The following is a 232,553-nucleotide window of genomic DNA, read 5'->3' as shown; positions in this document are numbered from 1 at the left end:
ACCTTTTCGTTCCACTCATGTTGCTCCTGAAACCAAGCATTATTAATAATTACAATTATATATCACTTTTTGTCTAAGATGGACCCATATAATTAACATGCTGTCCTGTTTATAAATGTGTTAAAATAACCTTAAAGTACCTTACAACTGGTAACAAAATACATACGTAAAAGGAAATATTATTGTGAGTATACATTTTGAAGGCTTGAAACTGTTCTCATTTAGTTGTTAAATATTTTTACATCCTTAACACAAAGGTTACTTAAATCATGTTCTTACGCATTTAACCTGTCAGCTATTTTCTGCCATGCAGCCTCACGAGATTTGATGATGCAGCTCGTGTTCCCCTTTCTGGTTGTTATGTCTTTGTAGTCCTCATAGGCTTGCAGTAATAATTCTTGCTCTGCCTGAGAAAAAAACGCAGCTCTTTCCTTTCCTTCCATTCTTACTTATCCAGCATTGATCAACAAGGCTGCCTTTTATATCGCGTGGATGCGCACGAGCCTCGCTTGTCAAGCTTGGCTTGAATTAGTGGAAATTAAATAGGCCTACACCTGAATTTTGTTTGTGGAACTCAATGATCCTGAAGTGAACTGTTAGGCTAACTCAAGCTATTAAGCTAACTCAGGCTATTACAAATAATCCTCGATTTTATAAGCTCATTTCATGGAACAGCCCCCTGGTTACACTATTTAATTTCAAGATTCTTCTGGTATAACCATGATAACATATATGCAGTGGCAGCTATACATATTTATTTATTCAAATTTATATAAGTATATAAGTGTGAGGGGTAAAATAGGTGATACTCCGTGAACATGATTATAAGGGTGGCACACAAAACACTAAGATAGGTTATGTTTGTGTGTGTCCTTAAACAATCTGGATATTGAGACTAGCAATCATGAGTAACCAAACATACAGGGTATACAAAAGCCAAACTTACAAGAAACTCTCTTTAGGGTGGTGGTCTGTTGGGTGAGTGGTATGTAAGGCAGGATGTCTGGGGAGGGGGTTGTGTGCCAAGTCGAGGGACCCCTGTCCTTGAGGTCCACTCTGCTGTCTGTAGGTTCCTAAATCTTTGGGCCATTAAAGTTGGAGTGCTGGTCTCCCTTGTTATCTCTGTGTGTGTGTGTGTGTGTGTGTGTGTGTAGGGTCACTAGCCCCCCTTTGGTGCCTAGGCCAGCGAGTACCTCTCATACCAGGGTAGGCCTTGTCTCAGGCCATCTGGAATCTAAGCTCTGTCGTATGTGCATGTGTGATCCTACATCTCAAAAGGGGCAAAACATGTCCTAGGCAGGCTATTATTAACAGTAATTAAAGACAAACAAATCATTACTTTAGCTTTCACTTTGTTCCATGATGACATTGCTTTCTAAGGTTGAATTAATTCCTATCTGCATACTTGCGCTGCTTTTATGTCTCTCTTTACAAAGTTCAAAGAATGCATACCAAGTTAGTTAATATGCTAGTTAAGCAATATCACACATGAAGTTTCTTTATTCACAACCAGCCTGCCCAGGTGCCTTCTTAAGCCTCCCTCATGAACATGCCAAACTATCAATGCTGCAACACCGGTCGCCCGCTTTTAAAACTCCAGACTGTCACGCATTGCTGATGCTGAATGCCACATACTCAGCATACTTTCTTTATCTCCTGTTAAGCCCTGACCCATCATGCCAGTCATGCTCACATCCTGACACAAGTCCCCAGCTTCTCCCAGTGTGCCTGCCTCCTATCTCAAGCACTCTGCGTAGGACTGACGCCCTCGCACTCTGTCACCCCGACAATAATCCTGCCTATTGATTCCATTACTGTCTGCTTTGTTGTAAATAAATTCTGTTGTCTGCAGCTGGGTGCCAGCTGAGCTTTCTGTTTCATGACAGAATACCTTGCAGGCATCATGGAGCCTTGTGGATGCCCTAACCCTAACCCTTACCCTAACCCTAACCCGGATCACCCACTTACCGTTTTGGTTGGGCGGCTCCAGCAGGGCACCATTGCCTCCACTCTCCTGGCACGGCCCCCTCTGTGTCCACCCTCTTGAATTTCGATTGCGATGCCCAAGCACTATAACAGCAATCCTGGCCAGTGCCACGGCTTTTTAATGCAACGTGGACTCTGCATAGATCACCATTCAGGCTAGTTCCAGGAAGATGCAGATTGGGTCCACTTTGTGATCTCCCTGCTCACCAACAGAGCCAGTAATTGGGCAAAGATTTGGTGATTGGACTGAGAAGAGCACAGTCCTGGATACTTCAGTCCCATTTCAGTGCACCTTCAGAGGAGTGTTCAACAATCCCGCTGTCGGCCAGAACATGGGGGACTGTTTGTGCTATCTCTGGCAGGACTGCCGGTCCGCAACCAACTTCCCGCTGAAATTCTGGCTGCTCGCCATGGGCCTGGGCTGGCTACCCTCCTGCACCCAGATCTGCACGCGGAGCCTGTCTTCCATAGTGAGGTGCAGATGGTCAAAGAATACATGCAGTATAGGGTACCGGATCCAAACTGGGGGAGAAGGTGAAGGCTGTCCAGGATTGGCCCGTGAAGGTGTCAGGGTCAGCACTTGTTTTGTCTCAGTCTCCCCGTTTGGCCAGCAGGTACCGCTGGCCTTCCTGTCTTTCCCTGTTGTCCTAGTCTGTAGTGTTTCCTCTGCTTTCTGTTAACCACATGGCTCAATGAGCTAAGCGTGCAGCTGCCTGTTAACCATGCTGGTGTGTGTTCCAATCCTGCCTCCTCTGTTTTTGTATTTTGTTCCCTAGTGTTTTATTTGTATGAGTTTTCTAGTTCCTGTGTCTTGTGATTTGTATTTGGTTTTGGTTTCATGCTTTGTGCCCATGCTTGTGTTTTTACCTGTCGGTTATAGATAGATTGAATACATTGAAGCTGGCCCTTGAGGGGTAGAGACATTAGTTAGAAGGCGCAGTGCATCCCTTCCTGGTGCTCACTGACCACTGAAACCTGAATATCTCAAGTCAGCTAAATGCCTTAACCCCTTAACCCCTTATTCATCAGGTTTGAGTTCAAGGTCTCCTACATCACCGGAGTGAAGAACCTCAAGGCGGATGCCCTGTCACGCCGACAATCCCATCTTAAATGTACCGCAGTCCTGCTTCCTGAGCCCGGTGACCTGGGACTTGGAAGACACCCTCCATGAAGCCCAGCACCAAGAGCCTGCACCGCCGGCCTGCTCCAGCCAATCCCCATGCCCGACTGTCACTGGTCGCCCCTGGCTGACTTCATCACTGACCGTCCCCCCTCCCAGGGCGGCCCTGTCATCCTCACAGTGGTAGACTGCTTCTCACGGATGTCCGCCCGACCTCCTCCTGACCTGGATGTTGTGGTACTACAATGTACCCAAGGACATCGTATCAGACGGGGGGCCAGAATTTGCTGCAAGAGGCTGCAAATGGAGTCACTTAGAGAACAATCCAGGAGGTCACAAAGACCCTCCGGCTACTGTGTGTCTCCAATCCATCATAGTGGGCCCACTACCTGCCCTGGGCAGAGGATGCCCGGAACTCCAGTCCCCAGCCACCCTCTGACCGGATCTCACCGTCATTCCATGTGTCCCGCTTGAAGCCAGTCCGATACAGCGTGGCTCACCCTCCAGAGGATGTTGAGGGATGTTGAGGGCTTTGGTACAGAGGAGCAGACTTGGGTACTTGTGGCAGACATCCTTGACCCCCCACTCATGGCCCAGTTCCACCATGACCACCCCATGCCCAAGCTTGCCCAGATGCCTTCTTCAGCTTCCAGGAGGTGGCCATCGGGGGGGGGGGGGGGGGGGGGGGGGGTTCTGTCACGCCCTCCCTAATGACCATGACAAACCATCAAGGCTTCAACATCTGTCACTTTTTATTTTTAGCATTTTATGGAAGCTTTGTTCAAAATGGAAGTGGCTACTTACACAAGATGAACAGCTTCATTAAATGAGAACAGTGGCCTGTACTACGAAGCGGGGTTACTGGCTTATCGGGGTAACTTCTTGGATTTAAGGTATCACAGTTAAATGGACTTCATATTCGTTCACTTACATTTTGCCCGGACTACCTTAAATCCAACAACTGCTACTCTCTTAAAACTACTAAACTGAGTGCTCTAATGGTAACGTCTATCTGACGTTTTCTGTATTTCAAGCCTAAATAGTATATGTAGCTTGTAAGCCTCCCCTCAAAATGGTATCCAGTCATACCAGAGTAACAGGTTGTATAAACCACTCTTCTCACATTAATGCTCTTTGTCACCTGACCTTGTGACTCAGCCTTCAGCTATTCACAATTGGGTGATGGGGAAGTATATTCTACATCACTGTTTTGACACATTTATAAACAATATCAGTAATATAGTTTGTAACGATGCATCACATTTTTATACCTAGGGAGCTTTAGATTTTGTATTTTGCAGTCTGGGTCACATGAGACTTAATTGTCTGGTATGAGTAACAGACACCTGCTATTTGACTGCCTTAATTCATAATTAACTGCATGATGAAAAATGATAACCTTAAAATTGGCTTAGTTCATAGTAAATAGTCATTGAAGGTTACACATCTCAAAATGATCTTATTCTCACACAGCATGAGACTGCTGACACGTAATTTTAACATTACTAGATGGCTGCCTTGAAACTAAGCATTTTCTAATTTTCCTCAGCCCTGAGGATGGCTGTACGTGGGGATGCTGGAGTTACAGACCCAGTTTCTTTGTTTAGTCAAATTCACATCACATGTGAAGCACTATCAACAGGAGTAAACACCATGGTAAATTCTGACATAAAATGCTCACCATGGTCATGGTATTTTGAAATGTAGCCTCCATATTATTATTATTTTTTACTACAGACAAAGGCGATTCTTGTCCAGGACGTATCTGTCCTTGTAGGACCAGGTTGACAATCTCTGACCATGAGTGTCATGACAGAACACTCGGGTGAGTTCTAGAACTCTTTATTGGGGAGCGATCTCCGTGCAGGGTTTCAGTAGCTGGGTAGGCATGGTGCTAATTAGTGGCTGCTGCGCCGTCCGTCGTCATGACAATCAGTCTTGTTCATGTTCAGCTTGAGCCTGACCTTAGCAGTGTTCTATATTAGCTTATGGCTGCATTAGCTTTGCATTTAGCACTGAGCATTGATGTTTTTATTATGGACAGTCTACATGTGTAGGGAGATCTGTACCTATTGATTCCCATTGTTCTGGTCCCTATAAAGTGCTTCTTAAAGTGGTCGACTCCATTAATCATTTTCATAGTGGTCCCCAAGCTTTTGACAGTTATGTACGCCCTACAGCTGCGTATCCCTACAGCTCACATGTACAGCACAGTATGAGACATTTACTAATGTTCAGGCTGTGGTCCACCTGTGAGCATGAATAGGATAAAAAGAAAGTGGATGGATGGATGAATTGCTGAGAACAACAAACAATGAAATTACTATGATTTTGTGCACCCACCATTGGAGGGAGGGTCAGACAGTTTTCAGCAGTTAAACAACACTGGGGAAGAAACAATTTTTCAGTCTTGTGGACTGTGAGAAAATTAATCTATAATGCTTTCTAGAGAGGAGCAACTACAAGGGGTGGGATGCAGGATGGGCAGGATCTCTAAAGGTGTTGAACGCCTTCTTCCTACATCTAGACAGAAAGAGGTCCTTAACTGCTGGCATACCACGCTGTGACGCAGCACTTAAGTACACTTTCCATGGTACATTGGTTCACGAGAAGGTCCTGAGGCAGCCTCGCTGTCTTTAGCCTCCTCAGAAGATAGAGGCGTTGGTGTGCCTTCCCAATGGCAGAGGAGGTGTTTGTTGCCCAAGAGAGGTGATCCTCAGTGATTTTTACCCACACAAATTTAAACCTGGAGACTGTCTCCACTACCTCCCCATTGATGAGCACTGGACTAAGGTCAGGTTTCATCTTCTTCCTGAGGTCCACTACAATCTCTCTAGTCTTCTTGGCGTTAAGGATGAGATTGTTGGTGGAACACCAGACTGTCAGGTTTTGCACCTTATCCCTGTATACAGTCTCATAATTGTTCATAATCACACTTCAATTTAATTTTCATGACATCTAGACCATCTTGAGTATGCCCATGCGCCATATCGTGTGGCAGCAAGTCCAAGTGGCTCCGCGAGCGTGTGTACTTTTTATTGTGTTTTTATTGTGTTTTCGAGTAGGACGCATTTCATTGTGATGTGTACTACTCGTGGTAAAGTAGTGTACACTAGGGAAAATCTTCTGGCTATGCAAAGCACCGGACATGGAGTTAAGACGACGACTCTTTTGGGAGTTTAGTCTGATGTGCTTTGTGGAAACATGGTTGAAGGACAACATACCTGACTCCTGTGTGGATTTAGCCAGCTTCACTACTGTGCGTGTGGACAGAGACCTGAAGATGAGCGGCAAGAGCAAAGGTGGGGGTCTGATTGTGTTTGTCAACAGTAGATGGTGTAATCCCGGACATGTCATGGTGAAGGACGTGATTTGTGATTTGTACCGAGGGAATTCTCACACATCGTCGCCATTGTTGTTTACGTTGCACTACGAGCAGCGGCAGCAGTAGCATGTGATGTCATCCATGAAACGGTTCGCGAGAGTTCAGACCCAACATCTTAATGCTTTTACTGCAATAAGAGTGGATTTTAATAATATTACATCTTTCCAGGTTTGTACAGTATGTGGACTGTCCCACAGGGGAAGATGAGGTATCTTTTTTATGCCTATGTGAAGTTTACAGTGCAGCTGCTCTACCAATTCTTGGCAGGTCAGATCATAATCTGGTTTGTCTCCAGCCCACATACAGACCTTGTGTTTTGAGGCTGCCCATTACCACCCGCTCCATTCTTGTTGTGCGCCAGTGTTGAGGATGAGTGGAGGATGATTGCTTTCCTAACCTAACATTCTGGGGATTGTTGGTCCCAATATATCCAAAATCCAACTGCACATTTTTGTGCTTAGGCCCAAGTTGTGAAGTTTGGACACCAGAGCAGTGGGGGTGACCATGTTAAACGCCCAACTATAGTCAACAAAAAGCATGCTGACATATGTGTTCAGCTTTTCCAGGTGTTCCAAGGCAGTGTGGAGAGTTAGGCTGATTGCAACTTCAGTTGATCTGCTTGCCAGACAGGCAAACTTTTGCTGGTCTAATGTAGTAGGAATGGAATGTTTAATATGTGCCAGATCATATCTAACAAGAGGCGTGAGCACAATTTGAAAATAATCATTCTGACAGCTCACAATATGCTGTTTCGATATTGGCACAACTGTATTTGTTTTAAGGCATGTGACCTTAGCATTTCCTTATTGATTTTGCCAAAGAATGATTTTGGCAAAGAATATTCAGTTCCTCTGCCATTGAGAGGATACTACTCCTAAGCAAATAATTTCTTTTATAATCTGTGACAGACTGAATGCCCTACCACATGCACCAAGGATTACTGTTGTTAAAATTATCCTCAATCCTCAGCTTACTTTAGATTAGCATTGGCTGTACTATAGGCTGCTTCTGCACCTAAGCAGCATCTCATTACTTCAGAAACCTCAAACTCGTAGATTTTCTAAGTGTTGGTTATGCTTTCAATGCAATACTTGATGTAGAATAGGACAGAAGAAGTACACCGTTCTAGATCTACCAAAGAATTGTTCTTACCAAATACATTCCAATCGTGCAGCCCTACATAGCATTTTTTTTTTTAACTGGGTGAGGATTGATGGTCTCTTGCGGACTGGATTGGAGTAAAAAGTCTTTATTTGGCTGAGAAATGTAGCAAAGTGAAAGTAAAGTGTAGCAAAGTGAAGTAAATATCTGAGACAAAAATAAAACTACTTAAGTACAGTAACAAAGTATTTCATTAATTCATTACTTTACACTCCGGCCCCAACCTTGTCTCCACTGCCTTTCATGGTGCTTGGAACCTTAACCGGCTCAGCAGCGTTTACCAGCTCTTCTTCAATTTATCAGATTGATCAGATACGTCTGTCCAAAGCAACGTACATCAAGGCAAGCGTAGCGGTGTCATGGAGCCGATGTAAATATACGTGGAACTTGACTGATCTTCCAGGGGGGCTTCGGCAATCTGGCATTGGATCATGAGCTGTACTATTAATTAAAAAACAGTGGAAGAACTAAACAGAAGGGCTGTTCAAGCTGAAACACGATGAGGACTATTTCTGTTTCTGAAAAGTCCTTTTTTTTTACATCTTCTTATATCTATAGGCTAGTTATTTTCTTTAAAATATTCTTTTTATATTGAAAGATTTGTTGTAGCAACAATTGTGGGTCATGCCAAAAGATGCCATGCTATGAAAGATGGTGGCCTGTCTCATACAGGTTGTGTTTTAGTCTAGTCACTAAAACTCATCTTTATCATCACAGAGATTTACCTACTTACCATCAATGGGCAAATAGGGTCTGACAAAATAAGCCATTTAACATCACATGGAACTACAGTAAGTACTCCAGTGGAATTTTGCTTGCCAGGCAAACAGAGGAACTAATTACTATAGGTGATACCTGTCACACATTCCTATAAGTAAGATGGATAAGATGGAACTGTTTTACTTACTGTTCCGTTGAAGTTGATGTCAAGTAATTCATGCCCATATGACTATGAATTCTCGCTAATATAACCTGTTTGTTGACTGGGTGTGAGTCGGGCGGACACACCTGGGTAACACAGACAAAAGTATTTGCTTATGGGTGGCAGTTGTGGGTAGCAGACAGGAGACTGATTTGGGCAGCCTGAGGCTTCGGCTGGCAAATTGGCTGGAGGTATGATCCTTTGGGAAGTTTAGGGACCCCTGCATGCTTTGGGAGGACAAGCTCACCATGAGGAGAACATGGAAACACACACAGGATTCAGACCCCCCACACACACAGGAAGTGTGTGGCTGCAGACCTGTCCACTAAGCCACCACATCGCCCGTTTGGTCAATCCCTCTTCAGCCAATGTGATTTGAACTGTGTTCTCTGCCACACAGGGTAATGTAATTACTGATTTACCATATGCTGTTTGGGGTGTTGCCCAGTGTTAATCCCTTAGGATTCCCCTTATATATGCCAGCCAATGCAATGGCTTACTGTACGTTTTTCACCTCATTCTGCATGTGCTAGCTAAGCACATTTATTTTCATTTGGTTTCATGTTCAAGGCTGTTTGTTTGATATTTGCCTCTGACTTGCCTGTATCACTTTGGTTTTCTCTTGCAGTCCAAATACATACATTTAGGTTTCTCTTTCTGGCCATCTTAGCCAGAAAGGGCTGTTGTGTGTGTGGGTTTTTGCTGCAACTCCCTAATTAGATTAATAATCAGAGGACTGACTGCCTGAAGAGTCCTCACACCTGAGTTTGACCCTCCATTCACTCTGGACCTTTGTGGGTAAGACCCATTCTGAATTGTCCTTAGTAGGCGTGATTGTGTGACTGTGCCCTGTGATTGGCTAGCATCCCATCCAAGATGTCCCCTGGGTTGTGTCCTGTCCAGGGATGAGCACCAGACTTCCTGTGACCCTGACCTGGTGAAGAAGTTGTGGAAAATGGATTAATATCCCACCTCACCTATTTGATTTCTAATATAAAATACAAAAGTCAATTTAAACATCATTTGAAAGGGTCCTTACCCTAGTACAACAATACTTACTTATGGAATCCATCCGTCTTATATCTCATTTTAAAGACATCTTTAATAATTTATGTAATTCATTTTAAGCCTGACAAATACAAATTATTGTGGTCTCATGTTTCTTAACATTAATTACTTGCTCTTGTCAAATTTGGTCAATAGCTGGGTTTTTCAGTACATCACAAGATTGCAAAATGCCATCATCATCCTGACAATTCAATCCAGGTAGGGAAATTGCACATAAATACAAAAAGATACAGATATTTTCTTCTATGGAGGACATGAATGATATATTGATAGCATCAATAGCAAGATTATGTCGCAGTAGTAGTCTGTTGTGACAGAGCATGATGGACAGACAATGCAGATTCTATCAACAAACTAAAGGTCACAAAACCAGAATCAAAGGGACCATAAAGTGTCAAACAATGCAGGGAGAATATAAAGGCTAAAGAACAACACAACAAAACACAAATGGAAAAAACAAAGGCATTAATAGCACACACAAGCCTATACAATGACCCACTGAGGAAACAGGGCAGATACGGATATACACAAATAACAAGACTAGACAAAGGACAGGTGTCAAGTTCTACCCTGGAGACATGGGGAATAAAAGTGAAACAATCACAGTCTATAGCACCCTCCACAATTATTGGCACCCCTTCTAAAGATTTGTAAAAAGGGTTAGAAAAAATCCACCTTTTGATGAAGTAGCTTCATGTCACACTGAAAAATGACAAAAATCCAACCTTTCATTGAAATAAATTTATTCCAAGAAAAACAAATCATCAAGAAATAAATATTTTTTAACAAAAACAAATGTGCCACGATTATTGGCACCCCTGTAAATTATAGTGAACACAATGTAACTGAAGCATGTTTCCCCTGTAAACTGTACATCTTTGAGTTGAGTGGAGTGAATAGGAACCTTCAAGCTGCAATCCATGACTTCTTGGTTAACATGGATACGAACATGAGGTGACACAGACTTAATCGTCCATCAACATGGGAAAGATAAGAGGACATACAAACCAAATAAGGGAGAAGTGTGTTGACCTTGTTAAGTCAGGGATTGGGTATTAAAAAATAGCTACTTGCCTTAAAATGCCCATTTCTACTGTTAGGGCAATAATATAAAAGTGGACAACAACTGGAACTGTTACAAACCTGCCTGGAAGAGGACCCAAGTTTATTTTACAATGAGGAGGATCGTAAGAGAGGCAAAAAAAAAAATCCCCAAGGATGACTGTTGGTGAATTATAAGGCCAAGTAAAATCTTGAGGTTACCACATCTCTGAAAAAAACCATCAGTATTTGGAAGGTATGTCAGAAAAAAAACTTTTTTCGTCAGTTATTCAAATTCAAATTATTATTGGTCACATAGCCTACGCAATCATACATAGTACAACATGCAGTGAAATGTATTTGCAGTGCCCGACCTATTAAGAATTAAATAGAATACAAAAAATAAAATAATAAAATAGCCAGCCTCAAATACATAACGGATGCTCAGTCCTTAACTGCTTGCTATTAGCCCACACAGCCACATGACAACCCAAGAAGCAAGAGAACACACTATGAACTAAGGGGCTATGACACTGAGGAAGGAACCGAATGGCCAGCAACACCAGTGGGTCAAACAGAGAAACAGCCAGAACAGGATAAGGCGGGTACTGACGCTGTCATATCGTGCTATAAGGACCTTCAAATCCCGCATATCAGCCAAAATCAACATTAGTCAGCATATTCAGGAAATATCTGCATTAACCGTAACAAAAAACAAGCAAAGAAAAAATATGAAAAAATAGATGAGTGCCGAAGCCACCCCGCGCACCGCGTCACGGATTATACCGCAGTATTTAAAGGACGGTGGAAGGTGAAGGAAGCGCCGTAATCCTCACGTGTTAGGCGCCCGGAGGTGATGACAACGCAGGTCTAATCCGGCCACCTTGTTGCTTTTTTTTTTGTCAAGAACAGACAAGTAAGGTAGGACTAAATATATGTTATTGTTAACTATTTTATTAATTTTAGGTCGCAGTCGAACGATCCGTAGACATCCATATGATGCATACTTTGATATTTTTTTAAGTTTACATAACACACGTGTTGCAGGGGAACGTGTTGTAAACTTAAGTTTATATACGATGATCTTGAGCGAATGTTACGTAGAAAAAACAATTAATGTTAATGGTTTTCTGTTGCGCCTTGTCAGTCAAAGTGACCTGAACCGAGAGGCAGAAAATGCCGAGTGGTCTATTAACTTAAGCAAACACAAAACATGAAAAACACTAAATTAAACCGCGTAGCACCACGAGGCAGGTGGGCATTTGCTTCATGACAGCATAATTTATCTACTTAGATCTTAGTTTACATGAGTTTTTACAAAGGAAATACACATTCGTCACATCTTGAATATGAGTTTGAGAATTACATAGGGGGCTTTATTCAGGAAGGAAGTGATTTTTTGGATTGAAGGCATAAATGAAACAGAATGAAATGAAAGTAAACTAAATGTTAATATTTATACCCAGTAAGACAGATACGCTTATTTAGCCTAATGCCACTAAAACTGGTTTTTGATGTGAAGGCTCAACAGCTTCTAGAGATTTATCTAGAATTATTATTACAAAAGGACTCATCTGCATGGGTCTTTACCGTCGCCTCCAGCATATTGCTGCATAATGACGAAGGAGAAATATGGGGGGACGTAGGGTCTTCTGTAGCGTTAGATAAGGATGAACTGGGGAAACCTTTAGGAACGACAGTACTGTTACAGACCAACGTAGGAAGTCACAAAGCCAAACGAGTGACAAACCAGTTAATAATTAATAAACACCAGCGGCATTTGATAAGAAAAATATAATCACATATATTACTTATATAGCACAGTCCGTGGGTTCTGCATGTGAGGATTTAACCAACCGCGGGTAGAAAATGCTCGAAAGAAAGAAACATCCAGAATGTTCTTTGATACACAACTCGAATTTGCCGCACGCCATGCACACCTAAATCCACGAGAATCTAGTGATGTGTAGGTAGAGAGAGAATGAATTTATATTTTCTCTATTTATGTTTTATATATGTCAGGGTTGCCAACTCTGGTCAGCTGGCTGGAGTGATATTTTCCATTCGATGTCTGCACACTCATTTACAAGTATGTAGCAGTTTTATTGCCTTCTAAATAGTCTGTAGATTTTGCAAACTACCACATGCAACTAATTTGGTATAGCTAATTTTGGAATTATAATGGAGTAATATAGATTTGCTGTAAGATTTCTTAAAGCGTGGGATTCCGATGTTTATAAATAACTGTTGGTGCAACCTGTGTCACATTTGTGTGAAAGAGCAACGCTGCACTCCTGACATAGAGCTGCTAGCAGTTAGCATTCGGCCATCTTGCCTGTCATCGCGATAACTGTGTATGTTCCCCGTCTGCTAATGCTGCCGCAGCCTGCGAGCTTATTTACACTGTAGTGTCACAGTTGCAGACATCACACCCCCAAGCCGTTTTTTTTCCATCTCTGGAGACTTTAATCATGTCTCCCTGAATGCCACTCTCCCCACTTTCACGCAGTATGTAAATTGCCATATCGGAGACAATAGAACCCTGGATCTGTTATATGCGAACACTAAGGCTGCATACAGCTCATCATCCCTGCCCCCACTAGGCCGTTCTGACCACAGTCTGATCCATCTGTCCCCTAACTACATACTTCTGGTGAATAAACAAACACCAGCCAAGAGGTATGTGAGAAGGTGGTCTGCAGAGGCCAGCATGGCACTCAGAGACTGCTTCGACACAACTGACTGGGAAGTTTTATGTAGCTCACATGGGGAGGATGTAGATAGCTTGACTACCTGCATCACAGACTATATCAATTTCTGTGTAGATAACACTGTGCCTGTCACGAGGGTACGGTGTTTTCCAAACAACAAGTGACCCCAGCACTGAAAACCCTTCTCAATGAGAAGAAGAGGGTTATTAGATCTGGAGTCAAATGGGAGCTGAAGAGGGAAATCAGGAAGGGAAAGGACACCTACAGGAGGAAACTGGAGGGGCATCGTCAGGGGAACAACTCAAGAGAGGTTTGGAGGGGTCTGAAAAAACTTTCAGGCCATTGTAATGTCAGTGGACGGGGTCCAGAATCTGGTGATGGGGAGCGGGCGAACAAACTGAATCTGTTTTTTAACAGATTTGATGCTGCCCCCACTAAGTCATCAGGATTCACCCACCAGAGCCCTGTCATCCAACACCATCCCCCCCACCAGTCCCCCACTGTCACCAGGAAAACCCTCCTCAGGCTACCTCACCCCCCTCCACCCAGCATCAGGGGAATCAACGCAACCATCCCCCCCACCTAAATCTTCAGAAGTTACTGCTCAGCCCCTCCCCCTTCAGCCTCTCCATAACAGCAGATCAGGTGAGGAATGAGCTGAGGAAGATGAAGGTGTGGAAGACAACAGGCCTGGATGGTATCAGTTCCAGACTTCTCAGAGACTGTTCTGATCTACTCTGTGGGGTCATTCTGCACATTTTCAACCTCAGTCTCAGTCTGAAGAGTCCCCACCATGTGAAAGACCTCCTGTGTGGTTCCTGTCCCCAAGACTGCGTACCCCAGGGAGCCCAGTCACTTCATGTGATGAAGTGCCTGGAGAGGATCGTACTCAACCATGTTCGACACCTTGTGAGCAGTGAGCTGGACCCCCTTCAGTTTGCGTATAGACCAGGTGTCGGCGTGGAGGACGCCATCATCTTCCTGTTCCATCGGTCCCTTTCTCACATGGAGAGCACTGGGGGCACTGTGAGAATCATGTTCTTTGACTTCTCCAGTGCTTTCAACACAATACAGCCATCACTGCTAAGTGAGAAGCTGAAGGAATGACTTAGACTTAGAATGACAGAATTAGAATTTAGAGATCAGTGGTCATTGTCAACACACCACAGCACACAGTGCGCAACAATGAAATGTGTCCTCTGCATTTAACCCATATGTGACTTTTTGTGACATAGCAGGGGGCAGCTAATTCAGCACCCGGGGAGCAGTGCTTGGGGGCGGTACCTTGCTCAGGGTACCTCAGTGGTGCCTTGCTGGTTGGGGATTCGAACCTGCAATCTTTCAATTACAAGTGCACTTCCCTAACCATCAAGCCACCACTGCCCACCAGGGAGCTGGTGTGGATTGCCATCTGGCTGCATGGATCACCGACTATCTCACTAACAGACCACAGTATGTGAAACCTTGCGACTTCATGTCTGTTGTGGTAGTAAGTCTGCAGCACGGGGACTCCGCTAGGCACAGTGCTCCCCCCTCTCCTTTTCACACTGTTCACATCGGACTTCACACACAACACGGACAGCAGTCACCTCCAGAAGCTCTCTGATGATACAGCCATCGTTGGATGTTAACGAAGGGTAACGATCTGGAATACAGGAGGGTCATCGGCAACTTTGTTGAATGGTGTGGATGGAATCACCTCCTGATAAACGCCAGTAAGACAACGGAGATGGTGATTGACTTCTGCCACAAGGTGACTCCATCTGCACCAGTGAACATTCTGGAAGTGCAGGTAGAGGTTGTGTCTGTACAAATATCTGGGTGTTCACATAAACAACAAACTGGACTGGTCACACAACACAGAAGCCCTGTATAAGAAGGGGCAAACCCGTCTCCACCTGCTGAGAAGGCTGAGGTCCTTTGGTGTGTGCAGGACACTCCTAAGGACCTTTTACGACACTAAGGTAGCATCTGCTGTATTCTTTGCGGTGGTCTGCTGGGGGTGCGGGAGCTCAGGAAGGGACAGGAAGAGACTGAACAAACTGGTCAGGAGCGCTGGCTCTGTCCTGGGCTGCTCTTTGAACTCCACTGAAGAGGTGGCTGAGAGGTGGATGCTGGCCAGATTTACATCCATTATGGTCAGTCCCTCTCACTCCCTGCATGACACAGTGAGGACATTACGAAGCTCCTTCAGCAACAGACTACTGCATCCAACATCCGCAGGTCCTTCATTCCATCCGCCATCAGACTTTATAATACCTCAGTCACCTAAAGTTAATAAATTATGTCACTATTCTGTATATTGTGCAATACAACTATATTTACATCACTTGGTGCAATCTGTATACAGTTGGTACCTCGGTTCTCGAACTTAATCCGTTCCAGACTCCGGATCGAATCCTAAAGTTTGAGTTCTGATCAAATTTTTCCCATAAGAAATAATGGAAAACCAATTAATTGGTTCCCGGCCCCCCAAAATTACACCTAAATATGTTTTTATTTTTATTTATTTTATTTTTTTTAAGCATTTAAACACAAAATGAATAGGATAAAACAAGAAGAGCATTTTTTTCTTAATGGCTTCTAAAACGATAAAGATCTTATCCCAACATTACCCCTGTCCTGCCCCGATCGTCTGCTCCTTCCGTGTGCCACGCCCCCTTAACCTCATGTGGGATCCCCATGTGATCAGCTGTTTCTGGTTGTTGTCATTAGTCCTCTGTGTTAAGTCCACGTTTCAGTTTGTTTCCCCAGTCAGGTCATTGGGTGCGTTCGACTTGCTTACAGCGCTGGCTTAAAGCAACGCATTCTAATCCTGACGCAATGCATTACATTTGTCTCAAGCACTTCCTGCAGTCCAAGCAGCTATAAATTCTGCGTTTTTTTGAAAAGTACACTTTTCAAAAATGTTTGTTTTTATAGACAAAAATATCTCAGTGACTTACCTTAATGGACTCAAATGTTCATTGTGGTCCAGAAGTCTGAAATGCAAATATGATTGTTAATGATTCATCTAATATGAAAAAAAAAAATGTATAAAACTACAAAGTAAAGTTTGGGAACAAACTCGGAGTTGGTTTATCACTGACTGATAAAAAGCTTGAGAAATAAAAACCGTCATAATTGTATAAGGCTGAATTAGGTTAAATGAGATACCTGCTGTTTTTGCAGTAATTAATGAATGCAAGCAGAAGGGCAGTTGCTTATAGTTATGATGGTGTGGTAAAAAAGGTGGCTCTGTTTACTGTGGTGAGGTATCAAGACAGCAGCGTAGTACCAGTAGAGGGGTATTAAAAGTGTAGTTGTGATGTGTTTAAGTGAATGAGTGTAGCTGCAATACTTACTGTAAAAGTGAATGAGTGTAGCTGCAATACTTACTGTAAAAGTGAATGAGTGTAGCTGCAATACTTTTTTGCAAAAAGCCTTAAGATCTTGATATTAACTTTTATGTGCTACAAAAAAACTAAGATTACCAATTCTGCTGTACCAAAAGAAGAACTCTTTTGTGGTCACATGGCAGTTGTGAGGCAAATTGTATAAGGGGAACAAAAAACACACAAATTAAAGCATCATGGCACAATTACTAAAACCTACAGACATCACAGCTCTGCTAGAAGTTCCGCTCGTCACTCGCATGTTGAAAGCGGATCCTTCACGCCCGCATGTGAGATATTATCTTTCAGAGCGAGAGGGAACATGAGACAGCAAAGGCCCTCGGTTATCCATTATATTTGTAGAAGCAGAGCAGGCAGCAGGGAGACGCTACCGACATACGGGAGACTAGCGGAACTTCCGGGAGAGTTGTGATGTCTGTAAATGTTTCGAAACGAGAGTCTCCTCTCCTACCGACGCCTCTGCTGGTTCCGACATTCCACTGTGTTTTTTATTCCTCTTTCCCAGCTTAAGTGGCTGCTTTTGGGACACGCCGTCACCACGCGTTAATCTTGGCCAGTTGTGTCTTTTACCATGAATCTTGCATGAAGGCAGTGGTGCTAATATATGCTTTTATTCCTTTTGATTTGCTACTATATATAATATGTATCCGGATTGTTTTTGTTTAATGTGTATAATTACACAGACTCTGTTTATTTTGAATTTGTTAATTTGTTTTCATAACACGCTGTCAGAGTGTGTTTAATAGAAAATTCACAAAACACGCATAAACCGGTTACATATACTATATGAGGACATGTATTAAAACTACAATTAAAGCTTTGAAAAAAATAAAATACTTTTTAGGCCTAATATAAAAAGCCTGTTGTATACTGTAAATAGGCATTTGACTCCTCACGTTGTTAATGGTATAGTGCAATCCATGTTGTGGGGCACAATCGCACCTGTAAGGATTATGGCGCCGGTGTACCACCCACCCCTAAGTGACAGTACATAGTAGTCTGCATAGTCTCCTATATTTTTTATTCCCAAAAGATACAATGTGTTCATTTTGTTCCTTTTGATGTGACAGAAAAATGTATAACAAATACAGAACATTTTTCGTGGCAGACTTAAAATTATGCCCACTGTGAATTCTTATACACAGAAACTGAAACGAAATGCAAAAATGCTTCATTTATCATTTTTGTACGTGAGAAAGTAAAATTTGAGGGGAAATTTTTTTTTTTCCTTCATTCTCTGTGACAGCTCTTCCGCTGCCTCTAGTACATGATATTTGCAGTTGGGCTTTACAGACCTCGTGGGTGAGGCCAGTTATCTATCCATGTCGACATCGAAGGCACAGACATGAATTGTCTCGATACCTTCTGTGATAAAAGTTTGAATTAAGTGCAGTACATCTACCACTGTATCATCTGCATCTCTTCATTCCCATTCAGACAGCCATGCAATGTGGCGTATTTTTCACCAAGTAAATGTATATAACACATATATTACATATTTTTGGAAATGTATGTAGATATTTCTAGATTTATCAGATTTCTGTTCTATCTATGGTACTCATTTGTTCGGCTTATTTTATAAGCAACATTGAAGTTCTTCAGTTGCCTAAAGAAATAGTCTGTGGTTTGCCTTCTTGGTGAGGTCCTCATTTTCAGAAATGGCAGGTGCCCAGAAATCTGAAAGAGTCCATTACTGTTATTTGCTGATCATTGATATGGAGTGTGACTTGGGTGTTCTGTGAGCGCCTGAAATCCACAATGATCTTGATGGTTTCAGGTAGGGGATGGGCCGATCTACATTTTTTCAGCTCCAATTCGATTCCGATACCAGTACAGATTCCGATACTCAACTGCCGATACCGATTCATGATCTCTTTTTACTTTAAAATTTTACTGCCACTCCCACCATATGACAATCCACCTCAGGGATGAGACCTGAGTGCAGCCATGGAGCGGGTGATACCTCAGCACCACACCAGTCCAAAAGGACCAGTGTGAGGCTTTTTTCCGGTGGCTGGAGTGCCAATCCTGCCACCAACCCCCAAATTTCCCTGTAATTTGGAGGATCTGCTTGCAGGGCTGGATGTAGGTTAATGTCATACCCAGGACAAAGCGAATGTAGGTTGAGGGCTTTGCTCAAAGGCCCAGTGAAGTAGAATCACTCCTGGCATTCACAGGATTTAACCCCACCCTCTGAGCCACCACTCCTCCCCATACAGGTTGCCTAATACATACCCAGTATTTTACATACAGTAAACAAAATTGCAAAATAAGAACTAAAGATAGCCAGCTGCTCGCACTAAACACCACTAACTGAGCCACCAGTCGTACTGCCTCAGATAAAAAGATTAAAGCAACATCAGGGAGATTAACACCCAGATCATTAAATTTATCAACCCTTAATAATTCAACATTTTAAAACCCCTAAACAACAGCAGTTTACCCTATAATTCAGTGCCCATTACTTTTAAAGAAACAAACAAAACAAAAAGAAAAATACAACTATAGTCCAACAACAATAAAAAAAGAAACACATTACTGCATCACATATAAATACCTGACTTTTCTAGACTGGTGACGTGTAATGCCAACTATTCCTAGTCGCTGAGTCTCCATCTACAAAAATTCCACATATAGTACATTATGTTTTACAATTATTGTTGTTACTCTTTACGGCATTTCAAAACAAAAGAAACACATACCAGACCAGGTAAGAAAACAGACAGGCAACTACACTGTAAATTCCCCACAAGTTTGAAATCACCATCTTGTTTGTAGATTCTAACACAATTAAATATGTCCACCAATGCTCCATGCCAACTACACATGTCAAGACCCCAGCTGTCTTTCCTATGCCTGTCTACAATCCACTGGCTTTAATATTCACATTTGATTTTTTAATAGAGCTGTCCTATGATACGAGCTTATTATTGAACATGGAAAAGAGTTGTGGGTAGAGCACATAACCTTGTGACACTGGTCACTGGTACTTTAGTGCTGATGATTAGGGCCCATAGTCAAAAAAGCATTTTGAGGCTAAAAGTAGCTCCAAACTTACCAATTTAAGAGAAACTCCTAAAAGTTATGGGCGTGTTAGTTCTAAATGTAGGACTCCTCATTTTTTTGATTAAGAACAATTCACAAAGCTCCTTAGCACTAAAAGTAGCACCTAAGTCTGGGAGAGCTAAAAAAGTAGTCGAGAGGACTCCTAAGTCACTAAGACCAACTCACAAACAGTTGCAAAATGGCTTCTGTCAATCCACGTTGCACTGCTTGGGAAAATTAAACGAACGTTGAAATACTTAAATAATACTGCCTCAGTCGGGAGGGAAAAATGATGGTTGTGGAGCTTGTGAGACATGCAATAACATCTCCAACAAAGCGAAACAACACAAAGCGAAACAACCCAAGCATATACAGTGGAAACCATTTATAGTGATCATTATAACCAATTTCATTTTTTAAAATGTCTCAAGCAGATTACCATCTAATTGACATTTGTATATGTATTACATGAATTATAAGGTAATAAAACGGACAGCGTCTGGTCAACTCAGTTTTGGCAGTTTATCATAAGCTTTGATGAGTCTATATTTGTCATTGAGAGAAAATTACTTTCTTTTTCCCGTCACGTTTTCTGTGTAGACAGAATTAGCCTCAGGTAGCTAGCCAGAAGCATACGGGTTACTGCAAGGCAAAGTAGTGCGATCAAAGTAAAGGAAAAAGAATACCGTAGTTTAAACTGTTTCCATATGTTGTCATGTTTAAAAATAACAAAAATGAACACTGTAAATGGACTACTCGTTTAGGATAAGTGAATTATTTAAACAGTATTTGTAAGGAATGATTCTGTCCCAACCTTTTTCATCCATATAAGCAGTTGATCACTATAACCATGATCACTAGAAGCGGTTTCCATTTGTTCCATTTATTTGCGCTTATGGGATGCTGCATATAAATATTCACCAGTCTCTCATTAACCAATCCCCGTGGTTATTGCAGGCAAGTTTGTGCACGAGAGCTGATGTCAGCCAAAGCGACAGAGTCTTACTCTTATCTTAGGAGTTGGCTCTTTTCCTAAATAAAAGTTACTCTCTGCCACTTTGTGAATTGGTTTTAGGAAAAAACCTCTTTTAGTGAGATTTACGATTACTCATAGATAAAATGCTTTGTGAATACAGGCCCAGGTGGGCAGACAGTAAACAGTTCATCTTGACAGGCTGATGCTGGCAGGATAAGTTCAAATGCCTTCATAACCACCGACATTATAGCAACAGGTCAGTAGTCATAAAGTCAGCTGGGACTGGAGGATTTTGCTGCGGATTTTGGTTGCTGTGGGGCCATTGGCCAGTTGGGAAGCACAACGGCTGAATACAGGAGGGGTTACATTGTCAGGATCAGATATTGACTAAGACAGAGATAATCTTGCTTACTCATTTAGTTAAATGTATACCGATATACAATAATTGGGAAATTGCTTTAAGGCTTGTAATTGTAATTGTAATTGTAATTGCTTTAAGGCAGGTTGTAATTCCTAAGGTTATGACTGCAGATTGGGGAAAAGAAATGAGGCAAATAAGACAAAACATAACTGTATTAATTTAAAATTGTATCTTTGTTATTGTGTTTTTTCAGACTGAAGGTTTCAGGCCAAAGACCAATGACGAAGACAGCTTATACCTCTCTGCTGGGAAAATGTTTAGGAACCTGAATAAATTCAGAAAGTTATTATTGATTGGAATATTTATTTCCACCATAGGATACTTTTTTTACATTAAATTGGAATTAAGTCTAAACTACAATTTTCTAGAGCTCACTGATAAGCGCATTGAAAAATTGTGCAACTGTACAAAGATCCTGAAGAAAGATCAAGAGGAAATTGCGAATGCAAAGTTGAATTTGATAACCAAAAGCTTTCGAAACAGAAGCACGATTTCAGACAAGCATTACATTGAATGGACTAAAGACTGCGAGAAATTCCGAGTAATGAGGAAGTATCTGACTTTTCCCCTGAGTCATGAGGAGGAGGTGTTTCCTATCGCATACTCCATAGTCATTCACCAGAAGATCCACAGTTTTGAAAGGATGCTCAGGTCTATTTACAGCCCACAGAATTTTTATTGCATCCATGTTGACCAAAAGTCTATGCCATCATTTCAGACTGCCGTGAAAGGCATTGCTGCCTGCTTTGACAATGTCATCGTTTCCAGTAAACAGGAGAGAGTTGTGTATGCTAGCTGGAGCAGGGTCCAGGCTGACATCAACTGTATGGAGGACCTGTATAACCTGAATTCTAACTGGAAATACTTTATAAACCTCTGTGGTCAGGACTTTCCCATAAAAACCAACCTGGAAATAGTGCGGAAACTGAAAGTTTTGAATGGCAAGAATAATCTTGAGACCGAACAAATGCCAACATACAAGAAAGTCAGATGGGAAAAAGTACACAAGATTGTCAACAATAACATACAGAGAACAAAAGAAAACAAAGAAGCACCTCCAGTTAATACCCCTATATTTGCAGGGGGTGCTTACATCGTGGTTTGCCGGGATTTTGTGCGATACGTTCTTCAGGATCCAGCAGCACACCAGTTGATCAAATGGTCGAAAGACACCTACAGCCCCGACGAGCATCTGTGGGCGACGTTACAGAGGCAGCCTGGAGCTCCTGGCTCCGTCCCCATCAGTAACAGATATGATGTCACCGATGTGAATTCAATTTCGAGGCTAGTGAAATGGCTGTATTTTGAAGGACAAGAATCAAAGGGAGCCATGTACCCTCCCTGCGAGGGGCATCACGTCCGGACTGTGTGTGTTTATGGTGTCGGGGACCTCAAGTGGATTCTGCAGCAGCCCCATCTGTTTGCCAATAAGTTTGACTCGGACGCAGACTATTTTGTCCTGTACTGTTTAGAAAGTTACTTGCGCCATAAGGCCCTGGCGGAGATGGACTGATAGATTTTGTCTCTTCAAGGTAACTCCCAATGCATGTGTAACATTTAGCTAGCCCATCTTGCTAAGTGAAGAAGATACTGCTGAAGGCGTAAACGGAAATGACCAAAGTATTTGCCACAGAAAGCCTGCTGTTTGAGCCCTGGGAAAGGAATATTGCTGCTGCTAACGGTGTATAAGAGTTGCACATATGTGTTTTATTAATGATTGTTTGTTATCAGTAGCATCCACCTGTTTTTGTTTAAATATATTCCAGCATCACTTGAAATGAATAATGAAACCATTCTTCATTTGGATTTTCATTTCACACCACAGAAGGGCTGTTAATGACATTTTGGAATAACTAGGGTGTTTCTCGATATGCGTACTTGACCGCACTTGACCATACTTATGTTCTCTTGCACATGTTTTGCGGCATCTTCCAATACTCCAGTATGGAGGACGGTAAAAAAATTCTGGATGTTGTTCTTGCCCCACCCCAAATATCAAGGATACATTGGTTGAACCCTCACCAAATGAAATCAGTCCCATGATTCATTGTGCCAAAGTTTGTTCTTTGTAGGCAAATTAACAAGACTGGTCTCGCCAAGACCATAAGTACGATCTTTGTGTTCTTGGTTTTGAGAAACACCCCATAATTTTACGTTGTCACACAATCACAAGACTAGATTTCATGAATAGGAGCTTTAAATATGAAAACAGAAAAAAGAGAAAGCATTTAACAAAAATATTTTGCCTTTCTGTAACCTTTCTTTTCCAAAAACTTGGGCTTCCCAAATCCCTTTTTCATCTTAGCAAAACAGGGGGTAAAATAAGAATACGGATTTTTATCCATACATCCATCCACCATTCATCCATTACAGGGACACGGTAAGAATATATTACTTAATATTTCTTAAGAAAAGTAATTATTCTTACAAAAATATGTAATGATACTGACTCATTTATCAAACATTAAAACTTCACTAAAAAGAGCACAAAAATGTTGAATGACAGTTTTGAGCTGCATTTCTTAACCATGGGAACTATCTAAATTATTAAGTCTTTTTATGCAATTTTACATCCGTTGCATTATTGGACTGCAACGGGAGTGTTAGCTGGGAAGATAGTAGGTGGTGTTAGATCTTGTAGGATTATGCTTATTTTTATGATTTAATTGTTAACTGTGTTTATTGGTATTAAGGTTATCCTTAGGTCTAGATGCATTCATGTATTCTTTCATATTGCTTTACAATAATTAAGGTTACTACTTATGCCCTAAACAATTGGGGAGCAACATTACAACCCCTGCAGTCAATATGGACGCCATGACATCTGTGCAGTCAGGTGTGTGCTTTAGGGCACAGTGGGGGTTGGGAGAAAGTTAGCCCATGGATTTCCATACTCTCCCAATGAAGAATGTTAAAATTCAGGTGTTTTCCCTGTGCATTCTTGACTTGTTGATCAGGGCTACTCCGGCAAGCCCATGATAAGAGAGAAGGAATAACGCAATGACTCTGCAGGGGGCAGGACTATTAAAAATAATTAGTATCAAGTATACATATCATGAAGCCATGATAACAATAAGCCTTAACAGGATATTAGCTAATATTTGACTAAGTAACTTTCCTGGAACAAAAGCGGCTTATTTAACTTATCTTTTTGGCATCACATTGTTAAAACCTGTTAATGACGGCATTGTTATCATAACCACAAAGGTAAATATAAGGCATGTATGCACCTGTGTTTTTTCAGGTTAATCTTATTGCGAATTTCATGGACACATTTATTACAGTTTTCAATAGTAAAACTGTTATTATTTTTTTAATCATTTTATAAAATGTCCATGTTAAATGTAGTTGTTTCTGAACAATCATGGACGGAAAGTGCAGGCTCTTTATTCCATAGCTGTACGCATACAGTTATACCCTGGCTCAGGCTCTTTATTCCATAGCTGTACCCATACAGTTATACCCTGGCTCAGGCTCTTTATTCCATAGCTGTACCCATACAGTTATACCCTGGCTCAGGCTCTTTATTCCATAGCTGTACCCATACAGTTATACCCTGGCTCAGGCTCTTTATTCCATAGCTGTACCCATACAGTTATACCCTGGCTCAGGCTCTTTATTCCATAGCTGTACCCATACAGTTATACCCTGGCTCAGGCTCTTTATTCCATAGCTGTACCCATACAGTTATACCCTGGCTCAGGCTCTTTATTCCATAGCTGTACCCATACAGTTATACCCTGGCTCAGGCTCTTTATTCCATAGCTGTACCCATACAGTTATACCCTGGCTCAGGCTCTTTATTCCATAGCTGTACCCATACAGTTATACCCTGGCTCAGGCTCTTTATTCCATAGCTGTACCCATACAGTTATATCCTGGCTCAGGCTCTTTATTCCATAGCTGTACCCATACAATTATACCCTGGCTCAGGCTCTTTATTCCATAGCTGTACCCATACAGTTATACCCTGGCCCAGGCTCTTTATTCCATAGCTGTACCCATACAGTTATACCCTGGCTCAGGCTCTTTATTCCATAGCTGTACCCATACAGTTATACCCTGGCTCAGGCTCTTTATTCCATAGCTGTATGCATACAGTTATACCCTAGCTCAGGCTCTTTATTCCATAGCTGTACCCATACAGTTATACCCTGGCTCAGGCTCTTTATTCCATAGCTGTACCCATACAGTTATACCCTGGCTCAGGCTCTTTATTCCATAGCTGTACCCATGCAGTTATACCCTGGCTCAGGCTCTTTATTCCATAGCTGTACCCGTACAATTATACCCTGGCTCAGGCTCTTTATTCCATAGCTGTACCCATACAGTTATACCCTGGCCCAGGCTCTTTATTCCATAGCTGTACCCATACAGTTATACCCTGGCTCAGGCTCTTTATTCCATAGCTGTACCCATACAGTTATACCCTGGCCCAGGCTCTTTATTCCATAGCTGTACCCATACAGTTATACCCTGGCTCAGTGCTCAGTTTTGTTTCTCCTACTTGCCTAATCCAGTCTTATTAAACCTGATCCATGTAACTTTTTGACACATTTCCCTGTATACTGTGTATATTTGTAGATTTTATTTTATATCACTGCACATATACTCACTGGATTTGGAGTATTTTTGGATGTTATATAAATAAATTTGCAATGGATTACTCAAAGCTATTCCTTTGTCACTGTTACGTGAATATATCCTTATGCCCTAATATTAGTCCACACCCTAACTCAATGTACTGTCCAAATTTAGTCTCTTAGAAATAACTTTGGAAATGTTAGCTACAAACCCATCATCCCGGTCAGGGTAATAGGGGGAGCTGGAGCCTATCGTGGGCAGCACAGGGCAAAGGCAGGGTGCACTCTGGACGGGATGCCAGTCACACACACACACACACACACACACACACACATACTGTACACGCTCAATTCTAGAGATGCCAATTAGCCTCACTGCGGGACAGAAGGCCTGTCCCAGGAAACACAAGGAACAATGCAGGAGACACACCTGAATGAGATGCCAGTCCACCCCAAGGTAAAATTTTGTTTTAGTAATGATAAAGCCATTACAACAGAATAGGCTTGACATCATTGAGATGGACTGGCATTCTACAAGACATTTGGGTATTTCATTCAGTCACTTTATTCAGCCTTGATTGCCTCTTTCTGGAAGAAACTCCTACTTCATGTCAACGTTTAGGTTGAATTTCATCACAAGTCATGCTAGTGATGTTTGAAAAAAATAACACAATGACACACCACAAATACTGTTAACAGTAATCGTCTGTACGTAAGTTCAAAGGTTGTCCAAGTCTTAGATACAACACTGCATGTAAACCATGACGTCCAGACCTTTGTGATGCAACATTTATTCAATTTGCATAAGTGACATGATGCACGAGATTTTAATAGTTAAGTCCCCCAATCCAGATGTTATGTTGTAGTAGAAATTTTACAGAACTGAGCTCCTTCTGAAGTACACTTACATCAGGGCCAACATGCAAACAATCCTGGTCTGAATTACTGTGATTTGCTGTTTTTATATACATATAAAACACACATTTTTAAAATATATATTAGCAAAGTAAAAATTATATTTCATTTTCCATGGCTTTTAAGTAGAATTTCAATAAAGAACAAATTTTCCATGCATTTATAACGGTTATCTGTACTGAACACATATCGACTTATTGCCAGTACTTAAACAAAAAAAGGACAGAACAGAATATGAATCAGCCACTCTAGCTAACATTAGAATGGCTCTCCCATTCCTCTACATATTCCTTGCATGTCAGTGTTTGCCATACGGACTATGAGTGTGGTGTGAAAAGGACGTGTGGAAAGTTATGATTAGTACCCACTGGAGACACATTTGGGGGCTACTGTCACCCTCCACACACCATCAAAATAGCAAACGTGCATGTTTGAGGTTCGAGTACAGGTCCTGATTCTGTGAGAGAGCAAGCACAATGCTGGACATGTTAAAATATCGCTGAAAAACAACAGGAATATGATAATAAACATTATTAATATTATGACACTGATGAGTGAGGAGACATGGAAAACTTGAAACAAATCTTTAAAAATATTAAGACAAAAAAAAATAGAAATCAGGCAAGTGGCTAGGTAATCTTTGTCCTTATCAAGAAATTCTGGCATATTTCAGGATTCACCGACAAATTTCAATTGCAAAAGAAAAAGTGCCAGAGTGGGAGTGTTTTTAAAAAAAAAAAAAAAAAAACTCTTCAGTTTGATTGAAGCTTATTCAGTTCTGTCACCACCCGTATACTGCTGACTCAGCTGCCAATTATCAGGGTAGGTCATATGAATTTGGGTGGCAACATTTCTGCTCAAAATATGCAGATGTTCAAATGAATCAGCAATGTCAGAAATTACTCTAGTCTATGCTATGATTCAATATAATAAAATAATTTAAAAAAATTAAATACTGGGTCTTAACTTAAATCAGCAGTGCTGCTGGAAAGAATTCAGATTATCTTACCTGAGGTTAACTTCAGATAAATAATCTATCATTTGCATCTACATCACTAGAATATACAATGACATACACTGCAGATAACAAGTCTTCAGATGAGGATGCACTTTGTGAGCGCAGCTTGCAGACAGTTGTGTCTAGGAGTCGCTGGCGTTGAGGCTTTTGTCGGTCCTAAACAAGGTGACAAAGGGAAAAATCCCCATTAGCCGCACTAGTGACATCACAGGGAGCACCAGTACACTCAGACCATATCAGGGGATGCATGGAGGAATCAGTGGGGGAGGGAGAAAAACCCTTTGGGAAACAAGTGAAAGATCTTGGGTGTTGGCATCTGTTTAGAATGAAAGGGACTTATATGCTCTACACAGTCCGGAAAGAACTGGAGCGCAGATCTGAACCAGACGGCTGACTCTGAAGCTCCATTTACAGAGATGCAACAGTAAAACGAAAACAAAAATTCCAAATTGACTGCATTTCAAATAGAATCTTAGACTTTGAATGCTATCAAACATCAAAATAGCAAATTCCCCTGTGCCAACTGAGAATGACTGGAATAAAAACCTTCCATAATTATTGCAAATAAATGAAAGTATTCAGGTCATCTCTGACACGCTTGGTGTACATACTGAATAAGGTGTCTCGTCTCCCTGCGCAAAATCTCCTGACTGATACTTCCAAAAGATTCTGAGTAAATATAAAATCCAAGACGACATGGGATGGGAGATGATTAACTGACTGTGTTTTCTTTTACCGTTTATACTGACCGTTGCACTGCATCCACAGACGCACCCTATACATCTGCAGTTCTTTTATAATTTTACTAATATTAAGGAAAACTAATAATTGATGAAAGAGGGTGTAGCACATATGAGGTCAGCTCTTCATTCCAGACATTATGCATGCATTTTGAAAATTGATTTTTTTAATGTATCTGTTGCACTAAGATTTTTGTATAATGTTTTTCTCAACTTAATGCGTAATACCAATGTACAAAACCAGTACAGTACATGAAACAGAGACTACTCCTAAAACTGGGTACTGGTTGACTATCTAGGTACTGGTTGACCATCTGGGTACTGGTTTTAAACTACTAACATTCAGAAAAGTGTCAGATACATATTCATATATGTCTTATACTGGAATATGGCCAGACAAGTTTATTGCTTTTGGTGGAACAATATCTTTCCATTTTATACATTACAACAACAAAGTCTAGGTAGGGTCTAGAGAGTTTTTGAAAAAGCTTGTTTGCTATCTTAAGGACTTGAATCAAAGGCAGCTGGACTTCTTTTTCAATTCCTTGAAGACTTTTCACCTCTCATCCAAAAGGCCAAAAGTTTCACACCTTGATTCACACTTTGCCCTAAGTGACCCTAATGACCCGTTGGACAGCAGGGTGTGTCAACGATCACTTTCAAGGTGAGAGCCCCAGATAAGGATAAATACCTGGAAACTCCTCATCAGACTTTTAGAATTGAAGAAGCCTTTTGGATGAGTCATCTTCAAGACACTGAAAAAGAAGTCCAGCTGCCTTTGATTCAAGCCCATAAGATTATCATGTCCTGGACGACTGACAACGATCACAGACACCTTGCTTGCTATCTACTCATAGCTGTTAAGTCTCCCATTTTGGCCGGGAAACTACCGTATTTTACCCCTCTTTCCCGCCGTCCTCCCGTATTAGTATTTTCCCGTAAATCTCCCGTATATTATAATATCATTTAAAAAAAAAATTCCTCTGCCTCTCCAAACTGAACTGCCAGTAGCCTCATGAGAACTGCCACCTGCAGTAGTCTGCAGGTCATTTACAACATTAACCAGGTCATAAATGCGGAGGTTAAAATGGCAATACTGTGTGCCAAAAACAACGTTACTATCGCCTTCTGTGACGACTTCAACAAGGATACAAAGTCTGCAACAAATCTGTATAATAAGTCATTAGTGAATGCCAGAGAGCCACGTGAGTGAACATGAGAAATTAAAAGAAAATGTGTAATGTAAATGACAAGTGGTTATTTTAGATTTCTTGTACACCCGTCTTAAAATCGTGGTGGGTGCCAGAAAATTTCCCTTATTTTCAAATCCAAAACTTGACAGGTATGTATCTACTGTCTGTCTCCGCTGAAGCACATAAATGGGAATAAATTACGAATCACTGACCGACATCCCGTTTCTGTGAAAGAGTCCATCAGAATTGACGTCACACAGAACACACATGTGACGTATGAATGTAATAAATAAGAGTAGCACAGCTTCAGAAAAGAACAACATTCAGACATGTAACTCTTACTCCAGTTGGCCAGAAGCGGGCTCTGGTCCGTGCAGAAAGCTGTTGAGTCTAAATAAAATGAAAAGATAGAGAAAGAAAGAGTGATGAGAACCTGCTGCATGTGGACAAGGCATTAAGACCGAGAGACACCATTCCGCTTAAAGACCTAAGGTGACACAGGGTGATGAAGCTGAGGCAAAGTTGTATGCACCTGTCAGCACAAGAGAATGCAGCTTCATTCGCTCTGAGAGGCTGCATTCCTGCATGTAAGTGGGGCTTCCTGGCATTCAGCAGTGCCTCACTGACAGTTATTGATGTTTTTGTACAGCACAGCACGCATTAGAACTGCTGCCAGCTGCCACTGAGAATAGACTCAGCATGTACAGGATTGTGGTGCAGGATGTTTCTAGCATCTACATATCTAGAATTGTTACACCTGTGACTATTTATATATGTACTTTATAATTATTTGTTGTATTGACACACCTAAAAAGAAAAATGCCCTATTATTGTTTTGTTTCATTCCTCTCCTGAAAGGTTGCCTAATGTAAACCTCTGTAATGTAATTTGCAGATTTATGACTCCCAGTAATGACTGTGAGCGTGCAGCTATTTAATAATTTTTGGGTATTCAGTGACTGGTATCTTGTGTGTGTGTGTGTATGTGTTTAGGGGGGTGGGGGGTTGGGGGTAGTTCGGGTCTCTACCAATGTTGAAATCAAACCTAAGGCCTTGCTGGTTAATGAGATATACAAAGTCAAGCTCTATGAAGAAATGTTACCCAGGAACCACAGCCTGCTTAGGCTCCTTAAAGATGCAGTATTCAGTGAGAACCAGTGCTCTGCATGTGCTGCTGCTAAGCAGCAACATGGGCTGTGTCCCATTTCATGGGCTGCACCCTTCTAAGGCTGCATTTTAAGACCGAATTCATCACAGCGTTGCGATAAGACTGTCCCATATTGAAGGCTCCATCAAATGTGTGTCTTGGCTTGGTGGTAGGAGCAGTGCTTTGCGACTCAAGGGTAAGGGAGCGAACAGCCGGTGAAGGCCAGATCTTCTCTTTGACCTTCAAAGAACACAGTCTACAAAGGCTATACCTTCGTAGACCACATCTGTCGAGGGATGCAGCCCCTGAGTTTTGACACATGGATGGAGTCCAGGAGATTTACTACTGAAGCCGCCCGCCCGTGAGGTCACACACAGAGGAGACACACGTGCGCACACACACACATGCGCGCACACACATGTACAGACAGCCAGGCTTACTTATCCATCTCTGCTGCTTCCTTTAGCTTCTCATCCAGCCTGGGCAGCGGCCAAAGATTAATCAGGGGTCAAAGAAAAAGGAAACAAGAAGCGGGACACAAACAGGAGAGTCAGCAGAGCAGCGTGGGGGTAGCCAAGAGAAGCGGCCACACTCAGGGCACCACCTCCACCTTCGACAACGACACCACTTGCTACAGACAACCGCGCTCATGCAGTAACGGAAACAGGGGCTGCAGGTGCAACTTGACGCATTCTGAGAGTGACCCGTGCCCTGAACATTATCTCTAGCTGTGACTGGGGCTTATACATCCACAGACCCCAGTGTTGGCATCTTTGGCAGGTCGGGGAGGGGAGGATTGGGTAGGATGATTGGGAGTGCAGAGCATGGGTAGGGTGCCAACATCTACCCAGCATTCCTCCTTTTACCTCATGCGAGCGTATCGTATGATACCCCGCTCTTCTTCAAAGCTTCCGGGGAAAAGGTGGGAAGGAGGCACAGTTAGATTAGAAGCATAGAGGTTCAGGTCCCAACCTGAGCTTCTCCTCCACAAAGTCTTCTCCAGTTTCAGCATGCTGGCACATTATTAAGCACTAAAATGCTTGTCTGTGTGGGGAGTCCATCAGACTCCATTGCAAGTAATGGTACAGAGTACTACAATATTTGACACTGGAGAATTTTCCAGGGTAAGTACTGAGTTAAGGTTTCCCTGTGGTCTGCTGCAAATCTCTCTAGTGCCCCTCACAGTGTCAGAGCACCGCAGCAAAGACCCATCCTTGCTCCAAATGTTTACTGCCTACTCACTGTGGCAATTGCTGATCTTGTTGAGGAACTACAACATCAATTACAATATTTAAAACATAAAGACTGTTGAGATTCGACACTGAAGAGAAAAACTTTCTTAATTACAGAGGTTTACAAAGATCTCACTATTTTTAAACAGATGTACACTAGTGGCCAAAATTGTGGAAACTCTGAGCATTTTTGGTATTACGCTTTAAAGATGGCTACACAGATACTGGTGGTAATGTTTATAAACAAAGAATCTTACAAATATCATACATTGCGTGATTAAGTAAGTAACTGGAGCAACAGCTGAATGAAGTTCTGCAATATCTAAAAATTAGAAGTGTTTCCACAATTTTAGCAACAAGTGATTATGAATGGGGGGACATTTTTAAGATCACTGTGGGCCTGTAAACCCCAAAGAGGGAATGTTCATAGAACTCAAATAAATGTACATTAAATTCTCTAATGATTTCATTCATCAGAACCTAAACACTCCACACCTGCTAGCTAATTTTAAACATTACTCACGTGTGTGAAGTGTTCAAACAGGTATTACAGGATTTTAAAAATATCATTATGCAAACAAGCTGATATTTTATATGACTTCTTTGTACATATCCAACTGTGCAAGGACTAAAAACTCACTTGACTATGCTCTCTGGAATGTGCACATACTCCATGGGGATCAGCTCACTCAGTTCTGCCAAACTGTTGACATACTTAATCTTGCTGCTGAATTTTGAGCTACAAGAATGAAACAGAGAGCAGAGTCAGAAAGAAACAGAAATGCTGTGTTTCATCTTCCTTGTATGTTCATGTCTGAAAAACTGACATTGGCAAAGGCCCATTTCTGTAGGGTGAGAGAGTCCGGAGGCAGGCTACACAGAGACAGAGAGACGGAGACAGGCTACACGGAGACAAAGAGACAGAGACAGGCTACACAGAGAGACGTAGACAGACTACACAGAGACAGAGACAGGCTACACAGAGACAGAGAGACAGAGACAGGCTACACGGAGACAGAGAGACAGAGACAGGCTACACGGAGACAGAGAGACGTAGACAGGCCACACGGAGACAGAGAGACCGAGACAGGCTACACGGAGACAGAGAGACAGAGACAGGCTACACGGAGACAGAGAGACGTAGACAGGCCACATGGAGACAGAGAGACATAGACAGGCCACACAGAGACAGAGAGACGTAGACAGGCTACACAGAGACAGAGACAGGCTACACAGAGACAGAGAGACGTAGACAGGCTACACAGAGACAGAGAGACGGAGACAGCAGCACACTGGACTGTGGCAGCAACACAGTGAGCAAAATACAACAGAGAAGAATGAAAGTGTTACATGTGATGACTGATAATTGTTTAATACAGTGGACTCCAGCCTCTTTTTTGGTACAGTGAGAGCTACTTCAACACAGAAATTAATCAAGGGAGCCCCGGCAATAGATCGGGGTGGTGGGCTGCCCCTCAATATACTTTGCCGTTTGCCGACTATGAATGTCTTGAAGATTGACTTGTTGGTCAGGCTCAACCGGTTGGTGACCATTGATTTAAGATAGGTGGGACAACCAAAGAGGGAGGAGGAATGGAGGAGAGGAAAAGCCAGAAAAAAACTAGAGTTCAGCCAAGGACTGCTGCAGTTTTAACAGAAACGTTCCCACCTACTCCTGGCTCCTAGCCTCTGCTCTCAGCTAAATCCTTTATCGACTCGTAAGATACTAACAAAGTTTACTGATTATCCTATTTGACTATAGTGAGTGCTAGAATAGGACAAACCTACACCAGATTTAATGCAATATATATTTCATCTATTGACTGACCTGAAACTGCTACTATATCTGGCTGTAAATCTTTTCCAATTTCAACAGCTTGAAAGGAATGCAGAAAAGCAAGTTTATAACAAGCTGGCTCATTGGCTGATAATAGTATTGGTATGTACCTTCCGTATGCTGCAATTAAAATGTAATATCTTTTGACAAATGGCCTCTTTCTGAGAAAAATTATGAGCAATAATTCAGTCAGGCAAGCGGACAGGTAACTCCACTCAAACTGACAACAGCAACTACCTGATGAAGGGCCTGGTAACCGCAAGGATGGTTCTGATGAACCAAGAAGGGTGGACGATAATGAAGGATTTCAGATTCTTCCTCAGCCTGAGTGACAACAGAGAACAGCTCATCTTCATACAAGTTCATATATAAAAGACAGGTATCCAGAAATGTCTTTGTATTGCAATAGACACACGACACTGGTGAAGTCATACTGTTTTTTCAATCGCTTTGGCACTAGTCTCAGAACATGATTTCATTTTTCAAAACTCTAGGCACAACACTCACAGCTGATGATCAAAATGCACATTTTTCAAAACTCACTTTTTCCAAATGCTTGGATACAATACACATAAACCAAGGATCATCAACTGTGGCCTCAATCATCAGAACCTTCCACAATGAGAACTGCTAAATCTTCAGCATGCACTACAATGAACATTACAGCACTGCAGAGTACTACTCTTATTTTTCAGATGACTGTATACTGCTTGCCAATGTGTAGCACAAAGTAGGTTATGTGACTATGTAAATGTATCCTACAGTATGGAGTCATGTTTCTCCTGTAATCTTCCCTACAGAATTAAGATTAAACCAACTAGTGGAAGCCAAGGAAGACGGACTCTTAACTTGACGGACTCTCCATTTAATTAAACTCAAATAAAACGAAACATATTTGTGTATTTTCCGTTTCTTTTTTATATATACACTCAAAAGGGAAGCAAGTGAAATAAATAACAGAGTAGCGGGAAGATGCGGTAAAAATAAAACTACTTATATGTTTACCAGTGGGATTTTGCGGGCAGGAGCGGGACTAAATTTGAATACTGCGGGCAGGAGCAGGAGAAAATAATATTTTTTTTTTTTCGGGAGCGGGACAGAATCTTGCGGTAGCAGGCAGGAGCAGGACTGAAAAATGCGTCCCGCGCAGGTCTCTACCTTGTACTTGCTCATACTGTACAATGCAGAGTTCCTTGTAGCATTCCTAGATGAGCCATCTTTGGTCTGTAAAGCTGTTGGCGTGACCTATATTATTGTGTGGGACAATGTCAGGTTCCATCATGCTGAACTGGTGGGGGCATGGTTAAAGGCCCATTTATAATTCACCACCGTATATTTGCACCCATACTCTCCTTTCCTCAACGCAGATGAGGAATTATTCTCCACATGGAGGTTAAAACTGTATGATAGACACCTGCCTCAACAAGTGACCCTTCTCCAGGCCATGGATAATGCATGCGAGAACTTCACAGAAGACCAGAGTCAGGCCTGAATTCGACGTGCCACAAGGTTTTTTGTTTTTTTTGGTAGATAAGTGTTGCTTTCATTTAAAGGGAACCTCTGTTGTGATTTACACATGTATGTGTTTCAGATTTATTCAATGATTCCACTGCATCTTTAGTATCCTCTCTACTGGTCCTATTACAGTGACATTAGGTATAGCACCATGATGAAACATGTATCACATATTCTGTATTACAATATCTAATGGTTGTATGAACAGTGAAACTACTGGTATCTTGTGTGTGGGTGATCTAAAGAAATGTCTCCATGATTCTGTAAGCTGTAAGTGCAAGGTTTCTTTAAAAAATAATGCAAAATGCAATGTCTTGAACATTAGACAGTCTGTGTTACAAGTGGTGACCATTTGAGTTGTGTCTTAAGTTTTGAAAAATGACATCAAGCTTCTGTACCTAGTGCCAAAGTGATTGTAAAGAGCTGTGAATGAGAGTGACCACTGGATCTTCAAAGAGCCACGCCAAGTTTTACTAAGCACCCGAGTGAGATCTGAGCTGAGGAGAGTCCAAGATGTGTCTGTGCACCTCCTCACTACGTTTGACGGCTGATACCTCCTGTCTATCATGTGATAGCACTTCTTCAGCCAGCCCAGGCCAGGCATTCTCCTGCGTGGTGTGGCTCCATTCAGATACACGATCATGTAGTCCTCTGCTACCATAAGCTCCAGGGTGCTTATCACATAGCTGGAGACATGGAGGCACACAATTCACAGATCAGTCACTTGTTTTCCTGCCTGCATAGTAACCTTGTTGAGGGAAGTGTTGACCAAAATGAGGGCTAAGTGATTTCAGTGGGGTAGAACTGCAGGGCTTGAACCTGTCAGAGAGTCCACTTCCATCTTATCTACCCAGGAGACAAACAATGACTCACCAGCACATTGTACTGTACTATTAGAGATGCTCCGATCAGCATTTTTAGGGCCGATCACCGATTACCGATCACCAAGATCATGATCTGCCGATTGCCGATCACTGCCGATCACAGAATGGCAGGGGAATGGGAATCTTTTATCTATAATCTAGCAGAGTTTGCACCATTTGTAGAAATGAAACTAACTCTAAATTAACTATATTGAAGAAAAAAAAAACTGTAGAAATAGGCTACAGTCAAGATCTTGAAGAATCAAGCGCTTGACACTTGGCGCCCCACACTGAAGGAGGGGCAGTGACACTTTGGTCAGCAATGTTCCCCGAGAGCAGAGTGGTTTAGTTTCTCATACTCGGCATATTCAGTTGTATGGCGTGTTCTAAGATGCCTAATCATGTTAATGGTGTTAAAATGCCGTTGCTTGCTTCCACCTCGAGGGATTTCATCACGGCATACATTGCAAACGGCTAACTTTACGTCTTTATCGGACACTTTGAAAAACTTCCAGACGGGAGAACTCATGTTGCCACTGGTAAGCTCCACTCTGCTGTTGTTTACCTGTGCGCCGTGCATGCACGTGTGAAAAAGTCGCGCGAGTAATTTACGTCAATTAAGTGATCGGCTTTTTTGATCGGTGCTTTTGGGGTTCGCCGATCAAGCAATTTTTAGCCAATATCGGCCGATCATGATCGGTGGCCGATCAATCGGAGCATCACTATGTACTATACATAAATATATATATATATATATATATACACACACACACACACACACACACACACACACACACTACTCTACTTACAGGAAGAGGTTCTCCATAATATAATGGTAATTATCCCGGTTGCTGTCAGGCAGAAAGCATGCAGCAAACACAATGATGGCATTGAGGTCGCCATAATAACCTGGAGAAAATAAGAGTCATGGTTATTACAGTGGGCAAGGCGGAGCCAACAGAAAAACAGGAAACAAGCTTTTGCTCGCATTGTGCATCCTGTGACCCATGTTCAATGACCGGTACGGTCACACTGTGATGTAGATAGCATCAGACTCTGCTTTGATTTCAATGGAACATCATTTCAACAGTTACAGACAAGCAGAACTGCCACCATGTTACACCTGACTTCCCCTCCCATTTGCCTTCATCCCCAGACTGCCTGCCTCCAGTGACTGCCTCACCTCCATGGGAGATGACTCTCTGGTATGGCCCGATGCACTTCATGTCAATGCGGTGCTCCTGCTCGCCGATGATGACGGTCCTCCACAGTTTAGCATCCTGCCGTTCTTCCTCTGTGGTGTACTCTGGGATGGCCTCGGTGGGCTCTCCCACTGTGTCCTGTTGGGATTCTTTTGACAAAGAGAAGGCGACTTTATCAGGAATGAAACCTGCGCCCTGATTGAAGACTTTGTTTGTCCTATACATGCAGTTCCCAGGTTACAAACGAAATTGGTTCCCTAAGTCTGTCTTTAAATTGAATTTGTAGATAAGTCAGAGAAATAATAATACAGAACATAAAATAATAATAATAATTATATGGTACTCTTGCGCCTGTAGCTTCCAGGATAATCTCCAAACCCCCCATGACCCTGAATAGTACCAGTGGGTACAAAAAAATGGATGGATGGAATTATTTAGTAATAATCAAAATAACTACATGTGGTACTGTACTATACCTGGAGCTGACAAACTGCTGAAACCATGCAATGTTTTCACATGCGGCATAAAGTAGTGCTTTCATTATTACAAACTATTGTATTTAACCAGAATTTGTATTTTTATGGCAGTCCATTCATAGGTATGAGTTGCCTGTAAATCGAACATTCTTAACTCAGGGACTTCCTGTATAGCAGCTTTATTTTGCCTGACAATTGTCAACATGCTCTATTATTACAGCTATTGTCCAAAAACATGCTGAGGTTAATTGGAGCTACCAAATTGTTCGTAGGTGTGCATGTTAGGGGTGTGCAAAGCAGCCGGTATTTGTATCTGCATTTGTATTTGTTGAGGGGGGAAAAGTATTTGTATTTGTATTCGAGTAAAATTCAAAATAGGCGTAAAAATCCAGTTTTTTTGCGTTGCACTTCTAATTTACGTTATAGTGTAAGTATTCTTTAATTATATCCATTATAATAATTATGGATATGCAGTAGACAGAGTAACTTAAACGTACCATATAACTCCTACAAGTGCATACAATTCGACACAACTACACAAGCATTGTTTTAACCTTTTTAACCAAACGTTAACGTTACTCTGTCAACAGCCTATTGTCTAAATTACCGAGCTAACAGAGCTACGTAAACAGAGCGAACATGAGAGCACCTGACTGCAGACGTCAATAATGCAGCGTAATGGAATAATCTCCCGATCAAACTCCACTTCCCGAAAGTTATAAACTGCCTCCGGAACCCAGTTAAGGTACAAAAATAGTTAATATACAAAAATAGTTAATGATACAGTTAAGTCTTTTTTTCGCTCAGCCGAGCCTTCTCTTTTGCTGTGTGGAGCAGCCTGTGTCAGTCACCTCTTTTACTCCCCCCCCCGACTCCTGAACTCACTCACTCACTCATCCGGGCATGCACTGCGGTCTCAAGAGGAAATGCAGCTTTTTGATATAAAGTTTTTCTTGTTCCCGAATACAAATATTTTTTAAAGTATTTGTTCGAAATAAGTATTCGTAAAAAACACATTATTTGTGCCTTTCCGAATACCGTATTCGGGTTCGGCTCCACCCCTAGTGCATGTGTGAGTGACCGGAGTGTGAGTGATCGGTCTGAGTGACCGGTGTGTGAGTGACATGGTGTGAGTGACCGGTTTGAGTGACCGGAGTGTGAGTGACCGGTGTGAGTGACCGGTGTGTGAGTGTGAGTGACCAGAGTGTGAGTAACCGGTTTTCAAGTGTGAGTGACATGGTGTGTGAGTGACATGGTGTGAGTGACCGGTGTGTGAGTGACATGGTGTGAGTGACCGGTGTGTGAGTGGCATGGTGTGAGTGACCGGTGTGCGAGTGACCGGTGTGTGAGTGGCATGGTGTGAGTGACCGGTGTGCAAGTGACCGGTGTGTGAGTGACCGATGTGTGTGTGACCGGTGTGTGAGTGACATGGTGTGAGTGACCGGTGTGTGAGTGACCGATGTGTGTGTGACCGGTGTGTGAGTGACATGGTGTGTGAGTGGCATGGTGAGTGACCGGTGTGCGAGTGACCGGTGTGTGAGTGACCGGTGTGTGAGTGGCATGGTGTGAGTGACCGGTGTGTGAGTGACCGATGTGTGTGTGACCGGTGTGTGAGTGACATGGTGTGTGAGTGATCGGTGTGCGAGTGACCGGTGTGCGAGTGACCGGTGTGCGAGTGACTGATGTGTGTGTGACCGGTGTGTGAGTGACCGGTGTGTGTGTGACCGGTGTGCGAGTGACCGGTGTGCGAGTGACCGATGTGCGTGTGACCGGTGTGCGAGTGACCGGTGTGTGAGTGACCGGTGTGTGAGTGATCGGTATGCGAGTGACCGGTGTGCGAGTGACCGGTGTGTGAGTGACATGGTGTGCGAGTGATCGGTGTGCGAGTGACCGGTGTGTGAGTGACCGGTGTGTGAGTGACATGGTGTGTGAGTGACATGGTGTGTGAGTGATCGGTATGTGAGTGACCGGTGTGTGAGTGACCGGTATGTGAGTGGCATGGTGTGAGTGACCGGTGTGTGAGTGACCGGTGTGTGAGTGACATGGTGTGTGAGTGACCGGTGTGTGAGTGACCGGTGTGTGAGTGACATGGTGTGTGAGTGATCGGTATGTGAGTGACCGATGTGTGAGTGACATGGTGTGTGAGTGACCGGTGTGTGAGTGACCGGTGTGTGAGTGACATGGTGTGTGAGTGACATGGTGTGTGAGTGGTCGGTATGTGAGTGACCGGTGTGTGAGTGACCGGTGTGTGAGTGACATGGTGTGTGAGTGACCGGTGTGCGAGTGACCGGTGTGTGAGTGACCGGTGTGTGAGTGACATGGTGTGTGAGTGACCGGTGTGTGAGTGTGCCCTGCAATGAGTTGGCACCCTATCCTGGGTTGGTCGCTGCTTTGTACCTGTACAGACACTGTACCCCCCATGACCCTGAATAGGACAAGTGGTTTCTGAAAATGGATGAATGGATGGATGGATTTGCTCAAGGTTTTACTGCTGCTTTTTTCTCTCCCATCAGAGTGGGGTCTGGGTCTACAGCCTCATGTACTGATGCATGTCCCTCTGATAAATGAAAAGCAGGGGGGCAAAATTGAAAAATTCAGGGTCTGTGACGAAGAATATATTTCCATTTCCATGATCTGTCCTCCACTTCTGCTCCGTGTGAGGAGTTTGCACGCTCTCCTTTTGTCGCGTGGGTTTCCATGAGTTACTCTGGTTTCCTTCTACAGTCCAAAGATATGCAGTTAGGCTCTCAATTGGTGTCTCTCAATTGGTGTCTCTCAGTTGGTGTCTCTCAGTTGCCCATAGTGTATGACTCATGGGGCTGTCCATCACAGCCCCATGCCCTGTGATGGACTAGCACTACCAATCAGCGTGGGCTCCAGGCCCCAGTGAACCTGACCAGCATGATGGATGCCCTGCGGTTTTCACTACAGCATTTGTGTCTTTTGAATGTGTACCAGTCATTCTGTGTTTGTGTGAAGCAAAAACGAAGCCACAAGAAGGAGATCCATGTGATCCGACAGCTGCATTTGCAAAAGCTCATCACAGGGCATTTCATTTTGTTAAATGCTTAAAAAACGCTTGCTTCGTTTAGAAAAGGGTAACACTCACAGAGTTTGATCTCATTCAGCGCAGCATCTGGTTATCATGTGACCTATTCCAGATTACAGCTTCCTGGTGTCTTACTATACTTCAGAATGCTACTTATCAGCTCTCCAGGATAGTGCAGGCTGATACTGCATCCATTATTTAGAAAAGAGTAAATTTCTACCATTTGGATATCATTCTCACCCTGCCACTCCTGCTCGTTGCCATGGCCGGCATAGTCCAGGGAATCCGCCTCATCCGGCGTGTCCATGTCGTCCACGTTGATGTCCAGGTCGTCCGGTGTGTCCAGAGCATCGTCCGACAGGATGGAGCCCTCGCTCTGATCCAGTGACAGGTTAATCTCTGGGGCTGCCAGCTTCTTGCGCTGGGGATGGGTCCCATGCAGGTCCAGTGAGGAAGGGGGCGCTGAAACAAAACCACGTACCATCAATCCCATCTCACTCCACAAACCACTCTCTGGTTTTGTTTCAGAAGCATTCAAAATCATAAATGGTGCTGCATTAGAGCAGAATGAACCACAGCACTGTAGGTATAACTATATAAAGCATGTCAAACAACCAAAAGACCCACTGCTCTTACACATTAAGTAGATATATTAGACAAGTTTATGTTACTAAGAGCCAGGCACAGTCATGTAACCAAGATGAATGTTTTCTGTACGGCTGAGGAGAGTGGAAGGGTTGCTTCAGACTTACATATTCCAATGATGATGTTTTTGCAATTCCTGACTAAAATTTATTCATAATGGAGCACATGCTTAAAACGGAATTCTATATTGCTTTAAAATTGGCTGGAGGTGGTTTCTGGAGCTGCACTGGTCACCTGGTCTGTTCTCTGCCCCACTGGGACTCGTCATGTCCTCGTCATACTGGTTGTCCATTCCCACATCCTCTGTTGGGGACCTATAGGAGCAGAGGAACACCAGTGTTCAAAGACACAGTTTCTGGGGTTTGATACACAAACTCACACACCCTTAAGCAGAAACATGAACAGCGTGAGGAACGCTTACATGTCATCAGACCCAGGGACAAAAGGAGGATTGTTTGTGGGAAATGGGCGATCTGAACACCACTATATCGCGTTCCAAAGGATAGCAGATACCAAAATGGTTAAGGGACATAGGATTATATTGTCCTGACAAATATACAGTAACAATAACGAAGCCCATATTAATATGCAAGTGAAGAAATGACTTCAGTAGCATTCCATTTGTCTATTACGTGAGATGCATTTTAAAAATGATATAATCCTAAATTGTGCAAGAATTAGTTTGTGAATCATTACCTTAGCTACTCTGGTTTCATTTAATTATGCATTTTTTTCTATAAGTGGCTAACCTGGTTCTTCTAGTGCTGCCCTGAGCAGCTCATTGTTACGGCAGCCCCGTGAATCTGCTAATTCAGTTCTAGTTTTCATGTTTGTAGACTACTCACTTGGATATGCTATTTTTTGAACCCTAAAGTTACAACACACATGGAATGCAGTGTGATGGTGCTTATCTTTGCAGAACTCAGAAAAAAATGTTACTACTACAGATGCCAGGCCACGGTGAGGGCCTGGCGTTAGAGTGTATGAGGGAGCAGCAGGAGTTAAATCCTTCATTCACCAGCAAGCCGCGCCTGGGTCTACTGGTCGAGCTGGAACGGTGCTGGAGGTGAAAAAGGGGGCGGCAGTGAGATTATGGAATAAGAGAAAAGACACTTTCATCATCATCATGGGAAAAGTCACTGGCACACAGAAAAGTTGAGCTCTCAGCCGTTGCCGGGAGCGAAGGCTGGTACTGACACTGACACTGCAGACACATGTGCTTTACGGAAACTCCCACTGCCATGGTGACACCAGATGGTTTTCACATCAAGGGAGCCGAGAGAAAAGTGAGCATAATTAGTAAAAAGGAAGGAGGGATGCTGGCTTTTTTGTCGAACAACAGACAGTGTAATCTGTTACAAATCACTATAAAAGCTCACATATAAGATAGAAATCTTGAGCTGCTAGCTGGGGGATTGCGACCACATTACCTACTATGTGTGTCTCCATACACCATAGTTTTCCCCCCCCCCCCCCCCACACACACACACACACCCTGCTGATACCACTATTTTGATTAATCATATCTATCCTGTTTCATTAACTTCCTCCAGCAGAAGAGTTCATGATGAAGTATCGAGTGGGAGGAGGCAAATTTCTGGCAATAAGCCGACAAAAAAACCTGGGGGAGGTATAGAAAAGGCCACCATCCCTTCCCCTTCTGCATGCCTCCCTGCTTCTACCTCTTCCTCATACCAGCAAGGGCACCAACCAAAGAACAGAAGCCCCACTCCCTCCCCCAGACTGTGCTTCACTGCAGACCAGGAATGAACAGAATTAGGGAAGCCTCAGGGCAGTGGGCCTGTAACAGGGTTAGGGTTAGGGTGCTTAAAGCATGTGCCAGACAGATGCGTGGAATTTTTCAGCACATATATACCCTTATATATACCCTTTCTTTCAGCTTGCAGAAGGTGCCACAATTGTGAAAATCATCCTGCCTAACAAGGGGTGGCTCAGCGTCCCTACAGATTACAGACTGGCAGCATTAATGTCACGTATCACTAGGCACACATAGGCGTGGCACAGAAAAGGACAGTGTCTTGGATCATGGACTACAATGCATCAGGTGACAGTATTTGAAGCTTCAGGACTATGCGTCAGAGATGGTAGTGAGCAATGTAAGGGCACCCCAAAGAAACCATCATACTGTATCTATCCCCTATCTTTTCACCTACTATACAACAAACCCACAGTACAATTGCTCCATTGTTACAGGAGGCTTGTGCAGATCTTTGTCACATGGTATAGCACTATAGTGAGATTTACCTGCACCTTAACATCAGTAAGACAAAGCAGCTAAGGTGCGACCAAGCAACACCAGACATGTTTCTTCAAAGGAACATAGAAATGAGGATGAGAGCAGGATCAGCCAGTCCCAGTAATAACTGGGCTGACATCACTGATCCAGCGACTTTCCAATCACAGGTGCAGAGTGCTAAGGTACAGAGCTTAAAAAGCAAAACGCACCGGATGGCCATCTTGGAGGCTCTATGATAGAATGTGCACAGCTATTCTTTTTGAAAAGAATTTTTGTGTGCAGCCAACTACTAGGAATGTTCTTCCAGTCATTAGGTAAAACCAACAATGTCTGTCTTTTGTACAGTACTGTCTGTATTGTCCTAACATTAACAACCAGATGCTGGATAAGTAGATTGGCTAATAAAAAGAGCAAAGAACCAGCTTTACTCCTCTGCTTCAGAGAATGCTTTTGTTTCTTTGTATTTAGAAAAGTTCAGTTTCAGCATTAAAAAGATAGTATTAACCTTAAGATTTACATCAGTCTGTCTACATTTCGCATATTTTCCTGCATATTGTCTAGCACATGCTGTGTTAAGGGAGGTATTTAGATGCTGAAGTAACATTCTTTGAGGTAGGGCTGGGCAATATGGCAAAATATTTTATCACAATATTTTTTTCATATCGGTCAATGTCAATATCATTACACACAGTTCCCACTGTAATCACCAAAGAACAAAATCTATGTGGAAATGACAATAATTGAGCTGAATCAGGTTGGTGTTTGATTGCAATTAACAGCCCTGGGACACAATGCTAATACTATCCTGCAATCCTGGACACAGTGGCTGGTACCTACACTTCCTTTGTCTTCTCCTCCATCATCTTCTTCATCTCCTTCATCTCACTCTGTTCATTTATACGGGGCATCTATCATTAAGTCTTAAACAGATCCAGAATCTACCAGCACCCCAGGCAGACAAAAAGTATTCCTCACGTTCAACATCCTCGTAAAACTCCCACCTGTGGCTTCACCCACCACCCAGTTTACTGATGACTGTGCCTGCATCCATAAACACAGAGCCAGTTCTCTGCCCCCACCCCTCTTACTAACTCTGATGTCCCCAAACTGCTCCTCATTAACCCCTATCTGTCTTAGCTATCTCTCTCACACTCCACTCATGTACTCACACATCACCCCTGACTGCTACAGGAGGGGGGGACAGATGGACATTTAATTGAGTGTACAATAGACCAATTAACCCGTGTAATAATTTTTTATTAGTACCATCATCCCACCGCTCCCTATACTTTTATCTTTAATTTCATAATTGTACTATGTGTAACTATATGTTGTTTTTATGTTGTATGGTGCTATATTGCTACTAGAAACTGAATTTCCCGGAGGAACCTTCCCGAGGGATTAATAAAGTTTTCTATCTATCTATCTATCTATCTGACTGAGGTGCTTCTTAGTTGTCCGTTCTCATCGTGATAGACCCACTTACAGCCTTTGATACGGAGAGCCACCAGATACTCTATCAAGTAGATAGTGTCTTGGGGTGCAGAACAATCTAAGTTATATCAGGTAACGACAGGTAAACCTCACGGTTCACTCCTTGGTCACCTCCTCTTCCCCTTGCACATGACCTCCCTAGGTCCGATCATAGTCACATGGTTTCTCCTGCCACTGCTATGGAGATGATATCCAACTCAACATGACCTTCCCTCCAGAGGACTCCACAGTCCATGCTCAAATTTCTGAGTACCTTGCTGACATCGCAGTATGGATGAGAGATTGCCAGCTCCAGCTGAACCTCTAAAAGGCCATGCTTTTCGTCTTCCATGCCAACCCTACCACTCCTTGGGCCTGACTTTCTGAGCTGTTAATGGAACAGCATCTATCTAAACCATGTTTTTCATCAAGGTATTTTATATGATTTAGCAGACACTTTTATCCAAAGTAATGTACACTTATTTGAGAAAGCTGGGTCAGACAATCCCTAGAGGAATTAGGGGTTAAGGGCCTTGCTCAGAGACCCAATGGTGACATCACTGTGCCAGCTGAAGGATTTGAACCGGCGAGCTTCTCATGACAGGCATAGCATCACAACCTGCTGGGTCACACCCCATGCCATACAAGACCCACATCTCAGTGCCTGGTGATCCTACCGCCACATGAAAATAACTTGTGTGGTTCTTGGTAGTGGATGGAGCAACTCATCCACTTATAGTCATCAGAGTCCCTCTCCACCTTCAAGAAACTCCTACAGCCTAACTCATACTCCATGCGTCCAGGTGCTGTTGCAGTCCGAACTCCGTCAAGCGCACAGATTTTTGCGTACATACTTTATTTTGGGGCATCATCTGTATACACATATGGTCATGGTTGGTGCATGCATACAGCAATGATATTACAACAGACGAGCAGATTTATGCATCTCCAAGGTGTCCAGCTGACCACTTGTGTTCAGATTTCATTACTGCCCCATGTGCAGTTATTGTGACGTCCTTATCGGGGATTCATCAGAATGCATTAGTGTTTACGCTACAAAAGATAGTGTCAAATGCAACCCACACACCTCGGCAAGTAGATTTTAGCGATCAGACCACAATGCATCTTGGTGACTGTTTATACTTGATTTAGCATTGTCTACTTCCGATCCGATTGCCCAGGATGCATTTTTAAACCAAGTGTAAACAGGGTCCTAGCAATACACTATCAATTATTTGCACATACACAGTCGATGTTCCATGACGTGCAAGAGTCCATTCAACTCAATATCTAGGGTGCATGCGACACAAAATTTATGCGCATAGTGTGCAGACGGTAATGATACATGAACAAGAGGAGTATGAACTAGGCTTTGTGGGAGTACCTCAACTAATCAACTAATCCAACTACTGACTTGCTCTGTCTTCATTGGTTTTGGGCATTTAGCAACATTAGATGCTGCTTTACTTTGCACCCATCTTGTAGCAACCACACTGTGTTTTTTAAAATTTTAATAGCTCTCTTGGTAGGTACTTACAATGTCTGGTAATATACTGTTTAGCCCTTGCTGTATTTTCTGCCTCTTTCATACGTCACTTTGAACAAAAGCATCTGCTAAAAAACAACTGACTGCTGGAAAATAATAACATTAATTTGAAAATTATAAACACCTTTTCTTTTTTTAGTTTTTATAAGTCAGATGGTTTGCTGAATTTATCCTCGGAGTGTGAAACGGAAGGGTGAGGAAAAAAAACAGATAATTTAATCACTGCATCGCTGGTGACGTCAGGTGTGGAGGGGGTTTGCTGATGTCAACGAAAGCTTTACAAAACCAGCATAAACTTGTACATCTTCACACAGCCCTCTCTAAATGCAGCAGGAGCACCTTTTCACATGGGCGATCTGGGACGGCATCCGAAACCAGACCCGGAATGATAAGACAAAAACCAAACGCAGCAAAACCAGGTATCGCTTTGCCAATGCTAATACACGGCTGGGGTCCAGACCGTGACCCCACACCATCAAGAGGCTACAGAGGAGTACAGACTTACAGCACACACACACACACACACACACGCACATGCAATACACACAGACATCAAGCCCATGCTCACGTTTTGTGGGCGTCAGCTTGTTGGCATTTTATATCACCCAGCCACAGGACTTAAATCAAGACGGCATGGCAGCACCCTGACGGTCAGATGGGTAAATCCCAATATTCGGTTTCCTGGGATGCGGCCGCTAATCTGAGCAGCCATGATGTAATGACACCAGCACCCCCATCAACCACACAATACTACGTGCAACCAAGCTGGGGAGAAAACCGCTGCTGCAGGGTAAGAGCCTGAAACACAAATTGGAAAACAAATAAATAAGAGATTAAAGAAAATCAGAAGCCTTGTGCTTTCATTCATAAATAGATAATGTAAAGAAAAATAAGGATTTACTGATTCCGCCGGCTAAATGCATCCCATTCTGTTTGATTGAACATCCTACCCCAGCCTCCTCTCAGGGACAAAGCACCGCGCATCACGCTAAGCCCCAATAGCATGCATCAGTGCAGCTGCCCTCTTCCCCACAATGAAGCATCCTGGCAGAGCACTGTGCAGACACGCACACCGGCGGACAGCCAGCACAAGCACTGCGCTCAATCAAAATCTGCTTCTCGGACTCGCAGAGAGCGGCGGCTGAAGACCCACTCACCACCTTATGTGCCGAAAATGAGTAGCGGTCCTTTCCTCCCCTTGTTCCAGGGAAGGGGGAGAAGCCTCACTGCTCTGCCTTAGCTTTCCTCTCACAGTGTCCCCCAGTGGAGCAGCTCAGCACACACACACAACAGCCCCGCCGCCATTTTGTGGTCATGTGACGGGGGTGGAATCTAAATAAAGACGATCACCTGCTCCCAGCACAGCCCGCATCTTCGCGGTGGTGGGAGGCGGAGGGGGCTGAGCAGAACCGATGTCTGGCCATGCCATAGAAAGGGAAGTGATGCTGAAGCAGGCGCTGAGGAGGAATAAATCCCCCTTCAGCCTGAGGCAAGAAGTAGCCCCTACCACCTTCTCCCACGGATCTCTTTATGTTCCATGCTGCTACTCTTATTATTCCCCCCAGAAAACAGTGGGGGCTGGGAAGCAAAGACTTTCCTCAGTTTTTCCCATGGGGAATCTCTGTTTGTGACGACAGTGATCACAAAACAATAAACAGTACATCAGTATAGGACAATTGCTAATAATGCACCTGGATGGCAGAAATGACTCAAATGACGCTGGAGGTAAACATGCAGAGAAATTTGGCATATGGACCAACACACACACAAAGAGCCAAGGGACACTGAAAGAACACAGTGGAGCAGACCAACAGAGCAGATGTCCTGGCCTTCCTGTTGCTTGGCAACCGTCTTTTTGTTGACGGCATGTACCACAGCTTGAACTCCCCCTCTTCCAATTTGTGGGCCACTATTAGCATAAAGCACAATGCTTAACTTGGATTTTACACAGAATACAAGTGTAAAGAAAGGGATTAAAAAGATGGTGTTATCTAAATTAAAAGAAAAAATATAAGAATCCACACTTGCTTATTTCAAAACGACCTGGGTCTTACTGCAAAATAACCCACACAAAATGTAAAGTCCCACTTTAACGCTGCAAATTCTTTTTATTGTTTAGCTAAATTACAGCTTGTTGAACCAAATAAAGGAACATTTCCAGTTCATGCCTGCTCAGGCATTGTTGAAACATTCTGAGTTCCATTTTGCAGTTTCACAGATCTTTATTTTCAGTACCTACATAATGAGGATAGTTGCATACAGTATGTTTTACAGTAGTACATAAAAACTGCACCAGTGGCTGCACTGCAATGAAGTTGTGCAGTATAGGAAACATAAAAAAGGTACCAGGCTGAGCTGCCCACTGAGAAGAGACTTTGCTGGAGCTTATCCCTCATTTAATCAGTGTTGCCATCAGCTAATCAGCCTTGCAGAAGGGTCCATGGACTAGCCGCACAAGGAAAGGTTTTGGTAAATAACAAAGCCTGAATCACTACAAGGCCTGAAATACACAAACGTGTGTGTTAGACATGTATGATGTAGTGCAACATGAAAAGTGCTTTGTGATTTCAATCTGGAGCCATTCTTATTCCAAATTCCAAATCACCATAGCTATAATTTATATAACTATAACTAATTTTCAAATGAAAGTCCAGTGCAATTTCAGTGAGGTAAGTTCAGGCCAATGGGTAAGGAGACATTTTAACTTTGTTATAACACCACAATGCTGTTGGGGTTTTTCCTGCTTTTCCTTGTATTAGTTCCAGCATTTCCTTTTTATGATGTTATGTTGTAGCATCTGAATTGAATAGTCAGGGAATTTCACTAAGCCTACACTTAATGGTTTCCCATTTTTAGATTATTTTTAAATGAAGGTACTTTTATATAAGCCAGTTGTAGGATGGGAGGTGTGTGGATGTCTCGGGTAGCTGACATGAAGTGAGAAGCTCATCCTTTTACCTTATAAACCTGCCTTTCATTCCTCTCTCTCCAGACCTCCCTGCCATAACAATCCTGTCTCTAAATCTCTACACATTGACATTCTCTTCAGCCAGACCTGTCAACCCTATTACAAAATCTTTTCTTTTTGCCTTCCACTCCCCATTCTTTTCTACATTCTCATGTGATTCTGTTTTCTTTTTACTCAAAATGAAACTAGCACTAAAAAAGCTGTTTAAAACTACTCGTAAAAGGCAAATGTGTAACAAGAAAAAGGTAATAAAAATGTTGCCATATTATAAACATAAATTCTCCTCCAAAATGTTGCATTTTTACTTTGAACATTAAGTCATCGTTTTACTGTGAAGAATGAGGAATAAACATCTCTCTAAAGCTGTGTCCATTCGGTTCCTTGGCACACCAGTGGAAACGTATCACTCTACCACTTCCTGTAGCTGGAGGGGAACAGGGAGAGAACAGTTCCCTTCCTCCAGACAAAGCACCTCTTAGATCATTCGTCTGCCACATTACTGTTAAAATTAAAGTTAAACACATATATTAAAACTAAAATTTCCAAATGTATTACAAACAGGAGCACTACTCCCATCCAAAAAGTCTTACTGACTATAGGCCAGGAACATTTTCAGTCTGATTTTCTCAGGTCGGCTGATGTGCTGCTGCTATGAAGGCTACCTCAGCCATGTGTCCCTTATGGCCACGTCTCTCCTACGGCCATGTGTCCCTTATGGCCATGTGTCCCTTATGACCACGTCTCTCCTACGGCCATGTGTCCCTTATGGCCATGTGTCCCTTATGACCACGTCTTTCCTACGGCCATGTGTCCCTTATGGCCATGTGTCCCTTATGGCCATGTGTCCCTTATGACCACGTCTCTCCTATGGCCATATGTCCCTTATGACCATGTCTCTCCTATGGCCATGTGTCCCTTATGACCATGTGTCCCTTATGACCATGTCTCTCCTACGGCCATGTAGAAACAAAACAAAATTCAATGCCCTGTACAAACAAAACAAACACCATCACACTGCCATGAAATAAATCACTCAATAAAGTTAAATAAGCCCTCACTCTTGGTACAAGGAAACCTGCCTACCTATCAGAATTACTTCAAGTTTACCAGCTACATCGTCCACTCAGATCACAGCACACCGGTTTCCTTGTTATTTCACATATAAATAAAGTGACAGTTGGCAGTAATACATTCTGCGCCTATGTTGTAGAAGGCTTTGCCAGCTTATGTTTGGGATGCTGAATTTGTCTCGGTCTTTAAATTTCGACTGAAGACCTATTACCTATTAAAATGGTTTCCCATTTTTTAATTATTTATTTTTAAATTAATGTCTCTAAATCTCTACACATTGACATTCTCTTCAGCCAGACCTGTCAACTCTGATATCTTTTCTTTTTGCCTTCCACTCCCCATTCTTTTCTACACATTCTCATGTGGTTTTCTTTTTACTCAAAGTGAAACTAACACTAAAAAGCTGTTGAAAACTAAATGCCTTCCTTCCCACATATCTGAATAGTGCCCGGGGTGGACAGTGTCTGAGCTGCAGTCCTGGTTCAGTCCCATGGAAGGGTGACACTGTGAATGTGACCTACACACTGTAACATTGAGTGTGCAAACTTGATTGTTAGACTTTGGCTTTGACCTTGATCACAGCTGACACCATGCTTTTAGCGAACAAGCCCATTCTTTGTTTTTCTATAATGTTATCATGCCTGGAGGGTTGGGCAGTATATTGATCTTGGACCACCAGAGGTTTTTTTTCTCCTTACTTAGGAGTTTTTGTTCCTCTTCTCCGTTGCGATCTGGCTGGCTTTCTCCCTTTTCTTTGTCTTCCCTTTTCCCTGCTTTTTTATTACTCTGTCTTAATCTAAAAAGTTTTAGATTAAGACAGAATAACTTACATCTAAAAGTTTTGACAAGGTAAATTAGGGTTTTGCCTTCTTGTCATTTTGACTTCCTCTGCTGCCCCCTGCAGGATGGGCTCCCCCTTTGGGTCTGGTTAGGGTTAGGGCTTCCTCTGCTGTCCCCTGCAGGATGGGCTCCCCCTTTGGGTCTGGTTCCTCCCAAGGTTTCTTCCTTCAAGGGAGTTTTTCCTTGCCACTGTCTCTCTGGCTTGCTGACTGGGGGCTTTGGGCAGTGATAATGTAAAGTGCTTTGAGACAATGTGATGTTGTGAAAATGCAATATACAAATAAAACTGAGTTGAATGGAATTAATGACGTTGTAACATACCACAACACACCTATTTAATGCGCTTTAGGAGAACTCTGTTGTGAAAGGTGCTATTTAAACAAAAGTTGAATTGAATTGAATATAAAGTCCAAATGTTGAAAGTGTAAAAAAACACCAGAGCACCTTTTCCTTTTTTTGCATCTTTAAAAGAGAATTACCCATTTTTTATCACTAGCCAAACTCGGATGAGTACAGATAACTAGAACATGAAAATGCTCTGTAATTAATTTAGTTTAATATACATACAGTGGTACCTCAGTTCTCGAACTCATTAGAACTCAAATTTCTTAAAAGTCGAAAAAAAAAAAACATTAACATAATTTTTTGGGACCGGGAACCAATTAATTGGTTTTCCATTATTTCTTATGGGGAAAATTCGATCAGAACTCAACTTTTTAGGATTCAATCCTTAAGTTCGAGTTCTGGGGTACCACTGTATAATATAATTGTACCAATTTTTTTTTTTTTTTTACTGTTTTTAGATAAAGACAAAGTCACCAAGGAAACTATGTTAAATCGAGATCACTGTACTCACTGTACTCACTGTACTCACTGTACTCACTGTACTCACTGTGCTGACACCAGCACTGTTTATACTGTATGAGCTGGAACAGGACGGCACTGAACACAAAAAGCCACATGACCATACAGATGACAGTGCTCCTGCACGCTTTGTCATCAGTCTCGCTTATGCAAGCTCACATATCCTAAACATAGCCACTAGCAAATTGCCATGGCACAATCCTCTTTCAAATTTAATTCCTTAATTCAGCTCTACAGTATTTCTTTGCACTGTGTGAAAACTGAGACTAAAATAAATTCAGTCTTGACAGCACTGGCGTGCACAGATAGAGACGAGGTGGTGCTGAAGCACTTGCCCTTTTGCCCTCAGTCCAAAAAAGTGCCCTTTTGAAAGACGTGATTTTTTTTTTTTTTTTAAAGCTGCGCGATTTAAAAAGGTGTGAAAATAATGGCTTGATTTGTGCCCCTTCTTCAAAGACACCCGAACCCTGTCGCTTTTTCACTGTCACCGTGTCACGTGAACACGCTTGCAGTTCATTTGTTGTGAGGCGTGTAGCAGCGGCATGACATAGGACTACTTGGAGTAGGCATAGTAGGCTAACTATAGCGACTGGGAGCCACGGCGGACAACACGGCAGCTCTTTCCCTTCCCAACCAGTCAGGTAACCCATGAATCGAGTGAAATTATTCTGTTTGCCCTCTAAGACCAACCTGCAATTGTTTTGTTCTGAAGTAGCCTGTCAGAAACTGCACATGACAAACTTTGCCAGCTTGCCCCCTCCATCCATCCATATGGATAAACAAAAAAACGACACATTTAAAATGTAACCTAAACCATTTAGGCAACCCCACTCTCCATCAATTCCGACCTTTTTGCATACACTATTGAAAATATCACGTTATGCTATAGGCTACATGCCGTTAGGCAGAGGGCTCTTTTGAGGCCATTTTTCGTTACAAATTTTAGGATGATCTCACGGAAATCTGTGAATAAATACAAAGTTTTCAAACTGAAGTCAGTGACGGGAAGACATCACACTTTTTAGAGATGGAACTGCAGAAAAACCTAAAACCTTGACATGATTATGAATAATAGAATTATGGACGTTTCTCCGTTTTTGTGGATTAGCCTTTCCATAACTAACGTCAACTACTGTCCTACTTTGGTAAGATTGAAATTAATGTCTTTGACTGTCTTTAGTAGGTGTCTCCTGTGAGAAAGTTAGAACACCGTCCAACTGTCTAAAGATGCAGTCTTTAGCCTAACTGGTTGTTACTGACTCAGCGATGCTCGCAGACATTTACGCACTGTGTTGTGAATATGTATGTATATAGTTTAGAGTTGGATACAGATTTTATCTTTTTGTGGTGTGATTTTTGATTTTTAGAGAATGTTTTGAAATAAAAGTCAAATTGCATTTAACCTGTGCGTTTTTTTTATTATAAAAAGAAAAGGTTTTCCACATATGCAAAAAGTGCCCTTTTTTCCCCCTGGAGCACTTGCCCCCCAAAATGTCTGTGCACGCCACTGCTTGACAGCCTTGAAGGTGCAAAGTCATGTGTCATTCTGCAGGCCTTGAGCGTATACTATACTGATGGCCATTTAAGGAACACACAAAAATATAGTACAATGGTTTTGATGGTCATTTAAGGTGTAGGTCTCTTCAAGCTATAGCCGACCTTCAAATACTGAGTAAATTTCTATTGTACCCCCCCCCCCCAGGAACACTATCATAGGCCATAGGTCTGTGTATGGAACAGCACTGAGAAAATTAAACCACACCCACAATCATATTTTTTTTTCTTTGTGAGCACTTTAAAAAGTACACTTTAAAAAGCAAGACAAGCGTATCTTTGTGATTCTCGGTTAACATCACAAGCATACAGGAACACAGGATAATCTTGTTCCTGTTTCAAAGCAGAAATGTTTTGTAGGAAATCTTTCTTGATATGTAATTATAAACAGAAGCACGGTTGACAGATAACCTGAACTTTTCAAAGCATAATCCACTGTGATTGTTAGGGGTATCATACAGTAAGACCAGTAGCAGATTCTATTGTACATTATTACACTCACCGAAGGTGTTGTTTCAGTCTATGGAATTTGGAGAATCCAGGCTGAGAGCTCAAAGGTGTTTTTTTTTGTTTTAATCACACTGTTACGACCATGCTCACTACTCACCAACACACGTACACACACAGCCTCACGTGATCTTCACTCTGCAGTTCAAGGGTCTACTTAACGCTTACCAGGCTTCTCCGGTTATGACTCTTATCAACAAGCTAACATGATATAATCAAACACAATGTAGCTATTTCAATGAAAATAACACTTAAATGCTATGTAGCCGATTACCATTCTAGTCAGAGACATAGGATGAGTTTTGTTTGGTTCTTTTTAATTTTTGTATTTTGCAATAACTTTCATTGCAGTTATCCATCCTCCCTAACAGTTATTTTCTGTAACTGCGTCTGGAGCCTATCCCGGAGCCTATCCCGGAGCCTATCCCGGAGCCTATCCCGGAGCCTATCCCGGAGCCTATCCCGGAGGCTATGGGTACAAGGTAGGGAACAATCCAGGATGCACCAACCCATCCCAGTCTCTCCAGTTATAAAATCACTAAATCATTAAGGATCATGAAGCGCAAAACAATAGCAATTTTAACAACATCATAGTTATGATATTTCAGTATCCATCCATCCAATTCTAACTGTTCATCCTGATCAGGGTTGTAGGGATATTTCAGTATACAAACATTTACAACATATACAACATGTTAGTATGTTTGGGATTGCTTATGTGTGTATGCCATCCTGGAAGAGTAGAGGCTAGTACGGAAATCAAGAAGTGAACCAGCTTCAAACCAACCAACTCTTGGTTTCAGAATGAGATGATGGACAAGCTGGTGTCCACATACTTATAATATTTTACAGTATATGAGGATATGTCAAAATGATCCTCACTCCAAAAAAAAAATCCAAGAGACATAGAGGTTACAGAAGCGGTCACGCCCTTCAGCGCTCAGCCCAACACAGCCGAATTTAATTAGCACTAATCAGCAGCAGTAACTTAAGCCTTGTCCAAACCCTGGTTCAGTGCCAGATATTGTCACTACTCCTACGAGATGTACTCAGCATACTAACCCCTGTCTTTTGTCTAGCTCCGCTCCGCCCTGCCAGACCTTCTCGCTTTCCAGCCCAAGTCCGTTCCTGTCCTCCCTCTCCTCTCATTGTCCTGCTCGTGACCTCCCAGTGTCTCCAGTCTGGACCTTCGGACCCTGCCTCCCCATCCCACTCTGCTCGTTTGCCTTGGACTCGAAATAAACCTCAGCCTTGCAAATATCTCCCCTGACTGGTGTGTTCCCTACAGAAGCACTAACACAAAACAGCAAAACAAGTCTGTGGGTAAATATGCACTTGATCTTCTTATATATTAGCTATAAGCTGTGACATGGTATGGGAAGGTCAATATGGCTTATGAAAAATTTGACTTACGGGTTTGTGGAACTGATAACTTTCGTCAGTTAAGAACTGCCTGTACAAGTAATTATCGCCCTCTTGTGGCCAGAGACATGCTTTTTGTTTTAACTAATCTTGTATCAGGAAAATAAATGATCTTATATTTTAACTATAAATGCAACAAGATTATTTGTGGGATTTAAATAAATTTGAAAAATTAATCACTCACATCGTTAAAAGTCTGACATTTTTGTGAACATTTTTATATCAATGTAAACATTTGTCTAAAAACCTGCACCTGCGATGTGTGTCAGACACTTTTCCTACTTTCCGTTCATGTGTTTCTAAGTGGTACCTGATGCTCACTGAGATTATACTCATCACACAGCCATGCATGCTGTTCTGTGCATGGACTGATGACAGTGAGGGCACTGTAGGGCACTGAATTATGGACCTGCACTACCTGGTGAACATTTTTCTGGTGATATTACCATTCAGTTAATCTATGGCATCATCTAAAATTTGGTATTTCTGTATTACTTCTGTCCGCTCTTCAGTAGGTAGGAACTGTCCGAAAGCCCGGTTTGGAGTATCCTGCTTTCATTTAGTGATTTGATATTTCTGTGTTCTCCTGGTAGTTCACTAGTAGTTCTAGACTCTTTTCTCTTCCCTTCATGAGTTCCTACCATCGGTCCATCTTCCATGATCTCTTACTGTAAGTACTAGAACGTTATCAGAAAGTACCTACCACTTTCAGTAGATATTCACAAGATCTGATTAATGGAGAGGCTATTTTTAGTACTACTGACTTGTTCACCAATACTTTTTGCATAAACATCATAATATCTTACAACAGACAGTATTTCACAGGCATCACCTCAGATGATAACCTGCCCATTTAGTGGCAAGGGCATTACATTTAACCCTGTTTAAACAACATTTACTTCATTCACGAAGCAACACCTGCACAATAAAACGTTTTCAATGAGAATGCTGACATTCAAAATAACACAGAGCATTTGCAAGTGAGGCAGAGGCAGCAACTGACCCTGAAATCGTGCACTGGGCGAGATCTTTGTTCTCCGTCCATTGAACAATCAGACCAGCCTCTGAGTCACCAAGGTTCCCCACGGGGAGACATTCTTGCCTACAGTAGGAACATAAACAGGATTAGATAATGAGAGATCATTTCAATGGACAATTCAGCCATTTATGTGCAGATAGCAGACTATATACAAACAAGGGTAAGAATAAACTATGCCATCCTAAATGTTTTATAAAATAAATTTAGCAGTAGTGCTAGGATTTGATTAATTAAATACACTGAATATCACTTTAACATGTTAATTTGGTATACAAATCTTGAGAAAATAATACCTTAATGAATTTCTCTTTGGGACAACAGTAGCAGTTTACTTAAAAAAAATGACAGAATTGAACTACAACATGGCAGAGTAGCAAGTAAACCAACTAAAACAGGGCTATGAAAATAATAAAGACCATAACCATGAGGTACAGGAAAATAAGAGCACACCATAATGATAGCAAGAAGATTAACAAGCCAAACATTTTTGTTGTATAAACATTCTCAATGTTTTTCTTAAATTCCCAGAATATATGAAAACAGGGGAAACACTTAATTAGTTCATGTAAATACTGAACGGTAATGAGGCATTTAATGCATAATTAATGAAGCATAAACGGCCACGCCAGCAAGCTTCCCTGGAGCTCCAAACAACATCCTCTCTGCCAATCCCAGGGATGGATCCTTCCATGGGAACCTGAACAAACTGTTACCCTGTATCTGAATATTCAAAACCTCCAGGCAGCAAATCGCAAAGGCCTGAGGAGAACAGAACCTAACGCTTTGTTCTGCTTCCTCAAAGGCCCATGGCTCGCCCTTTTAAAGCAGATATTTCCATAAATATAATAATTATAAACCAAATCCTCCAGAACATTTTGGAGCCTCATCTAAAATTTATCATTACGGAAGAACAGTGATTAGAAAGGAGGTATGACGTTTTGTTAGCAATATTTCATAGTAAAATTAATTGGGAAAGTAGTCCAGATTTACATTACGAAATAGAACATTCCAAGGTAAAGTGATGTGTTTTGTTTGCTTGTCACTTCAAATAAAAGCACTTACAAATCTGTTCACAAATGCTAATTATCAATATTAATGAGGACTAGTCAGATAAATCTGCATGAATTGGTTTTTAGGTCAAAAGTTTGACTTAATGGTTCTGTTTCATTAGGTAGATTCATACCCTGTCACTCAATTTTTAAAAACCACGCTAAAAAGCTTTATTTAAAGAACAATGCACACTGACAACAATGGTGCTACATTGAGGTGGGCAGGTAGACAGTAATGAAGCAGGTAATCTCACCTGAAGCCCCTGAAGCCAGCAGCCTGCAGAATTCCTGCAGAAGAACTCCCTGTCTTCTCCCTCATCACTTCGGCTACGTCTTCCTGATCTATTAGCTGCTCTGCTATGACTTCCTCATAATCTTTATAGATCTGATCCCCAACTGTGCATTCAGGTTCTCTATTCCTTCCAACTGATTTCACGTTCATTGGCACTGGGATTATGCCCACTGGAGGTGGCTGAGCCAAATGAGTGTGTTGGCTAAAGCCATGGATGATATTTTGCTTCTCTCTCTCATGAACCACACAGTTGATGTCAGAGCCTGTGAAATGCAAAAAGATGCCATCTGCTCCTTTCCTGGCATTGCTGGCCAATGGTGAGTCCATATCCTTTATAATCCCCCCTGAACCACCTAGAGGGCTATCAGTTATTGCAGAGCTTTCTTCAGGGGAATCCACCAGCTTTTTCTGCCTATCCAGCAGTGTCCACCCCTGGGTTCCTAGAGTAGATCGCCCCTCATCATCCGAATCTTCCAGCGAAATCTGTGACCGGACATAAACGTCATCTTTGGCTTTAAAACGAGTAAATGTGTCCTTGACTGAAGCACTGCTTTTCACATCTGCAGGTTCTTCACAGTGGTTGGGGAAGTTGGTGTTTAGCTGGAACTCTGCATTTATTTCTGAACTTTTTACATTTGTATCCCTTTGGCAGGTATTTTTTACATGTGCATCCTTTGTGCAAGGTTTATTTATATCTACTAGACTGCTTAATAGATCTGGAGTAATGTTTTCTGTTCTGCTTTTTCCATCACCTTCCTGGACTGTCCCTTGCCCCAAAACAATAATATACTCCATCTCCAACCCAGAGGAATCCCCGTCTGAGAAAGATCTCACATCGTCTCGGCTCTCAAGTTGCAGGCGTTCAGAGCTGTCTTGCTTTCTGTCCAGTGAGTCTGTATCCCACAATGTAGGGCTCATTGCCTCTAGGGCAACTGCTCTGGTCTCAGAGTCAATACAAGCCATGTGTGGATGTTCATCTACTTGTGTGGGAGTAGCCAAGAAGATATCTTCAGATTCTCGAGTGCAGATATTTGGATATTCTAGCAACTCTGAGATTTCTAATTCCTCAACAGACAAGAAGTCACTACAGTTGGAGGACTTGTTGTTCTCCTTGCTAAGGTACGCTGCCCCATCAGCACTTGGAAGGTCACTTGTGACAGAATCATCTACCTGGTTTAATGGAAACATGCTGCTATCTGAGTGGAGTGAATCATCCAAAAGTATAAATGGTGAGAAGTGGCTTGTTTCCTCCATCGATTCAACATCATTTTCATATTCACTATCCACCCAACTACCATCTGACATGTTTCTTCCTGATTCAGGGCTGCTGACAGGTTTGGATATGTGACCTTCCCCTTCAACCCCCAATAATGTGAGAGATCCATTTCTCATATGATGACTTGGCTCTTGCCTTGTGGTTTTTTCATCATCTGTGCTGTCAGCGGGACACAAATTAGATGGGAACTTTGTTGCATTTTTGAAAATGTCTTCTTTTTGTTGGTTTAGGTCATTAATGAAAAGTGTTTCTGTTTGCGAATTATCACATATTTCAATTTGAGGAACTACCTTATCCTTTGAAGAATGTAAATGTCTCTGTGGAGTCGAGAAATCCAGGTTTCTGTGATCAGTTTCCTTGGCTCGTTCTACCTGATATTTCCCATAAGCTGTCTCCCTAGTATGTACTGGAAAGACCCTCTCAGTTTCCGGAGCACAACCATCTCTATCATGAAGTAAACCTGGCCCAAAATAAAAGGTTAGCTCAGTAGATGCTGCATCATGTCTACATTCTTCTGTAAATGTTGACTGATCTTCTATTTGTGATGATGTTTCAGTGAGTGTGTTTGTCTCCTGATAAGTCATGAAGTTTGGGGAGGCTTGATCCCACTGAACTTCAGGGTCTACATTGTCATACTGTGATACTGATTTCACCATTTGTTTAGTGATGGGTATAGTGTGAAGGTTCTTCTCCGATGACTGATGATCTAGAAATTTCTGTCTATGTTCAAAATCATTAACCTGATCCAGCTCCGTTTGTTTGTATATGTTCTTATTATCCATTTTTAGTATTATGTCGGTTTTGGTGTCTAATGTTAGCTCATTGAAAATGTGGCGTTGGCCACCATCAATGCTGTTTTCTTGTAACAGTCCAGCAGCTCGATCAGACCTAGCTGATGTCTCATTCAATGACCTACCAACTGACAGAATTTGGGAATCCGGAATATAATTTGTTGTTTTTGACTCCTTCTGACTTTCTGGGCCATAGATATCTGTGCTAGTTTTACTCCAGCTCCAATGCCCAGACTGAATATTTTCTGTGTCCTTAGAACTTCCTATGTCTGTGTCCTCATGGCCTTCCTGCGAGTCATTTCTGAAAGGTGTTTCACATGATCCTACTTCTATGCCGTCATCTCTTGTTTGAGGACTAGCAGACTGGGTGTCCTCTTGTATTGTGGTGTTCCACATTTCCATGCTTCGGTGGATATCCTGAGAAAGACAGTCCATGGAGTCTCCCTGGGCGCGACCACTGCACTGCTCAGATGCCTCTGAGTGGTCAGCTGTTTCAGGACTTGTGACAGTTGACTGTGAATCATCACAAATAGTTGTGTTCCACATATCAAGTGACTCCAGATTAAAAATGGCGCAGGATGTCTGGATTCCATTCTCAACAGAAGAAGGGTCAATATCTGACCCAGGGGGTCCACCCCCTTTGCAGGTTTCTGGCGTGAATTTCGTTTGTGCTTCCATTGTTCTTGGCTTTTCAACCACTGATGACCCTTCTGTATTAAAAAATGGAACATACTTCTCTTCACCCACTGGGACTGACTGAATATCACCAAGGCTTCCTGAACTCCACATGTCTGAGACACCTATGTTCGGGACCCAGCTATTGTACTCTTCAGCTGGTGGAACTGTTTGAACAAAGGGGTTCCATGTACTGGAGGTGTCTGGACTTGGGTCCTTTTCATTAGGGGGTTCATTTTCGATTTTCTGCAGGAAAAGATCCTCTAAAAGCAATGAGCTTTTTTCTTGTGATTCCCCAATACTTTCGTTTGCATTCTTGTGAGAAACAGTTAAGTCGCCCGGTGACTCAGTGAGCTGGCTTCGTAATTTAAGAAGTGAAAAGTCTCTGTCCACATGCATCAGGTCTATTTCTTTGTTAGTTAATGATGATACTTCTGTTTCATTTAGTTCTATCAGTGAGAGATCATAATCTGCAGAGAGACCCTCTGATCTAGATGCAATCACACTGTCACTGTAGGACAGACAGTCTTTCTTTTCTATTAATTGTAGGTTTGCTTTTAAATGGAAATCATTTGTAATGTCTGAGACCAAACAAACGTTTTTGGTGCTCTCAGTACAGCTTGAATCATTTTGCACAAATAATATTTCTGAATTAGTACCCTCTGAGCATGTATAATGTGGGTCTTTGCCATTATCATTATTCTCTATATGAACTCCAGGTTTTGAGGATATGGCCATGGATTCATTTGCTTCCAGTGTGTCACTGTTAAGGTCATCACATGAATTACATATAACTTGCTGAATTAACGTGTTGGCTAATGTTACGTCAGATACCTGTTCATGTTGAGTTGTGGCTTGGTTGGAGTCTGATACATCCACGTTCCATTCAAATACATCTAATGCATCTTTCATAGCAGGAGGAGACCAGAGGAGTGAGTCACTTGACTGGCTGCCCTCCTTTATTAGATATTCTTCCTTTTCTCTCCCTCCAGTCCCCTTTAGTTCCATCCTACTGTTCAGGCCAATATCTGGACTTTTCTCACCAATATCTCTCACTTCTGCTAGACTCCATATAATAGCATCATCTGAAGTTGACCCCTTGGTGTCTGACATAAGGTCATCCCAGGGATCAGATGATGAGACACTCTCTTTGTTTACAATTCCATTGATTTTCTCCATGATATCTTCAGAAAAGAACTTTGGCAGTCCATGACTAAGAGGTGAGGTTTCAACAAAACTGTTCATGGGTGTGGGTGGGATTCTGGTATCTGAGCCATCACTCCCAGACTGCTCCATACAAGGCAAGGTAAATCTATCCTCTGACAAATAGCTTCCATCACTTACTCTCTGTCCATCAGAATCATAGAAATCTATAAGACTCAACTCATCATCTTCTAACAGGCTGGAAGCCATGTGTTCTTTGGTAGCACCACAAAGTTTGACATCGTCATCTGGAGGAGAGCTGCTGCAATCGTGCATGGGATCTAAACTAAGAAGGTCAAAGTTGTCACTTTTATTTCTCACAGAGGGCCTGTGTTCTTGTGCGCCTTGATCTACAGCAGTGGCGACCACGCACAGGCCGAGAGCTGGGTTCTGGAAGAACCCAGTCGTCTCTCCCATGGGACTGTCGTCGCTGAGGAACACCGAGCTCTCTTTGGAGGAGCGGCTACTGCGCACCGTGGCCATGCCGCTGTCGGGGCTCAGCAGCTCGGGGCCCCCTTCCCCGAAGGCTGGCTGCGGCTCACTCAGCTCAGCGGGGTTCTCCGGGGAGTGGATGGAGATGGTGGAGGCGGGCTCGGCGTCGGAGCTGTACATGTCCATGATGCCGGAGGAGCCCTGGGAGAGGGGCGCGCTGCCGGCGACGCCTTCGGTGGATGATGTCCGACTGTTCTGAGCCAACGAGCGCTGCCTCCTTTCCAGGAACTCCTTGACGAGCATGACCACCTGTTCGGTGTAGACTGCTGTGTTCCTGCACCTATACAGCTGAAGTGCATGTAGTGTGCAGCTGAGCGGCTCCACGTCCAGGCTGGAGATATTGGCTTCCTCCAACTCGCAGCAAATCTGCAATAAAAACAGTCAAACTGCAAAAGTCACAAAAAAATGTAAAACGTCTCTAAATCTCTCCATATATCCCATAATACTTTTATCTTTCTGTGTATAAATGAATATTAAATAATATAAGCAAGCTAAAAAATTGCAATATTTTTGCAAATAACAGAAATGTAATTTTTTCCATAATTCCTTGTAAAGAACTGATAAAAGTCAATGGTGTATAATAGAGTTATATGTCATATCCATACAAGCATATTTTTCGAAATGTGATTTGTCTACCTGGCTGAAAATATCCTTGTTCGTAGAGTACACTGCCACCTGTTGACACTGATGATGTACTTCATATAGGGTAGATGACACCAGAACAAGCCCCTGGTAACCATGGCGATCACAAAATGACTTCAAATCCCAAATGACACTTGGATGGGTACTGTAGTCCTAAAAAACAAACAATGGCTATATTCATTAATGTGTGTACAATTTTTATGGACTTAAAAATTTTAACCAGGTCATAATGGAGAAAAATCTAGTTTAATCCTTAATTAAATTAATTCAAGCATTTGTACAGTACCAATAAATACTTATATACATAAAACGCCAGTTAACCTAAAAATAAGGCATTAAAGCAGAGGCAACTCATCAAAACCAGGCACGGAGAGATGCCACCTTCACCAGCGCCGGTGATCTGTGCTCAGCTCTGGAACCTTCCAGGGTGCTGGTGCTGTCTGCGGCGGTGCCCCTCAATCACCACCCAGACAGAGTACTGTCCCAAACCATTAGTAACGTCGTCTGGACGGCTGGTGCCGAACCCCGCTGCTATTCGCGCCGCTTGTGCCTCTCGCCTTTGTCAACTGAATTTTTCACTCCATAAGCCATTTTGCACTCGTGTCAACCGCAACCCAGTAAATAATAACACAACAAATGTGTGGATGAGCCCGGGCGGCCCTGTGCAGAGCAGGCAGGCACCGCGAGGCGGACTCAGAGAGCCGCGGTGGGGGCAGGCCTCCTGACGTAGAGGGCACAGACGGCGCATTCATTACGCCGGCATGCCCGCCAATTAACCACGCCTCGTCTCATTGCCCCTATAATCTGCTCGGGAAGCACGCTGCTCTGGCGCAGTCTGTCTTAATGGCGAGAGCGGCGGGCCCCCGCAGCCAGCCACACCTGGGGAGACGCTTCGGAGCTAAGCGCTACTGGGGGGTGCTTTTCCTGCTCAGCACCACCTGTTCCCTCAGAGGGGCCCACTACACCTCCCTGGTTGGAGTAATGAGGCTATTTTAGGAGGAGGAGACCTTGTGAAAGATACAGTAGAGGCTGGTGTGGCTTGCTTGTCCTTAGACGTGTTTTTCCGTGTGGTATACATGCATTACTAAGTGGAAGGTCAAGGCAGGGCACCAATAAACACCAACATGCATAAGGGCAGCAAATTTGTATCACTTTTATTTAATAAAAATATAAAGCTGCTCTCTCACAACATGCCAGGCTCAACGCCTTGAAACATCTCAATAACTTTTTGCTTCCCCAGACCATATTAAATGTCTTTTTCCAACAGTGTTGGCCATACTTTGAATGCAGCATTAACTGCTAGCTGGCGCACTTCCACAGATACTTAATGCTCTTAATGGGGAAGCAAGTACAGCAACACTGAGCATCATGGGCTGTAGGACTGATTCCAAGTAAGCTGGTGGTCCTGAGGGCAAAGTGGCTAGAAACTGCTGAACCAGTGCTACTAACTGGATACTGAAGGCTGAGCCATGCAGGCATCAGTAACAGTATCCAGCATCTTACAGCACTTAACAGGCAAACTCGCCCCTGATCCTCTTTCACAGTTAAACCTCCTACTCGCCCCTGATCCTCTTTCACAGTTAAACCTCCTACTCGCCCCTGATCCTCTTTCACAATTATACCTCCAACTGCCCCCTGCCTTTACTGTCCCCAGCAGTGTGCTCTATAGTCAGGAAAACTGCTCCAAGTTCATAATCACATAAAACATACTGATGAACTTGATTCAGAAATCCACTTCATTTGTTACATGGAAATACAATATAACTGTAATTTATTTTGGAACGGAACAAATTGACTGAGGGAAATAAGCTAGACTAATACCTTTATTAAGTAGAAGAATATAGGGTTTTAATTCTCAGAGTACTTTGGAAGTTACATCGTACTACTGTCATAGGATCCCACCTTCACAATAAATTAGTTTGTAAAATTTCTTCCCTGCTAGATATTCCTTGGACAACTGTAAGTGGTATTATTGCAAAGTGTAAAGCGCTTAGGAACAACAGAAACTCAGCCACGTAAAGTAACAGAACAGGGTCGCCGAGTGCTGAGGTGAATAGTGTGTAAAAGTCACCAACGCTCTGTTGACTCAATAACTGCAGAGTTCCAAACTTCCTCTGACATTATTCATAGATGAGCAGCTGCATGCAAGTGTCACATCACCAAGCACAATGCCAAGCATCGGTTGGAGTGGTGAAAAGCACGCTGCCACTGGACTCTGAGGCAGTGGACATGGGTTCTGTGGAGTGACGAATCACACTTCTCTGTCTGGGGGTCTGATGGATGAGTGTGGATTTGGAAGATGCCAGGAGAATGTTACCTGACTGACTGCATTGTGGCAGAAGGATAATGGTTTTTCGGGGGTTGGACTAGGCCTCTTAGTTCCAGTGACGGGAACTCTTAATGTTTCAGCATGCAAAGACATTTTACACAATTCTGTGCTTCCTGGTTAAAATTGGTAAAAAATTTGTGGGGACAGTTTGGGGAAGGGCCTTTTTTGTTCTAGCATGACTGTGCCCCAGTGCACAAAGCAAGGCCCATAAAAACATGGTTGGGTGAGTTTGGTGTAGAAGATCTTGACGAGCCTGCACAGTGACCTGACCTCAAGCCCATCAAACATGTCTGGGATGAACTAGAACGAACATTGCAAGCCAGGCCTTCACATCCAACACCAGAGCCTGACCTCACAAATGCTCTTCTGGATGAATGGGCAAAAATTCCCACACACACTCAGGGTCTGGAGCCTATCTTAGGTGGCACAGGTCAGGGGACACTATGGACATTATGCCAATGTACCCCTGGGTACACACACACACACACACACACACACACACACACATACATAAACACTATGGACTATTTAGAGATACCAGTTCACTGAACTGCATAACTATGCAGCACAGTAAGAATATGCAAACCCACAACCTCATACAGAGCTGGGGTGGCCAGGATTAGAACCCCCAGCCCCCAAAATGTGAGGCTACCCACTGTGCCTCCCCCAAAGAAACTTAACACCCAAAGCTAGGCATGCAGAGTATCACAATAACACCCGCCCTGCCAAAACAGCACCGAAAAGTTCCTGACAAATTTGAAGAAACTGAAAACAGCTTTTCCCCCAGTTTCCTCAGGGGTGGAGGGGTCACAAACAGCCTAATGTTTCTGCGGAGGAACGGAGAGCTCTGACTAATCTCACGAAGACGGCCTGTGCGCTTGATTACGTGCGGCTGTTTGCGAGCCAGGCCGGGATGCTGTGCATCGCCATGGAGATCGCTGCTGCCAGGCTCTGTTGTTGTCGCTGAATAAACAGCAGTTTATCAGCATCTCCATGCCATTGTACACACAGGTCCCCTCTCCCCTCTCCCTCCATCTGCCAGGCACCTAACAAATGACTGGTTTGCCCAGCCACAGCAAATATGATTTGTTATTTCCAGGCGAATGAAATATACACCATATTACTTCTGTCATGACTTGAGGAATGCTGATCATGCGGAGCGGTGAGATAAAAAAAAAAACTTGTTCGGTGGTGAAGGCATTTTGAAACTCTTTGAGACTTTCAGTAGAAGAAAAAACTGAACAATCAGAAGCCAATAACTTTTTCCATAATACTGTACAGTTATTTTTAAGGTACATTTTATATTTTTGCATCACAAAAACACTATTGTAGGTTGCTGTTTAGGTTTGATTATTCTGTTTAAAGGGGTTATTATACAGCTTGAAATACTATAGCACTCCTGCAAATTCCCCAAAGTCCATCAAATCATTACATTGATAATTAATATCATTATGATCATTAATTGTGTTCAACTGATGACTAGAAAGTGATACATTTTGACTGACAGTTCCCTGTGGCAATAGTAATTTTGTTAGCTGAATGACACAGTTGAAACATAGGCTAGTACTACCAAAATAAAATAACCAAGAACAATGAAACACGTGATAATCACGTACAAATAACAATTCTTAGATAAAAGAAGGCATTATTACTTGATCGGCACTTTATGCGACAGACATAAGTGTTCTGTAAGTATTGTTGCGCACACAAATAAATATTCACATCTGACAATGCTGAATAAAACATATCTTTGTTCTCTTGCTTATATACTCTGCAGCAGAATGTTAAATGTTTAAATCAGCTGTCACCCTGTAGGATGGAGTAAAAGAAAGCTTTGTAATTTATGTTTCATAGATTAAGTCATTGCACTTAGCTAAAATTCACATATTATGGTAATTTCATGACAGGAAAAATGATGTATGAACATTCAGATGCATTAATTAATAGTTTTGTTTACAGGAGTTTTTTTGTGTTTTAAGTGGTAAACAGCAATATAATAGGATATCTCATTTGCAAAATTAGTTATTGTATGCTTAAATATTACAATTATTGCAAAAGTCTTCTCAAACTTCTAACAGAAGAGTAAAAGCAGTTTATTTTTTAACCCTTTATTTCTAATTGTGGCATTGCGACATCATACTTCAGACAGCAAACTATACAAATACAAAAATTTATTAAAACGCTGTTTATGGTGAGACTGCTTAGTAGCTTCAAGTTCTTAAAGTGCTTTTGATAATGGAGCTAAACCTGAATTTTAAATATAAGAAATATACTTAAAGTGCAAAATGACAAACTATTTAAATAAATGCATCTGAGAAATTACCCAGACAAACACAGAATGCCTACCAGGAAATGATCCATTTAACACTAAATCTGTTTTTTATATGTTGCTTCAAAATTACTTTCATTTATGAAAATTGCCTTGTCACTAGGACAGAATCTCATAAGAATGTTCATAAGAGCATCTTCCTTAAGATAACATGAGACTTTGATTCTCATATAAAAATGCCGTAACCATATATTTTGTCAATAAAACATCTGATACAATCTAGTATTTGTAGCAAAAAGTTTATGTACCAGTTCTTTGGCTAATTCCAGTGAATTTATAACATGGCTGCCGTGAAAATATTCTTGTTCAGACCTTCCATACAACCGTAGTATGAAATATTATTTATCTAAACGTTATTTGTTCTTTGCTTTCATGAGGAAGTCGGTTTGGAAGGATGTGCTTATTTAATAATTGGCAGGTCCATGAGGCCGGAGTCACAGGTTGCTCCATCACTGCTAAGCAGGCCTTCTCTCTGGAGAGACAACAGGCGAGTCACAGGCTGCTCTGTCACTGCTAAGCCGGCCTTCTCTCTGGAGAGACAACAGGCGAGTCAGGAGGCTGCTCTGTCACCGATAAGCAGGCCTTCTCTCTGGAGAGACAACAGGCGAGTCACAGGCTGCTCCGTCACCGCAAAGCAGGCCTTCTCTCTGGAGAGACAACAGGCAAGTCACAGGCTGCTCCGTCACTGCTAAGCAGGCCTTCTCTCTGGAGAGACAACAGGCGAGTCAGGAGGCTGCTCTGACACTGATAAGCAGGCCTCCTCTCTGGAGAGACAACAGGCGAGTCACAGGCTGCTCCGTCACTGATATGCAGGCCTTCTCTCTGGAGAGACAACAGGCGAGTCACAGGCTGCTCCGTCACCGCTAAGCAGGCCTTCTCTCTGGAGAGACAACAGGCGAGTCACAGGCTGCTCCATCACTGCTAAGCAGGCCTTTTCTCTGGAGAGACAACAGGCGAGTCAGGAGGCTGCTCCACCACTGTTAGCATCGTTAGCCTCAGGTCGACGCGGACCCGCTCCGCAACGTCCCGTGTGGAAATAAACGCTGCACATTAGCTGCATCTTTGGGGAAATAAGACGACGGGAAATGGGAACTCAAGCCAGAGGCGGTGCCGAATGATTAATGGGCCACCAGAACAGAAGCCCCACAAACCCACTGCACAGTTTCTGACTCCACCGCCGCAAACTGTGTCAATATTAACCTGACAGGATAGAGAGAGAGGGCCTCTGCTTTGCACGGCACTTTCCCTGCACACTGCGAGCGCAATATGGCTCCTGTCACAATGACTCCATCAATCTGGCCCGACGCAACTGTCAAAAATGCAAGCAGGTCATTTTTCACCACTGATATCCTGATGAGTGTAATGACGCCTCTCTGTGGACTGCTTGATCAAAAAAATATACATAATTAAAAATTAAGTAAAATGGGAAACGTAAACTTAGATGTGCACGTGCACAGACCTGAAGGTGCTGATTACTTGTCATCCGGACTTCTTTCTCGCAGAGGCAAATAGGAATTACTCACATACTTAAAAGACGCGGACTGTCACAGACACTACTTCGGCTCTTGATGACATATTTAAATTACGATTTAATAGACTGAGAGGCACACAAATCTCTCCGATGGCATGGGGCGCTGGCAGTCTGTCTGCCATTTGTTGTGAATACAAGCAAATTAGCAGCATCCTCCACCACAGAAGACTAAAGAATTACTGGTGTCTTCGAAGTTTAAAGACTGGCTTAAGTACTCTGCAATAAATGATTCAAATGCATCGCATATAAGGGATCACAATCATGAAAACACAAAATATAACTAATTGTTTATAGTAACAAATATAAACTGCAAATATCTAGCTTTTGAAGATGTTAGGTTGGCTCAAAATACTAGCTCTCCTTACGTCAGCTTGCCCTCACTGAGCCTGTCAGGATTCCTTTTGTCACACGTGTTGGTTGGGTTGGTGTCATTTTCATCTGAAAGTCAGTTTCTCTTTGTGCTCTTACTAATTACTAAAATGGTCCCAAAATTTGAGCCCTGCAATCTCCCTCCTTGCATCTCAGAACAATGAAAGGCAATTTGGACCTGAGTACAATTGAGCATATTGTGAAGTTCTTCATAAAGAGTTCACTCCGGGAATGAAAAGGAAGAGCAACAATTCGCAGAACTGGTGGGCCTGAAGCTAGTTCTGTCTTAATCTATGTGTTTATAGTACTTCCATGCATCGCCCAAAACAGGACTGCACGCTCAATGATTTCAAACTCACCCTACCTGGGCTATCTATCCCCCCATCTATTCCATGACAGACAACCCCATCTTCATCAGCATCTCAGAGCGTGACAACCTGCCCGCCTATAGCGGAGTAGCCTAAGGTTCAAACTTCAGCGTCATAATTCACACCCTGCGCAAAAAAAAATCCCAAGCAAACATGCTGAATGCAAAAACACATTTCCTGCTGTCAAGAACATTTCTGGCAAAAATTAATCAACCATTCATCCATTCAGGCTCTTTGCATACCCTTTTGTCAGACAGAGAATACTGAGATTTCTTTTGCCTTCCGAGCGTTCATCTCACCACACTGAAGAATCCATCACCGCCCCCTTGATTTATCTTTCTGTCTCTGATCTCAGCAGTAGGACTACGGCAAATGAACTGGCAACTTAGACAAAACCTCTAGTGATTTAGCAGACGTTCCCAGAAAACTCTGTGGAACTTTTCAAAGCGGTGGAAAGAATATTGTTTTTAATAAAAATCTGTCCTTAGTGGCAAATCATGGCAGATTACACAACAGGGTATGTAGTGACTTCTGTCCGAAAAATCATGTTAATTGTCAAAACACCCATTAGTGGCATCATTCTCCCTTTCTTCCTTGTGGGCTTGGGCCTTACAGCCTGGACCATGACATATGGCTTTAGCCTGAAAGATCAGCTATTTATACACACAGACAAGTACTTTCATTGGTCTCTGAGAAAACTCCCTTAATATTTTCTGCAATAAGGCATAAAAGCACAAAAGCCAGTTTGGGCAAATGTCCTGAAAACAGACATAAATTACAAATGCATCTGCCTGCAAAAAAAAACACCATTGCCATTTGGGGAATGTCATTTTTTTTAACCGCTGACTGTTTTTCTGCAGTGCAATGTCAATGTTTAAGTATGAATTTTATCCTTCATCACCCTTGGCCAGACAGAAGCCGTATCCACCTATCACAACTGAGCTACGCTGGCTCCCCCACCAAGGAGTGTGACCCTGCATACTGGATTTCTTTGGGCTTGGATGGTGGTGGTGGGGGGGCGGTGCTTACAAAACACCCTCGCCCCCAGGACTGGGGGGACAGGGCTCCTCTTCAATCTCCGTCCCTAGGAGGCCAGCCCAACACCTGCTAACCAAGCCACCATCATCAGAAAAACATTTAGACATTTTTCTCCAGGCTGGTAATTACCACAGATCATTATTTGCGAAGAGTATGGATAAAACTGGCCTAGCATAAACAAACTGGGAGGCTCCAAATCAAATGACTAAGATCATTAGCCCTCGCGGCCTCACGGAGCTACACGACTGGCGTGGAAATCATCTACGGCATGAGCGAGACAAAAAGAACATTCAACAACACGGGGTTCATCCACTTCATTGTTATAGTGGTGTACAGTGGAGTTTACTTGATGTAGAACCACAATGTTTAAAATAACAGACATAATTCCTCTTACCCACATGACTCGGTTCAGGAAATTTGGTGTTCCTGTTAATCATTGCCTGTTAAAAGATTGCAGGTCTTAATTCATTAACTCATTTGGCAGATGCTGCACTGTGACATGAACAGAAATACAACAATGACAATTAACAAATTGCAAATAACAAACAGACTGAAAAAGATTCTGTCCTCAGATAGCAGTGAAAAATGAAGAGTGCAGGTTTTGGAATTTTTAAGCAATTTTACGCATTTTGTTAATATAGCCTTGCGGTATCTTATACAAATTACAGGATAAATAACCCAATACAGCTTGGTATGTGGTTATTTTAGCAATGTTTCACAGCAGTAAGTAGACATGTTTATAACATGAGACCACTGGGTTAGCTGTGTGCATTATCACCAGCTTTCTAAACCAAATGGCAGGGGATGTGTCATAGTCTGTAATAAACTCTGACTGAAACCAGAGGCAGCAATAATTAAGCTTGACTGACCTGTGCACACATCCTGCAATAAACACGTCCTGGGTATTTTTCCAGTTTGCATTGTAATATGCTTGACTTGTTGTTGTCTGAAAAATCATTAACTAGTTCTACTGTATTTTTTATTATACTATATATTATTAGCTGTTAAGTTTAATGTAGGAATTTGTATTTAGTGGCAGCCAAATAAGTTGTGAAAAATTGTATTTATTCCTAAACTCAGTAAACCAGTAAATTTGGTTATATAAATGGTTGAAGTTGTATATCTTATTTATTAACCTGGAGAGAATAAGGAAAAAAATATATTTTTTTAAACATACGCTATTGCCCAAGGGCACTAGGCAACAATATTACACACTCATCATCAAGTCATTCACAGCTGAATATTTACGGAATACATAGAGAACAAAACACCAAGATCCAGCTCAAAGACAACAATGTTCTCCAGGAGCTCAGAGCCAAACTTTTCCCACAGGAAGGCCAGTTCCCTACGAGCGGCGCAGCTCCAGTAGCAGACAGTGACAATGTTACCTACTGAACCCTCCCCGACATACATCACTGTCAACAATTTGTGCACGACGCTCATGAATATTGTAACATTTAATATGACGCATCTGGCAAGAACAGGCTTGGATTTATTGCACAGTTCATCAACCTCCCAGCATGCAGGAGTCCTACCTTTGTTTGCCTTGCTAATTGCTGGACCATGACGTCTGCAACCTCTAATACTTTTATGTTTTAACATCCCTTTTCATTTATTCCACTTAAATGTGTGTTAAAATGCAAACTACACATTACCTGGTATTGATCTTCTTCCTGTTAGCACACTGCTACTATGCTAACTATACCCAGAGGTGCAAAAGAATGCATTGAGAGTGTAAGAAAAAAAGACTTAAACCAAATGTTTTATTTGAGGTTTATCTCACACATTCTTGTGAATTGCAGCACCTCACAGCTCCTTATTTCCCTGAATTTCATTATGGGAATAATCCTCCCCTAATTAAAATGTATAAGGGATAACAGACACAAAATGTTCTTTAACCAAGTAGACAGTAAAAATGTTCTCCTGAAGCATGTCTGACAGTGGCCAATCGCCGACTCAGGTGTAGCTCAGTTGGCACGGTGGCTCAGTGAGCAGCCATGCAGTTTGTACGCCCTTCCCCTGTCGCCCAGGTTCCTGTCATTCCCTGCCATGCTCCCAGGAAATGCACTTAGGTTCCTGTCATTCCCTGCCATGCTCCCACGAAATGCAGTTAGGTTCCTGTCATTCCCTGCCATTGTCCCAGGAAATGCACTTAGGTTCCTGTCATTCCCTACCATGCTCCCAGGAAATGCACTTAGGTTCCTGTCATTCCCTACCATGCTCCCAGGAAATGCACTTAGGTTCCTGTCATTCCCTACCATGCTCCCAGGAAATGCACTTAGGTTCCTGTCATTCCCTGCCATGCTCCCAGGAAATGCACTTAAGTTCCTGTCATTCCCTGCCATGCTCCCAGGAAATGCACTTAGGTTCCTGTCATTCTCTGCCATGCTCCCAGGAAATGCACTTAGGTTCCTGTCGTTCCCTACCATGCTCCCACGAAATGCACTTAGGTTCCTGTCATTCCCTGCCATGCTCCCAGGAAATGCACTTAGGTTCCTGTCGTTCTCTACCATGCTCCCAGGAAATGCACTTAGGTTCCTGTCATTCCCTGCCATGCTCCCAGGAAATGCACTTAGGTTCCTGTCATCCCCTACCATGCTCCCAGGAAATGCACTTAGGTTCCTGTCATTCCCTGCCATGCTCCCAGGAAATGCACTTAGGTTCCTGTCATTCTCTACCATGCTCCCAGGAAATGCACTTAGGTTCCTGTCATTCCCTGCCATGCTCCCAGGAAATGCACTTAGGTTCCTGTCATCCCCTACCATGCTCCCAGGAAATGCACTTAGGTTCCTGTCATTCCCTGCCATGCTCCCAGGAAATGCACTTAGGTTCCTGTCATCCCCTACCATGCTCTGCTCCCAGGAAATGCACTTAGGTTCCTGTCATCCCCTACCATGCTCCCAGGAAATGCACTTAGGTTAATGGCTGTCTCTAAATTCCCCAGTGTCCGTGTATGTGTTTCGTGAGGGAATGACATCCTGTCTAAGGTGGACCCCAGCCTTGTCCCCCTATGCTGCCTAGGATAGGCTCCAGCCCCCCCCCCCCCCCCCCACACACACACACACACACATTTTTTTGTGGTTACTTGTTAGATGATGGATCGCCTGTGAATTTAAATTCCTGAATTATCAACACTTTTTTATCCATCCATCCATCCATCCATCAATTTTCCATACTTGCTTGTCCTATTCAGGGTTGTGGGGGGTCCTGAGCCTATCCCAGGACGGGCTGCCAACCCATCACAGCACTTTTTATCCAAATTAATAATTTGATGCATTTTCTCCTACCAGTCTACCCCATTAGCCTATGAACTAGTGGTACTCCAACTGGTTCCTGGCAGAATATACTGGTTTTCCAGTTCCATTTGGACCATTAACAACCTTGTACTCAGCAAGGAATCCAAGTCAGGTCAATCATGGAGGTAATTAGTTCAGTCTGGTGCCAAAGTGCTCAAGCAGGGTAGAAGCATAGAGAGTGTGTAACCCATCAAGGCCAACCCACTGGGGCAAAATACCACATTTTTACAACTCGGAGACCAGAGGCTCCCTAAGAGTCTTATGGATTTTTTGTGCATTGAAATACTCTTATTACATTACACACTTATCAAATCATTTTCCCTAGGGGAAAAAACTTTACACTGTAACAAATTATGCAGTATACTGTTATCGTATATATTCATGACCTATGCTATCACAAACCTAATAACAGCAGTCAAATAGTTTATTTTCTATGCTCCGTTGTCAATCAATTCTTCCATCTTTTCAAAAAGCTTAATTAATAAAACTTTAAGAATGCAATTTGCAATGATCCACAGCAGATCATGAATCCAAGTGATCTTTTTATCTTATCTCACAAAATGTTTAACATTAATTTAATGGTATAAGATGAATTAAGTGGATCTGACTTTTGCGGAGTTGCTTAAAGAGTAGTTATGTACCTTCTTTAATTTGCTGTATGTTATGCATATAGGAGTGTTGCACAGCATACTTTCAATACCTGTTTTTATATGAACCCAATGCTGCAACAATCATGCGATCCCAACTGATTCTGTGCTGGCATGAACAACCTTTATTTCTGGAACATTTTCATTCTACTTTTTATTCTAAATGTGCATATACATGTAGATAAAGATTAAACTTGAAAAACTAGTTTTTATTGAAGAATAAAAAAAGGAAATTCAGTTAGGTTATACTCACATTGAATACTGTAGCTGCAATTTAAAAAAAACAAGTTCATGGGCAAACTGCTTTGATAAAAATAAAATGTTAAATGCAGACTTGTGTGTGCCCGCCTCATTGTGTGTGTGCACTGTAAATTGCACAAAATATATCTCCTAATGTTTTTAAGTCCCTCGCTAATGACTGCGTTCTGTGGTAGCTGTGATGTAGCTTTGCTGTATTCCATTAGGCTAAATGCAGGAGTAATGTGTTGTTCCAACACAAAAGTTTGGTTTCGGGAAGAGCAGCTGGAGACCCGCATCCGCCATGCGGCACGAGAGCCGTGCTGCTTGATGGATATTGCTAACGTACCTTATATTCATGAACTCAAAAGCTTAATACCGCGTCTTAACTGTCCCTCAAGAGGAGAGCGGCGCCTTCCCAGCACCGTCAATCATCCCACGAAATTGCTATTCCCCTCGGAAGCACTCTGATTTGAATAGGCCGAGTGAAGTGGAATATAAGTTTTGCACTAATCTTAAGCTAAATTTCCAGATGCTGGTGTCTCCAATGATGGGCAGCACTATACCATGCTACCTTATTTAACTATATTTACGTGATTTATCTTTTTAACACTGTGATGGACTGGCTTCCTGCCCAGGGTGGATCCCTGTGCTGCACCCTGTCAAGGTTAAGCGACTGGATAATGGATGAATGTTCATAACATCCTTGCAGCTCGGAATTAAATTCTCCAGTCTGGTTCAAGAGTTTACTTTTCTTATCATCCAAATTGAAAACCATCATAAGCATCAAAACTGTAAGCCATTATACTCCATTGTTTGGAAACACTTCCCAAATCAGTCTAACAAAGTATTTTTCCAATCACAGGCTGCACAACAAACGACAAAATAGAGATACCCCAGGCTGCAACAAACAAATAAATAAATAAATGAACATGGCTGGGGGATCTAAAATGTGCTGCTAAAAAAAAAGATGCAATATTCAGAAAATAGTTTAATTAACCAAACAGAGTAGAACAATTTCAGTCTCTGCACTTAATTAAGCATGCAGAGTGAAGGAGAGTGAGCAGGGGGCTTCCAGATGGCGAATAACCCTCTAAATCACTCCAAAGAGAAGCGGAAATCTCTGTTTGTTTTTCAAAGTTGATTGCAACAAGTCAATTTGAAAAAAGAAAAAAAAATCACAGTTGAAATGAGAGTTTGCCTGAAACATAGCTTAGCTCCCCACAAACTTAATGGCAAACAGCTCATTAGGATCTTTCTTAAAACAAAAAAAGTGAAACTGGTCTCCTCATCTCCAGAATGAAGCGGTGTCTTTATCTTGCCTACAAATGCAATATTTCAAGGTTCTGGTAACAATAAGGGGCAACAAAATAAGGTGCTTTAAGTTATTTAAGAAGATGTAGAACACCTGAAGAAATACATGGCTTAGTATGTGGCAAAATACTTTAAATATTGAAACTGCTATGAATCGGTTGAGTCAATTTAGATTGGACAGGTTCTTTAAGATAGAAGAATTGTACCCTACAGCATCAAGACAACCTGCAGGCAGCGAATACATTTGCGGACACCATTACGCACGAGGGGCACTGAGAAACCCAGAGGTGACGCTTCCCTGTTTATTCACAGGGTGAAGTCTGTTGTCAGAAACTGAAACCATAAACAATTCTGAAAGCCACTTGGGCTGACGCTCGTCTGTTAGGCTCTCAGCAACAACAATGGTCTTGTGGCTCTGACTGCACTACAACTAAGCGAATCGGCATCGGCAACGCATTGCTCTTAGGAAGGCAGGTACAGGAGACAAAAAGGACATCAGCACAACGGCCAGTGCTTCCACGACAGTCAGCCCTCTTCACAAAATCACTCTTTCCGAACACGCTCACGTCGTTCCCTCACATCCCCACACACACTCACTCCACCCGATTGCAAGTTAATTGAAACTAATTTATTTAGTTTGAAAAGCATTTAAGATGGCCCCAAAATGATGTACTTATTACTTTGTTATTCTCAAACACAATTAAAAAATAATATATAAATATATACATACTGCAAATGACATGCATATGACGGATTCATTTGAGCCCATTTCAGACCATTAGTAACCCACCATGAGGTGTGAGCCAAGCATTGGAAGAAGACCCCTTGGCGATTTATTTTATATTAAATCCCTAATGGCCTCTCTGCTTAGGCTTCTAAAATATGCACCGACGTCCACAGAGCGCCGGCGCTGAATGGTTATTTATTCGCTAAACGAGGACCCATGTTTAATGTTCCTTGGACACAAGGTAGTTCTAGGGAGGTCGCATCCCTTCAGCTATATACATCATTTATTTTACACATACCCTAATATCTCACACCGGGCAGCGGGGGAGAAAAATATCCTCGTGGAAAAAAAAGAAGAAAAAAGAAAGAGAAAGAGTAAAGACATTAGAAGTTGCAGAGGGAGTGTTTTCTGAGATGGTGGCGCTGAAGGATTGTTGCCTGAGTGCAGGAGAGGGCAGACGGAGGGGGTGGTCAGCTGCCCGGAGATTTCAGCTCCATCTTCAGACTGAATATCGTCCCACAGGATCGAATCGCGTCAAAGCATGTCGTGCTAGAGTGCTCTCCTTAGATACTACAGACGGTACCAGGCTGGTATGACGGCAGTACCATTATCAACCACTAGATGGCATTTACTTACTGAAAACTGACCGCTGCAAAAATCCTTTTTTTTTACCTTTCACAAAAGGGACTTTTTACAAGTTTGTGCTTCTCCCTTTCTACTGCTATATACAGATATTTGAATGGAGAATTACAGCAAAAAGCCCACAGCCCCTTAATTGGTTCAATAAGGAAAGGCAGTTATTTGCCATTATAAGGAATCACGAACCCAGAGACAGACGGCAGCTTGATAGGTGGATGACACATACCTGCAGGGGGATCACTTGTGTCACCTGAGAGTGATCATCCACAGGGAGCACGGTGACAGCAATGCTGCTGCAAGGTGACTCAGCCGGTAGCCCCCAGGGCAATGCACACACATCGCCCACCAACACAGCGCAGCTCACCTCCAGGTCCAAGGACACCACGCTGATCAGCAGCTTGACGTCCCCGTCCAACAGCTCCTTCTGCTCCCTCAGGAGGATTTCATCAGTGCTTATACCTTTGCCACAGACAAACCACAGACAAACCACATGTCAGTTAAAAGCATCAGCATTGAGGGTCTGTGCTGAGCACTTTGCAGTCTGAAACAAACATCTGCGACCAGCTAAATATGTGGAGACCTGTCCTGTCTGCCGAGATCTCCTGCGGTTGGGTTGAGTGCAGACATCTCCCCAGCTTAGAGCTGCTACAGCAAGAAGTGTTTTGAACACCAGCTTCTGCCACACAGCCTGAAAAATTCTGTGGGAAATCGCCGTTTGCTGTCCTGCCCAACGCCCGACTGCCTGTCACCTCGGATGTCTCCTCTAGCTGCGCTCCCGCCCGAATGGCCCCCTTGGTCCTGCTGTGGACACCCTCGCTCCAGCTCCCCGAGGAGCTCCTCGCAGGCGGGGGGAAGGCGGCCATCTTTGGTTAGGCGCTCCCTGGACAACACCAGGAGGGCTTCTGAAAGGACAAATTAAGGAAACGATACACTGCATTCCACATATCACTGCAAGTTCTTATTAAGTCTCTACAGTGCTCTGTAAAACCATTAACTTCATTTAAAAGAGGCCTAAGTTACAATGGAAATCTTAAGTGAATAAAACTGACCACTCTCAGCTGTGAAAAAAGTCAGACGTCAGCAAGAACTCAACAAAAAATCAAACACGCTGACTTCACAGGATATTACTCCTCTCAGTCAATAACTGAAGGGTCCAAAACATCAGTATCAATTACAGCCGCTATTGTTCTCAGTTGGTCACAGGTACCCAGGCCTCCCAAAGCTTGCGGGCAGACTGCAACTTTAGTATATTTCCTCAAAGATTTCCCTTCACAGAGGAACTCCGAAGAATCCCCCCACAAGCTGTGTGTACTTCTCTCCTGCCCGGCATCAGTCTCCAGCCAGTGGCAGTCTTTGCTGCCAAGATCACTGTAATATCCTGAGGTCTAACCTACCCGAAGCTGCATTCTCTTCAGTCCCAGAATTCCCATTAGATCACATTAGATGAGATCACCAAACTCCGCACCAAGGATGCTGATGGCTGGGCCCCGGCGTCGGGCTTCCCCCGGAGCACTACACTCTACCCTTGCAACACATATGCTTACGTGTGCTGTGGCTACACATGAGGTGTTGCTGCTCATACTTGAATGTGTAGTTTACATCAATCTGGAGGATTAAAAGTTATGTCCACCAGGGGCCAGTGTGAGAAAACCGTCTTGAGCGGCTCCGTCGTTTCCGGTCTTACTTGTTTAAATGAGACTGTGGCATGAAATGTTTTACACTTGCTGCCTCCACAGCGAGTTGCTAATTCTGTAATATTGCCGCAGCCTTCTCTATATTCTATCCACAGCTCCACATTGTATTGATACTTCGCTCTGCCATCGTTTTACTACCTGATGTTGAATGTTGTATTGTATGTCATTAGTTATCTCATAGTGTACGCTATTAGCATTAACATATACTAGATAACCTTGAAATGGAACAGTCATTAAAACTGCAAAGCTTGCTAAGTTTTTTTTCCCAATGACGGAATATAAATGTTCTAGTGAAACATAAGCCCACCACTCTCAACGAATTTTATCAGCAAGATTTCTAAATACCATAACTACATTATACATATACTTATATCACTGTACTGTTCATACAGTATGAAGGTATGCAAAAGCCTCATCTCAGCACAGCTGCGATGTGAGAATTGCATGTTGCATGAATTGCATGTTCATAACTTGCAATGTCGATATTAATATCGCAGATCACCCAGCCCTACTTAGTATTTTTGTACTGTAATGTTGCACTGTCTTGTTAAATGTCTGTAGTATGTGGAGAAAGCATTCAAGTAGGAATTTCACTTTGTACACTGTACTTTACACATATAATTTTGTTTTTTTTTGCTCAGATTGAATTCAGAAGCAGAAGAAACTTAAACTACCATTATATTTTGAAGACACTGTAGACCAGGGGTGGCCAATCTTGTCCATAAAAGGCCGGTGTGTATGCGGGTTTTCGGTGAAACTCCCTAATTAGATTACTAATTAGAGGACTGATTGGCTGACGAGTCCTCACACCTGGGTTTGAACAGCTGACCTAAAGGTTATCCCAAAAACCTGCACACACACCGGCCCTTTGCGGATAAGATTGGCCACCCCTGCTGTAGACAGAGGCACACAGTAGTGTTCAGAATATTTTTTTCTCTTTTCTCTGAAAATCTTCCAGCACTCATTCTTAAAAAAAATCAGATACTACTATCTGTACCGTATATAAACACATAGTCCTATTACAAAAGTTGCCCCAAGACTTTTGGTGGTACTGCATCTCACATACTCGTAGTATTAATTCAACGTGTTGGTGCGCAAACGGTGCACGGAATGAGCACAGGATAGGCATGGCCACCATGATGCGCAAGCGGATGTGTTGCGGGCGTCTAAACCGGCCCCCGCAATTGCACATGTTATATGCCCACCTCACAACTATTGCTCTGGTAGTCGAACATGAAACAAATATATAAACAAAGGACCCTTCATAGAGAATCAAACCTAAACGCAGAGTTCCCTCCACAGTAAGTTTCTGTTTACACAGAGCATAATACCTTACTGTTTTTTGGGGGGTTTTTTGCCATTACACTGAACGTTTGAAGGTAACAGCCTCATTAGAAGTAGCTGTCGACACGCTGGCTAAAGGGGATGAACACGTGTGGCCCGAAATTCACCCAACCCTGGTGTCAGCCAGCCTTCGGAGTCCGGACCAGCGTAATGACAGTGTGACTGGGGCTCAGGTGAGGTCAAAGTTCAGCCCCAGAGAGCCAACTCAGTCGCACAGGTGATATCCTGACAGCTCTTTTGGCAAAGGGTGATGACAAACATAAAAGCCCGAATAAAGAATCGTCTCCAAGAGCAGACCCCCACCTGTGCCATCCTCTCCCTGTTATCATGGTCAGTCTTTCCAAAAATTTCGGACCCACATTATTCCTTGGTCATGACCCAAAAAAGCTGTCAACCAGGGCAGGGGGCTGGCAATTTTTGTTTTAACCACACACTCCATGACCTACCAACTGAGAAACACTGATTGTGTCCAATCCTTTCCGGCGATTATGGAGACTGGCCCGGAGCTCCACACGTCGCATACTGTATCTCCCCCGAGCGCCGCTGCCAAAATGCGATGAGTTCTTACACCCTAGCAAAGTCATGGCCGCCGGCAGGTTTCGTCTCGAGGCCCCCTCCCTCTCGCCCTGCCGCCCGCCCCAGGGCCCTCTTAAAGGCTCTTGTTAAGCGAGACGTGGCAATGGCAACGCGCTCCATTAGCTCCCAGGAAGGGGGGGTTGGATATGGGGGGGGGTCCCCTAGCAGCAGTGGTGTAGTCGCGACAGCGGCCCTCACCTCGGAGGAGCCCGACCAGGGGGGGCGCCAGCCGCTCCGATGCCTCTTGGAGAATCTCCCTGGCGACCGCTGCTGTCAGCGAAGCAGCCTCGCTGGCTCCCCCCCGTCGCTCGGAGCGATGGATCACTTTGACATCGCTTGATGCCAGGGAGCCTGCCTTCCCCCTGGAAACAAGGGGTGGGGGGGGGAGAAGTAGTTGGCAAATTAAGGCGAATCTGCATAAAACTCAGCTGAGCCCTTGGGCTAAGGAGCCACAGAGGAGAGCGCTTGCTCCTTACCCCCCCGCCGCCCCCCGTCCCCTCGGCCATTACCGCCGGCTTGCTCCGCGGCTGCCTCGCCCTCGCTCTGCCAGCTGGGATTGTCATATCTCATTTCCGCTGGAATCCCACTAATGCTGTACCTACTTTTCCAGCTCAGCGGACTCGCACTTTATGCTCGTCGAGTCACTTCTGCTCCCCGTCACCCTGTCCATTACCACATGCACCCCCCACCTGTGTTCCTGGGCTTTCACATGGCCCTCAGCCTCCTGACACCACGTTCAGAAAAGCTCACTGAACACTATGGAAGAATGGATCCATTTAAAGTACAAAGGCTGGTTAGAAATACAGTCAAAATGATTTCAGCTCAAACTAAACACACACTCTCATTTACTTCCTGGAATCAAACTGAAGATTCACAGTAATATTTTTCCATAAATATGAAAGACAGCATGTCTGTCAACATCCCCCTGACCTGAATGACTTTAGCAAACATTCCCACTGTAACATTATGAGATTTGTTAGTAATCTAAGCCAAAAATTCTGTAGATAAACTGACTCCTTAGGCAGGAAGTAGTTTTGCAGGTGAACGTGCACTGTAAAAAATGCCCGTAAAAAATACGGTAAAAATACCTTAAATGGCGACGGAAAAATACCGTGTCAAATATAGAAAAAGAACTGTAAATGTATTTAATCTGTATTTAATACATTGTTTGACTGTACAATTTTTAAAAATACAGTAAAAAATACTGTAAAACACCTTAAATGATAATGGGAATATACTGTAAATATCAATCAGGTAAAATACTTTTTAAAATATATAAACTATTTGTAAGTATAAAATTTATCTTTCATACGATTTTTAGTTGTAACATGAATTATTTTCTGCTTCAGCTACTGGTGTAATCTGTAACATGATAATGACATGAGAATACGTGTTAAAATACAGTATATTTTAGGTATACCGTTACACATTAAACAGTGCTCCTGTAATTTTACAGTAGAATTTATACTGTGCCGTCGGTGAGCCAAGCGCCGTCTGGCCTATTTGCATGTGTCCCATCATGCCGCACTGTCGTGCTGACAACGGCCGCTGTCTATGTCATGCATGTAGTTAATGTTCCAGGTTCCATGCATCGTGTGTTCTGTACTGGTGCCCTGCTTAAGTTCAAACCCACCATGTGTAGTTCCCATTGTTCGTACAGTGACCCTCCCCCTGTTCCACCAGTTAGAAGTAATGCTTGTTCTTGTATTTTGTTATACAAACAGGTGTTGTGATGATTGGTGTGATTCACAGTCCTGTCAATGATTATGAATAAAAGAGCTTTAACTGGACTGCATTTGTGATTTGGCATAATGGCTGAAATCAACTACAATACAATGGAAAATCTACACCTGTACATTTTACTGCTACAATTTGCAGTTTTTACAGTTTTTAACTGTTATTTTCACATTACAAAAACATAATGTTTTAATATGAAAATGTTTGGAAAAATATGGATTTAAACCATTTATTATACAGAATAATAATATGTACCGTATTACATTGAACAGTATTTCTGTAATTTTACGGTGAAATTCTGGCAACTACAGCTGCCAGTAATTTACCGTAAAATTTATAGATTTTTTTTTACAGTGTGTACTTCTCTGTCTTCAAAATGTACTGTATGCATTTAAAGATAGAGAGTAAAAGTTCTATTAAGCATAATAAGGTAAAATGCACTATGATGATGGTGCAGTGAAGAGCTGATAACTGGACCCGTTTAACCTGAGACTGAGTGTCTTCATACCCGATGATGGCGTCACTGTCCAGAAGCGTGACCGTCAGCTTCCTGGCTGCATGCAGCATGAACTGGTCGATGTCGTCTCTCCAAAGCATGGCGGACTCTGCCACGCCGAGCCTCTGCAGAAAGGCCCGGGTCTCATCTGGCACAGCCGGCTGGGACCGGTGCTGGTTCAGGATGGGCACACATAGGCAGTCCCCGGGCTCCTTCTGTAATGTCAGCAAGGCTCACAACATCGGTAGCCCGAGGTCCTAGACCAATCAAATCTTCCCGTCGGACTACCAAAATGTAATAACGCCCTGCTCGACGGGCTATCAGAAACAATCCCCTAAGTAAATTAAAACTGCCTCCTTTATTTGCCTTTTCTGTTCTTTTGACTTGCTATTTGGAGGAAAAACTTTGACCACCAAGTTGTTGATCATGATGATGGTTTGTCCGCTAGGACGTATAGGTTTAAAGCCTTCATTTATAGCAGGGTTTATTTATTGCCTAATCCTCTCACGCTGCCATCTTGGTGCATTGTCTGTCATGGTAATACAGTACTCTAAGCAAGCAAGCAAGTTAAGTCAAGAACAGTTATCACACCAGTCGTATTCAGTACACTGCATATGGTGATTAAAAGCAAATGCTGTAAAGAGAATATGGATTATTTCCGGATGAGACCCATACACAGCGAAAGCAAAATGGTTGTGAATTGCTGTGAATCACTAATTATCTGGTTTAATAAACGTCATGGGTAACACAGAGAGCAACTAAAAGTCTGGGGGTTTAAGTTCTTTATGTCTGGCTGGGTACAAAAACTGCAGAGGAAAAGGTGTGAAAGAGATATTTTGATATTTAGTCATGGGTAAGTACAAGTGTAAATGTCATGCTTATTATTTTTCCCTAATCATTCATATATATTGCTGTCTGTGCATATTGTTGTTATTACAACAAATCCAGTTTGATCACACATAAGTGTGTTTTAAAGGCAAATTGCCATTGGTCGATTTATTTTATCCCTATTTTATCCCTGGGTGTGCTGATGCACACACATATACAGTACATACGCACACATAGAAATGCCTTTTTTAATTTATACTACTCAAAATGTATTTCGGCCTACCAAAATCCAAGAATGTCTGCACAAAGGGCTACCAGGGATTTAAAAATTTTGCAAGCCCTGGTCAGCGTCCATGCGTTAAGAGCCAGCTGTATACATACGAACATGCAGCATCCCACACTCTCAGTGAACACACTCATTCTATGCACTGACTCCCACCGGAAGCGGCATACCTTACCTGGCTGAGGAAATACGCATAGCCCAGCGATGCAGCCACAGAGTCCACATCAGCCTCCTCTCGACCCAAAACTGCATGAATTCCTGCACACTGAGAACCAGATTCCTACCAAGAGAGCCAGACAGGCCAATAAAAGCTCCAGCTAACATCTGTGGGCTGAATCAGTGATTAGCACTGCAGTGTGGATCTGTAGTCATTACTGCAGTGCGGACCAGTGGTCAGTACTGCAGTGTGGATCAGTGATCAGTACATCAGATTGGAGTAGTGATTATTACTGCAGGAACAGTGGTCAGTGCTGCAGTACTACAGTATGGAGCACTGGTCAGTACAGCAGTAGGAAGCAGTGATCAGTAAGCAGTAGTATAGAGCAGTGGTCATTACTGCAGAGTGGAGCACTGGTCAGTACAGTAGCGATGAATGATTACTACAGCAGTATGGAGCAGTGGTCAGTACTGCAGTACAGAGCACTGGTCAGAACCGTAGTTCGGATTAGTGATCAGTACTGTGGTTCAGATCACTGATAAGTATGGCAGTGCAGATGGCGGTATGGATTGGTATGGATCAGTAACAGATAAGCAGTGTAGGATCAGTATTAGCTTTTAACATCACAGTGGATCAGGGATCAGTCACTTACTCAATCACAGATCTTAGAGCTAAGACCCCATGATTATTATTAAGTACAGCATTGAGCACAATAACCATAAGTGAAAATGTACTAAATAGGTGCACAGTAAAACAGCTCCCTACGGATCTAAACAATGCTAGCAGTTCATTGCTACCAGAGAGCTGCAAAACAAGTTGATTTATCAGCAATGGCCTGCACGGCATTAACTGCTCGATTACGGCATGCTATCTAGCCTTATGTCTCTGTGATTTTGCAAAACATCAGTCCCGCTGCACTACCCCCAGGCCGGGGGTGACCGCAGCACCCGGAGCCCCTCCTTCCATGGACTTCCAGAAGGACCAGCCAGAGAGGAGCAGACAGCTCATGGGGTGCGTCACAATAAAAACCAAGTGTTGATCCTTCTAATTGCGGGGCTGCGCTTTGCATACTCCAAAGACAAAGATATTAAAATTGTGTGCGGAATAGCCGGCAGGTAGGAACTAAATATGCTGCTTAATTGCCTGTGCTGAGAAAACATCAGCCCTAATGCCTAGCCCACTGTCACCAGAGGGATAAATACAACTGCCTAGGTCTTTTACAAATAAAGAGAGAAACATTAAGCGGAGGGGGGTGGGGTATTGGTTTATGCGAGGCTAAGATCTCCCCTTGGCCCTTTCTGTCAGAGTCATGATTCAGAGTGTATCACAGGGACAGGCCGCTCTCTTCCAGGGGAATACAAGAGATCACCGAATACGTCCAGGAATGGCACAATGCCATGGAGACGGCCCGCATCACTGACACGACACGTTCACGCTTTGCCCGTTGCTGCTTTTCTACACAATTCACGAGACGGCACATCTGTCACCTTGCCTTTATTGGACTGTACAATCCTTATATCACTGTTTGGAGGAAATGACACTGACAGCCCATCCAGTGGTTGAGTACAATATTGATTTTAGTGCCTTTGTTTCAGATGACGTGATGCGAGACGAAGGAAGCTAGGTGGCCTTCGGTGGTCTGGCACAGCACTGACAACAAGAAGAAAATAAAATATGAGACCCAATATCCGACTATGTACACTGTATCTATAGAGCAAATCACCCGAGGCACACAAATCTAGAATTCTGTTTTTTCAACAGCATTAAATTTTCATATAAACTTAATAATGTACACTTCCCTGTTACAAAAGGACATCAAACAGCAATTTAAGACATAATTTAGGAACTTATAGCTCACTTTGCACCATGTTTTATACTCAGCAATATATTTTTTTTAATTGCCCATGGGCTATTGAATCTGAATGACTATTTAAATGGTCATTAAAAACACAAGCTTTGTCACTTGGATGAGGTTCATGTAAGAGCTGAGTTTGACAACATGCAATTACAAGAACAATATAAATCTAGAGCACCAGTGTGCTTTGGCGAAACTCAGTACATTTATGCTTTTTCTGTCTGATTTTGTTGTGTCCCCCTTCCCAATAAACATGCTAGCTGTAATGTAATATACAGTTTCTGACCAAACACCACTGGACACCCCCTAACTGCTCTGTAACAGAATTTATTGTTCAGAATGCAACAATATCACCTTTCTGACAGTGACATGAGAACATTGCAATGAACAATACAGGTCGCAGAGCTCAAATTGGCAGTGGAGCTGAAGCACAGAATTACTTCATGATCTTCATGGGTGGTGGAGCCTGCTGATGCTCTGAAAGAACACTACCCGAAATGGGCAGAACTTCCTCAGTCATGGAAGCCAAAAGATTTAAACAGCTTGTTAACATGTCGCTTGTACAGTAAGTCATTACATTTAAAGCAGCGATGGATCTCTGTCTTGCTTGAATATGGAAGCTACAGCATGATTCACCTCTCATCATGTGTCAGGAGAATCTGTCCTCTGCAGAACTCTGGCTGCAGGTGTCTCATCCAACTCAGGACACCCAGTAAACACCTACATTTTCCATGAGGAAGATGAAGATGTGATTAAATACGTTATAAATGTAACCGTTAACTGCAACTCATTGTTGAAGCAATTAGACACAGCAGCACGCTGATGGAATCGGAGGTAACTCAGCTACTGAGAAGTTCCAGAAACAAAACTGGCCTCTCTGTACAGTTCTGCACAGATACAGCGGTTCTTCCCTGCTCCATAAACTTGATTGTGACCCAGCCCACTTGACAAAGTCAGGCTCTCTGATGGGAGTCAATTAGAGATATGGAATATCTGGATGCCTGCCACGCTGACGGATGGGCGGGCGGCCTGTCTGGTCTTCACAGTGCGGGTTATAGCTTGGTATTCTAAGGAGGCATCGGCGGCTCAGTGTCCTTTGATAAGTGTCCTCCGGTCGGCGGCTGGGCTGCTCCAATAACGATGTCCTCGGTGACATCCCAAGCGTGGCTGGAAGCATCTGAATTCTGCTATGGCGCTCTCAGTTATACTGAAGTAAACAAGGAGTGCGAGTAATGATCCTTGGCTTTTCCACCCTCTCAGCCTCCCTGCTGTATGGCTACTTGGGTATTCACAGAACCAGTTAGTGCACACGCACAAGGGCCCGAGCTTACAGGAGATTTTCAGCCAGAATATTGAGAATATCCCACTCTATATAATGTCTACACATTCTGGGGACACTATTAATCAAGTTAAATTAATTTATCTGGAGTTTGGAGTTTATTTGAACGATCTTTCTGTTACCCGAGCTTTAAGTCACTTTGGATAAAAGTATCTTCAAAATAAATAAAAACATAAATGTAAATTAAAATCTGTAAAAACAAGAGGTTTGTTCCTCTTCTGGTTGTTGGTTGACTAATTTTATATGTAAATTTAGTTCTAATCTATGGTTTCAGTAGTCTGTGTGTCAGTCTTCGTCTGTGTGTGCATGCATGTGCTCCTTGCGTGTTTGTGTCCGCCTTCCTCCCAAGTATCATTAGAGGCAGGAAGCAAAGAAAGAATTAAAACTCCCATTGCTCGCCGTCCTCCAGGACCTCCCCAATGCCTGCTCTAGCACAGCTGGCTCCAGAGAGCATTAGCACCAACCAACGGAGTGGTAACGACCCTTTGGCCTTTTTGCGTGCCGCGGAGGAGATGACTCAATTGCACCAACTGCCGTGTGGAAGACATGGCTACATTCAGCCACCACGGGCAGGGGGCAGCACTGTCCACTGCTGGGCCATTAAAAACAACAACACGCCTTCCCATTCTGTGCTAAAGCTAAACATTATGTATGACATCTATGCTGAACACAGCAGTGTTTGCTCTTTAAAAAAATCACGCTCACTTGTACTGAATCTATGAATAATGCACTTTAAAAAACGTGCATGCACCAGGACATCACAGCATCGTGAGAGCCAGAGAGGAGCCAGGACAGACCTTCTGCAACAAGCAAAACTCATCAGGACGATATCTGCAGATGACTATCATGATCATGATCAAGATCAAACCTCTTTGCCAAGAGCAAAAGCAATACAGTGCATAAGAAAACCAAGCTCACCCAGAAGGTTATCAGTTCAGTTCTCAGAAAAGGCAAATACACTTGAATTTATGATCCAAAATGTGTAAAATCCCCTTTTAAAAAGTCTTTTCCAAGAAACTAACAATAGTCACAAAATGGGTAATCGTGATGAAAAATGACAAAAGTCATTGTTGTTTGCTAGTTTGAAAATCTAAGATGAACACCATCTTGAAATATATAGGTGTGTGTGTGTGTGTATAACATGGGGGCAGTGTGTGGCTCCTCAGATTAGGGTTAGGGTATAGGTATGTGTGTGTGTGTATGTGTGTAACATGGGGGCAGTGTGTGGCTCCTCAGATTAGGTTTAGGGTATAGGTGTGTGTGTGTGTATGTGTAACATGGGGGCAGTGTGTGGCTCCTCAGATTAGGTTTAGGGTATAGGTGTGTGTGTGTGTGTAACATGGGGGCAGTGAGTGGCTCCTCAGATTAGGTTTAGGGTATAGGTGGGTGTGTGTGTATGTGTGTGTGTGTAACATGGGGGCAGTGTGTGGCTCCTCAGATTAGGTTTAGGGTATAGGTGTGTGTATGTGTGTGTGTGTAACATGGGGGCAGTGTGTGGCTCCTCAGATTAGGTTTAGGGTATAGGTGTGTGTGTGTGTGTGTGTGTGTGTGTGTAACATGGGGGCAGTGTGTGGCTCCTCAGATTAGGTTTAGGGTATAGGTGTGTGTGTGTGTAACATGGGGGCAGTGTGTGGCTCCTCAGATTAGGTTTAGGGTATAGGTGGGTGTGTGTGTGTGTAACATGGGGGCAGTGTGTGGCTCCTCAGATTAGGGTTAGGGTATAGGTGTGTGTGTGTGTAACATGGGGGCAGTGTGTGGCTCCTAAGATTAGGTTTAGGGTATAGGTGTGTGTGTGTGTGTGTGTGTAACATGGGGGCAGTGTGTGGCTCCTCAGATTAGGTTTAGGGTATAGGTGTGTGTGTGTGTGTGTAACATGGGGGCAGTGTGTGGCTCCTCAGATTAGGGTTAGGGTATAGGTGTGTGTGTGTGTAACATGGGGGCAGTGTGTGGCTCCTCAGATTAGGTTTAGGGTAAAGGTGTGTGTGTGTGTGTAACATGGGGGCAGTGTGTGGCTCCTCAGATTAGGTTTAGGGTATAGGTGTGTGTGTGTGTGTAACATGGGGGCAGTGTGTGGCTCCTCAGATTAGGTTTAGGGTATAGGTAGGTGGGTGTGTGTGTGTAACATGGGGGCAGTGTGTGGCTCCTCAGATTAGGTTTAGGGTATAGGTGTGTGTGTGTGTGTGTGTGACATGGGGGCAGTGTGTGGCTCCTCAGATTAGGTTTAGGGTATAGATGTGTGTGTGTGTGTGTGTGTGTGTGTAACATGGGGGCAGTGTGTGGCTCCTCAGATTAGGGTTAGGGTATAGGTGTGTGTGTGTGTAACATGGGGGCAGTGTGTGGCTCCTAAGATTAGGTTTAGGGTATAGGTGTGTGTGTGTAACATGGGGGCAGTGTGTGGCTCCTCAGATTAGGTTTAGGGTATAGGTGTGTGTGTGTGTGTGTGTGTAACATGGGGGCAGTGTGTGGCTCCTCAGATTAGGGTTAGGGTATAGGTGTGTGTGTGTGTGTGTGTGTAACATGGGGGCAGTGTGTGGCTCCTAAGATTAGGTTTAGGGTATAGGTGTGTGTGTGTGTGTAACATGGGGGCAGTGTGTGGCTCCTCAGATTAGGTTTAGGGTATAGGTGTGTTTGTGTGTGTGTGTAACATGGGGGCAGTGTGTGGCTCCTCAGATTAGGTTTAGGGTATAGGTGTGTGTGTGTGTGTGTGTGTGTGTGTGTAACATGGGGGCAGTGTGTGGCTCCTCAGATTAGGCCTCTGTGTCTCTAATTGGAACCTCACCTACTGTTATCCAACCTTTAGCAGAATAGTCACATTTCTGTTGGGCCTCTGAGCAAGGGCCCCTAACCCCCCGAAATGCTCCAGGGGGGCCAGATAAAGGGCCCGACCCTGTGCTCAGACCCCAAGTTTCACTCTCAACTGTTTATATTTTATTCTCACAGCATGAATTATTCAGTTACATAAAGGTTTAAGAGTAAGATATAGCCTAGTTTATATAAGAACATAAGAACATAAGAAATTTACAAACGAGAGGAGGCCATTCGGCCCATCAAGCTCGTTTGGGGAGAACTTCCAGGAAATGTGGCACAGCCCAAAGTCATAGGTTCCCATATCCATGGCTCTATGAAAGCTGAAGCCACATATGTGTGTAGTGCAGGGACTGCCTTCCTCTAAGGTGGAAATGAATTAGCCTGCATCCCATCCATTATATCTAATTGAATCACAGTCCCAGAGTGCACCGGGGCACAACAGCAGAAGGCTGGGCGGCCTCACTAACCGTGATAGAGAAATTTGCCAGTGTTTACGCTGATAGAATCTCCCCCAGGTTCAATAACTCGTCCTCCTAACAGAGTAGTCGCAGTTTCAGCAACATAACAGGGTCCCTGGAAAGTTGCAGCAAGCAATGCGAGACGTTCATGCCTGAATGGGACTGAACACGCAGCACCACTAATGCAATGCATCTCCACTTACAGAACCTGAAAGGCTGCCATTCACATGTCTGCAGGTGACGTCCCCAGCTTTGCACTCCTGGGAAATGCACTGAATTACTTCTGGAAGATTGCTGTACAAAATGTCTAAAACTGTTAGTTGTGTAGGTTACCATTGAAGAAAGATGGGATTTCCATGCCAAAACTGATCGTTTTATCTAACAGCAAACAATACAAGTACCGGTGAACGTATTGTGTATCACGAAACTTCGATAACTTGATCTTATATATTCATGCAGCCACATGTTTGGTTTTTAATTCTCAGGGATTAGACATGGTCCTAGAGACACTGTGTTTCTCAAATGAAAAACCTGCATGAATGCAATAAACACATCATATTGTATATCAGTACATTTTATGATTTAGGCTGTTCCCTCTGTATTGTAAAGCATAGATTATATTCCGGCTTTAAACTGGTTAAATTTCTTTTTCCATCCCTTTCAGGTTTGTGAATGTTGCTGCCCAAGTCCAAAGCCACTTTTGTCAGCAGACAATTCTTACTGCAAAATTAGATTCGGCTTGGCTTGCGGCCCACAGGGCAAAAATCGAGGCTGGAATGTCTCACAGGTGGCTTTCTGAACATCAAGCCTTTGTTTTCAGACTGACCTCTCAAAGCTGCAAGCAGCATCCCAAAGCTGCACTCAATGTATCCTGTAGTGCGTCATTTTACATATCAGACACAGAAGAAATGATCACTGATACATTGGCTTTGATCTTGTTCAGGAGTGACAACAGTATTATGTACTGCACCTTACAGTGTTTCTTAATGAAATGATTTTTGCTTATCACTGCTATATCAGCTGTCAGACTCCGTCTATTCTTTTGAAGAAGGTTCAGTGAATTTAGTTTAGAGGCATGTACAAGATCAGCACTTTACATATCCCTGTGCCATCTCTGCTTGTAAACTAGGGGCAAAGGCCAGACATAAGTTAAACTGCATTGACCGAGACATGGTTTGGTTGGCCATAAAAAAGAAATATTAGTTTTAGTCACTGGTCAGCAGTTTTGTGTTATTGTAGCGTATGTTTAATAAATACTCTGAACAGGGTTTGATATGTTAACGGAATGTAGTAAAGGTAGTAATAGTTATCGTTATTATTTTTGGTGTTGATTTTCGGCCAGTAGGTATTTTGATTTGGCAACAAACGCCAGCTTAACCCATTTAAAAAACGAGAAGTAAATAACAAGAGGATAGATACGGGAATTTTTTTTTTTTTTTTGAGAAAATGGATTTTGGCGTTTAATCTCTTGGAGGGATATAGTGTTATTCTGTACTGTTAATGCTTTTTACGCTTCTGTAATAGAATTCGTTCTCCTGTTAGTTCCGCCGTTTAAAACAGAAGCAAAGGGTGCGTATTGTTCAGTCTGTCAGTAACAATGTCTGACCGTCGAAGACGCGTCGGTTCGTGGCAAAGGTCCAGCTTTGGCGAAAGAACGTAGATCCGTTAACCACCAGCGACAAAGAATTTCAGTTAACCGTAGATATACAACTTACCTGTGTAATTACATTAAAGGCTGTGAATTAACTACACATTTATCTTGCTGAACATAGACGGATTAATAAAAACTCATTGAGGCGTTTATTCGTTCGTGACTTCACTATATCCGTCATCTTAAAAGTGTGTTGAATTGAGCTTTTGAACAACTTGACGCAATTTTAACACCTCACTGTGCCACAGGTGGGGGGAAGACTATATTTAAACTGCTAAATAAACAAAATAAAAACAAACAAACAAATAAATAAATAAATCTAATATCTGTGACACGTTTCAATATCAGCACTTTGATCCCCAACTGGATAAGTTGTTACTTACCAGCACAGATTTGGCACGTAGCAAAAATTCCTCCATACTGTAATATGCCACACGAATATAGCGTCGCCTCCATAGAAAGTTGCTAGTTATGACGCCTCGGTCCCCCGCTGTGTCACTGCAGCGCCTTAATGCCCATTTGCGCCCCTCTTTCTACTCGCCTAATATGGCAGTGGGTGTGTCGCGGCCGCGCGCTCAATCCTGCGCGCTCTCTTCGGTCGGCTCCGCCAATGAGGAAAAGGTATCTGGGTAGATTAGGGACCGCCTCTGGCCGGTAAACACTGCAGCCGCGGACAGCGCCCAGGGGCGGCTGCGGGTGGGGGTGTGGGCTAATGATGCAGAGCTCTGCAGCAAGCGGACGGTCCGCTTCTGTGATGTGTACGGCTGCGGTGCCTCCTGCCATTCATAATGAATACGTATGCAGAATTGTCCAGCTTCCCGGTTCGTGGGAAGAGGGGAGACACACAGTCAAAGGGAATTATCAAAGCGTGTATTATTATTATTATTATTATGCATCTGTTTTTTTTTTATAAGTGAACTCTATAAATCGCAATAATATTGAAATGCGGAACAATGATTGAGGCGCATGCGGTACTACAGCCCGTTTTAGTAAATTGAAGAGGTATAATGACGGAGTGAAATTAAAAACAACAATGTACTAAGATCTCTATCTCACTGATTAACCACTTGTATAAGAAAAAAACGTAAACAATGACATTTCTAGTTATGTTCAGCTATTATTTTTGTAAGGCACACGTTTAAGCATAGTTTAATGTCTTATAAAAGTTCTTTAAACCCATTTAAGAAATATGTCTCTGAATGTGTTTTATGCAGAATTGATACTCTTAGCATGGTATTCGTGTAGTAGTGTTGTCCATTTGCATATTATCACAAAGCTAGATTGTCTTGTTGATAAAGAGGGGATAGAAACGACGTTAAAAAACATATACCTCGTGTGGACCATGATTTTCATTGAATATGCAAAGTTTTCATGGCGGATAAAATGATGCATGTGAGAAAAACGAAACTGCAACTCAAGGAACAGGTAAACAACACAAAACTCATGAAAACATTTACATCTAGTGTAATTTCAGAGAGATTCTACATTTTTTGTGAAGATGATCTTTCTAATTTTCACCCTGTCCGAGGTTTCTGCAGCCCCATGGACTGAGCCTCCTGGGATGGGTGCTGGTTCACTGGGACTCTGTACTGGATAAGCAGTCGGAAGATGAGCGGCTGGAGCGACACCAGGAGGGATGGTCCTTCAAAAAAACTACTAGTTGTTGCTCATTTCCAGAGCATCAAATTAACACAACATCTCATCCACATGATTGATAAAGAGACTAAAATCATTCTCAATTACATGAAATGTTAACCCAGTATAACATATTAGGTGTTTCTCAAAAATATGCAGGATGCAGATTCATCGCAGGGCACATTCACACCATTGGTGGAATTTAGGGATGCCACTTCAGACCGTTGCATGTCTTTGGACTGCAGGAGAACATGCAATCACAACGCACACACACACACACACGACAGTGCTATACCCACCAAGTCACTGGGCAACTTATACAGTTCTCTCCCTCTAGAGATTTTGTTACAGGCAGTTGTGAATGATCTGCCTTTAGTATGCACGACCTTACGTATTATCTGACTCAACAATTAACAGCAGTGAGACCAAATTCCTTCAGTGCTCAATAACCTCTTAGCCGATTCCTGTGATACTGCCAACACGAAGAAGCACAGGCCATTAGGCAGATTACAGGGCCTCTCAGGCAGGCAGCCACATTCTGGTACCCATGTGACATTGCTGTGCAACCATGTTCCTCTTTTGCTTATGTTCACAGTCTGTAAACTACAATCCAGATCAGAATTAAAAAGCATTAAGTGTGTGTGTATGTGTATATATATATATATATATATATATATATATATATATATATATATATATATAAATAGGGATTGGTGCCGTTGGCCCTGTCCCATGTGTCTAGTTCCTGTTTGGCCAGCAGGTGTCGCTGGCCATCCTGTTCCCTCCTCTGTCTTGCAGCCCTAAGTCCCTAGTGTGTTTGCCTGCACCTGGGACCACCATGTGACTTAATGGCCACCATTTCCAACTTCTCCTTTCTTGGTTGTGGGTTTAAGGCTGGCCAGAGGCCAGTCTGTACTACTCATTATTTAACGTTCTTTGGTTTTTGGTGTTCTGCCGGTTTAACGTTTGTATTGGTATTTTTGTCACAGTTCCTTGTTTTTCCTCCATGTTCCTCTTCCTTCAGTTATCCTAGTTTTGATTTTCCACAGTGTTTGGTCCTTTCTATCTGTTAATCGACCTCTCCGTGCCTGTTTATTGTATCTACGCCACCTGTTCCTTTTTTGATTCGTTATGGTTCTCACCCGTCCCCCGTCTAGGTTTGTTAACTGTATTTAAGTGTCTGCCTTTGTCAGTTGCTGTCGCTGTTACTATGTGTTTGCAGTTGTGCTTTTTCCCCTATGTTTCCACTGATCTATGGTTGTTGTCCCTGGTATTGCACCCTGTCTAGTTGTATTTTGGTATTTCGTTTTCTTTGCAATTCACTTAGTTTCTTGTATTACCTGACTTTATTTTCTTCCTGACCACTCGTGGCACCTTTATTTTCCGGTTTTTCCCTTTTGTGTTTCGTTTTTGATAAACCCCTTTTTGTTGGAGCCACTCCATGGATTGTCCCTCTTTTCCTTCGCCATGCCCTGCTGTAACAACAGTAAATGCAGTCAAACATATATACTTATATTCATATACACTAAGTCATTGCTGAAATATCAGTTTGGAAAACATTTTTGTAACAATTTTAAAATCATATAGTAATAATTATAATATAAAAATAATAAGTTTACATGGAAATTGTTTCAATGATGATGTGTGGTGATATTAAATTACATGATTTTGTTTTTAATGTTTATCATCAGTTTGAAAATTTAGATTATTTCTTCATTCATTTTCAGTAACTGGAAGTCCAGTGAGACCCATTATGGTCTGCAGTGACCATAGTGTATTTATGAGGCCTGTTCCAATGAAAACCATATAGCAGTCCATTACCGGAGTTTCATACAACCACACAAGCCCATACTAAGGGCAATTCAAAGAACTGGATCTTTTTAGGTCATGCTTGAAAATGGCAATATAAAATGGGTTTTTATTCACCACACAAACAAAATGCTCTTCATGTTTAAAAAAGAGCACTACTGCAATTTAAGGTGAATGCTTAGACCAGGGGTGCCAAACTGGAGTCCAGGAGGGCTGGAGCCCTGCACGTTTTTGGGTTTCTCCTCATTTAACACACCTGATTCAACTCCTTGCACCTCTTTATGCTAATTACCACGCAGCACTTGAGCTGAATCATTTGTGGTGGAACAGGGAAAGAACTAAGCTACACAGGGCTTCCATCAAGCCCCCCAGGACTGCAGTTTGACACCCCTGACTTAGTGCATAAACATAGGAGCATTGTGATTGGCTTCCATCAAAGTTTATTTTTTCCCCTGAAAACTCACATTGTAATTGAAATGCACAATCCCATTGCACAGTCCCAATGCAACAGCTGCTTTGGTAAAATAGTGTAGCAGCTTAGCAAAAAATAAGCTAATATACTGCCAGGAAAAAAAGCACCAACTTGTACCTTTGAGGGTACAATTACTTGTCACTGAGGCTGAACCATCAAGGATCTGCCATTTGTATCCTATCTGTGGTTAAATGTACCTCTTAGTCTAATGTAAGATACAGAAATGTACTTTGGGGAACAAGCAAAGATATAAAATGGTACTCTTTTTTCCTGAGTGTACAGTGTCAGAAAAAATGGTACAGTTTTGTTCCCCAAGATACAAACAACATTAATGTACCCCCAGTTGTACAACAATATTCCTCAGAGTCAATTTCTGTACCTTAAATTAGACAAAAAGGTACATTTACCAACAGCCAGGGTACAACTGGCAGACCCTACAGCGGGGTACAGCCCCAGTGACAAGCAAAGGTACAAATTAGTACTCTTGTTTTTCTGACAGTGTAATAGATAGAGCACCATTAGATGGAGCATTGGGTCAAAGTTTTAATGTTAATCCATCCTTTACTCTTCCTTGGAGCATATATTCTCAGTTTGCACTCTTCCTAGCATGCTCATAAAGTAATTCCTCAGTAATTTGACACGACATTCCAACCTTCCGACGAGTATGGCTGAATTCCACTCTGCGGACGTCTGTAGAAGTGATCACCTGTATATTGACTGTTGAGTATATAATTCACAGGCACTTACATGAGGTTTCTGTCAATTTCTGAACGCTCTGAAAAAATTTTTTTTACCCCAGTTACATGATAAATTCACAACTTCCTACAATACTTAGAATACAATTTATTCAAAAGAAAACGTGCTGGTGAACCGAAAACGGAGAAATTCATTAAGTTTTATCATTAACTTTTGTTACACTTAAACGAACCTTTCTTCATGTAATTCTGCGACCCATTTGCGTTGTTTAGTTTTAAACGATACAGTTACTGAAATGCGTCGGATTTCAACAACGGTAGGCCTAGTGTTTCAAGTGAAGGGCATTTTCAAAGTATTTTGTAGAATCAGTACTCGCCACCTACTCCAAAAGTGAAAGAAGACACGAGGTCACGGTTCAGCCTACAGTGGACACTGCCCTCTTGTGGCTACCGTACTGTCTGGGCGTTACGCACTATAGTATAGATATACCTATTAATTTAGTAGGAGCGATATCAGATGCATGGAAGACAGACTTTTGTGGCTTAAGCATAGATATAAATTTGTAATTACAATGTAAATACGCCGATAAATTACTAAACATGATTCCTAGTATAGCAATTTAATTTAGAAGTGAATAGTCAGTGCAAAGCACATTGGAGTATAATAATTAAATGACAATAATATAATGACGATAAAAACGAAAATTACAATTAAAGGCATATTTTGAACGCCGATAAACGAAAACAATATCAACGCAATTATAAAATATTATAAGGGTGGAATTTGATGATGCTTACAGTTACTTTTATAAGCAAGGCAATAGATGCAGAGGGAAACGTCAAGCCCCCCACTGTTTTATAGGGAAATAAAGCGCTCAGACATTAAGTGTGGACACTTAATCATTTGTGATTACTCCAACGGTAAGCGTTATGTCATTTCCAAGCCCTCATTTTCCGTCGGAACAATTCTAATTGATTTAAATGGTCTGCTCAACCGTGATACACGCATGATCACGTCGTAAGGGGTCTTTAGGACTACTATAATTGCCATTTCCCCCTACCCGTTTAAACTAAAAAAGAAAGATTCTTTTGCCCAAAGCTGAGCAAGAAAACCCGTTTTTCTGGGTTCAGCCTTAATTTATGCTAAATTAATTGATATATCCTTTATAATTGATGTGCTATAAAATTAATGAGTAATTTATGTAATTAGTCAATTAAGGATAATTCCAACATATGTTCAATATGCCCAGAAGGTGTATTTTACAAGTAGTTATTTGTCCAGGAGTTCGGCACTGCGAAAACCACCTAATTAATTTTTTTACGCATAACAGCGCGATATCTGTTTAACAGCTCCCTTTGCGAGGGCAGATTTAATATTTATCTTTCAAGCATGTTTAAGAGGATGTTTAGACCTGCATTAGTGCCGGTGTGCCACTGATTGTACACTCTTGGCGAAGAAAATGATGTCTTTATGTGTCCCAGTCTTTCCGGCAGTGTCGTTGTCAGGCAGTTACACAAAAGCTATCGGTCGAAAATATTGATGCTCGAAAATAACGACTGCTAAGAATAATTTATAATATTCTTTCTTGTGCAACCGATGACCCTTTAAGTGAGCCTTGAAGGACTTTGGTGCTTCGAAGGCATAATGAGATAGATCTGTTGGCTAATTAATTGACACTGTTTTGAATATTCATAACTAATATAGCTAGTTCGCTCTTAATTACATTGTTGGACTTTTCTCCAAGGATGCTAAATCACCGTAGGCTTAATTAATGTAATGTATTCTGGGCTTGCCAGGCTGAGGTTGTATACGGAGGCTGTCAGAAGCTGGGCCGTGACACCTGGCCGGTGATGAACAAACGCTCTTTTGTTATTCTGTCTCGTGGAACCCGGAGGACCGCGAAGTTTTCTTTATCCTTCTAGGATTCGCTAACATATTTCAACAGACTGCAGGCTGTGTGTAAGCAGTCCCCTTCCTCGGCAATTAATTCCAAGCTATAACGGGATATTGGGAAATATCCTTCTCTCAGCCCACTCTTTCTCCCTGCATCTGTTTCTGCCTCTGTGTAAATGAGTAAGTTTTGTAAATATACATGTGATTGGGGGAAAAAAACATTGAAAAGGGGCTGTATACTTCTTTTTTTATTAAGAATCTGAAGGCCAATTTATTTTACCTTTGCAATCATAATGGCGTAAATTAACAATGAATGCAAGAAAAGTCCATTTCAGCGCACATTTTATTAACGTCAAGTGTTTTACTTCAGCCAAATAAGATATATGATTTCTAATCGACCATAACAAATATAGAAATAAGTATAAATAACAATGAAATGGTACTGATATTCAAACAATATTTTACAGCACATATAAACTCCTGATTTCTAATATTAACCTTACGTTGCTGCACATTCTTTTAAACTGTAGCCTCACTTCAAATAAATCTGTGAATAATCCATTACACTGACAGTAGTCGAATAAAAGGACAATCGCTTTGCTAAGTATATGCACTAATATTTAATTTTGCAAACAAATGCAAATACATCAGTTTATGTCATTAAGCAATTTTACTCAGCTTACGATTTATTAATACGGACTTGCAAATAACTGCAATATCCACACTGCATTCCATCACCAAATTATTTGGTAAATTATATTACAGTTTATATTATATTGGTCTCGATAGGCTACTTATCTGTCGGTTAGTATTGGTGAACTTCTTAATTCTTAACATAGGCCTACTATACAATATTCCGTAGTAAATACCAAAAAGTTAAGGTTCGAATACCTATATATATTCACTTTATGATACGTGAATCGCATTAATAATATATTTCTCGGCTATAACTTATAACTTAAAAACAGCGTATATAATTTATTATTATTTAATCAGTCCTGAAAATAATTTCAGTATAATATCCAGAACGTGAAAAAGTTCACAGTTGGAATCTCAACCGGGGACAAAACTTTCCTTGGAAGTTAAGCATTAATAAATGCCCTTTTCTGGCAAAGCAAATTGTGAGTTTAACGACACATTATAAACAATCTGTATTAAAATGTTCTTAATTCTTTTACCGTCGTTGTTGTGAATATAACTTGTCTTATTGTTTATTCATATTTGACTGTTGTTGTTGCGGAGAGGTCTGCTGCGCATACCGCCACATTTAAGTCCACATGGTCGGTCGCTTCGCCAGGGCACCTATAAAAGAACCTCTTATTGGCTCCGACTAAATAGGTGCAAATTAAGTCAGGTTTAAGCCCCCACCCCGGTTCCCCCTCTATTTGTCTCAAAGTGACTGTCATGTGATAATAAAGCGAGACCTGCAGGGGTCTCAGACTCTCTGTGATCATTACAAAACCGGCGTGGAGCTATTGAAGAGTACATACGGAAAGCACTCGCCTCGACGCACGGAGCATCGCGGCACTTTCTGGGAAGACCTTAGCTTTAAACTTTATCCGGTTTATTGACGCTCGGTGAGAAAACGGTTTACGGTGTTTTGCAAAGTCTTCTGCACGTTTATGATACTTGTCACCATTTATCTGTCTTCTGTGAATCTGAATCACGTTTAGACAACTGTGTGTACCGCGTGCTCTGTGTTTCTGGTTTATTATTTATTTTACCATAAATGTGATCTATAAATAATAGGCTATACGCGATGGTTTTGTTCTAGGACTGTGGATGGTTTTCGACTTTTTTCGCCGAATTCCGGGAACCTGAGTCTCGTGCCAGGTCACCGAAGCAAGATCATGCCACGTCCGGGGAAAAACTCTTACAGCGACCAGAAACCGCCGTACTCCTACATATCGTTAACAGCAATGGCCATTCAGAGCTCGCAAGAAAAGATGCTTCCACTCAGTGACATTTACAAATTCATCATGGACAGGTTCCCTTATTACAGGGAAAACACCCAAAGGTGGCAAAACTCCTTGAGACACAACCTCTCCTTCAACGACTGCTTCATTAAGATTCCGCGCAGACCGGACCAGCCCGGAAAGGGCAGTTTTTGGGCCCTGCATCCTGACTGCGGGGACATGTTCGAAAACGGCAGTTTCCTTCGCAGACGAAAGAGATTCAAAGTGATGCGCTCCGAGCACCTGGCGAGTAAAAACTCCCCCATGATTCATTACTTTCACCACCAGCACCATCAGGCCAAAATAGGCATCGCGCCTGCGGAGCCAGCCGGGGGCCTGGGGAGGCTGTCCCAGTTCCAGACTTACAGCATCAACGGCGGACAGTCAGGGGGATTTAAACATCCCTTCGCCATTGAGAATATCATAGGAAGAGATTACAAAGGCATGATGGCGAGTGGGCTGCCCATTGCTTCTGTCATGCACCACCTAGGCTACCCTGTACCGTCGCAGCTGAGTAGCGTGGTCAACTCCATGTGGCCGCAAGTCAGCATGCTGTCGGAGTCCATGGCCCCTTTGCCCGTCACATCCGAATATGGACCTTTTGGAGTCCCGATGAAAGGTCTTTACCATTCAAGCGGACAGAACATGCCGGCAGTTCCCGTTCCGATTAAAGCTACTCCCGCGCTCGGGCAAGCCCCAGGGCTGCCAGGCCTGAGTAACTCCCCGGTGCAGTTCTGCACCACCGCCTCCTCTGCACTACTGGAAAAAAATATGCCCGATCTCACGGATGCGAAGGGCAACAGCCTACATCCTGCGCTTTTACTCTCCTAAGCATAACAAAACGGTGCAATTAAATTACGACAGAGCTGTATAAAAGGCACGTTTATTTTGTAGACAAGATATAGCCATCAGCAGGGAAGGTGAGTGGAAGAAGTGGAACAGATCATCAAACCAACGCAGCGCAGTGGAATTTTGTCATAGCATTTTTATGCATTATTTTTGCACGCATTTCGGCACTTCACCAACTTTGACTGTAAAATTATTTGAATAATTTAAAAAGATTAAAACAACTGATACTGAAACTATGGAAAAGTTATGAATAATTAATGTACATATTTCAGCTTGAACCATTAGAAGCCAAATTTTCTTGAGTTTTGCTTGAAGTAAGGGGTAAATGCCGCTTCCTGTTATTTTTGCAGATTGTTTTAATTATGCTGCGGGTCTTGACAATATGTAAAAGTGACTTTCTTTTAAACTTGTAAAAGTTTTTAAAATGTAGGTATTTGAAAGGCACGTTTGGCGATAAGTAACTTACATATGTAAAACATATCTGGAAACTGTATTGTAATAATTGAATGTTGTATTATAAAAGATTTATAAAACACTTTAAATTCGATCTGACAAGTGTACATCTCGTGTTCTTTCTTGGGTTGGGTAACAGTTCCACACTATTCTACATAGGCCTACACCGCTCGTTTTAATTGTTACCTGTTTATGCGTGGTGGGTGTGGTGTATACGAAAGAATGACATATTTAGAAATTTTACCTGAGTGTGATTTTATTGGTGGTCTAGGACAAATTATAGGCTAGACTCGTCTCGGTTTAAAGTTCACATCTAGAGGACTGAAATTTCATTTCCCAGAAAGACCAATATAAATAAAAATGTACACATTGTAATGGCAAAGCAGAACGTTAACTTTAATAGGACACTTGTTGCACATAGTGCCGAGCCTATATAGCCTAATAGAATTAATATTCTATTCACAGTTAGCATATCGTGCGATTAAACGCAATTGCCGACATACGCAACCAACTTCTGTATTTTGTACGTTTTGCTAGATTGTTGAAGATTGGTATTTTCAGAGTACGCCTCAGGCACCCGTATCGCGTTCAAGTCCAGTACATTTACAAAAAGCCTTAGTAATTTAATTTAAATATTACTAAATCATTTAATCTCAAATGTTCCTGATTCAAAATAATAATATAATCAAAGCAGTATTCACACAGTACATATACAGGTTGGTATTCAATTTGAAAATAATTTCACTGTCGTATTTCCTTTGCAGTATTAAACGCACAACCCAATAAATACCTCACTTCTAGCTGAAAATACAGAACTGGCCGTCACCTAATGCTGACGTCTGTGCCACAGTTTTTGCTGTTTAATAAATGTATTAATCCATGCGTTCATTATGCTTCCTTGAGCTATTATTTGGATGAATGCGTGTTGGCTATGTCCAGCACATTAATACAGTCATTTAGCGCGCCGCCAAATACAGTTTTCCATTAATCAGTTTGCATACATAGATGCTTGTAATTTATCTAGAGCCTATCCAATAACAGTTATTTGCTCAAGTGGCGTACAATTGTCCACCTAAAGACAATAGAAGCGATAAACGCAGAACCGCTGTGCAAAGACTATAGTTATTATCCACTTGTCTCTCTAAAGTTAAAGCGATTATTCACTTTAAAGTTATGTCGTCCACACACTCTAAACAAGTCAACAATGGACAAATACGTTTTTTATTGTAACTGTAAGAATACACACTTCAGAATAATCGGTGCCAATATGAACGAACATTGTCATTTCTCTTCAAAAACGAGGACGTTTGTGAAAAGCATATTACTGCGCTCTCCTTCAACTTCTCATCCGCGCGTCTGCATTGCTATCATGACACTTGTACACATACTGTAGTAGCAGTGGTGAGTGATCTCATTGCCGGTCTTTAGGGATTGAACTTACTTCAGTTCCGCATTTTCCATCAGAACATTGATGGAAATTGATGTGAATACTGATTTAGTTGGAGAGTCAATATTTAAGTTCTATATTAAAGCTCCGATTTTCAAATGATAAAAGAAATTGATGAATAAATGAAAGAACCAATACAAACAGCCATCAACAATTTATTTAATTTTGTTGAGCATAGCCGACTGCATCAATCCAGGTAAAATGCAATATAATGCATTTTATATAAATGTATTTTTCTTTGAGTGGGCCATGTGTCAATATAACCCCTAGTGACCCCTAGATTACCGATTTCATATTGCTATACTAAAATACTATATACCACGTTCTATGTGACATACATATGGCGAATTTGCAGGCTTGTCCAGATGGTGAATTGGAAAGCGTAATGAAATACAAATTTAACAAGATACTCAGCTTTATTCAGTGTTAAATATTTACAATATATGAAGTTAATTTAGCTTGTAACTTACACAGACAGCCCAGGGCTGAACAAAGCACTACACACACACACACACACTGGTGCAGAGACGTGTACTGGTCTTCATTCTTGTACAATCCAGCACACAAAAGGAACACACTGAACACACCACTAGAGTCCATTGTATGTGCTACACACATAAGCGGCAATTTGTAAGACTCAGTTGCAGCAGTGCAGAAGACAATTCCATATTGCCCCATGTACAAACTGACGTACAAACCAGTATTTTGGTAAACACAGTAATGTGGTAGTGATCACCCACTTGGTTTCAATAAGATTAAATTTGAACTGGATGTGGTTATATAGACTTAATATCATGGTGACAAGATGAAACAGAAAAAAACACAATAGATGCATCCTTGGTATATTTGCAATATTTGTTTATTTTAAAAATGTCTGTAATTTTGTTATATTGGTTCATTACTTATTCAAAGAGTAAACTTTCAATTTGAGGAACATTTAGATAATGGTGTTTGATGTAACTTTTTCCCCTTAGCAAATAAATCTTCACGATATTGAAGAAGTAGAAGTTAAAATGGAATCAATTAATCTTCAGCCTTGAGCAATTATAAACAATATGAAAAGCAAAGCCACAAACACACACAAAACCCGACTTGATGATGTATGTGCTGATGCTGTATTTTCTAATTGACCGTAAAGTCATTTGGCAAACTATCCTGTAAAGAGAAGCAATATGATGTCACATCAAACAGATCTTAAATAACACAAATGGCAATAAGACAATAAGACAAATGACAATGATAGTAAACAGATACATTTAGTAAACAAAGCATTCAAGCTTATTACCATCCTGCATGTTCTTGTTGCCGGGTTCTGCGTGTATAATGTGTGGTGGTGGGAGAGGCCCAGTCAGCATGTTTGTTGGGGGTGGGGGGGGCATGTAAGAAGAGGCACTTTGGTTCTCTAGTACATATCTTTCCCTCATCTCTTGCTCTTCTTAAGTTTGTTCCACGGAGACTCAGGCCCCGGAACCGACTCGCTCACCTTGGCAGCAAGGAAGGCCAGCGCTTCCGCGACTTCAAACGCTAACATTCGGCTGAGCTTCCCCTCCCTCCTGCTTACTGTCTTTTTAACATAATCCCACCTTTGATGTCAGGCGGGTCGGGCCACAGCGCGCCGAAGAGGGGCAGGAGAGGTGCATAGAGAAGCCCACTCAGTTTACTGCGGTTTTAAGTGCCGTTGTTCTTATCTGCCCGCGTGGCACTGGCAGGGTCCCTCTCTGCTTTGCATGCAAAAGGCTGCCTTACGCCAGGCAATTATGAACAGGCCCCTCTGAACAAATAATTGAGATGCAGAAGTGGAGGGGTATGGAGGTGTGAGGTCATACATATTCGGCGGACATTACCAGCAGGCCGGCACTGGGGAGTGAAGGCAGCAGGGCGGCTCTCCAAGGCAAACGTGGCACACTGGCCGAACTGCGTCAGGTTCCTACGCTGACTCCAGTTTTGGGACAAGAAAATAAAAAAGAGGATGCATATGTCAAAGGATTAAATTACGACATTTTGTGGACAAAAGCCCAATGAAGTCCTTTTTCAACAGAATATTGATTTAGTGGCAGTCGATACCCACAGAAAATATCAAGTATATTTAGTGTCTTCAATTATTGTGAAGAAACATGTTGTGATTGTGTCTGGGTCACGGTGAAGGCCATGATTCTTCATGCCCATTGTATCAGCAGACATCGCCATTGGACCACTTTTTCTAAACTTTGCAATTAGAAAGCACTTGAAATGTTAAATTTACTGCTCAAAATGGTATTTGTTTGTGCCGAAAAAGAACATTTTCTGGCACTCACTCCCTCACAGGGACTATGGTGCTCCAAAGTTCCAAACTAGTATGAAGGTCGTCTTGGTACTGAGACATCAGATCCAATGAGTAATACCAGTACGATGCAGAAATATAGATACAGCACTCATATTATGAGCGTGAAAATTAAGAAGCCTAGCGATGTATCTAATTAAGTTAATGTGAGTAATAACTGACCGGCTTTAAATGGGAATCCTGTCATTAAATTGTATACTTCCATTAATTTTATTATATTACGCTGATGCCAAATATAACATGTGTACTGGGGAAAGAACAGCTGCCAAATTAATGTCAAGCATTTCTTTTTTTATTGCGTTTAATTTTACGTTGTTTTTGATTGTCTCGCACAAATTTGTATGTATCTTCTATTATTGTAATACATTACTTACGCAGAAGCAGTCTCAAACAGCAATCAGCGCTGCTGTGATGTTATTTTTCAAGTTAATGATTTTTGAAATTAACAAAAAAAAAAACGTTTCCGTGTCTTGCTCTTCATTGGGGAGAATAGCAGAGTCGGCGGCCGATTCCGTCTCTCCCTATCGTACCCTTAGCCCCCTGCCTTCGTGGGATCCACGAACTGTACATCCTCAGCCCTGATGGATGGGCTTGTCATTTCATGTCTGCTTTCAAGTGGAATAATGATGCTCTGTTAAAACTGTTTAACATTTATACCTGCAATTAGCCTATCTATAATCGCTCTAAATCCTCCTTGCGTTTTGTACACACACATGCGCGCACGCGCGCACACACAAAGTCATGCTTCAGGAGAGAATTTTTTAAACATCTACTGTAAAACATTTAAGTTGGCCATCGTTATTCAGGATTAACGCCACTTAACGTCTCTGTTTTATGTGAAATCATGCTTCAAGGAACGCACTGATCAGGTCCAGCGCCGGGGAAACATAAGATCGTAGAGGGTAATTGAAATAATGCGATGTTTCTTATTAGCTCATAATTATAGCCATTTAATTATGCAAGTATGTCACTGCATAATAACTGGATTAGAGAGCGCTTCACTGTTACATGCAGGCAAATTTTCTATGATTAGTCCCTGAAATAACAACATATCCATATCAATCCAGATTTGACCCAGGTCTGATATCCTCATTGACTTTGAGAGAGGAAAGTAAAATAAATACATGATATTATTTGAAGTTTATAACTTAGAGCAGACAGCATATCTTGCTAAATGATGTACATTCTGATTTGCACATGCAGTGAAGGAACTTGCAAGTTGCAGCGCAGGGCTGAGAGACCTATCCTTACTAATAATACTGATGGATGATAGGGCGCAGTTCTGCCATGTTTGGGACGTTACCGATCCCAGCCTGCATTTGGGTTTAATGAATTCTTTGTCAACCGCTGTTCTGAGGGTTCCCTGCCACACAGGGCCAAGAGCAGAGGTGGGATCAATGAGCAAAGGTGAGTCAGTCCCCGCCAGCACAAGGAGACCCGGCCTGTTAATGCTCTGAGACATTGCATCACTCTAGGGTCATCATTCATTTTCAGGATCTGCTCACGTTAATCCCGCATCTGGCGGTGGGGGATCAAACACGTGAAACATGTTCCCCAGTTTGTCCTCTTAAACAGCCATTAGCGCGTGTGTGCGCTGGAGAAGGAACTGTTTACGCAAGCGAGGCAGAACGCACATCCAGCTTTGGAACAGAACTTTATCGTACATTTAATTCAATTCCTCCAAATCGCCGCCTTCGTTTTACTTCGCTGCATGTTTGCTACACGTTTACTGTAACAGGCGTACTAGTAACAGAAGGAATCCTGCCTCTGGGGCTTGGCACAAACACAGTTTATTAAAGGTCCCAAAGGAGCTTGTTTGACACGCGACCCAGCCGCCTGCTTACCTGGCTGCTGTCCACAACAGAATCACACACCGATACACACCGGCGTTTCCACAGCTGCGTGGGCAGTCACGTGGGGATTCCCATCATTGCTGCAACGGCTATTTAAGATTACGGGCACAAGCGTACAGGCAGGGAATTTATAGAAAACATCAGCAAATACAAGGAGTAGCCTAATTTAAGCATGCATTCTATGTACTTACTATATGCACGTAACTTTATCTGCACATTGTGATAATAGTAAATAGGCCTATAATATTTTTTTAATCTATAATGTGATGAGTCCAAAAGCGAAAGAAGTAGGCCTACTATAGACTCATAAACAAAGGACATTGATTTCATGAAGATATTTTTAAAACACGAACGACACATGGGTGAGAATGAATAAAATATGAGGTTATGAAATCGCATCTTTCTGAATCTTCTGCTCTGCGGAATCTGAGATAAGACATTAATACCAATTACAGGGACTCAGAGAGGTCTTCTGCGGCAAATTCTACAGGTTTCCCGACGACCAACAAGAGCACGCTGTCTTAATGAAGTGCTTAATTCATTAATTCCCGCGTGTTACCAGAGGTCTGTATAAGATGGTTAATAAAAAAAAAGCTACCGTAATATTCTATTGTATGGCTCTGGCTGTAAATTTAGTACTGATTGGTAATATCATTCGAGAAATTACCTTAATTGCTTAAAACACATAATTGTACTGATAGATTCATGGCTTAATTCGGAAAGATTGGCACAGCCGCATGAACAGACACTTCATGACCATGCCGAACCTTTGAAAATGGGTTTTACTTTCGGCAGAAACAGTTCAAAGTCGGTAATTGCGTAATTAAGATAATGGACAATTTAACTAGGATCTTTGTGTTTTTATAGACACTGAAATGGAAAAGACCGTAACTTAATCTGTCATTACCAGTGAAAAATTGACTGTCACTATGTACGGATTCAGACCAAGTTTTTACTGATGTTACTATATCCATTTTTACGACATAAGACACGAATTCAGATAGCTTGTCAAAAACAACACTCATCCATCCATCCGTCTATTTTCCAACGCGAAAATTTTAATCCAGTATTCATAATTTCTTATTTTATAGGCTATTGTGCGTCCGACACTAGACAACTACTGTAAAAAGTATGAATACTGTTTTGATTGCTCTTTATTAATTCTGTATCTAAACAAAAATAAAACTTACAAGGTAGCCTATATATAGGCCCAAAACAGAACCGGAATGAAGAGGGAAACTTGTCAAATGCAGCAATAACAATTCTAATTATCTTTATTATGAAAATAACATACGTATATGCGCCATTTAAGTATCCGTTTCAATGCTAACAGACAAATCATTACTTAATTAGGACTATATAATAGCCTATACATCGCTGACTGCCCTGTAAACAAACAAGCCTGTGACCATTAAAAGGAGACTTAAAGTCACTTATTCGTTTACCTCTTTGAATAAGCCAAGTCTGTATCTGATCCTAATATCGCCTGTCCCGGGCTATGCCCACAGAGATTTTCAACAAAAAAAGCAATGACTAGTAACAGTGCATCAAGGGCGACAAGTGGATCGTCCTGTCTTGTGATTCAGCACTGGTTCCGGTTTGGGGTTCGGCTGTACCGCTAATCGCCTGGCAGTTTCATTTCCTGTAACTGCTGGCAAGTGTCTCCAGCCCCCGTCGGTTCAGTGTCCTGACGGTGGCGCGCCCATAAAAAACGCATATGATATGCATTAAATGAAATGGACAGAACGAAGCTGTCAAGCGGTCCCGTTAAACTGGAGGTCACCTGCCGGGCCTCGGCACTGACAGTGATTCTCTTTGGCGGTGAGAGAGACCACAGCTCGTTTGGTTGATTCACGGAGCCGAGGTCGGCGCTTAACGCGACATCAGCATGTTTGAATTGTTATAGGCTGTCCTCTAACAAGGACCTCTTACAGAGCTCATTTTCAGCTTAATCCAACCATAGCCCCTAATGGAAAATACCGTTATTACAGTAAAAGTGACTTTTAAACCATTTTCAATTTCCGCGTAAAATTTTTGACGGATTACCCTTCAGGTGCCAAATTCACTCACTCGATATAACTGACATAAAAGTATGTAATAGCTGAAATCCATCTATTCATAGAAGTTCATGTTTTCTGTTTTAATCTTGCATATGGCTTGACTTGCGACATCATTTATTAATCTTTCATAACCACGCCGCATGGAGAGCCTGCAGTTTATCCCAGTAAGCAGGCTACAGGTGACACCACAGATGGGATGCTAGTCCGTCTCTCACAACGACCCTGCACTGGATAGTGATTTGGAAAGATGATATATAGGTGGATAGATGGACTGATGGAAAATACACGATTTCAAGAAACCTACATCAAAGGAATTTTCCTTTAAAACAATCTGAAGCGAAAACTTTCATTCCTTAGGGTTGAAATATTTTGCTACGTAGGAAGCAAAGGGTTACGGTTAAAAGGAAATATCACTTACAGTAATCAAGGATCCACAGTAGGAACCACAGATGTTGGTTTGTGGAGGTGGAGATTTCAGGTCCAGAGAGTACAAATCCAGACCAAGATTTTGTTTCAACCAATCAGCTGAGTATAAAGAGTCACTGTCACAGAGTAGTCAACTGGTTGGTTGGAACAAATTCTTGGTCTGGATTTGTACTCCCTGGACCTGAAATCTCCGTCTCTGTTGGTCTGCGATAAAAAGTTTGAACAGGATTGAGGACTGCATCCACAGAAATGTCAAAAAGGGATTTGAGTCCAAGTGGAAGTATAGAGAACTTATGACACAATGATATGCCATCCATCCATATTCGATACCCACCTATCATATGAAGGCTATCCTGGAAGATACAGGTGCAAGGCAGGGAACAACCCAGGACAGGGTACCAACCCATCACAACGCAGACATACATATGGACAATTTGGCAGCTCCAATTCACCATAGCATGTGTTGGAAACTTGGGGGTCCGGAGAACCCAGAGAAAACCGCACAATGACACGGGCAGAACATGCAAACTCCACAAACGCAAAGCTGGGCTGGAGACTTGAAGCCTGGTCCCAGAGGTGTGAGGCTGCAGTGCCAACCACTGCACCACTGTGCCATGATAAGAAAAATGTTTATGTAGTATGTAAATTGTGAAATGCAAATGAAATGTAAACCTTGTATTGCAGCCATCTTAGGACGCTCACTAAGGGGCGTTGGCTCTCAGTTAGGGCCACTGCCTTTGGCATGAAAGACGAGAAGTACAATATTTATTTATGCATGAATTTACAGATAGCTAAAAATAGATAGATAGCTAGATAGATAGATAAATAGATAGATAGATAATGTGCTATAAAATAGCACTTACATCTAAAATCATGCACATACCTAGCTAATCAAAGTCATACCTAGTTCAGAAGCATTTCGTAATTAATGACCATGTGATAGTCTGTGCTTCATACCTGCTCATTCAAAAAACACACAAAAAAATTGAAAGTGCCAACGGCAAAAGGAAGTGAACTACAGTGCATGTGGAGGACAGGCATGAAACTGGAGGATGATTTGTAACCCGACTTGCCATCACCTCAGAAGTTTGCTAATGACGTCAATTTTTATCTGTCAAAGTCTGTAGGAAGCGGCGGGACAGAGGGCAGGTATTTATCACACGGCAGCATTATGGGAGGTTCTAAGGTCTTTGACCACATGAAAACAGCCTCAGACGGCCTCTTCTGTCACTTTATACTCCACACCACCCGTACAGCCACTGGTGGCCTTGTATGGGCTCCTCCCGGCAGATGCTAGCTCACTTTGGAAAACTTAAAACTTCTTTGGCAGTTTGATGCCTCGGGAAATATAGGGCGACCTGCACCCGGTGGAGCTGCCCGGTCCTCCAGTCCTCTTCCCAGAATGCTCAGGGCAGGCAGGCACAAGCTGCTCGTTCTTTAACTTTAATGTTGCATTGGCAACAGTCAAGGAAGGGCTCCTCTGCTGACTCCCAGACCATTTATCTTTCCATTAGAGGAGGCACTCAGGTTTTATTGGAGCAATAAAGTCTGTCTTAACTCCTGCAAAATGGCGCCTGACCCCAACTTCGATGGCCACTGCTCCATATTCATCACAGCTCTCCCTACATAAACCCAATGACTGCACTGCTCCCCAGAACATCTTAATTTTGGCTGTTTTTTAATTAGACAAACATGATTTTGTCAGAGACAAAGAAAAAGACTGGTGCTTGGACCTGAGTAGTAATATCAATCAAGAAATTACCTTAATTGGTCAAAACACATAATTAGGTTGATAGATTCATAGTCTAGGAACAGTGAGAAGAAAAACATTTGTGTGCAAGCAAACTAAATTTCGGGGGAACATCAGAGTCATGGTAGGTCTACGTAAATCTGGGAGGATTAAAACTGTGCAAGATTTAATTTCAATTTGTCAGTATCTTCTGCATCAGATCAAGGGCATAATTTTGGGTTGAGCACAGGTGGGCGGGGTTGATGTCATCACCCGTTTAAGGGGGTCCAGGGGAGAGTGTATTGCCTGATTTTGATTACAGGGGGGTTACAACTCCCCATTCCCCCATAATTTACACCCATGCATCAGATATAATTCATATCTATAAAACACTGCAGAACATTTTTTAAAATTAACCTGGGCTCTGAATCTTTTGATTTATTGCTACACAGTTATTTTAGATGAGAAAAATGTGGAAGCCAGTCTGGCAAAATTATTTCAGGACACTAGAACAGACACCTATTTTTCAAATAGTCACTATGTAGACTGCATGGGTGCATTTGAAATTGTAAATTTCCTTCATATTTGTGAAACATCAGTATTGTTGATTGATTATTGTCCACAAAAAGCTTAACAGTCACTGTCGTTTAGTAATTTAAAATTTGTCATATAGTGCCCCTTAGTGACAAAATTAAAAACTTGCAATCTCCAAAAAGGTCTTTTCAAGAACACCAGGGTAAATTGAACATTATACCATCTCAGTGAAATATTATGATCATGAAGAATCTTAATTGAAAAGACAGCACATTTAATCAATGAGAACACATTGACTTATATGGCACAGAAGAATACTTATTAGGTAGATGGGTACTGGTACCACTAGATGTCACTGTCCAATTAACAGGAGTTATGCGATCCGTTGTCATAAAACTGTTACTCTGTCCTCAACAAGATGCTCTGACTTTTCACTGAAAATTAAAGTTAAAACTGCAACATATAATGGTGACTTGAGAAATGACAATGAATTTGTTCCACTGTGTATTTCCGCTGCTTTCCCATAATTACTTACGGTATCATGACCATACAGTCTGCCGTAGGAAGCGGAGGATGCCAGCACATCAGGGCATACACCAGGCACGGACTGGCCATCAGGAATTTCAGAAATGTTCCCGGTGGTCTTGTAAGGGCTCGTCTTTTTTCGGCATTATATATAGCCTGTACACCAGGGGTGCCAAACCCGTCGTCGATCCCGGCATGTTTTCAGGTAGATCGCCAGAGGTGATTAATGGATAATACTGTATTTTATTGGTGGCCATCTGGTTGATTGTGATCAACATAATCCAAGGGGAACCCCACGCTCCAATCAATTGCTGAGATGCTTTTTGTTGCCAGCCCACCCCTACAGACACTCACCATGTCACTAATTATATGTTTTTGGATTGTGGGATGAAACTCCCACAAATCCAAAAGCAGCAGACCCACAAACACTGAAAACCAGCCTAAAACAAAGCTGCTGTTCATTCAATGTGTTTTTTTCTAATTCCAATACTTGAAAAAGATTTGTTTGTTCACTGAAACTCAGTTTTCTAATTCATGTTCATGGTTGAATCTGATTTTTTTTAACAAGTTAATCTGATTAAGATTTTTTACCTTGAGTCAACGTCAAATATTTCATGTGACTGATTACTTACATTTTTTTAAAGTTCATCCAGCATGTCCCCCCCCCCGTGCACAGAGATTGGGGGTGATATTCAAACCCCAGCTGTAGAGGCATGAGGCAACAGCGCTACCCACTGAGCCACCATACCACCTACAAATACGTGCTTGTTTAAATATATGTTGCATGTACAATAAAAACTACTGTTTCCAGATGAGAGGTCACTGGAAATCGTTTTGTTTGTGACACCATCACAATGATGTATTGAGACTCTGCACACAAGTCTCATTATCAACATCACTGCCATATTTACATGTAAATTTGATGTGAATAGCTTTTTCAGAAACCCTTCAAATCTGGAACAATTCAATTGTCACATATTACGGAAAGGATATGATAAAATTTATATTCCATGCAGTACACTACTTGGTGAAATGTAAGTTGTCTCCTTGGATAAAGAAAAAAATACAAGCATTTTACAACAAGGAATAGGGAATAACACAATATGCAATAATTTATGATACAGAAAAAGTTGCCTCAAAAGAAAACTAAAAGCCTTTCACCCTTGAAAGAAATATATGTGCAAATTACTGAGCATTTAAACATTTTCAAAAATTTCTGGCAGCCTCTCTGGCCAATTAAGTACTTGCTAATCTGTCACAGATACACAAATTACATTTTTGTCATTTCTGTTACCAATAACTGCAGCTATAAACAGCAACGAGGCTAATTAATGTTATTGCTATTCACAAATTGTACTTAATCCTACGTTAACTTTAGAGTATATCTTACTTAAATGCTCTTGACTTATGTCTGTAGCGGAAAAAGCACCTGCAGATGTACTGGGTGTTACCTTGAACTGTGAAGGTTATGTGAGTTCATTCAAAGGTCTGTCTTTGAACAGGTCAGGGTGAAAGAGTCTCTTTGAAGGTCTTTGATATGGAGTCAGCCTGAGAGGGTGAACGTCATCTCCACCTTTATTTTTAGAATAAAGACTTCTAAACAGCAGTGCTTGTTTTTACCGTGCCCTGCCACCCACGCACCTGCCACACACATTCCAGAACGTTTGCTAATGAGGAAAAATCCTTCTAAAATATGCAAGGTGAGAGATGCCATTGCCCTCCAGTCCAGGTGGCCTTCCTGTCACATGCTACCTGCTCACACCAGCCTCTGGCCTGTGGAAACAATCTAAAGCCTGTTCACCATAACAAAAGAAGATCCCCCTCCCCCACCCGGCAATAGAGTAGAAGGAATGGAAAATCAAACTGCTTAATCGAAGACCCAAAGTAACTGCTATTGGTGGAAAGTCCATTTTGAGCTGCCACCCCCAAATACAACGCGTGGGGCTACGGGAGGCGGTAAACGTCAATCCCCTGATTGGCCGGAGGCGCTGGGACCAGTCCTGCTTTTAAAAAAACGTCACTCACTCTCACTCTGGCAGCAATGACCACCAATCACACACCTGTCACCAACCTAGATACTACAGAAGTCACATTGGAAGGTAGGCGCTATGCTTTTAATACATCTGGTAAAGACTCAAATGTGTGCTGTGTTACCTACATAGAGATTCATTATAATTTGTTAGTTAATAGACATTTAATATATGGAAAGTCCTAACCTTTATTGTTTTAACTGTTATTACTTTCTTAGCATTGGGTATATAGTTATTGGTCAGTGTATTGCCCTAGTTTACTGTATCATGGTTGATATTTAACAGTGGAATATTGTAATACGTCTATATTGAACTACATCACTTTGCTAAGGGTTTCTCAAAAGCACACCTCACGGATAACTGAGCATCTCATACTCCACTCTGATAAACTTGACAACATACTGCATAATGGGAGTATTAAGTCACTGTTAAGGAATCCAATCAAAACCACATTTTTTTTATATAATATAAACTGTATGGACAAAAGTATTGGGACACCCCTTGTATAAATGCCCTGATGTGCTCTTATTCATTGAATTCAGGTGTTTCATTCAGACCCATTGGCACAGGTGCATAAAATTAAGCACCAAGGCATGCAGTCAAGTTTATGAACATTTGTGAAATAATGAGTTGTTCTGAAAAGCTCAGGGAGTTCAAATGCAGTACTGTCATGTGATACCACTTTGGCAGGTCAGTTTGTGAAATTTCATACCTGCTAGATATTCCATGGTCAACTGAAAGTGGAATTATTGCAAAGTGGAAGCATTTAGGGAATGGCAGACCACGTAAAGAGCGGAGTCGCCGAGTGCTGGGGTACATAATGCATAAATGTCGCCAGTGCTTTGACGACTCAGTAACTACAGTGTTCTGAACGTCCCCTGGCATTAACTCCAGCACAAAAACTGTGTGCTGGGAGCTTTCTTGACCAAGCAGATGCATGCAAGCTTCACATCACCAAGTGCAATGTCAACCTTTGGATGGAGTGGTGTAAAGCACAGCGCCACTGGACTCTGGAGCAGTGGAAATGTGTTTTGTGGAGTAATGAATCACGCTTCTCTGTCTGGCAATCTGATGGACGAGTCTGGGTTTGGCAGATACCAGGAGAATGTTACCTGTGTGACTGCGTTATGGCAACTGTAAAGTTTGGTGGAGGAGAGATAAGGGTTGTTTTTCAGGGGTTGGGCCAGGTCCCTTAGTTACAGTGAAGAGAACATTTAATGCTTCAGCATTCCAAGACATTTTGGACATCCCTGTGCTTCCAACTTTGTTGTAACAGTTAGGGGAAGGACTTTTTCTGTTCCAAAATATTGTGAACCAGTGCACAAAGCAAAGTCCATAATAGCATGGTTGGATGAGTTTGGTGTGGAAGAACTTGACTGGCCCACACAGAGCCCTGACCTCAACCCCAGTGAACAACTTCGGGATGAACTAGAATGGAGATTGTGAGCCAGGCCTTCATGTCCAACATCAGTGCCTGACCACACAAATGCTCTTCTGGATGAATGGCCAAAAATGTCCACAGACACACTCCAAAATCTTGAGCAAAACATTCCCAGAAGAGTGGTAGTTCTTATAGCTGCAAAGGGGGGGGGGGGGGGGGGGGCACTCCACATTGATGTCTATGGATTTAGAATGAGATGTCATAAAAGTTCCTGTAAGTGTAATGGCCATATGTCCCAATACTTTTGTACAGAGTGCATATCAACCCTATATTACAGACAGCATACATGGTTGGTGTTTGATATGATGTTTAATATGAATAAAATAATCCACTGTGGAGTGTTTTTGAAATTAAAGGTTGTTCCTTGTACATAATAGAATGCAATTGAACTTCATAGATAACAATACATTGTAAAACTTTTCTTGCAGAATTAAGTGCGAGTGACACAATGTGGCTTCTCGAAAAAATTCGAGAGGGCATGGAGAACCTTCCCTTCTGGTTCAGTGAAAGCCTAGAGGTACATGAAAGAATCTCGGCACAGAGCAGCCTCTCGAGGAAGCTGCCCAGCAATGTTCTGACACCGGACAAAATCCCAGACTTCTTTATCCCACCCAGGCTGTCCAGGAGGTTGGCCAACAATGCAGGGTGCAACCTGACTAAGCACAAACCTGAGTCCCTTGAGCGTGGGCTCCAGGTCAGGAACTTGAGACATGTGCAAGCAGAGAGCTACCGACTTGGGGACGGTGCTGTCACACCCCAACCTAATCAGCATAACACAGAGGTGGAGTCAGCATGTCATGGAGACAAAGCACCCAAAGGCCAAACAGCTGGCAAACCATTGGATGGTAGAACGTTCCTGAAACAGCCGCTGCATTCCAGGGAGTACTATGGTCTGACCGGCCTGTACGAAAGCCCCAACACACGCCGCAAAGAGTCCCTGTTCCACTCTCGGCCGCCCAGCTACTCCCTGGGTCTATATCAGTCCCCGTCCAGGTTGCAGCTGATCTCCAACTGCAAGGTACTCCCAGAGCAGGGTAGCATAGAGACAGACACGCCCTCCTCCAACGACTCCTCCCCCCACGACTCCCCAGGGCTAACACGCTCGCTATCTGGATCCATGCTCTTTAAGTTGTTGGAACAAGATAGTCACCTTGGCCTGTCACCCCTCTCCACCTCCAAGCAGAACCTCAGAGTGGATGAAGCTCTCCCCGCCTTCAGTCCTGGAGAGACACCTGGGTGCCCCCCCCACCTCGGTATCTACTTGTGTCCTCCTGTGCTGTACCCGCTGGACATGCTGCACTGCCAGGAACGCCTGCAAAGGGAGCACGTGCTGCCACTCTTAGGTCGGGGCCGCGTTCGTCTGTCTGCGGAGCGCAGTTCCCCTGGAGCCACGCTGCGTGTTCGCGTGGTGTCCGTGGAAGATCTGCACGACGACACCCACGATGGCCGGCTGGTCCACTGCTTCGTCAGCCTGTGTCTGACCCCGGGCAAGCACCAGCGGCAGAATAGCGCCACCATCAGGAACTGCAGGAATCCCGTTTTTAACGAGGACTTTTTCTTCACTGAGCTCACAGACGACTGCTTCCACAGTCTGTACCTCCGGCTGAAGGTCCTGGACAAGGCCTCCAGCCTCAAACGGGACACCGTGCTGGGAGTGATCTCCAAACCACTCTCACAATTACTGCCTTTGTAAATCGATACTATAATTGCATGTTAATCTACTTTTCAAACAGATTAGAAACAAGCCAAGTAATGAATGCCCTCCCAAGAACACACAGAGATGGAAACATTTTTCTTACAATTACAGAAAAAAATGTTAATATGTCAGAATATTAGATTCACTGGTAGCATATGTATTTCAAAGACAAATTTCTATATGCATGGAAATTTCATGTTTCACAGTGTGGCTAACTCCTGGGACTATTAGACCGCTAGACTGATTTACACAATCACACTTGGTGTTTCACTGTTATTTGTTGAATCTTAGTTTAGTGATGTGTCATTTTAAAAGGTAGATGTGAAATATCAAAAATAAGGAAAATGAAAAAGGCTTCTATTTGAACTTGGACCTTTTTCAAATAAAACTAAGTCTAAACTTTGTAGAAACCTCTCAGAACATGCAGCTGAATTGGACTGTGATACATATACAGGCAGCTTGAAGCAGAAGTCACAGAACTAGACTTACAACTCACAAGCATTGTAATTTAAATTTGCACTGATTAAATAACAAAAAAAATCCATTCAGTTTGACTCCATCTGCCTGGGATCTCATTCAGGGTGACGCCTACCTTCAGCTCTCTGCTGCCAGCTCCAGGGTCCTCCAGTGACCCTCCAGTGACCCTCCAAATCTGAGCTTCACCATGTAGGCAGGGGACATTTCTTAACGATTATTAGCCCCAAAAAACTATAATAAGAGACTTGCTAGATTTTACAGTATATGTATTATTTATAAAAAAAAAAAAAAAGATTTTTTGATATGGGCCAGCAACAATAGCTTGGGCCACCTTGCATTCAGGTCAGCTCTACTGGATAAGCAACTGAAAGATGGATAGATTAACTCCATCTGCTGGTGGATGAGGAATATAACAAAATACAGTGATCATTAAATCTGAACTATACCTTTATTTAATAGTATAGTATAGTACAGTACAGTACAGTACAGTATAGTATAGTATAATAGCTGTACTAGTGCATCTTCTGGTTAGTAGTTGTAATACTCAGAGCAGTTGGAATTTGCACCAGGTACACAAAAAAATATGAGGCATAACAAATAGTAATTGTAAATTTTCCAAGGGGAAAATACAACTTCATTTTCACTACAGCATTACTAATATTAAATAGTTCTAAAGCTCAAATGAACAGGAAGGACAGAATGGAAAAGCAAACTGGTAATTATAAGACAAAACAAATATACTTCTACATTAACTATACATATTGCTGTGCTGATGTTTTCACTGTAATTGATATTGAAATAAAAAAGGCTGCAGCAAAGTCCAGATTCTCAGTTCTTGTAAAAAGCAGGAGCATGCTAATCTTAAGAAAAAATGGTTCATCCGAAAAACAATGCTTTAGTGGAGACATTTTTACCAACCTGTCTCAGTATGAACAGCAAGCCCACGACCATGTCAAGAATTAAATTAACCAATTATTCTTGTCACAGGCATGTCTTCCATGTATTGTTCCTTCCAATATTATATTTGACTGTGATTGGCTTATTTGTCCAATGGACTTTCTGACTAATAGAAACAGTAGATTATTTTTCATACTCCAGGCTGGCAGTGGGTCCTGGGGTCTATTCCAAATGGTGAAGAGTATAAGGCATAGACACACCCTGAAAGAGCTGCCAGTCTATCGCAGGCATACACACCCACTGTGGGAAAGTTATGACAATACCAGAGTACTCCAAGAAACTGAACCACAACTGCCACTCTATATATAAATACATCAAACATTTACTTGATTGTTGACAAGACTTAGCAAAGAGTTGGAATACTGATATGGGCAATGCAAAGAAACAGTAGATTACTGCTCCTACATAGCAATGCTCAACAATGGATTACTGTGTCAATTCTGGAACACGTATTGTAGACCAGTGGCCACCAACTGGAACACAGTCTGCATCCCAACCGAAATGCAGTTCACACTCCCTGTTCTAGACAGTGCACACTCAGAAAAAATGGTAAAATGTATACCTTTGCTTGTAACTTGGGTTAAATATACTATAAAAGCAGTCAAGTACTCAGAAATATGTTTTAAGTTCTTTATTATTAATTATTCAAGCGCCTCTTTCGCCAAAGGCAGCATTTAGACAACCATAAATTTCTCAACTTGGACTGCTATCTCTTCCCAAACCGAAATCTCACTCAAGATTACCCTTTAAGGAAAAGTTTTACATTAAATGGTATGACGGTGTTCCGACAAAACGTCCTACTTTATCAAAACATCCTACCGTAGTGCTAATCGATAGCCCTAACCCTAACCCCCCAAAAACCCCTAAAACTCTTACCTTAACCCTAAACCTAACCCTAATCCCAAAACGGTGGAACTGCACATGCGCAGAAAGGCTCGATAGCACGTCTCGATAGGTAGGATGTTTTGTCAGAACACCGGTTTTCAGTACTTTATACACGTTAAAAGCGAAGCAAATATGCACACAGAAAGTATTCTGACTGAACAAAGCAAAAATCGGAGAAGTCCGGACCAAGCCAGACATCACATTCAATATATCGTCAAAATATATATATAGTTTGGCCTTCGTGGCAATTGAATTGCATTAATTACTACTATCCTGCACCAAATATTAAAATTAATATTTATTAACATGAAATCTCACCGTTTTTAAAGTTGTACCCCACATTTAAATCGATCAAGTTATCGATTTCCCGGCAAAAAGCGGAGACGAACCTAAAACCGATGGTACTGAAAGTAATTTTGTATTTTAGCACTTTTGTAGTTCATTGACCGAGAACCGCTTCCCGAAATGTATATATTTTTTTGGGTAACATACAAGAAAGAATGAATGATTTGTGAAGTAAAAGAGCTTTTTCGTGAGTATTCCGGCGCAGTTTATGAGGGCTCCGCCATCCCGGCATGGCTCACGGGAGCGCCTCCTATTCAGTTCCGGCACACCGACTGTCCCGCAGAACCGACCCCGGATCAGATACAGACACACCGCCCATCTCGCACGCGGTCAGAGCTGTGTGCACGTCCGCCGATCTGAGGCCGGCTGGTGATGGCGCTGGGACGGCAGAGTTTCCTATTCCAGGAAACGGGGCCGCAGACTGGCAGATAGTTTGAAACTGTATTGACAACATGGTGACTAAGGAGTGAAGGAGGCCGGCAGCATGGTGTTCGAGACGCTGGTCGTGGACGTGCTGAACCGCTTTCTGGGGGACTATGTGGTGAACCTGGACAGCTCGCAGCTCAAGCTGGGGATCTGGGGAGGTAAAATCTTCTAGAAATGTCCGGGGTGAAGGGGAGGTGGGGCAAATCACTCTCTGTACTGGGAAGCAGCTTCATTAGTGTCGGTAGCAAACGATGAGGCGTGTTTCAGATGGTCCTTTACTGGGGGAGTAATAACACAGTTACATCGCTATGTACTTACAGACATACCTGTATATAAATGCGTTTAAATGCGAATCGCTTATGCGCCTGGTGTCATTAAGCAGCTGTCACTGAGGGTCGTCTTCTTGTTTCCATGAAGCACGCAATCGGCGGTGCGGAGCTGTCAGTATCGCGGCTTTCAGCACTGCCTGCTCTCATCTCCGATTACGGCGCTATCCTCGTTTTTCTTTCCCCCTCCACCTGAATCCCGAAGTACAATAAGGAAACTGTATTTTTTCTTCTTCTTGTGGCAGTGAAGACAGAAGAAAGACTGACAGACAACAGCTGTTTAGTTTCAGGGTAAAACTGAGCGAGTGCAGTCGAAGCAAGACCTAGAAAATAAGTTTGGCTGTGCCGCGATTCATGAAGTCGTTACCGTTCATACAACATGTAACATGTTTAGCTACGACGAGACAGTCTTGAGTACTACATGTCTCTCTGTTGGTAGTTTTTAAATCAGTATAGCAACTCGTCGCCGTCAGATTGTAATATTAGCTCTTCGCCTTTTCATTTATATTGCGAGCACATTCGATTCACACGTTTGTATACCCATGGAGAAATGCAAATGTGTAGCCCTGTACAAAAAATAAGGTATTTACGCTGTAGTTCCTTTTGGGCGTCTTAAGTAGACCTGACAGATATCACTCTGGGTGGACATCCACACCCGCATTGCAATCCTCTGTAAGCGTGTAACTGCACTTTACCAGGGCGTCGGATTTGCGGTGTGGGGTTTCTAACCTTAACGCCTCCAGATGTTCCTTTTCCTTCTAGTTCTCTTTTAGTATCCATCGAGGAGGGGTTTTCCTTGCATTTTTAACAGAAACAGAATGTGTGTCGCCACTGAAGGTTTTTGCATCAAATTTGACAGATATCAGGCCCTGTACTAATGGGTGTCTTTGATGTTGATGTTCATGGAGGATCCTACCTGTCTAAACTCTTTCTGGTGATTCCTGGTCCCGAAATGTTTTCTTGTTTTTTTGTTTTGTTTTGTTTGTTTTTCTTTGTGCTATCTTTAAATGAGATGATTCAGGGCTTGTTTTACTTCACCAGTGCACACCTTAGACTGTAGCTGATTGCTACAACATACTGCCAGCAACATTGTCAGCAGACAGCATGGCACGTAACGCGTGGTCTTGGCATTTCACCAGTGTCACGATAACCCCACAGCTCTTGCACATAAAGGTAGTTACTACTGTTCTTCCAGCATCCATAGCATGTAGCAGTTGTCTCGCGTTACAGGTGCATATAACAACAGCTCAAAACGAACGGCTCCAAATTCTGGGTATTTTTGAATAAAAAGAATCGGGATTTATTCCTCGAACCTAATGTTGTGTAGTACAGATTCTCTGCATTATGACATTGACAATACACTGTTACCTCCTTACCGAAACTGCAAGCGAAAGTGTTTTAATGATCTGATATCATCCTGGCAGAAAAGAAGAGAAAAAAAACTACTGGCTGCTAATTTTGGCCTATTAAATGTTCAGTCTATTTGTGTGTATTTGTGTTGCATATTCTCGTTATGTAATTTGTTCTGTTTTTGAATTATTTGTTCTCATATGTGTGAAAGCAAGCCGAAGCTTGATGTCTTACTGTGTTATTGAATAACTGAAATGACTTTTATGTCTTTATAGAGGCAGGATTTTTTTTTTACTGGTGCATTTAAGGTGTAATGAGTTTTTGAAGTTTGAGCAGCGAGGTATTTTTCCAGTAAACCTGGGAACACTATGCAATATATACTCTCCCTCTGAATACTGGTGTTGCAAACCTCACTGTGATCCCACAAGCCCACTGACCTGGTGATATCCTATGATTCTGACTGGCTCTTGTGTTGCGAAGTAGTAGAATATGGAAGATATACAGTTGGCCCTTTGTATCCATGGGTTCCGCATCTGTGGACTTGCGCGGATTGAAAAAAAAAATATATATATAAAAACATAAATCCAGAATGTTCCTTTGATTGTTGCATCTCTACTGAACATGTAGAGTCTTTTCCCCCTTGTCATTATTCCCTGAACAATACAGTACAACAACTATGTACATAGCATTTGGGTTAATGACGTGATGCTAATTTCTTTGTGTCAGTCAATGTGAATCTGTGAACCCTGAAAATTTTGATCCAACTAATTCAACTTGCTTAAAAAAGGTGAAACTCTCAATAAAACACCCTGTCAATTAGTTTAGCATAATCTTTCATTAAAACTATTTAATAGCAAATAAAAGTAATGGAAAACCATTGTTCTGAATATTATTAATTTGGGGATTCATGTCAGTAAAGTGAACTTCCTTTATTGTGAAGGTGGTGTATCTACCATTCAAGGAGCCATTTTATTCATATAAGAACATAAGAACATAAGAACATAAGAACTATACAAACGAGAGGAGGCCATTCGGCCCATCGAGCTCGCTTGGGGAGAACTTAACTAATAGCTCAGAGTTGTTAAAATCTTATCTAGCTCTGATTTAAAGGAACCCAAGGATTCAGCTTGCACTACGTTATCAGGAAGACTATTCCATACTCTGACTACACGCTGTGTAAAGAAGTGCTTCCTTAAATCCAGTTTGAAATGTTCTCCCGCTAATTTCCACCTATGGCCACGAGTTCTTGTATTTGAACTAATGCTGAAGTAACTATTCGGTTGAACAGCATCCAAACCTGTTAGAATCTTATAGACCTGGATCATGTCCCCCCTCAGTCTCCTTTGCTTGAGGCTGAACAGATTTAGCTCAAATAACCTTTCCTCGTATGACATTCCTCTAAGACCAGGAATCATTCTTGTGGCCCTACGCTGCACCTTTTCTAAGGCCGCTATGTCCTTTTTAAGATATGGTGACCAAACCTGTACACAATATTCTAGGTGAGGTCTCACCAAGGAATTGTATAATCTTAGCATTACCTCCCTTGACTTAAACTCCACACACCTGGAGATGTACCCCAACATCCTATTGGCCTTTTTTATTGCTTCCCCACACTGGCGAGAATGAGACATGGAAGCATCAACATACACACCAAGGTCTTTCTCATAATCAGCTACCTTTATTTCAGTAGGTCCCATAAAATACCTGTACTTTATATTTCTGCTCCCTACATGGAGTACCTTACATTTGTCTATGTTAAATTTCATCTGCCAGGTGTCAGCCCAGTCACTAATTAAATTAAGATCCCGCTGTAGCTGCTGAGCCGCTAGTTCAGTATCTGCTACACCACCCACCTTGGTGTCATCTGCAAATTTCACTAGTTTACTGTATATATTGGTGTCTATATCATTTATGTAAATTAGGAACAAAAGTGGTCCTAAAATTGAACCCTGCGGTACCCCACTATGAACGCAGGCCCACTGTGACATCGAGCCTCTTATAACTACTCGCTGCTTCCTATCCGTTAACCAGTTATCAATCCAAGTCGCTACAGTTCCTAAAATACCTGTCGCTTTGAGTTTAAGTGAGAGCCTCTTGTGGGGAACAACATCAAAAGCCTTTTGGAAATCTAAATAGATGACATCATAGGCCTTCTTATCATCAACTTCCTGAGTAGCTTCCTCAAAAAACTCCAACAGATTTGTTAAACAGGATCTACCTCTCCTAAATCCATGCTGGCTATCCCTCAAAATGTTATTTGAGTCCAGGTAATCTACCATTTTCTCTTTGATTATAGCCTCCATAACTTTACAAGTTAGACTGATTGGCCTATAGTTTGACAAATTACTTCTATCCCCTTTTTTGAAAATGGGCGTTATGTTGGCATGCTTCCAATCAGAAGGTACCACACCTTCAGATAAGGATTTTTGAAACAGTAATGTTAAGGGTCGGCAAATAATATCCCTCATCTCTTTTAACACTATAGGTAAGATGCCATCAGGGCCCTGTGATTTATTTATTTTGAGCTTAGCTAGGCTTTGCAAAACATCAGCTTCAGTTATATATATATTAGTTATAGACGATGTTGAATTAGTAATAAGAACTGGTAAGTTACTAGTGTCCTCGACAGTGAATACCCGTGCAAAACTATCATTGAACTCATTTACTATGTCAATGTCGTTTTCAATTATAAGACCCTTACTATCCTGCAGATTAGTAATTTCAGCTTTTAGAGCTCTTTTAGAGTTAAAATACTGGAAGAAACTTTTAACGTCATCCTTAGCCTCCAATGCGATCTTCCTTTCGACATTCCTTTTAGCTCGTCTAATGTCATTTTTTAATTCAGCCTGTAGATTTAGATACTCTTGCTTTATTATGTCATCATCAGTTATTTTCCATCTCTGGAACAAAGCCCTTTTCCTCCTTACTTTATACTTTATGTCCCTATTAAACCACCTAGGTTGCAATTTCCTAGATTTATTCTTGCTAGAAACAGGTATGAAGTCCTCTTGTACTTGCAATAATGTGCTTTTAAAAAATTCCCATGCCTCTTCAACAGTTTTGTTATTTAACTCCATCCAGTTCACGGTTTCTAGTTTTAATCTCATACAATTGAAGTTAGCCTTCCTAACATTATATATTTTTGATTTGGACTTTGCTCTTCGGGCACTAAACTTGAAAGAAATTATTTGGCAAGAAATAATATCACAGAGACGAACCCCTGATGACCCTAACTGATGACCCTAACCTCATAACCTTGGGAAACATTGACAATTCATCATAAATATGAAAATGAGTATTTACTTTAAAATTTATGTTTGAAACATTCACACCAGAGCCATATGCTTACATAAGTGTCCATGATCATTTCTGTCAAATTTGATTTTTTTTCAAGTGGTGTACCTGATTACTGCATATTTGTGTTCCATTGACTTATAGTTTTAAGCAATATGTAATGTAATTTATGTAGGTAATTCATAAAGTAGGAGAATGAAGCGGGTGAACAGTGACTGGTGAGTAGCTTCAAAAGGCCTAAAAGTCCAATAATTCGGTCATTGGAGAAATGTTACTCATAGATTAAAAATTACATCTGTAAATAAAATTTATTAAATTTCTTTTATTTCATAATTAAAATAATACGATAGAGACTCTTTTCCCCTAATATATGCTACTTTCAAGCATGGAAAAATTGGCATGTCATAGAGCACAAGTGAATGCTGATCCTGAGCCAGTTACCTTGCCAAAAGACTTTGGACATACATACAAACACACAAACAGGCACAGACATAGACACACAGACACAATTCAACAACCCTGACTTTTTTGCCGCTACCTGTTTTTCTTAAATCCCCAATATAATACAGTACATGAATTCATGAATTCTTGTTCGACATTTTGTCTCCATTGAAATGAATGAAATCCCAAGTTCAGTTGACCTTGTTGACTGTCATGTTTGATTTTCAGTTTCAATTTCTTCAACAAACAATGACCTTTTTCTGTGGAAGCAACATGGTCAGGTGGTGTAACTGGTTTGTGTCGATTGGCACACCTCATTGTGGTTTATCTCTTACATACTACGTCATTTTATGTAAGGCACTTGAGCATCTGCAGACTTTGGTATCCACAGGGGGTCTTGGTGCCAATCCCCTGCGGATACCAAGGGACAACTGTATATGTTTATACAGTACCAGTCAATAGTTTGGACACATCTACCCATAGACAGGTTTATTTGTACTATGTTCATCATTTTTAGAATAATTATTAAGATATCAAAACTATAACATACCATATATGGAATTATGCACTGACCAAAAAAGTATTAAACAAGAAAATTAATTTTTGGGGGGGGGGGCGCGGGGCAGCTCTCTGGGTTGGGACTCAGAAAAAATACATCATTACTTTTTTTTTAGAGCAGAATGCTCTCTCCTACTACAACTGCCCTGCTCAAATTTCATTCTCCACTGAATTAGTATGAGATGGAGAGCATAGCTAAAAGGGTGTGTTTTGCCGTAAGGCAGATATGAAGACACCGGGAAAACACTGTCGTCTTTTTTCCAAGCAGTAGCTCTGGCTCAGAGTCGACATGCTAATTTAGACAAAGAAAAACCCAATAGGATTCCTGAAGATTGTCAGGCAACACCTGTTTTAATAGATCACAGGAAGCAGCCTTCATTTGTGGTCTGTAATTTTTATGTAAATCATTTAAAAAGTGACTTTCTCTAGCTAGCTATGCTGATCTTGTAAAGCATATTTGCCGGTCAATTTATTCAGCTTGAACCAGATAAACGTGATTGTTTTGATGAGAACTTGTTCTGCATTTTGGCCTGCTTGATGGCGAGTTACAGAACAAATTCTCCTGCGGTTTATTTAGGGAGTTGGAGAGCCAGACCCACTTTATTTACTCTGTGTAGTTTGAAGGTGTTGATTATCCTTTGGCTTGCCTCCCCTTTCACTTTTACCTGCTCTCTGTGTGCTTTCCGCTTTCCAATATCCCTCGCCAGATTTAACTAAAGCTATCCAGTATAAAGCAGCTGAGATTAGTCTCTGCCTGGTGATCCTAAAGTAAATTCACAAGTACCTATTTGAAGTTACTCTCATTAATGAGTTAGTTAAGCTTCTTGACAAGCTGAAATAGCCACTGCTTCTCTGTCTTACTGCAGCAATCTGGATATGAATACTCGGGCGTTCATATCTGCACCTTAAATTTTGATGCCTGTTATTTGCATATATTTGTTTCGCTTGTTCGGAATATGCGGCCTGTGGAGTCCATATTGCTTCTGACTTGCTGAAGTGCAGTTGCTGCTGATCTTTTAAAACTATCTAAGCATTGTGATGGAAATTACTGCAAAACTGCAGTTCATTCTCTTCTTTTTGTATATTGTCAGTAGGTCACTTGCATAAAAAGATAAATATTTTCTACTCACTATCTTTGCTTATCAGAACCTCCTTTTCATGTGACTTTTAGATTATGATGTTTGACTTCCTGTCAACTTTGGCTCAAGAACTGAGCCATACTGTTGTTGTCAGAAGGTGTTTTGATGTAGCTGTTGGTTGTTCCACAAAGGGATCTTTTTAAAAATTCTGTTAATAATTAAACAGACACAAGCCTTCCTAACACATCCCATTTAAGCCTCAGTACCCAGGGATGGGATAGTGATGCGTCCCTCTGCTCCTTTTAAAGTAACTAATACTGTGCAATACTTTGCATATACTGTTAGTAATATGCTTATTGTTTTTCTTTGCATTCTGACTTGGAAACATCCCATTCTTACATTTGTTTTATGACACATACATGGTGGTGGGTGATATGATGATAAATGATCATGACCGGTTGCAGTTGTATACATGATAAGCGATACAGAGTTATTGCAAGTATTGTGATGTAGCTCTACATATGCAACAACGATTAGCTTTAATTTAACTGACACATTGTCCAAAGCGATGTACAAATAAAGCAAATAGCACATTACAGAGATACTTGCTGTCAAGAAGTTGACTAGGCAGATGTGTGGCTTGGCTGAGCTTCCAGTGAATGCCCAGTTAGAAATGCACTACTTAACACTATTATTATAAAGACAGAACAGACCAACAAGTGCCCAACTACATACTTTCCAATTTGGTTGGTTTGTAAACAAACAAAACAATGATCTATTTTGTGGATTATGATCCTTTTGTCCACCCCTACATAGACATCAAAGATGATTGTGTGCATTTTCCTTTACGTAGGGCTCACTAATATGCTATTGCTTATTTTTGACATGCCTTTTTTGCAGGTGATGCAATACTAAAGAATCTTGAAATAAAAGAAAATGCATTGGTAAGTTGACATAACAAAATATGCATCACATTCCTCGGCATGGAAGCAAGAAGAGTAACTGTTGTTCAGACTCAGTGTCTAATTACCCTCGATTGAACAGTTTGCTGAATGAATCTTTTTAAAAAACATCAGGAGGCTGAACGCCTGTTATTTTCAGTCATATTTTAGCCATTCTTATATTGGACAAAATACGACGTAAAGCCTGTATACGATGTATAGCTTAGGCAAGCTTATACATATTCAAGTCTTTATTAAATATGGTCAGATTATGGAAGAATAAGTGATTTTATTTCGCATGGTTTCTCTGACCAAGTTTTTAACTAGTTAAGTAGTGCAATCAGGTAAAACTAAATGGATAACTTCTGACAGTGGCTCTGGAGGACAGAGGCAGTGGTGACTGATTTAGAGGACATGGAAACTGGATTTACATTATAATAATAATAAACAAACAGTGCTGTATATCTTGCTGTGTTTTCATTGTTCTTCCTATTCTCTTTTCAGAGTCAGTTGGATATTCCGTTCAAAGTCCGAGCTGGACACATAGGTAAGGCCTTTCTCTCTGCAGTTGTATTTTGACTGTGCTGCTGAAGGCCAAATGGATTTTTATACTTGGGTGTCACCGTGCAGATTTATTTTCGAACATTTTTTGTCACCAACTGTAACACAGGGGCACCCAGAGCACAACTCTTCTCCCTTTGTCCCCAAACCCACACTTCATTGCTCCGTCACCTCGATATATGATATTTTTTCAATGCTCTATTGTCTCTTGAGAATTAGGCTCAAACATCAGGATCCTTTCATTCGAGAGAGAGAGAGAGTGCAGTACTGTACAGTACTGTATAGTAATGTGCAATGTAGTTTAATATTACTGTATTTAATGTTGGCAATGTCTTACTGTGTGAAATTTATGCATGTACATAAAAATCCCGTTATATATGGGGTCTGCAGATGGTTCACGTGTGCACAGTTTCTGCGGTGGGTCTTGGGACATCACCCGGAGATATGGAGGGACTGCTGTAGGTTCTTCAGTTATCTCCCACAGTTTAATGGCAAACAGTTAAATGAACTTCAGCCTGTAAATTGTGTGTGACTATGTGTTGTTGTGCCCTGGCATATTGTCCAGGGTGTTTTCCTGCCCCCTCCCCTGTGCTGCCCGGGAGAGACTCCACCCCCCCACAGTCCTGTAATCTATAAACAGCAAGATGGATGGATGACTGGATGTGATATAGTCGGTCGGTCGGCCGGTCAGTCAGTCCCTCCCTCCCTCCCTCCCTCCCTCCCTCCATCCGTCCGTTCATTTGTTTTCTGCACCTAGTTCACCTTAGCATGTTTTTGGGCTGTGTGGGGAAACTGGTGTTACCTGGAGGAAACCCCATGATAACATGGGGAGAACATGCAAACTGCACACACATGGAACCATGGTGGAGACCAGAACCCTGGTCCCAGAGGTGTGAAGCAACAGTGCTGACCACTGTGCCACCCCATTGTAATATACACTTAACTAATCTCATTTTAGTCAACAATTTGTGAAATTTTACAGAAACGCAGTTAAAATTAATTTGAATAATAATGTTTTGTGAGTCATGGGCCAAGGGTCTGATCACTGCAACATTTGGTCTTGTCCTTGGCAACATCATTGATGGCTGCAAGTGAGTTTTCCCCACTTTTCCTGTTACGCATCATCAAGGGGTGAAAGTCAAAGACAGAGACGAAATGGACTGGTCTTCACGTCTTCTTAAACCCTTGTACATTCAAGGCGTCCTCTCTGAATTACTCTATTCTATACCACCATGAGTTCTCATCATCGTATCCTTCATCACTTAAAACCCGTTCACCGTTGTAAATGGATGGATACTGGCTCAGGCTGAAATAGCAAATGCTGATTGGCGATCCTGTGTCTGTGGTATCACCTTTCTCCATTGTTCCTGATCGGCGAGGTGGACATGCGTGCGTGTGTCTGTGTAATGACCGCTGCCTTTTTCAGCGTGGGGCCTTTTCAGTGCGACTGGCTTCTTTGTGGCGCGGCGACAGCTGACTGGATGCAGGAGCAGTGAAGAGTAAATATAGGCTAGGCGTTCGGCAAGTGCCACAGCCACAGTTTACTATGGTTGCCGCTAGACGTAGGTGGAGCATTGAAGGAGCCTCTGGGTAGGGAAACCAGCCCAAGGAAGCACATTATCCCCTGCATCTTCACCGGTGCCTTTTGGTTGTATTGGGCCGACTATCCTCTGGATGTGTGGCGGGGGAGGGGCCGGCCAGCTGTGTTTCCCTCATTTCTGCTTGTCTCGGCCGTAAACTGGGGCCAGTGTTCTGTCTGATAGCTTTGGCGAGTCCTTTTTGGCTGTGGGCTGTAACGGAGACTAAACTGAGCCACGCTGATTTTCTTAGGGCGCCTGGAGCTGAAGATACCCTGGAAGAATCTGTACACGCAGTCCGTGGAAGCTACCCTGGATGGAGTCTATCTGCTAATTGTGCCCACTGCCAGTAAGAGTTACTGCCGCTGTTACTATACCTGAAAAAGCACAGTCATTAATTGGTACAGTCACATGCAACAACATGAGGTACCTTTATATCTCCATGCACCCTCATACTGGATTTCATTTAATATTAATATATATTATGTCCATGGTGCTAATATAGCACCAGAAAGATGTGTAAAGTCTGTGTCACCACAGCATCATTCTGTCTGGTGCATCGCAGCAATACTGTTGCTGACGTTGCTGTTAATTATGCATGATGCAGCCTGGGCCCAATGGCTCCCGGTGGTACTGTAAGATCTGAACTCCCTGAATGCTTCTCATCAGCACCTCTTGAAGACAGCTGATTTCTGCTAACGACGCCTTTCGGTGTGCTTCACTGCTGGCGAGACTTAGGGAGGCACGGTCATCGTCCGGACTGGTCCTCATCGATCCGGTTTGATTTTTTAGGTATAAAATATGACCCAGAGAAGGAGGAGAAGCACTTCCAGGAGTCCCGGCAGAGGGAACTGCAGAGGATCGAGGAGACGAAACAGAAAGCCGCCGAGCAAGGTGTGCAAACCATGCCTGTTCTTTTCTGTTCCTCTAATGCAGGCTTTTTGCTCTACCACCATGTCCATGTGCTGTAACTGTAGAACATTTTAAAGGGTTGAATTATAGTGTAAACTGACTCATGTAATATAAACCTTTGGCACTGAGTGAAGATAATCATAAAGAGTATTGATTCAACAGATTGTGATATTATTGTCACTGGTGGGATATGTAGACTTGGTCAGCAATAACCAGGAGCCACACCAAGGCATCATGGGTAGAACTATGTATCCTGAGGTCTTACATTGCAGAAAAGTGAAATATGTGTACACTGAAGGAGCGAAGACAAAAACAGACGAAAGAGTCAAAAGCCAAGATGAAGACATCTGTAATTCGAGTGTACAGTCCCAAAAAGGCTTTTTAGTCATTGATATCGATATAGAATATCACATAAAATGAAATTAATGCTGTAATAGAAGAGGAAAAGTAAAAGAGATTTTGGTAAATATTTGATTCGGAAATCGTATGATTTTTCCCTTTTGTTTGACAGACAACCCAAATCAAGAGAAGCAAGACACATTCGTGGAGAAGCTGGTTACTCAGGTGATCAAGAACCTTCAAGTGAAGATCTCCAACATTCACATTCGATATGAGGATGACGTGAGTGTCCTGCCAATAGGAATACTGCTTCGAGTTCTGTGACGTGCTTCCTCAGATGGTTTTATACTGGGGAGATTAACCTTCACCAGTGAAATATTATATGCGTTTCCATAGATTCCTAGTTCGATTGTTTCACCAGTATGCCTGTGTGACCTCTCTGTTGATGGCCAGTATTTATCTGTCCCTCCCAGGTAACGAACCCCACTTCACCTCTCTCATTTGGAGTGTCACTGCAGAATCTCAGTCTGCAGGTACCCCACGCCCTCACAAATCAACAAACCTAAATTGTGTTTTGACACCTGACTCACTCCATGATTTTTGGTTATGAGTAACACTGTGTCACCTGTCAAACCCAGACTGCGGATGAAAACTGGAAACCATGTCTGCTAGATGAAAAATCCAAGCTGTTCTTCAAGGTAAACTGATCCACTGCTTCACAGACAGAGGAATAAATGGTATTTTGGTGTAAAGAATATTATTTCCCCAACACTGCACCCAGTCTGCACCTAATGTGAGAACAATGTCACGCATACACTGATTGAAAATGTGCTGGAATGATTAGTTTTGGTTTTCACACGTCAGTCTCGTGATGTTTTGATGTTCCCCTGCTTCATCCTCAGTATCCCTTACTTTCTGGAGCAGTGTTTAACTTTCCTCTTCTCCCAGTTAACTTTCAGCCTGTGATTACTATTTTTGTTTATTTCTTATTACAGCTCGTCCGTCTGGATAATCTGTTTGCTTACTGGAATGTGAATTCTGAGATGTACTCCAATCACAATCCAGATGAAGCCTTGGTAAGTCATATGACCCATTGTTCAGTTTGTTGTTATTGTGGACGGGTTTAGCTGCGATGACTGAACACCCAGGTAGACATAGCAGAGAACATGCATATTTATGAAGATCACCTCACGGCATATTTGCCGTGTTTTTCCTTTTAAAAATGGCTGAGTACATTACAAATAATTGGTGACATAGAACATTGCCATAAAATTGTGAGTAGTGTAATCCTCTTAATGGGTATTAGGCTAGCCATGTTTGTCATGCTTGTTATTTTTAGCCAAACCACTGCTTTCTTTCTGCTCTCTGTTTGTCAGATGTGCTTGAAGGACAGTGTTGCAGTTCACAATGCAATTCCAGAGGACTATGATTTCAGTAAGTGCTACACCACATCTTTTATCATTCTTTTTTGCCTTAAAGACCAAAGAATATTTGTTTTTAGTTAGTTTTGCTGTAAAACTTTCCAAATGAAATGGACTGAAGATTTTGTTCAAAAAATGTTTTAGTGTAAAATTTTTTTGCTCTGTTTTCTTTTAATATGCTAGTTTTTCGTCCGATATCAGCCAACGCTAAATTACGCATGAACCCCCGGTCTGACGTGGACTTCTCCTCACCTAAAGTGGACTTGGTGGTGAACCTCCCAGAGGTTGCCATTAAGCTCAACAGGCCGCAGGTGAGGGACACGTCACCCATCCTGTTCCCAAATCGCTGGCCTATGTTTTCTCCACCCTCTGTGTGGCTGTGCAGTAAGGCTTGGATGAGGGTTTTTTGTGTGTCGAGGAGTGGAATGACATTGGTAATGGTTCTGAGGCTCACTGAGGGAGTTTTATTGCCTGCAGACAGATAGATGACTGTAGGGCACCTAAGGTTAGACCTGAAAAATGAAAGGAGCCTATTTCATAATCATTACAATCAGATAAAGACAGAGTATCTCGGAATTTCAATTCATTTCTCAGTTATTGGTAATATAATAACAAATGAATAAGTTCACAAAAATCTGTTGTGATTAATGGCCGTATTTCTTCTATGCACTCAGTGGCCACTTGATTTAGCTAGTACTGGGCATGACCCATTTTGCCTGCAGACATGCGAGTTGGGCCTAGACCTGTGCATTCGGAGGTGGCTTGTTGCTCACCACTGTCAAACTGAGCTGTTATTTTTGTATTCGTAGACTTCCTGTTAGCTTTAATGAGTCTGGCCATTCTCCTCTGACCTCACTCATTAACTAGGGCTTTATCAGGAACAGATCTGCCACTGGCTGGATATTTTTGGTTCGTCACACCATTTTTTTTTTGCGAACTCTGGACACTTTAGTGTGTGAAAATCCCAGGAGGGTGGCTGCTTCTGGCACCAAAACGCTTAGATCAGGCGTTGTGGGTGTCCTAATGCTTAATTGAACAGGAAGTGAACCTTTTCTACGTGCTGCATATATTAGGTTGCAACCACATGATTTGCTGTTTGGAGGAGCATTTATAAGAATGTATTCCTAATGAACTGGCCACTGAATGTTTATATATGCTTCGTGAAGCTGTGCGTGTGTGTGTGTGTGTGTGCATGTGTGTGGTCCAGGTATACATTACATTGTGGGAACCAAACATCCCCACGATGTGATAAAAACCTATATTTTGATGCTGTGGGGACCATTTTTTGGGGGAAATTCAGTTTAATAAAAATCTGTAACTGCGATCAAAAAACTAATAATGCCAAAAGGCAATATTTTGTTTGGTTACTTATTGTCAAGGTTAGGGCTGGGTAGTGGTTAAGGTTGTCATTGCTGGGATTAGGGTTTTGCATATAGAAATAAATAAACAGTCCCCACAAAGATGAGTACAGGTCTGTGTGTGTTTGCGTGTGCACGTGTGTGTCACATCAAATCTGACTTTCCACGTTCTCTTCTTTCAGTATGTCAGTATGCTGGAGCTTCTGGGATCTGTTGATTTGATGTCTAGGAATTTACCATACCGGAAGTATCGTCCTTGCATTCCTGTTCACAATAATGCACACATGTGGTCAGTATTATTAAACTATATTACAGTGTTTTCAGCATGATCAATATCTAGTTGATGCAGCATTAGTTCCTATATAAGGCATTTCACCATGTTTGACCAATCAGGTGGCAGTATATAATAACCAGCATCATGGAAGTGAACGTGAAGCCCCGGCTCCACATGTGGTCCTGGAACCACATCTGCCAACATCGGCAGAAGGTCAAGTCCTACAAGGAGCTGTACAAGAAGAAAATAATAAGCAAGAAGCCCAGCGAAGACCTGGTGAAGAAACTGGAGGTTGGCAATCTCACACACTTTCAAAATTTGATAGGTATAGAGACAGAGGGAGAAACATTATTAATTCCCAAGGAGAAATTCAGGCACAAACAGCAGCAACATCAGATATGAAATCTTTAGAAGATGAAGAACAAATGACAAGGTGTCTAAATGTGAAGGGAATCTGCTCTGGTATGTTTGCATAAACTGCCTTGTTCTGCATGATGGTGTGGTTTATGTGTGTGTGTCTAGGAACCAGAGACAACACTGGATATTTTCAACATCACACTAGCACGTCAGCAGGCTGAGATGGAGGTATGAGATCACCTTATGTCACTTATTAATGCCTAAACACAGCTAATGAACTGCAAGCCCAAGTCCATTAAGACACTTGAAATATTTATAAACTTTAATAAGTCATAATAAGTAAACTTTCTTGCATCTCTATGTGCGCAAAGTATCAGTGAATAGCTGGCTTATGCGTTAGTGATAATCGTACCAGCAATGACCCAGTAATTCAGCCTCTGCCTTGTGTTGTGGTTGTCAAGGCTATGAAGGCCGGCCTGCGGATATACCGCCCTGGGGTGAAACCGGAGGAGGAGCAGACCCAGGGCTGGTTTTCCTGGATGTGGAGCTGGAATGGGGACAGCGGCACCCAGAAGGATAACAAGGCTGGAGGTCAGGCAGAGTTCACTCCAGAAGGGGCTTTAGGTTTACAGTCTACTGTCGCCACCAACCACCCAAAACAGTCCAGTTTGCTGGGGCCCTACTCAAAAAGCAACCCCCCCCCCCAGTAGTACTTGTTTGTGGCCTCCAAATCTTGGGGTCCCATGCAAATGCATGGTGGTCAACACCACCACTGTCTCTGTGGTACCTATCCTGAGGAGGGCTCTCGTATCTGGTCACTGCTCTTTAAGCTTTTTTTCTGTTACCTGCAGGCTCTCCTTGTTTGATGGGCATAAACAGCTTTATATTCAGCTTTATAAACAGATTTATATTAATATAATTTGTATTCTCTGCTCTTTTAAAATCGTATCACGAGATCTTCCCCTCCAGTTTTTGATAGTCTGTCCTAGAGGAGAGTAATATGCTGGTTTGGCAAATACACATGTGAATGGATAAGGGCATTTCCTAAGCAGGCAGGGGTGTCCCGTTTGCAGAGTCGTGGTTTGTTGTGTGCTGATGTTATTCTTTGCTGCACCTCTGCAGCGTTTGATGAACTGATGACCTCCAATGAAAAGGCCAAACTCTACACTGCCATTGGATACAGCGAGACTGCTGTTAATCATAACCTGCCAAAGAATGTGAGTGAGCCCTGCTTGACCCGTCAGTCGCAGGTAGTCTGGGTGTTTGTGTGGCATGTACACTGTACTTCTGCATATTCCCCCGTTAGGCGTCCCTTTAGGATTTGAGAGCAGTCGCTCCAAGGCATGAGTCCAGTGTGAATTTAAAGCTGATATTACATTACAGTATGTATACATTTCTTTTAGTTTGAAGACATGAAGATTAAATTCCAGTTGCAAAGCTTGTTTGTGTCAATCAAGGAGAATGAAGAGAAGCCAGAAATTATCAAGCTCGCCGTCATTGATCTCAGCGCTATGCTAACGCAGAGGCCGGGAGCACAGGCTATTAAGTATGTATGGGATTTAAGTAGCCACACCTCACAGAAAGTGTCTTTTTAGGAATCTCTCCTTTGTAATATAAGGCTTTGATCTTCCTGTTTAACCTGGGTCTTCATTTCACGTTACCCATCTATTTTCAATAAATGAAGTAGGATCAAGGAGGGTCTCTAATTCATCCCTGGAGGTTACACACACTCGCAGAGTAACGCTTTATTGTTATCTGAACTTAAGGCGGAAGTGAGCAGAACTGTCACAGCTAAAGATCTTAAATCATTCCGAGTGAGTCGGTAACTGACATATATTGGCGAACATGCAGAATCTCGACTCAGCTGACGTTCTTTGAGGTGACCGGGCTGCCTCGGCACAACTGTTCCCCCACCTTGCTGTCCTCGCGGAACGTGATGACCGAACACCAGAACCCCTTGCTGAGTGTGGTGTTCGAGACCAACCCCCTGGATGAGTCGTCAGACCAGCGATTGCACGTTGAGTCTCAGCCACTGGAAATTGTCTATGATGCAGTGAGTGACTCACCGCTTCATTTGTTTTTATTATTTACAGTAGCTGGCATGATTAAACACATTGGTGTGACAGTTTTCTTGAATGGCCTCTGCTGTTATAACCTGATGTGAGTGAACTGGACTGTAAATATAGATGGGTATTTGACAGCTTAGTAAGATTGCTTAATACTTAATGCAAATATACTGTCATTCATTTGTTTTTAATTATTGTTTAGTATTATAGTGGTTTTTTTCACTAATGTCACTGCACGTTTTTTTTTTATTCAGAATACTACAATTTTATGCTGATGGAAAGCGAATGTTCCTTTTGTGATGATTAATGAAGCATGTTATATCTGTAAGATAACTATCAACAGCATGTCGGCGTTCTTCATGCCGCCACAAGACCTGGAGCTGGAGGAGATCACCTCGGCCACCTTGATGAAGCTGGAGCAGTTCAGAGACCGTACATCCACAGGTGAACCCCGCAGCTGACGCAGTGTCTCCCAACCACAGACCACCTGCTGCACACATACAGGCCATTGTACACAGGTTCAGATCAGGATACCGACTGAGGAAGTGGATTAAAGCCAGCGAACTGCATAATGTAGCTTATGTTCCCTGAAATGCAGCGAGTTACGGGCGATGCCCCCGGTGTGCGTTCGGACGTACCGGACTTTAAAAGCATGACCTTTTTATTAATGTGATCCTCCAGAAGGTATCTGAAGAGCTGTGCTGGTTGGAGGTCCCCTCATCCACTCCCTGCCAGCATGCGGCATGTGTTGCTCTCCTGCGTCATGATGATGTCCATGTCTCTGCCCCCCCCCCCCCCCTTTTTTTATCGCCCACCTCAGTTCTTTGAATTTGCTGTCTCTACTAAACTCTGTTTTTTTTTGTTTTTTTTTTTAAATAAAATCTAAGACATGCTGCCCTAATTCATCCTTCTGTCACAACTCCGAAGACGTTTGATTGACTCACTGAGTTCTTCATATTCATTTAGGTGTGAGATGATGAAGGTGCTGGCTCCCACACTAAGCTATGGGAAACTAGAATACATTAGGGACATTTATATTTGTTCAAAAATAATGTTAGCAGGGTCAGCGAGTCTCTCCAGCAATGGACATTAAGAACCTTGTCGGAGGTCCTTCCACAGTCATTGTCCGGACGTACTGACCCCCTCAGCCCCCCCGTCTTTTGGTTCCAGTGTTATATGAATACATGAAGAGTATAAGCCCTGTTGACACTGATCATAACACTCTGGTTACACTCTGGTTATTATAGTTGCCATTAGATCACTGTCATTGTTGTGGCCCTCAGGTGGAAATCTGTCCACTACTTACATAAAAGTTTCTTGTTATAAACAATCCTACATGCTATGAATTTTGGGAACTCGGTAATGTAAAGATTAGTGTAATAGCAATTAGCTTATGTTGTGTTTCTGTTACTGATGTACTTTGCAGTCATTTGTTTGCTATCAATGCCCTTGTTTCTCGTTTATAGGGCTCATGTATGTCATTGAGACACAGAAGGTGCTGGACCTCAAAGTTAATCTCATGGCCTCCTATGTCATCGTCCCTCAAACTGGTTTTTACGATTCCTCGAAGAATGTGGTGGTCTTGGACCTTGGTAATTTCAAGGTAACTGGCTCCCCTCACCCACTTTGTGCCTCTTAAAAATGACTGTGAATGACTCATTTAAAGACGATGTTTGTGTTTCAATGTGCAGAAGTTATTTATTGCTGTTTTGGAAAGTATTTTCTTTTCCATGTGAATAAATTTAATGTATCAAGCAAGTCCCAGGTCATAACTGTCAATACATCTGGGTGTCATGATTTTGAAATGGAATAAGGAATGGTATATGTATTTGGTATATGGGTTATAAACAGAATAGGAAATGGTATATGCATTTGGTATATGGGTTATGAACAGAATAGCGAATGGTATATGCATTTGGTATATGGGTAAAAAACAGAATAGGGAATGGTATATGCATTTGGTATATGGGTTATAAACAGAATAGGGAATGGTATATGCATTTGGTATATGGGTTATTATGGGAATTGTGAAGGGTAGCAGGTAGGCAGGGGAATGTATGCTTGCAACCACGAGTGTGTGTGTGTGTGTGTGTGTGTGTACATGTTGCGCTGTTTGCGGCTGTACTAATAACTAGGAATGCACAATGATAATGGCATCACAAGGGTATCAGCCAATGAAAGCTTAAAAAGTTTATTATCGGCATCAGCAGTTATGAAAATTTCTGCCGATGAGCCTGTCTGATGAGGTGACATGTTATCTCTGTGCACATAATGGCACTGAATGCATAAGAGTGGCAGCAGCAAGTTTCCTTCTGTCGGCTACACAGACGTATTTTGCAGTACAGATCAAAAATATTCAAAAAAAAAAAATCCAGAAACTTTTTTCTCTATTAATAGTTATACTTTCTGTACTTGTTTTCAAAATATTCCCTGTTATGTTGTTTCTTTTTCAAGTCATTAAACAAAATCAATCTCTAAGTGTTGACAGAAAGAAAATCTTATGTTGCTTATGTTGCTTACTGACGTTTACTATGTAGTTTAGTGTACAGATTTGTGTCTGCATCTGGGACTGGGACCATTGGATGCAAGTCAGTTTTGGCGTATCTCTTTGGTCACAGGGGAGAGGCAGGACACGAAGTACAGTACTGTGGTATACACAGTGCTCTACAGAAAATAATACACCCACTAGCTCCCTACTTCATTCGCTTTCTGGTGTCTCTGTTGGTGTATATGGACCTTGGAGATAAATGCGATGGGGCGTGACTCAACCAGGCACAACTCTTGAATTGACTGAACTATTCAGACCGACCCATTGTTTATCAAATGTTTGTAAACCTGACTGCATGGCTAGGTGCTTGATTTTATACTCCTGTGGCAATGGGTCTGAATGAAACACCTGAATTCAATGATTAAGAGGTGTGTCCCAATACTTTTGCCTATATAGTGTATATCGATATCGGTATCAGCATCAGCTAAAATGAGTTTGAAAATATCGGCATATCGATTACCTCCTAATAACCAAGCTAAGCTAAATGTTTGGCTTAAACACCAATGCATTGGTCACGCACCATCAACAAAGAGGGACTGTAGCTGTCAATGTTAGTACACGGTCAATCGCCTGCCAAAAGATGATGAATCATGATGAATTTGGCTGAAGAACCTAAAGAAACCACTGAAAACACTCTAAGTATGTTCAAGTCACTTTATTGACAAGAAACCAACAGAGGTAAGGTTGTTCTTCACCTCCTTTAACAAAACACATCCAACCTTGTTGCTGCGGAGATATCGATATATCATCCTTCTCACATATTGATTTGTTATTTTGTTATGGCTGATATTTGAAAACACCGGTTCCACTTCAGTGGTGCAACCAAGCAGAAGTGGTGCCCATAACTCATGCAAGGTATCACGGGGCCTGGGATAAAGGTGAATAGCTGGATGGATGATAGGTGGATAGTCTGACTTCCTGTTTCTTCTTTCAGGTGTCCAGCAAAAGTCGTAAGGAGCTGCCTCAGCTGTCCGTGGGCCAAAGTACCTTAGAGGACATCATGTCCCGTGCTTATGACAGCTTTGATGTGAAGCTCACCAGTCTGCAGTTTCTCTACAGCAAGCCGGGTAAGTGCTTGCTACCGTCAGCTGGATTTCTGCTTGCTTCCCTATGAAGTCTTATCTCAAAATTCTGCTTTGAAATGTAGCCCCTGTATACTTAATTTGAAGTGCCCATCTTCTGGATAGTTGTTTGCTTCGTGTATCACTGTTTTTTTTTGTTAGTTTTTAGGGATATTGAGTTGTTTTTACTAGAAATGTTTCTGCAGGTGTACTGTAGCCGTATACATGTAATTTAGTAGGTCTGTTCCCTCCAGTTCTGCCCTGTTATGATATTTATACTGATTGACATTATTGCTTTATAATACTAAAGATGGGGACTGGAAAAAAGCACGGAACCTAAAGAAGTCAGAGCTCCATATTCTGGAACCTGTGGATCTGACCGTTGTCTTCAGCAGGGCCATGGTGGTGACCGATTCCAGAATGCCCAAGTAAGTGTTCATCTCTCAGGGCTACCCATGTGTTTAAGAAAAAACAACTTCTTGTGTCTGTTCCTGGTGTTTAAACTGGTCTCCTCCTGGTTACAACAACCACGCTGTTTGTGTTCTTTTTCAGGTTTAAGATTTCAGGCGAGTTGCCCTTGCTCTCTCTCTGCATCTCTGATGAGAAAGTGCGAGGGCTCCTTGAGCTCATTGATAGCATCCCACTGCCAGAGAGCCATCCAGCCCACCGCACAGCTGGCCAATCTACACCCAAGGTTAGACTTACTTCCCCCTCACCCAACCCTTCCCACAGCACCTGCTGGGAGAATGTAACTGTTTTTCTGAATATTTACATCTGTGACAGAATTCATGCTCAGGGATGCCAATGTGGTGAATTAATTATCCTTGTATGTACACTTTCAACCAGCCAATGATTGGCCTTGCTGTGCATGTTCTCTCATTAGGGCAATAAGCAAACGTATACACCTCAGCTGACCCCAAGGAAGGGTCCAATTGCTGATCTACGATCATCTCTCCATTTTGAATCTGGTGAGAGCTTGTTCTTGTCCAGAATAAGCATGTTTTTGTGCTCCATGCATGACTTTCTGTATGATGTGTGGGGCATGTCATCCCCAAAGGATCAGAAGAGGATGTCTTCTTCGATGCTCCCAGCTCACCTATCGAGGATCTGCCATTTTTCGATGTTAGCAGTGATTCTCTACCACGCAACTCGACTGAAAAACGAAAGTCCCTTGTTCTTAAAGACCCTAAGAAGAACATGACCGATCTTCTGATGACCTTTGAGATCAGTGTGGTGGGTTTATTTCTAGAGTATTTTATTTTTTTGCATACACGGTGGTCTTTACTTTTATTTCTCTTTATTTTAAACTTAAGCATTTAAGCCAGAATCATATTTGTTAGAGTGGGAATAACATTTCAATATTTGTGCTTTTCAAATCTCTTTAAATCTGTCCTGATTTAACAAAATATTCTTCTCAAACTGCTTTAAATAGTCTAAAATTTTGATTGTATCTGAAGTATATGTAGAGAAGTTGATTATTATACAGGGAACATCCCCTGAAAGTCTAAAAGAGCCAGCATGGTTTGGTCTTTTCAGCTTTCCGTGCAGCTGTGCCGTCTCGCTGGGAATTGCGAGATCACCGTCCTACATCTGGACATCGAGGGACTTGGCACGGAGCTGAAGTTTCGCACCTTTGACATGTCCTCCAACACTTTCCTCCGCGAGATCTGCCTCATGTGCCCTGAGTACATGGGTAAGAGCTCTGGCACTTATGACCATTATGAAGGCAGTCAAAGCAAATGATGTTGGATGCAAATCATACAGGAGTGTTGGGGGGGGGGGGCAGCCATATTCCTGACTTCTACCAGGTGAAGGATAGGAAAGAATAAGGGATTGGAACAGGGGCTCCAAGAGAAAATGCGAGTATGTCCTTGTCTGTTTTTAGATACTGAGGACAAGCCGGTTCATCTCATCACCACTTTAGATAACATAGAGGATGACCTGTTAACACTGGAGTATATCAAGGTATTTCATCGTTGTTTTCTTGACTGATAGGCTTTTCTGACTATAGTGACTTGTTGTTGTACATGTTCATTCAAATATTATGTGATCCTCATTAGATTTTTATTTACAGGCAGATAAGACTGCACCAGAATTCAAGTCTCTTTACAACAATACTGAGCAATTTATAAAGGTGAGAATGAAGCTGTAGCTTAACGCGACAACCATGTTCGCGTTCCAGAAACATGGCTAATGCTGGAAAAGCAATGTTTTGTGATCTTGTGTCTTGCTTGGGCTTCCCGTCTCAGGTGAACTTCTCCTCGCTGGACATTCATCTACACACCGAAGCTCTGCTTAATGCTATGAACTTTGTGAACAGCCTGCTTCCCCCTGAGAAGAAGGAGATGCAAGAAGAACTTCCAACCATTCCAGAGGAAGAGGATGAAGAAGAAGGGAAGAAAGAGACTGCCGTTGCCAGGAAACATTGTATGACTCTTAATTCTGTTACCTCTTTTATGTAGAATTTAGCCAGTGAGGTGCTGTAATCTCTTAACGTGAACGATGACATCCTGCTTTGAACTGAGTGGCTCTGAGTGCCCAGCTTAGCAAGTGAGATGGTGTTGAGCCTCACTGAACAATGTTTGCTTCTGATCTTCAAGTACCTGCTTTTAAGTAGCAATACATTTGGGAATGTTTGGTTTATAGTACTTTGTTAAAGTGTGATGCCTAAATTTATTATGGATTATTTTTATTATTGATAGCTTCATAAAAATCAAGGCTGATCAATTTATCGTTATTTTCAAGCGCAGAGCAATGCAATAATATTTGATGCTGCAACATCTAAAAAGATGTTTGTATTTCATACATCAATTGTGTATCCATTTCATTTATCCTGTGTGCTTCTATCACAGTTTAGATCTTTTTTATGTTACTTGCTGTGTTTACTTTATATTGTTTCATTATCTCCACATCAAAGAGTTGGCAGCCATTGATGTCAAGTAGCACTTGGTTTTTCTCCCCATTGAAATGAATGTCTTTGTTGTTAATTCTTTCCAGCTGTTAAGAAGTCTAAATTTGAAGACGTGGTGAATTTGCACATCAGAGCAGACCTGTCCTGCTTGAAGGTGTACATCCGTGGGGAAAAGGGCCGCATTTCCGAGATCCGCATTGAAGGTACGGTATGCATTTCCACTCAATAGCTTGAGTCCATTGTGCAGAAGCTTGGGTTTACAATGTTATTTTTACCTGTCATATATTACTCCAGTTAAAGCAGGGGTGGGGAACCTGTTCCATGGAGGGTCAGTGTGGGTTCAGGTTTTTGGTATGACCTTTCAATCAGCCAATAACAGTGGGTCTCCAGGATTGGCTGATGTGGAGGCTATCCCAAAAACCCGCACCCATACTGGCCCTCCATGGAACAGGTTCCCCACCCCTGAGTTAAAGTCTTCCCAACCGCAGAATTTGCTACAGTAACTCAGGGTTTATAATTATATGGCAGATGGTCTCTTCACAGATATTAGCTTCTGCTTGTGTAGCTTTATCACTCCTCTTGCTATTCAACAACCCTTTGTTTTAGTACTGCACTGTGTTTTGTGTGCCGATAGTGACATCTGGTGGCAGCTTTTTACCAGTGTGTGTAATTGCTGGCAATAATTAAGTGTATAATCATATTTTGGCTTTCAAGGTCTTGTGTCTCAGGTATTGATGAGGAAGAAGGCTGTTGAGGTCCTAGCAAACCTCAAGAACATTGTGATCCTAGACTGTGACCAACAAGCACTATATAAGAAGGTATATTCTACTATTACTAATTCTATACTTTTTTCTTGATTTAGAGTACAGTTATAAAAGTGTTGACCAGTTTCATCTACTTAAATGGTTTGGGCCACTACAATGTTTGATTGCTGTTTTTTGCTGCTATTGATTTGCCCCTAAAATAAAAGCTATACATTATGAAAAACAGCAGGATCACTGATGCTTAGCAGAAGGACTAAGAACAGTTAGGCCCAATGCTCAGTTTAACACTTATACAAAATGCCTGCTTCTCACTGTGAATGATTTCATACCAGGCGGTATCCATTGCCGGAAAGGAGGTGTTTGACCTCCGGTTGGTCAACCACGTGGACGCCACGGAAGGGGATGCCTACATGAACATGAACATCGTGGACACAAGCATCACACTCACTGTAGGGTGCATTCAGCTCATATTCCTCAACAAGTTCCTGTCGACCATTCTGGTGAGACTCATTCATCTACATATGCGTACACTAATGTCATATATGTGCAGTTGTGGTGATGCTGATTAAATAATAATTTTCATCCATTTACCCAGCATAGTTCTTTAATATATATCACTTTTTCTGCAATGATCTGTACTGCTGTAACTGCTGTATCTCTGAGCAAGTATTACAAGCAAAGTGATAAACCTAATATGTTACGTCACTTACTTGGATGTGGACAGAAATGTATATTTTAAGGTTCCATCCATCGACCTACCCGTCTTCTAACCATTTATCCTGGTCAGGGTTCCAGGGTAACTAGACTCTGTAGTAAGACACACCCTGGAGAGTCTGCCAATCTGTGGCAGAGGAGAAATATGCACTCATACAGAACTGTTTTGTGTCATAGTCCATTTGTGGATCTATGCAACTTCTCTCACCTCCCACCCCCAGGCATTTGTCAACAACTTCCAGACGGCCAAGGAGGCATTGGCCGAGGCAACAGTGCATGTGGCGGAGAAAGCTGCGACGGGGGTGATGGAGCTGGCGGAGCGCAGCACCCGCATTTCCCTTGACGTTGACATCAAGGCGCCCGTCGTCTTCCTCCCTCAGTCATCCACCTCCCGCAATGTCATCGTTGCAGACTTTGGTCGGATCACTGTCAAGAACCACTTCACCATGGTGTCATCCGTGACCTACAAGAGAGTTCCTCCAGTCATTGATGTCATGATGGTAGACCTTAGTGACCTCAAGATGTTCAGGTGTGAAATCATTCTGTCTATGGAAGGTGTCAAATATTGGGGTAGTGTTTGCCTTAGGTTCTTTTTGAAACGTATTGATTCATGTATACCCTTTCTCCAGGACCACTTTTGAAGAAGGGAAGTTCCAGACAGAGATCCAACTCTTGAAACCTGTCAACCTAGACTTGTCTGTTGAACGCAACCTTTCTTCATCCTGGTACCACAGTGTTCCTGACATTGAGATCAAGGCTCACCTAAAGCCAATGAATGTTAGTTGGATCGTTTTACTCTCCATACTCTGGCTTGTTCTTTCTCTTTCTTTCCACAAAACTGGACATACAGCTTTAACAATCTTGTTTTGAAGGGATAAGTAGTCTTAGGGAGTCTTCATGGGACAGAGTAAACATGTATACAGGCAACTCCTCTGTTTGTGTGTGGGTGTGTGTGTTTTACTGTAGTGTAAGTGTCAGTGATGAAGGATCTTTGTGTTTTTACCTCTTAGCTGGTCCTGAGTCAAGAAGACATGACGGTGGTGTTGCGGACGCTTAACGAAAATCTGTCAGAGACCTCAGATGCTGTATCCCCTCCTGCTTCTGGGGACAAGTCGGATACAATGTCCAACAAGGACTCCCAGAATGCAGGAGGTACTGTCCCATGCAATGGTGACCCCTAGCAAAAGCACACATGGATTCAGATGTGTCTGGGAGTCCAAAAATAACACTTTGTGCTTTCCAGGGAGCACTGTGGTCACTGCGGCAGTGGTGGAGACCCAGAAGGCTGCCAAGCTGAAGACCACTCTGAAGCTGCACTTCAAGTTTGACTACATGACTGTAGTTCTGTACAGCCACAGCGGGAATGAGGTATGTGGAAAGTTGGTAGTTTCACTGATGGAAATGTTATGGCAGTGCATTGCTCCTGAGCATGAAAAAATGAAATTTACCCCGTTTTCATAATCATGAGATTTCTCAATATGAGATGCACAAATACTATAGGTTTTATGGTAATAAATTTATATGCTCAAATCTTTCCAATAAGGCATATTATGTCTCCCATTCTAACTTGAGAACATGGGCGTAAATAACAGGGAGCAATATGGGGGTTGTAACCCTCTAGGGGTGGGCGATCTGGCGATTTTATACCATGATCGATCTTGAAGACGTCCACTGTCCAATTTTCATGCAAATTGTAGAGATGTTCTATGTCCTCCTACTAATGTTTCCACACTTTGTATAAATCTTTGATGGCCAGTAAGAATGTGGATCCATGCTATGTCCACCCCATAATCCCACCCAGTAATCAAAACTGGCCAATACCCCCCCATAAGATGGAGTAGAGACCTCAACCCCCCCCCCCCCCCCCAACCCCCATGATCAACCCAAAGTTATACCCTTGCTTGAGAATGTTCTTCTATATCTTTCAAGTAGCTACACAGAGTTTCATCCAATTTTGCAGTGGAACTTAGGGGTTATGGTCATTCCGAAATATTGTGATGGAAAGTACATGTAGGTCTGCATACCACTGAACCTCATTGGCATGTTTTATAATGAGAAACTGGGCAAATTTTATTTTGTCATGATAGCAGCAATATGCGACTGTAGAGGATGGATACTGGGGTGACTAATGGAAATGTCCATTCTGTAGGCTCACTTACTGGATCCCCGTGACGAGCGCTTGGAGCTGGCAGAGTTCAGACTGGGCACAATCTCTACAGCTGTTCAGATGTACAACGATAATTCCATGAAGGCCTCTGTCAAACTTGCTAACTGCCTACTGGATGACAAACGAAAAAACGTTAAGATGATTACTTCCAGGTAGATGGTGGCTTTTAGACATGGCTAGAAGGGCTTTAGCACCTCAGGATTACTCTAGAGAGCAGTGTTGATTTCTTTCTGTTCTTTCTGAATTAAATTATGAAAATAGAGAATATCCCTTTACCACATGGTTTGTTAATCCTGAGAGTGATTAAGGAATCAAGAGAAACAGATTTGATGGTGTACTTAAATCACTGTTGACCAAGCTGATAGAGACTGACTGTTTTGTCCTAAGAAGTAAAGAAATGTGTCCGGTGTTTGTGGTCCAGGATGGTGGAGATGAGAACAGGTGCTGAGAATAACGTCATGGTGGAGGTGAACTACAGACAGGGCAGAGAGGGCACCACCTTGGACACCATTGTACAGGACATTTACCTCTGTGCCAGCATGGAGTTTTTGCTGACTGTGGCTGATATCTTCGTCAAATCCAGCCAAGAGGGCTTTTCTGGTCCACAGAAGAACACTAAGCAGGTTCCCACGTCATCCAAGGAGGCAGGTCTGTGCAACAATTGACATAGATGACTGATTCCCAATCCAGTCCTAGGGGACCCACAGACAGTCTACGTTTTTGCTTTAAGAGGGAGCAAAAATGTGGACTGTCTGGTAGGGAGTTCAGAGGGAGCAAAAACATGGACTGACTATGGGTCCCCGAGGACCGGATTGGGAAATACTGATATAGATTATCATCTTGCGTAAGCACACTGACTGAATGAGTTGAGAATGTTCTTCTATATCTTTTAGAACGTTTTGAGTAGGTTGAGTGCCACTTCAGTAACTGCAAGTTAAGATACATTAAGCTCTGAAGATAAATGAGACTTTCATGTGTTTGTATGGAGTGAAATGATGGTTAGATAGCTAGCAAGTATCTTATTCTTGGTAATGTCCATCTTGTGGTGGTAAGCAACCATTAAAATCAAATATAAAACTAGTAAAGTTAAAAGCATCCACACTGAGAAATACAAAGCACCAAAATAATATAGTCTGTACTGTCCCCTGCTATAGGGATGTGACCATTGAAACCACTGGAAAATATACACGTGTGTGCATGTGCTTTCCGCTTTGTCATTGAATTTGTAATTATAGTTGAGTGTTGAGATTATATTCTTAAAACACTTCATATTGCTGTTTGTGGTTACAGTTCTAAGAAATTCTGGAAAATTTTGTGGAAGGTGGAATGACAGATTGACCTTACTTTTTAAAAAAATCTCTTTTTACAGCCCCAACGCAGCCTGTGGCAGCCAAGTCAGAAATGAACATCGTTGTTAAAGACCCCGAGATCGTGTTCGTGGCCGACCTCACCCGTGCCGACGCTCCCGCCTTGGTTATGACCACGCAGTGCGAGGTGCTTATGAAGAGCAGCCCCGACGGACAGAAGATGACGGCAGCCATTCGGGACCTGAAGGTGGTGGCCTGTCCCTTCGTCAGGGAGAACAGGACGAACATCACCACCGTCCTGCAGCCCTGCGAGATGTTCTTCCAGAGCACCCAAACCCCCAGCACCCCACAGGCCATGGAGCTATGCATCAGTGCTCTCACCCTGAAGGTAGGCCGCCATGATTTATACTGTTGGGCAACACTGGTAGTGTAAATACAGCCTCGAGTGTGCTTGAGCGTTGTGGTGCTACAAATCGTCTTGACATAAAGTGTTTGAGACGTGGGAGTTATTCTGTTGCGAACACGAATTCAACTAGTATCATCTTTGAATTAAGCTAGATCCCATGAGTGATGTTTTAAGATGTCGCCAAGTACTTTCTGCAAGCGTAGAGATTCCAGGGGGCTGTTTTAGCTCGTGAAGCCAGTTTACAGGAGGCTGATGTGTAAGCATGATGTTGGATTTTCATTATGTTTTGACATTGTTGAACAGGCCATGTTTCATTATTCTTGCTGGAGAACATTGATTTCGGGAAGGAAAGGCTCCTATCTGCCTCCCTGTAGATTATTCCTGTCATGTGACTATAGCCTTTTCCTCCAGGTGTCTCCCATCATCATTAACACAGTGATCACCATCCAGTCGGCTCTGACCCCTACGGCTGAGACCCCCCAGGAGCTGGAAAGCCCCATACCCCCCAATTTGTGGGACAAGAAGAGCTGGCGGGAGCTGAAGCTCTGGTTCCTCGAGGAAGATGGTGATGAGGTTACAAAGTCCTCCACCCCGCTGGTGCCCCAGGGAGAGTCCTTGGAGATGAAGATCAGCTCTATCTGCTTGACCCTGGAGGCTGGAGTGGGCCACCGCACTGTGCCCATGCTGCTGGCCAAAGCCTCTTTCCAAGGGGATGTGAAGAACTGGAGCACCTTAATCAATCTTCACAGCAACCTCAACCTGGAGGTGGGGGATAGAGCAAGAACAAATATACACCATATCAGATAGGAGGTTGGGATCCAGCCTAGGTGTCACCTCAACCTTAAGATGAGAATATGTGGTATAAGGCAGTCTGCGATGTTATCCAAATGAATATTTACCTTTATATCTCAATACAGTGGTACCTCGGTTCTCGAACTCACTAGAACTCGAATTTCTTGAAAGTCGAACAAACCAGTTTGACCTAGAACTCGATCTGAATATCAGAAGTCGAACCGTGAACGCTGTCCTAATATAAATTGTACGCGCCAGGAAATGAGTCATACTACAATGCAATTCTTACTTGAATGCCTTCTTCACAGAGTGGACGATCAACCAAATAAAGCAGCGCAACATTACAGTAACTAACAATAAATAAACCACTAACCAGGGTTCCCCCTGGAGTTTGATTTCAATTCTTCACTTTTCTTTGTATTTTTGCTTCTACTAATCAAATTCTTCACTTTTTTTCAGCACTTTTTTTTTTTAGTCACTCTCTCGCCGCTTCTTAATAAATTAATCATTAAACCTTTTCCTTATAATGGGCGTCAATGGAGGGGAAACCGCTTAACGTAGTATAAAGTCCTTATTCTTAGCATTTCGGTTTAGATTTCTTGTCAGGTGAAAGCGTTTATGACCAGATATATGTGTGAGAAATATAGTGATTTTTGGTGGCTGTCTTGGTACATTAAACCACATTAAGCATTTTCACATTAAGCGTTTTAGAATGTCCCCACACTGATCGATAACATTTGCTACTTTTAAAACGGCCCATGCTCATTTGACATGGATGATTGACGTTTGTGTGTCCGGGGCGCCGGGCCAGTTTTGATTATGCCCTACGTGTGCTACGGTTGAAAATTGGGAAAAAATGAAATTCGACTTTTCAAAAATTCAAAATTCGTCATTTGAAAATTGAATTCGCCAGAGTGACGAGACAGAGTGATTTGATGCCGTTTTTCTTCGTCACCATGGGTTCCGTTTTCGTCAATGGCGAGAGTGACGAGCGGCAGCGGGAACCCTGCTAACTTATGTGTACTATTAGAGCATTTATGTCATTTATTTAAACTTTATTTTGCCAGGTAAATTAACTGAAAACCAGTTCTCACTGCTTTACGTGATATTCGGGAGAAATAGCAGATTATGCATCGGAACTGCCTGGGATACAAACGTCATGCGTGTAACTAAACTCTTCAGCCAATAAGGGCAAAGGTGTGTCGTCACGGAGGCGGTTCCAGTTTGTGCAGCCGGGTGAGAGGTCGCAATGCGTCAGGATCAGAATGCGTTGCTTTAAGCCAGCACTGTAAGCAAGTCGAACGCACCCAATGACCGGACTGGGGAAACAAACTGAAATGCGGACTTAATACAGAGGACTAACGACAACAACCAGAAACAACTGATCACATGGGGATCCCACACGAGGTTAATGAGGGGGCGTGGCACACGGAAGGAGCGGACGATCGGGGCAGGACAGGGGTAATGTTGGGATAAAAAAAAAAAAAACATTTTTAGGTGTAATTTTGGGGGGCCGAGAACCAATTACTTGATTTTCCATTATTTCTTATGGGAAAAATTCTATCAGAACTCGAACTTTTTAGGATTCGATCCGGAGTCCGGAACGGATTAAGTTCGAGAACCGAGGTACCACTGTATTTTTGTTAGAGTTCCCAAAAACAATTTACTACATAATGCCTGTTTTTTTGCCTAATGAATTACAAATGTACAGAAGAACATATACGGTGTGTCTGTATAGATGTAGTGATTTCATGTCTGTGAGGGTCACGTAGTCACGGCTGGGTGTGTTGTGTGGCTGCCAGGTGCATTACTACAACGAGGTCATGGGGGTCTGGGAGCCATTGTTGGAGCCCTTGGAAGAGGCCAAAGACGAGTTTAGACCCTGGACCCTTGGGGTGAAGGTAGTCCCCTTAGAGTCTCTTGTTATTAGATGTGCTTCAGTCATGTACAGTATCATGCAACACTATGGCTTAATTACATGTAAATAAGTTAAATGTTATTTCTTCTGTAGATGAAAAAAAAGCAAGTGAATTATTATGGCAATTGTGATGAAGTGGACTACAGTGTTCCTGACTACAAAACAGTCATTAGCATCAACTCCAAGGATCAGCTGAACATCACGCTGTCCAAATATGGCCTGGGCATGCTCAGTAACCTCGGCACAGTAAGTCAACGACTACATTCAGTTTAATTTGCCACGTATGTGGATGTAGTTATAGTATTAGAATAGTAAACTGGCTGCAGCTTAGTTTACAGTGTTCTGTTATCACATGACCCTGTGCCACTGGCTGTGATTGGATAAGGCCCATTCAGAGCGTGAGACAGCCAAGCAGTCATGGTTGCAATATTAACATCCTGTCATCCTATGAATTACTGCCCTGTTCTAAAGGCCTTTGCAGAAGCAGCCAGCCAGACAGCGGAGTGCTTCCAGACAGACCAGGCCCCCTTTGTGATAAAGAATCGCTTGGGTCTGGCGGTGTCCGTGGTCCACAGCGAGATGTTCAGTCCCATGGGGGTGGCATCCCCGAAAAGACAGGTGGAGCTTCAGGATGGAGAGAGTCTTAATATGGATTACGTCCACACTACCTCAGACAGCGACCAGTTCTCAGCCATGACATGCTTGAGTGCAAAGAACTACTACATACAGCCAAGTAAGAGACCACCGTGGTGTTTTAGGGCAGCGCTTCTCACCCCTTTGTTATTCAAGGACCCCCTATGTCCAGTAAAACAAGTCTGGGCCCCACATAGGCTATGATATTGTTTCTCTTGAACGCACTCTTCAATGATGACAAATATTGTCAAATTTTTATTAATATAAACTTATTTTAATTTGGTTGCACTGCCAATGATTCAACAAAATAAAACAAATATTACAAGTTATGATATTTTAACAGTGTTTTAAGACTAAATGAACCATGTAACAGTGCTTCCTTACCTTTTCCCAATTCTGGGATTCTGCGTATAATCAATACCAAAGCTCTTTCGTTCACGAACAGGAAAGGAATACTATTGGTTTAATAAAGCCGGTTTTGAAAAAATATCAGCATGCCATAAAATTTTGGTTTAAGCTGCTGTCCAGCCCTAGCTGTAGCTACTGTATGTTATTTTTTCATGTAAATTGTGCGGCTCCTCTTGGTCCTCACTGAGGCCCCCTAGTGGACTGTGGCCCCCTGGTTCAGCCCCACTGTTTTAGGGTAATAGTTGAGTTAGCTTTGGGTCACCTCTTACAGGCGCATGTCCCCTTACTCTGAACCCCTGGTTCATTTCATCTCTTCAGCTCTGAATTTTGTCACAAGATGTTTTACTACCTCACATCTGTCCATGATGTTTTTGATATAAATCAAACTGCGGTCTGAAATGTGTTCTACAAATAATGATATAGGATACAATGAGTATCTGTGTTACCAAAACTGATCTTAAGAACTGGTGGAAACTAATTGCTTTTTCCAGACATGCTCTGTTTGTCCTGCTCGTCAAATATGCTTAAGTCCATTAATGAAATTTATCTGAAAACCAGTTATATGTACGTTTTGACCTTAAACATGTCATTAAATTCCTTCCATGATTGTTTTTTTTTTACATATGTTTTTGAGAAGTTGCTGATTGGTGTGCTTGGGTCTCATCCACAGTTCCTATTGGCCACTCGGCCGCCAGCATCATTCCACTAATCAAAGTAGGGCGTGGCATGTACAGCGTCATGCACAAAGACTCTGGGGTGAAGCGCTTCTTCATCTGTCAGATCTGCTCTGTGCAGGGAAGCAAGTATGTCAAGATTCGCTCTCCCTTCCAGGTTAGTGACCACCATGATCTTCCTGGAAATGTAGATTCTTACCATGCGCTGCAGTGAGAAGAGAAAAATGGATGCTGAAAAATGGATGCTGATACTTTGCTCGTTGACAGTCAATAAGCTTGTTGAGTGTTAACTTTTTGAATGAAGCGGAATTTGCATTTTCAAGATGCTTTGTTTCAAGGAATTGGCTGCTTTCTCTTTATTCTAGATCATAAATCACTTCTCGATACCATTCAAAGTTTTTGAGGGATCCTCTCTCCTGGGAATAGCCCTGCCTACAGAGGAGTTTTGTGTACCTCTGGGCTCCTACCGGTAGGTCTGGAGTATACTTAATGTACCTCCCTGAGGGTTGAGTTTGGTGCTTTTTCTGTTTTTTGTTTCTGCGTGACCTTGTGCGTTCTGCCCTTTGACCCCGTCCAGGTCATCGCTGTGTCTGCAGCCCATTACGGAGGGAGAGAACTACAGCTGCTCTGAGGGCTTCAATTATGAGCTGATCAGCCAGCACATTGGTCAGGGAATGGGGCAGACTTGCCGCCATATTGTGGTCAATGGCCGTGCCATAGTTGTCAACCTTGTCCCAATGAGAGACACTTTAACGATCCAGAGCACTGAGGACGTTTTTGATGAGCCCTACGTCCTTCACCTGTGGCCAACTGTCCTTCTCAGAAACCTACTACCATACCCCATCACATTCTCCCTACAGGTGGGTTACAGCTATGAGTCCCTTACCAGCTTTATGCAAATGAAGAATTCTTAATTTTAGGTCTTCTGAGATCTCTTTTTTGCCGGGCATGGTTCACATTTGTTTGAGTGTTTTTTATAAGTCAAAGAAGCTGTAACCGACATCTCCAATATTATTTAATTGATTGGACTCCAGGATTGCTAACTACTGACTCAGTTTAGCTTTTGTTCAAGTCATTAGCCTAGGGATTCAAATGCTTTTCACAACCTGCACTGTGAATATTTGAATGATGTATTCAATATGTACAAGAACAATGCAATCATTTGTGTGTTTGTTGTTCATTATTGTAACTTAGACAAAGATCAGATCACATTTCATGATTAATTAATGCAGAGAACCAGGTAATTCCAAAGGGTTAACATACTTTTTGTTGCAACATATAACATATGAGCCAGACCTTCTTAACAGATCCTCTTTTGTTGGTGAGTGTGATACATCAGCGATGGTCCACCCACTGGATAAAGTTTTTTTTTTTTTTTGTATGCTAAATGACAAAAAAACATCTCGATGGGGAACTTCAGACCACCCTTCATCTTCTTATTTTTGATATTTTCCTTTACAGGAGAATGGAGACCCCTCTTCCATCACCCTGCAGGAGGGTCACTCCGCTGAGATTCACACGGCCATCATGGACCACTCTCGGCTGGACTTCCGGCTGCTGAATTATCTGGACCAGGATTGGGAGGGTGTGTACAGCCTTCGCCATGAACAGGAGGAGATCAGCTTCATAGTCTTCCACTCCCTTCGCAAGGAAGAAGAGGAGGGCATGCGTCCCGAACTCGACATTGCCATCCACGTGACGTACAACCCTGGCCAGACAGTGGTGGCCTTACACTCCCCCTATTGGATGGTTAACAAGACGGGTCGACTATTGCAGTACAAGGCTGACGACATCCACCGAAAGCACCCCAAAGAGTATGACAAGCCCCTCCTCTTCTCATTCAAGCCTCGCAACTTCTTGCACAACAACAAGGTAGAAACATGGCTCTCTTCTCTTCTTCAGTGGTCTTTGCAGACACAAGGCAGATGTACTTGGGTACATTTGAGTACAATTGATGGCCATGCAAGACCAAAATACAGAATCCTTGAATTTCTGCCTGGCCCTTATTATTTAACTGTGTTTTCATAATACTTGGCGAATAAGTACACTAAGTGATAGGTGCTGTCTTTTAGGTGCGACTGATGGTGTCGGATAGTGAGCTGTCAGATGATTTCTCTCTGGACACGGTTGGAAGCTACGGTGATGTGAAATGTAAAGGGCGGACCAAGGACTACTTGGTGAGGGTCCCACTAAGCTTCCCCATCGAATATGCAAAGGTGCACATTAATCAGGCGGGTTCCACTTCTGGTTAGGGCATTGAGCAGTGTCGTTTATAGGTGGGGGTGAAAATCGACGCCAGCAGTTTCAGCCTGACCCGGATTGTGACCTTCATGCCGTTTTACATGCTGGTGAACAGAACCAAGCATGTGATCATGATCAGCGAGCACGGCCAAGACGAATGGGTGGAGGCTCGCCCAGAGCAGGTACGGCCGGCAAACGTTTGGGAAGAAACTTACTTAGAGTCAGATCAGAGAAATAATCAGTTGAAGCTCTTGAATACAATAGCATTAGTATAATTTCAATCAGTCAGGGTCTGCTCCTCTCAGACCTTATTCACAGTCATTGTTTGCCATAAAACATGTAGAAATTATGGTTCATGATGGCAGCATACCCATCAAGGCTCCCAACAGGCATGTTTTCCTTTCATCAGTCTACTGTCCCGTTCTGGCCTGAGAAGGACTCAAAGAAGCTGAAGATTAAGGTGGAAGGCTGCAGCTCGGCACCTCATTCCATTAACTTCCACAAAGAGGAGAACTGCTTGCTGCTGCACCTGGACAACACGGTGAGTATCCCCCTCCAGTGCACCCCGTCCATGCTTTTACACAGCTTTATAATGGCTTATAATGGTGGTGGGAGACTGGTGTGTGGTATTGCTGGGTTTGGTGGTTCACTGATTATTCCTCTTATATTATTGACTTCCATTTATAAAGAAAGAAGTTTTGAGATTCTATTGAAGTGAATTTATTTTTGAACCACTATTACCAATTGAGTCAAATATTGATCCAAATTAAGTGAAAGTTTATGAGTTATTGAAATGACACTTGGTTACAAAGCTAAAGACTAAAAGCTTGGTAGTCTTCTGTTTTTTTTCTTTCGTTTTTTTTTTTTATTGAAAAGGGCATAATGTGTCCTTTGTGTACTTCCAGCAGATTGTCATTATAGAATTTAGACTCAGAATGAACTGTGTTTGAAAACTGCTCACCATGTACTTCGGCTGTTCTGTATCCCAGCTAGGCGGAATCGTCGTTGACGTTAACCCTACTGAACACTCAACGGTGATCCGATTCTCAGAGTACCACGATGGTGCAGCTCCTTTCCTCATTATCAACCACACTAGAAGTGAGACGTTGCAGTTTTTCCAGAGGTACGGTCTCGGCAAAGCAGAAGTAACCGGGGAACTCACTTTAACGTGCCATCTTTCAGGAGTAATAGATCTGATGTCCTGAGATCAAGGCAGCTGGTTATCAAATGGTTTATTATTTGTCTGTGTGTGACCTGTTTTATATTATTTTGATTTGTTCCTTTTTTGATTCCCCACACCTCCCTGTCCTGGGCATGATGTTACTGTAAACTGCATCCAGCCCTGCAAGCGGTCGTCCAACTTGCAGGGAAACAATTTTTGGGGGTTGGGGGTGGGATTAGCACTCTAGCCACCATAAAAGAACTCACAACTGCTCGATATAAACAGCCACCAATACCTTTCTGCTCTCCGGGGAATAAGCTCTGCTGCAGCTGCCCGCAGGACGGCTGCACGCACCATGAAGGGGATGGGGGAAAGCCTCCGGGAGCCCCATCCCTGGACGAGTCGAAACCGTCGAATTGCTAACAGGGTCAAGGCTGCTGGGGCTCGGGGCTGGTGTGGTGCTGAGGTGTCGCCTGCTGCATGGCAGCACTTGGGTCCCAGTTTGAGGGGCCCATCCGGGTAGGCGCATGGAACATCTTGTCTCTCTGGCTCTCCTACACCCAACTGAACTGTAACCCTTCTGGGTCTCCAGCACACAGAAGGAGAAGGACGAGCTGGGCCCGGGGAAAGCGGTGTACTACTCCTGGGCAGAGCCCACTGGGTCACGGATCCTCAAATGGAAATGCGGGAAGTATTCGGGAGAACTGCGAAACGAGGAGGTGCGTTCCCATATAAAACAAATTTGTCTTTATCTGAAGTGTTGGTCATTAGTCTTCGCGAGTTTTTATGACATCACTCTGTTCCCCTTCCAGGATCTGCTTCTGGATGTGAACAATGAGGGGAAGCTATTCCTACTGTCGTTTTACGAAGGTCTCCAACGGGTGGCGCTGTTCACAGAGGAGAGGCGGATGTACATGCATGTATGTGAGAGTGAGAAGGCAGAACTGGCAGAGCAGGAAATCATCTTGTCTCTGCAGAACATGGGCATCTCGCTGGTCAACAACACCTCCAGCCAGGAGGTGGCCTTCATCGGGATCACCAGGTAGGTTTCAGACTCACGTCTTACACAGTTGGAAAATTCAGGTACAGAAAGTACAAATCCAGCCCAAGGTTTTGACCCAACCAGCCAGTTGAGGACTCTGTGAATGTGATTCTTTATGCTCAACTGGTTGGTTGAAACAAAGTCCTGGTCTGGATTTATACTTTCTGAACCAGAACTTTCAATCTCTATGTCTTACCGCAGGCTTTTAAAATAGAAAATATATGTGCAATAGTTCTGTCAGTTTCTCATAAAACTCTGAATTTATCTCCCCATTAAAGAATCAATAAACTGTGTTGGCACCACTGCACTCTGCGGTGTTTCAGTGCTTTGCTCTGCCATGCCACTGATGGCCAGTAAAATCTCTCACCTTTCTCTGCAGCTCAGATGTAGTCTGGGAGTTTAAACCAAAGAAGAAGGCGCGGTGGAAGATGCTGAGCATGAAGGAGGCGGCGCTGCTCGAGAGCTCCTTCAAGGAGTATACAGACAGTGGGGCTGTGACAGCCCAGCCTGTGAAACTGGACAGTAACTTCCAGGTCAGTGTCCTACCAAAAACCTACCACACTTCTTTCATGTCGCAACATTTAGTTTACAGGTCATGGTAATTTGTTGCAAGTTTGCAAGATCGTAAATATGAATACAACTATTAATAAAGTAGTATATCATACTTTTCCCTGTTTTAGGGAAGAAGATGCCTCTTTCTTTAATGGTATTTTTGTCTTTTGTCTGATGGAATTGTACCTGGCAGGTGTGTTTAGCTGCAAATGCATCAGACATGAAAATTCTGCTGCCCAACGAATGTCCCCTACGGAGAAACTTTTTGCCTGCGGTGAAAGTGGAGTACAGTGTGTCTGCACGGCAGAAGGCTTACCGCATCCAGATCAACAGGATACAGGTGAAGTGCTGCACGGGGGATTGTCTTCAAGCCCAAACTGCCCTGCTCTAGAACCGCTGTTTTCTCAGTTTCTGCTATTCTGATAAATATAAGTGTATGAATGTATAGCCACGTTCTCTTAACAGCTACATGTGAGTGAACCACGTCTTCCCTCACAATCCACAGATTCAGAACCAGCTTCCTGGTGCAATCTTCCCTTATGTCTTCTACCCTATAAAACCACCTAAATCTGTCGCCATGGACTCAGGTATGTTCAGTATCATAATGGCTATATTTGGTAAGAGTGGCCTGCTTGGATCTAATGGTGAACGACCATTTCGTTGGATTCCTCCTGCTCTTCCATGCAACGCGTTTCTCGAATAAGCGTCCATAAATCACACGTCAGTCACTCTCATATGCACACCCTGGCATCCTGTGTTGTCTCTTCATTCTCCAGAACCCAAACCCTTCACTGATGTCAGCATCGTTACCCGGACAGCTGGCCACTCTGACATCTCTCGCATCAAGTGAGTCCTCCTCTCTCCTTCCCTTCCCCCCCCTGTACCTTTTACCATCCAGTTTAACCTCCATGACTATTTGTTCCCTGGTTTATAAATGTAAGTCTGTTGAGGAATATTTCATTTTTTGTATTTTTTGGTAGAAACCAAAGTGTTAATGGTATTAATACCGACATTTAGATGACAATAATTGAAGTCATACTAACTTTTGTTGTGCTGGTAATTGCATATTTTTCATTTAATGACCCATTTGCAAGGCATCATTTGCTTGGTCTTCTCGTAAGACATTTGGATATTCTGCAGCATCCTACTGGAGGGTGGGCCTTACTCAACCAGGGCACCTTAACAATCCAAACTGCAGATCAAGTGCGTCTGCATAAGTGTGTGTTTGACTAAGGTGTAGTGGAACAATTATTCTGCTGCCGCTATGTGTCAAAGCACAAGGTCAAGATGTAGGTGATAAATTATTATCGCCATTTATGGATAGTAACAGGGATGATTTTCAGTATGGAAAACATGGTAGGGAAGCTCAGGGGAACATGTATTAATATGAAATATTTAAATCTTTTTTGCGATCAAATTTTTGTTGAACAAACATTAACACAGGACAAAACACAACAAACAACCACCCCACCCGGTGCCCACCCCCCCTCTCACTGTACCCTGAAACAGCTCCCCCCTCCACCCCCCAAAAAAGTGAGGAAAACTAAAAACCTCAATGGAAGAAGTGACCAGCACACCAGCCCCCAAAGACAGCGCAGCTGGAAACCAGGATAAAAAATAATGATATTAGTAGGAAATGCGAAAATAAAAAAACAAATAAACAAAGTCATATAATTCAGTATACGGGCTCTGGTCAGAAATAACTGCCAACCAGCAGCTGACTAGCTGCACATCATGAATCCGACCAAATTAAAGAAGGTAGATTTCCAAACAGAGGGATTTGCACGGTCAGGAGATTTCCAGCAAGAGGCTACGTTTTAATCTCTTTTATTGCAGATATTTTAAAGTTCTGATTCAGGAGATGGACCTGAAGATGGACCTTGGGTTCCTCTATGCCATTCTAGAACTTTTCACACAGGAGAATGCAAGTGCAGTTTCGTCAGAGCAGGAGGTACGAGGTCACATCATGGGTTTCCTGAAATGCATGCTCTCTCCTATAGATGTATCAGTTCTTGATGTTCCACTAGGCTCTTCTTCTTAGTTGTGTTCTTTGCCCCATAGGTGGAATTGTTTAAGAAGGATATTGAGAACCTGAAAACAGAACTCAATCCAGTCTCTGCAACAGATACCTCCCCCACTAGCCTCTACGAATACTTTCACATCTCTCCTATTAAAGTAAGAGTATTTCTCCTGTTAACAGTTTTCTTGATTTGTTTTAACTGAAAGGATGGATGTTTACTGCTGTGTATGAAAGTACAAAATTGCAACCCTAATGTTGAAGACTCAGATATTAGGAGTGGCTGCGTTTTTTTTACACTTGAGAAAAGACTCTGAAAGTTGTGTAATACGTATGTTTTTATAATTGATCTCAAATTTAAAGCAGGAGTTGACTTCAGTTCTGTTTGATGTTGCATTCTGGGATAGTTGCACCTGAGTTTTTCACTGAGCTCCGGGGGAGATGATGGAAACAAGAAGAAGGAGACTGAGGTCATCCCGGTTCAGTCGCTCCACTTGCTGCTAAAGAGCATCGGTGCCACGCTGACCGACGTGCAAGATGTCGTCTTCAAGTATGAGCCCAGCGTCAGTCATGTGACAGGGTTCCCCGCATTACACTGCCTTGTGTCCTAGTATTCCATAGCACCTTTACGACTGCAGACATTGAAATAGACACATCTTGTTGATTATGCCCTAATCAACCGCTAAATATGCAGCCACAGACACAGAAATCTAGATGTTAAAATACTTTATCCGAATGCATTTTAATCTTAACCGAATGGGTTAAGATTCAGAATATGTACAGAATGTATACTTTTCCCACACTTGCTCTCCTCTTCTAGACTGGCTTTCTTTGAACTCCAGTTCCAGTTCCGAACCACGCAGCAGCTCCAGTGGGAAGTTATACGGCATTATTCCAAACAGGTAATCTGTACTGCGAGACAGGTAGCCTACACGGGCAACAGGAGGCCCATCTATCCCTGCATACTGCCACCAGCAGGCGCTCTCACATGTACCTTTCACACACTGGCAGCATCGCTCCAAGCTGCTCTAGGCTGCAGTTTGTAGCTTATTAGTAACAATGATTGTGATGCTGATTTATCTGTAGGTGCCTTATCTTATTTATCAGTGTGGCTCTTTCTCTCATTAGGCTATCAAGCAAATGTATGTGCTCGTTCTGGGGTTGGATGTCTTGGGCAATCCCTTTGGATTGATCAGGGGACTTTCCGAGGGAGTGGAGGCCTTTTTTTACGAACCATATCAGGTAATACTGAGCTATCTTTTTCAAACACTGTTTCCTTTTATAAGCCACACCTTCCTGAGGTCCTTAACTGTGTGGCCCTGCAGCAAGCGGCGTCTTTCAGGATTGCCGCATGTTTCAGAGCCGTGTCACGGTAGACTGAACTTTGCTGAGACTCTTCTCGCTGGATTTATTGACCCATTCCGTGTCTTGGCTGCCTGTGTGCCACGGTGTTCCACAGGGAGCCATCCAGGGCCCAGAGGAATTTGTAGAAGGCATGGCCCTTGGCGTGAAGGCACTGGTGGGGGGGGCAGTGGGTAAGTCATCCATTAGCTTCTCCTTAATGATAAAGTACAATGATGTGTAAGGCCCAAAGTCATATCATTTCAAAGTATTTTTAGACTCATCTCTGATTTGTACTAGCAGTAATTGATTTTTCTAGCTGAATATAAAGCAAATTCGATAAACCTAATAAGAATTAGGGTTAGTTAGAAACCTCTACAGGTGATTTTAACGTTGGTTTGTATGAAATATTGATATTAATGGATTTTTCTAAGACATATTCACTAATACGTAAATGTCCTATCTTGATTCAAATCCCTTCATCTCCTCTTGGCTGTTCTTGTTCCCTCATTCTGCCTGCATCGCCTCCCCCAGGGGGCATCGCTGGTGCGGCCTCTAGGATCACAGGTGCCATGGCTAAGGGAGTAGCGGCCATGACCATGGATGAGGAATACCAGCAGAAGCGGAGGGAGGCGATGAACAAGCAGCCCAGCAGCCTGCGGGACGGCCTGGCGCGGGGGGGCAAGGGACTGGTGTCGGTGAGTCCAGCTGTGCGGGACGGCCTGGCGCGGGGGGGCAAGGGACTGGTGTCGGTGAGTCCAGCTGTGCGGGACGGCCTGGCGCGGGGGGGCAAGGGACTGGTGTCGGTGAGTCTAGCTGTGCGGGACGGCCTGGCGCGGGGGGGCAAGGGACTGGTGTCGGTGAGTCTAGCTGTGCTGCGCCAATGTGGTCAGCTTCATGAGTGCAGTGTCTGGCTTGTACTCTAGTGAAGGGTTAGTATCGGCTAGAGGTGGCGATATCAGGTCCAGAGAGTACAAATCCAGACCAAGATTTTGTTTCAACCAACTAGTTGAGTATAAAGAGTCACAGTCAGAGAGTCACAGTCACAGAGTACTCATCTGGTTCTCCTCCTTTGCTATCGACTAGTGTTTACTGCCTGAAGGGACTTGCTCCTAGAACATTCCGTCTCATTTTATCGGGCCCTGTTTTGATGAGAGCAGATGTGTTGATTGGCATGTTTTCCTTTCTCTTAGGGCTTTGTAAGCGGCATCACAGGGATCGTCACCAAGCCCATTAAAGGTATCACTTCTACACTGGGGTGAATTACTCTGCAAGCAGCTGAGCCGGTTTTGTGGTTCAGCACTCAGCTGCGTTAGCATGCATGCAGCATTGCTGCTATCCCAATGCTCCAGGTTAGCGGTAATGCGGTACACCGGGCCTACGTCTGTTCTTTTGGACAGGTGCGCAAAAGGAGGGGGCAGCCGGCTTCTTTAAAGGCATGGGGAAGGGTCTGGTGGGTGCGGTGACTCGACCAACCGGGGGCATCATCGATATGGCCAGCAGCACCTTCCAAGGAATCAAGAGGTATGATCCAAGATGGCTTCTTATTATGCTATGCCTTCTGATTTCAGTCCAAATGTTTCGTTCTTGTCTGCTTTTTTGCAAAATCCAGGTAAACAAAGGCAAACTATATAAAAACTGTTGAAGTGTTCACGCGAAATTTTGCTGTCAGGGCGACGGAGACGTCTCAGGATGTGGAGAGCTTGCGTCCGCCTCGCTTCTTTCACGAAGACGGAGTCATCCGCCCCTACAGGGAGAGGGAGGGCGTAGGCAGCCAGATGTTACAGGTGACGTCTCTTCTCTGATGCTCTCTTCTCCCCCCACTAAGGCCTGTGGTGGGAATTTCACCCCCATGCCATCTTTTCGCCTCACTTTGCATCGTCTTGCTACCCAATGTTGCACCACCTTGTGTCTGTTGCTTGAATACCTTTCTCTGTGAATGGGGTCACTCTTATTATAGTGTTATCTTTCATAGTCTGCGGTGCCGATGTCTGTTTTATTCTAAACGATTCTCTTATCATAACCATGAAATCTTTATTATTATTATTATTACTATTACTATTATTATTATTATTATTATTATTATTATTATTATTAACAAGACCAACAACAATAATACCTATAAGATTTTTAACACAATTAGGTGTAAATTTCAGTTCCTCAGCTATCCTATTCTTTGCTAGGTTATTTCAGTATAAATTATATTTTCTGTATTAAATTTAAATACCTGCTCTCACAATCTGCAATTGACTTCTATTTATGACACCCTGAATACTTACTGTATAATAATTAATTTATACCACAGAACTGTTTCTAGAATCTGATTTGTCAGATGGGCGTAGATTCATTTTCTATAACTGTACACATAATAACAGCCAGACGAATCACAGAAGTAAATCGAGGTGCTATTATAATCTTAAACTCTAACTAATGTGGACTAACATTACTTAAAGCAACTAACAACTGGCTCGTGGGCTTAGCAATGGACATTTTCGAACCAACAATTGGCTGATTACATTAATGGTGGCGATTTGGATCGTACCTAAGCAGAATATTTCATCATTGCTAGAAAAATGTAGCTCCGCTAATAAATCCGGTTTTGTCTTGTAAACGTGACAATAATTTCTTTAGGTGCTAGTGTCTAAGCCACGTGGCTAGCAGCCGTGGGTTAAGCGGGATAATGTTCTCCAAGCCGTGCATTATGCATTTTTAAACCCACTCCACTGTTGCTTGGTGGCTTTGCCTCCGTGACTGTGCTTGTCGTGCATTAACCTTATGTAATCATTGTCTTTAATGATAAAGGAACAGCTTATGTTAAAATCCATGTGCTTGGTGTTCAGTCCACACTTTAGTGGTATCATTAGCAGACTGCGGAAGTTTCTCAGTTATGTGGTTGTTTTGCGTTATTTATTAAAGGCTTAGCTATGAAAAATACATGCTTTTAAGCAATGACAAATTTGGAAAGTGGTCCTTCAGGCTGCAAAAAAAAACCCATCACCGATGTTCACTGCCCAAGGCAGGACTGAGTGTTGAAAAGCTCAGTTTTTCCTTAACAGAGCAGATCGCACAAGAAACAGCAGCATCTATTCCCATGGAGCTCAGCATTTAGCTTGTCAGTGCCAGCTGTCAGCGGGACCTTGTCGGAAACAAATTATAAAAAAAATCATAGGTTAACTATAAAATGTTACATTATTTGTTTCATCCTGATGTTGCTACATTGGTTTATCAAATTGGTTTTAAAAAGCTGATTTTAAAGATGTTTAAGATGATAAATTAGTTTGGCTCTGTGGAGCATGAGAAAAATTTGAGCCTTGAACATTTACAAAAGAAGCTGTCTGGCAAAATCACATTTTTTTTGAAGGACAGAGTACAAAGCAAAATCTGAAATGAAGGAAAGTGTAGCTGGCTGATGAATCAAGTGCAACCTAAAGAGAAGAGCCAGATTTACTGCCTAGCTTGCATGTCTAACCTCGAGTTGGATCTTCTTTTCTCTTGTCATATCCACAGAAAAGAAGGGACTGCACTGAATGGAATAGGACTGACAGTGATGATGATGATGATGATGACAGCTAAAATTACATTGCTAAGTGCCAGTCACACATGTCTTCAGTATAGAGTAGCACTCTTTTTAATTCTTTTTTTTCCACATTTTAACATGTTAATGTGTTTACTTCTGTATGTCTGTGTAGGTCCTCAGTCGTCCAGGACATGATAATCTTATGGGCTTTAATCGAAGGCAGCTGGTCTTCTTTTTCAGTTTCTTGAAGACGTTTCACCTCTCATCCAAAAGGCTTCTTCAATTCTAAAAGTCTGATGAGGAGTTTCCAGGTATTTATCCTTATCTGAGGTTCTCACCTTGAAAGTGATCGTTGACACACCCTGCTGTCCAATGGGTCATTAGGGTCACTTGGGGCAAAGTGTGGATCAAGGTATGAAACTTCCACCTGAGCCAAGGTGTGGACCATCTACAGGTGGCTGCCCCTCCCATTTAAATTGCCTGGGAACGAACTCAAGACTGCGATATAGGTGGCTGATAACTGGTGTCTTAAGCCTCCACCTCAGTTCAGTGACGATAGAGGATAAATACCTGAAACTCCACATCAGACTTTTAGAACCGAAGAAGCCTTTTGGATGAGAGGTGAAACGTTTTCAGTAAATTGAAAAAGAAGTCCAGCTGCATTTGATTCAAGCCCATAAGAGTGTTTACTCCTGCAAATTAAATAATACAGGGGTCCCTTTTAAATCAGCTCTGTTCTTTTAATGGAAGAAAGGTGGTTCTTGTAAAACACTTTTCAATTGTTTGAATCTTTATTCCCTGCTTTTATTATTGAATTACAATGTCCTCATTGTTTAAAGAACACCTTTGTATTCTCTTCATGCATGATCACACCTCTCAGGTGATCCCATCCTGCTTTGCCTATGTCATTTATTCCCTCACACATGTCCACCTCTTAGCTCAATAAAATCATTTTCTGGCATCGCTTCTCCATCATTTGTTGTTCTTGCATCTGCTTTCAAATGCCTGCTGCAAGCATGTGTCCAGTCACAGATATTCTGTGTTATTTGTCATAAAGAGATTTTTTTTTTACATTAATGATTAATGTTGTCATTCTGGCAGTTTAACATTCCTGTTTTCTCTTATGTCAGCTACCTTTTTATAAACATGTTGCCAAGGATATTAAGACAGACCCATATCCCCATCTGGCCTTGATGTCTGTGATAGCATTTTACTATCCCACATTATTAATTTTCCTGTATAAGGGATTTTAAAAGTATGCTAATTTGATAATACACCTGCTTTAGACTCCCTATTGAAAAGATATATTAATATTTGTTCAGTATGACTACAGGAATGGTTGAAATACACTCTTTGAACAACTTTTTCATCTAACATGGCTATTTACATAAAATACTCTACCTCAGGGGTGTCAAACTCCAGTCCTGAGGGCCGGAGCCCTGTGTGGCTTAGTTCTTTCCTTGTTCCACCACAAATGATTCAGCTGAAGCGCTGTGTGGTAATTAGCACAAGGCCCTGAATCAGGTGTGTTAAATGAACCGAAAATGTGCAGGGCTCCGGCCCCCCAGCACTGGAGTTTGACACCCCTGCTCTAACTTAATGGATGCTTTCTTATGCCTGACTACTGACTACTATGTAGTCCCAGTCTCAGCCCTAGGTCAGCTTTAGGTCAGCTTAATGCTCTTCTGAAGGTCACTCAGAGTTCTACCAGATAAAATCAGTGTGCCTCTGGATGCTTAGAACATCAGTTAGTTCTCTCCTATTACTTCTTGTGCAGGACACCATATTAGATAAGCCTCTTTCTCTGTGATTAATTCAGAAAGATCGCCCTGGGAGATGTTTCCTAAGAAGATTTTCAATTTGGGGTACAAAAGCTTGGTCCTTGAGAAGAAGAGGGGTGATGTTGTGTGGTCTGCTGTAAAACCCTCACACATGCACTAGTAACTGCAGAAGTGCAGGCAGTTCTTCTTGAGTAGGCAAGCTTTTCCTGAACTTGAGGAAGTGGAGAACGCTGCGCGTGAACTTCTAAGGTGGATTTCTTCTTTCCTCTCTCAGAAAATTGAAAATGGACGATTCGCCAAGTACAAATATTTTGCTCATGCCAAGGTGAATGAGTCAGATTTTCTGATGATTACAAAAAGGTAGGAATTTATAAATATTTTGACTCCTTTCATGTGAAATGTGATGGTTCAGCCAAATGTTTGGTCAAGTTTTACATTAACTGCACCATTATAATGGCTTTACCCATAGAACGTTCGGTAACAATATTAATATACTTTAGTAAACGTATATGTTAATAAGCATTATAATCATGTAATGTTTGTTATTAATGAATATTAAAGCATGTTAAAGGTATGTTAGGATGTTAAAGTATACTTACATGCTGCTTATGAATGTTCTATGAATGCATTATGAAGGTGCCATTAATGTAAAGTGTTAAATGTTTTTTTTAATATTGTTAATATTAATTCTGTTAATATTTCCATAATCAGTTGCATGCTTTGTCTTGTCTTTTGCAGCTGTATATTTTTTGTAACAAAAGGAACCTTTGGACAGTTAACCTGCGAGTGGCAGTATTGTTTTGACGAGTTTACAAAAGAGCCAATCATTGTGGAAGGCAGAAGGCTGCGAATTGAAGCAAAGGTACGCAGAAACTAAATTCTATATTGATAGAAAACCAGTCAGCATGGGAGAAAGAGGGAAAGACAGTAATGAAAGTTCTAAAAATCCCTTTATAAAAATCTTGCCAATTAGTCATATTGGCTGGCTGTCTTTCAAATGTGAAAGGGACACATTTAGCCATTGTTACAGCTATTATAATTAGATGATATAGATGTTCTGTTTTGTCTTTTGTCTTGATCTTCAGGCATCATAAAGGCTCATTGTTGTGATTGAGTCCATCCGTCTTACTCATATTCATCCTCTTCCTCCATTACTTTAAACTTTTCCAAGCATTAGAATTTTCTCCACTTTATTGGAACTTCTACGATGCCCCAAATAAGGTTGTTTTGGGCTTTAAGTGAGAGCTTATGTTTGATCAAGAATCCATTTGCTTGAATTTCTTGATTTATAAGATATTCTTAATAGTCTTTGTTGCCATCTAAATTCAAAGGCATCCGTACTCTTACTGTCTTGCTCATTCTAGTGGTACATGTTGCATTTTCCTGAGGACACTGCATACAGTACCATAGATTTACATGGTCAGCATGGCTTTGTTGCAATCAGTAGAGCATAAGTTCTTCTGGCATTTGTGACGTTACCATACGCTGTCAGTCCCACATAGAATCACCATCCCTCATTATTTTCGCTTTTATCCTGGTAGGGTAGCTTTGGTCAGACTTTAAAGATTAAAGCTCCAATGGCTTGTATATGACGTTTTCATTGTGTATGATGCACGATTTTCAGTGTTACTGTTGCTCTCCTGGTGTGTTGCAGGAAAGAGTCAAGTCTGTGTTTCATGCCAAAGAGTTTGGGAAGATTATAAACTTCAAAACTCCCGAAATTGCCAAGGTACATTCCTATCACATCATATTACTCAGAATATTTGCCATAATTGAAGTAATAATTAAGAAATGTAAGATTAGTTTTTATTATTTAGAGAGTTAAGTGAGCATTGTTTGCAGTTGTGCTTTTTTCATGTATCTGACATGGCTGTATGCTTTGCTTCCGTCAACAGTGGGTTCTTGCTAAACTGGAAGATGCAAGAGAGACCCTTCCGAAGTAATAAACATGCACCCCAACTGTCGACACTCTCGCCACCCCGATCCGGTCTCTCAGTGCCTTTTAGTATTTTGTGCTGCATGACACAATGCAAATCACCATTTAGCTCCTAACGGTAATATCTTTTTCCTTTTTTTTTTTTTTTTTAGGCGGGGTGGGGGGGGGGGGGGTTGTAACCATTTTCCAAACAGCACATGCAGTTGCTAGGCAGAGGGTAATCCTTGAAATGGTTGCTGCTGACCAACCAGAATATACAATGACTGCCAGCACGGTGTCCTGTAATTTATACATAAAGTGTTTTTTCTGTTTTCTGTGTGTTGTTTTGTAAGCTATTTGGGAGTGATTCTTCTTATGAATTCCAGTTACTGTTGCTGTAATGTGTAGTGGGAGAGGCAGCCTCTCACTGTAGCCTGTCTGAATTTTTGATGTGACTTTGATTCACCCCCCCCCTCTGTCCAAACCCCTCGAGGTTTAACTCGTTCACTCATTTCACTGCCCTGTCCCATTCTGGCCAAAGGTGCGCTTTCGACGAAAAGGGACAGTCTGCATCACCTACTCAGCGTATCTGCTGGCCTGCATGCAGAGGCCGGTCTGTGGTTGATGAGAGCATGTTATTTTTCTAAACTCTTATCTTACACTACAGTTATCCCTGTATATTTTATCCAGGGCAGGTCTCCTTATATAACACAAGAATATGTACATAAAATATATATAAAAATATATATTGATATGTCAGAGTGGTCTGTGCTCTGTGCACTTGTAAGAAACATCTGTAGTCTATATGTTTTTGTATACTGATGTTCGGTATCTGGGGGAGATTGATGGTGCAAAATGTTGGTGCATTCTGGGTCCTGGGGTAGGCGGGGCTAGCTGCTGATGCTGTAACCTTTCAGTCTTGGTTGCATCTCTCTGTTTACTGTCTGTGTGAATAACACTCACTTCCTGAATGTTTCTTTGCCTTAACCGTTGAGTTAATGAACACAAGGGATGGTACTTCTGTTGGTCCACAGCTATGTTCTTTTTTTCCAATAAATTAAGGGTTATACAACCTAGAATCCACTTGTTTTGGACTCACTTGAATGCAGAATGTGTGTATTGTTGGTGGTAAGATTCTGCCTTTCAACTCCATTAATGGCGAATGAACTGCATTTCAGTGCTGAGGTACCAAAAGGGGCCCCGGAGTTAGTTAGATCTCTGTGTTCAGTAATGGTGAAGGATGCCATGATTCATTAGTTGCCATAGGGCTAGAGGCAGAAACAAGTACAATTATGGCAGTCAGAATGATGCAGGCCCTTAGGCCTCACATGCTCCCACTGTTCATTAAACCAATGTCTCTATTCCTTATCCTATTGGACTAACAGATTGCCCAGAGTATCTGTTTACAGCTCCTTATTATCAAGGCCTTGTCTATAGGCCATGCCACCTGTCAATACTGGCCCAAGGATACAGTCCATGTTCAGTCTACTTAGCCAGAACAGACAGCTGGCCTGAGAGATTCTGAATCGTCATGTTGATCATCTCTTGAGATGGTTCATGGATATTTCTATTTCGTTTTTTTCTTCATTGTCCATTAAGGAGCTTGTTCTTCAACAGGGACGCAATCATCAGTTCTATTGTTTACGCTGTTGTATTTTGTTTTCTCTGCATGACAAATTACAGTGTGGAGGGCAAGGCCCTTGGATAGTACACAGTCTCAGTTGCTGATCAGCAATTTGCCATCAGCTCTCTTTACTTTTTAATTTCCCCTGTGATCTGGTACTGGATGAGTGGTTAGAGGCTGGATTGATGGATGGATGGATGGATGAAATTTTATATGGCCAAATGCTTAGAGGATGCAGTATGAATATCAACAATTAAAATTATTACAACTTGAGAGCTGTTGATGTTGAAAAAAAATCTCCCAACTGTAGCTGCAGTGAAACAAATTCTACCAAAAATGTTATTTCATGCTGCAAACCAAATTTATGACTGCAATTAAATTTTTTTTGTAGATGCATAATCAGATGATTTAAAAAAACGAACAAATTACCAAAACAGGCTGCAGTATCCAGCACTAGTTAAAATAGTTGTTCTCTTCCATTTTTTTGTGGTTAATTTTTGAGTGGAGAGAATTTAAAAATAATGGCAACGAATATGTGTATTTATTTGTAAAGCAAAAGAATTCAAAATTGTTTTAAATGCTGAAGATTGAAATGACAGAATTTATAATGAACCAGATGTCTTCTCAGATTCAATGGTGCATATCTGGCTCGATTCACTACTTGTATAGAAAAACAGTTAAATTGTTATATTAGATGCCTAAAAATGTGACTACTGTAACTATTCATAACATAAAAGCCGCAGACACATACATTTATTAAATTTATTAGGAATTTCTTGAAGTGTGACATTACATAGGAATGGTGCCCAATATAGAAAAAGTATTTTATTGAAAATATCCAATAGAATTCTTTTCATAATTTAGTTAGAAAATAACTATTTACATTTACAGTATATTTGCATATTCAAATTTCCCTTTACATTTATTAAATTAAACAATTCTTTGGTACCTTTTAAATGTTTATAATTTCAGGATTCAGACAGGAAGTACGGCACCTGAGATTTTAGTGTTTTTCCCAACCTAAAAAAGTAAACATTTAGCTACATATAGCTATTACATTTCAGGAACTTGTTTATAATGCAGGATGATATTCAAATGAATAAGTGGTTTATGTTCACTAAGCAGTGGGTCTGTCTTGCCCCTGGGAGAAAGTCTGGAACCTACTGAAATGTGGCAGTCAGTGCTGTCCAGTGTCTTAGGAAGGACCACAGCAGAGCCCCTGAACCAGCTCACCCACCCATCAGGAAGCTGCCCAGGCTGGTGACAGCTCTCTCCAGAGTATCACACAAAAAGGTCATTACACCAAGACTAAAGTTCAGCATTGCTTTACATGTTTCAAACAAATAGTACGGAAATGTCATGCAAACTACGTCAATAAGTAATGTGAAGTGTCCTGTTTTAGTTCCGTTTCCATCTTCCTCATATCCATATATCTCCAGTGTCTCTCACACACTGTAACTCATCACTTACCTTCAGCTGACTCTTACACCAGTTTGGGGGACTGATTAAATATCTGAACTAATAGCTGTTAATCCACACTCTATACTCATAGTTGAGCTTGTCAGTGCTGTCTTTGTCGCTATTCAGCAATAAGCTGAGTTCATCCTCTCGCTCTACACCTCTTCTATACCAAGCTGTTTTAAGTCTCTTCTGCAAACTAATATTATCTTCCCTTGCGCCCTGAAGTGAACCTCTGGCCTTTCTTGTGGCAGAAAGAGGTCTCCGCTACAGTCTGTTCTACACCAGGTTGAAGTCTTTGAGGTTGTTTCTCAGGATGGTGTCCTTGACGGCGGCAAAGACGAAGCGGATGTTCTCCGTGTCGGTGGCACAGGTAAAGTGAGAATAGAGGCTTTTCTCGCTCTGCTCCTGGTACATCTTCAGAATGAACTCTCTCACTGCCTTTGCGTCACTCTTGGGGCCTGGAAAACAAAAGCATAGTATTACTGAATCAGAACCAACACTCATGTTCCTAAACAGTTCAATCATTGAAATGTTCATTGAAAGTGGTGAATATAGATTTTTATGATTTTTAGATACATGAATATAAAAACAAAACTGACCAAACATCCGAGCAAAAACCTATGTCCTCCACGGGCCTAACACATTTAACCTCAGCATGCATATGATCGCAATGACACACAGGTATCTCACCAGTGAATTCTGGGTAATAAGTCACTAGATGTGAGTAGGCGATCTTCTCTTCCAAGATGTCTGTCTTGTTGAGGAAGAGAATGACAGACGATTGCTGGAACCATGGGTAGGTTATGATGGTCTTGAAAAGGGCCTTGCTCTCCTCCATGCGGCTCTGCAGACGAGAAGGCAGAGTCAGTCAATCAGGAACAGTCTGTTACCCTCTGAAGCTCAGAGGAGCAGGAACTACTGGGGTATATTAGCTACATTATTACTCAAATGCCTTTTAGACACATAATGACATTCTGAATGAAATATTACGCAAGTTAAATATACATGACTCCTGTGACCTCTCCAACAATCCCAAAACCAATGGACAAAATCCAAAGACCTGTGGCATGAGGAAGCTGTAATAAGGTCACAATCCTTGATAATTTAGTTTTCCTTTAACATAACATTTTAGTAATATCAGAGGACACATGAATGGAATTTAATTTTAATTGCCAATGAATAGTATTGGTAACGTACATTTGACTGAACTGCAATAATTTCTTTTTATGTTTCTAATGTTCATTGCATCAGGAATCTGCTCTAAATCGCCCATTTCATGTAAATTAAGTAATAAAATCACGCAGCACAGTATGCCAGTCCACTGGAGGGCAGACGCACCATGGGCAGTGTTTTTGGAATGGGGGAACGGAGGGGGGGGGAGGGGGGGGGGGACACAGATACAGGGACAACCTGCAAGCTCTACACATGCAGAGCACCAAGCAATAAAATTTGCATATGTATTTTACATGGATGTGGGTTACAGTCTTAGTTTATTTAATTCAAACAGAACATGCTTCCATAACACAGAGTGCTTTTTACTCTTCCATCAAACCATAGAGTGAGCATGTAAATATCACAAAAGGGATTTCATGCCAGTCCATGCTGTTTAAGTGCAAAAAGCACACTGATCCACAACAGATCTCCGGTTAATCGTTCAAAGCAAATAGGCTATTTTCTATTTAAGGTGCAATTTTTTCATGTATGCAAAGTGAAAATGCCATGCATGTTTGCATCTTGCATGCATGTTTGCAAATGATATTTCATTTAAAAAAATGTGTCCTGTATGTGAGCTGGATATTCTGTACTGGAGTAGAATAAATTAGTTTAAGAGATGAGGAATATACTGCCCCCTTGTGGCACATATCCTAAAGCAGCAGGTCAGCTGCTGTTGAAGTTGATAGATGGTGTTTGAATCCCAGACTGGAAGACCAAAGAAGTGATTGTACTGAATTATATGAAAATGTAAGTCCTTAAAACACGAATGCAATAATTGCATTACCATTACTTTTAATCTAGTGCAAATACAAATGCAGGAGTCCATCGACTTATGTCCGGGTTTTGCCCCAGATGTAGGTTAATATGGTCGTATCTCAATCATTATACTGAAGAGGTCAAATATACTGTGCAACATAAGATACAATATCATGCACATTTAACAACCTCTATAAACCTCTATATTTGCAGCACGATCGGTTTGCTTTGGATCTTGCCGCATGCTGCACATGTGGTAAAATATGCTAACTAACGTCCACTAAGTCTGCTTAACATGTCTCTCAATAAATTTTATTGAGGCTCTTATGGGATGTGAGAAGGACGGCACGTGACTCGATAGGACGCGAATCGATGGATGACTGTAGCTGAAGTCATACGTCTTTTATCCATTTTTCCATCTACCAAATCCTTGTGTGCCAATATTAAAACCATTCAAAATGATTACTGTTCTAATGAAACGGTAATGCAAATATAATACCTTACATGAGCAGTTTTGCCTTAGCGAGTTTTGGGTCTTTGATGTGCAGCTCCTGAGGAACTATGCTGCTTATGTCGTTTGTTATGTAACAGTGAAAAATGATGACACTGACCTCATTATCGCACTCAGCTAAGACCTGGTCATATTCACTCAGTGCAACCAGAAAGATGATAGAGGTGACGTTCTCAAAACAATGGATCCACTTCCTTCTTTCTGACCTCTGACCTCCCACATCCACCATCCTGATGAGAAGAACATGAGATTATCAAAGGATCAGTGTAAGGGGGTGGAACTAAACAAACAGATCTCCTTCAGTATTCGGCTTTGATGAAGGGTGAGCTGGGATGATGCTTGTTTCGGGGGAAACCCAGAGTATGCCAATCTGTCCTCTCATCCTGCTCTCCCTGACATCTGTGTGATGTGATGTTCACTCCCCCATTTCAAAAGCCTGAAGAAGTTTTGTAATCACCAAAACCAACCAATAAGAATGTACTTTAGGTGTCCATGTGAATGAAGACCTCAGGCTCGTACCTGAAGATGACAGTCTCCAGGTCAAAGCGGTATTCAATGATCCCTGTGGTGGCGACTCGGACTCTCAAAACATCTTGCTCGTTAGGAACATAGGAAGGCTCCGAGACGCGATCCAGGTCCGTCAGGTAACTGTGGAACACAGAAATGAAGTATGGCGCTGGCTCAGTAACAGTCAAAAAAACTACTTGCAAAACAGTAGGTGAAGCATCATGCCATAAGGTCACATGGGCAGGGTCACATGACACACAAGATGCTGTTTAAATCATGTGGTCATTTCTGTAATGACCTCAGTAAAGACAGTCCGGTTGTTTTAAAAATATACAGCCGTAGGTTTATTAAACAAAACATGCGTAATATATAGTAGGTGAATTGAGAGTGGTTTGATTTTCACTATTTCATATTTTGCCTTTTACTGCTGGACTAAATGGGAGGCACGCTAACTTAGTGTCCTCTATGCTTAATTTTATTGATCTCTGTGGGGAAATTCTCTTTTTACCTACCCATCTTGCCCTCCATGACACACAGACACATATAAAGGTGAGAACAAGCTTGGCAGCCACCCATAAAAACACCCATGGGGCTGGGGGTGTGGGCCCTTGCTCAAGGGCCCACAGACATGGCTATTCTACCAAGGTTGGGCTTGAACTGGTGACCTTCTGATCACAAGCACTGAGCCGCACACTGCCCCCAATATCCAGCGTGGTGGTGAGCGCAGAATGCTTGTTGGACTTCGGGAAAGGAACTCGCTGCTTGAGTTCCCGCACTCACTATTTGGTGGAGTCGGACAGCTGGTACTCCCGCCTGCGGTCGTAGCACTCCTGCAGCCCGCCGTCGGTCCACAGGCTGCGGATGGCCTCCACGTAGTTCGGCTCCATGACGGTCACCCTGTCCACCTCCACCTCACTGACGAGGCTGGAGAATCGCTGGAGAACGACAGAGAAGCCGTTTGAGGCGAAGAGGATGAGGTGCATCCACCACCCCTCTGTCTCTGCCTGACCCAGAGAGTGTGCAGATTCATTAGACCCACTTGTTCGCAGCCTATATGTATCTCTTCTGCGTAATGCGATCATGGGACCACACAGCCTATGTGTTGAGAGAAGAGAGTGGCAAGCTATTCCTATATCCAATGCAAACAAAGTGGAATGTGCCTGTTTCCTCTCAGCAGCTCTCTATTACGGTGCTCCGCTCTGATTGGTAAACCTAACAGCTTATTAGAATGATAAACAAAACAGTAACCAAATCCTTTCAAACTGTACCATTGGTAGCTGATGATGGGCCTGTACAGGAATCCCCTCCGCACTGCAACACTATCCTCGTTCTTGCTTACCTTTGCTACACAAATGTCACACACCAAAGCCACGCTTGGCATTTCAGGTCACCACAGCAGGTACTGTATAGGGTGTGTCGGACAATAGCACCCTGCTACACGCGTGTGGCTCTCGGGAAAGTCGACATGCTTCATTGCACCACATTCCATCAATGGCTCCAGTGACAATGATAAAGGCATCAATTGGTTAATAACAAACCTGACTCAGACCCTCAGGCTCAAGCGAAGGTCTAAAGTCCAGCCTTGCAGGACCTCTCCGGCATGATACACAGAACACGGAAACCCAGTGCTGGCTTTTTGGTCTTTAGTAGATGATTTGTATATAGTTTGATAGGCTTGGGCTTCATAGCTCCATGGTTTCCTCCGAGACAGTGGGTGTGTTCAGACCTCAACACCAGAAGAAATGGTACCTGAGACTGTCACCCCTGACTGACGTATTAGTCTGGTGTCCTTGGTATCCTGGTACCATTCCTAATGCGGCAACGAAACGCTCATACGCATTAGCACATTGAAACTAACATTGATTTACATACACCAGTAATATGCATGAAATTCATACATCTGGGTGTTTAAAAATCGACCACCGGGACAGATCGCATAGTACCACATACATACAATAGTGTCAATACTGAGATTTTAGACATTAATTAATATAGTAATTAATATAGTAATTATATCTAAAATTGTGAGAATGAGTCCTTTTGAACTACATGCACACAACCTACAACCAATAACCATTTTATGTTTTCCAGGGGCCATTGAATGCATTCTAATTATTAATACAATGTTTCACCCATCCATAATCCTTACCCAATACAGAACATAGCTTATGCCAGAAGTAACAATGCACAAGGCTGGGAGCAAAGTCCATCACAAACCATTCAGTAAAAGAAATTCAGAGACGCCAATTCGCCTAACTACTTGATCTTGGATTGCAGGTGGAATCCTATTCCTAGAGGTCTTAGGCTCATGGAACACATGGTACTGATCACCCTGTCATTAATGATGCTCCAGTGCTACACGCGGTACCTCCACATGTCATTAATGACTCCACATGTCCCAGCTTAGTCTCCTTTGCTCGAAGCTGAACAGATTCAGCTCAGCTAACCTATCCTCATAAGACATTCCTCTAAGACCAGGAATCATTCTTATAGCCCTACGTTGAACCCTTTATAAGACGGCAACGTCCTTTTTAAGATATGGTGACCAAACCCGCACACAATATTCTAGGTGGGGTCTTACTAAGGAATTGTATAATCTTAGCATCACCTCCCTTGACTTAAACTCCACACACCTATAGATGTAACGCAACGACCTATTGGCCTTTTTAATTACTTCCCCACACTGGCGAGAGTGGGACATGGAAGCATCAAGATACACACCTTTCTCATAGGTCTTTCTCATAATCAGCTACCTTTATTTCAGTGGAACCCGTAAAGTATCTGTACTTTATATTTCTGCTCTCTGCATGGATTACCTTACATTTATCTATGTTAAATTTCATCTGCCAGGTATCAGCCCAGTCGCTAATTAAATCAAGATCCCGCTACAGCCTCTGTGCCACTAGTTCAGTATCTGCTACACCACCTGCCTCGGTGTTGTTTACAAATTTAGCCAGTTTACTGTATATATTGTTGTCAATATCTTTAATCAGGAATAACAGTGAACCTAAAACTGAACCCTGCGGTACCCCACTATGAACGCAGGCCCACTGTCACATGGTGCCTCTAATAACTACCTGCTGCTTCCTATCTATTAACTAGTTTTCAATCCAAGCTGCTACAGTTCCTAAAATCCCTACAGTTTTGACCTTAAGCAGGAACCGTTTGTAGGGGACAACATTAAAGGCCTTCTGGAAATCTAAGTAGATCACATCATAGGCCTTTTTGTGATCAATTTCTCTTGTAGCTTCCTCAAAGAACTCAAGTAGATTAGTTAAACAGGATCTACCTCTCCTAAATCCATGTTGGCTATCCCTCAGAATGTTATTTGAATCCAGGTAATCTACCATTTCCACTTGGATTAAAGCTTCCATTACTTTTCCAGTTATGCAAGTAAAACTGATTGGCCTATAGTTTGCTGGATTATTTCTATCCCCTTTTTTGAATATGGGTGTTATATTAGCATGCTTCCAATCAGAAGGTACCACATCAGTAGATAAGGATTTCTGAAATAGTAATGTTAAAGATCAGCAAATAATACCCCCCATCTCTGTTAAAACTATAGGTAAGATGCCATCAGGGCCCTGCAATTTATTTATTTTGAGTTTAGCTAGGCTTTGTAGCACAGCAGCTTCAGTTATACATATATTATTATAATATTAGCTATATTAGTGCCCCATCCTGGATTTTTCCCTGACTTGCAGCCATAGCCTCTGGGATAGGCTCCAGACCCCCCCCCCCCGTGACCCTGAACAGGACAAGCAGTTACAGAAAATGGATGGATGGTTGGAGCCAAATGCATATGTGCAATCTGCTCATTGAAGGTTATAAAACCTGGATAAAGTTCTTCTGTCTAAATACTTTTAAAACAAATTCCAGCAGGCTTAAAATAGACTTTGAAAGACAGATGTGCAGCATTGATTGCTGAAATAGTTTAGCAAATATGTCCAATAAGAGAAGGTCAGGGAGATAAGTATGGACTTACAACATTCTGGTCATTTGCATACTTGATGTTAAGGGTGTCCATGGCGCGGATCATGGCCTGCATGGAGGTGAAAATGTTCTGGTAAACCAGCTTGGCAAAGCCCATCTTGTCCTCCTCCGAGTAGCCTGAGCCGTGGATGATCTTCATCTGCTTGATGAAGGTGCTCTTCCCACTCTCTCCGGTTCCTGCATGAAGAGGTCGGATGAGTACAGATGAGCTGTCAAGCTCCTGACAGTAGCTGCTTCCTACATCGGCCCTTGTTTGGTTTGTGTATGTGTATGTGTATGCTTGTACGCGTGCGCCGGAGGCTATCAATTTTACAAACCGCTTTGATTACATTTTCACAAACTGCCACACAAAACATGCAGCAACAGCACAATAATTCAAAGTGTTAACTGGAGTTCCTGAACCTCACAGCTTATAAATAATAACCTCACTCTGTTGGCAGGAAAACCATTTTGGCAAGGAATTATGGGTACTTTCTTGCATGACTTCACTTTCAAAAATCTTGGAACATTCTGACATCCTCCTTAATTAAACATATTATATAATGGCTTAGTAAAGTCTTACCATCATAATTTTCATCCATCCCATAATATTCTCAAAAGATTCCTATAACATGATTATAATTTAAACAGGAAGCTTCAAGTTGCATTAATCTTCTCCCCATGGACAAACAATGTTCCTCCCCGTTTTACTCCAGTCAAGATGTTCTAGGGCTTAGAAGTGGAATTTTTAAGAACAATGTAGAGAGAATTTATGAAAGATTAATCTCTTTAGATTCTTCAGAGTTCTGCTTTATTTTAAAAGCCCAGGTGATGTGTGCTGTATTAAACCTTGTGGATAATGTAAGAATTTCTTTGATAAAACAGAGACTTTATACACTGGGATTGTGCCTAAAAGAGCTATACTACAGAAATATTTCTGTAATCTTTGACACTGGAAATGTCTCAATTGGGTATTTATAAATATTCATATGGGGGGGTGTGGCTTAGTGGGCTACGCCTCTATGTCTGTGACGGGAAGGTCACCAGTTTGAGCTCAGTCTTGGCAGAACAGTGACACGTCCGTGGGCCCTTGTGCAAGGCCCCTAACCCCCAGGTCCCTGCGTGCCAAAAGGAGGCCCACCCTGTGTCTCATGGAGAGCCAGATGGGGTGACATGACAAGAGAATTTCCCCATGGGGATTAATAAAGTACCTTCTATTCCAGTCACTTTTCCTAGCTGGAGCGCTGGAGCTGATACCAGACAACACGCAAGACAAGGCATGGGGTTAGACCACTTTGCCTGCGACGCCAGTCCATTGCTGAGCACACGCACAAGCAACAATCCACCTAACTTAAAGTCTTCAGGACTGTGGGAGGAAGCTGCACAAAATGAGGAAGATATGCAAACTCCACACCATGCACTGAGCCACCATGGCACCCTACTTACTTATACATGTCCTGTAGAAATAAGATACTTGCTTACTCAATACTGCTTACTCCATACTGCGTACTCCATACTGCTTACTCCATACTGCGTACTCCATACTGCTTACTCCATACTGCTTACTTCATACTGCGTACTCCATACTGCTTACTCCATACTGCTTACTCCCTTCTAGAGGTTGATGCTGGTTTCCACTAGAGGGCACTGTTCATGCCTCTTTATTATCTAAAGCACGGGTGACAAACTCCAATCCTGGGGGGCCAGAGCCCTGCTCATTTTCGGTTTCCCCCTCATTTAACACACCTGATTCACCTCCTTGTGCTAATTACCACACAGCTCTTGAGCTGAATCATTTGTGGTGGAACAGGGAAAGAACTAAAGCTACACAGGGCTGCGGCCCCCAGGCCTGGAGTTTGACACCCCTGATCTAAAGGCATAAGCAAACTAAATCATCTGTCCTGTTACTCTTGTAGGTGGCATAATCCTTCTGGGCTGACTCCATAAAACACAAAACAAGGCAATGTTATCTTCTGAGTGGCGGGGCTATTTACTTTTCCCAGTTTCAGCACTTGACTTTTCCACGCTCAGGTTTCTGAATGTTTTAATATGTTTGCCAGCAAACATTCTCTCACTGACAGGCAATAACTGATGGTCTTATGTCGCCCAAAACAAAAACAGCCATGAACATAAAAATCACATCCCCGTACATCAACCCACAGACAAGCACGCAAGACATTCAGTGCCAAGAGCATAAGTGAAACGCATTGTACATTAATATGTGTGAGGTATTTCGGACTGCAAAGAGACAGTGCAGTAATGTGATGTATCTGTGTTTGGGATTCACGTAGAATCTGTAGGTGTGTGAAGTACAATACAGCACTGTAAATACACAAGAAAACAGAAAGCTGTCTCAGTTACTAGGTAATGACAAATACTAGGAAAAGCACATGTCTCCGGTCTCCATGGTTACAAGTCCAACGACCAAACAAAATAAAGGAAAAAAAATCAAAGCAACTTCTGAGAAGAATCAAGTGTTATTAACTCAGTACAATTAGATTAAACTTCCTGGAATGGATCACATTCTCTTCATTCTCTTTAATTTCTGTGCATTATAGGATTGAGGAAGAGAGGCCCAGTAGGTAAGCAGATAACTAGTTGAGACTTACTATGGATCAGTGCCCCCTGAAAGGTGAATCAAAAATGTTAAATTTAGCAAAAGATAAAAGTAAAAAAATCCCTCAGTACAGAAAGTGAAGCCCAGCACACCTGAACTTTTAATACTAGAGAAGGTTTGTGTCAAAGCATTCGGTCGGGAACCGGAGTTTTGATGTTCTCTGTGTAAACAGATTGGACCCCTGTTTTAAATTTTGACTATATTTTAGTGATTGTAGTGCACTTAAAGTGTCAGAGTGTCAATTCAAACATACTGGAAGCAAGGAAGCTTTTTAAGGACTGCTGCTGAATTTATCAGAGTGGGAGAGATACAACTGTGAATTAAATATCAGCCGTTTGTCATTTCTGGTTAGCTCACTCTGTTTATTAATTTGTATGGATAGTGTGTCCATGTCATCTGATAAAATTTTGTATCTGCATTCATGGTGCACTTCATTCACAACGATAACTTTCATTCAGTTATTGATTTCCAACGGTGAAATTTTTGTTGCCTAGCAGCATAAATGCCAACACTGTTTCCCCCACCCACAATGGAAATAGGCAAATAAATGCATAACTAAATAAAATGAAAGTGAATAATACAGTGCAAGTGAGGCAAGTGAAGAGCCAAACACAGATCATTATCCTGCTAGCTTCAGGGGTTGGACGATAAAACTGAAACACTGGCCAAACTGGTGTTTGAGGTTTCATGCTTATATATACGTGGCCTGGTGGCCAATCTTCACTTCATCAGTAAGAGCAGAGTGTGAAGTTTAAATTAGCAGGCCCATAGTACAGCTGTATATAAAATATTCCAATTTACACAACATAATGGGAGACATATCAGTGTTTAAAAGGGGACAGATTGTTGGTGTGCGTCTCGCTGATGCATCTGTGACCAGGACAGCAAGTCTTTGTGGTGAATCGAGAACCACGGTATCCAGGGTAATGTCGGCATTCGACCATGAAGGATGGACCACGTCCTGCAGGAGTAACTGTGGATGGCTTACCATCCTGACTGTTGCGTATCCAGAGTGTGGCACGGGGGTGCATGATGGTTTGGGCTGTAATATCATGGCATTCCCTAGGCCCGCTACTCGTTCTAGAAGGTCGTGTCACTGCCAAGGAATACCAAGCCATTCTGGAAGACCATGTTCCCCCAGTGGTTCAAACATTGTTCCCTGAAGGTGGTGCCGTGTATCAGGATGATATTGCACCAATACACACAGCAAGACTGGTGATATAGTGGTTTGATGAACATGATAGTGAAACTGAACATCTCCCATGGCCTGCACAGTAACCAGATTATTATTGAGCTGTGGGTGTTTTGGAGAAGCAAGTCAGGAAACATTTTCCTCCACCAGCATCACATAGTGACCTGGCCATTGTTTTGCAAGAGGATTGACTCAAAATCCCTCTGGCCGCTGTGCCGGACTTGCATCCGTCACTCCCAAGATGAATTGATGTTGCACTGGCCACAAAAGGAGCCCCTACACCATACTAATAAATTACTGTGGTCAAAAAGCAGGTGTTTCAGGTTAGGGACACACAGACCCGAATAACCTGTACCTCACACCACAGGAAACAGAAATGGAAAATGTGTATTAAATAACTTTATATAACTTAATACACCGGAGTAAATTTCATGCAATCTTGCAAAGAATATCAGTTTGTTTATTTACAGTCAGTTCTCTAATAAAATTTGATAAATTTGACTGATATATTGACTGTCTGATATCTTGGTCTGATGTGTGTGTGAGAATTAGGCTTATATTACATTGTGGGGGCCAAGTACCCCCCACAATGTAATAAAAAACAGTTTTTTTGATGTTGTGGGGACCATTTTTCAGGTCCCCACAAAGATCTGTGAATGCAATAAAAAAAAATGCCAAAAGTCTCGTATTTTGTTTGTTTAATTATGGTGAAGGTTAGGGCTGGGGTTAGGGTCATCATGTTGGGATTAGAGTTTTCCCCATAGAAATAAATGGAGAGTCCCCACAATGATATAATCACAACTCTGTGTGTGTGTGTGTGTGTGGTGTGTGTGCATGTGTGTGTGCCAGTCCTCTACCCTGCAAATGTGGCATAAGAATTTCACTATGTTCCTCAAAACATGACAAAACTTGAAAGGCAGAGGGAAGGAGGGACGATGACACCCTGCAGAGGTACGACGCAGCCGGCAGTCTGGACACAAACAGGAAAATAATTTCATTATCCTCCATTTGTCTGATTGTTTACTGCTTTAACCTGTGTACACAGAATTTTGATTAGGAGTCACAAGAATTAGCAATGTTAATAGATAAATGGCATTTAATTAAATTATAACACCACCAAGACTAAAAACTCATCATGTGTTATGATGAACAACACAGAGCCACCGTGTGTGCAAATTCTCCAAACTGCTGACAATTTGCATAGCAGGCTTAACTGATTCATTTGACATAATCATTAGACTGACCATTTGCTAAAGTCCTTGGATGCAAGGAAAACTTAGAGAAGCTGGGAACTGCCTTTGCTAAGACTGCACCCTATAATACTTAAGAAATGGGTCGCTAACAGCATACAAACTGGAAGAGCTGCATGCCAGTCTTACCCCTCCTAAACTGGAGAGGTGGTCACACAGTGGGGCAGGGAACCATGATGAGAATAGTAACCAGTTGTCCATAGCTGGACCTGGAAACAAGCAGAAATCCCCACAATGCATTGCTGCAATACAGTTATGTTTTCCCATTCAAATGACAGTCTCACCGCTGACAGAGCGCAGAGAGCGCAGACACAGCGCAGACACAGCGCAGACAGAGTGCTGAAAGATAGCCCATGTGCATGTTTGCCCCATATTCGTACAACTTTCACCTGCAGTCCAAAAGTAAGTAATGAAGCAAATCGGCATCTCCAACAAGATCTTTAACAAGATCTGAGTTCACCATGACCCTATACTGCAAACATGGATCTTAGATTTTTGTACTTATGATCCCAAGTGATATGTATGCAGTGCACCTTGATGAGAATAAAATGTGTGTGTGTGTGTATATATATATATGTGTGTGTGTGTGTGTGTGTTGTGTGTATCAATCTAGATTAAAAAGCAATGAAAAGACTGAGATGAGAGTAGAGCTAATAGCAAACATCATTCTACTTTATTATATCTGACGGCTGTTTGTTCATTGCGATCATTTCTTTGAAGAGAAAAGTACAAGGCGGATTTTCTGCTGATGTCACAGAGAATGTGAGGTCAGACACATCTAAACTCACGTTCACTATGCAAAACATGTTTGCGAAACTAGCTTTATTCATTGTCCCTAACCAAGGGTTGGGCATTTCCCAGCATAGAAAGCAATAATCCCTAGTAAATGACACCTGAAGCTGCATGTCAACCGGCTTAGTGAGCAAACAATAACACCACTGAGCACAGAAATTCAATAAAAACCACTCCACTAAGCCCTCAAACTAGCCGAACTAGCCTCAAGCTAGCCATTTCTGGAATAGACCATGTTCAGCAAGTTGCTGCCCCATGTGGAGTGCCTGGGAATTGCATCTGGTCAACACTCAAAGTATGTTTGGCTACATCAACTAGTTCATGCTTTGATTGCTTTGCCTGATTTGTTTTATGGGATGACTTCACCTCTAAGACAAATCCTCAGGCATAACAAGTCAATCTGTAGCCAACCACAGAAATAATTAGGCTCACTGCTGAACACATGGTGTGTTTACCATCCTGCTCTTCACAGTTACCAAAATGATGCCCAGACCCCCGCATACTTTGGCACATGGATCTTTAAAATGGCCTTTAGAAAAATAAATCATTTTATCCTTTTAGGGTTGGAAAACAGCCACTGCCTCAGGAAAATGGCTCAACCTTGGCATAACCTACTTGGGAGACCCTTCCATGAGATTCTCCGGAATGTTCAGTGCACAACCTTGACAGGAAGCTACTGTCCAGGCAAGGAAATTCAGCCATGGAGGATTTCCTACAGCACTGTACTATGATCCTGCAATGTGAGGCCGACAATGCCCCCCCCCCCAGCCTGCTGCTCAGTCACCCGTCTCCAAAGGACTCCCACACCGCGGCTGTCATAAGGCGGTTCGCCGGAATAGTCAGACTTACGGCGTATGTTTGAGGAAGGGCAGAATGGACCTGCGGTTCATTTTCTGCCATCTGCTTTTTCAGCATTATATGGATTTATGAAGACGATCGGCACAATTTGTCACCTCTAAACTATGCTGTCATTTCAAAATTCAGTTTCATTATAAGAAGCCTCTGCTGTTCTCATGGTGTTAGAAAGAGGGACATGTAGTGACTCGGGGGGGTAGCTGTAATGCCGCACACCTTCAGGGTTGGGGATTTGATTCTGAATCTCTTCCCTACTCTGGTGAGAAGTTCCCTCCGTGTCCTGCAGGTTTCCTCCAGGTATCAGAGGCGTACTGACAGGACAGGCAGGACAGGTCATTTCCTGGGGCCCCTGAGCTGGGCTGATTACAAACACTGCAATGACAAATCTGCTTTATTTGTGTATTCTGCTTTTCACAGTAAAGTGAAAATAAAGCAATAGTGTTTATTAAATTCTCTTTGTTGATATTATTGATTTAGATTTCAAGCTAAAATGCCATAAATTGTACCATGTGAGGTGGGGTGCATTGGGGGGCCCCGGGGAGTTTTTTTTTGCCTATGGCCCCCAGTCTCCATGGAATGGCCTCTGCTGGGTATTACGGTTTATACCTGCACTCCAAGGACATGTAGATAGGCCAGTTGGTGCCTGCAGCATGCATGGACCCAGGCAAGGTGTTACCCCCGCCGGAAGATGGATCGACGTGTGAAACATTTGATTTACAGCAACCACTAAATATCCTCACAAATACCTTTGGCCAGTGCAGTTTATTACAGAGGCTGAATATCCTGTGAGATTACAGCTATCTTTACAATGATGAAAACACATCAAACCACCCTGATTAGCAAGAGCGAAGATTTGGTATGGATGATAGGGCCATTATCGCACCAATACTGGGGGAGTACTGTGTGTCTTTAGGGGGGTGGGAGGTTTGGGGCTTATTTGGTCCCTACCAATGTGGAAACTAATCCTGTGGCCTTGCTGATTAGCATGTTACAGCAATAAAATGAGATCCAGGTCTTTTTAAAGCATTTCAGTTGTTAATGCCATTTTTGTTGGGACATCCTTTTAGGACAAAAAATATTTTTATTCTTAGGAATGTTGTGTATATTTGCATGCGTGTCTTCTGAACAAATGCTAATCTGCCAACCTCGGCACCTAAGATTATTATACATTGTTTTGCATCGTTAATTACTACTGTTAATTACTTAGCTCACCAAGTGTTTCTGGTATGTTCTAGAAGTTTGGTGTTTCAGTACTTTACAGACAACATGCAACATACTATTTAAATACCTAAAGCAGAATTTCTGTGTTTCTGTGCTCATCTCCTTGTGTGCTTTGATTCATTGGGAAAAAAATAGCAAGTGATGACACATCAGACACATCACTAAATGAAATGCTGAAATACCGCAATTCAAAATCTCATCAGTATTGCACAGTTCTTAAAATAATAATCCCAGACAATATCATTTGTGAAGATCTGCATCCTTTCCAGACCAGAAATCTCTTATTACAGTAACTGCTTCCGGTTCATGCCCAGTCACGATTCAGTATTAATTTTACTATATTGCCCTTTGGGGGGGGGGGGGGGGTGCAGGGTGGTACCTCTCCAGGAGCAGCCTTGCAGTATGCAAAGCCAATAATAAACCACATATGAAAGGATCTGGTGTATCTGCTGGACACAAATTATGCCTAGACTGGGGGGCAGGAAAACGGATCCCGGCTGTTTGTTGGCCCCCTTCATCCACCCCAGCACCGCACTCCTCTCCATCCTGGCTGGAAAAAGAACATTTACCGTGTTTGGGTTTGTGTTTGGGTTTATGAAGCGGTCAACGGCAGGCGAGGGAGCGGCGAGGGTTGCTGAGAATAAACAGTGTGCAGGAGAACCGGGTTCGGGGCCAGAGGTAGAAACGTGTCTCAGGTTCACAAAAAGTACTTCCCTATTCCTGAGTGTGAAACTGTCCAGGTGTCACCAAAAAAATTAAACAAACTTTCTCACCAATCTAATGTGAAGGAAATGCACGCTGAAGCTTCAATCCATTCAAATCCTGGTACTGCGGTGGAGTCCTGACTTATTCCGGCCCTTTGCTGCAAGCTGACCTAAGCATGTAACCCTGCTGAACGTCAGGAACATGCGTTTGTTTGGACACAATTATCACCTTTGGCACAGATCACTTATATACAAAACCGAAGGGTCCTCAAGAACATCTGAGGGGAAAAAAAAAACATCCAGGAATGCTAAGGGGTGGGGGGGGGGGCAATTTGTTTAACAAATTGGAGCTGCGATGAGGATTAGTTTAGAGGTGAAACTGAAATGATCAGCAAGATGCTTTCCATAAGATAATTAAGGAGATGTGAGACTGGAGATTTAGGAGACCGGACAGCACAGCAGACTCCTGGGGGGGGGCGGGGGGGTCCTCTAAGACAGAATGACAGAATCATCTTAGCATCAAATTAAATGATACCTTATGCAATAGTACAGCAATGGGTAAACCATCTGCAGTACAGATTCTTTAAAGACATTTTCCTTCCCCATAAACCAAACATATAAAGCATGCTTCTTTAAAGGCTGGTTCCTTTAAAACACGGGGCCAATAACTGGAGCCTTCCTGGTGGTGGCACGCCAGCGTCTGTGATGTTCCGTCCCGTCGCTCCCAGCATGAGGAGGCCGGGGCTGTCTTGTTTCCATTCGTGTCATACAGCTGGGGCCGTGCTGTTTCCATTCGCGTGGAATGCCTGTGCTGGTATTTCCATTACAAAGCAAGGTAACCCAAATAGGGCTCCAATCCAACTGTGGTAATTCCGAGGGGGGACATATTAGATCAGAAAGGATAACACAATGCTGGGAATGACCCATGCCCATTAAAAGAGGGCTGGAAATCTCAACTATGGTAATAGCCCTTGCGCATCGAGAGCTGCTGTGCCCAGCACAGGGGATACCACTAGATCGTCATGGTAATAAGTGCGGAGGCAAGGAGTAACCCCCCCCCTCCCCGGGAAGCTTTTTATGCCGTCCGCAGAGAGGGGCTCCAGCCCCAAGAGGGACTCTTCATAACAGAGAGCTGTCACTCGGACTTGTTTAGCTAAAGACATTCTGACCTTCATCTTCCACAGCAGTGTTTCCCCAGCCCAGTCCTCGGGGACTCGCAGACAGTCCGCAGTTTTGCCTCCCAGCTCCCAGTAAAAACACCGTTCCACAGTACGCAGAGGTGACATGGGGGCTTAGCGCTCGTTTCACCGTGGCTAATGGAGTACTCACTTCAAATGGATGAAGGCATTATTCCAGAAAAAGCAAGGGGGACATTTCATTGTTATTTTAATGCTAAATTTAACTGCTTTTCAAATTGGATAAATATCATGCTCTGGTCTTTAAAAAAATGCTAAAGTAGTATTGCATTGGTCTATTAAATAATTATTAAACAGCCAAAGACATAAAAATTAATGAAAATTATTTGTAAACACCACCAGATTACAGCTGTCACTATTACTTGATTAAACCCAGTGACTCAATTATCTAAAAAAACATCTAAATTCCTTCTTGATTACTTGGCAATAAGGTGGAAGGAAGATGGCACAGTGGGTATTGCGGTCGACACACACTGCATGGAAGGTGGCACAGTGGGTACTGCGGTCGGCACACACTGCTAGGAAGATGGCACAGTGGGTATTGCGGTCGGCACACACTGCTAGGAAGATGGCACAGTGGGTATTGCGGTCGGCACACACTGCTAGGAAGATGGCACAGTGGGTATTGCGGTCGACACACACTGCATGGAAGGTGGCACAGTGGGTACTGCGGTCGACACACACTGCATGGAAGGTGGCACAGTGGGTACTGCGGTCGGCACACACTGCTAGGAAGATGGCACAGTGGGTATTGCGGTCGGCACACACTGCTAGGAAGATGGCACAGTGGGTATTGCGGTCGGCACACACTGCTAGGAAGATGGCACAGTGGGTATTGCGGTCGGCACACAATGCACGCTTTGTGTGTGTGGAGTTTGAATGTTCACCGAGTCTTTCTGGCTTTTCAGTATATTTCCTACCATTGTCCAATAACTTAAATGAAGTGAAGTATCTAAATTGATCTTAAAAAGACAATGCTGCTTTCTTTGAAATGCTACTGTGGGCATTACTGTTTAGTACAGTATATTACTTGTTCTGTCCCCCTAATTACAGCACTGTGTGAATGCTCTACGACGTTACACTGTAAAAGCAGTACTGCATCCAGTATATAGGGACAAATTAAGATTAAGACCTACAGAGTACTCAATTCTCCATCTGGTCTGCAATGGTGACCTTTGCATTTCCAAAATGCTCTCAATGCCAGCCCTCTGTTATGACACATTTAAGCTAATTAGAATCTTTTAGAGCTTAATCTTTTAGCACTGTTGACAAAATCCTAAATGTGTACAAATAATTTAAAAAAGAGCAGATTCAAATGAAATGTGGGGTGGATCTTAATACCCAAAGACTCAGAACGTGCCAGACTGCTGTGCTGTTTGGCAGTGGTTTGGCAACACGCGCTTTTGCCAGGTTAGACAAAAAACTGCTCCTGGATCAGAATAATATGTGAGCATTTCATGAAACTGGACAGAGCTGTTTGTTAGAGCTACTTCAAGCCAAGCCAGTAAACATCCCTCATTACTCCTGATGTGCCTTGTGAAAATTTTAATTAAATCCCCAAGGACAAACAGGTAAATGGTGGGATGTACTTTCACAACAAAACATATCAAGATTAATTACACATCTATCCATCTATATTATAAAACCTGGACGGGTTGATAACGACGTGTCAGGCAGCTCTGATAGACTTTGACGGCATGTTTTGGCCAGGATTGGGTTTGTGCCTCTGCACATCCATCTTCCAGTCATTTATCCAGTCCAGGCTGGAGGGTGGGATTTGGAGCCGATCCCAGGCCGCACGGTACAGGGGGCTGGGGTATATCACAGCTGGGACGGCAGTTCAGCACAGGGTAAACACGTACAAACAATCACACACATTGGGGAATTTTTGGAAGCGAACTAAAGGCACATCTTTGGAGAAGGAGGCAACCTGGATAGAACCTGGGTGACATGGACACCTAGCATCACCCCGCCTGTGTCACTGCGGTCTAGTATAACGCCACATACTCCTTTATTGTAGACTCACCCACAAATCGCAATGGTAGCATTTACAGCATTCCCCCCCCCCCCCCCAATATCTGAAACATCCCACAGAGAAAAGCGACAGCGGGAAAGTGAGAAGAAAATAAAAAAAACTGGAAATCGGTCTGTTGCAGTGTCCTCTATTGCGAACCCACAGTCCACAGAGTGCTACACATTTGCTATACATTTGCATACATTTGCATGCAGGAATAAGGCTGAAACAAACTTAATGTCATGTCACAGTCATCCTGAATGCTTCAGCTGCCCTGCACCTGTGTTTAATTAACGGCCACATGCGTAATTAAAGTAGCACACTGTAGAATTAAAAAGAAAACAGAATAGGCACCCTGAGACACACAGGGCCGAAAGTACCTCTGGAACACTATGCCAGGGCCGGACCCTGCTCCTGAAGCTCGACCACCCTACAGGGTCAGGCCTTCCAGCAGAATCTTGGAGCAGGTGTAGCTTCTGCATAGCGAGATGCTACTGAAAAGCCTGAGCGTCTGTATCTGGTGTGCAGGGTGGTATCTCTCCAGGAGCAGCCTTGCAGCATGCAAAGCCAATAAACCACCGCTGTCCCGTCTGACACATTATTGGCTTTGGTGTTTGTGAAAACCGGAAAAAATGCAAAGGGAGCGGAACGCGTACAGTCAAACTCTGGGGGACTTCATCAATTTAATTTATTTCCATACACTGAATAGCATTTCCTTCAATTTTAAGTCCGTCCAAACTCGAACTGAAATCCCAGAACGTAGCCTAATTCACATATCATTTCTAACTTATGCGAGATGTTGATTTGGTATAAGAAACGACAGGAAAATGAAGCTGTAAATGAAAGGTGCACTGGCACCTGCTGCCTTCCGGCTGTATAGCCTCTCTCGGCTACCTGCAGACCAGGTGTGGCTCACTTTTCAGGAAGTTTTATAACTTTATAAACACATTATTATTTTTTAAATGACTGTGTATGCCAGTGTACTCACCCAAGAGAAGCAGCTTGAGCTCTCGACGCGAATCCTTCTTGTCCCGGTTCAGCTGTCTCTCGATCTCCTGGTTTATTCTCCGACATTCCCTCTGCTCCGCTGACAGGCAGCAGCATCCCGCCATCGTATAAACGTCTGATCTTAGCCTTCCGACCCCCCCCGTGCAAATAATCAAAACAAGGTTTCAATAAAGAGAGAAAAATATATTAAATGGTAAATATTACCGCACTTTCGTATGATTTGCCCTCCAGATCGGATTACGTTCCACGCTCCCACAATGTTAAGTTAAATGCAAAGTTGATTATCAGTTAGTTTTTTTTTTTGTTTTGTTTTTAAATCAGAATTGTTCCTTTAAAATTAAAAACAATAAGACCACGTTCGTTTCCGTAACACCGGCCCTCTCGCCACGGCAGGCAACGGAAAGTACAGTGAGTTTTAGGGAGTCGGTGCGACCGCTTACGTGCTGGAGACCGGAGGCGGGGCGGGACGCTACCAGCACACGGAGGCTTTAGGAAGGACAGCATGGGGGACGGGGGGGCGGGCTGTTTATAAGGGTTAGAGCTCAAGCTGCAAATGATTACTGCCGGTGTCATTCACTGTCTGTGGTTTTAGGACCACAATTCAAAGTATATCTGATTAAAGAACTACCACAGTCAGTAATGGAGGGGTGACATGTTAAGTTAGTTTGACATTTTGAGGCACATCTCAACTTGATTCATATTATAAAAATTATAATGAAATGTTGCATAGGGGACTAGTCCCTTGGTATTTTTGCCATTCATTTCTTTTGTACACACCTTTTGGCTCTCAGCGAGGTCTTAGCTCATTAACACCACCTGATAAATAACATTGCTTGTCTCCATCACTAAACCCAATGTGCAATACTTCCTAATCAACATAGACTCCTATGAAGGATGCCCGTACACTCACAGTCTTTACCTACAGTTTCTTTCCGCAGTGCTGAACTCCAGGGCCGCGATGAGGCAACAACAAAGGTCTTTGTAATGAGTCAGCTGGAGATAACGTTCCTGATTCATGGACAATTAGCACATGACTCCATACAAACAGACAATAAACTGTCCTTCAGCACAGTCACATTTAATATACATGAGAAAAAAAGACAAAAGTCAATGGCAAAACCAGGCTGCACAAAAGAGAGTTTGCTGAACATCTCACACCACTGGTCTTTTAGTTAAGTTATGGTAGCTGGAAATAAGACACACATCCTAGTAAAGTCTTGAGGAAAAAAGCCCCACACAAAGACAGAATAAGTATGACGATTGCCCATAAGCGTATACAAGAGTTAAGACCTTGACAACCAACAAAACAACTGGTAACTAGCCACCATTCCAGTTTAGATTCAGTTTGAGAGAGGAACCAATAGATCAGAATAAACCAATATTCAATCAGGGGCCTGAATCATGAAGCAGGATTTCTTGCTTAGCTGGACAACTTGTCGGATTTAAGATAGTCTGGGCTAAATGAAAGTGAACAGGGCCGTAGCAGACTTTGAGGTCACTGAGGTCTGGACCTCGGTAATTTTTTTGAAAGCTAAAAATATAATATGAAGCTAAATATTCCGCTGAATAAAAAACGGCTTGATTAGGCTAACTAACGTTTCACATAACAAATTAATTAAAAAAATAAAAAACTTATGAGGGGGCAGTATCAATAATGTGACTGTTGAGGTCCACCCCCCACCCCCAGACCTCACTATTTTTCAAACCCTGGCTACAGCCCTGCAAGTGAATGAAGATTTAAACCGGGATACCTTAAATCCAACAATTCATCTGGCTAAGCAAGAAATCCTGCTTCGTGATAAAGACCCAGGTCTGTCAAGCCAGCAACAGAGTTAACGGCACCCAGGTAACTAATTATTAACAGAGTCCCTTGTTCTTAGAGTGGGGGTGTCAGGAGTATTAAGTTTCTTGTCTAAGTATCTGTGAGCCAACATGGGGGGAAGATGTCATATTAGTCAAAATGCAGTGTTTGATGATTAGCATAAATTAGCATAACCGGCCTAAAAGTTTGCATCACATATGAACTGGAGATTTTTAAAACGCAAGATTTGTGGTCCTCAATCTTCATCAAGCCTGCATACCTTGTGCAGTTTATATTATCCAATAAAAACATGGCACCGCGCCCACAGTGAGATCCATCACATGCCCATCCACACACAGGAGGTCACACAAAATGCAGAGCTTCACACGTAGCACAGGTGGTCACTTGGTGCCCAGTGTTCCAGAAATGAACTAGTGACATGGGCTTGTTTTCACACATATGGCCTCGTTGTGAATCCAATCCAGCCCAAGACATTTCAAAACAGTGCTGATTCACATTTTCTTTGTAACTAAGGACCTGTTGAGAATCTGTAATATTCTGTAATATTCCATTTGAATTCTGTAAGGTATTATACTCATAGAGGTAGTGTGTGGCTCTGGGGGTTAGAACATGTGCCAAAGATCTGAAGGTCGTTGGGTCTAATCCTGAAGCTGGCAGAGTGATGTCACTATTGTGCCCCTGAGCAAGGCCCTTTAATCCCAATTACTCCAGGGACACAGACAGGGGTGTGGCTATAGGGTTGCAGGGGCTGGGCCCACCTAAACAGATTGTCTGCTCACCCAATGGATTGCCAAGGTGGTCGACAACTGTTACTGTGATTGAGGCCACCCCCCCCCCCCCCCAGCATAGCCAAATGGCTGCCACAGCTGTCTGAGCCTGCTCTGTAACCCCTACCTGTATGTTATACTGGACAGAAGCATCAGCCAAAGAATGTATGTTTCTTGTTGCTGTTTGTTTTTGCTAATATGACATAGAAGCACCATAGAGAAACCATCTGGGAAGGAAAAAAACTCCCATCAAAGTCTTTGTCAGTCCAATTGTTATGTGAATATTGAGATTCACTTCATTTGTAAAGGTTCCACAGGACTTCTCTCTCTGGCTGTTGTTTGTAGTCATAATGGGGGGGGGGGCACTCATCAGCGTTAACAGCATCGTGCAGTGTCACGGTCAGGATTTAGTAATTTTTACTCTTTAACACAGAGGACTGCCTCATTCTCTGACTGCCAAAAGACGTTTTTATTTAGGGAATAACAAAAGAAGACTGCCGTTGTAAAGACACACTTTGCCTTCATAAACATACCAGATAAGCAAACGCAGGCCAAGGGGGGGTTCCATGAAGTAGGATTTCTCAGTTAGCTGGGATAGCTTAAGCCAGAAGTCACGATCTTCCAAAAGGAATGCTCCTTACCTCAACTTTCATTGGACGATCATGACTTCTAACTTAAGCTAACCCAGTTGACTGAGAAATCCTGCTTCATGGAACCCCCCCCCCCCCCCCCCCCCCTTGGCCTGCGTTTGCTTATCTGCTTATCAGCGACCTTCTTCGTGACTTTTTGAACAAGTACACTTCTGGCCTGTTTGTCCTGGCAGTATTAGATATTGTGAAATTACTAGTATAATTTAATTGCCTCCTAAAGGGCTATATCTGTCCTGCATTCTGCTAACTACAGGGATGTGTTCACACTGCCTGTCCTGCTCAGGGGTACAAACTTCTGGGTGGTGGGTTTGGAGCTTATCCCAGGCAGCTGAGGGCACAAGGCTGGGGTACAGTCTGGACGGGACATATTTATCAGAAACAAAATGCAGCATCCTGGGTGTTTTCATGTTAATTTTACTGACCTCAGCTCACAGGAAAGTGCGCTGCAAAAAAGACAAAGATTCTGCAATGAAACAAGAAGTAGGAGAAAAAGCCCCCAGCCTGATAATAAGGGCATCATGGGACCCCGTGCTGCCTCTGGTGCTGCCTCTGGTACTGCCTCTGGTGCTGCCTCTGGTACTGGCTGTACTTCCGCTCTAAAGGAGGTCAGTTACGCTTTCATTTTCGCCTCTGCACACATACACAGCTCACAAATCCTAACCTTCCCATCAGCTCCTGTCACTCCTGACATTTTGGATTTTTTCTCAGGATATCAGCTTGGAAAATTAAATATTTTAGAATTGAAAGTGTTTTGAATTCTAAGCTGTAAAAGTGCAGTGCAAAGGCATTTCCCTTTCAAGCAGGCCTGTTCATTGTAAGCTTCTGAAAAAGGGACTTTAAAATTGTGTCACCTCCTCGGCTCCAGAACAACAGTCTGCCATGATTTGTAATAAAATCACAATATAACACTGAAAATATACTGCATGAACAGTAGGTTTAATTGACTGTGAGCAACTCTGTGCTAATGAACTTAATTTACAGTACTCTGTTTTGGATGATGCAATGTATATAAGGCAAAGCTTATTAACTGATAAAATTTTATAAGGTGCAATGTGTTCAATATAAATCTCTCTTATACATTCAGAATATGCCACCAAAGCATGACAGCACACTGCAGTCAGAATGACTGTAATTAGACATGATGCCACTATTGCTGAGATCCACATGTAGATTTGATGCAGTGACATGAGCCAAAAAGTGGTAAAAGTGTTTATTTTGTTCTTAAGGTTTGGAAAGATGAACGAGCAACAGAATACTTATGAGAATAAAGAATATGGCACATGAAATGCCACTTTGGGGGCAAGTTCATCCCGTCCAGACATTATAAAGCAGTCAGGAACAGCCTAGCAAACTGAGGAAGAGGAGGAGGGGGAGGAGGGAGTCCAGGTGCTGCAAGTGCTGCACGACAAGCACTCTGAGGAGCCACTTTCATGTTAAACACATACAACCAGCCCTGTAATTAGTCCGGCTGTTTGTTTTTCATACAAAAATGGAATGAACAAGGTCTAGAACAGCTACTGTAATTACTGGCATACCTTTTGATACAAGATACCATTCTTTTTGTGGCTTGCTGAGAAATGAACTGGCAAAAATGTACATTCTCTCTTTTAAAAAAAAGTAAATAAAATTATGCAAAATGTATTAGTTACAAGACATACAATACAATTACATAGATACATATTTTTAATAATGCACATTCAATCTGCCAAAAAATGTGATTACAAAGCCTATAGTATATAATATATATAATATACTTAAAATATATTATATATAAATTTTAGATATATGTACAATGATTATAGCATTCATAATTGCACTATGCCTCAATAAATTGTAAGTTACAGGCTTATGTTAAGGAAATTATTACAAAAGCATTTGCTATAAATCGGGGCTGGAACAGAGCCAATCTGAGATGCAGGCTAACTTTGGTACATAGTGACGTCACTGGTCTTCACTGATATACAGCAGGTATCAGCTTCATTCATAATTCGACCAAACATGTGCATCGGCTCCTCTGTGACCGCGATTCTTCCAGAACTCTCCAGAAAGCTCTACGGCCGTGGCTATATCTGGGAGGCACCTGCATTAGCTCTGTTACGGGCCAGTCCTGACTGCAAGGAAAAATGCAACATAGACAGTGTCTTAGCAACTGACAGCTCCATTGGCCCCTTGTTGAACAGACCCTGAGTGGACATAGACTGGCCACAAAAGGTTTACACTAGTTAATTACAAATTAAAAATAAAATAAAAAAAACAAACCCACATGTTCCCCCCTTGAACCTCTACATCAAAATACACAGTCATATACATAGGAGCTTCTACAATGTTGGTCAAATGTTGATCAATATTGACAAATGTCACTAAATGAAACCGCAAATCCTCACACAGGCATTGTGTTCCAGAATCTTCTCTTTTCATGAAATTGAAATGGCACAGCTGAGCACCCAAACTTTATCAGTCTGTCAGTTTGGCACCCACAATGCACCTCTCCCTAAGTTAGCTTCTATAAGCGAATGCTGTAATGGTACATCAGCATTGGGATACAGGATGTCGGTCAAAACTTTTTGCAACCAGCGTTTTTTGGCTGTGAAAAAGAAATACAGGAAAGCAATGGGATGCAAAATAAGAAACTTCATAGCTTCTTTAAGACTTAGCACATGTTTAAATACTGTGTCATGAAATATACTGGTTTTTTTGGAAATTCACCAAGGGATGTCCTGTTGTATTCATTTGGCATCTGTGATAAAGGAGTTAATTTCTGTTAGTAAAGACGTGGCACTGAGAGATTTATATGGAAAATACAGTCACATCCTGGCATGTAACAGATTTATGAACAAGACTGGTCCCTGTCCAGCATAAAAAGGGGTTGGATTGGTGTCCATTCCAATTAACTGCAACTGCATAACCTTACCAGTGTACTCGTCTGCCTTTCTGCCCAGTCAAATTCATAAAGGAAGTACCTCAACAGGTGTAATAATTTATATTGATAATTTAAAAATCACAGTATCAATACTTGTCATCCTTCAGAAGAGTGCACAAACTTGAATGAAAGAGACTGCTTTCCTAACAGATGGACCCGGGTTGGCCAGCTCAGTGCTGAAACCGTGTGTGACACGGGAATGGACAGGGGCTGGAATGGAATCTGAAACCAGATCTGGAAGGAGAATTCATTTGGTTTGCTTTAGGAAACACCTCCTATCCTTCCTTGAGTGCACAAAATGAGATTTTAAAATGAAAATTCACAATGTTTAGCCTAAAAGTTAGAAACTGTGCTGCAAATATTTAAGAGCAACATTGAAACCTTCCGATTACTTTTTTTTTTCCTTTTAAATATAATAATATTTACTAGCAGCCCTGTGAACATAGGGTCTTGGACGGCAATAAATTAGGATAATGCAATTTTTTCCTTTGTCAATTTGCGTCACAGGTTCTACAGTCCTTCTGGCAGAACGTGTCGGTCGCCAGTTCCGCTCCGACTAGCTGTACTCGGGTAGAACCGCGGTTCCCAGCCATGGCTACACCAGGTTATATTCCTTCAGGTTGAGCTGCAGGATGGTGTCCTTGACGGCGGCGAAGACGAAGCGGATGTTCTCCGTGTCGGTGGCACAGGTGAAGTGGGAATAGATGATTTTGTCACTGTCCGGATTAAGGTCCACAAACATTTTCAAAATGAACTCCCGGCCAGCTTGGGCGTCTCTCTGAGGACCTGAAACAGGCAGAATTCAAGCGTAATTTACCTAAAATGGCACCGGGATTATCCTCACTAATTATATTCCCTTCCCGTACCCATCTTGTCTGGTAGCTAAGCAAACAAGTCCCTTAAGTACAAGAACTTAAGAATGCCTGGAGGAGGATTGTGGGATTAGTGCCGGAGCAATGGGGCGTGGCCTCTCCCCCAGCACCCAAACCACGCTGATCATATCCTAAATTCATTGGGATTTGAATAAAGTATTAATTCAGTAGCTCCCTGAATGGTACACAGGAATATATATGAATCCTAACGTTTCCATGTGCCGAGGCTTAATGGTTGCATGGAAATGAGTGGCTCACAATTAAGGTATAGCGGTAGCTAACTTACTGGAAGGTGAAAGTTCTCAAACGAGAGCTACTACGGGTAAAATCCTTCAGTAAGGTTTTTGGCTTGTGGCCAGAATTAATGGTAACATTTTCATTGTGCAGTAGGTATTGGGATATAGGGGTAGTTATAGGGCTGGGCGATAGGCGGCACTGAAAAGCTGGTGTCCGGCCATATGTTTCACCTGTCATCTGAAGCCCTGGTGATTATTGCGAAGGCACGATATAATTTTGATACGATATCGCCCAGCCTCAGGAAGCTATACCCCAATAACCTTCTCATTGTTCACGTGTTGTAGAATTTCAAAACTAGCCAATGAAGAGGCTTTCAATGTGAAATAAATCACTACTTGTCACTTCTGTGGATTCAGAGTGCCATAGAATACAGCTGAATGCTGCAGAATACAGATGTTTTGAAGCTGAGTCCTGATCTTTGTGCTGTATGCATGGTAACAAAAGAAATTCTGAATTAATGGCACTACATTTCAGCTTCCCAGCAGCCTGTCATTGCTTGCGTGAGCACAGTGTCGGTGTGCATGGAGCCCAAAGCTCACCATCATACTCAGGAAAGTAGTCCACAAGGTGAGAATACATGATCTTCTCTTCCAGCAGGTCCTTCTTATTTAAAAACAGTATCACCGATGAGTTCTGGAACCAGGGATATGTGATAATTGTCCTAAATAGTGCTTTGCTCTCTTCCATTCGATTCTGTACACCAGAGATAGAGAGAAAAACACAAAAACATAAAAATGAATGTGTGTGCTTCTGCTGAAATACACCGTAATGTCAGCAAGCTGCCTACAGCAGCCACACTTCTTTAAATGTCCATTTCTTTCACAAAAGGTTTTTCCAGTTCTGTACTGGACTCATCTCCCAGTGCGCTTCGTGGCGTGTCAAAGGCGCTCTTTACAACTGCGAACTGGGAGAGCGATGTGTCTCAAACTGACTGCGATCTGTACCCCGTGATGTGGGGAATAGTACGGAATGCAGAAACTCAGGCTAAAACCCCGTTTTTCTGGATGAATGATGCCAGTTACATCACTGCATAATGCCTGGCCAGCTATGGATACAATCCAGGTTGGCACTGCTGAGCGCCGCTTGGGCGCATTTTGGACACACTGTATCATGCAACAATCCAATAGTTCAAAGCACAGACAAGCATACACGGGTAGGCACAAACTGAACATGTTTGATTTGAACTTATTCGCTATTAAACCATGTTTGCTTGCTGACCCTGGGATGTTTCATGCTCCACTGCACTGTCATCCATATTCTTTTCCTTCATATATCACTGCAAGTACCACGTCAAATCAAATTCCTTAAGTATGAACTTACATGGTCAATAAACCCCATTCTCATTCAGATCCGTATAGCTCAAAGGCCATATCAGATTTATGTCCCTTATACTTTACCCCACCCGAAGTACACTGGAGTTAAACAAGAAAATGTTGGAAGCCTGTTAATATGGATAATCTGTGAAAGGATAAAATTTTAGAACAACCACTATAATTCACTATTGATTACTAAGAAAAACATGATAAATTACAGATAAAACACAGTTGGTTGTGACATAACCTTCTATACATCGACAATATATTGTTGTGTTGTTGGTCAAGCAAAGGTGTGTTGAGACAAAGTTGAGGAAACAAAGGAAGGCAAATCAGACTGGTCCCATCCTCTGAAAGGAGTAGGAGTTGTATTCAAAACCACCAGGGAGGCATTTGCAACCATTTCCAAGTAAAAACAAGGTTAAAATGGCAAAAAAATATATTATTTGCATAATTTTAACCCAGGTTTTACTTATCACTCTAAAACATCTCACATGAATTTTTTCCCCCAGGACATTCAGCAAATGAGTCGGTTACACATTAGGAGAATTTTACCTCATTGTCAGATTCTACGAGAACTTGATCATATTCGCTGAGGGCCACCAGGAACATGATGGAGGTGACATTCTCAAAGCAGTGGATCCACTTACGCCTTTCTGATCGCTGGCCGCCTACGTCCACCATCCTGAAATCAGGAGTGACAAGTCTTACCAGAGGACAGGAGACTCGTCAAACCACTCTGCTACAAAGCACAGCAAAATGAGCCAATCCCACAAAATACGGAACATAAATAACACACAGAATAGTCACACACCTATGAAGACAAGCTTATCAGTCTATCTCTTGTACAAATAATTGTTCCTGATAACCCAGTACAACAAATGTCATGGTGATGCTTAAGGCGCAAAGGAACCATATTTAAATTTGGCCAATTGAATAAGCTGAAAATAAATAAATTAAAATGTTCAAGGAGTTGGGCTACAGTAAAGACCAGCTCCATAATGGGTCAGTAACTTTTATATTGCAAAGAACATTTTGAATTGCTTGCACTTCTCTCCCAGCACTGAAGAGTCAAAGGATTGCTTTGATAAGGGCATCATGATAAATCTGTCTACACCAAAGAGCCAGATTCAGAAGTCATCCATTAAACTAGGGTTTAGTGAGGTGTTGGGGGTAGCCCACCTGAAAATGACACTTTGCAGGTCGAAGGGATACTCAATGATCCCTGTGGTAGGAACTCTCACTCTCAGGACGTCCTGCTGGGTAGGCACGTAAGAAGGAGCCAAGATGCGATCCAGGGCATTCAGGTAACTATTCACACAAGACAGAAAAGACGATGACATGAAGGAAAGGGGTGTGGCCTACACACAGAACACAGGCTTCGGTGATGGGCCATGTGACCGAGGGCTGCACATGTGTCTCCATTTGTTTACTGAAGCTAAAGATGGGAACGTGCCCAAGACACGTCAGCTGTGATCACGTAAATGGCTTTTCAAGACAGGCCACGGGCTGCGTTGGCTGTCAACAAACAGACTGCTCCCAACCTCTCTTTTTGCAACCTTTCCACTGCCACCAAGAACTGAGCCGTTCCCAAACGTAACCATGAAGAGACGGTTTTCCATTGTAAATTATGTGAGCCATATCAAAGCCGTACTCACACTGACATGGCCCTACTTACTACTAGGGCTCATCCATAGTGAAAATTTAGGCAAGCAAATGCTAATTCTGCTACCATTTGCTGCCAACATAAGATGCCAATTCTCACAGATCTGCAAGTGGTAATTAGAATATAATAAATCATGATGTACACCGGATGAACAGTAAACGAGCTTCTCTTTGGTTTTACATCACTATCACTCTCCAAAACTGGGAACGCCTTTACCGTGTTGACCCTCCTGCAGTGGAAAATGAGGCGAGGTGGAACCATGCTGTAACTAGTGTCTCTTTGCGGTATGGCTTGGTTCCTGTATGTCAGTGGAAAAGCGCCATTTGATACAGAGCACCACCAGGGTGGTCAGGGCCACCATGTACCAAAGGTGTTGAGGCAGTAGATCAACAAGGTACGTACAATTCCATTCTTTGCCATTCCAAGCTGTTGTGAATAATGTTCCAGTGTTAGCAACTGGGATCCTATTTCCCATTTATCCCATTTGCAAGACTGAGCCATACAGTTTTCTCCAAACTACTAGAATTCTTAAAGAGCAACATGTAAATCAGAGCTTGACACAAAACAGACGGAGCAGAACTAGAACTATCAGAAGGTCACCAAATGCAAATCTGTGTCTCAAACAAATCAGGTTAAAGAAAATTTTTGGTGATTTGATTTAAGGCTGATGTGCTGCCAAGGCAGGAGGGCTATGCTAGTCAAACAGTGCCCTTTATCATCAAATCATGATTAAATAGCCCACATTCCACACAATGACAATGACAAACTCCTTAATGTACTGAACATGCTAATTTTCGTGACAGGGGTTCTAATCAGCTTCATCACAAAAGTTTGCTAAATGACTCAGTTTATCCTTATGGATTAGATTTATGAACAATAAACAATGCAGTATTTACTCACTATTTGGTGGAATCGGACAGCTGGTATTCCCTCCTTCTGTCATAGCATTCCTGAATTCCGGGGTCATTCCATAGGCTCTTAATGGCATCCCCATGCAGGCTTTCGAACATGGCCACTTTCTCCACATCCACCTCACGCACTACGTTTGCATTGCCCTGGCAAAAGAGAGAAAGCTGTCACCAGATGTAGAGAAAAATAATAAGCAACAATTAGTTTAAAAAGCAGCAGCAGGGGATGCACTAATTATACCCATTTATGGATATTGAACAATGGAATTCATGCAAGTAATATAAAGCATGGAAAACTGGTCTTACCAGGATCATTTAGTTAACTTCTACTTGAGATTTTAGTCATAGTCAGGTATCTCAAAAAATACTCTAACCAAACAGCTGAACTGGTTTTCCTGACATTCACCCAAAGCCCCGCCTGCACGACAAGCTGTTTCATATACTGGAATATTGAATTTTTTTCCATCCAAACCTGGATACCGTCTCCCGCATTCACATTTTGATTTGTGTGGCATAAAGAGATTTAACAATCACCACAACACAATTACGGTAGCATGAAGGTAGAATCAGAGAAACAGAGTTCTTATGGGAGAAAAATTAGGGGTGTGGGAATAGATACTTATGAACTTATGAACGGATCAGGCCCATTGCCAAATTGAATCAGAATCAACATGTATTGCTATAGCCAGTTTAGTCTAGCTGAAAGCCCCCAGTGTGTACATAAGCCTACAAAGTCCAAGTTATTCCAGAGAGAAATGCACCAATCCTGCCTCATTACAGCTATCCCCACCAACAGGTCAATCCCAGATATGACAATGGCGGTGGGTCTACATATCTACAGTTCATACTGCATGTTAGAGGGCTGCACAGGAACGGGAAAGCGTTAATACAGCAGATATCTGCAGCAATCGGCGGAATTGGAGAAAAAATAAAAATATTCCCATGCCAAGACCGGGAATGGAGATCATCTTTGCTGTATTCCCGTGGGAATGGCAATACAGTGTACAGTGACACCACGGTAGTGGTAATGAAATTGCTTGTATATGCATATTCTTGTACCTGCTACATTAAGTAAGCCCTTTTCTTCTGTTAAATTATTTGCTCTCACCCCTACACCACCTGGTGGCAGGGTCAAGGGAGACATTTAATCGTTAAGATATAGACAAATATGGCAAACATGGGCGTGTTTAATTATACACTGTACTGCTAGGGTGTTGGTAGATGTGGGGACAGGGTGGAGACGAGGAAATGGAGTAGAGAGAGTTCTCAGGGATGGATGGGGATGGGAACAGATATGATCCCTGTGCAGCTCTCTCATATCCATAACTTCATGATCCTATGTCCCCAGTGAAAAACCATGACCATGTGCTTAGAACTCGCCACAAGTTACCAGTGGGATACCAGATCCTGATTAGGAGATGACATCCAGTGAAGTACAAATTCATGCTACATGCACACAAGAGCTTTCCAGCACAACGTTGTTGTTGCCATGGTACCCCTCTTCTGAACACACTTTCTGATGTAGTTTAACATTGATACAACAAAAAAAACAGCATCCACCTGTTGTTGAAAAGTATTGCCTGAAATGATTGAGCTTCGGGGGTTTTCAGCCAAATTAAACTGAAACAGGTGACTAACGACTGCCCCACCAAGACCACCTCCAATCACATCATAAAGTATGCAGATGACAGCAGCATAACGGACCTCATGAGTGGTGGAGATGAGTCTGCATGCAGACAGGAGGCCAGCGATCCGGTGGAGCGGTGCAAGGCGAAGGAAATGATTGTGGACTTCAGAAGTAACCGGGGACAGCATAACCTTCTATACATCGACGGCTCTACCATCAAGGTCTTGTAGCGTTAATTTCTGGGTCGTGTACCTGGTTAAGGATCTCTCCTAAAGCCAGCATGTATCCCCTCTGACTGAGAACGCCCAGCAGCGATCTCACTTCCTGGCTTTTCTCCCATCCAGACGCACCATTGAGAGTGTCCTCACAGAATGCATCACAGCCTGGCATCACCAAGGACCCATCGATGGTGCTCATCTCACAACCTCTGCTCCGCTGATCGGGAAGGAGGTTCTGCAGCCTCAAAGTCAGGACACTGAGGCTTAAAAACGGTTTTGTCCCTTAGACTATACGACTTATAACCTAAGTCTGGATCCGTTAAAAGGACTCATAGTTCTGGACTCACATCATTGTCTAATGATGTATAATAAATCTATTTATTGCACATTCTGCTTCAATGCCAACCTTTTCTACAAATTTGCACAATTTTTGTCTATATTTTGTTTAGTCTATTTATATTCTGTTTATTACTTTTCATTTGGACTGCGAAAATGATGATATTTCACTTCGGTGCATGACTTCATGCATCATATATCTGAAGCTGACATGAAAAGATACTTTGAAGTTACAAGTCATTGCAGCACTGCTCCCTCTAATGGACAGAAAAATACTGCATTGTGTTTAATTATGTCAGAACTGCAACTGGAAATTCCACTTCTGAAAACTGTGGCTTGATCATCCACAGGCTCCAAGTGACAAATAAATGCCTATACCAATCATGAACTCTTTCAAACACCACTACACAAAATAAAGCAAAACAACATTCGTGGTATGGTACCATAATTAGTGAAAGTTTACTTACTCTTTAAATGATGCAGAAGCATAGTTTGCTCTTAAATACTTCACAGACTATGTACAGACACACACATTTGGGAAACCCACAAAAACTAATTTATTGTGGGTAAATTCCCCAAAAAGAAATTTGCAAACAATTTTGCTATTCATTCCTCTTAGTACCAGCATTGCCTGCTAGGGGGAGCCCACGTTCAGCTCAGATTTCAGAGCATCCAGATCTAAGTTAAACAGAATCAGTCATTCAGAGAGCAGCGTACCAGGGCACAGCATTGGTGAAAGACAATGAGATGCTTTGTAACTATTCACTACTCTGACGGGTGGATGGACAGATGCTACACACAACTGCTTTGTAAATGACATACAAATTAATGAAAAATGAATTGATTTATTTGCCATTTGCACAAGTGTTCGTACATGTACATTGGAATTCTTTAGGTTTTCGCATATCCTGTATTACTCTCCTTTGAGACATACCCTCCTTATCGTGGTGAAGGCGTCTGACTCTCCCAATGATCCTAGGATCTAAGTTGGTAAGAGCATTTGCCCCTAGGAGGAATTTCCATGGCAAATAGATCCTAGGTGAGAGGCCAGACTATGGGCGATTCAGACAATCCTTATGAAGTACAAAAACAAGGAACTAGGAACCTCGCCCACATTAGGGACACCAGGGCCAAGGAATCAGAAACCTCTCTGAAACGGGAATACCTATGGGGCTGGCCAGGTGCAGCCTGATTGAGCCATACGAGACTGTTCTCCTGTGGGCCTACCACCTACAGGAGGAGTTGTAAGGGTCCGGTGCTTTGTGGACCGGGAGGCAAAGGCTGAGGTCTTGGTGGACCAACATCGAACTCACACAAACTGGCTTCGGGGACATAGAACATTACCTCTTTGGTGGGAAAGAAGTCTGAGCTAGTGCAGGAGGTAGAGCGATACCATCTGGGTAACGTCAGGCTCACCTAAAAGTACAGCACAAGCTCTGGAATGAAACTCCTGGAGATGGGCTGGACTTTATTCCATTCATCAGTTGCCCTGAGTGAGAGGCACTGGGCAGTTGTGGGGCCCACAGGTTGGTGCTTGTATGTGGTAGAACTCCACTGTTCTACCGTGGAACTTAAATACTCATGTCGGGAATGACAGTAAAACCTGGAAGGGTGTGACTGGGTGGAACGGCGTCTCCATCCCGTGCAATGTTCCGCTTTTTATTTTCGATGACAATACTGGACTTCTGTGCTGACCACAATTTGTCCATAATGAACACCATGTTCAAGCAAAAAGGTCTTCATAAGTGCACTTGGCACCAGAGCACCTTAGACTGCTCGATGATTGATTTTGCTGTCGCCTCATCACTCGGAAGAGAACTTGCCCATCATTAAGGCTGAGGTCACTGAAGTAGTCAAAATACTGAGCTGAAGGAGGTGGCTGAGGAGATGGATGGATGGATGGATGGATACACATATAAACAGGTGAGAAGCTTGGCATAGGAGTGCTGAGTCATTTATTTGGCCCTGGTCAAGGGCCTAATGGAGATGTAACTATTCTATTGAGGATTTGAACTGGCAACCTTTCTGATCACAGACACTGGGGCAAAACCCAGTCAGTCACACATCATCCAATGAGATGCTGGCCTCGAAGAACCATTTACGATACCCAACCTCTAGAAAAATTTTGTGTCCAAAAGCTCACAGAGCGTGAATTCTTAGCACTAAGAGAGAGCGGGAGAACAAGCACATGATGAGCTGGAAATGCTGCCTGCAAGCTTCTTCAAACTGATGGCATAAGCTTCCACATTTAGCTACATCTGAAGAGGGCTGCATCCTGCCCATTTCTCAGCACACCCTGGACGCGATTCATCCATATTATGATTAAATTATTTATGGTTAACCAAGGAGAACAGCTAATGTACCTGGAGGACGGGTTTGGTCACAAAGAATCAATACCAGAGACGGGTAAATGTAGTATGATGGATTTGCTGAGCTGGTCTTGCAAGAAGGGAAGCCAGCGGTGGAGAGAGAGGCTTTTCTTCCATTCTAAAGGGTTCAAAGTAGCATCGGGTATAAGATCCCAGTAATCACTTTTTGCAGAGCTGACATTAGCATCAATGTGCTTCCTTGATTGAGAGACTCATCCAGCTGTTTCAGATTAACATTAGTGACACATGCGTGATTATTGGAAACTGACCAAATCAGCACACAGCAAGAACTCCAGGTCCTTTTAATTGAAATGGTAGTTTACAAATCCTGTCCTGGCTCAAAGTGTCCTCCCTGACATGGACTATCTGGTCACCATAGATTATATTAATGTTGCAGCACACATTCGTGGCTACTATGCTAATATTACAAAGAAATCTCTCATGCAGATTTGTTTTCTCAAATAACACAAAAAAAAAGACTCAAAATAAGGAAGAGTTAGAATCCTCACAAGTACACAATGCAAAATTTCCCATTGCAAAAAAATGATCTGCACAAAACAAGGCAGCACAATTGTACTGGATCTAGCATCTCCCCACTGAAGTGCAGCTGGCGGCGTGCACAGCTTATCTGCTATGAGTCACCGATGAGGAAGAGGTTTGTGGGCAGGACCTGAGGCCAGGGCCCCTTCCTGAGATACCCCAGAAATCAGCAGCGCTGACTTCAACTCACCCAGAACATTACATTCAGCTGACAGTGATGAGTAATATTGCTAAAGGTATATGGAAGCCAACAAAAGCATCGAGAGAACCCCCCCCCGCCCCCAACTACAGCCAGATATGGCTGACTGGCCAGCACATCAAGGCTCTGTAGAGCAAGAAGTTCACCTGGACTCTATGTAACAGAGTGTGGACAACTGAGGGTGCTGTGCAGGAAACATTCTGTTTTGCATCGTGCCCCCCCACCCTCCCCACCCCCCCACCATAGCCAGTGGCTTCCATTTTCTTCAGTTCCTTGTACATGACCCCTGTCTCCAGGCGACACAATTGATCGAGAACAGAGGTTCCTTCACTGGAAAATGCAGTGCGCCGTACCGGATCTCGCCTCAAACAAGGTCTGACGGTGCTCTGAAGACGTCAGAAGCTTTTAAGGAGGGACCTCAACCAGAAAATAAAACGGGTGCAGCTGGACCTGACCCGCTAAACCCAAACCTCTTCCCCATCCCACCTGAAGCCTGACATCATTATTCAGCATAACCCACTGCCAAAATTTTAAACTATCCCCAGTGTTTCTCCGCCAAAATCTTCTATCCAATCTAATCCAACGCCCTGGTGACTCGCTCGGGAAGCCCCACCCCCATGCACGCGTTACAGAATTCAGCTGGTTAATGACTCTAATAGAGGATATTACATTGTCCTTTGGCAGACCCTCATATAAAAGCTCTAATAAAACCAGCTTACTTAGGTATTTTCCAAGGAAAAGAAAAACCGATGGGGAAGGTAAACAGAGCAGGCATTTAGTTAGGTGGGGGGGGGGGGGGGGGGGGAACGAGGCATCCCTCTCCTGACTCTCTCACACCACATTCTCACACACTGAAACCCGCTTATATATGGCTATTTTACAGTTATGATGTTCTGTGGAAAATGGGCGCAAAATGATAAAATCCCGCTAATCTATCCGCTGGTGACTTAGGAACATTAGCGATAACCTTCTGACACGGCTCCAGTGTGGTAAAAACCCCAAGTGTGGTTCCACTGGAGTTTTTACATTTGTTATCTTATTTCCGAACCACACAAATACATTTTAATATATCTCATATGTAAGCTTCGCAGTATTTTAAATAATGCAAAACAGGGACTCTGGGTCATTCTGGCCTGTCACTGATGAAGCCGTGATGTAGCCATAGAAACACACCAAGACTTCCACACTGCAAGTGTCAAACATCCCCAGCAAAGTCCTTATGCTGTCAAGGCCACTGGGACTCACCCAGGAGAGTCTGAGTGACACACCCATCTCTGCGCTGCTCCAACGAATGGCAACCACAGGATAGGCATGACAGAGAGGAAGCGATTACGCGTGGCTGTCCATCACAAGATACAGTTATCAGCCACAGGACAGGGCTTCCCGTCACTCTTCAAAGCAGCATCCAGGACATGACAAGGATGAACTGTACCTCATACCAGAAGGCAATGGATTCATTTCCTCCTATCTGCAATACTGGAATGAAACATCTGAAACCTTTGAAGGAATTTGCAGTTTCCACAAAGACAAATCCTACAGCTAATAAAGTAAAACTTAAAACATACCGATAAACGAACAATCCTTTGTTGCAGTTTTCTTTATCACTGGGGGCAGCTAGTGGCTCAGAAGGCTAAGCCACTATGCCTGTGATCAGAAGGTCGCCTTGTTAAGCCACTATGCCTGTGATCAGAAGGTCGCCGGTTTAAGCGCAGCCTCAGCACATCTGCGGCTCCTTGAGAAAGGCCCTTAACCCCCAGCTCCCTAGGCTGCCCTTCACGCCCATGCTTGGTCTCATGGAGAATTTTCCAAATGGGTGTTTGACCCTGACAGTGTGGAAGTCTTGGTGTGTTTCTATGGCTACATCATGGCTCATCAGCGACAGACCAGAATAAGCCAGAGTCCTGGTTTTACATTATTTTAAATACTGCAAAGCTTAAACATGAGGTAAACTACAATGTATTTGTGTGAATTTCCCCACAAGTATCAATAAAAATATCATTAAAAAAAAAAAAACTCTCCTTTTCAGTAGACCACATGGTCTTCATGAAGCATGTTCCTAAGGCTTGAAGTCAGCAGGAGCAGGTCTATCTCCGTATCACGCCAACAGATATGAATAGCTGACGGAAGGGAACCCATCATGATTGCCTTAACCTTAGTAATCTTAGGAACAAAAAATATGAACACAACCTATAAGTCCCAAGACCGCCTCCGGTGCCCTTCAGATAAGCTGAGTTTGGGCCTGGACTCCTGCCCCTGGTTTGTGCCAATGGACTTTGTTCTCCTGGTATAATATGTGTTTCCTCCAGGTACTCTGGGTTCTTCCTACAGCTCAGAAGCATGTGGTCAGGCATACAACCCACAGATTGAGCCCTGCCATAAACTGGCATTCTTTTCAGAATGTGCCCCAGCTTTGTACCCTGTGCCCCTAGTCTCACTGGGACTCGGTACTGGATAAGTGGATGGAAGATGGATGGACAGACTAACAACATGATTAATATCATTGCACCTACAATGACACCAGCTACCTAATTACAGCGCTAACAGGAATCGGCTGAAAAATGGAAAACTGACTGCCAGTTTTAGCACAAGCATGGTCTCTTTTTCAATAGAATAGAGACGTTTAATTCAAAGTAGGTAGTTTTCACAAAGCCCAGTTTTCTCTCCATGAGTGCCGAATACACATGTACATACAGGGGCGAGGAAGTTTTTGGGTTAGAGCGCAGGCTGACCCAGAATGCAGTGCTGCTGGAGTAGCTGGAGCCAGTGGTCATATGATTCAAACCCACAACCTTCCGTAGATCCCTAACCCAACCTGTTTTCATTCATTGTCTGAGGACAAGATGTGCAGTTCCAGCTCAGAAACAGGATTTACCTTGTTGTGTTCATATTTGTATGGGATATTGAGTGTTTCCATGGCGCGGATCATGGCCTGCACCGAGGTGAAGATGTTCTGGTAAACCAGCTTGGTGAAGCCCCTCTTGTCCTCCTCCGAATAGCCTGAGCCGTGGATGATCCTCATCTGCTTGATGAAGGTGCTCTTTCCGCTCTCTCCAGTTCCTGTGGCAATGAGGACGAACAGAAAACAAGGAGACAGACATTGCATTATGTTTATTATGGATAATGCAACACGATGCTTCACTTTGCAGGTGGGAATTTGGCTCTTTGAGGACAGCGGTGACATTGAGGCTAAGACACAAACAGGATATCAGTGAATGAGGAAGCCATGAATCAAATATCCAAAATCACTGATCACAACAGCTATTAAACAAACAAATGAACAAACAGATGCAGGCCCCACTTGCGGGGTTCTGCAGGGGGTAGGAATTAGTACTGAATATTCAGGGCTACGGTTTCAGATACTAAAATTAATCCATATGCCTGAAATTGTCTTAATGACAAAAGCTACATTGAACAAAAAATATTTTTCAGATTTTGCTGCTCATGAATACTTATAAGCTCAGGAATATTTATAGATGGCAGAACAGAAAGGAGTGGGAAGTCTCCAGGGTATTTCATGCATTAGGTCTCCGTCAGCGTCATACATTATGAACGGCTGTGACAGGTATCAGAGTGCGGCCTGGCCAAAAACTGCACCGAAAAAGGCAGGAGCGGGATCACCAGTACTGCCTAGGAGTGACATCAGCCCCATGACAGCACCAGGCCTTAAACAAACAAGCAGCCCAGTTAAACGCCAGGTAAAGAGAGATACATCAATTAAATCTGGATTCCATTAGAGGCGGACATTTCAGATCCAGAAAGTAAAAATCTAAACCAAAATTTTGTTACAACCAACCAGTTGAGTATGAAGAGTCACAGAATACTCAATTGGTTGGTTGAAACAAAATCCTGGTTTGGATTGTTACTTTCTGGACCTGAAATGTCCGCCTCTGGATTCCATGCTATGGACGTCTTGAAGACAGGGGAGAGCTTGGGATGCACTCATATCTGAACGTCAACATATTCAATACAACAGCTCTTAGGAAGACTGGCCACTGGGACAACTGGGTGGAAGAGGGGCAGGGCCAAGGTACAGAGGGAAGATGCTCTAAAGAGTACAAGGAAGTCTGGAAGACCCTACTGAATTAACTACTTTGACAATAACCAGGACGTAACTATAGTTCTGGTGTTCTGGTCTCACCAAGAGCAGCTTACGGCTGTTTAGATTCATGCGAACATGGGTGTGAACAAATCATGAGCAGAGAACAAAGACCTGGGATCCTGCTGGCTCACTAAAATACAAAGGGTAAACACAGGCATTAGATGATGGTTATATCCTACCAAATGAAAAGCTTTAGTACTGCAGACATCCGACAATAATTACAACAAAAATCAAATGGACAGTTATAGTGACATTAAGTGAGTCAAACCAATATAAAACATGAAGTGGCACAAAGATAAAACATATTTACATCTCAGGTGTTTATAATCTGTTCTGATGTTGTAACTGCATGAACTTCATGCTCATCACTGACAATCGAGGTTATTAGGCACTAGTTACAATTATACATTTGCACCACTCTATCAAACAGGACAAAATCAAATAAAGAGCAATACAAGTACCCACGCTTGGGGCAGTGTGTGGATCAGCAGGCTAAGCCTCTGTGCCTGTGATCAGAAGGTCACCAGCTCAAACCCGGCCTCAGCATGTCTGCGGGTGCTTGGGCAAGGCCCTTAACCCCCCAGCTCCCTGGGTAGCTGCCCTTCAAGGCCAGCTTGCTCCCACCTACAGAGAGCAGTTCGGAGACGAGTAAAGAGAACTTCCCCACAGGGATCAATAAAGTATCATTATTATTATTACTGAGTTTATCAGAGTTCATCGGCTGAAAGCCCAGTGATGACCTTCACAAAGAAATAAGACTACCTGAATGAAACCCACACGACTGGGCTGGGGACGGAGTAGACAGGCACACCGGGAATGGTACAGCAGCAAATGCATTTCGCTTTTGTAGAAGAAAAATGTTCCAGTGTGTCAAGAGGAGCTGCTGCAAAAAAATGATTTAAAAACCCACACGGGGCCGGAGAATCTAAATTAAGGACTAATGAGCATGAAATGATGAGGTACTGCTGTAGCTGCAAATTAAAAACATGAATAATGCATTTTGCTGCTCCTATTTTCACTCAGTTAGCGAGCGACAGCTTAGCAAATTGCACTTCCTTTATAACCAATAAAGCTCCATCTCCCTCTATATTCACAGCACCATTAAAATGTATTGAATATGCAGTATATTAACTGCCATCTGATGCAATTTACATTATATAAAACATTCTACATTTTCTACCTGCCACAGTATCGTTTTTTTTTTCGCCTTCAGCTGAAACTGCTGTCCAGCGTGTTAAGGTTACTACCTGCCCGTCCCAATTCTCACCTGCTCACTCTGCGTGCCTGCCAAGCTCTCAGCCCAGAGCGGGCTCATCACCATCATTGTCATTTTGATAAACTCAGCTCTTACCTGGCACTAAAATGAAATGTCTGCTGAAATTACATTTAATGGCTTGTTTGTAACCAGACAATTCAGTTTTTCATAAACAAACTGCATTACATCTGCCTGCTCCACCTTCATCATCAGGTCGCGTTTTGGCTAAAATTCTATTAGCACTTTGCAGACAGTATTATTTTAGTTATTTCAATCATTCTTGACTCATGCAGAAGATTTAGGAACAGTCCTATACATTTACAGGAATGGAAGAAGAGCTGTCCACCATGATCTCCTCACGTCTTTGGTGCTATAAAAACTTAAGCAGCCCCAGTACAGACAAAATGCATCCTGGGAAAATTTACAAAACCACCAACTATTGGTTAAGACCAAATAAGGAAATAAAACTTCTCATTGATTGTTTGTGTATGCCGTTCACTATTTTAGCAATATCCAGGATATATAGGAATGTATAAAAATGTGTGTGATAAAGGGCAAATAATAATAGGCACGCAGGACGAAAAAAGATAGACACGGACCATCTGCAGTAAAGAGTAACCATGCTTTCTCGCTTCCATCCAGCATGCGCCCTCAGATGGCTCCGGTGACAGCTGCAGGCCTCGCAGGAGAGGACCCTGGATGTTCCACACATGCAAGACAAGTCAGCTTTATTGTTTTCATTTAAATCTATTACTGCATGAAACACGAATGTGGTCAGAATGGTTCCGCTTTTACCGAGCTCGTACTTGTGACAGTAAGAAGCACTCTAAACCTCAGGTGTCAGCAAACCCCCCTCCCAGCAGCCACTGGTATACGAGCAGACATCCAGTCAAAAGCCTGTTAGCCGGAAGCCATTCTCCCTGTGGGTAGGACTAATTGGGTAGCTCCACATCACGCCACGTCTCTCATCAGAAGCCGTCGCCTCAAGCAGGACGATCAGAAGAGCTTCCATCAGGCTCATCCTGGCCCCCTGACCACAGGCATTCCCTCGCCCTTCTGCTTACGATGCAGCGGCACAGCGGCCGCGCCCAGTGGATAGACGCCAGCACGCCAGGCTTCCTCTGCGACCCCACCGTCAGAAAATGGGCAAACTCTGAAGCACTAACGGGAGCTCCTTGTCGTCGGCAAGAAGGGAACACGCACTTCTGCTGGCTACCGTCTGCCGCACGGGTCGCATTTTAGCGGAAGGCTCTTCAGGGATGCAAATAAATTGCAATCTGGACAGAAATTATTTAGGTTAAAAAGGCATGTGATGCGATTAAACACTAAAAGGTTCTGCAAACACGCGCACAAACACATGCAAAACATGCTTTCCATCTACTGTCCCAAATAGATTTCTGTAATTTAATTTTCCCTCTCATACTCTTGATACGGGGACTTTCCACTTGGAACCCGTTTTATTTAATAAAATACAAGTCATAGGTTGCACAAGGAAGCCATTTATATTTTAAATCAGCACACAGTACTTACGCCCCTCCCCTCACACAGAAAAAAAAAACATTTTTCCACTGTGATTGTCATAACTTTTCAGGGTAAATTACAGTGTGCAGGGCTCCAGACAGAACAAAAAAATTTGGGAGCCATTGGCTCCTAAACCCAAAATATTTAGGAGCCAAATGCTTTTTTTGGGAGCCATAATCTCTACCGCATGCCAAATGTGAAATAAACAACTAATATTTACTTGTATTGTTTATTTATTTCTTTGGTCTACCTCACACTGCCTTTCCTTTCTCCTATCTGGGCTATTTCACTTGCGGACTAGTGTCCTCTGCAAGGTCTTATAAAAAATAATAACAGAAGAATAAATGACACATAAATTTGAACATTGCAAATGTTTACTAATAAGCAATACTCTGACATTGTTGTGTTTCTTACTCTCACCATGCTTTTTCATAGTTTCCTTTTTAAAATGGCTCGTACCACAAATGAATTCTGTTTAACCAGCAATTTCTTGTCCGGCTTGCGCACAAAAGCTGCATACCGTAACCAAACGAACTCCTGTAACCAAGCCGCTTTAAACTGTGTCCCAGGCGTCGGAGCTGCGGGCGCAGAAGACTTTGCTAACGGGACGGAGTTGTCATCCTTTAATAACTGTACATTTCCGGACGCCGGTGGCTGTACCTCAGATAACCCACTGACTGAATTATCTTCGGTTCGTTCAGAAGTAGACAAGGCAGGATTTGGACGAGTGGGCATTGAGAAAAAGTCAGAAATTTTTCGTTTGGCCATTTCGCGTGTTACATGGAAACTTAGAACATTTGGCGTGTTACGTGGAAAGTTAGGACGGAATTAGAGGAGTAGTCGTGGCCCGATTCTCTTCTATTTCGGATCCCTTATCGCAGCAGTTAGCGAGATGACATTTGAAGCAGAGTGGGCGTGTCAGATGGTGCCTCCCTTAGGTTTGGTTTTAATCACGTGATAGTGTTATAGGAAAGGTAGACGCGGGCTGAGAGTGTCCGCACAAAATTAAAAGCCGTTTCTGCTGCTTTAATTTTAAAACTTTTCTTAGATTCAGAGAGAGAGTTGCCACCGGCGACTAGAATGAAAAAACTAGTCGCAAAATAGAAAATCAAGTCGCATTGGCGACCATTTTAGTCGCCATCTGGAGCCCTGGTGTGTCATAATCGCATCCAAACAAGTGTGGATAATCACCCTACGTATGGGCCGAGTAACAAAGAAAAATCTACATTTAATAATATTTAAAAGGTATTCTGCTAATTTTTGTTCTATTAAGTTTAAACTGAAAATGTACACATAGCTTTACATATTACATATTTTGCCAGCTACTCAGCTACTGGAAATCATCCAAAATGAATTTACAAGCAAAGCTGGTTAGCTGATAAGCCAGCAGACCATCAATCCAGCTTACTTATATTTTTCCGGTGACAAAGCCGACAAAAGCCAACTCTGGCTTAGGTAGAGGCAGTCTGAATTGATGTTTAATTTAATGAAAAACACTTTTTATCATTTATTCCCATTCTGAAAAAACAGAATATATTTATATTTATAATGAATGGTGCCTCCGACAAGTACTGAAGATTCGGGTATCAGGCTCAACCGTGACAACGATGCGCCGCTGTGAGGACCAAACAGAAGATAGATCAGCTGAAGGGAGAGAGACCACACGGTTGCCAAAAGTTGGTGTCGACTTAATGACACCTGGTAATAAAAAAGGGGGCACAGCTGGCGCAGAAAGGCTGCAAAAGACGGCCTCCGAAGAACGGCAGGCAAGCAGCAAAGGTATCACACAGTCACAGCAGATGGAGCTATAGATGGAGGGCAGATGGAGACGCTGCCGATGACTCATTAGAGAGAGAGAGAGAGAGAGAGAAACCCTCAGACTGAGAACAACATGAATGAGTGCACACTGCAGCAGAGCCCCCACCTCCCCCCACGCCGTTTAATCACTCAGTACAAGTACGTTCTCTGGAAGGGGCGGAAAGTTAATAATTACCATCAATCAGCTCCTACTACTGCCTTCCACGGATCGGCAGACTGGCCACCGGAAAAGCATCAGGATCATTAGCAGGACAGAGAGTGTGTGTGTGTGTGTGTGTGTTATGTATATATTACAGTGTGGGGAACAAATGTCCCCACAACGTGACATAAACCAGTTATTCTGATATTGTGGGGACCATTTTCTCAGTCCCCATAAGGGGAAATTCTATTTTATAAAAATCTGTGACTACAATTAAAAAACTGAAAATGCCAAAAGCCTTGTATTTTGCTTGGTTACTTCTGGTTAAGGTTAGGGCTGGGTAGCGGTTAAGGTCGACACTGTTGGGATTAAGGTTGTGCCCATAGAAATGAATGCACGGTGCCCACAAAGATATGCAGAACGTGTTCTAAACTTTGTCTGGGGATGACACACACACACACACACCATACGAGGTCCATATGATGTAAGGCTTGCACACCCGCTAAACCTATCGCTTGAGTAAAGCGCTTCAATCAGAAACACTGGATCTCTAGTAGAGAACCTGCACATTCGGCAAAGAACCTGAATTGCACCAATAACATCATACTAACAGCATCCAAAAAAAAAAAAAAAAACCCTGCAGTGGCCATCGCCCCCTGTCCTGCCACCCTATTGGCCACCTCCTTTCCAGGAACCTTCCCCCAGTGCGTGGCTGAATGGGCTACAGAGAAAGCAGAGCAACAAGTTGCACATTCAGTATATTCAGCACTTTCAATATTACAATCGAGTTAAAAGAAATAAAATCTAGCAGTGAACATTCTTTCTAAATATGAAAACACCATTTTTTTAGACCAGGGGTCTCCAACTCCGGTCCTGGAGAGCTACTATCCAGTAGGTATTCTATCCTACCTGGCTTCCGATGAGCCACACCTGTTCCTGGTATTTACCTGAGACCTGCTGGACAGTAGCTCTCCAGGACTGGAGCTGGAGTCCCCTGACGCAGACGAAGCATTTCAGTCGCTGCCTTTTGGTCCCACGCTCACTCCCGCTCACTCCCGCTCACTCACACAGCCATGCCTGCATCTTTCGAGCAAACGACGCAGCACTTATGCAGTTTCCGAGTCTGACTCTGCATCCATGTTCCTCAGTCAGTCATGTATCCTGCTCCTATACTGAACCTCCACTCTGGATACTTTAGATAACATTTAAAATGAACTCCGGAAAGAAAATTTCCTTTTTAGCCTTTTTTTTCCCTCTTAAAAAACCTGGTTTATATACAGCCCTTAAACTATCACTTCCGCTGGCATATATTGCTTCCTTTGACTGTGATGCCCTTCCCCTCTCACAGGGGTGCGTGTGAAATGTACTTATTTACTCTAGGATAAGAATCCCCACGTTGTGAGGTTGCTCTTGGCCATCACAGCCTACAGGAAAAACAAGTTCAAACGGTCACTTCAAACAACACAGCCTGACGCCAGGCTAAAGCAGCATCCTCCCATTGGCCACCTGGGGGGCAGTTCTCAGCTTGTCATTTCCTGCAGGATGTTCCCGTCAGAAGGAGATTGACCGCACCTCGGCCCACGCCAACTAACGACGAAATTCACAGCATGGCAAAGTCTCGCCACCATCAAACGGGTTCTTGCACTTGAGAAGCCCACCCATCACAGAGAAAAGGGCGCCGTTTAAAGCGGGGCAGTGCCATCGCTCGGTCACGTCAAGGGACAGACCGTTATATTAAGACACGTCGAGACAGTCCCGGCGACATGTGTCACACCTTTCTGGGCCTCGAATCTAGCTTTTGGCCCCGAATTGTCCATTTACAGATACAGACAGGTGCTAAAACAACGGCTTTTACGGAATATCACTTATGGTTTGCGGTCATAGGTGTTCAGTGACACCGGACCTTTAGCTTTATTTACATAGATTACTTACACAAAATTACACAACAGCTCACTCCAGGTCAATAAATCAACTATGCATCAAGACACAGAGTCTTCCTTAAGCCGGGTCTACATGGGTCCAGTGTGCACAGCGGCACGACCTGAACTTTGGTCCACGCCGTGCGCCCAGGCACAGCGCATTACACGTTACAAGAACCGCGCAGCTCGGCGCAGGACTACAGCGGTTAAGTGCATCAGCTACGTCCCAACAGTGCAGTCAGAGTAATGTGAGACGCTGGCTTGATGCACCACAGCTAAAGGCAAAAAGCAACTCCCTTCCAGCGTCTGGAGAGGAGAACAGCAAACAGAAGATCTCATGTTGATACAGGAAGGGTTATCCTTGACTAGGCTCACAAAAGCTTTTTCAAAACTGACCAAACATCTTCCGATGGGTGCGGGACCACGGCGTGTTTATATTACAGCAGCGTGGACAATCTGCACACGCGGGTAAAGTTGGAACGTGAGGGGTGCAAGACAAAGGGAATGCGGCAAGATCGATAAGGCAACCACGCATTGGCCGCAGTAATGCACCTTAATAATTACAAAAGTGTAGAAAAACAGTAGCATGCAAAATGGTCGTCCGTCTAGGATAAGAGGGGATCGGCTATGGGTGGAGAAAGGGATCCGTAAGGGAGGAGGCCAAGGCAGAGCGATCCGTTCTGAGGAGCCAGAATAATTTTAAAAAATCACTCCTGAAGATGACAGCTAATGAAACATTACCTGGGGGAAACATGTCATTAGGGGAAAATGCAGTCATACAGCTAGGAAAAGGGGCTGATAACCCTTGTGGACAGTAATGAGCATCAGTGGATAAGGAAAAAGCCCCCAGAAACTCCCCTCCGCCGCCCTCCCCTCACCGAGCAGGGTGTAATGTGTCCAAACACCAGGTAACATATCATTCCACCACGTCTGCGGGACATTTACATCAGGTGTCTCTTTAAACACCTGATAAGCACGTCATTTTTCACAATGAAGAACGTCACATTGACTGTAGACGACCATCGTGCAAGACACAAACATTAAACATTCCAGGAATAAGACAGAGGAGGAGATGGCAGCCATCAGACCATTATTGTGCCAAAGTATTTGTGACATCACAGTGCACCATTTATACCCAGAGCCAGTCTCTCCGCATACAGAAAGATGGCATTTATCACTTCAGCAGAAAACAAAGGCCATTATGCTCTTTCCTTAGGTTAGTCTAATTGTTTACAATCAGTTCCTCATTGGTGATCACATGGCATAACAACAGACATGGCTCAATTATTGTCATGCCCAAAAACAAATAAAAGAAAAATACATAAGTAAATGCATATTAATGGTTGTAATGTGTTTATGGGGAAGTTTACTCCTGGGTGTCTGAAGTACGGGTGGGAGTGGTAAGAGGTGACATTTAGGTGTGCTTTTTGGAAATGACAGCCTTAAATTGAGATTACTGTGGATGTTTCTTTTTGAATGATGCCTCTCATGCGAAATTAGCGGGGTCGTCTGCCATGGGAGAGGCTGCCCCAAAGGAGGTTTGTGTATATTAACGATCAGTAGAGCAGCGGCACCTGAATATTCACCTGGATAAAAACGTGAGTCTGATGTGGGCCCAGGTTTGCGTGGAAAGACAGCTGCAGATTTTCATCATGAATCAAATCCCTTTCGCGAGGTAAAGCACAATCTTTCCACAAGAGTTACCATCTACTCAGCACATCCTGATGGCCATCCCCAACAATGCTACAAGCTAGCTAGGCTACATTATAAGGAGCCTTTGGTGGGAAAGTAAAGGAGCAGCACGACCCAAAGTACATGTTCATTTTCAACCAGGCACAGGCCAAAAGGTAAGGCGGAGGGCTTCAGAGTCACATAGCTACAAAGTAGGCCAACAAAATGTCATCCTAACACCATGACCATGGATAGGAGAATTAAGATGGCCGCATACTTCAAACAAAAGCCACAGAACCAACGCTGTTCCAGCAAAGCAATGTCATATAATCATGGCTGTGATCACGGTTTCAGGTAATACACTTAAAGAAAGCGCACACAAGCACATAGTGAGGCAGCATGGTTTCTCTCTCACACAGCACCAGCAAATACATAGTTGTGTGGCGTTTTATTTTTGTAAATTAATTGATAAAAAAAAAAGTCTGGTCACTTTATGAATGCCAAAAGAAATCTGAGTCCTAATGGGCTGAAAGGCTGCAGACCTGCTCTGTCTGGTGATCTGCAATCAACGAGCACCTCGGACAGGCAGCCGGCAGGACCATTTACGCCATCTGGTTTCATACCAGATACAAGGCAGAAAATAATAGTTAAAAAGCAGCATTCAGCCACAAGTGGACGCTGCTGTGATTCTGTCCCAGAAGCAAGCGGGATAACCTGCAGAAACGTGGCCCTCAGCCATGTACCCAATGAAAAGCCACCGCACCCCGCTGAAGGTGCAGCCAAAACCGTACATGCATGCCAAGTCTGGCCGCCACCCCAGCTTTGTCTGCTAGAGGCTAGAGCCAAATCAAGACACAAAAAAGCCAAGCTGACCGCTGCAGAACAACTGGATCTGAGGGGGGGGGATGCACGTTTCATCAAGAAAACTGCCTTAGAGGAGAATCTTTTTAATGCTTTTTGTGTTTCAAACACATTAAATAATATGAACAGCTTTACTTACATAAACGTAACGTTCAGCCTACTGAGATCTTATCTTCTAAACCTTTCATTCTTCCTCTCACTGAAAGAGAGCTGCTTTTGCTATTATTGGATTGAAATACAAGCTGTACCGCATGTGCGTGTCTCCAATCTGGTGTAATTAGTGTAACAGTGTAATTAGTGTAAAAAAAAAAAAAAAAAAAAAAAAAAAACCCTTTGATTGCTGATCCTTTGTTGAAAACGTAAGACCAGAAAGTAAGTAAATAACTGCAGGCAATGTGTTATAAGAAGGGCCCAAATAGATAAGAAAGAAGACCAAGGTGGAAACATTACTTTGAATAGTGTACTTTTTATACTGAACTGCTGGTATAGTTTCTATTCTATCGTTTTTCATTTTTGCTCTTATCTTGTACTGTCCACTTGCCGTGACGATGCAAATTTCCCACTTGTGGGACTAATAAAGGATTATCTTATCTTATCTTAATATTAAAATGGTAACAGTACTTACAACTAACACAAACAAAAAAACTAATATTAGAAAAAAAAAAATCAGTGAGAGCCCTACAGGCCAGATAAACCTGCACTGCTCAGCACTGCACTGCCTACAGGCCAGATAAACCTGCACTGCTCAGCACTGCACTGCCTACAGGCCAGATAAACCTGCACTGCTCAGCACTGCACTGCCTACAGGCCAGATAAACCTGCACTGCTCAGCACTGCACTGCCTACAGGCCAGATAAACCTGCACTGCTCAGCACTGCACTGCCTACAGGCCAGATAAACCTGCACTGCTCAGCACTGCCTGACCACAGTAATGACCACTTGTATCTAGCTGCACCCCACCCTCCACAGCTTCCCCTCCCCTCCTCTCTCCACTCACACTGTTGATACTGCTTTTGATTGAAACTGGATCCATATTAAGACAATAAATGTTAACAGGATGAGAAACCCCCCCGGTGACTGGTAAGAAGTCACGCCTCGGAAAGACACTGCAGTAAGAGGCGGATTTAACAGAAAGGCCAAGTCTAGTACAGGGGGGAGGATCTGCTACACCAGTGCTCCTCAAAACCAGCCCTCGAGGACATCCAGACGGTCCACGTTTTCGCTCCCTACAAAAATGTGGACTCTCTGGCAGGGAGCAAAAATGTGGCTCGCCTGGGGGTGCCTGACGACCAGCTTGAGAAATGGTGTCCTACCCAAGAAAAAAATACCACAACCTCACTTCCACATTGAATCAAGAAGCCTTCCACAGGCTCTTGACAGGGACTATGAAGGAACATAGATCACACTCTGTACTCAGGTACTTAAGACCAGGTAATGGGCTCATCATCATATCTCAATCTGTCTCATATCCCTTCTTACAATGTCTCCCCACAAATCTCAGGGCAGCATCCAGAATCCCGTACCATGCAAGTTCAAGGTAAGTGGACTCTTCAGTAACAGCATCCAAAATGAATTGCTATCCCAGCGGCCTAAACTTCCTGCCCCAACAGCAAGGGACATCCATTGCCTTCCTTGCTTGGCCATGGGATGGGGATATTTTCTGAAAACGCACCATTTTCCCTTCCCTTTTAAAAGAATGCTTCTGTACAGAGACACCTGGCTTCTCGGCTGTAACAGATGACCAGGCCTGTAAATAGCTAAATTATACCATTCCCATTACACGTTATGAATAAAACATTACTTTTTGGCTCTTCTATTGAACCACCTACATTTTATCCCCATTACGAAGATTCTAATTAGGCTGTTCACTCTCCTCATTACATAAAATAAACAAATTAACAAGCAGCCGTATTGTTTGGGCCCCGCACACGACTGATGTTTCACTCCGGGCTGCTTATATGCTGCATCCTTGCATAAGCAGCAGGCGATGACAGACAAGTTGGTGAAGGTCCTCTTATTAACACAAAAGGTTACGCTGTAGAGAAAACAGTATTCAACCCAAAAGGAATAAAAGTTCAACTTCTTTCCCTAAAACAATACAAAAAGTTCCATATAGTCCTACATTTTATAACTAAAGGATTCAAATTTGACAGTTTAATTAGTTTAAATCGCCGTACTGAAGTGTGATTGTATAGCGTGCGTTTGTGCGTAATGTGGACAGATACTCCGAATTCATTTGATATGGAGTTACTTTCACATTTTTTAAGGCTGCTAAAGAAACCTATACTTGTATATAAAATGTATAAACATCACGGAGTGAAATTTGTAGCCCACTTTAAAAACAACCTGATCGACTTCTTCTGAAAAACAAATCAGCCACAGGAAAATGATGAGCAACACGGCCTGATCCTTTCATTTTCCCTTTGACTTGAGTGTCGGATACGGTGTGAAATAAACGTACAAACTACTGCGGGGTCACAAAACTAAACCGGCGGTTTAAATAGCGACTGGGACCACTTCTGCTAGTTATATTCATTTTTATGATTTCACGAGAACAAGTTTTTCCCCTTTAATGTCAAACCATGAATATCATTCCGGACTAAAGAGAGTTCGCCAAGTATCCGGAGCGAAGTCAGGCGCGTTACTGTATCACTGCGAGGGATTCGATGGGAAGCGGAGCGGCGCTGACTAGAGGACTCGAAGTTACACACTCGAGGTGTTTAAGTGCTAAAACACGTTTTCAGATAAACACACGTTAAATAAACATGGGCTTGCAAATTAGGAAATCACGTAAGAGCCAGAGCCCCTCGTAGACACTTAAAGCGCGTATTTATTTATTTTTTTACTCAAATTGCAGTCCACAAATGCCCAGACTTTGGCCTTTCAAAATAAGGGCGGAAACCACCTGCTACACTGTTATATACTCGTTACACAAACGTTACAGGAGATCCGGTGAAAACGCGTATTTCTACAGCCTCCATTCACATAAGTAAGTTTTAAGACTCGCGCATTCACACGCGTACAGTGACATGATTTTTTCCTTCTTCAAACTATCTGATTTGTATGCGGTGCCGTTTAGTGTAAACAACCGAAAGCCGCATCACAGTATCAACTAAGAGTGAAATGATTTCGCCGTGAAAAGCCGCCCGCGTCCTACCCAGCAGCAGCAGCTTCAGCTCCCGGCGGGCGTCCCTCTCGTCCCGGCGGAGCTGCCTCTCGATCTCGTTGTTGATCCGCCTGGCTTCTTTCGCCTCTTCAGTAAGGCAACACGCCATGATGGACTGCAGGGTCATTCTTGCCCCCCCTCCCCAAAAAATAAACCTTTGCTTTAGTGCTTCGTCGCCGATGTATTCAGTGCTGGCTGTGGTACGAATCAAAAGAAAACATTCAAACCCTCCGCCAGGTCGAAGAAGGCGCACCTCTGTCCAGATACCGGAAAAACATGGACACGGTCACGATAAAAGGAGAACATGGAGAAAGGAAAAAAGAAAATATGCATTTAAGTTATAGGAGCCCCCCCTCCCCCGTTTCGTTTCACTTTCCAGCCGACTGTTGGCAGACAGTGACTCTAAGAGTCCTGCTTGCCTTGTAAATATCTTAATAGAGCTAATCAGCCTTTCCTTCTGGATTTGAGCAACAGATCCTTTTAAGAAACAGCCGTAGCCTTTCTATGAGGTCTTGCTATGGACTTCCATTCTTGCCATTCCACTCACTTTATTTTGCTTTCTTTCTTTATATAAATGCGAACTGTTAAATATCTATATTTTCCGTTTCTATATCAGCACGAAAATACACAAACAAATGCCTATGCTTTTCCCCTCTCAGTTGCTAGACTCCCGGGCGTGGTAAGGCAGAATATGGCGGACTTTCACTCCAATCCGCTTGACAGGAATACAGTTATCTCCAGCTGGAAAACCCAAGAAAAAAATACCACAACCTCAGGCACGTCTCACAGAACAGCAATGACCAATATCCAGGAAATATATGGCGAGCACAGTCACGTCTGATGATTTTTGCATTTGGTGCCTTTTGTTTGGTTTTTAAAAATTCTTCCTTTTCTGTCCCCTCTCCCTCGATTGCATGCATGTAATTTTATTATAGACACCATCCAGTCGTGGCAAAGTGACGTTGGGGAGGGGAGTAGCTGACAGGAACGGCGAGCACACGCGTACAGAAGTGGGAAACTGTGGATGACAAAACTCTCTTTAGTGCCCAGATGTCTGCATCCGCTTTTACATTTAAAACACACAAACTCGTGAAAAGAAGTGACGCTTACTGAGGTCTACCTCGTGTGTAATCATGTCCGTGTTGATGGTGTTTATCATACATTATTATATCAAAAATCAAGAAACTAAACTTTTAATATAGGGTTCGTTTATAGGATGTATTACGGGTTGCAAACACTAGATGGTGTTGTGGTCAAGGAACTGGAATTTTTTTTCAAGCTGCTAACTAGTAGTGGCTGTTTATTTGGCAAGCCTTTTTTGTCATCCAACCCGATTTTCAAATCAATACTTGGGACAAAACTTTCAGTGTTGGCCCAGAACCATCAGAATAGAAGCAGTAAAGTATGGCCAAAGACAAAATCATACAAAATTATATTTAAAAAAATACTACAAATCAATTGTGCATATTATGGACATGGATTTAAGTAATACAGGATGCTAAAGATGTGTCCAGTATGGCTGAAGCTAAGCACAGGCTTCATTTGCGTTTAAAAAGTAACATTGTATGATGTATCAAGCAGTTTCTAATTAAATGATAGGTTACTATTTGTTTTTTTAGAATGTGATACTAAATTTAAAAGATACATGTTTTTATTACACAGCTAAAGCACCACGATGATTAGAGGTAAATTTGAGTCATGAGGATATAATAAGGGGCTGAATAGCAGCCTGTCAAGGACACAAGAACGATAAATGGCAAGTTTTATTTTATTCTTTTTTTTCCCTTTAATTTTGTTTTGTTAGTACAGTTTTTATAGCAGCTTAAACAGGAAGATCCATACAGTGACAATGAAGATATCGTAACTGGTGACCCTGTTGAATTACATTCAGAAAGAAGCAGTGCAGAGACAGCCTCCACTGTTTGACAATGTTGCCAGTGTCATATACAGCCTAACTATATCAACTGAAAGGTGCAAAAATTATTACATTACTGCTTCCTGGTCTTTAGTGTAGACAAGATTTTTCTGTGAACGAAGAGCAGGTTGTGATGTCATAAACGAAGTGCAAAGTACCATAGTCAATAAAGAATGATATATGAATCCAGCCATATAAGCTTTAATCTGGGAAGCAAGTCTTCTAAATTTGTCATGAATGTCTGTAGCCTTTGATGCAGAAGACGTTCTGTGGTTATAAGTCATCAAGAAAACCTTTTCCACCGCTGACAGTCGTTGACCCGCTTTACGACTGTAAATGATATTACAAGCATCTTGTCACTTGTACTAAATGAATGTTTAAAACAATGACTTATTTCCAACTCCGCAACCACATGGGGACTTACCAAGTTAATTTAAATTTTCTATCTGCAGTTTTATGATTAGACAGCCGAATGTTTCCACGTAAATGACTGGACATAGGTGCATAAGCATAGCACAAACTGGGGACATTCAGCACAAACTGGGGACATTCAGTCCAAAAATCCTCCACCCCTAGAAATGACAAGTCAAGAGGGTCTTCAGAAGACATTTCAAGAACAAACAAATATAGGATGTGATTTTTTTTTTAAAGATATCTGTGGATTTCAACCCTTTATTCATTAAAAATGGTGAATGCTAGACTGAGCTGTATTTGTGCTTGTTCAGATGCGCACATGTTTTCACATTATAACCAGAGTTCTCAGCTTCCTTGTCCTGCTGCCTCATTGCATAATTACAATACTTCCCATTCATCCCGCAGCCAGCGGCATTCCTGGGAAGGCCGGCCCGCCCGTGTGCACAGTGTTCGCTGAGTTTCGCACACATGCAATAAGGCGGCATGTCATGGGATGAGTAGGGAAGCACATGAAATACTGTTTCACCCAGTTGCATAATGTAAAAGAAGCCTCTGTGAATTTGTTACACACTAGACCTCCCAGAGCTGTTCAAAATCTCTGATGGTTATGAAACATTAGATAAACTGTTGCCCGTCATGTCTTTCTGATATATTGATGAAGGCTGTGTTTGTCATGCAAGTTTATTGCACAATATTTCTATTGAGTCACTGTTCTCGCTGTTGGCACTTAAAGAAGCATAAGTGATCCTGCGCCAGGATTTATGTAGGAACCCTAGAAGAACTACGTCGCCTGGATCAAAAAAACAACAAAATGTCTATTGTTTCATTTCACTTTTATTTTCCAACATATTTTGGAAGATCATGGGATATTCTTGTTGTCAGTTTGCCTGCTGTATTTCATTTGCTCTTTCACGAGCTCTTCATTTTTAACCGTAATGCTCAATGCTGCTGGACTTGACAGCTGTGTTTCAGCCTCCTTTTTCCTGTTCCCACTTCTTCTCTTGATACATAATTTGCTTCAAAATATGTATGACATGTATTTATGATGATTCAATAAGTACCAGTCCTTATTAGGATGGAGACGACCAAAGGCCAAGACTCCAGTTCCCCACCAAGTTAACCCTAACAAATAGTTTTCCCTGCTCATGTCAGTTCCATTAATCCATGAAGGACATATCTAAAGCAACAATCACCAAATATGTATATGAATTTCTAACGTGGTCCAGTGGTTTTGCTGGAATGTAAGATCAACAGTACATCAATCTTCAGTGTTTTATTCATGTTCTGCAATAACTTTCAATGTCTTTAGAATTTTTTACACGGCCATGTAAACAGTACCAATGCATGCAAAGGATAGAAAAATATCCTGTCATTGGGGTTAGGGTATAGTATAGAGATAGATGATTTTCTATTACAACACCATCTGCAAAGTCAATGAAGATGGAAATGAACATGGATAAGCAGCGGCAGTTTTTCACAACTCCACAGAGATTAAGCAGAGGTGGAAGAAGGACAAAGATGTCAGGAAGAGGAGGCCTTATGATCACTGCCATAAAGGAAGGCCGGATTCAGGAAAGGCTCAGACGTTATTGTCAGGTCATAATGGATAATGATTGAAAAAACCAAGCAGGCAAGTATGTGATTTACTGATTAATATGAAGCCTATGGTTGATCATAGCAAACTATGGAATATTCTCATGAAAATGAGTGTACCAGAGTGATGAAGGACCCGGACAGAAATCTTCAAAAATGTACCTAAGAGAAAATATCAAAATTGTTCAGAATATGGTATTTTCTGTGATTTCAGGGGTGTTAAATCCATGACATTGAATGCTGTTGCTGGTAAAGAACACCAGGAAAATAAACAAGTGGATTATTGATCAAATCAAGTTTCACTTGGAGCACATGTGACCAGAATAAGGTTATCTTGTTTGGGGTATATTATGAAAATGCCTAGTACGTTGGAAAAGGCCATAATGCAGGAAAAGGTTTGAGAGGAAAAGGGTGAGGAGCAACAAGATGGACGATCTCAACTGCCATAACTTGAGTTATTCCAATATGGCCCATAGTGTGTGCCATCCATCCATCCATTCATCCATCTATGTATCGTCTGTACCCACTTGTCCTATGCAGGATCATGGGGGTCTGGAGCTTATCCTGGAAGCCAACCCATGGCGGGGGGGTGCCATCCATTATATGTAGAGTATACCAAAGTTTACAGCTATTGAGAATTAGGAACTAAAACCTGCAGGGTAAGTCAAATTATGCAGGAAATACTTAACTGTTCCCTTTTATACACATTTTGGCCCCCTGACATAAAACTCCACTTTTATTTAAAAATAAAGAGGGTCTATTATTGTAAGTGTACTATAGATAACTATCCACCCTAACCCATTATTTTACAAGGTGCATTATTTCAGAATATCTTGGGTGCTGGCGTCGTATACTAAAATTGGAATTGGATGGCTGTGTATTTTTTCGCCTCCTAGTGGATAACTAGCAAATTGCAGCTTCAATTTTAGAAACGAATCAGTTGGTAAAAGCTAAAAACCATAGAACATTTTGGGAAGAGCACATGCAGAATAATAATTATGTCTTTGATCTTTAATTCAATTTTCTTCACAGCTGTCAGATTTTTGTTTTAACCATAAGAATTATGTTATCAGAAGGTCACAAGATCTGTCTTCCATGCTTGGAAGATAGATCTTCCGACCTTTGGATAAAATACAGGGATATGTTGCACACTAACCCGTAAAATTATATTTTAAAATGATCATTTTAGAAACACTTAATTGTAAAATGATTTACTGTTTAAAAAAAATCTGGAAAAAATACAAAATTCTGAAAAGTTCAAAAGAAATCAATAAAGCAATACTGGAGAATAGGTCCTATAAAATGAACTGATCAAGGACTGTTGTAGGTAACTATTGGAGATAAAATCAAGGGACGAGACACTTTTACTTTATAATGTCACCAAATATGCCAGATTCCAGAGAGACTTGAGTTGAGTGTACAATGGAAGAATTGACAATATGAATCACAAAGTCAGGGCTCTTCACTGAACTAGTAAGAACATCCTTAA

At 42.5% G+C, this 232,553-nt stretch overlaps 7 protein-coding genes and 1 long non-coding RNA gene across 19 annotated transcripts; 4 read left to right on the top strand and 4 right to left on the bottom strand.

Moving 5' to 3' along the window:
• Window positions 1-11,183: 11,183 nt before the first annotated feature.
• On the top strand, window positions 11,184-25,907 carry LOC111839312 (glucosaminyl (N-acetyl) transferase 1). Of its 4 annotated transcripts, none has more exons than XM_072708096.1 (3): window positions 11,185-11,599; window positions 12,706-12,772; window positions 21,425-25,907. In XM_072708096.1, exon 3 carries the CDS (start codon window positions 21,485-21,487, stop codon window positions 22,742-22,744), a length of 1,260 nt encoding a protein of 419 aa, XP_072564197.1. In that variant the 5' UTR covers window positions 11,185-11,599; window positions 12,706-12,772; window positions 21,425-21,484; the 3' UTR covers window positions 22,745-25,907. The 4 variants fall into 4 exon arrangements, with proteins under 4 accessions (XP_023658873.1, XP_072564197.1, XP_023658872.1 ...); XM_023803104.2 differs by having other exon boundaries at window positions 11,185-11,604; XM_023803105.2 differs by lacking the exon at window positions 12,706-12,772 and having other exon boundaries at window positions 11,184-11,599.
• A 682-nt stretch (window positions 25,908-26,589) lies between these two features.
• LOC111839238 (prune homolog 2 with BCH domain) lies at window positions 26,590-94,210 on the bottom strand. 5 transcript variants are annotated; one of them, XM_072708093.1, is made up of 19 exons: window positions 94,040-94,210; window positions 85,564-85,668; window positions 84,290-84,492; window positions 82,243-82,406; window positions 79,180-79,332; window positions 78,795-78,889; window positions 63,601-63,759; window positions 58,490-63,330; window positions 57,151-57,249; window positions 41,880-41,959; window positions 41,241-41,462; window positions 37,457-37,624; window positions 37,083-37,182; window positions 35,965-36,096; window positions 34,133-34,219; window positions 32,699-32,797; window positions 31,693-31,734; window positions 30,023-30,070; window positions 26,590-27,903 (listed from the first exon to the last, which is right to left on the bottom strand). In XM_072708093.1, exons 1-19 carry the CDS (start codon window positions 94,073-94,075, stop codon window positions 27,870-27,872), a joined length of 6,867 nt encoding a protein of 2,288 aa, XP_072564194.1. In that variant the 5' UTR covers window positions 94,076-94,210; the 3' UTR covers window positions 26,590-27,869. The 5 variants fall into 5 exon arrangements, with proteins under 5 accessions (XP_072564194.1, XP_023658712.2, XP_023658713.2 ...); XM_023802944.2 differs by lacking the exon at window positions 31,693-31,734 and adding an exon at window positions 31,267-31,305; XM_023802945.2 differs by lacking the exon at window positions 31,693-31,734.
• A 7,406-nt stretch (window positions 94,211-101,616) lies between these two features.
• foxb2 (forkhead box B2) lies at window positions 101,617-102,947 on the top strand. The gene is made up of 2 exons (XM_023803159.1): window positions 101,617-101,738; window positions 101,936-102,947. The coding sequence occupies exon 2, from the start codon at window positions 102,012-102,014 to the stop codon at window positions 102,945-102,947; it is 936 nt and encodes a 311-aa protein (XP_023658927.1). The 5' UTR covers window positions 101,617-101,738; window positions 101,936-102,011.
• A 5,615-nt stretch (window positions 102,948-108,562) lies between these two features.
• On the top strand, window positions 108,563-119,650 carry LOC111839320 (C2 calcium-dependent domain-containing protein 4C). The gene is made up of 2 exons (XM_023803125.2): window positions 108,563-108,592; window positions 118,212-119,650. Exons 1-2 carry the CDS (start codon window positions 108,583-108,585, stop codon window positions 119,474-119,476), a joined length of 1,275 nt encoding a protein of 424 aa, XP_023658893.2. The 5' UTR covers window positions 108,563-108,582; the 3' UTR covers window positions 119,477-119,650.
• Window positions 119,651-121,529: 1,879 nt separating this feature from the next.
• LOC140585906 (uncharacterized) lies at window positions 121,530-123,944 on the bottom strand. Its single transcript, XR_011987848.1, has 2 exons — window positions 123,625-123,944; window positions 121,530-123,087 (listed from the first exon to the last, which is right to left on the bottom strand). It is a non-coding gene; the product is annotated as an uncharacterized lncRNA (long non-coding RNA).
• Window positions 122,354-172,373, top strand: vps13a (vacuolar protein sorting 13 homolog A). 3 transcript variants are annotated; one of them, XM_023802878.2, is made up of 71 exons: window positions 122,355-122,727; window positions 130,518-130,561; window positions 131,063-131,105; window positions 132,950-133,045; window positions 133,489-133,590; window positions 134,120-134,229; window positions 134,421-134,480; window positions 134,586-134,645; window positions 134,943-135,023; window positions 135,324-135,381; window positions 135,552-135,679; window positions 136,909-137,015; window positions 137,120-137,291; window positions 137,523-137,585; window positions 137,819-137,948; window positions 138,480-138,574; window positions 138,761-138,903; window positions 139,209-139,410; window positions 139,753-139,867; window positions 140,890-141,026; window positions 142,906-143,038; window positions 143,343-143,460; window positions 143,585-143,726; window positions 143,916-144,000; window positions 144,096-144,265; window positions 144,569-144,725; window positions 144,918-144,997; window positions 145,107-145,166; window positions 145,282-145,459; window positions 146,030-146,146; window positions 146,658-146,761; window positions 147,040-147,207; window positions 147,643-147,950; window positions 148,051-148,198; window positions 148,432-148,573; window positions 148,665-148,789; window positions 149,571-149,740; window positions 150,010-150,236; window positions 150,958-151,283; window positions 151,713-152,066; window positions 153,896-153,994; window positions 154,105-154,257; window positions 154,483-154,744; window positions 155,723-155,883; window positions 156,092-156,195; window positions 156,304-156,586; window positions 157,188-157,598; window positions 157,799-157,903; window positions 158,003-158,149; window positions 158,377-158,508; window positions 158,957-159,090; window positions 159,722-159,848; window positions 159,942-160,171; window positions 160,551-160,704; window positions 160,917-161,063; window positions 161,229-161,310; window positions 161,500-161,569; window positions 162,560-162,674; window positions 162,785-162,898; window positions 163,148-163,290; window positions 163,561-163,642; window positions 163,869-163,982; window positions 164,200-164,275; window positions 164,616-164,779; window positions 165,275-165,320; window positions 165,482-165,605; window positions 165,754-165,868; window positions 169,654-169,739; window positions 170,118-170,241; window positions 171,034-171,108; window positions 171,275-172,373. In XM_023802878.2, the coding sequence occupies exons 1-71, from the start codon at window positions 122,628-122,630 to the stop codon at window positions 171,320-171,322; spliced, it is 9,585 nt and encodes a 3,194-aa protein (XP_023658646.1). In that variant the 5' UTR covers window positions 122,355-122,627; the 3' UTR covers window positions 171,323-172,373. The 3 variants fall into 3 exon arrangements, with proteins under 3 accessions (XP_023658647.1, XP_023658646.1, XP_023658645.1); XM_023802877.2 differs by having other exon boundaries at window positions 144,090-144,265; XM_023802879.2 differs by lacking the exons at window positions 169,654-169,739; window positions 170,118-170,241; window positions 171,034-171,108; window positions 171,275-172,373 and adding an exon at window positions 167,589-168,559 and having other exon boundaries at window positions 122,354-122,727; window positions 144,090-144,265.
• A 1,355-nt stretch (window positions 172,374-173,728) lies between these two features.
• Window positions 173,729-194,685, bottom strand: LOC111839333 (guanine nucleotide-binding protein subunit alpha-14-like). Of its 2 annotated transcripts, none has more exons than XM_023803146.2 (8): window positions 194,630-194,685; window positions 194,170-194,315; window positions 181,354-181,538; window positions 178,149-178,303; window positions 177,381-177,509; window positions 176,962-177,091; window positions 175,070-175,223; window positions 173,729-174,837 (listed from the first exon to the last, which is right to left on the bottom strand). In XM_023803146.2, the coding sequence occupies exons 2-8, from the start codon at window positions 194,291-194,293 to the stop codon at window positions 174,656-174,658; spliced, it is 1,059 nt and encodes a 352-aa protein (XP_023658914.1). In that variant the 5' UTR covers window positions 194,294-194,315; window positions 194,630-194,685; the 3' UTR covers window positions 173,729-174,655. The 2 variants fall into 2 exon arrangements, with proteins under 2 accessions (XP_023658914.1, XP_023658916.1); XM_023803148.2 differs by lacking the exon at window positions 194,630-194,685 and adding an exon at window positions 194,399-194,620.
• Window positions 194,686-198,624: 3,939 nt separating this feature from the next.
• LOC111839234 (guanine nucleotide-binding protein G(q) subunit alpha) lies at window positions 198,625-228,101 on the bottom strand. Of its 2 annotated transcripts, none has more exons than XM_023802935.2 (7): window positions 227,134-228,101; window positions 213,566-213,750; window positions 205,397-205,551; window positions 204,013-204,141; window positions 203,386-203,515; window positions 202,057-202,210; window positions 198,625-201,134 (listed from the first exon to the last, which is right to left on the bottom strand). In XM_023802935.2, the coding sequence occupies exons 1-7, from the start codon at window positions 227,267-227,269 to the stop codon at window positions 200,944-200,946; spliced, it is 1,080 nt and encodes a 359-aa protein (XP_023658703.1). In that variant the 5' UTR covers window positions 227,270-228,101; the 3' UTR covers window positions 198,625-200,943. The 2 variants fall into 2 exon arrangements, with proteins under 2 accessions (XP_023658703.1, XP_072564192.1); XM_072708091.1 differs by lacking the exon at window positions 227,134-228,101 and adding an exon at window positions 220,473-220,491.
• Window positions 228,102-232,553: the final 4,452 nt, after the last annotated feature.

Source organism: Paramormyrops kingsleyae, chromosome 2, assembly GCF_048594095.1.
Source record: "Paramormyrops kingsleyae isolate MSU_618 chromosome 2, PKINGS_0.4, whole genome shotgun sequence".
In the NCBI taxonomy this organism is placed as follows: Eukaryota; Metazoa; Chordata; class Actinopteri; order Osteoglossiformes; family Mormyridae; genus Paramormyrops; species Paramormyrops kingsleyae.
The sequence above is the reverse complement of the archived record's forward strand: the minus strand, read 5'-3'. Positions and strand labels throughout refer to the sequence as shown.

What these genes read in the sequence shown, in the direction of transcription:
- LOC111839234 (XM_023802935.2), bottom strand. Translation starts at nt 227,269, where the DNA reads ATGACCCTGCAGTCCATCATGGCGTGTTGCCTTACTGAAGAGGCGAAA. An exon ending in CTGTCCGATTCCACCAAATA is followed by an intron (nt 204,142 to 205,396) that starts GTGAGTAAATAC and finishes TTGTGTGAATAG; the next exon opens with TTACCTGAATGCCCTGGATC. An exon ending in TCGTAGAATCTGACAATGAG is followed by an intron (nt 202,211 to 203,385) that starts GTAAAATTCTCC and finishes TCTGGTGTACAG; the next exon opens with AATCGAATGGAAGAGAGCAA.
- vps13a (XM_023802877.2), top strand. Translation starts at nt 122,628, where the DNA reads ATGGTGTTCGAGACGCTGGTCGTGGACGTGCTGAACCGCTTTCTGGGG. An exon ending in ACAATCCAGATGAAGCCTTG is followed by an intron (nt 135,024 to 135,323) that starts GTAAGTCATATG and finishes TCTGTTTGTCAG; the next exon opens with ATGTGCTTGAAGGACAGTGT. An exon ending in GGCGGACCAAGGACTACTTG is followed by an intron (nt 157,904 to 158,002) that starts GTGAGGGTCCCA and finishes TGTCGTTTATAG; the next exon opens with GTGGGGGTGAAAATCGACGC.
- LOC111839238 (XM_072708093.1), bottom strand. Translation starts at nt 94,075, where the DNA reads ATGGAGGAATTTTTGCTACGTGCCAAATCTGTGCTG. An exon ending in TACGTGCCAAATCTGTGCTG is followed by an intron (nt 85,669 to 94,039) that starts GTAAGTAACAAC and finishes CTCTCTTGGTAG; the next exon opens with GAATCTGGTTCTCAGTGTGC. An exon ending in CCCGCTTCTGGCCAACTGGA is followed by an intron (nt 27,904 to 30,022) that starts GTAAGAGTTACA and finishes CACCTTGTTTAG; the next exon opens with GACCGACAAAAGCCTCAACG.
- LOC111839333 (XM_023803146.2), bottom strand. Translation starts at nt 194,293, where the DNA reads ATGGCGGGATGCTGCTGCCTGTCAGCGGAGCAGAGGGAATGTCGGAGA. An exon ending in CTGTCCGACTCCACCAAATA is followed by an intron (nt 177,510 to 178,148) that starts GTGAGTGCGGGA and finishes TGTGTTCCACAG; the next exon opens with TTACCTGACGGACCTGGATC. An exon ending in TAGCTGAGTGCGATAATGAG is followed by an intron (nt 175,224 to 176,961) that starts GTCAGTGTCATC and finishes TCTCGTCTGCAG; the next exon opens with AGCCGCATGGAGGAGAGCAA.
- foxb2 (XM_023803159.1), top strand. Translation starts at nt 102,012, where the DNA reads ATGCCACGTCCGGGGAAAAACTCTTACAGCGACCAGAAACCGCCGTAC.
- LOC111839312 (XM_023803105.2), top strand. Translation starts at nt 21,485, where the DNA reads ATGTTTAGGAACCTGAATAAATTCAGAAAGTTATTATTGATTGGAATA.